This window comes from Amphibalanus amphitrite, unplaced genomic scaffold (genome assembly GCF_019059575.1).
Source record: "Amphibalanus amphitrite isolate SeventyFive unplaced genomic scaffold, NRLGWU_Aamphi_draft 000632F_arrow, whole genome shotgun sequence".
Classification (NCBI taxonomy): Eukaryota; Metazoa; Arthropoda; class Thecostraca; order Balanomorpha; family Balanidae; genus Amphibalanus; species Amphibalanus amphitrite.
The window spans coordinates 15200-303557 of NW_024882126.1; the positions used below are offsets into that span (position 1 = coordinate 15200).

The following is a 288358-nucleotide window of genomic DNA, read 5'->3' on the forward strand; positions in this document are numbered from 1 at the left end:
CATGCCAGCCAGTTCTGCAAACCGTTGAATCCATGTCGCATTTAGCCAAAAAGGGCTTGTGTCATCAGACCTCCCGAGTTGCGGCAGCGGACTTATACACAACCACAGTATTTCTGTAAACGGCGACTAACACAGGCCACGTCCGTCCGACTCGGTCCGTCTGAGGCACAGACTCGGTCCGTCTGAGGCACAGACTCGGTTCGTCTGAGCTACAGACTCGGTCCGTCTGGAGCCCGACTGATTACGGAGCGAGCGAAGCGAGCGTAGTCTTTCCTTAGATTAACGGAAATTTCTGAGTATGAGTGGCCGGCCGGCCGGCCGGCCGGCCGTGCGGACGCTTTTGCGAGGCTTATATCTCAGCAACCACTCGACCGATTTACACGCGGTAATTTTTGTAGGGTAGCTTCATTCCTTCTACCAAGTATTGCACTATTCCCGATGCATGTGGGTGACCCCTTATGCACGTGCCACGTGCAAAACGAAGAGGTGTCACTTTTGTAATTGTTGCAATATCTCGGTAACTACTTGGCCGATTGCGCTGAAAGTTGGCATGTAGGTAGGCACCCACTAGGCACTGCATATCCATGTGCCAGAGTTGGGGTGCTGCTGCACGTGCGCACGTGCAGGGGTCGTTTCCAGATCTTGGGAACGGCTGGACCGATGGCGGTCAAATTTGGTACACGGTTAGGGACCAGTTAGTAGGGTGCCGTGCACAAGTCAGTTGGGACCCATTTTGCACGTGCGCACGTGCAGGGTGCCGCTCCCAGATCTCGAGAACGGCTGGGCCGATTGTGCTCAAATTTGGCACATCGCTAGAAACCGGTCAGTAGGGTGCCGTGCACAAGTCGGTTGGAGGTACCCCCTCGAAATTTCGCACGTGCAAGACTCACCCCCTCGCTCGCTCCGTTAATCGCCCCAAAAGGCGTTATACTGGTTCGGTACGTTTGCCTCACAGACTCTGTACGCCTCAGTCACAGACTCGGTCCGACTCGATCCATCTGACTCGTTCCGTTCCACCCGGCGACTCTGGATGGTCTCACTCGGTCTGTCCGTGGGGTCCCACTCGGTCTATCCGTGGGGTCCCACTCGGTCTGTCCGTGGGGTCCCACTCGGCCCCGTGAGGCCGCTGCTCCGGTCCCGCCGCGCCGGACGGCCCGTCTCGGACCGGTACGACACCGTTCCCAGGCGGCCGGCGCGGGCCGATGTCGGATTTATAGCGCTGGGGAGCTGACCCGGCTGACCTGCGGCGCGGTTACGATCGGCTGCACTGCACCGTTCCGGGAACCGAGCGCCGCCGGCCGGCCGCCACGGCCGGCTCAGACCCGCACCGCTCGTTTCACGGCGGAAAATTGCAAATCTAGCATTCTTCTGAGATCCAGCGGTCAGCACGGACGGCCCGCGCAGTGCCCGGTCCCTCAGCGTTCAGCTGTGTCCGTGCCTAGTCCCTGGTCCCTCAGCGCTCAGCAGTGTCTGTGTCTGGTCCCGCAGCATTGTCTGTCGGTTTGGTCCCAGGTCCCTCAGCAGTGTCAGTACGGTCCTCGGTCCCTCAGCAGTGTCAGTACCCGGTCTCCGGTCCCTCAGCAGTGTTTGTCCCCGGTCCCTCAGCAGTGTCAGTACCCGGTCCCCGGTCCCTCAGCAGTGTTTGTCCCCGGTCCCTCAGCAGTGTCTGTGCCCGGTCCCTCGTCCCGCAGACCTCTCGCTGTCACGTGCCGCGGTGTCCGTCCGGTGCCGCGGTGTCCGTCCGCAGACCTCTCGCTGTCACGTGCCGCGGTGTCCGTCCGCCATCGGATCGGTGGTGGACATGAGTCGCATGTCGGCGCCGACACCTTCCGTGAAGAGGAAGGCAGCGCCGGACTGCGCCGGCACGGTGGCAACAGCCAAATACGGCCGGCCGTGAAAAATGCGCCGCCGGGAATGTGTGTCGCCCGTCCTTGCGGCCGTTCTTGTAAGCGGCTGCACGGAGGAATCGATCAGAATGTGGCGCCGCGACGTCATGCTCGCCTGACCAGCGGACATTTCGGCGCCATCCGACAGCGCAGCATGCTATTCCAAGCACATTCATTGCATACTTCAACATGAGAAAAGGATGTAACAGGCGGGACAGCACTAAATAAACATCAGACCACGCCGATTACCGCACGCTGCTGTCCTTCGACATTTTGGGCGCCTGGTGCTTCAGACTTCCGCAATGTGTGCGATAGGAGCATCAGATGGCGGCTGTATGGGTACCTCTGGGTATGAAGCTGTGAATTGCTTTCCTTTCAGCCTCCTCCCGCTGATGGATCTCCGCAGTTGAAGTGCACACTTGGCGCGCGCCCGGTGGGAGCTCATTACCGATGCAGCTGTGATCGACGGTCTTGCTGCGCTCGAAGATCGATACTGCCCTAAATACGTGACAATAATACTGGGCGGGCGCTAATGTCGACTGCAATAGTTGAGCGGTATCAGCGGAGCTGACGGGACTGCCAATGAGCCGCCGCCCGCGCCCCCATGAAGGCCGGCCCGCTCGTCAGTAGCTGGGCCGGTAACACAGACATCAGCGCCGCCGGTAACACGGTAACACAGACATCAGCGGCGGTAACTGAGAGATCGGCGCGGCCGGCCGCGGCGGCTGCAGCGTCCATCCATCTCGGACGGCCGCTGGGTGGTCGGCAGGCGCCGCGCAGAACGGAGCCGCTCCGACCGAGGTCACCGTGAAACCTCCGCGTGGATCACTGCCGGGTCCGGGGTCACACGGGGTCACACGGGTCACAGCCGACCGGCGGGGTCAAACGGCCGCCGCCGCAGCGCCAATGACAGGCGTGCAGCGTGCACGTGCGTTTCCTCACGCAATTTCGTCCAGCGTAACAAAGCATTTAGAATTGAAATATAATTTAATTGCAGCCTATCACAAAAAGTTGGCTCTGTGAAGTTCTCAGAAATGTGCGTCGGTTCCTTGACCCAAACTCGGTGATGTCCAGTCCAAGTGCTGCAAAATCTAATCTCAGTGAATTCTATGGGAACTATTGCCACTTGCGGCTCCCACCGGTTGGACACATGTTGTGCCTCCTGTGCTCATTAGCGTCCGCCCGCTCCTGTCCGTCTGTCCGTCTGTCTGTGTGTGCGCGGGCCGGCCGCGCGGCGCGGCCTTGACCTGGTCACGGGACCGGTTGGCGCGGCGGCCGCTCGGCAGCGCGGCGGCTGTCATTAGCGGGCCTTTTTCTGCAGCGGCTCCGGCGTAGTACGAGTCGGAGAGCGGCCGCCGGTGGCTGATTAATGGGCCGCCGCCGAGACGGGTGCCCGGCAGCGGATCGCCCCGGCCGCCGGCGCCGCACCCACCCAGTGACCGCGCGCAGCGCCGCGGACCGAGTGACCCGGCCGCGCCGCGCCGCACTGCCCGGCCCCGGGGACGGCTGAACCGACCTGTGCTCCCCGACCATCTCCTATGCCATATAACCAGCTCCACGGCGCCAATCTGAGCCCACCCTCCACTGTCCGGAGGGGTCTGCTCCCTGTCAGTGCAGTGTGCCGGTCAGTTTCGTCACGCAGGCGGTGTCGGGAGCGGCTGGGAGCCCTGCCGGGACCCGCTCCGGGAGCCCTAGCCCAGCACCATTTGGCTGCAGCTATGGCGCAAAACAGCGAGGCCGCTGGCCGTAGATCTGGCCGCGATTGGAGCACTCTTCAGGGAAGTTATGGGGCTTATAGTAATATTTGCCATCAGTACATCAGGCTTAGTCCCTCTTTTATCTGAGTGAAGGGATATCGCGATGTCAGTTGTTTAGCGACCTAGTGCCAGCCGGATCTGAGTCGCACAGATCGCAGCACAGCTGAAACACAACAATGACGGTGCACTTTGCTGTCGCGTCGTTTTCAAGACGTTAAATAACCAATTTGATTCTTAAGAAAAATGTTATTTGTAGACAAGCTGTTAACAACTATTGTGTGGAGGTATTTCAATCTGATTTGACTTGGACTAAGCCAGAAAGTTTTTTGAAGATATGCATCTGCTAGCACCTATGATTACCTGGATATTACATAGCCGAAAAGGGCTGTAAATGGTCAATCGTGACGGCCGTAGCACCGTATACATGTGTTTCACTGCGCCGCTACCGGGAACCATGAGGCCACTCAGCAGCGGCCGGATTATTAGCATCAGCTGTCAAATAAAGCGCCGTCTTTAGTAGGCCCCGATCCAAACGCTATCTGACAACAGGGACAGCAGCTCCCGAAGGCGGCGACAATGTTCCCACGTCAAATTCCCTCACGCATGCAAAATTCCCAGGCGAGGTGTGACAGCGCGGCTATTGCATGTCGGTAAAATACATTCCTTCGGATTCTTTTGGTCGTTTCAGTATTATCGAATTACCCCAAGGGTTACATAAAGAGATGTTGCCTTTATCTGTGCCTGGACATGGCCGACAAGCTGTCGATTTGCACGGTATGGTCATTTTTGCCATAGAGGGAGGATTAGCGACGCGATAAATGTCTTCCATCGACGGTCTTCCATCGACGGCCGCTGATACCGCTGATACCTGATACCGCTCGAGCGGAGACGGCCCTGTAAGTACCACCACCGACCCAGCGCAGTATGCCCTGTACCACTCCCCCCCTCCCCCAGCCGAGTCGGTCCTGTACTCGTACTCCTCCTCCCCAGCGGAGTCGTAACCGTACATACCAGCGGAGTCGGCGGCGGCGGCGCCACATGTCCTGCAAGGAGAATTAGCTCCAGGAAATACCCTAAGAAAGAGGAAAAGAGGGAGAGAGAGAAAGAAAGAGAAAGAGAGAGGGAGGGAGAGTCGGTCTGTTCGCTAGGAAGGAGTGATGGGCTGAGAAGAGGCAGAGAGGAGGTCTGATCGGCATGCCGGCAGGAGTGATGAGCTGGCGCCGCGCCGCGGTGGAGCGCCGATGAGTCCGCTGCGGAGCGAGCCGCCGTCCGCAGCGGGCCGGACCACCTGCTGCGCTCCGGACGGCTCGTTACCATCCCCCGCCCCCGCCCCCGCCCGGCCGCCCAGATGGAGACATCAGCCGGCCGGCCGGGGGCGGGCCGGGCGGGCCGGGCGGGCCCCATCAGACGGACCGCTCCCTCCGCGCGGCACACAGGTGCACGGAGCGGCGGAGCGGCCCACTGCGCCGCACCAGCCCCACCGCAGTTGGTATGCACACCGCGGCGCCGTCCACACGAATTATCGGCCCAGCCTCTTGATTCATGTATGTACAGTAGAACGTTTTCTCCCTGCAACTATCGATTGCATCTGTCTGACAGCGCCTGGCTGCCACTGTGTTTCATCGGGTCCGGTGAGGTCAGTTCAGGTCAGGTCACGCCAGCTCTGTGCCGGCTCGTCTGACCCTGGCCGGGTCCGGGACTGAGGCGGCCCACAGAGGTTCGGTCTGTGACGGTGCACCACTGTGAGCCGCAGGGCTCTGACCAGCGGGGTGCCGCGCGGTGGGGAAGGGAGGGTGCTCAGGGCGCTGATTGTTTTCACCGTGCGCTGATTGAGACTGCCGCCGACTGCCCTGTAATGACTGGCCGCCCCTCTGTGGATATGTCAGTCGGACCGTCACCAGCCTCTGCTCACCGGACGTGACCCATTCAGCCGCCACCCTCGACCAGCGGACCAGTCTCGGCGCGTATGCAACAGCGGAGACTGCAACTCCCCGACAGAACACCAGCACCAGCTGCGGCACGGTGGCTGTGCGCCGTGCCCCAATCAATTGACCCACGTAGCGCCCCAGTGAATGACCGGGGCGGCGTGCGGCGCCCGCCGCGCTGAGCGCCGCCGAGCGCGGGCAGTCGGACGCCTGAGCCATGGATCGCGTGTGGCCGCGCCTGCCGCGCCCCGGCCGCCGGAGACTGCGACTGGGAGCCGGGCGGGAACACCGGCAGCGGCGCCGCTGCGTGCGGCCGGCCGTTAGCCGGGCTGAAAAAGTCCGCCGCCACTGGCAGGTGTGAAATATCTCAGTGTCGTGTGGACGTGACCGGGGCCATAAGCCACAGCTCTTCAGTCATTTGTCATAGCGTCCCAAGCGCTTTGTAAAAGCGAACGGAGCCAATGTTTCTGACAGCGCCCAATTACTGTCGACAATAGCCGCGATTCTTCATAGCCGTGAAGGAAACGAGCGAGGGTCTGCGTGAGTACTGAGTATGAGCCCAGCCCAGGTGAAGGAAACCGAGCGAGGGCCTGCGTGAGTAGAGTCCAACCCAGGTCATTGATCGACGCGCGCAGAAAGTATTTTTACTTTGATAAAACCAAAACTAGCTCAACAGCTATGATATCAATCACTCGGAAATCCATAATACAAGGAGAACGATGCCGTAACCTACAGTTGAGTCTGTTATCAACCTGACTATCTCGCCAGTGCAGTGGGACAGAACTAAGCAGTGGGTATTTGACGAATATAGTACGAATTGACTTTGCGGAGTAGAGCGTGCACCTGGCGCACGTTAGGGTGAATCTATCGGCCACTATGCAGCGCACTGTTCGACTCTGTCTCCTGTGTCCAGAGGACGACCACTGCTCTGCACTGCGGCGCCGGTTGGTGGGCTCGTACGGCGCAGCTGGGACGAGCTGCACACTCCGGCTGTGTGCTCGAGTCCGATTGTGTGCGGGGGGGGGGGCAGTGGAGGGGGAGGGGAGTGGAGTGACACCGTGCCGGCCGGCTGCGCATGGGGCAGCGGCACCGGGCGCCTCGCTTCCTGAAACAACACGGCGCCGCCGCTCTAATGGCCGGCGTCCCGGCCGGTACTGATAGCCGGCGCGTGCGCACGGCGCGGCGCATTAGCGACGCTCGCGGCGCGCCGGTTATCGCCACAGTGCGGCTGTTGGCGCCGACACGGCTGTAACTCGGCGGCCCAGATCTAATGGCCGGGCCGGGCCGGGCCGGGCCGGGCCGGGCTGGGCGCTCCGGCCGGGCTGGGCGCTCCACCGTGCGCCCATCGGCGGCGCTGTGCGGCCACAGACTCAGCCGCCCAGCCGGCTCCCGTGACTGGACAGGACAGGACTCTGGTCAGAAACCGGTCAGAACCACCGGCCGCCCGCCGCAGGCACCTGTCCCACACACGTGCCTGGGATTCTTGTTTTCGGAACATGGGAGAGCGGTTATGATAATTGTGTCGATCGAAGACGTCAAATGTAGAGAAGTTAAATTGCCGAGCTTGAAACTATGAAACTATGAAACTATGATATTAAGGTCGCACTAAAACATCACAAAATGCATGATAAGTTCTTTCAACCCGATAACTGATGGGGATCATTACCTTCTCCAGTTAGGTTGCGTTTGTGGTCTTCAGAAAACGGATGACGTTAGCAGTTTAAAGTGTAACTTTGTATTGTAAAACATACGTACATGCATCACTGCGCACATTGGAATGGAAGTGAGGGCTGGCCGCGCGCACGCAGACTGCACTACACTGCTTCACGGGGCGGCGGCCTATGTCTGACCACATCAGTATCCATCTGCGTGTCTGTGTGTGTCTGTGTCTGCCCGTGTCTATGCCGTCAGTCGTCTCACTGCCGCCATGAGTACCGCTGCGTCTCTGTCTGTGTCTGACCGAGTCAGACTTTCCTCGGCCAGCCGGGCCCGTTCCGCCGGACGCCACCGTCTCACCATCTGACGGCAGGAAAACCACGCCGAAAACTTCCCGCACAGCCTCGGAAGGAAGCTGCCCAACTGTATTCCTGGTCGGCGAAAAACCCAGGTGTGCGCTCCGGAGTGACATCACTCCCCCACACGCGGTAAACGCCGGCCGGCCGGGAGAGTCCGGTGACTCGGTGCGCCGTCGTCTGCGGCTGGCCGGCGGCGGCCGTCTGCCCTGCACGATCCGCCGCGGCGACACTGGCCGCTGGGGGCGGCGGGGTGACGGGCTCAGGGCGCTGCTCCCCGCGGGGCTGCCGGCGCGGCGGCACTGGCTGCTGGGGGCGGCGGGGTGACGGGCTGAGGGCGCTGCCCGCCGCGGGGCTGCCGGCGCGGCGACACTGGCCGCTGGGGGCGGCGGGGTGACGGGCTCAGGGCGCTGCCCCCCGCGGGGCTGCCGGCGCGGCGGCGCTGCCGTCAGCGTCATCCGGCGCGGGCGGTACTAAGCGCGGCGCGGCGCAGCCCATCTGATGGCCCAGCCGCGGCCACAATGCCGCCCGCACAGATGTAAAAACGGCGCGCGGCCGATAGTGGTGGCCGCCGCCGCACCTCGGCGGCACCAAGAGCCCCGATAGCATCGCTGCCATTATATGTTTAACTGCCTGTCAATTATTTATGTGCACTTGAATTAGTGGTTTAGCTGTGCGGAGACTAATGGCGGGGGATTAGGGCACCGAGCTGCCGGCTGTCGGCCCACGGCCGGGATATACGGTCCGCCGGACAACGGAGCGCCGGGCACTGCCGATACCGCGGGGGGGGGGGGAGAGCGCGGGCAGAGTGGCGACACTGCGGTGACACAGGGGCGACACTGCACTGGGACGACATTGGGGCGGCACTGCAGGCCGACACTGCAGGGCGACATAGCGGAGACACTGGATAGTAGGCACGGCACTGCAGACCCGGCCGAGGGCTGACGCGCAGAGAGCGGGAGCGGCGGGTAAAAATATGCCAACTATGGGTAGGCACACGACACAGTGGACTACATTGACCAGCTCGTATCATAAAATAAGACGCAATACTGACTTTTAACTCTGCTAGCCTTGAAAATTGGATTCCTATAATTTCTTGAATCCACATAACACAGGAGCCACTGATTCTACTTAGGTATAGACTTTTTATATCCCATCAAGCCGTCTGCATTATGAGGTAATTTGCATAATTAGACCAAAATCACATTGCAATAAATCATTAATGGGCGTGAAGAAATACCAAGCAATGTTGTGGCTTTCAGTTATGTCGGGATGCTTTCAAATATGGTCCTGTTGCAACAGAAGGCGGATTTTCAGGTAAGCTTGGAACAAATTCTGGCAATTAAGTAATACCTATCAGTCGTGTGGCTAATGCATACGTGTGTTCGGTGAGCTGCCGATTGCTGCCTGATAAGAACACCAGCCCACCTTTTATGGCGTGCGGAATTCGAATTTTCCATAACTGCGCAACGCATTTCTATGTCTAGGAAAAGCGTTATTATTGAAGGAAGCCTCGCCGGGACAAGGTCGAACGCACCTTTCAGCCTTGAAGAGGCCGATACCATTTGATATATGACAGGTTTTGCAGGCTCCTAATCATCGCGTATTAGACACATTAGACGGTCTTGCAAGAAATGACCTACGAACAGGCTACGAGTGCATTCGCAAAACCATGGGAAATAGCATACGAGAACCATTTTTATATTGAATCCCATTCATGCAGAAGATTGGCGATGGGTGCGTCTACAGGAGTGGCTGCAATAATGTCATCCACTCAACGATGCGGTTCCGGATATCAAGCTATTTCAGAATTGCGGGAGAGCGGTGTGCTCGTTGCCAGCTGTTCTGACTAAAGCCGGCCTCTCGGCACCGCCCGACGGCCTACCGTGAAACGGGCAAATCGGAAACTCCAATGTGTTTATAAGAGTTTCGCAAGCCTGTGGATTCACCTGAGCGCGGCGCTCCGTAGAGAAGTCTGGGGGTCGGCGCCCGCTCCCCAGGTTTATTGTGCTTGGCTGGTCACGAGTGTCACTACCCTAGACGTATTCATCGGGTCTTGATGAGTCACTAAGAGGCTACTTCGCTGACCAATAATTGAATTATTGGGTATTTGCCAGTCCGCACTCAAACAACAGCAGCAACAAGCTGCTTACGCCAGAACTGAAGGTATAGCGGTCTTGTTTTTTGTTTTCAAGCTATGCTTCCTGTCTTGGTCTCGTCTTGTAATTTGCATGCATTTTTTAGTCTGTTGACTTCCCCCCGTGCCACTTCACTGCTGCAGTGGCTGCATGGGCCCAATATATTAATTCAGCCAGACATCTGCGGCAGGATCTGCGAGCGCGGCGCCGGGCGTCGCATGTGCCCGGTTTCCGGCGTCTTTCGAACCGCTAACGGCTCAATCGGCGGGCCGGCGGCACCGATCGGCCGCTCGGCGACACGGCCGCGCCGCTGAGGCCGGCCACTGGTCACGTCACGTCGCCACCCGGCGCCTTATGGAGCCCAGCGGGGCGACGGTTTACCGGCAGGGGGTGTCTGCGGCGCGGCGCTCAGCACCTCATGACTCGGAGGAACTCGACGTTCCTAACACCACAGAGAAGTGCTCTGTCTTCAGAAGCTCGCCGGCTCCGACTGGGATGTCAGCACAGACGCCCGCGTGCAGTGACACGCGGAGGAGCGTTGTGTCCTCAGGAGCGGAGGGATCCTCGGAGGACCCCACGGCCTCGCCGCGCCCCGCAGCTGGCGAGCCCACCTGCAGTGACATAGCTATAGTGGACTGATTCAGGGCGGATTTCTCGCTACCCAAACGAGTCGCCGGCCGTAGATAACAGAGAGAGGTGCGGTCGAGCAGAGGCGGACGGGGCCGCGGCGGGTCAGCCGGCGGAGCGCCGTTTGAGCCCGGCGCCGGCCTGAGACCGCCCCTCTGCCACCCCAGTGTGGCACCGCGCAGCGCGGACAGCAGGTGCTCCTGTCGCGTGACCAGCTCCCCGCCACGGCGGCGGGCCGCAGCTAGAGCAGCGCTGCGCACACATCTCACAGCGCTGACCCGAGTCTGCACACCACCGGAGTCTCGGGGCGGCGCCCTACCCGAGCTTCAGCGGCGTCTGACAACGCCAGACTTCCGGACACAGACCGACCCTTCAGGGGCTAGGTCTCTGCACCGCGGGCAGAGGCGGTGACACGGAGAGGGTCACGGGGTGCCGGTAGCCGCCCCGACCCCGGGCGGGGACACGCGGGGGAAGGTGGTGACCTGAACAGCCTCCGTTACCGGGCGTGCGCCCGAGTCGTGCCACCTCCCGACACTGCAGTTCTCTGCAGCCCTCACTTAGCTGCTGGGCTGGTATCGGTCTCAGTGCCATCGGCCGTATCGGTCTCAGTGCCATCGGCCGTATCGGTCTCAGTGCCATCGGCCGTATCGGTCTCAGTGCCATCGGCCGTATCGGTCTCAGTGCCATCGGCCGTATCGGTCTCAGTGCCATCGGCCGTATCGGTCTCAGAGCCATCGGCCGTATCGGTCTCAGAGCCATCGGCCGTATCGGTCTCAGAGCCATCGGTCCCACAGTCGGGTCCGCCCTTTACCAGGGTATTTAGCCAAATGGATCGGTAATTTCAACTGAGATCATCGCTGTCGAACCCTAAGAACGTTTTATTGGCACGGGGTGAAATATTGTCATTGTTCTGTAAGTGAGTGCAGTGCGGGGCGGGGCGGGGCGGGGCGGGGCGGGGCGGCTGTGTGTGGGTGTATCTGTGATCACTAAATCTGCAGCCGGTGCCGCGGCGGGATGTCCGCCCGCCTGATGTCACCGTCACCAGCCGAGCGGCACGTCGGCAGAGACATTCTGCCGCAGAGCCGACACTTTATAGACCAGCTCAGCAGTGTCAGATGCGTGGGTGACCGCGACAAGCATTTGCTATAGATCGGCTGTGACTTTGACCCAAAGGCAGCCATCAATGCAGCCTCCTGACAATTGCAGGCGGTATGATTGGATCTTAGCATCACCTTGCAAGATGTAAACATTTATAACTTCTAGCATTCATTCCTTTCCCGACTTGTATGGTACTTTCTTACCAAACAAACGGTGGTCGTCTGTCACGAATAACTACAGCTGGTAGGAACTCATGGTGGGCGGTCAGTGTTCATTGTCGCTGTGGCCGGCGACTGGTGCACACTGCACAGCCCGGCTGGGCCGGCCGCCAGCACCTCAATGGTGGTGTGATTAGGGGTCAGCGCGGCGGCGCGGCCCGGCCCATATTGGCGGGGTCGGCGCGGCGGCCCGGCCCATGTCCGGGTTCGGCCCCACACCGGACCGAGCCGCGACGGTCACCTCTGCAGTGTATGTACACCCGTCGGTGACACAGGCGGGCAGCGACGCCCCATTACGAGCAAAAGGGACACTCCGAGGACAGCGGAGGCTGCTGAAGAGTTTTCAGTCAGCAAAGTGTAGATGACGATCAAAGAAATGACACAACAGAAAACAGCTGCACATCATTAAACTTGATTTCAGGTTACGTAAGTGAGCAAACACAATAAGTGGTAGGACATCACTATCAGTTACCAATGTTACCGTCGAGTGCGAGTTATTCTCGTTCGAGCGGCCGGGTTCAAACGAGCTGCCTGGCACGTGTCCACGGAGGCCCGCGTGGCACGTGCACACGGCACGCGCCGCCGCCGCCGCCGCCGGTCGGCGTGTGTTTCCCAGCCCCGGCTCTGGCTGACGGCCGCCGGCGCCCCGGTGAGTGACGCCCCTCTGTTTGGATTGCCGTCACCCAGACCGTCGGCCGCGCCGGCTGCGTAACCCGTGACCCCGGGTATCGGTACGCGCCGGTCACCGGCACAGGGCTGGGCACCGACCGTCGGATCGGCTGGCCGGCGGAGTCGGCGCGGCGCCACTCCGCATCGGTCACTGGTCAGACGAGGGTATCGGCTGCTCCGCACCTGCCAACCAGGCCACGGCTGAGACGGCAGGGAAAACACTGCACGCCCAGCCGCCCCAGTCGCAGCTTTGTAATTAATGAACACTTAGGCAAACGTTTACTTATTTTGTAAGATTGATAAGCCACCATTGATAGTTGCATATTTCGTTGATGTTTGCAAGTCCTCTGGTCGTTGCCAACTAACACAGGCGGAGTGTTGTCGCGATCAAATCAGTGGCGGATCCAGGATTTTCACTGGGGAGGGGCTGCAGGTCATAATTGGGCGCCACGCCCCGGATGGGCGCCATAGTCGCATCGTATTGGCGCTGAAATATTGGCGCCCAGTGGCCCTGACAAGAGGCGCCCAGGATCAGTATGTACAGTGACACCACACGATTGGAAATATCGGTGCGGAGCGTACTGAAACGACGTTATTCGACTGATTTTTGCATCCTAGTCCTAGTATGCGGCACTCCGATGAGTTGCGAATTGAAAATTGGCGCCACTGCGCCTTCGGCGCAGTGGCGCCAGTTTTCCTTGGGTGGGGGCTGCCAGCCCCCGCAGCCCCCCCCCTGGATCCGCCACTGGATCAAATTACGCGTACATAAAGCGGATATCAAATTGAATTCATATTTCCGCGGAAAGGCAGCGTAAAAGATGGCCTGCCGTCCAATTTTGATTAGAGACGTCGTCGTGGTCATCTATTTGTTGTTCGAATCAGAATGCGTGTCTTCCTGCTTAGGCACGGAAGGAAGACAGAAAAGCCCGCAACATAAACAGGTGTCTGCGCCCATCTGTTGACAATTAAAGTCGTTTCGTGACGATAAAATTAGCCACTTTCGGGCTTGTTTGCGTGAGTACAGTTTCCGTCACAGGAATGGCGACATTTCAAACTGGAAGTGCAAATCAGCTAAGGTGGGGCAGGTAATCCTCGTATCGATACGACTGTACGACTGTAAGCCCAGCCCGGTTTCCTTGCAACTAGTAGTTGATGGATTTTTGTTGTATACTTATTGTGTGAACACTGAACTGATTGGACTGTCGGTAACACAGATAAAAAGTTACGGCCGCCGATGCGTCTAGCTGAGTACGCCATCTTTATTTCCTCATTCTTATCGACAACTAAGACAAGACAGACTATAACTAATGACGTGCAATATAAAAGAAGACAAGGAACTGAAAAATGCTCTCGAAGCGCTGTTCGCCGCGGATCCAATACTCGATACCGGCGGCGCCGTTTTTTAGTCTGTCTGCGGACTGAATCGCACGTGAGCTGTAGTCGGATCAAGGCAGTGCCACACGGGCACCGTGTTTACAGCATTATGTCGGCGATAAGCCGCATTTGTCGGCGCTCGGGGGTGGCGCGGCCGGCCCGCCGCCGCGCTGACACTGCTGACGGTCCCGGCTGAGGACCGCCCACGGACCATCGGAGACCACCCAGCGGCGTGACGCGGTCCGGCACAACGGCGCCGCCGCGCGCGTGTCGGAGCAGCAGTATCGGGAGCAGCAGCCGGGAGCAGCAGCCCGCGGCCGGGAGCATCAGTCCCGGGAGCAGCAGCCGGGAGCAGCAGCCGGGAGCATCAGTCCCGGGAGCAGCAGCCGGCGGACGGGAGCAGCAGCCGGGAACATCAGTCCCGGGAGCAGCAGCCGGGAGCAGCAGCCGGGAGCCGCGGACGGGAACATCAGTCCCGGGAGCAGCAGCCGGGAGCATCAGTCCCGGGAGCAGCAGCAGCCGGGAGCATCAGTCCCAGGAGCAGCAGCCGGGAGCAGCAGCCGGGAGCAGCAGCCCGCGGCCGGGAGCAGCAGCCGGGAGCATCAGTCCCGGGAGCATCAGTCCCGACTCCCGGGAGCAGCGGCCGGGAGCCGGTGATCGACAGGAGCCGAGGACGGTCCGGTTATCCACAGGAGCTGCGGACAGCGGCAGTCCGTTTACCGACAGGAGTTGCGGACAGTGGCAGTCCGGTTATCCACAGGAGCCGCGGACAGTGGCAGTCCGGTTATCCACAGGAGCCGCGGACAGTGGCAGTCCGTTTACCGACAGGAGTTGCGGACAGTGGCAGTTCGGTTACGACAGGAGCGGCTGACAGTGGCAGTCCGGTTATCGACAGGAGCTGCGGACAGTGGCAGTCCGGTTACCGACAGGAGTTGCGGACAGTGACAGTCCGGTTACCGACAGGAGTTGCGGACAGTGGCAGTCCGGTTACGACAGGAGCCGCTGACAGTGGCAGTCCGTTTACCGACAGGAGCCGCTGACAGTGGCAGTCCGTTTACCGACAGGAGTTGCGGACAGTGGCAGTCCGTTTACCGACAGGAGTTGCGGACAGTGGCAGTCCGTTTACCGACAGGAGTTGCGGACAGTGGCAGTCCGGTTACGTACGACAGGAGCCGTGGACAGTGGCAGTCCGTTTACCGACAGGAGCCGCTGACAGTGGCAGTCCGTTTACCGACAGGAGCCGCTGACAGTGGCAGTCCGGTTATCCACAGGAGCGGCTGACAGTGGCAGTCCGTTTACCGACAGGAGTTGCGGACAGTGGCAGTCCGTTTACCGACAGGAGTTGTGGACAGTGGCAGTCCGTTTACCGACAGGAGCCGCGGACAGTGGCAGTCCGTTTACCGACAGGAGTTGTGGACAGCGGCAGTCCGTTTACCGACAGGAGTTGCGGACAGTGACAGTCCGGTTCCCGACAGGAGCCGAGGACGGTCCGGTTCCCGACAAGAGCCGCTGACAGCGGCAGTCCGGTTATCCACAGGAACCGCGGACAGTGGCAGTCCGGTTACCGACAGGAGTTGCGGACGGTCCCGCACAGTACTGCAGACGTCACAGAATTGGACGTCACAAGCGTGCCACCCGCCTTATCAAGCTCAGTTGATCGAATTGTCGGGCGCGGTTAACAGACTCCCAAAGGGGCTTGGTGGAGTGAGGCAAGACATTGGCGTGTCACCACCGCTATTCAAAGGAGTTGGATAGAAATGGACTTTAATTGTGCAATGCATGCCGTGCATCGTCGGCTTTGAGTGGCTTCAAAGGCCATAAAATGCGCAAAATGCATAACATTATACATAAAGCTGAGTGAGATATATTCCGCTACGAAGGGTAAATAAAAACATGCACTTATTTTGTAAGGCTTATGATGTAAGGAAACCTGTTTTAATGCGTCGCATGAGCTGTTCACCACCTATGAAGCGGCACTCCCTCGAACTCGATCGCATGGACGGATTTGCTCGGCCGCGGGCTTTACAACAGCAATGTCAGTGTGGCCCGGGTATTTTTTGTCACTCTCCTCTTGATGAGCTGCATGTCCGATGTAAATAACCGGATATGAATGCCTGGCGCTCGATTGTTGGGTGCACTCGTTATCAGGATTTGCTCACCAGTCAGATCACGCTAGCTCATGTCGCCATTATCCCCGGCGGATCCCGGTGGCTGCATTGGAACTAATCAATAACAGAAACCGATCCCCGAGTGGTATTCATTCCCGGTGCAGAGAAACTATAGACTGGTGCCCTGAACAGCACCACTGACTGCACCGTGAGGCACCACTGACTGTATTTCAGTCCGTCCGTCACCACCCGTCCGTCCGGCCGGGGCTGGGCTCGGAGCAGACCAGGGGCGGCCGGACCGGAGGCTGCAGCGGCGACCTCGGCCGGCCTCCGAGCCCCGGCAGATGCGCCGATAGCTAATTGGTGTCGGCCGGTCGGAGAGCTCTCGGCGCCGGTCGGGGCCGGTCCAGCCGGTCCCCGGCCCGGACAGGCCGCCATACTGTCTGCCGCCGCCCGGCGCTCAGCAGACCGCCATGAAAGGAGCCGCCGCTCCATGGCGCACCGGGCCGCACCACCAGCTGGGCGCATTGTTCTCCGCCGACCGCAACAAAACTCCAGCGGGAACCTGTTACATGTGGCAGCCAGCCGTCAGCCCACTCAGCCATAGGTGTCACCTTGTGAACAATGACGATAGCAAGGCTGTGTATATTTATACACCTACCCGGTATGCCATTATCAAGATGTTCAAAGAGCATGAAACGTTGCGGCTGCGGTTCGCGTTTCGTGGTTTGACCGCGGAGTCGTCACCAGGATTCCAGTGCTGGTGACAACAGCGTCAAGCCGACACGGGACGGCCGCGGGCCGGGGGGCGGCCTGTTCACAGGTCTCCGGCAGCCCGGGGCGGTCCCGGGCGGTCTGGTCAGGTCTCCGGCAGCCCGGGGCGGCCCGGTAGGTCTCGGTCGGGGACCTGCCGGACCGGCAGTGGACTCGGTTAATGAGTCCCCGATGCGAGGTCGCGGCCTCCGGTGGCGCCCTGGTCCGGCTGATTAGACCTTTATAGATCGCGCCGGCGGCGGCCAAGTCAAAGAAAAACACCCGACTACGGCACAAAAACAAGCAATGCACCATTAATTATGTTGGGAAGTGTCCGATGGAGTTGGTAGCGGCGGTTGATTGACGGCGTGTGGCGAGCCGGGAGGTCTTTGGTGCCGACTGCCGACCGGCTGGCACCGGACGGGGACCGGCCGGGTGGCGGGGCGCCGGCCCAAGGCAGGGTTCGACGCGGCGCCGCCGTGACGGCGCACGGTCAAAAGGCGCCCACTCCTCCGAGGGCGGCGGTGAAAACAGCGGCGACATTGCGCCAGACGCACTTCAATAGCGCGGCCTCACGAGTGGATGTGCGCGCTCTACTTGATCTCTCGAATGATCACGAGCGACCAGAGTTTATCCATCCTGTGGATCCCTCAGAAGCACCCTAGTGAACATCTCCGCGAGCTGGCCGTTTTGGCGGCCGTGACGCGCCGTTTCCGCCGCGCGCGGTGGCGGCCGGCCGGCGCTGCACTTTGGCCCGGCTCGGAGGTGACCTCGGCCGCCGCCCGGGGCATGTTCAGCCGCCGGCGAACAGCTCCGATCAACGGGCGCCGACCGACGCTCCGCACTGGGAGCACTCTGTCGACACGGGCCCGGCGCGGGGAACACGGCGGCGGCGCCCGACCGTGACGTCACTGTGCCGTCGGTGACGACGACTCGGGTCGGACGGCGGCGGGAGCGACATCGGACGGAAGGCATCTCAGCGGGCGGCCAGGGGTTCGCTCTTACCAGCCACTCTCGCAGTGTCGAAACCATGACAGAGCCCGGGCTGTCCTATCTGTGTCAGCGGCGGAGACAAAACAAACCCACCGGCGCGGCGGCTGTTGCCGGCCGGCCGCCCGCCGCTGACCTGTCGACGGCCGTGTTTATCGGTCCGGCCGCGGCCGTCGAACGACGCCGCCGCCGCTGGCGATTAACGACGCGGCTCTGTTTGGCGGCCGCCATTGTGAGCCGCGGCCGACGGACGTCCCCGCTCGCTCGGAGGTCGGCGGCGGGCGAGCGGCGCTGGAACGGCCGGGTGTGCGGGGGTCCTGCAGTAGGTATATACTCCGCGGGCCTGCGGGAGTCCTCCTGGATTCCTCTGCGGGCCTGCGGGGAGTGGCCACAGTCCTTCGCAGGGTATCAAGAGACCCTACCTGAGGCATGTCTGAGGTCTTTCTGTCACGCTACAAATCGACATACCCCCTGTCACAGTTACCCATTCACGTCACCGTGTCACGCACCCAAAACACTTCCACATCCACTGATTGTCGGGCGGCATCCCCGCGCTACCGTCCCGCCCGCCTCTGCGCCATTGAAGTCCCGGCCCGAAGGACAATGAACAGTGGACGTCTGCCCGGACTGACTACCTGAGTTCCGAGGCAGGCTCTCCCTGCAGACGGGGGAAGGGGAAATGGAGACAGACAGCTCTGGAAGTCGAGAAACTGCGGGGCTGTCAGAATCCAGTGCCGGTCGGGGCGGGGCGGCGCCGTGTGCTGACTGGCGCAGTTGTCGCGTCTACGGCGCCGGTTTCGGGCTGTGCCGGCTGTCGACTCAGTTCCGTCCATAGGACCGCGCCGTGATGCTGACCGGCCTGCTGTGCGGGCCCACCCGGCAGCTCGCCGCTGACCCGTGGTTCGTGAGGCGGCCGGTGGTCGAGCCCAGCCGCGGCGGGGCGGCCAGCGGCAGGCCGCGCGCGGCCGCCGTCATCAGGCCGGGTTTATGGCCTCGATGGGCGGCCGGTGGGCGGCCACCCCGGACATCGGGCGGCCGCCCAGCCTGGCGTGCTCCGATACCCGATCGATTACATCGTAACGCCGCACGAAGCCCGGCGCCCGTCACCGTCCGCTCGTGGGAACCTTCTTGATAATGGCCACCAGAAACGGCCCGACTTTCACCCGATCCTTGACCGTTTAACGGCAGATCACTGCAGAGCAGTGCGCGCCGCCGCGGCCCTGCCAGCGTTCAGCAGCAATTACCTCACTTTTCTCAGTCGGTACTTCGTTTTGAATAGGCTTTAGCCCGCTCACGTGCAATAACTCTCGCGCTGGCGCTACATCTGGGCATGGTGTGACGTTTGCCGCGGCTAATTCCTCTATAAGCCTCCAATCCACTTACGAACAATTCTTCCGCGGCGGTGAACTTAAAACCGTAAGTCGCCGCCCGGCGCGGTGTCGTAACAGACGGACGCGCGGCGTGCACGAGACGGCTTAGCGCGGCGGCCACTTCCATACGGGGAGCGTAGTAAAAGGATGACCGCGGGCCGCCGGGGAGGGGGGCGGGCCGTAGCTGTCGATTTCACGGACTATTATTTCAGTGTCGGGTGGCTTTCTGCCGCGCTCTGTGCTCTGCGGCGTGGGGCTCGTGCAGACTACTATGCATTTCAGACCTCATGAGACCCCGTTTTTCGGCCATAATTTCTCCAATTTTTGTCCAATCTGCTTGAAATTTTGGCATACGGTATTTCAGCTCAAGCGCCAATTTTTGTCAATACGGTCTCTTAACAAAATATCAAAATTTAGAGCACTTGTCGTTGGCTCGTAATGTTAATCAGTTTTTGCACCCGGATAGAGGCTCGCTCGCTGCCGCACCGGATTGGATAAGAGCGCTGGCCAATCACGTTACGCCGGGCCCAACTTAACTCCGCCCACTGGCCGTGACCGCGATGGTCTATGCCGTTTCAGTCGGCGTCAGCACTGCGGAGAGGTCGCATCAGGACCGCATACTGGAGACAATGGAGCTGACAAAGTTGTTTCGGGACGAAAGCCAAAAAATTATCCGTTCGATGGTAGTGGTGTCCTCTTCTCCATATTTTGGTATTTTAACGTCGAACCAGAGCTGGTTCGAATATTATGAGCTCTCATAATATTCATAATGATCAGAGGCCAGTTTTACCAACAGAACAATAGCTGCCTGTCGATTTTTTTTTGCGGAGACTGCTTCAGATACGGAGCGTAAAAAGCAAAGCCCTATCTGATTACGTGCCCATCGCGTTTACGCTCCGTATGTGAAGCGGTCTTTAGGTGAAAATTTCCGGCAGGCGGCTATTTTTCTGTTGGTAAAACTGGCCTCAGAATCAGAGTAGGATCAATTATAGGACCGAACCGGTCGTAAGAGAAAAGATAGATGAACTCTTGGACTCTGGGCACTTATTTACGCCGGAGTTGCACCTATCTGATCGTCAGGTTGGGTCAGGTCACTATGCCCGATTACCTGTGAGATTATGCGTAAGCCTCCACATGACCCAAAAATATTGATATATTTGGCAGCTTCAATAAATGTTTCTGAGGAAGGCGCACAGAGCAACAAAGTAGAATGAAGACTAATGTCGCGGGCGCGGCCGATTGCCTGGGGCATTACTCCAGCGAGACGACCGTATTCGTGATTCGTAAAGCGGTGCGGGTCGCCGGGTGGAGCAGAAGCGTGATGTGTCGTGTGGTCGAATTGTCCTTTATCGCTGTATGTGTTATATACAGCGATACAAAAAGAAATAGGAATGTGACAGGCGGACGTTGAGCACTATACGGGAACGGTCAGCACTATACGGGAAAGGTTTCGCAGGAAGAGCTGTCAGGCCTACAGAGCTCTAGAAACTAAAAATGTTCCAGACATAAAAGGTGTAGAATTAAGAAACACATTCTTTTTTTTGTAATTTGTACGTAGTCTGACCTGATACATAATTTTACGAAACCACTTGAAATCAACAGCGTCTTTTATGTGCGTTTTTCACAAGCCCCGAATCTTGTGTGGAATTTATATTTTTGTGACTGAACAGGAAGTACGTGCATTTGTGATGAATAATAGTCAAGGGCCTCAGCTAGTGCGTTACTTATGCGCGCTTTTTTTTGCTCATTCGATGAAGTTACGGCTGCAACAACTGCACGGCAGCTATGCTCCATGCGAGCCGCCCCGGGCCGGCAGCCACCGCCGCCCGCTCCACAAAGCCGACTGACCGGCCAAGGTCACCGCCCCGTCCGCCGGGAGGGCGGAGCTAAATGGTCACGTGTTTGTGACGTCATGCGTACGCACGGATAGCCTCTACTCCACTGACGGATTTACGGAGCCGATTTTAACATTACGAGGCAACGACAAGTACCTTTAAATTTAATATTTTGTTAAGAGACCATATTGACGAAAATTGGCGCTTGAGCTGAAATGTCCATTGTGAAAATTTGAAGCAAATTGGACAAATATTAAATACATTATCGCCAAAAAACAGGGTCTCATGGGGTCTGAAATGCATAGTAGTCGGACGAACGCGCCGGTGGAACCTCGCGCTCCTATCACGCGGCAGCCGTCTTGTACGGTTTGCTTTCAGTACAACTGAGGCGTGAAGCTGGCGGTGGCGTCCCTTTTGGGGCGGGCGGGACGACCAGAGCGCTTATCTCGTGTCGGAGGGAGTGAGGTGTTGGCTGTCGAGGTGGGAACAACAGAGAGACATCCGTGGTGTCGGTGGGCCGCCGGACACGATAGACTCCATCAGTTAACAGGACACGGACCGGTCAGATCTCGGGAGCGGCAGCGGGACAGCGGACAGCGGACAGCGGGACAGCGGACAGCGGGACAGGTCAGATCGGGAGCGGCAGCGGGACCGGTGCCGAAGGAGAGAGAGAGAGAGAGAGAGAGAGAGAGAGAGAGAGAGAGAGAGAGAGAGAGAGAGAGAGAGAGAGAGAGAGAGAGAGAGTGAGAGAGAGAGAGAGAGAGAAAGAGAGAGAGAGAGAGAGAGAGAGAGAGAGAGAGAGAGAGAGAGAGAGAGAGAGAGAGAGAGAGAGAGAGAGAGAGAGAGAGAGAGAGAGAGAGAGAGAGAGAGAGAACTGTAGATAACACTGGGATGGCAGAGCGAGGGAGAGGCGGGCGCAATGGAGCGAGGACGGAAAGTGAAAGTCCGGACCAGAAAAATGCTCTAACATGTTTCGGTGCAGCACGGTGCCAATGTCGCCAGCCCAGCAGGACTATCTCGGAGGGAGGACATTTTGGGGTGACTGGCGGTCTCCAGCGCGGACTGGGGTGCTGGCCAGCTCACGGTGTCACGTTGGCCTAGTCCCTGACGCGGGCGGGTTCCGAGTCGTCGGGCAGCCAAGGATAAGGTGCTCCGGAGCAAGGTTAGGCAGCGGCCCGCCCACACTGCCCGGCTGGGGCCTGCAGCTGGAGCTAGGAGCCTGGCGCGGCCACAATACAATGGGGAAACGCTTCAGCCACCGACCGGCGGACCAAAGAAGTCCCACGGTCGCTGCAGGCTCAACTAGTAACAGCAGCTGCACGCTGAACACAGCAGCACAATCGGGGTCACCGTTTTCAGGAGCTCTCTTTCTTGGAGCGCCTCCGGTCCATTCCAAGAGGCTACAAGTGTCGACATTTTTACACGAGCTGCATAGATCTTTGAGACCAATTTCTATTAATTGGACACGGGGCGCCGGAGGAATCCGGGCCCACTTCCCGTCGTGAATGCCGACAGTCGAGGCGTCATTAGACACCGTTTTCCACGCGACAGGGTCTCGTCAGTGGCGGACAGTGGATTAGCTGGTCGGCAGTCAGCGGTCGGACAGTCGGCCGGTCTGCGGTCGGCCGGTCGGCCTCGGCGGTCGTTGGTCAGCGGTCGCACAGTCGGCCGGTCGGCGGTCGACCTGATGAGCCGGCCATGTTAATGAGCGGCGGTCGGCGGCGCGCCGAGAGTGGGTGCTCTCTCGGAGTCCGATGGTATCGGCCGCCGAGCCGCTCGGCCGCCGGCTCCATCGACACCGATGGCCGCCGATTGGCGGCGGGCGCGCTGCGCGCATTAGCGCGGCCCGCCCCAGACATAATAATGAGCGGCCGGCCGGCCGACCTGGGCCAGTCGGCGGGGGAGGCCGCAGGTGGGGCACGGGGCACACACTGAAAACAATTTAACCCAAGGCTGGCGAGTAAACCAGTGTTTTACGGGTACCCCTATCCGCAACCATTTTTAACCACCCTCCCAGGAGTAGTGCTAGGTCCCATTGCGGTGTAGTCGTACTTGCTCTGAGCGGATATAACCGCTGTCAGCGAACAAGTCCGCTGAGAGCAGGGACGACTGCACTGCAATGGGACCTTACTGTACTCCTGGGAGGGTGGTTAAAATGGTTGCGGATAGGGGTACCTGCAAAACACCGGTTTACTCGAGGGCCTTGGGTTAAATTGTTTTCAGTGCAGCGCCGCAGTCCAAAGGAGGGGTACGGGACACAGGGCCGCAGGTGGGGCACGGGGCACAGGGCCACAGGAGGGATACAGGTACCCCGTCATACGGCTATTATCGAACATCTATACTGGTCACTGTCCTCAGGTTACTAGTTATTGGCCAGTCGACCAGCCGGGGACCTGCCGCGCCCCCAGGCACAACTACAGCAGTGGCATTAGACTGTTTTGTGCTTTGGCCCGGCCGTCTGGAGTAGCCTGATTGACGTCTGCTCTGGACCACGTTATCTCACCTATTGCAACTGGCCGCTCAGCTGATGTGTCATCTATGCATCTGCAGCCACGGCGCTCACACCTAATTGAAAACCGATACGGCGCCGCGCGCCCGTCGTCTGGGCCAGATAATCTATGTTTATGCCAGAGGCGACACGTAATTGCATTGTATATGCTATCCGACCACCGTAAGGCTTTGCACCACACGGCCCCGTGCCGTGTGTACTCTGATTCTGAATACAGCGATTGCCCGATACAGCCAGCCCCGACTAATGACTTCACTCTGTATATGCGACTTCAGGGCCCGGTCAATGGTTCAGATGGCTTTGTTTAAGCGTCACTCTGGTGCCGGGCCGAGCTCCGTTGCTAGCAGAGGCTGTCCGACCTGCCGGGAGCGACCACTCCCGTCCCGTCCCGTCCCGTCTCGTCCTGCCTGCGGGGCGTCTCAGCCGTCACGTCCCAGTTAACCCCGGGGCGTCCCAGTCGTCCCAGTGGTCTCAAGCGTCACGTCTCAGTGGTCGCGTCCCAGTCGTCTCAGTCTCCGGGGCGTCTCCGGGGTGTCACCGGAACTGGCCGGCGATGACGTCCGACCAGTGACCACTGACCGGCGATGACGTCCGACCAGTGACCACTGACCGGCGATGACGTCCGACCAGTGACCACTTGCCGGCGCTGGCGTCCGACCAGTGACCACTGGCCGGCGCTGTCGTCCGACCAGTGCAGTGACCACTGGCCGGCAATGACGTTCGACCAGTGACCACTGACCGGCGCTGACGTCCGACTAGTGACCACTGACCGGCGCTGGCGTCCGACCAGTGACCACTGGCCGGCGATGACGTCCGACCAGTGACCACTGGCCTGGGCCCGTCGGCCGGCCAGCCGCGCCGTCTCGTCCTGTGTTTATGAGCGGCTGGCCGGTGCTGTGCAGTACGGCTGATGAGTCCGGAGGTGGCCGGCGGCCGGTGCTGTACAGTGCGGCTGATGGGTCCGGAGGTGGCCGGCGCTGTGCGGTGCGGCTGATGGGTCCGGAGGTGGCCGGCGCTGTGCAGTGCGGCTGATGGGTCCGGAGGACGGAGGTGGCCGGCGCCGTGCAGTGCGGCTGATGTCCGGAGGTGGCCCGCCCCGCTCAGTCGTCCAGGCACCACGCCGGCCGCTATCGCCTAACACTACTGCAGCTGCGCTGCACAGCGTCGAACCAGGGGCGGCAGTTTCTGTCGCCGAGCGCCACCAGCCGACAGCTGTATAGTATTCAGATCGAATTACCATTACCAAGTGATTGCCAAGTACCATTGCTTCCGCTAAAACAGTGGGTCCCTTTACACCAGACCCCTGGCTGTAATTGAAAGAACCCATTTATCGAACTAGGCATCACAAAGCTTTCAAAAAAGAACTAGCTTACACGGACTAGTTGTCTTTGGAAAGAATCCTAACCGTCTAACCACCATTGAACCGTTTTCCTGGGCATCAGGCCGATGTAATCCCCTCCAGTGCCGATTTGGGCCGCCAGCCTGTGTCGTCGCTGAGTGGCCCTCTCGAATCTCGCGGGCCCGGAGAGGCTTTGAGGCTGCTCGCGGACCCGGAGAGGCCGCTCTTGGGCCCATAGAGCAGCGATACTCGGCGAGTCGACCCTCAGCCGGTCCGGCTGGCACCAAAGGCGCCGCGCATTGGGCGGCGGCCGACCGACAACGCCGGCGCTGAACCGAGTGTGTTTCAGGCCGGTTTAGCTGTCACGCCTCAGTTAACACTACACACATAGTACACGGAGAGGAGACGACGTGCTGACACTACTGAGTGCAAGGGGGCGTGAAAATAGGCGCATTTTAGAGGACTAGGTCAACGTAAGCTGAAGGGATTGTGGGTAGTCCACGGATAAATGCGACACCTCGTGGAAATGTGCCGCTGCGGTGGCTGACAGATGCTAGTGTGTTCGATGGCGTCGTGTCACATTGTTCGGTAAAGCTGGCATATTGAACAATAATTCGTTAACTTTTGCTCATAATATTGCAGCAAAACCGCCTGCACGCTTACACGCGTTTCGTTGACAGCGCGATGATAAGACGTCGCGTGCAGTTTCTCAGTTTTGCCAAAGGAAAAGTAATCTGGGAACCTCGGCTTACAGAGGAAATCAGAGAACCGATCTGACTGCGCGTGTCATCCAGCTCCTGACACGGGTGTCATCCAGCCACTGACACGCGTGTCATCCAGCCACTGACACGGATGTCATCCAGCCCCTGACACGGGTGTCATCCAGCCACTGATATACGGCTGTCGCAGCTCTAGCCGCCGCCGCCGCCTGGATATTAGGCCATTTGGGATGTTTCGGATATTCGGACAGTTCGCTCTGTGTATTGGCCAGGCCAGGACCAATGCAGCTATGATTGAAAGTGGCCTTTTAGCCCCTCTTAGATTCTAAAATGGAGTCGTAAAATCGACTCGTCTTGACTTTCGTGGTAAATCTGGACAGTTAATGTATGAAAAACTTCTCATGAAAGCTTTGGGTATTTCCCTGGAGCTTTAGACATTGATCTGCCGCCTCTGGCAGCTGTGACGAGGCACCTCTGGTCAGAAATCGGGACGGACTGGACGGGTCGGACTCGTCGGCCGGCCGCTGCACGTGCAGCTAAGCCGCCGACTGCTGATGAGCCGGCTGGCACCCGGATATTGGTGGCGGCAGCCGGCAGCCGCGCCCGCCGCCCGCCAGTCCCGAATTCCTGCACGGGGAGCGCGCTGCCCTGACCAGGGGGCCGGGGTCTGAACCGCGGTACCAGGTCACCAGCCAGGTCTGACCTGACCTGATCTGGGCCGGGGGCCGGGGTCCTGGACCGCTGTACTGTACCAAACCTGACCTGAGGGCCGCCAGTCTGTATCACTCAGCTACCGGCCGCGGGACCGGGCCCGGCTCAGCTGCACCACACGGGACCGGGCCCGTCTCAGCTACGGGCGGGACCGGGCCCGGCTCAGCTGCACCAAACGGCCGGAGATGCGGAACCAGGCACCGCGTGCACCGCGTGCTCAGCTGCACCAAACGGCCGGAGATGCGGAACCAGGCACCACACGGGCCCGGGCCCGGCTCAGCTGCACCACACGGGACCGGGCCCGTCTCAGCTGCACCGAACGGCCGGAGATGCGGAACCAGGCACCGCGTGCACGCTTGTCGAACCACTCAGCGTGGCCTTCGAAAGATACAATCCCTTGTAAACGGCCGTTTTATAGCAGTTCTAAGCCGGCACTAATTAATAAAGTAAAACTGAGCGTTGCGAAATACGCTGGGACAAGTTTGACAGATGGTATTGGTCGCTCATGATGAGTGCGTTGCGTTTTGTAAAAGATAATCGTTGCAATCAAAAACGAGTAGCATCAGAATTGAAAACAGAGGAGCTGGGTAGAATCGACCGCAGCAGCTTATCGATAGATAGGTACCTACATCCAGCTGACTTCTGTTGTTAGCCCCAGGTCTATCATAATGCTGTTTTTTTTTTCAATAGCGACTGGACCATCCCCCAGGTAGGTTATTGTTAATCGGCGCTAATGTTACAATATTGCATGCACCGAATGTCGTGAATAAAGTTGCAGCAAAAAAAAACTGCCTGAAAGGTGATTCCTACAAAACTATTAACCACACCATTGATATGGATGACACTAGAGCAGCGAATTGGCATTTTTGAGGTAGCGCCAACTGTCCCCGTATTGTTTCAGATTGAATCATTTGTCAATTGTTTCGAAAGATCGGATCTTGCGTTGGAGCGTGTACCTATATATAATTTACAATTGGAAATGTACCCATTCCATCCCTTACTCGGGATTTGATGAAACGATCGTTACCGTATTGGCATTCCAACCATTATAATTGTTTGCAATTGTATGGCCTATTTGGAATCGACGCAGCCATCGTGTGCACATTGCCGTTTTCACAGATTATCTCGGTTATATGCGAGAAGTCCCTGGCCGCTGCTGCCGGGTGGTCACTGAGCTGCAAGGGCCCGAGGGCCAGCTCAGCCCGGCCCACAGCGGCAGCCCGGCCCACACCGGCAGCCCGGGCAGCCCGGCCCCGGCCCGCAGCGGCAGCCCGGCCCACAGCGGCAGCCCGGCCCACAGCGGCGGCCCGGCCCACAGCGGCAACTCGGCCCACAGCGGCAGCCCGGCCCCTGCGGCAGCCCGGCCCGCAGCGGGTCAGCGCTGCCTGCCCCTGCGGCCGACCCTGCACCCGGCACGTCGCGCCGCCGCCGGACGCGGCAAACAGATCCAATTCGGTGTCGCCTGTCGTCTCGGCTGATACGGGCTGAGCGAGCTGACACCTCCGGATGGCGCCGGCGACGGGCCACGACAGTGTCCCCTGTCCGCCTGAGACCGAGCCGGGCCAGCACCGCCCGCCCGGCCCGGCCCGCCGGCAGGCACGCGAGCCTCAAGCACACCTGGCATCTCGGCAGCCCCTTGTAGCAATAACACTAGCTGGTTAATTGCACAAAACCGGTTTCGTAAGTTTCCTTCAGTAAGCCAGTAGGTATACAAATAATAAATGAGAATGAAAAATACAAAAACGCTGCTCACAATTCTCGGCGACAAACCACTGCAGTCGCGGTCAGCCGAAGTCAGTGTCGGGGAGTCGAGCCCTCCTCGACAATCGATGTCGCAATATCAACTGACCGGCGGCACTGATACTGGGAGACGGGGTCAGTGGGACCAGGGACGGGCCTCTGCCGAGTTTTCTTGCCGCTGAATGGAGCAACTGATAAAAATGCACAGTTGTTCGTTGGAAAGGCAATGAATGTAGGCGACGGAAACTAAATGAGCGACTAAGCTGCTGTTTGTAAACCGGCTTAAGGTGGAGCTTTTCCAGTCCATTTGTTAGTTAGTATGCATAATTAAGAGATTAACTGCTTATGCTGACCAGTAAGATGGAACCCAACAGGTCAGATAGAGTCTGAGTGAGCTGTTGCATACTGTCCAGTTCGCCCAGCGGACGGGTCGGGTCAGCACGGTGGGACCCCCAGGGGGTCGGGTCGGGTCAGCACGGCGGGAACCCGCGGAACAGCCAGGAGCGGCCTCCCTGGTCAGACGCAGAGCAAGCGGCGGCACCTACCGTAGGGGCTGTTGCCCTCGTCGTTGGTGACGTTGATTTCTCCGTTCGGCAGGAGTTCCAGCACATATCCAGTGTCAGAACACAAGATGCGCATCTCCTCCGTGGTTCGAACGTTCCGCTTCACTTTGCCGCCCTGGTCCTCGGCGGGACGGGGGACGCCCTCGGCGGCCGAGGAGGCCGCCGGCGGGTCAGTGCTGAGGCCGGCGGCCGGCCGCGCCGCCAGCAGAGCACACATCAGCAGCAGAGCCGAGCCGATGGCCGGCCGCATGGCGCGGGCACGGGGGGCGCGGCCGCTCAGCCGGCGCCCATCGGTGCGCCCCGCGCGCGCCACTCTCAGTCGCTCACACGCACACACACGGCTGTGGCCGGGGCGCGCGTCACATGCCGTCACGGCGCCGCCGCTGCCGCCGCTCGCTGTCGCTCGCTGTCCGCAACTCTCACTGCTCGCTGGCTGCCCGGTGGCGGCCGGCGCGCACGGTCTACTGCGGCGCGAGGCGCGCGCCGTCGCGTCGGCGGCCGCCGTCGCCGCTCCACTCGGACGCTGATTGGTCGCAGCCCACCTCGGCGCACACGCCGGCGCTGATTAACGGCGATTTTCGGCTTACGCTTATCCGACTAATTGATTGTCTTCTGGCAGGGGTGCCGACGCGCGATGGGAACGGGTGCAGGGGAAGCGGGGGCGGCTGCGCTCTCCGACCAGTCGCACGGAGCCGACATCGGACAGGGGGCGACAGAGCCGACACGAGCTGACACCTTGTCGGACAGAGCGCAGCGCGCTGATGTGACGGACACGACAGCCGAGGCTAAACACGCCCTGATAAAGCCACAATGACATCCGTCACCGCACCCAACAACACAGACACTTGCGAATTGCTGAAACATTGGAGTCCGGACATGTAGTTTGGCTGTATTTGTTTTCAATAAGTATAATCTTAATTGTGTTTCTACCGGCGTTTTTCCTTTACATTCATCACTTACACGAGCTCCCGTAGAATCCGAAAAAGTTCAGAATTCTGAGCGGTTCTCATTCGTCGAATTCTGCCGGACATCGTTACATTGACGCCAGACCGGTAATGTAGCGCGCCTGCTGCATTCGTTACGAGAAGAGTTTTAGTACGCAAACCAAAATCCCGTAGAAACAAAGAAGACGCAGGAAACGACGGAATATTAGCCGTTTTCACGACGGGCTATCCGGCGAATGCACCTGATTTAACCAAATCTGCACCTAACTTCTTTTACAGCAAATATCTGTATTTTATGAATTTATTTCAGTGTTTTAAAGGGACTATCCCACCTTCTAAAATGTTGTTAAAACCAGTTAAATTGTGCCCGACTTTATAGATTGGATGACCAGGAACACGGTTCTGGCATTTATTTTTCATTAAACATCTTAGGCTTCCCATATTCCAAACACAAACTTTCAAATATGTGACGTCACAGCCCAAAATTACCTCCTTCCCCAGGCCACATTACTGTCATAAAGCTGATTCTTTTTACTCTGTAGGCACCACAACAAAGTTCAGACCAAGTTTTAAGCGATTTTTCAACGAACAAACCCATTTAAATCTGAATGACTAAACGAGGTGACGTCACACTAACGGTCACTCCATGTTGAAGATAGGGCCTTGTACAAGGCCCATTTTCAAATGAAGGGAACGAATTCAAATTAATGAATTTCAAATGAAAAAAAAAACGAAAAAAACACCAAGAGGCCGCGGGGGTTGCAACCTAGATAGATAGTGGTTTCTGAACCTCGCCGCAAACTTGGCTATCTCAACTCAAACCCCATGTTAAAGGTGGGATAGTCTCTTTAATCGACAATGCTCTCTGATAGTATGACAAAGCAGGCATATAAGCAATTAGTGCAGCCCTAGCTGATAGCTGCTAAGAGACACACTGAACCTGATTTGACCAAACCTGCACCTAATCTGTACCAGATGTGCACCAAATGTGTACCAGATGGCCGTCGTGAAAACGGCAAATATCGTTACGTGGCTTATGTAGACAACGGAAGGGGAGACGAATTTCGCCCACCTTTCCTGTTCTTCGCAAATATCTCACGCCGTAATCATTCTACTAACGTCAAATTTTCAGCACCGGCCTAAAATTGAATTGCGCATCTTGCCGTGAAAGAAGTAAGTAAACCGGTCCACAACTTTTTTAGTAACAGGGGTGTGAAGTAAAAAAAAAAAAAAAAACGCCACGGCGGTGCGGCGGGCCGATTCTCGCTGCCATGGCGCCGGACTTTCCGTCTAATTGCATTGCGCTGGCCGCTGCTTACCGGTTCTAATGATGGATTCGCGTCATGATCTCTGTGGAGACTTAACCCTATTCCTGGCGGGCTCCGCCGGGACAAGAAACTGGCGGGGGGGGGCCGATTCGGCCCCCCCCTGAGATCTCGAGAACGAAGCAAGATAGCGACAAGCGGTAAACGGCATCGGATACGCACGGCCAAGATCTACAATTTTTACTAAGGTCATTTTCAGGTCAGGTCAAAGATGACGTCACAGGGGTCGAAAAAGTCAAAATGGCGGCACTAGATATGGAGAGAGTTTTTCTCGAATAACTTTCGAATTAGTCAAGATAGGAACAAACTAAGGGCATCATCGTGATCCTCTCGTCAATCCGCATCGAATGATATATATATATATGTTGACCTCGAAAGGCCAAGGTCAAAGGTTGACCTCAGGTCACGTGACCTCGAGGTCATCATGTATATCATTCGATGCGTCTTGACGAGCTGAACACAATGAGACCATCCACGCGTCTGTATCTTGTTCCTGTACGGAGTTATTGGCCAAAAACCTTTGGTGACCTTTGATGACGTCACATGACCTCACAGCTGCCCAACAGCAAAACAGACCTCAAGGTAGTGAAGGTTGATCGTATATGAAGTCATGTATGGTATATGGGGCCATTCCGACCCGTTTTAGTGGTAAAAACAGGGAGTTGATTTTTCCCCCATTGACTTATAATGGGGAGGTCGCGAAATTGACCTGACCTTAGGTCACTGATATCAAAATTCCGAGATATACAAATTGCACATACTGGTACCCTAACTAAACCCTGAAGAGAAGAAATTGATCGGTCAAAAACTCTAGCTCTGGCGTGATTGCAAACTTTTCTGAGGTAGCGTCACCAAACTGCCTCTGGTGACCTGACCTGAGGTCAGATCAACTCAAAATTTTCAGACATGTTGCGTAGAAGCCTTTTAGGAAAAGTCAGAAAATTTGAGCTTCCTAGCTCAACGCGTTTGGGAGATATAACCAAAAAACCTCAGGGGGGCTCCTGAGGCCCCCCCCCCCGCCAGGAATAGGGTTAAAAGCTTAAAGCTTTTAGAGCTTAGGATCACATCATATTATGACGGCTTTAGCATAAAATAATGCAATTTTTAGCAGACCGAAATGCTATGTCCAGCAAAAAACGAAAAAATTGATTTTAAGGGTTATATAGCTGTAGTTAAAATATATTTTTTTTTTGCCAGAAGTATCAAAATTTAATTTCCAATCGCATGGCATTAAAAGAATTATCCCTAGTTTGACCAATTTTCTTAAATTTCCTTGCAATTAAAACTGTCTCAAATAGCCCCACACTATGGGGTTATTTGAAACAGGCCTCAATTAGAATTTTTTTAGGGCTACCTACTAGCTGAACCAAAATTGACCTATCTGCAAGCGGTTACAGAGAACTACGTTTTTGCAATTTACATGCAGGAAATATCAACCGTTTTGAAGGGAGAGGCCAAAAACAGTAAAATCCGTTTCAACTAGCCCCACTTTACGGTATATTTTTTTCAGAAAACATGCCGTTATCTCATGAACTATGATAGCTAGAAAAATGCATGGAAAAGCAGTCGATAGGTTTTGAGGTCTTCTTTTGGTAAGGTAATCATCAAAATTGACCTCAGGTCAACGGTTAAGCCTCCAAATGTTAAACATTATGAAAATAGCTGTTTTTGGATAACACTTTTTTCACGAATAACTTCTCAACCAGCAAAGATGGAGAATTGGCAATGGCACTATCGTGTTTCTCTCCTTCAGTCGTTTCGAAAAATGCATTTTTTTTACCTGGAAAGGTCAAGGTCAAAACTTTGACCTCAGGTCAAGGTCACCTGGTGAGCCAAATAGGTCATGTTGTATACCATTCGATGCATCTCGACAAGGTAAACACAATGAAGACATCCCCAGCGAAGACATCTCTTTCCAATCGAGAGTTATTGGCAAAAATCTGTTTGTAGCCTCAAATGACCTCGGATAACCTTTCTAAAGGCTATCAGCAAAAAAGACACCTTGATCGTCACGAGTGGTCAAAATCATTGTGATTCTGAAATATTTGGACTGTTCCTATGTGTACACAAGAATCTAGAGGCATTTTCATTTTTCTCTATTGACTTATAATGGAAAGGTCACGCCACTGGCCTGATCTTAGGTCACGGATATAAAAATCCAAGATAAACAAATTATAGGCGCCCATCACATCATGCAATCCACCAAGTTTAAAACCTCTCTGACAAACACTGCAGGCTGAACATGATTGCAAACTTTTTTATGCTTGGTCAGTTAGCTTGACCTGGTGACCTGGCCTGACATGACCTGGGATAAAAAATTTCACACATTGTCTAAAATCGATGTAGAGAAAGCTACTTCAAGCGGTGCGGCGCTACGCACCGTGATTTTTTGTTCATACGCAAAAAACGCGACAGGGTTTTTTGCCCTGTATCGCGACATATGCCCCCCCCCCCCCCACTGGAGTGAAGGTACTCAACTCAACATCCATAAATCCGTCTATACCGCATACACCTATAGGCATGGATGAGATAGCCCCGTCTGTCCGTCTACATAGTATTATTTCATCCATGCCAATACGAATGCTATTAGGTAGGGTGGGTGCCCAATCTGCGCCCGGTCTCCTAATTGCGCCCTCGTCATTTTCTGTGAACCCAATAGATCGATTGGTGTTTAGAAAACAATTTATTAATAACAGTCATCAAAACAATATTTTTCGACCTACCGCTACCAGCGTTAGGTTGTAAGCTGCGTACTTGGACTTTGGAGTGGTTTTGTAAAATGTAGTGTTTTCTTATCCTGAGCCTGCTTACTTATTGAACTGTTACTGCTATTCGTGAGGAAGGTGTTATGGTTTTACATTTAAGTCTACGTTAATAATGGTTCGATAGCAAATTAATTATCGTCGCGATTCCGCCGCCTCAGACGCACACGCGCACTCCCGATGTGAACTGTATTGAGTCCGGCTGACGACTGCACAACAATACTCATTACTCAAGGACGCCGGAAGCTGCCCGGCGGCACAGCCTATCATCAGGCGCCTGCCGGCGCCGCGGCGGCTGGCAACATCTATCAGCTGACTGCGCCGGCATAGTTCGTGCCGGCTCAGTAGCAGGCATCACAACACCTCCCCCCAGACGTGGGGGAGACAACACGTCTCAAGAACAAAAACGGTGCCTCCGACAAACACAAACGCACCAACGCATGTCAGCGCACGATGGCTACACGAACTCGTACACTGGGTCCGACCAAGTCACAGTCAGCCTCTTAGGCTGTCGACGAAGTCGTTTGCTGCGCCTCACAGAGGCGTCAGGCGCGGGGGTCGCTGCACCAAAGCGGCTGCGGGGGACTTTGTCAGCGGCCGGGGTCCCGCTGCCGGCGATCCTGGTTCGGGCGCTGTCGCCGTCTTCGGTGATGACGTCTCGGCTGCCATCGGGTGACGTGGTCACCATCGGCCGCAACGGGCGGAGGTATCGTCGATTCCGCCAGTAGGTGCGGCCGCTTGGCAGGCGAGCAAGGTAGTCTCGGCGGCTGCCGATGCCAACGACGACGCCTGTCCGGTCCCACAAACCAGTCTTCGGATCTTGCAGGAGAACCTGTTGACCGATTCGCAGAGGTTTCAGCGAGCGGGCGCTCGCGTCGTAGCGCTCCGCAGTCTGGGACTTCAGAGCGGCTGCTCTCTCATCACACTCCTCCGCCGCGCGCTGCCACACCTCGGCAAACGCTCGGTGGTGAGCTGGCACGGTAGAGCGCAGCGGGTGGCCGTACAGTATCTGGGCCGGAGAGCGGCCATCGGCCCGAGGCGCGTTCCGCAGCTCCAAGAGGCCGTGCGCGAACGCGTCGCTGTCCAGGTTACCTCGGTCGCTGGCCTTCTGCACGAGCCTCTTTACTGCCTTCACTGCAGACTCTGCATGTCCGTTCGACTGAGGAAAATGCGGAGTGGATATCTCGTGGGTCACTCCCCACCGTCGCAGGAAGTCGCGGGTGTGACGGGCTGCGAACTGCGGCCCTCCGTCCGTTCGCAGAGTCTGGGGTGCCCCAGTGGCCGCGAAGGCGACCCTCAGGCTGGACACCAGGTCCTTCGCCGACGTCTCTCCAGAGCAATGAAAGACGAACGGCCATCCAGAGAGGCGGTCTACGTATACAAGATACGTGCGACCAGCCCACGAAAAATAGTCCGCTGAGACGGCCTCAAAGACTCGAGTCAGTACCGCCTCGGAGACTAGCGGCTCCTTTTGCTGGCTCGGAAGATACATCTGGCAGGACTTGCACGCTGCGACGAGGTTAGCGATGTCCTGGTCAAGCCCGGGCCAGTAGACAACTTGTCTAGCCCGACGCTTGGTGCGCTCCACACCTTGATGGCTGGCGTGAAGCCGCTCGAGCGTCTCCCGACGCAGACTCTGGGGAATCAGGAGTCGCTGCCCGCATACCAACAGGCTGCCGTCCACGGTGAGACGGTCTCTCGCTGTCCAGTAGGGCCGCAGCGTCGGCTCCAGCTGCGACTTGTGGTCTGGAAAGCCAGTCAAGACCACGTCTCGGAGGGCACTGAGCTCTGCATCACGCTCAGACGCCGCCCGAACCCTCTGCAGGGTAGCGTCCGGGAACAGTGATTCCTCCTCGGTCGGATCAGCCGTGGCGATTCTGGCGATCAGGCTTGCGATCTGGTGGGCTTCCTCCTTCTCCGCCTCTTCGTCGTCTGGAGTCGGAGTATCCACCGGTGCCCGGGAGAGCGCATCCGGGATCGCGTGCAGTTTCCCTTGCCGCCAGACAGCGACGAAGTTGAACGGCGTGAGACGTTGCCGTAGCCGTTGCAGTCGCGGGTTGTCGATGTCGATGAGGCTCTTGGAGTTCAGCACTGGAACGAGCGGTCGGTGGTCTGTGACCACCTCGAACTGCTGCATGCCCGAGAGGTACATGCTGCACTTCCGACAAGCCCATGCAACTGCCAGCATCTCAATCTCGCAGACGGCGTAGCGGGACTCCACATCGGTCAGGAAACGAGACCCACACTGGATCAGTTTCCATCGTCCATCTGCATCCTGTTGCCGCAGACAGAAACCCAGCCCTCGCAGGCGTGCGGCGTCGGTCTCCAGGACTGTCCGGCGCCGCGGGTCAAAGAAGTCGAGGACTGGTGGCGAGACCAGCGCCTTCTTCACGTCACTGAAGGCTTTTGAGTGTAGCGGCGTCCACACCCACTCGTTCTTCGGTCGCAGGAGGTGTCTCAGAGGCTCGGCGGCGGCCGAGACGTCTGGTGAGAAGTCACCCAGCTGGTTCACGAGACCGAGAAACGATCTGAGGTCCGTGAGGCACGCCGGCTGCGGAAACTCCGCGATGGCTCGCACCTTCTTGTCGTCTGCGGTGTAGCCTGTCTGGTCGATCTTGAATCCGCAGAACTCCACCTCCTTCCCGGCGAAGGAGCACTTGTCTGGGTTCAGAGTTATCCCGTGGTCATCGCATCTCTGCAGGATGTTCCACACGTGCGCCAGGTGAGCTGAGTAGCTCGAGTCGTACGCCAGAATATCGTCTACGACTTTGCATGTCTGAGGGATGTCACCGAGAGCAGCGTCGCCTCTTCGGTTGTACTCGTCTCCTGACGAGATCAGACCCATGACGGCACGTTTGTAGCGGAAACGGCCCCATGGCGTGATGAAGCACGTTTTGTCCTGGTCCTCCTCGCGGATGGGGATCTGGTGGTAGCCAGACTTGCTATCCAGCTTCGTGTAGAAGTTTGCACCGCTGCCGATCGAGGCCACAGCGTCGTGCGGCGACCTGACTGGGTATGCTGGCCTCTTGACGAATCGGTTCAGCTTGGTGAGGTCGACCGTCAGACGGCAGCCAGAGACCGTGCCGTCCGGCGACCGCTTCGCCACCGGCACGATGGGGTGGCACCACTCGGTCGGATGCTCCACCGGCTCGATCACGTCACTCTCCAGCAGCTCATCCAGCTGGCGCCGAATGTCGTCACGCCAGCAGAACGGTACACTGCGAGCTGTGGAGACGGCAACTGGTGTGGCGTCTTCAGTCAACTCGATGGCCATTGAGCCTCCGGACATCTTGCGCAGCTTCGAGGTGACGTCAAACACTCGTGGGAAGGCTTCCTTCATCGCTGAGAAGTGCTTCCGTCGTTCTTCAGCCGATGGCACGCCTTTGCTTTCATCCCACGTCGGCTTTAGCGGGTGCACCTTCTGCGCCTTCCCGGCGTCTTCAAGTGCAGGAGCAGAGTCTCGTTTGACCACTCTGCGGGGTATCTTGCTCTTCCCTGGCATGGTCTTCAGGGAGCAGACTGCTGGAGCTGGTCTGGAGGTCTCCTCCTCGTCTGAGATGGCAGAACGGATCTGCTGTGGGAACTCCTTGTGCAGTATTCCCAGTCGAACAGCGTCGTGCCACGACAGCAGCGAGCTGTGCAGCTTCTTCACCACAGAGACGGCTATCGTCCTCTTGATGCTTCCCAGCTGCAGTGCGACTTGGCACGCTCCCAGGCAGGGCAGTTCTCGTCCGTCTGCTGCGAACAGGCTTCCAGAGGGCGGCGTCAGCTTCTTGACGTTGATGCCCATCTGCTTCGCTGCCTCCTGAGAGATAACAGACACCTCAGCGCCTGTATCTGGCGTCCATGTCGTTTGTTGCCTGCGACCGTCACTCCGATGCAGCAGAATCTGGATCTGCGGAGCACGCGTCGTGTGCAGGCCTTGGATCATGCAGTCTCGGTGCTGCTGGTCCACTGTCTGTCTGGCAGGTGCAGATGCCGCTCGCGTCTGCATCGTGATGAGCGACACACGTCTGCCTCCATCGGACCTCCGCTGGGTCCGGTCCGTGCTCGCCGCCGGAGCGCGCGAGCGACTGGCGCTGCGACCGCGGCAGACGGACGCGAAGTGGCCTACCTTGCCACAGGCTCGGCAGGTCCTCTTGACGGCCCTGCAGTCGCCGGCGCTACGGTGAGCTTCACCACCGCAGCGGGGGCACGTCATCTCAGCCAACCGGTCTCTCGGGCGACCGCGGCTGCGCTGGTACTGAGAGACCTTCGCCAAGGTCGAGCCAGCTGGTTCACGGATGGCTGAGCTGTTTGAGGCGGCATTCTCTGACGCTCGGGCGATATCCACTGCCTTCTGAAGCGTGAGATCCGGCTCTTCCAACATTCTGCGGCGTGCTTCCTCGTCTCGCGTGCCGACAACGACTCGATCTCTGAACCTGTTGTCCTGGCAGTGGTGACAGAAATCACAGAACGATGCAATCTCTTTCAATCCACAGAGAAAATCGTCCACGGTCTCACCGGGCTCCTGTACTCGCGTGTAAAAATCTCTCCGATCGATGATGACGTTACGCTGGCGGCGCAGATGCGTCTGCATCGCCGTGATGATGGTGTTCATATCAGCGTCTTCGGGGATCGGCAGGCCGTACCTGACCACCCTGGTCCAATCGTCATCAAGCAGAGCGAGTAGGGCTGCCTTCTGCTCGGGCTGGGCTAGCCTGTTGACGCCAGTCAGCAGACTATAGCCGTGAAATTTCTGTCGCCAGGATTCAAACTCCTTCAGTGACGCCGATGACGACAGCTGTGGAGCGGGAGTCGCTGATGCCGGCAGTCTGGGCGGTAGACTGACGGCTGCGTTCGTATCGGCTGGGGTGGCCGCTGCAGTAGCCGCCGCGGCTGCAGCGCCGGCCCCTGCCGCCGGCCCGGCCCATATCCGTTCCATTACGGCCACCATACGCTCCTCCCGCTGCTGGCCTTGCCGCTGAACTTCTTGAGCCAGCTCCAGTTGCTGGGCGAGGAGTTGGGTGAGGGCTCCCAGGTCTACCGGCTTGCCTTCCTCCGTCATTGCGAGAAACGCGCGCGAAAACCGACGAAAAAATGCTATATTTAATGATAAAAAGTAAATTATACCGATCGCGCCATGTTATGGTTTTACATTTAAGTCTACGTTAATAATGGTTCGATAGCAAATTAATTATCGTCGCGATTCCGCCGCCTCAGACGCACACGCGCACTCCCGATGTGAACTGTATTGAGTCCGGCTGACGACTGCACAACAATACTCATTACTCAAGGACGCCGGAAGCTGCCCGGCGGCACAGCCTATCATCAGGCGCCTGCCGGCGCCGCGGCGGCTGGCAACATCTATCAGCTGACTGCGCCGGCATAGTTCGTGCCGGCTCAGTAGCAGGCATCACAACAGAAGGGTGGTTAAAAAGTGATTTTAGTAGTATTATGGTATATGTGCCGGGTATGGAGAGACAAAAAAACAAGACGATACATGCCTATTGTGCAGCATTATCAATATTTTGCTGCCATACGACACATTCCGAATTGCGCCCACACAAAATGCGCCATGGCATGGGTGCATTTTGGGCTATGTCAGGACATCGAGGCTTTCAATGTTATCGTATAATGTTATAAAAAGTGGTCTTTCAATAATTGGTGTTAGAAGCCGGAGTTTGACCCCAGAAGGTCTGAAGGGCCCGTACTGACCAATAGGGACATTCAGGGGAACATTATCGCGCTTGCCAGTAAAAGGGCTAAATTTGCATGGTTCTTCAATGCATTATTTCACGTGGCGCAATATAGGGCATGCTGTGCCTAAATGGGCCTTTTGCAGGGTTAGGAAAACTATATTTTTTCCAATAAAATGTACTTTAATTATAAGAGTGGAGATTGATTTAACTAGAAAAATGTTCATCGATCGTTATTCAGCAGAGACCGCATTCACCAGACACATTGCTTGCACAGGCTGGGTATCTGCTGAAGCGGGCGCGTAATGGTAGCTCTCCCCTACATGTCGTCATCGGTCATCGGTATATTATGACGGGCAGGGCACGTGGTATTCCAAATCCAATGGTGACTCCGGCAAATAGCAACACTTCTTAGTTTCTTAGTTTGATCTGACCTGGAAGGTCTATGATTGACCTAAGGAGTTAAAATTGGGTACCGTTGAGTTTGTCTTTTTTCCAAAGATTCTGATGTTTCGTTGTAGCCCCTTTTCACCACGAGCAAAGAAATGGCGGCGCGTGACTCGGGAGTGGGCAAACCCCTCCCCATGTGCGTTCCAACGGATGGGAAAATCACATGTGCGGGCGAGGTTTAAGCAAACTGGATCATTTATGAAATCTACGTTTCATTCTGCTACCAATTAGATAAATTCCGTTGCTTTTTAGAAAGAGTAATACGTTCAAAAACGAGTTATTTGATGGGTCTTAAATCTTCATGCTATATTTGATGGGTCTTCATGCTCGATTTATCCGGTTGGCCGTTACCATGGTAACCTGAGTTTATTTTAGCCCAGATGAAGCATCGTTGTTGCCATCCATGCCGCCGGTGTTTGAACCGTCTTGTTTGAACCTAACGTTCTATCTGGTTTATACCCGGTTTATACAGCCTTTGTTCAGCCCGTGGTTCAGCCCCTTCAAACTCACGTGAGAGGTTCAATAATGAACCACCTTTGAGAAAAAAACGAACTTTAGCTATCAGCTACCCATGGCAAAAGTGACTATGTTCATAGCTAAGTACCTACTAGTTACCTGTAAAACGGGGAAGGCATGTGCTTTCCCACGGTGCACTGGAAAGTTACGGGGACCAGGGACTCAAAACCGTCATGTATTTGTGTGACAGGGAGTGCAAGCATTAAGAACAGAAAACTACAATATCATATTGCATACCGAGATAGCGTTTAAGCCAAACAATCCAGTTACTAAATTCGACGAAAATCGGCTGAACAACCAGAGAATGAAGCAGTCGGCACCTTTGTGAGAGTACTTATAAGAAATGTAAGAAATTCGGACATGACATGTCACAAACGGTTGATGCAGCCCATGTTTATATCAAATCTAGTTTCACAGTGACAGCCGCCGATAGCGGGACTCTAAGTAATTGCAACACACGCCACAAAAATAGTGCTACTTTTCGGTGCCGTTCTCTCGTACTTTCGTGTGACATTCGACCATACATTCTCTTTGTTCCCCGAATCTTATACCATATCAGCCGACAAACCTTTGTTTCTGAAAACGACGAGGACACTTTGTGAAGTGCGCTCTTCATTTCAAATGTTGACAGATTTTAACATAGCAGTGCAAATTATTCAGCCATTGCCATGGCCCGTACATCTAGAAGGCTTTCGTGTGCCCTCATCTATGTTACGCACCGTCACATAGTTGTTCTAAGAAACATAATGGCACTCTAAAAAAGGGAGATTTATTTTTAAAAGCGAGTAGCGACAGCTCCATGGGGTTCACTTTTTAGAGACTTTCCTCAGGATCTCTGCGAATATGCAAGTTGAGTGGCACTTGGTCAATTTCCTTCCATGTAGTCCATTCCTTCTTTCCATTCCTTCCATATCCCTCGCCCCGTTGGGGGGGGGGCCATTTTGGCCCCCCCTGTGGTTTTTCCTGAATAGCAAGAAAACGGCGGCGCGCAGCGCCGCCAAATTTTCAGTACCTTCCCGGGCATCAATTTGACACCTTCACACCAAATTTCAAGTCTTAGGTCACCTTAGGTCAGGAGTTATTGAGGTCAAACTAAGGTCATGTTCGAGCAAAAATGAGCAAAAAACATGCAATCTTGAAACGCTCACCAAATCTACAGTTATCAAGCAATTTAAAAGTTCTTTATATGGTCTAGTAGACAAAAGGCGGCGCTACAAAACTGCTATCTCGGATTTTCAAAATTTTTGGTTTTTGACCCAAAAAAAATCAAAAAATTGATTTTTTTTAGAAAAACTTTGAAAAAATCCAAAAATTTTCCGAATTTTGAAAAAACCGGAATATATGTGATAGTCCCAGCGCTCTTCTATATACATACCAAATTTCAGATCGATATCTCGTTTTTTGGCCAAGTTATAGCGAAAAAACTGTTCAAAAATGATGACGTCAAATTTTTGAACTCAATTTTTAGCAATTCTAGACCTCGTACGGCAAAAACAAAGACCACCATTGAACTCCCCGTGACGAGCTGCATCGATTCGATACCCATTTTATGCAAATATATTAACTTTGAAATTTGACCTAATTTGACCTGACCTTGACCTGACCTTGACCTGACCTTGACCAAAACGTGATCTAAGCTGGCCCCAAAGGCTGCCTGACCCATATAATCGCATTTGTCATGTAAAATGGACCATAAAACATGTATCACACGACACTTTCATATTGTGACCCCCCCGTGACCTGACCTCTGTGACCTGACCTGGTATCAGTGACCTCAAATAGCAAAATATGTGTTTGAAGAACATTTTCCCTTCGATGATTTTCAATGAAATGCATTTTACTCGATTTTACAACGCATTTCTTGAAGTGCCTGTAAACGGTGAAAATTGGACCTTTGACCTGACCTGTGACGTCATCGGTTTGACCTAGGTCAATAAAATTGGGTCACAAGGTAGTTCCCCGTTGGGGCTATCCGCTATAACGCCGTTTACCGCTTGTCGCTATGTTGCGTGGTTCTCGAGATCTTAGGGGGGGGGGGCCAAAATGGCCCCCCCCCCCAACCGGGCGCGTTGCTCGGCAGAGCCCAACGGGGCGCGGGATATTCTGGGGCTCCCAAATCTCAACAACGTAGTCTTGGGACCAGAGAATGTATATTGCAACCGCAGGTTGTTTGAAATAGACAAACACTATTCGTTAGAATTGTGTTTTTCTATTGATATACATACCCTGGAAAGCAAAACTAATGTTACATAGGCGATCTCAATTCTCAGGCATCTGAAATAGGAGGTTTGAACTAAGTTAACCCTCGCCCGCACATGCCATTTTCCCATCCTAGAACGCACATGGGGGGGGGGGGGTGCCAACCCCCCGCGCCATTTCGTTCCTGTTGGAGATAGAGCTTAGCGGTAAAGATCAAAAAGATTCTTTGGGAAGAAACAAATCCAATGATACCCAGTTTTACATTCTCAGGTCAGTCATTGACCTTCCAGGTCAGGTCAAACTAAAAATGTTGCTGTTTTGGGTCATCGTTGGATATCAAGTGCGCTGCTTATCATATACCGATGACGATGCCGTTTTCTGGTGCCAGGCCAGCTAGAACCTCTTTGTCACACTACCCGACCAGATTTTTGCTGCTGAGGTCATTTCAGGTCAAGTTAGGTCAAGGTCAATGATATGTGTTTGTATGTCTGTGTGTGTCCGTGTGTATACCTACTAGTGTGCACCCAGTGTTTGTGTGTCCATATTACATGAAATCATGATCTGAGAAGCTTTTACCAAAAATGCAGTCAAAAAGCTTCACAAAAAGTAAATTCAGTCTGCCTAAAACGCAATTATCTTAGATGACCTAGGTTGACCTTGACCCTGACCTTGACACCTGTACATCGTCGAACAACATGTTCCATGCTAGGTGGTAGGTATAAGACTGGCAAAAAAGGCCGAAATCAAGGTGTCAAAAGCTCACAAGGCCCATGGGAAACGCATGATGTTGAGAATTGGCCATTTGGGTCATGACATGACCTGGAAAACAAGGTCATATCTCCGAAACCAAAAATCACAGAAACTTGAAATTTTCAGTGGACATCAAGAAAGGATAGAGGAGCAGCTATACGAAAAATCAGCCTTCTAGCCCTAAAAATGTTGAGTGCAGAGTAGAAAGACTACCTGTGGGGGTGGCAACCACCCCCCCCCCCATGTGCGGGCGAGGGTTAAACGTTTATTTAGCGTGGTAATACGAAGCATTTGATGCACTTTAAACTATAGTCTGGCAAACCTAACCCGCGCACCGACGGGGGTCGGATATCCCCCCTGAGGTTTTTCGCGAATAGCGGGAAAATCGCGGCGCGTAGCGCCGCGAAATTTGGTACGACTATTTTCTCATCAATTTTACACATGGTGTGCAAGTTTGAACCTCCTAACTTTTAAGGTCAGGTCAACAGGTCACTTTGAATGACCCAGCCTCAAGTCACTTTTTGCAACTTTGTCACCGTGCCAGAGCTACAGTAGATGTCGGAGGCCTTTGAAAGTCGCAGGATGTTATAAGGTCATTAGTAGCTACAATTTTTTATCTCGGAATTTTGATATCGATGACCTAAGGTCAGGTCAATTTCTCGACCTCTTCATTATAAGTCAATGGGGGGGGGGGGGAAATCCACTCCCTGTTTTTACCACTAAAACTGGTCGGAATGGCCCCATAAACCATACATGACTTCATATACGATCAACCTTCACTACCTTGAAGTCTGTTTTGCTGTTGGGCAGCTGTAAGGTCATGTGACGTCATCAAAGGTCACCAAAGGGTTTTTTTGCCAATAACTCCGTACAGGAACAAGATACAGCCGCGCGGATGGTCTCATTGTGTTCATCTCGTCAAGGCGCATCGAATGATATGCATGATGACCTCGAGGTCACGTAACCTGAGGTCAACCTTTGACCTTGACCTTTCGAGGTCAACATACACATTCGATGCGGATTGACGAGAGGATCAAGATGATGCCCTTAGTTTGTTCCGATCTTGACTAGTTCGAAAGTTATTCGAGAACACTCTCTCCATATCTAGCTCGGCCATTATGTCTTTTTTTACCCCTGTGACGTCATCTTTGACCTGACCTGAAAATGACCTTTGTAACAGTGGCGGCGGATTCGATTTTGGCGTGGGGGGGGGGCAAGATCCCAGTCGAGATGATGTCATAGGTGGATCCAGAAAGGCGTTTTCGACGCTGTAAGGGACATACCCCCCCAAAAAAAAAAGTGTCCAAAATCCAAAAACTCCTCGGATTTCGATTCCTTATGGACTTACTGCTGAACAGCATAAAGCAAAAAAAAAATCCTGATAAAAGTGTTATTATTAGGAAACATAAGGTACGTTTTGTCTATTTCGGGCGATGCAGGGGCCAGGGGGAGGGGGAGTAAATATTTGCTTTAAATGCCCGCTCCCTGGATCCGCCAGTGGACGATGTAACGCTTTTCGTATTGCTGTATTAGAAAAAAGCTCCAATGGGAAAAATTGTGCCATAACCCGATCGCATATCAGATGTTGAAGAACGGTGCCAAACCTTTTGAAGTAGGCGCGCGCTATTCTTTGCAATGAGGTAACTCGTTACCATTTCCTCTGTTCATTTTACGTTCGATTTCCGTTTCACCTTCCTTTAAAAAGTATTTCTGAGACAGATATCAACTGAAACTAGCTCACAGCGGGAGGAGACCGCTCAAACATTCAAAGACAGTCGGTCGCATCTAAACATATTGGGACAGCAATCCGCCAGAAACCCTCCCCAAGGCAGTAGTTCGCCAAATAAGCTCACCGAGACGGGCTGTCTCGATGGGTTTATACAGTAAACCTACAGCAAGGCTTAATTAGCTAAGGCCCAAACGCTCGTCAAGCTGGGAACGGAGGGTGAGGGAGCGCGGCGGCGGGCTGAGGTGAAGGAACGGTGGACTGGAACGGGAATCCAGAAGCTCTGGGTGGGGCGTTTCTTTATTAGGGCTTTAGGTTGTGCTGACTGCGGTAAGGTCCAAATTATCATACCAAATTTTGCTACGACATCTACCGGTTCAGGCACTCGAGAATCAGTGGCCAGTGATATCTGCAAAGACGAAGCATTTCCAACCCAGCTTCAGCCTGGTGTCAGGGCGCCTCAGGTGGCTTTAATTACAGTTGCACATACCAAACGACCTCAGTGCAGCCAGTCTGTGGCCGAAACCATTCGGAACAGACTTCAACGAAAAGTGAGACAAGGTTAGTGCTATCGTTAAGTGCCATTATAGACTTGGGCCCCGTTGGCTTGACCCACTGGAAGGTGGTAGTTATCGGACGCTGCGGGGCATACTCATTTTTCCAAAATGCCTTAGATTTTGCTTTCGTGTTCATAGGCGGCGGAACGGGGAGGGCACCGGGGCACTGTGCCCCCCTTTGATTTTGGCATTTTAACGTTAGCCCTATGGGCGTTGCATGGAAAGAATGGGACCAAAAGTCGGCAGTGCCCCCCTCCCTAATTGAAGGTGTTCCGCCGCTACTGTTCGTGTTTGATGCTCTTTATTCTATAGCCAGCCTTTAGACAGGGGGGGGGGGGGAGGGGCACTAATGATCAATGCCCTAACCCTCAAAGGTTTTCATCATTAATTTTTACTTTTTTAATAGTGAAAACTGAAATAAAGCGGATACTGAACTGTGAACATCCAGTTTTAACACTGGCCCCACACAAGCCTCCGAATGCCCAAAACAGATCTATGATGACTGGCCTTTGGGTGCCATACCATACGGTGCATTGGTCAATGTGGTCAATGCGTACGACCGTGGCTTATTATGAGCGCTCATCAGTCCTAACTACCCGCAAGCGAATGGCTAGCCCTTCCGTCTCCGCTCGCTTGCGATTTGGCATTTATGTAGGTACAAAATAGCGGCAAACGACCACTGAGGCACTGATTGGTATGAGTTGCGTCTCTTACACACTTAAAATATCTCTAAATCGAATCTAAAAAGACAAAAAATGATATAAAGCGGAAATGGTTAGCATTTACGCATGCCTATTCAAAAGGCACCGTTGGACTAACTGTAGGAGCGCATAACTGCAATATCAGGTTATGGAAATTTTCCCCATGTTCAGGGCACAAATTATGGAGGGGTAAGAATATACGTTTGCCCCTCCTCTAAAAGTTTCTTAGGGGACGATGCCTCCTCTGCCACCCCGTATCTGTCGCCCCTGTAAGCGGTCACTGAAGGCCTGGGTTGCCGCTGGGTCACGTTGACGCTTATAATGCCTCCAAAACTAGGTTGAAGAGAGGAAAACTTCAATTGAACGCGAACGCTTGCCATTTAAGAAAGGCAACGTATGAAAGTATATGGGCATCTGGTTACATCTTCAGACGATCGAAAAGAATAATCAGGTATATGGTTTCTTGTCTAAGCTTTGTCACAAATTATGGGGGGGGCAAAAAGATACTTTTGCCCCCCCCCCACGATTTTGCCAGGGGGGGGGGCAGCTGCCCCCCCCTGCCCCCCGAATCCGCCGCCCCTGCTTTGTAAAAATTGTAGACCTTGTCCGTGCGTATCTCATGCCGTTTACCGCTTGTCGCTATCTTTCTTCGTTGTCGAGATCTCAGGGGGGGGGGGGGCGGTCATCCGCCCCCCCGTCGGTTCTAAGTTGGCGCAGTCGGTGCGCGGGCTAAGAAAGAACGAATCATAGACATCCGAATTTAAAGTGCACCGGCCATTGATGCATGTGCATTTATACCGTGAGAGCATATTTTCTCTCACAGCTTTTCACACGAATTTCTCCGAACCATACATTTCAAGCGATCAGGACGCTGGACGCGTGCTAGCTGCTAAGTGATTCAGGCGCTTTAACCCGCACATGGCTAGGGGGGGGCTCTACAGAGCCCCCTCCCGTTTTCCGGCAATATCTTCTAAACCGTTTGACGGAGCAACACGAAACTTGCGGCACCCTCAGCGGCATTAAGTTGACACCTTGTGTTAAAATTTTCAAATTTCTAGCTACCATAGTTTGGCCGAAAATGACGTCAGAGTGACGTCATGTCGGCCGATTTTGATGCAAAATATTGAATTACAGCAAACGCTCTCAAGATCTTAGTTTTAAAGCTAGATCCAATTTCTTTGCATCAGTGGGCTACAAATACACGTAGCTATCAAACTTTTGCCTCGAATTTTCAAAATTTGGAAAGTTTTCAAAAATATGTTTTAATTACAAAAAAAATTGATTTTTAAAAACAGTTTTTGATTTTTCGCAAAAACCGGAACATATGTGATAGAATACACACAGATGAACTACTCCAGCTAGTTGTAGTCCAATTTCTTCAAAGATAGTTATTAACATTATTGTTATACATGTACCTAAGTTGTATATTTATATATATATATATATATATATATATATATATATATATATATATATATATATATATATATATATATATATATATATATATATATATATATATATATATATATATATATATATATATATATATATATATATATATCTATATTATGATTTATAAGATGTCTGTGCGTGCGTAATCCGTCATGACTTATGTGTCTTATTGCGCCTGAAAGGCGCCGCGTATCGGCGTGAAATTTGGCATGCCAAATCTGTGGGCGTGGGCGGCCTTTGTATTAAAATTTGGGCGTGATCGCACCAGGGGTGCACCGTCGGCACGCGCTCGCGTGCGCCATAGGGTTAACACGGGAAACGGTCAAATCGAAGATCGGGCGAAAACCGGCCTGCGGCGCCCACTTCCCGGGCCCAAAACTCGGCGACAGATTGCCGTAGCGAGGTGGGGTTGCCACCACTGGATAGAGGAGAGATGGAACTAGCGTATCGATATGGTTTCATAGCATAGCACGCGCCACGTGCAAGACAGCACCCCCGGTTGTGAAAAAATGACCGATTTCGTGCATTGTGGGAAGAAAACCGATGCCGCTGGAAAACGGCTTGACGGAATGAAATCGTTTTTGTATCATTTTGCAGACAAATGTACGTGTAGTGATAGGAAAGCAAATAAAAACTGCTGATCCGTACCATTTCTTTAATATTGAAAAATTAATTTGAAAATTTGATTTGCACGGAGAGCGATGTCCTTTACAACACCAAAACGTATTGAAAACGATGATCAATCGTTATGAAACCTACATATTCGGAAAGAGCATTCTTTTCTGACCAATATCCACCCAAAATATTATCGAAAAGTCAAAAAACTTTTGTGAAAATGACTCAAACACCCGACCGTGTTTTGTTAACGTTACAGGTATTTTTCGACGAAATCGGATCGGTGGCTTCGGCAGGCAGGCCATTGAACCTTTGACAACAAACTGTACCGGAAGGCACCTCTCGCGAGGGGAATTCGCCAGTAAATAAAATAAATTTATTCTTGCAATAAAGCTCAGGCTACACTATCAGCGTTTTTTCGGTTTCTGCGTGATTTCGGTTTCCGCGTTTTTACGGTTTCTGCGTTTTTTCGTTCCGGGCGGCCGCCGCGTGGGCGGTGTTGTTTATAGCATAGTGATGTATAAGTGATCAAATTAATTAGTTTTTCATGTTAGATATTATCGCGTTTTAACAAAATTATGATTAAATAATTGTTTTAAAGATTTTACAATTAACATGAATATATTTTCGATCATAATCATTTGTCAGCTTAATTGCAATTATCATATTTGAAGAAGAATGATGAGTTTTGAAACACATGTTGTCTTCTTTAATCATGAATTACACCATTTTCATTATTTACATTTGAAACTGTTCCATCGTCACAATATTATTAGCAACAATCACTTCTAATCATTCATCACTAAAACGAAATCCCGCAGAAACCGAAAAAAGTTCACAGCTCTGAACTTTTTTTCGGTTCCGACTCGTCGGTTTTTGCGGGTTTTCGTTCCACGGGACGCCAGACTGGCAGTGTAGCTGGCGCAATGCATTCGCTATGAGGCGAACTTGACGACGCGAACCGAAATCCCGCAGAAACCGAAAAAACGTCGGAATTCATGCTAGTGTAGCTTAGGCTTAACTCAGCCGCTACCGGGCCGATTGTGCTGAATTTTGGGAATGTCAATGGGCACATATCGAACGACACATTACCATATGTAGGGTGCTAAATGCTAATGCACGTGCACACCTGGAAAGGAGCAGTTTCGTATCTCAAGAACGGCTGGGCCAATTTCTCTCAAACTTGGTACACACTACAGAACCCGTAAAATCAATTAAATACCATACAGTTATCGCGCAAACATGGCCATCTAGTCTATATTATGATTTATAAGTCGTCCGTCCAATCTCCATCCATCCATCCATCCATGTGTCATGACTTATGTGTCTTATTGCGCCTGAAAGGCGCCGCGTATCGGCGTGAAATTTGGCATGCTGAATCTCTGGGCGTGGGCGGCCTTTGTATTAAAATTTGGGCGTGATCGGACCAGGGGTGCGCCGTCGGCACGTGCAAAAGGGCGCTCTCATAGGGATAGCATGGTGTCGGCGAGAGCGGCGGTCGGCCGAAAATCGGGCCGACACGGCTCGCTTTCCGGCTTGATATCTCGGCAATGGGTGGACGCAGCGAAAAGCGGTTGCCACCAATGGATAGAGGAGAGATGGGCCTAGCGTATTGATATGGTTTCATAGTGTAGCACGCGCCACGTGCAAGACAGCATCCCCGGTTGTGAAAAAATGACCGATTTCGTGCATTGTGACGGGAAAATCGATGCCGCTGGAAAACGGCTTGACGGAATGAAATCGGTGTGGTGCCATTTTGCAGGCAAATGTACGTGTAATCAGAGGATAGCAGATAAAAAGCGATGATCCGTACCATTTCCTTAATAATGAAACATTAATTGGAAAATTTATTTCGCGCGGAGCGCGATGTCCTTTACAACATCGAAACGTATTGAAAACGTTGATCAATCGCTATGAAACCTACATATTCGGAAAGAGCATTCTTTTCTGACCAATATCCACCCAAAATATTATCGAAAAGTCAATAAACTTTGGTGAAAATGACTCAAACATACGACCATGTTTCGTTAACGTTACAGGTATTTTTCGACAAAATCCGATCGATGGCTTATGGCCGGCAGGCCATTCAAATTTTGTTAATAGCTTTCAAAGCATGGGCTGCAATGCACCGCCCGCAAAGGGGAATTCCAAACACTGAAAATAAGCGCCTACCAGTAAACAGCACATTATTGTACTAGGAATAACTCAGCTACTACTGGGCCGATTGCGCTGAAACTTGGACTGTGGGTGGAGGGGACAATAACCTGGCGATGCATCGCCATTTCTGACACGTAGGGTGGATCGATTGCACGTGCGCACGCGAGGGGTCCACTTCTACATCTCAAGAACGGCTGGGCCGATTTCGCTCAAATTTTGTTCACTGTTGGGGACAATTTAGAAAGGTGGCTGGCACAAGTCATCTGGAGTCTCAGCTAGCGCGTGCGCACGTGCAGTGGGCCAGTTTGATATCTCAAGAACGGCTGGGCCAATTGCGCTCAAACTTGGTACGTTACTTTAATCGAGTATGAGAAGGGTAACTATGTGTTATTAGTAAGGTAGGGTATGGTTAGGTTAGGGTAGGGTAGGGTGGGTTTGAGTTCGATAAAGGCAAACCATGAGAAAGGCACTAACAACCCGCAACCAGCACCAGCATACCATGCCGTTCAAACAAATATCCAACTCCGACAGAATAAGACAAATAAAAATCAAAAGTTCGGCCACACCCAAACTAATGCCCCCTCAAACGCATCTATCAAAAAGCACAGTTATAGCGCAAAACATGCCATCTAGTATATATATATATATATATATATATATATATATATATATATATATATATATATATATATATATATATATATATATATATATATATATATATATATATATATATATATATATATATATATATGTTAACTTCGGCAATAAATCTTCTTTTACACAAAGACCATGCTAACGTAATACCACTTTCACATTTCGAAAGCTTTGTTTGTGATCTTTGAGTATACTAAGTGTTATGAGGAAATTCATGACATACAGTTTCAGTACTTGATCTTATCCTCAAATTAAGTGTACAAAGTTTTATGAGAGGTTTTTTATATTTTTTAACTTTTAAAGGGACCCTCCCACCTTCAAAAAAGTTAATGAATTGGCATGAAAGTGATGTCGCTCGGTTCAGAACGAGCAAAAACGAATATCTACCAAATTTCATCGAAAAATATTCACCGGTTTTCAAGATATTAGACTTTTACTTTTGTTTACTTCTTTGGGATCTCCGCTGTTCCTAGCGACTTTATTTGAAAGTGCGGCATTTGTTGCGCGCAAAGCAGCATATACGGGTGAGACTAAATGCTTAGTTCGAAATCTAAGCTGCGTTGCGGCATTGGCGGTTATGCGCGGCGTGTATGCCGCATGATTAGTAAGCGGCGACCACTAAATTAAAAACTCAATAGCTTTGACTTGTTTTCAATGGATAACACTGCATACCAAAAATGTCCATCGCTCTCGTCATAGGATATTTAGATTTAAATAACTAACTTATCTACATCATTGTTTTGAACCAAATTAATACTTTCAACTTGACCCTCGCCCGTATTGGTGTTTTTCCAGCCGCGAACGTATAAGGTATAACCCCTTGCCGTTTCGCTCCTGATCAGGCTAGAGCTTCGCGGAAAAAACGAGCGTGTTGCCCGTGACGAGAGAAAGCCGATGATACCCAATGTCAAGGTCCTAGGTCATCGGTTGACCTTCCAGGTCAGGTCAATGACCCAAAAGGCGGGAAACTTGGGACCTGTTAGAACGTCGTAGTGTGGCTGCTATGGGGTTTTTCGGGGTGCTGATCACGAATATCATGCTAGTTTTGATCACAGATGATGTCTTCATTCATTTAGGCCAGGTCGGGTTAGGTCAGGTCAGGTCAACCAGTAGAGGTCCTGCCAGGTATTTGTAGTAGGTGTCAACCGCCTCTGACAGCCTCGTAACATGTTACGAAGGCACCAAAACTACTTTGTAAACGTTCATGTGGTTGCTTAATTCGAATTCAGTTCGAAAAAAAAACTGGCCAGAAACATGTCAAACTCGAAAAAGTGAACCGAGGTCACAAAAGGTGAATGATCTGACCTGGCCTTCAGGTGACCTTGACACCCACCCTAATGCATGGGGGCAACATCATATCACATGTTTGAACGCTTGAAACCACGAAAAGACTGCAAACGCGCTGCTAATGCGAGCCGACATACGCTGAATCGCGGTTCCGGCCAAACATGGTCTCGAAAAGTAGGTCACAGGTCAAAGGTTATTTGCGTCAGGGTCATGAAATTTTCAGGGTAGGTTTAAAATTGATCAACGCGAGGGTACTAAAAGTTACGTCGTGATCGGCCGCTTTTTACGCGAGTTATTTGCGAAAAACCGAGGGGAGTCCGTTCGACCCCCCCCCCCCCTAAAGGGCGAGGGTTAACTCACAGTCCGAACTCCGAACAAGTTCGGTCTTGTTTGTGAATTTGTCGGAGCATCATCTAAATCTAGTAGAGATGATGGAGGGAAACTAGGCTTTTAATGACGGTCAGGGGCACTACAAGCTGGTGAGAGGGCTGACATACCATGTTTTGATAGCATGACTGAAACAGACTTTTTGGGTAGCCAGGAAATCGCATGCGAGAGCCTATTGACATTCTTACATCGGCCTTTATATGCACCAGTCGTATACAGGTGCGGGATTTGGCATACGATTTCCAGACAATCCGAAGCTCCAACAGGTTGGAGCGTTTAAGTCTTTAATTTAGTGGTCGCCGCTTACTAATCATGCGGCATACACGCCGCACATAACCGCCAATGCCGCAACACAGCTTAGATTTCGAAGTAAGCATTTAGTCTCACCCGCATATACCACCGCGTGCTACAAAACGTTTTAGTCAAACATTTAAAAATCGTTAGATATCTGCGATGACGTCACACATTCAGAGGGGTATTCCTATGCATTAGCCCCTCTGAATCAAAATGCTGCAATTTTGAAATTCAATATTTCCGATTTAAGGCATTTCTCGATGTTGTGAGTGCCGAAACCGGTAATTGTGAGCCAGGGACCCCATTTTGGCTATCTCAACTCAAATCTAATGTTAAGGTGGGAGGGTCCCTTTAAAATTAACAAGAATAACACTGATATATTTCGAGCACTGCTCTTCGTCGGTCTTACAAGGTAAAAATGTAGTCATTTTTATGTATAAGCATAGACCTCTACATACATACATACATACAGGGGTGGACAAATGCACTGCCGAGTTGGGGTAGCACGAGTCTTCCCAATTCCACGCCGGCTGCGCCGGCTTGGCTTTGGAGCCGCACCAGACAGCGGAGGTCAGTGGCGCAGCCAGGGGGGGGGGGTCAGAGGGTCAGCTGACCCCCCCGAAATTTCTGTCGGGGGCCCGCTCGAGAGAGAGAGAGAGAGAGAGAGAGAGAGAGAGAGAGAGAGAGAGAGAGAGAGAGAGAGAGAGAGAGAGAGAGAGAGAGAGAGAGAGAGAGAGAGAAAGAAAGAGAGAGAGAGAGGAGAGAGGTCCTAATCTAATTGGACGAGCCCGCTTCGAGAAATGCCTACTGGGACACCACGGGTGAGGGGTCGGCCTGGGGCCCGGGCCCCCGGGAGAACGGGCCCGGGCCCCCTGGGTGGATGGGACCCGGGCCCCGTGGATGGGTCCGGGACCCCCGGTGGATAAGGCCCGGGCCCCCGATGGATGGGGTCCGGAGCCCCCGGTGGATGGGTCCGGGTCCCCGGGAGAACGGGCCCGGGCCTCCGGGAGAACGGGCCCGGGCCCCCAGAAAAACGGGCCCGGGCCCCGGGAGAACGGGCCCGGGCCCCCTGGGTGGATGGGGCCCGGGCCTCCGGGAGAACGGGTCCGGGCCCCCTGTTGGATGGGGCCCGGGACCCCCGGTGGATGGGCCCGGGCCCCCGGGAGAACGGGCCCGGGCCCCCAGGAGAACGAGCCCGGACCCCCTGTGTGGATGGGGCCCGCCCCGGGAGAACGGGCCCCGAGCCCTGGGTGGACGGGGCCCGGATCCCCGGGTGGATGGGGCCCGGGCCCTTGGGAGAACGGGCCCTGGCCCCCTGGGTGGATGGGGCCCGGGCCCCCGGGTGGACGGGACATGGACCCCCGGGTGGATGGGGCCCGGGCCCCCGGGTGGATGGGGCCCGGGCCCCCGGGTGGATGGGGCTCGGGCCCCCTGGTTGACGGGCCCCGGAGCCCCGGGTGGATGGGGGCCGGAGCCCAGGTGGACGTGGCCCGGGCCCCCATGTGGATAGGGCCCGGGACCTCGGGTGAATGGGGCCCCCTAGGGTGACCCGCTTGCTCCGCAACGCAAATAAGGGGTATTTTCGATCGGTGGGCGTTTGGTTGGTCTTGTGTCCGTGGGTTATGTATCCATTTCGGTCGATTGCCTTTTGACGGCTAAGTATTTTGGTTTTGGGAAAAAATATCCATCGCATCGAGGTGCTCGTGTCTGGTAACCATATGTTCTACTATAGAACATGTCAAGTATATTTTATAACATAGGTTGACGTAGGCTACCTATTGAAAAATGGAGGCCATCGATGAAATACTATGTAAAGGTTTGAAACGTTTATATTTTTAAGAATATTGTTGCTCTTCATGCAAAAGCGATGAATGGATCTTGGACAACATTGAATGCTCTTTTCAACTATGCCATTTTCAATTGTCAAACGTACCAGTTTATGCAGCAAAACCCGTGTAATTAAGTAGGTAAGTCATGAACAAATGCCATTTTCTTCAGCGATTTGTTCCACCTTGTTTTTGATCAATTAGCTTTTCGCAATTTTTCCATGAGAGGCGGTACGTTTTTCTTGACAACAGGCGTTGTTTGAACCCGCTCCGTCTGACAGTCACCCGAAAATAGCATTAAGTCCAAAATCAGTCCAAAAGTCAATTTTTCAAGCATAAGTGCCCTTACGGGTGCACGTGGCACGTGCCATCCCTGCACCGCACACAATTCGATAGCCCGTTCGATTATCATATACGATACTGTGCTCCCCGTGCCGATCGTACCCACGGTTACCGAGATACTGCACGGGGACCGGACCCGTGTCGGGCAAATTTAGCTATTTTCGCCCGATTTTGCGAGCCGATTTATACATGTAAAGTCTATGACGCAAACGTACACTTTTTGAGCACGCGCCATGTCCTCACCACCGGCCCGATTGAGCTGAGACCCCTCACAGGCACGTTGCCCATCCTTGTTCCATCGGTTGCGCAAAGTTCAGCGCACTGGGTGCAACGGTCCCTCTAGCCTATACCTACCCCGCGCTAAGTAACACCATGCCGGGACCACGGTAACATACAGAATCTACGTCACCACATCATCACGGCCACAACAAACCCGGCCCAAGGCAATACATGTCTCGTGAGCGCGTTAACCCTCGCCGGCACAGGCCATTTTGCGTCCTTCGACGGCACAATTACGACCCCCTCGCGTTTGGCCCATGATCGAGCTAGAACTTTGCGGAAAAAACGAGCGTGCTGCCCGTGACGAGAGGAAGCCGATGATTCCCAATTTAAAGGTCCTAGGTCATTGGTTGACCTTCCAGGTCAGGTCAATGACCCACAAAAGTCGGGAAAATCTTGACCTGTTAGAACGTCGTAAAATGTGGCTGCTATAGGGCTTTTCGGGGTGCTGATCGCGAACATTATGTAAGTTTTGATCACAGATGATGTCTTTATGCATTTAGGCCAGGTCGGGTCAGGTCAGGTCAGGTCAGGTCAACCAGTAGGGATCGTGACGGGTATTCGTAGTACATACGTGTCAACCGCCTCTGACAGTTTCGTAACATGCTACGAAGGCACCAAAACTACTTAACCCGGCACCGCCTGGGCTATTTCCGTACCCACGACAGCCTGGGGGGGTCGGATCCGACCCCCCCCCTGTTATCTCGAGAACCAATGGTCGTATCGAGCCCCGCGAGGCGGCGTTCGAAAGGTCTCTACGAGACCTTCCCAAAGCACTCTTAAGATTTTAAGATTGAGGTCAACTTTCGGGTCAAGGTCAGGTCAAAGGTCAAATTCAGGGGTTTTGCATGAATCGGCTTACGGACAGCGGAATCGATAGCTGCTGCTCGAAACTCACCAAAAATGACCTCAAAGGCCTAGTGAAGGTACCATGTGCGTATAGGGGTCATACTAGGTACAGGTCAAGGTCAAGTCAGGTCACGAAAGGTCACGGTTTTCACTTTCTGCTACATGGGCGTGCGACACATGTTTTATGGCTTATTTTTCACGCCGAATCCGATGGTAATGGTTATATGTGACCCCAAGTCACTGTGCTGGTGATAAGTGTGCATTGAAAGCATAAAAAATCGTTTATACTATACATAACTAAACGAGGGCTAAGAAAAAAGGTCAATTTTTCAACTTTTTATTTTTGACATAAAAATGCACTTTTCTAGACGAGCTTTGTCCCAGGAATCTAGTGGTGCCATTTGTTTTCACATGCGATGTTCAAAAGTGCCTCTAATTCACGAAAATGCTTATGACGTCACCATGCCCTATGCATGTTGGAGCTATTTTTTACAATTTGGGGGTCAAAAATCAAGATAGAAAGTTGAAATTTGGGGCATCTAATGTTCTAATAGAGCTCTACAACATATATTCCGGTTTTTTGGAAATTCCCAAAATTTTGGATTTTATTAGCTGTTTTCCAAAAAATATAGTTTTTTGAATTTTTAGGGGTGAAAAACGCATTTTATGGAAAATCCGAGATAGCCATTTTAAAGAACTCGTTGAGCTGCGTCTTTTGGTGTCCTTAATTTGCAATTTGCTTCAAACTGTGATTTTTGGCGATTTTTTAAACATTTACCACTTTTTGACTAAAAACGCCATGTAGTTACATCACTAAAATCGATATATCTCAAAATTTTTTGGAAATTTTTTCTTAAAAATTGCACAGGAGACGTCAAATTGATGGGGGAGAAGGTATGCCAAGTTTCAAGTAGATAGCGAAAGTGGTTCATGAGTTATTCAAGAAAAACGGAGGGGGGGGGGTCGGATCCGACCCCCCCCCCCCAGGCGGTCGCGGGTTAAATGTTCAAATGGTTGCTAAATTCGAATTCAGCTAAACAAAAACTAGCCTAGAAACATGCATAGCTTGAAAAAGTGTACTGAGGTCCTCATAGGTCAATGACCTGACCTGACCTTCAGGTGACATTGATATCCACCCTTATGCATGGGAGCAACATCAAATCACATGTTTGAACGCTTGAAACCACGAAAGAACTGCAAACGCGCCGCTAATGCGAGCCGGCATGCGCCGAACCGCGATTCTGGCCAAACATGGTCTCGGAAAGTAGGCCAACTTTGGCCTACTTTCCGACCTTTAGGTCGGAATTTGACCTTGAATTAACCTTTAGGTCATTTGGGTCAGGGTCATAAAATTTCTAGGGTAGGTGTAAAATTGATCAACGCGAGGGTACTGAAAGTTACGTCGCGATCAGCCGCTTTTTACGCAAGTTATTTGCGAAAAAAAAACTTTAGGAGGGTTAGGTACATCAGCCCCTTCCCCCCTGTGCCGCGAGAGTTAAAACTTCTTGTGAGCGAATTCACGCAATGAAGAAGAATAAAGGCACAATCTACTACAGCAGCCAAGGATGACTTAGAACAGGCACATGGGACCCGGACTAGTTAAATAGGTATTGCCCGACAGAAGCAGGCAACAGTTCCGATTCCAAGGGGCACATTTCGGCCTCGAAAGATACGAATTCTTACGTCATAGTAACATATTTCTGTCGTGGTCAATTTGCGCAAAAATTGAACACCGGGTGATTACCGAGCTATTGTTCTAGCCAAATGTTCTGATTCAAACTCGCTCAGGGTTATCGTTGCAGGTAAAGGGGGCCCGCTCAGCAGAATGTGCATGAAATATGGAGAGATTCTGAAAAATGGGTGGGGGGCCCGCACACTAGGGGGCCCGCTTTGGAGGCGATGACCCCCCCCCCCCCCCGAAATGAAATCCTGGCTGCGCCACTGGCGGAGGTCAAGGTCACCGCCAGGGCGGCGGCGGATTTGCTGCGCCCGTGCAACCCCAACTCGGCATATTTCTCCACCCCTGCATACATATACCTACATATGATATAAGGTATGTAGAGGTCTATGATATACCTAAGGTTTATATATATTCGACAACCAGCGCTCTATCGATGATTTTCGATATACTCGATGTTTTAACACATATCTTATGAGACCTGTAAACGGTCCAAAATGCGACCTTTGACCTGAACTGTGACGTCATCGGTTGCACCTGACCTAGAGGTCAATGAAATTGTGTGTTCCCGAAATTGTATTCCCGGGACGTGTTCCCGATAGGGCTATCTAACGCCGTTTGAAGTTAGAAAATCGGTTGGTAACTTTCCGAGACCGTGGCGGTGGCGGTAAAACGCACCATCTCCCCCCCCCCCCTAACGGTGGTAGGGGGTCCGGAATAGCCCAACAGGGCGCGAGCTAATCGAAAGGAAGGCCTGACTTTCGATTGCCTTTATTCACCCGAACATCCATCAATTTTTCAGGATTTGGTAGCACAGGGATACCAAATAATATTTGGGACAAGAAAATCAGCTGACTGTTGTAAACAGTGCAACGAATTGCGACTTGCGAGAGAGATGGCTACGTGGGGTGGAGTCAGATATATGAAATCATGGCTACATTTCTTTCGAAAGTGCGAAGGTTCGGCCTCAAGAACCTTCAAGATGGTCGGGGGTACTCCTTTGACGGGAAAACTCTTGCTTGTTCCTGCGATATTAACTTCTAGCGCTCTTTGCTACCTTGCGGCGAGGCGGCACAAATTTGGCGCAGTCTACGCCCTCAAAAGACAGGTAAGTTTAGGTTAATTAGTGCCTTTGATGACTCTTCATTCAACTAAAAGTAATGGTATTAGTAGAGCAGACGTCACACGAAGGTTTTCCAACCAAGGAAAGGCGCTATGCCTGGAGGTACCTCTTTCTAACAAGACTGAGACCTAAACAAACCTAACCTAACCTGACCTAACCTAACCTACAACCTGAACCTACAACCTACAAACCTACCCTACAACCTACAAACCTACAGCGCCTCTCCTTGGTTGGAAAACCTTCGTGTGACGCCTGCTCTACTAATGCCAAAGTAATAATACTTCAACCAGTAACTTTAAACAGTCGATCCAAATGTAGAGGGGCCACAGTCCACTGGACATGCTCCTCATTTGAAACACTAAAGGTTGAAGTGCCATGACCAGAGCTCTGTTCAGTCGCTGTTTTTTATCAGCATGCTGTCGGTTTTCCCATATAAGGAAGTTACTGCTGGCGCTTCTTGGCCTCTCATTGGTATAACTTAAATTTTACCATTGAGGAGTCAAGAAGTAGCAGCATGCTCGCAGCCTGGCCCTGCTGATAAAAAACTGATTGAACAGTGCCTAGGACGGCTGATCATGAGGTACTTATGGAAAGTGTTTTATGAAGGCAGTATGGGAGAATCGTGTTTAATGCCTGGGGTAGGTAAAATGCCCCATGCCATTATTTATGACACAGTTGTGCCCTTGCTTTTATAAACCTTACAGGTGAAACAGGTACCTACTGTGGAAGCAAAATGCTGATGAAGTTTGGTGGGCGTTATTATCACTGGGCTGATTTTATAGCCAAAAACATGATTTTATGAGATGAGGGGCGCTCAGCTGTACCGTGACTCTAAAATTTTGTGAGTGAAGTTATTGATTAATTTTGTTAATTTGGGTTGGGAGGCTGCGGATTCAAATTTTCGGAGGGCGTGCAAGATGTGGCGCTTGCTCCCCCCCCTACCACCCCCACCCACCCACGCTGGAGCACCTTCCCAAAAGGCCAGCGCCTCCAATAGTCCGGAATAACCTGATGTTTGTGTGGGGCCTTGGGGTATCAGCCTGGGCCTTCAGCCTCAAGACCCAGTAAAGTGCACCCAGCAGCTTACATGGACCCTCTGACATCAGAGGCCAGTGGGATGTCCTAAATAGGCCGGTGAGTGCATGTAGGTAGATACCTGCATAGGTATAGTCTCTCTTGAAAGTATCGCGACTCTGAGGGAAGGCGCTGCCTGTCCCAGCCGCGGTTGAGCAGAGAAGTTTGAGAGACGCTGGTAGCACTGCCCGAAGCCTGACACGAGGAGGCAGCCAGCGCGGCGGGGCGAGGGGAGTGGTTGCGGACTGCGGAGGGATAGGGGGAGGTGGCAGACGCAGTCGCCGTCCGGTAACTCGTGATGACAGTATAACCATGTGGTTAACGGAGGCCACCCTACTTGCATAGGATTTGTTGAGATCTGTTTCATTGCAAAGCTAACAGTTTCACCAGTCATCAGAGCAAAATACCTCGAATTACTTTAATTTTTCCCATTAAACAATTAAGGGTGGTTGCCCTTCCCCATACAATGGAACGGAAATGCTTGAAAAATATTTGTTAGCGTTAAAAAACATTATTTGGCATAGTGGCAAAGTCACCCGTATTTCAGTTTAACTTTACTACGACTCATTTTCTTTAAAAAATTATATTTTTAGGCAAGATATAAATAAGACGATACCTAACAGCAAAATCCAAAGAGCTCATCTTCATCCGTGTTTTGAATTTGAACATAGAGTCATCCCAATAAGTTAACAAGTTTAAAGAATACAAGCGTCAAAAGTTGAAAACATGGCAAAGTCACCCCCGTTTACGGTACCTGTTTAGGACTTCATGTAGGTACCAGTGCAGGCCAGGGCCATCAGGCTCGGGCTGGGGCCCTCGAACATCGGGCTGAGACACGCAAGCACCGCACCGGCGCGGTGAGAGCCCTCAGCAGCCTCGCAGCGAAATGTGGGTGTGCATAAATAAGCGTTTGCACACCCTCAGTATTTTCAGGGTGTGTAATTGCACACCATGACCCCTCCCCCCGAAATCCGCAGTCCCTGAATCTAAGGGCGGAGACTTCCACTGGCGTCTAACTGAGCAGACGTCCAAGCTGGCGTCCAACTTGGCGTCTAACTGTTGGACGGAGACTTCCAAGCTAGACGCGGCTAAAGTTAACTGTTGCCAGATAGACGCAGCCGCCGTCCAGCTAGACGCGTCTAGCGAGACGCGAAATGGAAGTCTCCACCCTAAGTGTTTTAAAAATGTTATTCTCATTGATCACCTGAACTTGAACAAGAAGAAAGAAAGAAAAAACGCAAAAGCTCTGGAAGCTGTCTAGAATTATACATACAAGTTAAACAATATAGAATGATATAATGTAAGCCTCCTCGGGAGGCACATAGTTACAGACGAGTACGAAGCGAGTCTTTACGAGCGAGCGAGCGAAGCGAAGCTTTTTCAGGAAAATATCATTTTGAGCGGCCGGGCCCGGCCCCGCATACCACGCTTTTGAGAGGATTATATCTCAACAGACACTGGGCCGATTGACCTGTGATTTCTTTTGTTGGGTAGCCCCATCCATTCTACCCCGTAATTGACTACTCTTGGGTCATCTAGGTAATCGTTGATGGCAGTGCCACATGAAAAATCAAAGGTGATGAAGTTGTTCTGCTGAAGTAACGTTTTTAAGAGGCTCAGGAACCTACCTCAGGATACCTCAGGAACCGCTGGGTGATTTACGTGCAATATGAAGGGTGGTTACATCTTTTCTAAAATCATCGGACTATAGGTACTGAAAACAATTTCGCCCAAAACCGGCGAGATAACTGGTGCCTCGCCGGTACCCCTATACACAACCATTTTTAACCACCCTCCCAGGAGTCAGGTTAGGGCATTACACTTCGCCATTCACTCTAGAAAGTAGTAACCCTCCACGGCTACTCGCGCACCAGGCTCGCGACCCCTCCATTGAAAGGTAGGTATTCATTGACGCCTACCTGGCAGCAGCGCCACACAAACCCCTAGGAGAGGGGTCACCCTCCACGCTTCCCTTCGCCGACCAAGTCACGAGGACCCAAAAAACTCCCACGCTTGTCCATTTTTGAGAGAAGATATCTATAAGATACCAATCTCACACCCAGAAAACATCGGTGAGAAAGTTTCACATCGGTGGGGAAGGTCAAATCGAACTCCCATAGAAGATTCGACATGACCCCATCACCAGCAGTCATGCAGACCGCCCGAAAGCATGAAGATGTGTCGCCATTTGTTGGTTTGTTTGTTTGTTTGTTTGTTTGTTTGTTTGTTTGTTTGTTTGTTTGTTTGTTTGATTGCTTGCTTGCTTGCTTGTTTATTTATTTGTTTTGTTGGGTTAGGCCCTTTCGGTCCAATTAGACCATTTCAGAGCCGGAAGGATGATAGGAATTAATGGGAGACATTGGTCTGGGCAGACACTTTAGTGAGTCTCCGGGGCTTAGCCCGTCCAGAGGACGGGCCGACCAGCCCCCCAAGCACTCCCTGCACCCGGCTACAGGGTGCGCTCCCTCGGGAGCAGCGGTGCCGCTCCAAGGGAGCAGCCCGCATGAGATGTAGTTGCCTGTTCAGCCCGGAGGGGGTTGCGGCATGGAGGAGAAATATTTCAGGATTCCTGAGGATGGAAACACGGAACGGTGATTTTGAGCTGTATAAGAATCAAAGTGGTTTCGCTTGTTAGTTTCGGAAGAAAAAGCGTTGCCAATCGTCCCGTGATGAATATTGCAGAGGTTTTAAAGATGCACCCTAACAATATTACTTTCGCCCCACTTGAAAACCGCCAAACAATGTGCCAATATAGGTATCATTGGTGCAAAACAAGTTAAAAATTGCTGTAATTCAAAACTGTATGACAGTGCCATCTAGGCGTGGTGGTTGAGCCTTCACAACATACCAGTAGATCTAACTCCTGGATGGCGAACCTTTATAAAGGTTCGCCATCCACGGATACGCGTATACGATATCTCTAGTAGTTCCAACTCTTTCAGTGAGGGCTATGCCAATGACTCGACACCCGCGGGGACAATGTCCGGTGCTGGGTAGCTACCTTATCAGTTATCTTCGGAATGCACGTACGGTGCATATTTTTGAGTAATAACGCGGGGTAGTCTGCTTAGTGCTTACCATCTATGCTAGAATCTGGACATGGCGAGTTAATACGCATATACCACCTGCAGTGCAAGGCTGAATTCGCCAACTCCGGGTAAAGTTGTTTTCAGTGCACCAAGCAGCATAACTGACCAAGAATTGTCACTCTGACAGCGTGCTGTTCATGCCTTAAAATAATATGCTATCTGACTCCCGTGGGGGCTAAACTTATGTCATTCTTTACCGATCACCAAGTATTTGACCAATTTTGTTTCGCCGCACCGCATTGGCATTTGGCGCCCATTATAGGCTGTGGGTCCTCAAACTTTTTAATGACCCGGGCTCTGGAACACACCAAAATACACCGAAACAATACAAAATTATATGTGATGAGCTGCATATAGGAATGACAGGATCATAAAGTTTTTTTTTTTTAGAGGCATGGTTGTTTAACTTGGTCTGGTGGCCTGGGGTCAAATGACTCGAACTCGATGCCTGATAAGCTACACCAAGTTTTAAGTCGCTGCGCGCTTTGGCTTGCTCTACCTACGCACGCAAATGACTGGCGAGTGTGGCCAACCACCTCACCCCCTCCCTCCCCCACCAGATTGAGAGTACCTTTAAAAGCATCTCTCAATTTTAAGGCCACCACTTTAAATTTGTATGCAAAAGAAAAAGAAAATACCAACAGACAAAATGTTTGAAAACTTAACCAAGCCTAATGAAAATCCTGAGCAGGATGACTGAAGTTGCACGTGACTCAGGTCCCAACCTTATCTACAAGAAGAGTATTGGACTCGGCCCCAGGTCGGGCTCTGACTGGTCGCGTTGCGTGTCGATCCTCACGTGATGTTCGGTGAGTCACTTCCGTGAGTGAGGCTCCTCTCCTATCCGTCGGCGGGGGTCTGGTGCAGAGGTGCTGATCCGATTCCCGACGGGTGCCGCGGCGCGCCTTTGAAGCCGAGCTCAGACCGGAGCCACGCCGGACAGGAGCGCGCCGCGCTTCCGGAGCGACACCGGGGTCACAGCAGGTCACGGAGACACCGGGCGCCCGGTCACAGGTCACAGGCACCGCCGGAGCTGTCTGACCCCGCGGCCGGTCGGAGGGGGTCGCTGTCTGACCCCGCGGCCGGTCGGAGGGGGTCGCTGTCTGACCCCGCGGCCGGTCGGAGCGGGCCGCTGTCTGACCCCGCGGCCGGTCGGAGGGGGCCGGTGTCTGACCCCGCGGCCGGTCGGAGCGGGCCGGTGTCTGACCCAGCGGCCGGTCGGAGGGGGCCGGTGTCTGACCCCGCGGCCGGTCGGAGCGGGCCGGTGTCTGACCCAGCGGCCGGTCGGAGCGGGCCGCTGTCTGACCCCGCGGCCGGTCGGGGCGGGCCGGTGTCTGACCCTGCCGAGGTTAGGGCGGGCCGCTGTCTGACCCCGCCGAGGTTAGGGCGGCTCGCCGCGCCGGTATTCCGTCTTACGCCGAAACGCTAGGCATGCTGGTGGGCGATTCTGCCTGGCAATTTTACCGCCATGCAGTTAGAAGTCCGCTTGCTAGCGCCGCTTGTGAAGCTGCGATGGGGTTAAGAGTTCCATCGATTTTGTGACGTGATTTTGTGATTTTGTGATTTTGTGGGGACACCGTGGGCATTGGGCAGTGCTGTTGGACTCGGTGGCGACGTGGAACCGGTCGTGGTGTTGACGAATGTTGGTCGGCCGAGAGCGGGCGCCCGGTCACGGCTGCGCGCGCTCCGTCGCGCACGGCGTGGCCGCGCTCCGAGCATTGTCTGCAATGTGCCGCGTCACGGGCGGCCGGCGGGCGGCACGTGCCGCGCGCGCCGTGCACGGGCGCCGCGGCGCCACGAGTGCGGTCCGCCGGCGCCGGTGCGCCGTGTTGTCGCGCTGTCGCCGCTCCGGTGACCGCCTGCCGCTCCGGTGGCGACAGCTCGGGTGGCCGGCGATGATGGCCGGTGTCGCGGTCGACTGTCGGCCGGTCGGTCGGGTCAGGGTCCGGCGGGCCGCGCGCCGCTCCCACGCCCTGACACGGCAGCTCCAGTGCGCCGCCGTGTGACGCAGCCGATCAGCCAGGGGAGCTGTGCCGTGTCGCGTGCACGAGCGCAGTGCACGACGCCACGTGGGTGGCAGTGGGTCAGTGAGCTGTCGATGCGGCGGGGCTCGCTAATGGCCGGGACACGGCCGGCCGACCGGCGGGTGGTCCCTCTCCGTTCAGTTTTATTCCGAACGCTCCCCGAGTTGACGTCAGGTTTACTGCGCCGGACTGCCTTGCACGGAGCCGTAGCCGATCGGGGGCCCCGCCGGCCGGCGGACAAGTCGCCTGATTAAAGGTCGGACTGGGCCATTATCGGTATTGATGGCCTGCACTGTCGGCAATGGGCCATGAATTAGTGTCGGCCGGCCGGCAGCACCTTATGCGGACGGCGGCAGAGTGAGCCGTCTCCTCTGGGCGGCCAGCGGGCGGCAGAGTGAGCCGTCTGCTGGCTGCCAGCGGCGGACAGCGGAGTGAGCCGTCTCCTCTGGGCGGCCAGCGGACGGCGGGCGGCAGAGTGAGCCGTCTGCTGGCTGCCAGCGGGCGGCAGAGTGAGCTGTCTCCTTGGTGCGGCCAGCGGACGGCGGGCGGCAGAGTGAGCTGTCTCCTCTGGGCGGCCAGCGGACGGCAGAGTGAGCCGTCTCCTCTGGGCGGCCAGCGGACGGCAGAGTGAGCCGTCTCCTCTGGGCGGCCAGCGGACGGCAGAGTGAGCCGTCTCCTCTGGGCGGCCAGCGGACGGCGGGCGGCAGAGTGAGCTGTCTCCTCTGGGCGGCCAGCGGACGGCAGAGTGAGCCGTCTCCTTGGTGCGGTCAGCGGCGGACAGCGGAGTGAGCCGTCTCCTCTGGGCGGCCAGCGGACGGCAGAGTGAGCCGTCTCCTCTGGGCGGCCAGCTGGTGGCAGAGTGAGCCGTCTCCTCTGGGCGGCCAGCGGACGGCAGAGTGAGCCGTCTCCTTGGTGCGGTCAGCGGCGGACAGCGGAGTGAGCCGTCTCCTCTGGGCGGCCAGCGGACGGCAGAGTGAGCCGTCTCCTCTGGGCGGCCAGCTGGTGGCAGAGTGAGCCGTCTCCTCTGGGCGGCCAGCGGACGGCAGAGTGAGCCGTCTCCTCTGGGCGGCCAGCGGACGGCAGAGTGAGCCGTCTCCTCTGGGCGGCCAGCGGACGGCAGAGTGAGCCGTCTCCTCTGGGCGGCCAGCGGACGGCAGAGTGAGCCGTCTCCTCTGGGCGGCCAGCGGACGGCAGAGTGAGCCGTCTGCTGGCTGCCAGCGGCGGACAGCGGAGTGAGCCGTCTCCTCTGGGCGGCCAGCGGACGGCGGGCGGCAGAGTGAGCCGTCTGCTGGCTGCCAGCGGGCGGCAGAGTGAGCTGTCTCCTTGGTGCGGCCAGCGGACGGCGGGCGGCAGAGTGAGCTGTCTCCTCTGGGCGGCCAGCGGACGGCAGAGTGAGCCGTCTCCTCTGGGCGGCCAGCGGACGGCAGAGTGAGCCGTCTCCTCTGGGCGGCCAGCGGACGGCAGAGTGAGCCGTCTCCTCTGGGCGGCCAGCGGACGGCGGGCGGCAGAGTGAGCTGTCTCCTCTGGGCGGCCAGCGGACGGCAGAGTGAGCCGTCTCCTTGGTGCGGTCAGCGGCGGACAGCGGAGTGAGCCGTCTCCTCTGGGCGGCCAGCGGACAGCGGGCGGCAGAGTGAGCTGTCTCCTCTGGGCGGCCAGCGGACGGCAGAGTGAGCCGTCTCCTCTGGGCGGCCAGCGGACAGCGGAGTGAGCCGTCTCCTCTGGGCGGCCAGCGGACGGCGGGCGGCAGAGTGAGCCGTCTGCTGGCTGCCAGCGGCGGGCGGCAGAGTGAGCCGTCTCCTTGGTGCGGCCAGCGGACGGCGGGCGGCAGAGTGAGCCGTCTCCTCCTAGCGCTCTGCCAGCGGACGGCGGGCGGCAGAGTGAGCCGTCTGCTGGCTGCCAGCGGCGGGCGGCAGCGGAGTAAGCTGTCTCAGTGAGACGTCTCCTCTGGGCGGCCGGCCGAGTGAGCCGCCTCCTTCGAGCTGCCGGTGGCGGTAGAGTAAGCTGTCTCCTTCGAGCGGCCGGCCGAGTGAGCCGCCTCAGTGAGCCGTCTCCTCCTGCCGGCCAGTGGCGCTCGGCGTTTCTGCCTTACTCGCCGCGCCGGCCGCCAGGTAGTCCGGCCCGTCGGCCCGTCTTGCACCGTCCGCCAGGCGTCACAGCGCTCCTGGACGGCCTGGGTCGCGAGCAAGAAGGGTGCGTCTAGCCGCGGCGGTCGGCCGGCCGGCCGGGTGTAATTGTTTTTCTCTTGTCGCAGGTGATAGATAGCGCTCCGGGTCGGTCTGTTTTGCCCGTGTAATGCATGCTAAACGGCGGCGGCCCGCCGGCGTGGAATGGCGTATTAGCGGTCATTTGTTGGCCAGGTGGGCGGCCGCTCCAAAACACGCCGGCATCCGGCGAATGGCAGCCAGTTACTGGCCGGGTCGGAATGTGTCCCTGCCGACTGGTGTCGGCCGAGGGCCGGCCGGCGCCCGCTCTCAGCCGCTCACCCTGGTGTCGGTCTGCGCCGTCCATCGCACTCCCGCTCCGTCGGTCCGCGGCGCTCACCATGGCCCCGGCTCGGGGCCGCCCCGCGCCGATCCGCTCATCGCGCGTGTCAACCGGCTGATCGGTCAGTCGTTCAGTGGGCCACACAGCGTGTCGGCTGGCGGCGCTGGCAGCCGCCCGCGCCGCGGCTATGTTTAGCCTCCAATGTAATCAGCCGGCCGGGGCTGATTGCAGAGGTAAACGTCGGTCTCGATGAAGTGCAGACGGCGGCGCAGACGGATCGGGCCGCGCCGACCGTCCGGGTCACGGCCGGCGAGATTGGCAGCGCTGGCGGCCGGCGCCGCCGCCGCCGCCCGGCGACCTGTGACCCGCCGCCACCCGGTGACCTGCCGCCGCCGCCCGGCGACCGGTGACCTGCCGCCACCCGGGTCATGACCTGCCGCCGCCACCCGGTGACCTGTCGCCACCCGATGACCTGCCGCCGCCCCGGTCCACCACAGCTCTGCTAACTCCGGTGGGGGCTATATAGCGTCAGCTGTCCCCATTCGAGGCTCACCGGCACGACGGATGCGTCGTGTGGCCTCTGGGCGGCTGGTTTTGCTGCCGATTCTCGCGGAGTGGATCTGGGCTGGCCGTTTCGGCAGTGACCGGGCCGCGGGCCGCGCCTCCGCGCGGTCCGGCTGGCGGGTCCGCCGGGTGGCTGCCGACGGAGGAGCCGGTGCCTTCCACGGGCGCCGGCCGCTCCGTCCGGCCGGTCGGCGCTGCCCCTCGCGCCGGGTCCCACCCAGGTGACGCGGCTGGTATGTGTGTGAGTGTATGTGGGATGGGTCCCCGGCGGGCCGGGCGGTATGCTGATCTCCGTGTTGTGGCCATACGCGCCCCTTCCTGCGGAAGCTGGTGGCTCGGCCGGGCCGCGCCGCGCCCGCCGCCCTGTCCGCGGAGGGAGGGGTCGGGCGTTGTCAGGTGCGATGCAGACCGGCTGAGCCAGCGCGCCCAGCTCGGTCGGGGCGCCGCCGAAGGCTGGACGGCTGATGTGTGGGGGTCACACCTCGCCGAGGTCTCGATCGGCAGATGGCTGGCCTCGGCTCAGTCCACGGCTGGCAGTGGGCCACCGGTGCCGACCAGGGCCCGCCGGCGCGGCGCGGCGATCAGACGGCTCGCAGCGACCGCACCCCGCCGACTGCGCCGGACAGCGTCCGTGCGCGCCGCTCATGTCCAACTGCCGATCTGCCCGTCAATAATTACACCGTTCAGACGGACCGTAAAATCACGCAGCCGGCACGCGAGCGGAGCCCGGAGTCGGCCGGGACGCCGCGCGGAGACGGCCGCTCTCCCGGCTGCGACCAGCACACAGCCGCTCGCTTGTGAAGGGGTGAATATGAATGCCTACCTTCAACGAGGCTTTCTTATTCACTCAGATCATAACAGTACCGATTAATGTGCAGCGTATCGCAAATGATCGGCGCCGCTTACAGTTTTGACTCAATATCATTTTTAGGCGTCTGTTTGCGCAATTGAGCTGTTGCTGATGTGACACTTGCTCAGGCTCGATGCTTTGCTGTCCTATGACAATCATATGGAAGAAGCCTATCATATGGCCATGGCTGGCCGGCCGGCCGGTCTCGACCGCGGCCCACCAAATGCCCCGCCGGCACGCGTGACCAATGTGTCTGGAGTGCCCGGGCCGGCACTGCGTGCAGTATCGGCCCCTGGATCTCGGCAGACGCCGAAACACGGAGGAGACGCGTGGATCGGTACGGGCCGCCGGCCGCCGTGGTAAAATTGCACACCTCGCCTATCAGATATGCGTAATGCCGACCGGCCGGCCGAATGTAACATCGATCAGATACGGCCGGCGCCAGCAGCGGGCCGATCGCAACTGCGGGATGGTCGACATTGCTTAATTGGAACGGAGTCGTCCCTCACGCTGTCTCCTAATTAGAATAGCGCTCCGGGCCTCATTAAGGGCACTCACAAGACAGTGAAATTTTCCCTTTTCTCTTTGTCGCGACTCGTGACTTGTCCTCACCTCCCGCATTCATTTTCCTGTGCCCACCACTGCCTACTATATACTCGTATTGTTATGCATTATGAGCGAGATGACGCTCTCGGGTAGTGGTCCCACCGCGCGGTGTCGGTGAGTGTCGTTGATGTCGAGATGGGCCGGTCGCGGGCGGGGTGCTTGGATGATGCCCCTGGTCTCGGTGTGAACCCGCTGTTAGCGGCTGTGCGGCGGGTGGGCCGGTCGGCCGTCCGGTCCTGCCGTCGGTGACCGGTGACCCGGCGGTCCCGGTAACCAGTGACCCGGCGGCCCCGGTGACCGGTGACCCGGCGGTCCCGGTGACCGGTGACCGGTGACCCGGCGGTCCCGGTGACCGCGCCTTCACCAGACGGACCGCTCCGGTGACACGGCCTGCCTGCACTCAGCACGGGCGCCGCGTGCTGGCGCAGCATTTTTGGTCCGTCTGTGAAAACATGGCGGCGTCAGCACGCGATGGGGCGATTTTTGCGCGCGCCGCCATCGCCGCAATGCGGAACAGGCCGTGTGGCCGCCGATATGGTGGTGTCCGCGCGGCGGCCGGTGGGCGGGTCCGCCGGGGGGCTGCAGTCACCGCACTGACCAAACGGCGCAGTGCAGTGTGACCTCAGCGCCGGCCGCCGCACACTGGTCGGAAACGCCCTCACGAGAGGCCACGGGCGATTCCGGAGTTTCGGATTATTTTTTATATAGATCGATTTGAAATTGATCAAATTATTATACTTAGGCCAAAAAAACTAATCCGGGTGACCAAAAATAACTGTAATCAGCCCCCGAAGATGGGGTATCCCAGAACTCGGAAACTGACGCGGAGCAAGAGGTTTCTTGAGCCGGATATTCAGAGTCTTATTGCTGATAGACACCAAATTGAAATCCCACATATTATGCCTCAAAATGTTCGTTATGAAGTTGCCGACTGGTCAGTGCAAAATTTTTGGTATACTTTTCCCTAACTAAGATGTACTATAGCTTTTTTATGAAGGCTCTCCTACAGTGATTCTGGAATATAACTGCAAAGTTTAGGTAAAGAAACAACAGGTAGTCCCATCTAGTTCCACTCTGATTTTTTGTGAGATGAAGTAGGATTTAAATTTACACCAGGGCAACATAAAAGCTAACTGCGCATATTTGCGCAAAAATTGCAGGAGCCGCTCTTCCTACCCAACTACCGCCCGCCTCGCCCCAGTTTCGGCTCGGCCGCCGCGCCGGGCTTACGCTGACCTGTGTGGCCTGCACGCATCCATGCGTAGTTGACTGGTCATTAAAAACAGATGCGCTTGAGTTTATGAACTTTGTGAACAGCGCGTTTTATGTATGCATTTACGGCTTGCATTTAGAGAGCCTTGCTATTGACAACCATCACTCGGCTGAAGAAAGTGGAAATTGAAACCTTCCGTGCAGCGGCGTATTTAGAAAATCGCGAAGGGGGGGGCCAAGGGTTTGGAGGGCGCCACCTCACCCAAGGAGGGCGCCATACGGTCGCGAGATAAAAAATCGCTCAGCGGGGTGGGGGTTGGGGGGGTTGGGAGGCGTTTTTTACCATGCCACCAGTTTTTTTTTTTGCGTAACCTCGTATAGGTCGTGCTGCATTGATTTTGCATCGTGTGTATTCTTTATACTCCAGGTCACAAAAGGTCAAGTGTTCTTGAAATGCTGCGCCGAAGGCGCGCGAAATTTTTGAAAACAACCTTTTCCTCCGCTTTTTAGGCACGCCTTTTATACGATCACCGTTCAAAGCTCCTCTCGCTCTTTTACCAAATTTGAAGGTGTAAAAAATACCTAAGGTTTGGTCGGGCCGCTGCCACACAAACTGTATAGAAAGCTTGGCTCATGGGTGTCGATGTATAAAAGTTTATTGGCGGTGGCATATCTACGCACCAGATCACCGTATCGGATTGATACCGGAGCGCGAGATGCGTAAACATCATCCAAATTACCTCAGACCAGCCTTCATAGCCTTCTCACAGATGCATACAGTGTACCCACATAACCAGTTTCAATCACCGAAACTTCAGATGCCTGCTGTTGCGGCCGAACCTGTTGACAATACTTAATCGTAATCCATATAGATGCCATGATGCACGTAAAGTAGGATCAATCCGTTAAGACCAAAGACGTGTTTTATGCATCGTAGAGCGTAGATAGTTTTGGTAGGTATAGGTACTTCATTCATTGTGCTGAATGCACGTTCATTTGTGGCAGTTTTCACAGGCAAGACATCAACTATGTGCAATAGAACGACTAAGTTGAAAAACATGCCAAAGGAGTAAATAAATGATAAGAGGGCAGCGATCAACGGATGTTGCCAATAGGTAGAAGGGCTGCGATCCACAGGAGGGCGCTAATAGGTAGGAGAGCCCCGATCAACATCCCGAGTTTCGATAGTAGGGCACCGATAGGTAGGAAGTTGGCGAGCAGCAGGAGGGCGCCAATGGATAGAAGGGCAGCGATCAACAGGAGGGCACCAATAGGTAGGAGGGCCCCGATCAACAATCAACAGGAGGGCGCCACCAGGTAAGAGGATGGCGAGGAACAGGAGAGCACCAATAGGAGGGTGGCGATCAACAAGAGGTCGCCAATAGGTGGAAGGGCGGTCATCAACTGGAAGTCGTTAATGAGCGGAAGGGTGACGATTAAAATGGGGGTGGCAATGGTGAGGAGGGCGCCTTTGCTCAAGAGGATGACACGAACAGGAGGGCGTCTGTGCGGAGGGCGCTGGTCAACAGGCAGGTACCAGTGGATAGGAGGGCGGTGATCAACAGGAGGGTGCCAGTGGTTAGGAGGGCGGCGATCAACACGAGGGCGCCAATAAGAGAAGGGCCCCGATTAACATTCAACAGGAAGGACTAGGGAACCAATAGGTAGGAGGGCGGCACTGAACAATAGGGTGCCAAAAAGGAGAAAGGCGGCCTTGAAAATTTCACATGAGGGGGCAATAGGTAGGAGAGCGCCAATAATTATGAGGACGCCGATCAGCAGAAGGGCGGCAATATGTAGCAGGGTGGCGACCTACAGGAGGGCGCCTTCGGGTGAGAGGGCGCTTATTTACGGGACAGCGGCTTACATAGGCGACCACCGTTACGCTTAGAGAGCTACAGCCTACAAATGTGGTTGGAGGGCGCCCGAGGGAGCCCTCCAACCGTATTTGGAGGGCGTATTTGGAATGGGCGTCCTCCGAGGGCGCCCTCCATCCGTATTTTCCCTGTAAACACATTCGCGATTGGAGGGCGCCCTCCAGTCGCGATTGTTTTTCGATTCGATTATATCACAATTGCATTTGCGATTGGAGGGCGCCTTCGGCGCCCTCCAATCGCAAAGGGCGCCTTCGGCGCCCAAGGGGGGGGGGGCCATGGCCCAGTGGCCCCCCCCCTGCCTACGCCCCTGCTTCCGTGAATATAAGACGCTGCAAATATAGGACACCTGTCACTGACGTCGGGTTACCTTGGGCCGTCTTTTTACATTAGATCACAATTCCGGTATTTAACCCTGGCCGGACCGATTGGTTTTCTATATTGACCGGGGAGGGTTGGTACAACTCCCTCGCCGTTTCGCCTCTAATTGAGCTAGAGCCTCGCGGAAAAAAAACAAGCTTGTGTGCCGTTATAAGACGCAAAAATTAGGTACTACCCGATTTTAAGATCTTAGGTCAGCCAGTGACCTCTTAGGTCAGGTAAGTGCCACAAGGCACGGGCTCGGTTTTAGGTTAATTACTTTGCCAAAAATGGTCGCACTGCCGCGATTTTGGCATCATCGTGTTTGTCTAGCTCAGGCGCGTTGAATGCTATACTTGGTGTTCGGGTGAAGTCAACTTAACCCTCGCCGGCCGAGGGGGGGCGGGTGCCGCCCCCCCCATAGGGTTTTTTCGCGATAGCTCCAAACACGCTGGCGATAGAGAGCTGAAACTTGGCATACCTGACCTTTGATCCAAGCCGCATCTTTTGACACCAACCGCATTTTTGGGTCAGGTCAGGTCACTGACCTATGACGTCATAAGTGAACCTCTGCACGGTCTTCAGATGTCGCAACTTCGCAACGCCCTCGCTGCCAGAGGAGATGTCACAGGAAAATGAAACTTGCAGGATCTAGTATCCATTATGAGTCCCACAACTTGTATATCTCGGATTTTTCCTAAAGGTCATATGAGGTCAGGTCATTTTCGTGACCTCACCATTATAAGTCAATGGGGAAAAATTCAAACTGCTATTCTGGCGCCGGGAACGATCTCCAACTATCTCAAGCACACAGAATCGTGATTTGATGCACTCCTTGCAAGGTTAGATGCGTCACTTTTGCAATGTTGACCTTGCGTGACGTCATTTATGACGTCATCAAGGTCATATTAGTTTTTCGTCAATAACTCTTGATCTAATTGAGCTAGCGAGTCGGGAAAGCCACCAATGGACTCAGGAAGACCTGCCGAATCGAATGATATGCGACATGACCCCTTTCGACCAACTTCGTGACCTGGGGGTGCTGACCTGACCTTGACCTGAGGTCAACACCCCAAATTGACCTGACCCGGACAAAAAGTATATCATTCGACGCGCCTGAGCGAGACGAACACGATGCTGCCAAAATCGGCGCTCTGCGGCCGTTTTTTGCGAAGTTATTCACCAAAAACTGAACCGTACCTTGGGGCACTTGACCTGACCTCAGAGGTCACCGGTTGACCTAGGACCTTAAAATTGGGTACCAATCTCTGCGTCTCGTAACGGCGCACACGCTCGTTTTTTCCGCGACGCGCTAGCTCCACCAGGGGCGAAACGGCGAGGGGGGGGGGGGTCGTACCCGCCCCCCCCTCGGCCGGCGCGTATGTAGAAAACCAATAGGTCCGGCGAGGGTTAAGGTGTTAACCTCGGGTCAAGGTCAGGTCGGAGCCCCTCAGGTCACGAAAATGGTTGAAGGCGGTGATATTGCATATCATTCGATTCGGCAGGTCTTCCTGAGTCCAATGGTGGCTTTCCCGACTCTCTAGCTCCATCTGATCAGGAGTTATTGACGAAAAACTTATATGGCCTTAGTGACGTCATAAATGACGTCACGCAAAGTCAACAATGCTAAAGTCAAGCACTGGACCTTGCAAGGAGTGCATGAAACCATTCCCGGTGCCCGAATAGCAGCTCCCAATTTCCCTTGTTGACTTAAAGTGGTGCTAGATCCTGTATTATATTCAATTATGACGTCATAACTTAACAGATTCACGTCATATATTTAGTGCTTGACATCCAAATGATAGCTTACATATGACAGAGAAGGTATGTAAAGTTTTATGAAGTTTGCTTCACTAGTTGTGGAATAACAAGCAAAAAACTTTTGCGGAAAGGCCGCTGGCCTCTCGCTGGAGCGTTTCCGACCAGTGTGCGCCGGCTCCTTTATAGGGCACCGGCTCCGGCGCTGTGGGATGTCCACTCCATCGCGGTGACCGGGCACGGACGGTCGGTGCACGACTTTTCTGATTGCTTTTCCAATGGCGTATGTACACGCTGAGGAATTTGACGTTTGATCGCTAAGTGATCGAATGCGGTAAGAGAGGACACGAGCCATCACAATTTTTAAACACTTATTTGTAGCGGACGCCAAGTTATTATTTTTGTCCATCTCCATTAGGAACGTGCATGTATATTTTTCTGTATCTCAATTACGTAAAGGCACGTAAGGCACGGAATATGCTTATAATGGCATGCATCATTGGGACACATGTGACAAACACCTCGGTGGCACTTCCTATAGCGCTATCCCGGGAGTCATCTGACGCCGAACAGCGTCGCCGTGGAGCCCTCGGATCGGACGGCGCCACAGTTCCGCGGGTCGCGCTCAGTTTGGGATGCTATTGATGCTATTGGTGCTAGCGTGCTTCCCGGCCGGTCAGAGCAGGCCTCTGCTGAGGGTCAGTTTTTCAGAATAGCTGCTCCATTCTCCATCTCATATTTCTGTTGAGCTGATCGTTATGACGTCACCCGGTCACATCACGAAGGCGGCCGGTCGCCGAGCTCAGCGCCCATTACGGGTCGAGTTTGGCCAGCGGAGGTGCTGGGGTCGCCCGTGGCGTCGGGTCAGCGGCGCCCAAACAGGAAGGCTGGCCGCCGGCGCCGGTCGGAGACAGCCGACTGACACGGCGGGTCAGACGGCGTGCTGAGTGGACGCTGCGGACACCTCACCGCCGACCCGGACCGGGGGACCGCCACGGGAACGGCGCCCCGGCCGGACGGTCCCAGCGACAGCTCCGAGACACCCGTTATGTAACCAGCGGCGGTGGGCACAGTTTGGTGGGCTGCCGTGCGCCCCTGCATTGTATCTCCAAATCGGGGAGCAGCTATGTCTGGGGTGGTTCATCAGCGGCCGTCCATCAATCACCGTGGGCGGCCGGACCGGGACGGCTGTCCGCGGCCGGTCGCCGGCTGCGTGCGCTCCGCGGACTGCGTGACCGCCGCTATTTCCTGTGCTGCCCCTGTCGGTACGCCGCTCCAACAGTGTACCGAGTCACGGGTGAGCTGACCCCCGTCCTGGGCCACCGGACAGTGAGCTGGTCCGGCCCTGCCCGCTGGGCCTGACCCCATCCTGCGCCACCGGACAGTGACCTGGCCCGGCCCTGCCTACCCGCGGACAGTGGCCTGGCCCCGTCCTGCCTGCTGGACAGTGGCCTGACCCCGTCCTGCGCCACCGGACGGTGATCTGACCCCTGTCCTGCCTGCTTGCAGACAGTGACCTGATCCCGGTCCTACAGTGACCTGACACGATCCTACCCGCAGACAGTGACCTGACCCCGGTCCTGCGCCACCGGACAGTGATCTGACCCCTGTCCTGCCTGCCTGCAGACAGTGACCTGACCCCGGTCCTACAGTGACCTGACACGGTCCTACCCGCAGAAGGACGTGCTGGAGTCGTCGGCTCTGAAGCTGACGTCCCGCGAGCGGCGCTTCATCAAGTTCGCCTCCGTGGAGCACCAGGGTCAGCTGTACATGACCACGCAGGACTTTATCGAGAGCATCACCGAGGCTGAGCCCAGGCGTGAGTGGGGATTGGCGAAGGAGTGTTACAGGGACCGGTGGAGGGAGTGTCACTGGGGACCGGTGGAGGGAGTGTTACAGGGACCGGTGGAGGGAGTGTCAGTGGGGATCGGTGGAGGGAGTGGGACAGGCGGCGGACGGCGGGGAACTAGTGGGAGTGGGACAGGCGGCGGACGGCGGGGAACTAGTGGGAGTGGGACAGGCGGCGGACGGCGGGAACTAGTGGGAGTGGGACAGGCGGCGGACGGCGGGGAACTAGTGGGAGTGGGACAGGCGGCGGACGGCGGGGAACTAGTGGGAGTGGGACGGACGGCGGACGGCGGGGAACTAGTGGGAGTGGGACAGGCGGCGGACGGCGGCAACTAGTGGGAGTGGGACAGGCGGCGGACGGCGGGGAACTAGTGGGAGTGGGACAGGCGGCGGACGGCGGCAACTAGTGGGAGTGGGACAGGCGGCGGACGGCGGGGAACTAGTGGGAGTGGGACGGACGGCGGACGGCGGGGAACTAGTGGGAGTGGGACAGGCGGTGGGAACTAGTGGGAGTGGGACAGGCGGCGGACGGCGGGAACTAGTGGGAGTGGGACAGGCGGCGGACGGCGGGAACTAGTGGGAGTGGGACAGGCGGCGGACGGCGGGAACTAGTGGGAGTGGGACAGGCGGCGGACGGCGGGGAACTAGTGGGAGTGGGACAGGCGGCGGACGGCGGCAACTAGTGGGAGTGGGACAGGCGGCGGACGGCGGGGAACTAGTGGGAGTGGGACGGACGGCGGACGGCGGGGAACTAGTGGGAGTGGGACAGGCGGTGGGAACTAGTGGGAGTGGGACAGGCGGCGGACGGCGGGAACTAGTGGGAGTGGGACAGGCGGCGGACGGCGGGAACTAGTGGGAGTGGGACAGGCGGCGGACGGCGGGGAACTAGTGGGAGTGGGACAGGCGGCGGACGGCGGCAACTAGTGGGAGTGGGACAGGCGGCGGACGGCGGGGAACTAGTGGGAGTGGGACGGACGGCGGACGGCGGGGAACTAGTGGGAGTGGGACAGGCGGTGGGAACTAGTGGGAGTGGGACAGGCGGCGGACGGCGGGAACTAGTGGGAGTGGGACAGGCGGCGGACGGCGGGAACTAGTGGGAGTGGGACAGGCGGCGGACGGCGGGAACTAGTGGGAGTGGGACAGGCGGTGGACGGCGGGAACTAGTGGGAGTGGGACGGACGGCGGGAGGAATATGGGAGGAGAGGAGGGGGCGGACGGTGGAGAGGATCTGGTAAGCAGTGAAACGTAGAAGGAGGTGGCGGCAATGGAATTTGCAGGAGAAAGGGACAGTCGTACGGGAGATTCCAGCGCCGCTGGGGCCATGTGCCCGTTGGAATTGTTACGTGGAAGTGCCGTTTTCCTGGCTGGCTTCGGCCTACGCCCCTGTCGCGTGCTATTAGTGGCATGTTGATCTGTCACTGTTTGTGGGGCTGGCTCTGGCATGTCTATGGGAGCGATGTGTGCGGTGATAGGTGCCGTTTTGTCACATTCCGCGGGTGGTGCGGCGCTGCCGCCGTGTGGTGCCGTGACGCCAGGCCTGGTCGGAGCGGCCGACTTCCACGACCACCGGCCCGGGACCAACCGCCGTGTAGCCGGGCCGGTGGTGGTGTCACACAACCCCGCGCCAGGTGGCCCCTCTGTCACTGTCACTGTGTGCCCTCTGACTGTGTGCCCTGTGACTGTAACTGTGACTGTGTTTCTTGTGAATGTGACTGACTGCGTGTACCCGTCGCCGCCGTTGCAGCTCGCCTGAAGCGGCGCATCCTGCTCCCCCGGGACCTGGACCACTTCTACGCCGTGACGCCGCGGGCCAGCAAGAGCACCACGCACATGTTCCGAGACCTGCACGACACGGGTAACTGCTCCGAGCCAGCTGGGTCACAGGGCGCCCTCCTCAGTTGGGTCACAGGGCACCCCCCTCAGCTGGGTCACAGGGCGCCCCCCCCCCAGCTGGGTCACAGGGCACCCCCCCCTCCACTGGGTCACAGGGCACCCTCAGCTGTGTCACAGGGCGCCCCCAGCTGGGATACGCAGGGCGCCCCCAGCTGGGTCACAGGGCGCCCCCCTCAGCTGGGTCACAGGGCACCCCCTCAGCTGGGTCACGGGGTGCCCCCAGCTGGGTCACAGGGCGCCCCCCCCCCCCTCAGCTGGGTCACAGGGCACCCCCCCCCCCCCCCTCAGCTGGGTCACAGGGCGCCCCCCTCAGCTGGGTCACAGGGCACCCCCTCAGCTGGGTCACGGGGTGCCCCCAGCCGGGTCACAGGGCGCCCCTAGCTGGGTCACAGGGCGCCCCCCTCCACTGGGTCACAGGGCACCCACCGGCCGCGGGCCCGTCCTCCGGTCGCCGGGAGACGGCGGCCCGCGCTGGGCTTTCCGTTCCCGCGCCCCGTGTGAACCGCTCAGTTTGGTATGCCCTATGTGTCAGGGAGGAGCGGGCGCCGCCGGCCTTTCCACCCTTATCGCACTCGGCCTGAATGTGTGGTAGGCGGGCGGGCTTGAACTGCTTGGTGAATGGTAGGTATGCTGCATTTTTGTGCGAGCGTCGTTGTAGATTCAGAAAAGTTCGGCGGTTCTCTGTGAGTCACGGCGGTGGCTTGCAGGGCGGCGCAGGAGCCGCCGCGGCCCGCGCGCCCTCCCTGTGATCTACCGACGGCAGGCATCTCGGGATGAGTGGCCGCCGCCTGCCAGCAGTCGATTTCTGGTCAGCGGGTTTTATCATCCATTGCCACGTCGCGGCCTCTGGTGCGGCCGTTGATTTACAAAGATACCCGCCAGTGGCCAGGACCTGTTTCGGCATGTCCGTGACAATTGTGCATACTAATGAATCAGCGACCGGCCGGCCGGCCGCCCCTCCCTATAGTGTTTCCGAACAATACGGCCGTATCTGAGGATCGCGCGCCGCCCCGCGGTCGGCTCATGTCGCAACTGGAGCGGGCCGCTCGTCAGGCGGCGACGGCCTTCCGGGACGGAGCGACGGGCACGGGCCTGCCGCCGGCTCCGGCCGAGGGTCCCTCCACCTGCACACAGCGGTCGAGAAGCCCCGGTACCCGTTGGTCGCCGGTTTTCTACTGTAATATTGGCCTCTCTGCTGCGCACGGTGTCCTGAGACGATGACGGGCCCCTGCGCCAGCCAGCGGCGTATTTAGAAAATCGCGAAGGGGGGGGGGGGCCAAGGGTTTGGAGGGCGCCACCTCACCCAAGGAGGGCGCCATACGGTCGCGAGATAAAAAATCGCTCAGTGGGGGGTTGGGGGGTTGGGAGGCGTTTTTTACCATGCCACCAGTTTTTTTTGCGTAACCTCGTATAGGTCGTGCTGCATTGATTTTGCATCGTGTGTATTCATTATACTCCAGGTCACAAAAGGTCAAGTGTTCTTGAAATGCTGCGCCGAAGGCGCGCGAAATTTTTGAAAACAACCTTTTCCTCCGCTTTTTAGGCACGCCTTTTATACGATCACTGTTCAAAGCTCCTCTCGCTCTTTTACCAAATTTGAAGGTGTAAAAAATACCTAAGGTTTGGTCGGGCCGCTGCCACACAAACTGCACAGAAAGCTTGGCTCATGGGTGTCGATGTATAAAAGTTTATTGGCGGTGGCATATCTACGCACCAGATCACCGTATCGGATTGATACCGGAGCGCGAGATGCGTAAACATCATCCAAATTACCTCAGACCAGCCTTCATAGCCTTCTCACAGATGCATACAGTGTACCCACATAACCAGTTTCAATCACCGAAACTTCAGATGCCTGCTGTTGCGCCCGAACCTGTTGACAATACTTTATCGTAATCCATATAGATGCCATGATGCACGTAAAGTAGGATCAATCCGTTAAGACCAAAGACGTGTTTTATGCATCGTAGAGCGTAGATAGTTTTGGTAGGTATAGATACTTCATTCATTGTGCTGAATGCACGTTCATTTGTGGCAGTTTTCACAGGCAAAACATCAACTGTGTAGATTCGTGTGTTGACACTCGAGCTGAGAGGACGTGCGCCACGATTGCCGCTTAACTGATTCAAGGGAGTTTAGACCGTGGATAGTTTGTTAATTTATTAGTCAAGTAGCGATTTATTTTTGACCCATTTTGCTTACTTCATTTTTGTCTCTTGTTTTTGTTTTTCATTACAAGTTGTTAGACTGGTCAACGTAACAAGGTATTTTGCACCTATTTTTTCTTTGCGTAGCTTGCTTAGATTTAAAGTAACGTAAGACAGTATAGAGGTGCCATGGAGGAGGAGGGTGTTAAAAAACTTATTCAGGAAGCTCTGAAGGAGGTGACTAGTGAGATGAAGGGAGAGATGCAAAAAATATGGGAGGAAAACAAAAAAGCCAAGGAGGAGATACAAAAGCTTAAAGATGAAAACCAGGCACTGAAAAAGACCCTAGCAGAAATTGACCAGACTCTAGATGACGTTGAACAGTACAGCCGCAAGGATTCCTTGATCCTGGGAGGGGGAGGGTTCCCGCAGCCCAAACCTGACCAGTATGAAACACCTGCTGAAACCCGTGAACTGACAAAGGCCGTGATTGAGGAGAAGCTGGGTGTGAAACTGAAAGGACAGATCTCAGCCTGCCACCGTCTGAAAAACAACAAGCGTGTAATTATCAAGTTCCAGGATCTGGATGACCGCAGTGCAGTCTATGATTCAAAATTTCAACAAAATCAAACTGGACAATCAAAGATCACTATTCACGAAAACCTCACAGCAAAGAGGTCGAAGCAGATCCAGGTACTGGGTGACATGTGGGAGAAGGGACAGATCTGTAACTACCACACAAAAAATGGAGTCATCATGGCACGTAAAACCAGAGAACAGAGGTACGCTCCCATCCGGGCCAACATGACAAGAGATGAGATCATCCAGGCAACTGAACAGGCTCCCCTGAGAAACAATTTTTCACAGGCATCCAACCAAAACTTCCTCCGCTCCCGGACCCTGACAAACATTCCAGCAGGCCGTGTGGCCGAGCAGAGGGCAGACCTGGAGGAGTTTGTTGTGACCCGCAGCAAGGGTTCTGGTAAGGGTGGGCGTGGTGGCAGCAGGGGCTCCTCCAGCCATTAATGATCTGTGAAGGCTATTCTGATTATCCACATTAAGCATTCTCTACCAAGCCTACTGCAGACTAGCTTTCAATTTGTCACTCACATCATGAAAGTCTATCACTTCAAAAGGAGATATTGAGTTATGTATGGTGAGTTTATTCTGTTGCTGTAGTCGAGCATCTTTGTAGGAAGAATTTTGGCTTGTCAAATAAAATACCAATTGGTATTATGCAAAATGTCCCTGGACATGCTCCTGCTCACACTGCCAGTGTGCTATTGGTGTGACGTGGGAGTATGTGAGTGAGTGTGCGTTTGACTGAGAGAGTGAGGCTGCATATATGCTTGTGCTTGGCACAGACCAATGCAATAATGCCCAACTCCGCAAGGGGTGTTTTACTCAGAGCACCAGGGACATTTAAATTTAAACTTGTGTGCAACTACTCCTGAGCACTTGCTAAATTATGGAGCAACCTACAGATGAAACTCTGTGGCAAATAATGAACAGCCCGTACAAAACCAGAAATGGTTCAGACTGAACATTGTACAATCAGTCAAATACCCTCCAAAGTTGGCTTGACACAGTAGCAATGAGACACTCACTAAAACATAGACCATGAAGCAGAGCTGCAGCCAGCATTTCTGGAGGCATAAGATCTGCCCTAAGTGAAGTGAATCAGACTGGAAATGGATGATGTGTGACTGAATGATGCTGGTCATTCACTCAGAGGCATGCATGGCATCTGGCTGCCACACAAGATGAATAAGTTAACTAAATAGTAACACAATGCCAGAATACAAATTATGCCATTTACTTATCATGTGGAATGGTGGTGCCTCTAGTCAGTGACCACTCCCACCTGTAGATTAACAAAAAGTAAACCAGTCAACATAAAATGCAAGATTACTAGAACATAAGGTTGGACAAATTGTGACGTCACTGGTGCTTGGAATATTTTTCCTAGTATCCCACTAGACAGTCCTAGTTGAAACTAAATTTGAAGGGAGGGCAATCCATTGCCAAGTATCTGATTTTAAGAAAATAATTGTTGGAAATTTAAAGTAAGGCACCATGGACTTGTTTTCAATTGGGAACAGGTAATATAAAAAGAAAAATAAATGTTTTACGATACTACTAAATCAGATTATTTGGTACAAATTCATAGACGTATAAATAAACTGGACTGGCAATTCGAAGGGACCTCCCATGGAAGATAGTGGCGCCGACAAAGCGGCGCCAAAAATCTGTGCTGTGAAACGTTGTAAAGCAAGTAAATTTGTAATTATTTTTTAATGGATAATCGGATCGAGGTGATGGTGGTGCCGTTTGACGTGCCATTTCTAGAGGCAGGTGATGGTATAGGTCCCGGGTTAATCTCTGTCACGTGGCGCGTGTGACTTGCCGACAAACACATTGAGAACAAAAACCTATTATCGAAGCTTTAAGTCCAATCCAATCCTACTCCAAGGGAGGTCCAGGTGCCAAATTTGTAGGTCACATGTCCCGGTACCAAACCACTGACATATGGAATAATCGGCACCGAGAGATACATATTGCACATGCTCGGAGCGAAAAACATGTTTTGATGAGGCATTGGCCACTGATTGAGATAGAGCCTCGCATAAAAAAGAACGTGTTGCCCGTGACGAGAGCAAGCCGGTGATACCCAATTTTAAGGTCCTAGCTCATCGGTTGACCTGCCAGATCAGGTCAATGACCCAAAAGTCGGGAAAATCGGGACCTGTTAGAACGTCGTAAAGTGTAGCTGCTGTGAGGTTTTTCGCGGTGCTGATCACGAATATCATGTTAGTTCTGATCACAAATGATGTCTTCATGCATTTAGGCCAGGTCAGGTCAGGTCAGGTGAAGGTCACCCAGCAGGGGTCCAGCCGGGTATTCATTGTAGGTGTCAACCGCCACTGACAGCTTCGTAACATGTTACGAAGGCACCAAAACTACTTCGAAGTTGTCGAAAGAACTGCTAAATTCGAAATCAACTCCAAAAACTAGCCTAGAAACATGTAAAACTCGAAAAAGTGAACCGAGGTCATCAAAGGTCAATAACCTGACCTGACCTTCAGGCGACCTTGACACCCACAATAATGCATGGGCCCAATATCATTTCACATGTTTAAATGTTTGAAACCACAAAAAAAAAACACTGCAATCGTGCGGTTAATGTGAGCTGACATACGCAGAATCGCGATTCCGGCCAAGCATGGTCTCGAGGAATAGGTTACAGGTCAAAGGTCAATTTGGTCAGCGTCAGATTTTTAGGGTATATTTAGAATTAATTACCTCGAGGGTACTGAAAGTTTTGTCGCGATCGGCGACCTTTTACGCGAGTGAGGTATTCGCCAAAAACGGAGGAGAGGGAGGGTCCGGTCGACCACCCCCCCCCCCCCTCTCCCTATAAATGCGTGGGTTAAGAATTTGACCTCGGGTCAAGGTCACAGAAAAGGTTATGTTGGATGCCATTCGATTTGTATTGCTGAGCTGAACACATTATTGGTCGTTTCAGCTCTCTAGCATATTTCTATCTAAAGTAATGTACCTATTGTCAAAAAATGTTGGAGACGTTTCATGACCTAAAATGACCTCAGGGGCATACATGGGTCATAGAAGAATTTTTTTTCGATCTAGTATGTCATGTTTACCTGTGTTTCTTGATGTTTGAGGCTGTTTTAAGCCAAAAGAAAAGCATTTCAATATGTGTTCCCTTTGATTTACGTATAATGGAGGTCACAAAATTGACTTGACCTTAGGTCACACATATCCAAATTCTGAGAGAAACAAATTGTTGGTACTGATTCCCCCATGCAATAGGTACATACCCTGACTTTCAAGCTACTGGAATGTATAATGTAGGAATGACTGAATCACGAAGTCCTTAGATACATGGTCACTTTACTTTGCCTGGTGACCTGACCATAAGTGACCTGGGGTCAGACATTTTTGCACACGTTACGAATTTGATGTATCGTAAGCTTTACTAAGTATGGATTTTATCATTAACGATCATGATATAATTATTATCATAAGTTATTTTCACAACATAACATTCATAAATTTTATTTCTTTGTTGCTGACGAAATTAGCTGACGATCGTTTGTTGGAGGTGCAACGTCTTCACTTTCGGTTGCTAGGGACGCTCGGTTGCTAGGAATGGCGTCATCAGTAGCAAAATGCCGATGCCAGATGAAGATTTGGTGGGGGCTGATAAAATGTTACCTATATCTGCTCGCCTGCACATGCCTAAGAAACCAGCTTACCTCTTGCTCTGAGGTCTCCACTACAACCCACTCCTTGCTCTGTGCCTGCTTTCTCTTGCCTGGGTATAATTGCCATACTGCTATGAACAAATATGAATACCTATTTGGCCTATTTGAACACATGTCACCAAGTACCATCTGCTGACAACAATGATTGCAGTAATTTGACTTACCCTCATGGTTATCAAATGGAATAGTGCTTAGTACAAACACAATGCATATAGTACGCACGAACCAAGTGTCTTAATTTGCATATTTCTGAATGAAACAGCTTGCTTCAAGTACCTAAATGAAACAAAGCATTCAGAATTGTCTATTGATGAATGTCATCTGTCCTTTCACTATAAATTGAAATAACAAAATAAATATAAATGATACATACGTTCATCATCTGTTGATGACAAATAAAAACATTTTATGATTTTTTTTTCTACAAGCAAAAAAAAAATCATAAAATCATTTGTAGTACAAGAAACATGAAAGAATAGCACAATAATTGAATACCTCACTATTCTCACTGTACACTTAAATTCCTCTTCCTTAGTGGCACCTCAAAATCCTAGTGACAGCGCTAGTCACTTGTGTTGAGGGTCCGACGGTGGGTAAATCGGGGAAGGTATCCAGAAGTCATACATACTGGCCCGTCCGGCAAGTCCTTTCAAAACAATCTCGAAAACATTTGATCCATTCATAAATGACATTAGTAATATATCAACAACGCATTCCAAATTTGACACGATCAGACTCAATTGTGATTTTCACGAACCACTCAAAATCAGAAAACTTTCCTGCTTTGAAGGTAATATATCGATTGTTCACTTGAATGCACGCTCAATGGTAAATAAGGTAGATGAAATAACTACATTTTTGGCTCAACTTCACCATAGGATATCATTTGTTTGTATATCAGAAACTTGGCTTTGTCCAGAGACCGAAAGTAGGTATTGCTTAGGTAAAGAGTATCAACCTTTTTATACAAGTAGAAAGTCAAAAACTGGTGGAGGATCAGCAGTTTTTGCATATCAGAATAACCTAACAACAGTTAAGGAAGTACACCTCTTTCAATTTACTACAGCTGAAGTAGTCACTTTACAAATAAGTAATCAGAAGCAGCCCTCATTCCTGATTTGCCAAATGTATAGAGCCCCTGAAAATGATGTACAATTTCTCAATGAACTTGAGCAATTTCTATCTATTGTAAGCTCTCTAAACCTGCTCACCTACATCACAGGTGACTTCAATGTAGATCTTTTCTCAATTCATAGTAATTCTGCCCATGAATCTTTTTTCACCTTGATGTGTAGCTATGGTTTCCTTCCAACCATCTCCAAAGCTACTCGTATCACATCAACTTCAAATACACTTATTGACAATATTTTCACAAATGATCTCTCAAAAATTGTCTCATCTGGTATTGTCCTATCTGACCTTTCAGATCACTTCCCAATATTTGTCACCACAAACATTGCTCATGAATTCCAAAAAGTGAAAAATGAAACGAAGACAATATTTGACTACAGGAAATTAGACACACTCAAATCACATTTGATATCCAAACTTGAAAATCTAAATTATCAAACTGATCCTAACCTTGCATGTCAACAAATAATAGAATCCTATAAGGAAGGAGTGGCATTATGTTCAAAAACAATCACATGCTCAAGGAAAAACAGTTTTGTTAAACCATGGATGACCCCAGCACTCCTCTGCTCCATCAACCACAAAAACCAACTATTTGCAAGCAAACTTAAGAATCCAAACAATACAAATACAACAGCATACAATGCATATAGAAATTGCATAAACAAGGCAATTTTAAATGCTAAGAAAGCATACTATAAATCAGAGTTCTCTAAGAATGAAAGTAATCCAAAAAGAACATGGGAAATGCTCAATGACCTCTTAAAACAAAAGAAAAAAGGCAATGTTTTGCCAAGTGAGTTGCAAAATGAATCTAGTGGTCAACAAGAGAGTAAAAAGAAATTAGCTGAAAAATTTAACAGATTTTTTACTGAAATAGGGGAAACACTGAAGCAAAATATTCCTGAAAACAACACTGATCCCCTACAAAATGTGGAACATTCAGATGAGGAAATTGTTAATTTCTCTGAGATCAGTGATACATATATAGAACAACTGATATTGCAGCTTAAAGACGTAGGGGCAGGGATTGATGGAATTAACTCAAAATTATTCAAATTAACGTACAAATCAATTCTATCCAAGCTCACATACTTTTTCAACCTATGCCTTTCAACAGGTATCTTTCCAAATAGTTTGAAAATTGCGTCAGTAAAACCGATCTACAAAAGTGGAGATTGTGACAGTCTATCTAATTACAGACCAATAAGTATTTTACCAATCATGTCAAAAATTCTGGAAAAAATTATATATAACCAAATGTCAGACTTCATAGCAAATGAAGATCTCCTCTCACAATATCAATTTGGTTTCAGGAAAAAACATTCAACATACATGCCGATAATGCTCATCCAAGAATATATAACAAAAGCTTTTGAGGAGAATGAATTGGTAGCAGGAATTTACCTGGACCTATCCAAAGCATTTGACACAGTTGATCATACTATACTTATACAAAAACTAAATAGGATGGGCTTTCGAGGAAACAGCCTCAAAATTATAAAGTCATATCTAAAAGATCGCATGCAAATAGTACAAATTGAAGAGACTCAATCAAATGTCAGAGAAATTAATATTGGTGTTCCACAAGGATCAATCTTAGGGCCACTTTTGTTTATTTTGTATGTTAACGACATAGTTGATCTGAAAGTAGGAGGGCAATTTATGTTATATGCTGATGATACAGCAATATTTTTCAGACATAAAGACATTAAAGCACTAGAAAACAAGGTAAATATAGCGCTGTCAAACATATCAAACTGGTTAGAAGCCAACTATCTCACAATAAATACATCAAAAACCTTCCTACAGGTGTATACTAAACGCAAAACAAGTGAAAATATCAATACATTCATAAATGGTGTTAAAATAAAGGAAATGACAACAATTAAGTACCTGGGAATACTCATTGACTCTGATTTAAAGTTTGCATCTCACATTAGCAGCGTCTGTAACACAATCAGCAGAAATATAGGAATGATTGCTAGAGTGAAAAGATTCCTTCCTAAACAGCAAATTCTTCAACTATATAATTCTCTTATCTTCCCCTACATAAACTACTGTTGTTTCATATGGGGTTCAAATTATGACAGTCAGATTAGAAATTTAGTTATCTTACAAAAGAGATCAATGAGGCTCATTGAAGGTGTCTTTCCTCCAGAAAGTGCTACCCCCATATTTAAAAAATACAAGATACTTAAAGTAAAAGAAATAGCACATCTACAAATCATGCTCATCATGCACAAATTCATTATACAGGACTTGCCTGTCTCCATCGGAGGATTGCTTAATATTTCTCCTGAACCCATTCGCCAAACAAGAACAAGATGTCATTTTGAACGTATACACTCTAACAGGAATTATAGGCTTTTTACATTCACGTGCCTTGGACCGAAACTGTGGAATGACTTGATTGGGAGGGATTTCTTGCTACAAGAAGTACCTCAGTCAAGGCAAATATTTAAAAGACATCTAAAAAATATCCTTTTGAACCGATACTGAGAACAGAGAACATATACAGTCTCATCATTAACCAAATAGGTAATTACTGCTCTGAGCCTTTATATTAAAAATAATTTATAAATATGAAATTGTTTAATTTATAAATGCTGTAAAACCAGAAACATACCTTGTTTTTGTTTCAAGCTAAACGCCATAACGTCCACTGGGGCTTCATCCAACAACAAGCCTCGCTTAGTTGGATGAGACCCGGAGGACGGCATATATTGACCTTGCATGAATTTTGACCAGCACTTGCCTCTACCCTTGTATATATATATATCTAGTATGCATGTGTTGGGCGTGCATGTGAGTGAGTGTTACCTGTTTTGGCATTGCTTTGTGCATGCGAATCTACTCACTTGCTTATCACTTTTCTAAATTGCATGCTTGCTTTCTGATATGTATGTGGTCCTATGGGGTAGCATCGGTATAGCGGTCAGTCATTGCTGGATTTGGCGTGACTACTTATCTGTTTGCATGGTATCATGATATCATTCTGTTTTTTTTTGTGTTTATTTCACTTTCTTAGCAGGGAGTGCCGCGACTAGTTCTTTTTATGTTCTCTGGGTTAACGTAAGGTTCTGTGCGTCGCTGGGACTGCGGTGGGGGCACTCCTGGCCATCTGTTAATGGATGGCGGACTATTTAGAAATTTAAAAAAAAAAACTATGTGCAATAGAACGACTAAGTTGAAAAACATGCCAAAGGAGTAAATAAATGATAGGAGGGCAGCGATCAACGGATGTTGCCAATAGGTAGAAGGGCTGCGATCCACAGGAGGGCACTAATAGGTAGAAGAGCCCCGATCAACATCCCGAGTTTCGACAGTAGGGCACCGATAGGTAGGAAGTTGGCGAGCAGCAGGAGGGCGCCAATGGATAGAAGGGCAGCGATCAACAGGAGGGCACCAATAGGTAGGAGGGCGCCGATCAACAATCAACAGGAGGGCGCCACCAGGTAAGAGGGTGGCGAGGAACAGGAGAGCACCAATAGGAGGGTGGCGATCAACAAGAGGTCGCCAATAGGTGGGAGGGCGGTCATCAACTGGAAGTCGCCAATGAGCGGAAGGGTGACGATTAAAATGGGGTGGCAATGGTGAGGAGGGCGCCTTTGCTCAAGAGGATGACACGAACAGGAGGGCGTCTGTGCGGAGGGCGCTGGTCAACAGGAAGGTACCAGTGGATAGGAGGGCGGTGATCAACAGGAGGGTGCCAGTGGTTAGGAGGGTGGCGATCTACACGAGGGCGCCAATAGGAGAAGGGCCCCGATTAACATTCAACAGGAAGGACTAGGGAACCAATAGGTAGGAGGGCGGCACTGAACAAGAGGGTGCCAAAAGGGAGAAAGGCGGCCTTCAAAATTTCACATGAGGGCTCAATAGGTAGGAGAGCGCCAATAATTATGAGGACGCCGATCAGCAGAAGGGCGGCAATGTGTAGCAGGGTGGCGACCTACAGGAGGGCGCCTTCGGGTGAGAGGGCGCTTATTTACAGGACAGCGGCTTACATAGGCGACCACCGTTACGCTTAGAGAGCTACAGCCTACAAATGTGGTTGGAGGGCGCCCGAGGGAGCCCTCCAACCGTATTTGGAGGGCGTATTTGGAATGGGCGTCCTCCGAGGGCGCCCTCCATCCGTATTTTCCCTGTAAACACATTCGCGATTGGAGGGCGCCCTCCAGTCGCGATTGTTTTTCGATTCGATTATATCACAATTGCATTTGCGATTGGAGGGCGCCTTCGGCGCCCTCCAATCGCAAAGGGCGCCTTCGGCGCCCAAGGGGGGGGGGCCATGGCCCAGTGGCCCCCCCCCCCTGCCTACGCCCCTGGCGCCAGCTGTCCGCGGACCCCTGCGCCCGGTGGCGACCCCCTGTGCCCGGTGTCAGCGGGCCCCGCGCCCGGTGTCCGCGGGCCCCTGCTCCCGGTGGTCGGCCCACTGCGCCCGGTCGTGGGCCCCTGCGCCCGGTGGTCGGTCCCCGATGGTCGTGGAGCGCAGTGCCGCTGCCCGCAGCGGTCGGCGGCAGAGCGCAGGTCGGTGGCGGAGCGCTGGTCGGCGGCAGAGCGCAGGTCGGTGGCGGAGCGCTGGTCGGCGGCAGAGCGCGGGTCGGTGCCGGCCGGTGGAACTGGTGGGGCCGGGCCGCCGGAGGTCGGCCGGCCGGCCTTGGTGCGCGCGCCGTCACCGGCCAGTTGCGTGTCCCCGGGACCGCCGGTGCCGCCGCTACTGGCGCCGCTCCTGCTGTCACTGCTACTGCCGGCCGCTACCGGCGCTGTCACCGGCTGTCACCGGCTACCGGGCGCTACCGGCGCTGTCACCGGCTGTCACCGGCTACCAGCCGCCGCTCCTGCTGTCACTGCTACTGCCGGCCGCTACCGGCGCTGTCACCGGCTACCGGCCGCCGCCGCTGCCGTTGCCGCCGCTGCCGCCGTTGCTGCTGCTGCTGCTGCTGCTGCTGCTGCTGGTGACACTGCCGTCAATCAGGCCGGCGTCACGGACACAGACAGAGACCCCCCAGCGGCACTGTCTGTGACACAGTCTGTCTGACACTGTCTGCCAGCCGCCCGGGGCGGTACGGACGGTACAGACGGTCTGACATTCTGTGCACTCAGCCTGCTGACCTGCCGGCTGCACAGCGTTTACCATTGGCGGCTAGTCGTCTCCGGTTGGCTAGGCCCTGCTCTGCGCGCCTGGTTTGGATAGTGACAGTAACGGGCCAGAGTGCTGCGGCCCCCGGCTGCACTCGTTGGCGTACACGGCCCTGCGGATGTGATTGAGTCATAGGGGGTATTAATGTTAGGTACTTTTAATTGGCATTAGGTCACCGTAATTGACTGACGGCAATAAGTGACTCTCAGCTTCCGTTGCCGGCAGCGCATTGTTGCTAATTTCCTGTCGCGCTTTGCCGCACATGTCTGTTTTTACTGAATGTGTCTGTGCCAGCTGACCCGATGTTGCGATAAGTGTCGCTGACGGTAATCGATTCGGCGACTAGCGCGGCGGACTGGGTGTGTGTCTGACGCCGCGCGCCGCGCTGTTCCAGGCATCATATCGTACACCGAGTACCTGTTTCTGCTCTCCGTTCTCACGAGTAAGTTGACCTCCGGCCCGCTGCCGGCCGTGGCCGTGACTCACTGCTGCCGCTCATTATTGTATAACCGCTGTTTTCCTGAAAAGTGGTACTGATGTGTTTCCCTTCCCTGCGCTTCGCCTAGTCTAGGGTTTCCCCTACCGTTGAACGGTCGCTAAAAGTGTGAAGCCTCTTTCCGTCATTGAAACCACAGACAGCACTGGCGCACGAACCAAACCGCTTCTCTCCAAAAATTCCGGCCCTGTTTTCGACTCCAACTGTGACTTCTGGTGTCCAGTTATCGCTAAAAGGGGATTTTCGGATTCGTTGAAGTTGAATGCAAATGCCTGAAAAAAAAATCACTGTAAATTTTGATTCGACTTGTCGTTTGTTGTCTTCCAAAGTGTACAGTGGTCTGTCGTCACTGTGCCGGTCGTCTGTTTGGGCGGCGTGCCCGCGCGCCCCGCGCCACCGTCTCACCCCCGTCTCACCCCCGTCCCGCCCCGTCTCACCGCCACCGTCTCACCCCGTCCCACCCCATCTCACCGCCACATCACCCTGTCCCACCCCGTCTCACCGCCACCTCACCCCCGTGTCACCGCCACCTCACCGCCACAGTCCCACCGCCACCTCACCCCCGTCTCACCCCCGTCCCGCCCCGTCTCACCGTCTCTCGCCGTCTCCCCAGAGCCGGCCACGGGGTTCCGGATCGCCTTCAACATGTTCGATACGGACGGCAACGAGCGTGTTAGCCGAACAGAGTTCCTCGTGGTACGTACCGCTGGGGACGGAGAGAGCTGTTCGGGACGGGGGAGGGGCGATGGGCGGCTGCTCGGTCGGACCCTGTGCAGTATGATGAGCAGTGTGGGACCCTGTGCAGTCTGATGGGCAGTGTGGGACCCTGTGCAGTCTGATGGGCAGTGTGGGACCCTGTGCAGTCTGATGGGCAGGGTGGGACCCTGTGCAGTCTAATGGGCATGGGACTCTGTGCAGTCTGATGGGCAGTGTGGAACCCTGTGCAGTCTGATGGGCAGGGTGGGACCCTGTGCAGTCTGATGGGCAGTGTGGGACCCTGTGCAGTCTGATGGGCAGTGTGGGACCCTGTTCAGACTGATGGGCAGTGTGGGACCATGTGCAGTCTGATAGGCAGTGTGGGACCCTGTGCAGTCTGATGGGCAGTGTGGGACCCTGTGCAGTCTGATGGGCAGTGTGGGACCCTGTACAGTCTGATAGGGCAGTGTGGGACCCTGTGCAGTCTGATGGGCAGTGTGGGACCCTGTGCAGTCTGATGGGCAGTGTGGGACCCTGTGCAGTCTGATGGGCAGTGTGGAACCCTGTGCAGTCTGATGGGCAGTGTGGAACCCTGTGCAGTCTGATGGGCAGTGTGGGACCATGTGCAGTCTGATGGGCAGTGTGGGCTCTCTATTGACTCACCGAAGGGGGTAGTGGGTGGGTAGAGTAGACAACGAGACTAAATGCTGGGAGGCTTCATTGAATTTTGACGGAACAATTGAAAGATCACACCTTGGTGATATGATAACATATATGTTAAGTTGTTATCAGACAGCACATTCATATTTATTTATCCGTATAAAGTTGTTGTGTTCGTCTGGCTTTTTGCTTTGAGTTGCTATTAAATATCGAAAAGTACATATATGTAGAAAATTCTCTCCACCCTTCAGAATCGCCCTCGCAGCAGTGAAGAAATGAACACTTCGTCATCTTCTTCCAGCCACCATTGTTAAGGTTCATGCAGAGAGGGTGTTTTGGCTGTGTGGGGATCTTGCTCCCTGATCGTCCCCCTTTTTACTGCCGCTGTTGATATAGTCTGCCGCGTGTGTGACCTGTGTGCTGTATTGATGCGCTCGTATGTGGATGTGCGTCTGTGACTGGTTAACCAGAGGACTCCCGTTCGGGCGGTAACTGAGGACTGGAGAGGCGCCGGCGCTGCACATACCCCGCTGTCGGCCCCCTCTGTTTGTCCCCACGGCTGATCGGGCCTCTGTTTTTCCGCTTCTTCTTCTCTCCTTGCGCTCTTCTCTGCACTGTGTATACGTCGTTTTGCCTTTCTTCTCTTCTCTGCTGCGTCTGCGCTGCCCTCTAAGTGGTCCCTCTGTGTCGGGAGTGCACCATACTACGGACTCGGGCGAGCACGGACGTGGCCGCGCCGCTTCTGCTCCCAGTGGGACGGCCCGGCGACCCGCAGTGACCTGCAGTGACCGGCAGTGACCGGCAGTGGCCGGCAGTGACCCGCAGTGACTGGCCGTGAGGGGGCGCCACGGGCCGGCTGCGGCGGGGACGGGCGGCGCGCCGGCCGGCCGGCCGCGCAGGGGGCGCCGCCGGCCGCGCTGCGGTGGCGCTCCTCCAGTAGAGACGGGCCGCCGTGCCGAGCGCCGGTCCGTCGTCTGTCGCCCAGTCGCCCCTGCACCCGCCTCTGTGTGTCCACATCCTATAACGTTCGACATCGAGACAAAGCCTATTAATTGGGACAAACTGCCTGTAGGCGGCCCCGCAGAGTGCACGAAATCGCCCAAGGACCGGCGACATACTATTTGGACACGGCGAGAGCCTGCCACAGCGTCCCTGCCCCCGCCACCGCCCCCGCCGCCGCCCCGCCTCTGCCCTGCCGCTGCCTCGGTGACCGTAGCTCTGTAACTGCAGATATTGCGTCTGATGGCACTAAACATGCTCGAGGAGCTGCGCGTAACGTTATCAGACGAGGAGGACTACCAGCGCACGCGCGCCGCCGTGAGTTGCCCCGCCCGGACCGAACCCGCCGCCAGCGGCCGCTCTGTCTCTGTCTCTCGCTGCTCTGGCTCTCACTCACCCTCTCTGCCTGCCTGTGGTCTCTGCGGCGGACCGGCTTTCGGGCTCAGTTTGGCCGTCTGCGCTCGGTCTGCCGTGCTGTCGCCTGCCGGGCCGCGCCCCGTCCAAACACCGACCTGTCAACTAAAGCCTCGGCGGGCACGCTGCCTCAAACTGCCTGCAGATCCTCGCGCCTGTGTCACTGCTTCGGGCTGTAATTTGGCCCTCGCCTGCACCGGCTTGGCTAAGGGCTTGCCGAAATCCGCAGCGTCAAACACTTGCGCGGCGTCAGTCACTGGAGTGACGTGGCGTCAGACACTAGTGGCGCGGCGTCAAACACTGGCACGGCATCAAACACTGGCGCGGTGGGGCTCACCCGACCACAGAGTAGCCGTATCTTGGGCTGTTTCATGCCCGCCTAGTCTTCACTGCAGTGGTGCCTGAGCTCGAGCAGTTGACACTAACTTCTTTCTGATCTGAATAGTGCTTAGAGCCTCTAAACAGGACGCGAGGTGCAGCGTTTTAAAATCCGATTGCTGGGCGTCAATTGACAATGAACGGGCTCAGTGTCCGTCAGTGGCTAATGGCCCTGTGGAGTGTCGTCTCTGGAAGACCATGGATATTTTATCGAACTCCGGCGGACCTGATAGGGCTGCCGCATTATATCCGGCAAACTTGTAAAAGTCAAGGTTGAAGGCACAGACCCACTCAGAGGCTGCGAAATTCGGCCGCCAAGTTACCATTAAACACGGAGTGACTTTACGGGCTATGCGGGCGAATGTAAGGCCAGACATGTTGATTGTCAGGGAGAGGGATGGGAGTAGACGAACTCGGCTCAGTCCATCCTAAATCAACCCCTGTCTCCCGGGGGCTAACTGTCGCCTCCACCAGGGGCGCACATTGGACCACAGTCATAAGTATCGCACGAGCACCCATTGGACCCCGGTGATGAGGCCATAGAACGTCCACTAGGCCCCGACCAGGGTTACACTGTAATACCGCTGGTGATGAGTACTCTGAAGAGGTATGTCCCTAGGCCTTGGCCTCGGCCCAATGGACGCCGGCGGCCGTGCCTGGGGCTACCTCGGCGATAGTTCCGTTTTGCCGGGCCAGCCAGCTGCATTCTATGGCCGGGAGCGGCGGGATCAGCCGCCCAGATATCAGATACCGTCCACCCGTGGACGGCGCTCTCCGTAATACAATTTCATCGGAACTCTTTATGGGAACGAGTTCGAAGAGTCGCGCTCGGCCCAGTTAACACTGCCATTTTCACAAGACGTTGCCTCTTTATTTGGTGACAAATACAAATTTCCGTCGGCTTTTCCGTGGCTAAGGAAAGTTCTCAGAAAAGTATGCCTAGTTTAAGAAGCCTGCGCCATTTGGAAGGCATAAACAACCGTAACCTCCATTACCGATCTCCCATGGGGCACTTACCGTAAAATGCAACCGAGACGCCGACGGCCGGGGCCGCTACGGTCCAGTGTGCCGGGGATGGCCGGCCGCCCCGCCCGGCCGCTCTCTGCCGCTCGCAGCCCGCCCGTCCTGCCGCAGCTGCCTGGCCCGGCTCTGTGCCGGCCGCAGCCCGCCCCTCTGTCCGTGTGCCCGCGGCCCCCTCTGCCCGTGTGTGCGAGTGTGTGTGCGTGTTTGTGTGTATGTGTTTAGTGGCCGCGGCCGCCGACTCCGATGGCAGCGTTTTCCGTGGTGCCGCAGTTAGCGGGCTGTGTGTCATTGACGGCCGTGTGCGTAGTCGATGCTGATCTGTAGTCGACTCGTGGTCTGTAGCCGAGGCTGGTCCGTCCGCCGCCGCCCGCCGCCTGGTGCCAGTACCGTCCCTGGTCCGTCGTGGTGTCAGGATGTCATCCAGCAGCACTAACGTGGAATGTCTTGCGGTTTCTTGCCACTAACATCTTTGTAGATTGTGTTGGATTTCTACATAGTCGCGGCAGTCTGCTTTCTTCAGCTTCACTGTCTGAAGCGCCAAGCTTTTGACGCTGACGTCTGTGCCCGCTCCCGTTCTTTACTCTTTGTTCTGTATCACTTTTCGTGCACTTTTGTACGTATTTTTCGTGTATATTGATTACAGTTGGTTATTATCTATCATACATATTCAATATTGTGTTCCGAGTTTAGAGATCAGTTTGTGTTTCATGAGTTACTTGGTTTGCTCATTCTAAGTTAATCTGGGTCACAATACGGCGCCGTTTCGTTGCCGGAGAAGTACTGGTCCGGCTGCCAGTCCCTGCCTCTGACCGCTGACCGCTGACCGCTGATCGCTGACCGCCGCTGACCGCTGACCGCTGACCGGCCGCCGTGTGTCTGTCTGTCTGTGCCGCAGCTGGAGAAGATATTCAGCCACGCTCGGCGGGAGCGTCGCGGCTCCGGCGGCGCCACCGACGCTGAAGGTAGGCGGCCGAGCCCCGCGCCGGCCCGTCTGACCCGCGCGGGGTGGGGACGGGTGGGACGGGGCACCGCGGCGGCACCTGTGGGCTGGACCGTCACTGAGAGACCCCGCGCGCTCCCCCGGCCGCCGGTGCACCGAACGGCCGCCGAACCATGTGTCCCAGCCGGCCGCGTGTTTGGTGTTGTGACGGCCTCCCCGTTTCAGTGATTTATCCGCGGCGGGCTGACATATGAATGAACTGGCCTCAGCTGCTAATGGCCTGACGTCCGAGCGACGAGAACTGAGTGCCTTTTTGATTAAACGCCTGCCGAGTGTGCATCGTTAATCGCTGCAATCCATTTCGCTCTCGGATGGATTTGAGAAAATGTGTCACTGGCTGCGTCCGTTTGTGGCGATATTGGCTCCGAGTTCGGAGTGGTTTCTAATGCTCCCTGTTCGGCTGCTGGCTGAGTTCAGTGACTGCCTGTGACTGTGGTGTGTGTCGGTGTGGAGCGGTGTCTGAGCCAGCCGCTCCGCGGTGCGCCGCTCCGCCCACAGACGTACACCTGGTGAGGAGGGCGCTGACCAAGGAGGACGCCCTGTTCGCGCCATGTACGTCTCCCTGTCCGTGTCTGTCTGTCTGTCTGTGTGTCTGTCTGTGTGTCCGCGGCTGATCTGTCCCGGCTCCGGGGCCGCGCTGCGCCGCAGTCTGTCCGTCCGCAGTCTGTCCGTCCGTCGTCCGTCCGTCGTCCGTCCGTCGTCCGTCCGTCCTCCGCCGTCCGCAGTCTGTCCGTCCGCAGTCTGTCCGTCCTCCGCCGTCCGCCCGCAGTCTGTCCGTCCTCCGCCGTCCGCAGTCTGTCCGTTCTCCGCCGTCCGCAGTCTGTCCGTCCTCCGCCGTCCGCAGTCTGTCCGTTCTCCGCCGTCCGCAGTCTGTCCGCCCTCCGCCGTCCGCAGTCTGTATGTCCTCGGCCGTCCGCAGTCTGTCCGTCCAGACGGAGATGTGCCCCGCAGTCTGTCCGTCCTCCGCCGTCCGCAGTCTGTCCGTCCTCCGCCGTCCGCAGTCTGTCCGTCCTCCGCCGTCCTCAGTCTGTCCGTCCTCCGCCGTCCGCCGTCCGCAGTCTGTCCTTCCAGACGGAGATGCCCTGTGTAGAGCTTGACACGCGAGTGCAATTGGTCTATTCATGCCGTTGTTAGACCTACTTAAATGTTTTGTGGGCGACTGGTCCCCAGAAGCGCCTAAATTAGACTAAATCATCAGCACCACCAGTAGCACTCGCGTGTCGCCGTCTCGTAGCAGGCTTCGGTAGGAAGTTTTGGCGTAGTTGGTCGGTAATGTGTGCGTAGTTGTCCGTGTATTCGCACTGTTCCTGTGTGGCAGTGTGTGCCGGCTAGGCCCGGCGTGGTCTGTACCTTACAGGTGGGTCTGCTGTCGAGGGCCGCGGGCGTGTCTCTGTCTCCCCGACTGATGGGATGGCGCGGGCTGGTGCTTAGTGTGCTGTGCCTCTGGGGCGGCCTGTGCTTTCCGCGCCTCTGGGACCGCCGGCGCCGCTTCTGGTGCCGGCTCTGTACGTGTGTCTCTGTGCGGGGTGTGTCGGGCCGCCGTGTGCCGCGGTATCTCAGCTGCCCCCCCCCCCCTCCCCCGGCTCCGGCCGCCCCAGGTCTGTATGATCTGGACAGGGACCCGCAGGAGCGAGTCTCCATTCTGCGCGGCGTTCGTAAGTGGCAGTGTATCCGGCTGAGGGCGCGGCCGGCGCCGAGCCCGCCGCACCACCCCGCTCCGGCCGGCCGGCCAGCCGCGGCACCGCACCGCCGCGCCGGCTCACCCGCCACCCTAGCTCAGCCCAGCTCAGCTCAGCTCACATTAGCTCAGTTCGGCTGCTCTTTTTGTCCTGGTCCAGCTGTGGTGTTTAGCCATTGGTTTATTTTCCCTCGGTTTACATTTTGATGGAGCATGTGTGATGAGCAATACCACCAACCGGCGCTTTGAACGTGGCAGCCGCACTGTAACATATGCCGTTCATTTATTTTTCACGAGCCCTTCACCCTCGATATTGACTATTAATATGGCATCTATAAAACGAAAGCCGCGCTACTTGTCTGACATTTTATTTCCCTCGAATTAATACCTGCTTTATGTTCCTTTAATTGCTTGGGATATATTTAACCGGATGCCATGGCGTTTCGCTGGCCGCTCGTGCACAGGGGGCATCGCGTAATCCACGCTGGTCAATACTGACAGGGCTGCGCCGCTCTTGAGCCGACGGCGCTGTCTCTGCATGCCGGTGCGAAATGACCGATCTTCTTCGAAATCTTCCTTTCTGAAATGCAGCTCACACACCGCGGAATAGCCCTGATCCCACTCAGCCCGGTCACGGTGACCCATGGCGCCAACCCACTGAGCCCGTAGAGATGTTTCGGTGAGAAAAGCGAATAGGTGGCATGTGAGACATCTCCTGTTCTAATCTTTTGTTCCTCTTGGTTCGTTGGGTTGTAGCCAGAACGGCAGGTTTTTACCGCTCATTCCCCTCCTCCATTGTTGATGTACCTTTACGTATGTAAGGCTTTGCACCACAATTTTTTTTAATGAAAACACCACGCATTGTGCCCTCTAAATGATCAAATTAAAAGTGAAATACTTTAATTTTTAAGCAAATGAAAGTAACTTTGGTAGCTTCGATTTTAAACGTAAGCGACAAAACGCAAAAAAGACGATTTCTTGCAATACACAACACACAAATTATCCACCCAGCAGCACGCGAGAATCTCATTTTGGCGCCGTCGCATAAAAACATTCGGCCTCTTACTGCAACTGCCAACATTCTGTTTCCAATCCAGTACTACTGTTATCTGTGATTTAACATATCAAAAATTTGGTATGCAACATAACAAATGCATCTTACGATGAACATTGCATCGATTTGCGTCAATGAACTAGAGCTGGGATCAGTTGCCAGTTCGTGGCCCCAATATCACCAGTTCGATCGCCGCGTTACCACCCAAAGTGCTGTTTACGACTCTCGGCACGGCTCTGGGGCGACCATACCGGACCGCCCGTCCCCGGACCGTCCGGGGCGGCCGGACCGTCCGGTGGTGGCCATCCGGACCGTCCGGTGCCGTGACGGCTGACCGGTCGGGGGAGGTCAGCAGCTGACCGTCCGAAGGATGTGTCCCCTCGACGGCTGACCGTCGTTCGGGAGGTCGTTCACGGGACGGACGGTGGCCGGTCTCGGGTGACACCTTATCGGCGTCCGGCTGTGATTGGATGGACTGTCGGGCTGTCCCCGCCGGGCGGTTAGCATACTGAGGGTGGCCGCTGCCCGCGGGTCCCGCTGAACCGTGCCCATCCGTCTTCGTCGCCGGCGCGCTATCGGACAGCGGTCAAAGTTGCATCAAAGTTGTGTCGGCCACCTGGCAGGCTGCTGGAACACCGCCACTTAATAATGTAAATCAGTCAGGTCAGCTGCGGTGGCGTTTATCAGCGACCCTGTCAATGACGTGTGAAGTCGTTTTAAAGTGACCATCCCACCTTAACATTAGTTTTGAGTTGAGATAGCCAAATTGGTGGCCACTAGCCATGGCCTGCAAATACCGGTTTGGGCACTCACAACATCGAAACATGCTTTAATTCGGAGATATGGAATTTCAAACTTGCAGTTTTCGGATTCTAAGGGGCTAATGCATTGGAATGCCTCCTTAAAATTTGTGACGTCAGCGGAGATCTAACGATTTTTAAATCTTAGACTAAATTCATCGTTAACACGTGGTGGTATACAGTATGCACTGCTTTGCGCGCAACGTCTGCCGCACTTCGAGACGTCCAAATTATTGCTTCCAAATAAGTCGCTAGAAACAGCGGAGATCCCAAAAAGTAAACAAAAGTAAAAGCCTAATATCTTGAAAACCAGTGAATATTTTTCAGTGAAATTTGGTCGATATTCATTTTGATCTTTCCCAACCAAGGGACATCACTTTTATGCTAGTTCATTAACTTTTTTGAAGGTGCGAGGGTCTCTTTAAGAGAAATTCCGGTCCTGTGTAGTGGAGCTAACCGGCTGTGACTCGGCTAACCCGTGACGTGCTGAATCGGCTGACCACGGACCGCGGACCGCTGACTGTGTGTGACTGCTGACCGCTGACTGTGACTCGGCTAACCACGGACCGCTGATTGTGACTCTGCTGACCGCTGACTGTGTGTGACTCGGCTGACAGCGAACCGCTGTCTGGAGACTGCTGACCGCTGACTGTGTGTGACTGCTGACCACGAACCGCTGATTGTGTGTGACTCGGCTGACCGCTGACTGTGTGCTGACCGCTGACTGTATGACTCACTGACCGTGTGTGACTTGACTGACCGCTGTGTTGCTTATGCTCTCTGACTCGACCGCCGCTGACTGCTGCTGCTGCTGCTGCTGCTGCGCTCTGACTCTGCTGACTCGGCTGACGGACGGCGCTGACTCTGCTTGCTGTGGCGGCTCTGGACGCGGGCTCGTTGTCGATCAGGCTCGCCGCCGCCAGCGCCGGGTGCCAGCTCCGCCGAGCTCCGTCTGTACGGTACGGCCCGGCCACCGCGCCGTCCTAACTGGCCACCATCGGCCACTGCGCCAGCCCTCTGAACTGACCCTGCGCGGCGGTCGTGAACGGTGGCGGCACTCTCGACACGGCGGCTGTGGCGCGACTCGGGCTACTAACCGGTGAACTGAAGGACCGACTAACACTGGAACGACTCGGGGAGTGGCACTACGCTCAGTGGGAAGGAGCTGTTATTCTGCACGCAGAATGTGTGGACCTGGGTCCGGAGGCTCTTTGAATGCTGTCAGTCCGGTGGTCTAGTGGCCATATTTCGGTCCACAGGTGGGTGCAGGGGCGGTGAGCAAAAGTGATTTAGCGTAGTTAACCATTTGCCGGTATGTGTATTACATTTAACATTCCGCTATATATGTATATTACCTTTAATGTTCCCTTCTTATCAGCGCACCGTCACGCGCCCAATGTCTCACACAGTAGGTGCTGGGCGGTCCTATGTTGGATCAAAGTTTTGCGAGCATCTGTGGCTCATTCCCCGTCGCTCAGTGTCGAGAGACCCGAGACTGGCGCATGGCATTGCACGTATCCACAGCCAGGTGGTGGTGAACGCCGTGGGCCATACTGTGCCGCAACACGCGTCTTTAGTACACCAGTCTGCCGCTAGATGGCTCTGACAGTGAACGCCGTGAGCCATGCTGTGCCGCAACACGCGTCTTTAGTACACCAGTCTGCCGCTAGATGGCTCTGGTGACGAACGCCGTGAGCCATGCTGTGCCGCAACACGCGTCTTTAGTACACCAGTCTGTCGCTAGATGGCTCTGACGACGAACGCTGTGAGCTATGCTGTGCCGCAAAACACGTCTTTAGTACACTAGTCTGCCGCTAGATGGCCCTGGCGCCGAACGCCGTGAGTCATGCTGTGCCGCAACACGCGTCTTTAGTACACCAGTCTGCCGCTAGTACACCAGTCTCTGGCGACGAACGCCGTGAGCCATGCTGTGCCGCAACACGTCTGTAGTACGTCAGTCTGCCGCCAGATGGCTGATGGCTCTTGGTGTGAGCGCCGTGAGCAATGCTGTGCCGCAACACACCTGAGGCTCCGTGCCAGGCGGGCACTTTTGCACACTGCATTCCGGAGCCCGTTAATCGGGCGGCTGGGATTCGTTAGCGGCCGTGTTAGCCAATATAACATAGCTAATGCCGTCCCGTATGATAAGTCGAGGAGGCTCAGCCGTCGGGTCGCAGAGCCGAGATGGCGCGGAAGCCTGCCCTATGCACTGTGGGTCAACGCGGCACGCGACCTCTCGTGCAGCCTGGGCCAGCCGGCCGGGCCGAGTATGGCGCTCCACGCACCGGTGCTATTAGCGGCCGCCGGCCGGCGCGCCTATTTCCGCGGCGGGTCCCGGTGCACGGGTCTCGTGTCCTGGCCGGCGTGCTGCCCCGTCCGGGTGCCTCTGCAGTTTCTCCGCCCGCGCCGTGCCACCAGGGTTGGGTGGATCTGACTGTGCGTGCCCTGGTGAGCTGCTGCTAAACCCTGGGCGTCATCTGGCATTGTTCCTCGGAGTGGCAACGGCCGGCGGCCCTCTGTTGTATTCGGCCAAGTGGATTGTCGAATCAATGGTGACGCGTGCCTGGACTTCTGCTGAGGGCTGATCCCCCTCCGAAGATGGACTACGGTCGGTGTCGGCCAAATGGCTCCGGCTGGAGATCTATGGAGAGTCTTCAAAACATACCGCGCTCGCCCAACTTCTCTCTGGACGTGGGCTGAAAAACATTTCATCATTTGATGAAAGGCGATATTTCGGTAGTTGCGCATCAATGCACACTTGTTGGAATAATTTATTTCATTCGCAAGTTGCGACAATGGTCACATTCATCAGCAAGGTCAGAGTTGTACGTTTCTCTGATAGGTCATGCATTTTCCCTGGGACCAATCAGGCTCTCTGCTGGCATGAAAGATGACCGGTGTCCCGGGGACGGCCTTCTCTCTGATAACTGGGCTGCACCACTCCAGCTCCGACCCCCCCCCCCCCCCCTCCCCTACCGCACGGCGTACCGACCAGGGCGGCCCGAGTGGGGAACTGGACCGGGATACGTACGGTACTAAACTAACTCGGCCCGGGACCGAGATGGGACGGCCAACCCGGGGTGGGGGACTGGAACAGGGTACTTAACTAACCTAACTCGGCCCGGGACCGAGATGGGACGATCAGCCCGGGGTAGGGGACCGGGGTACTCAACTAAACTAACTCGGCCCGGGACCGAGATGGGACGGTCAGCCCGGCCGCCTCCGACCGCTGCATGTCTCCGTTCGTTCGATGGCCGCTCGTCTGGGCTTCTTGCGCGGCTGCGATGTTGGCTGGTCGTTATCTCAATGTTACCCGCCCACCTGTCTGGTGTTGCTTCGTTCGGTGTCATTTTAACGGCGGCGCCGGCTTTCGAGTGGCGAGCACAATGGGTGTTGTCTTGCTTGGCAGCAGCCAGCATTGCTGCGTTGTTTTTATCGTCGTATCCTTTTGGATTCTTCCACTTATTTTTATATCTTTTTTGTGTTTTGTATTTCACGCCTGCGTGATCACCTGTGCGTCGCCGTTTGTCCGACAAATACGGATCACACACGCACTAAATTCGCCCTTCATGATGTCCAGCTCCTGTAAAACTGGAGTTTCAAACGTTCAGTTATTTTCTCTGCTGGGTCCAGTCCAGCCGGCCTCTGATGGCCGGTCCCCGGGCAGGTTAATATCACGGTCCGTCCACACGCCTCCCCCAGCGGTCGGTGTGCTGTGTGACCCGGTGACGGCGGGCCGCCGCTGACCGCAGCTCAGCTCCGTGTCAGCCACTGACCGGAGCCCCATGTCAGCCGCTGACCGGGGCTCTGTGTCAGCCGCTGACCGCAGCTCAGCTCCGTGTCAGCCGCTGACCGCTGCCCGGGGCTCCGTGTCGGCCACTGACCGGGGCTCCGTGTCAGCCGCTGACCGGGGGCTCCGTGTCGCGGTGTCAGCCGCTGCACGGTCTTGCCGAATACCAGATTAGCGCGAATTTAATCAAAAACCCGACTTTCGATAAACTGTTATTTATACATATCAGTGGGTAGGAAATTGCCCAAAGTTATCGGATAGAGCCTTATTTTTAAGCCACTTTATCATTTGAGGACTTATATCCCTGCCGAAAGTAGACCCACGCTCCGGTTCCTGAAATCGGGCTATGGTACTGAGAAATATGTCCAGTTTTCAATAAAAATTTTACGGAAGCTTCGAGAAGATATATGAGAAAATAGCATATCACCGGATAGCACAATTCATGATGAAGCTGTTTCTGCTATCATGGTAGCTTTCCAATGAATGGTTTATGAGTTTAATGAGTTAGAACAGGAGCCTTGCATGTGTATCGTTCTCACGATAGTATTTCATAAAGAAGTTGGAAAATGTCAAAATGGATAAAAATGGATATGACGAATAGGGCATGGCTGAACTCTCCGCACATTTCTGAACATAAGCGAGCAAGTTTCAGCTGCCACTTTTTGCCTATTTGCCGTCAATTCAGCTTTGAACATGTCTAGTCGGCCGCCCGGCGTGACCTGACCAAGGTCGGGGGCGGCGCGGCCGAACAGGCTCCAGCCTAATTAACTATCTCAAGCACACGGAATCGTGATTTCATGCACTCCTTGCAAGGTCCGATGCTTCACTTTTGCATTATTGGCCTTACGTGACGTCATTTATGACGTCACTAGGGTAATAAGAGTTTTTCGTCAATAATTCCCGATCAAATTGAGCTAGCGAGTCGGAAAAGCCACCAATGGACTCAGGAAGACCTGCCAAATCGAATGATATGCAACATGACATCCTTCGACCAACTTCGTGATCTGGGGGGGGGGGGGCTCTAACTTGACCTTGACCCGAGGTCAACACCTTAAGTTGACTTAAGCCGAACAAAAAGTATACCATTCGACGCACCTGAGCGAGGCGAACACGATGATGCCAAAATTGCGGCTCTGCGGCTTTTTTCGCGAAGTTATTAATAAAAAACGAATCCGTGCCTTGGGCCACTCTACCTGACCTCAGAGGTCACAGGTTAACCAGAGACCTTAAAATCGGATACCAGTTGCTGCGTCTCGTAACGGCACACACGCTCGTTTTTTCCGCGAGGCTCTAGTTTCATCAGGGGCGAAACAGTGACGGGGGTCGTACCCCGCCCCCCCCCCCTTCGGCCGACGCGTATTTTGAAAACCAATAGGTCCGGCGAGGGGTGAATGTCAGTTTTGGAACCAGAGAACCATTTTCAGTGGATCCGAGCGGCGCTGGGATTAAATTCGCGCTAAACTGGTCTTCGGCCACACTGTGCGCTGACCGGAGCTCCGTGCCAGCCGCTGACCGCTGATCGCAGCTCCGTGTCAGCCGCTGACCGCAGCTCAGCTCCGTGTCAGCCGCTGACCGGGGCTCTGTGTCAGCCGCTGACCGGGGCTCCGTGTCGCGGTGTCAGCCGCTGACCGCTGACCGAGCTCGGTGTACAGGCTCTGACGAGGACGTGGAGGATGACATTCTGCAGCACAAGAAAAAGGTCAACACCACTCTGCTGGTGCACTTCTTTGGCCCCAAGGGCGACCACGAGCTCTCCTACGACGAGTTCAAACAGTGAGTCCGAGGGCGATCACGGGCTCAAACAGTGAGTCCAGTCGAGCGAGTTACGGGACGCTTATATTTGACCTGCTTTCATTGCATTAAGGTATTAATTTGGTATTCATGGTGCATTTGCATTCATTGCCTCACAATGATTGAGTGCACCGTTCGAACGTTTGATGATGTTTCAATACATTTTCCCGTCGCTTAAAGGATATATTTCACATTTAGGACTGTTTAAAGTGATAACCCTTCTACCAATAAGTAGTAACAGAATGGGCAAATAGTGTCCTCGGCTGGATACAATAATCAGGGGCGTGTTGGCTGATTGAGTTCAGCCCTCCCTCCCCTCGCTCTCCGGCCCCGTCCCCCGCCCGCGGGCGGACCGTGCGCGGGTCTCCACTGCCCGGCGGGAGGGGGCGGCTCCGGTGGGTTAGCGCCGTGGCCGCTGTTGCGCCACACCGCTGTTGTCGCGGGGTCGATGGGCTGCGGTGCAGAGTCGCGGCAATTACAGCGTGTCTGCCGGCCGCCGACGGGCCCCATCGGAACCGGCGGGGCGCCCGGTCACCGGCCGGCGCCCCGCAGTCGCCGGTCGCCGGCCGGCCGACTGAAGCCGGCGGTAGTTAGTCGTCGTCGGCACCGGGCCGACAGCTGCCGACGGACGGCGGATTTGTGACCACTGACGGCCACTTGTCAGGCGGCCGGTGCGCTGTCGGGCGCGATCCTCGCCGGCAGTTTGTCCGTCCAGTCTGACGCGCTGTCTGCCCGTCTGCCGCAGGTTCATGGAGAACCTCCAGGAGGAGGTGCTGGAGATCGAGTTTCAGGAGTTCGCCAAGGGCTACCACAAGATCAGCGAGGTCGAGTTCGCCAAGATCCTGCTGCGCTACACCTACCTGCGGCCAGACCAGTACGTATTCTACCGGGACCAGTATGTACCCTACCCACCAGGACCTGTGCGTACCCCGCCTACCCGAACCAATAGTAACCCGCCCGCCGCTCTCGGGAGCGGCTGCTGTTAGCGGGCCGCCGGCCGACCTCTCTGGCCTTACAGCCGGTCGGAGAGCGAGCTGACCGCAATGAGCGGCTCCATTGCGCCTCCTGAATGCCGCCGCCGACGGTGTGAATAGCGTCCGCCCAATATCGGCGCCGGCCGGGCCGCCGGGGGTCTGTACACGGGCCGGGTCGGGGGACGGTCACAGAGCGGGTGGTGGCGCGCCCCGGTCTGATGAGCGCCGCCGGGACGTGCGGCGACTGGGGAGGGAGCGCCGCGCATTCAGACGGAGACGAGAGGGAGGGACGGCATTCATCCGGCGGCCGTCCGTATTCGTCGGTAGTGGGTGGGAGGAATACGGCTCGGACCGGCAGCATCAGGTGGCCGCCGCCGTGGGGGGTGCTGTCAGCGCCGAGTTGGGCTCGTTAGTCGGCAGAGAGCGGATTATTGGGCTGGGCCGCGCGGCCACCTGCACGTGTGGGACGGAGGAGCAGCTGCGGCGGCGGCCCGACCACTCAGCGCCCCACTTATGGCGCTGGTGCCGCGACCTGTCTGAAGTTGGCATTAGTTGACTGGGCGGCCATGTGGGACCCGGCCCGATGGAGCTGCCGGGAGCTGCTCTCGGGGGGGGGGGGGGGGGTCGGGCCCTGCCCTGACCTCTGGCGCCGCCAGGTGCGACCTGTACATCAACCACCCTGACCTGACCGTGACCCCTGGCGCCGCCAGGTACGACCTCTACATTGACCGGCTGGTGGAGCGGATGGAGGAGACGTCGTTGCGGGGCGTCACGTTCGAGGAGTTCAGGGACTTCTGCAGCTTCCTCAACCAGCTGGAGGACTTTGCCATCGCCATGCGCATGTACACGATGGCCGACCAGCCCATCTCACAAGGTGGGTCCGCCGGCCGGGCGGCGCCCCGCGCGGCTGCTGGGACAGGGCCGCTGTGAACCGTCAGGTGTGAGGCCGCGCGATCAGCAGACCGTCCCGGCGGCCTTATCGTGACGGGACGCGGATGCAGGGATTGAGCGCTGTCACGGCAGCCTGATTGACAGAGTACATGACGTCTGACGTGGCCACTCGACTGACGGAACACTCGTCTGACGGGGCCGCGCGACTGACGGAACACATGGCGTCTGACGTGGCCACTCGACTGAACGGGGTCATGCCGTGGGGACGGGTCGCGGCGCCGGCATATGTGACTACGGGGAGGGAGGTGAGTTGCTCATTACAATGGAACATGTGTCTCTGATCGTGGTGACGCACATTACCAACACTACCTTGATTCGCAGCAATCGACAAAACATGACAACATATTATTGTGGAAACACCAGCAAGCGAGGACTCCTCCGTTTTTTCAATAAAAAATACAATTTTAACGAAAATTGTTCGTCTAATTTGCAAACAACCTGCGGTTATGTTTAGCTCTTAAAGCATTTATTAAAAAAAAAACAATGCAAAGTAAATCTGAATTTTACACCTCCCGAAACCATCAGTAGCCTCTCAAACTTGGCATCATGGAAGGTAACATTTACCCAGATAGCTGCTTGATGGACTGTTGAATGGAAAAAATCATCCAGGAAACTATATCAAGTGAATAATAACTGAATGTATTTATCAAATCCAGACGCTAGTGGCTCTGCTTGACAAAATAGTTATTTTTATATGGACATTATGAAACCTTAAATATCAAAATATCTTAATATTCGTTTGCTTAGATCTCACATCATTACTTACGGTAATGTCAGAAGAGGCCGAATCCCTGACGTCCGCAACTTCGCCGTATGAGTGGCTATACAGGAAGAACCGTGTCGAACAAATTGAATTCTGTCTCTTGAACAGACACGTTGCGTATATAAGATATCAAATTTAATAGAGCTCCGACGGTGTCTGTTTAGCGGCGCGTCATCATTTGCCGGGCAGCTGGCCGGTGGTCTATGACATCGATTGTCGCTCTGTGTCGGGATCAATGGCGGCCATCAGTTGTGAGCCGATATTGGAGCCGATATTGGCGGGCGGACGGACGGTGTGCGGCTGGACACTGACTGACGGATACTGACGAACACTGACGGATACTGCCGGTTGCGCGGCCCGGATACTGACGGGTGTGCGACCGGACAAATGGCACCGAAGTTCCGTCGGCCGCGATCTTGTAGGCCCCAGACTTGGGTCTGGTCGCTGACTTGGGTCTGGTCAGTGGTCAGGCCCTGGTCCAGTCACAGACTCGGGTCTCGTCTCAGACTCGGGTCTGACCAGACCCGAGTCTGATCACGGACTCGGGTCTGGTCACTGACTTGGGTCTGGTCCCATACTCGGGTCTGGTCCCATACTTGGGTCTGCCCCATGCTCGGGTCTGGTCGCCGCTGCGGGGACTGTCTGAGTGTGCTGGCCGCAGTGTGTTGGGCCGCTGCAGTGAGGACTGCCACCCTCACACGCTGACGGCTACCCCCCAGTGTTCCATTTTTAGGAATTTTGGGTGGAAAATCACACCTAATGGATAAAATATTTTCATCCCCAAAACCAGGTAAATTGGAATTCTTTCATCTTTGAAAAATGCTCAACTCATGCTCAACAATTAACAGCCAGATTACCAGATATACCTAGCAGCGCCATATAGACAGTTAGAATAGAACTTATAGGTTTGCTACATAATACATAATTTCCATGAAAAAAATCGAAATCAAGGCACAAACCCAACAACTCACCCTGACTGACAACGAAAGAAAATAACCTTGCACACTTCCAGCTGTTGATAACAAATATGCGTTGAATGACCTTGATCACCTCAACTGTTTGTAAAAACCAGGCTTGTGTTCTGAATAAATGCTTTTGGATATTCATAACAACTATGATTAGTGGTTTGCTGCCAACGCAAAACGGATGAGCCGCTGCTTGCGCAAATTAAACACTACCTCTGCATTTCGCTTTTGACTAAGTTGCGCAGGATACGCCTACAAAATTTTCATCTTTGGACCCGCAGTCAGCTGGGCACACCCTGGCACACCCCAGGGATGAATTTAAAACTTGATTTGCTCTAACTTCTTTCATATACAAAATAGGGGTATGTGACAGGTACCAACTTATTCTACATTCATTTCTGATCCTATTGTATCAATTTCACCACAAATTATGTCCGTCAATGGCTTCTAGAGGACTTTAAAGCTCGATGCGTCGGGCCTGGCAGAGGTCCAAGATGAGAAAAGCCACCCTGCGCACACCCTAGGGATGAATTTAAAACTCCGCGGTCTCTGGCTGGTTTCATAGGTAAAATAATGTTTTGAGACCGATGCCAATATATTATGCGTTTATTTCTGATCCTATCGCATTAATTTCGCCACAAATTATGTCCGTCAATGGCTTCTAGAGGACTTTAAAGCTCGAGGCGTCGCGCCTGGTAGAGGTCCAAGATGAGAAAAGCCACCCTGGGCACACCCTAGGGATGAATTTAAAACTCCGCGGGCTCTGGCTGGTTTCATAGGCAAAATAATGTTTTGAGACCGATACTAATTTCTTCTGCGTTCTTTTCTGATCATATTATATCAATTTCACCACAAATTATTTACGTTATTAGTTTTTAGATGTCTTTAAAACTCGAGGCGTCGGGTCGGGCAGGGGTTCAAGATGACTGACACGCCACCCTGGCACACCCTAGGGATGAATATGAAACTTTGTGGACTCTGGCAGGTTTCATACGCGAAATGAGGTTATAAGACCGGTAATGATGTATTTTACGTTAATTTCTCATGCCTTTGCAATAATCTTACCGCCAATTATTCATTTCAATTAGTTTCTAAAGGTTTTTAAACACGAAGCGTTCGGCCGAGGGAAAGCCAAGATGAATGAAAGGATACCTTGGCACACCTCTAGGGATAAATTTAAGATACGGTATTCCCAGATCTGCCCAATACATGTTCTGAAGCTGGTAGATGGGATTAAGAAGGCCCTAGCTTTTTAATAAATTATCCCTCGCCCGTATAGGGGGGGGGGTCGAACGAACCACCCCCTCGTTTTTTTTCGAGAATAACTCGCGTAAAAAGCGGCCGATCGCGACGAAACTTTCAGGACCCTCGAGTCAATTAATTTGACACCTACTCTGAAAATCTCATATTCCTGACCCAAATGACCTTTGACCTGTGACCTATTTCTTGAGGCCATGTTTGGCCGGAATCGCGATTCGGCGAGCCGCTAATGCGTTCCGTTCACTCCCGTTCCGTTTCGGGTGTTCTGGTCAGTTGTGCTCTCGCTTTCCCTTCTGCTTGGGGTGTCCTGATCAGCGATCCTCCGTTCCGTTGCAGTTGCTCTGATCAGTGATCACTGATGCCCTCCGTTCTGTTGCGGGTGCTCTGATCACTGATCACTGATCATTGACGCTCTCACTCAGCACTTATCACGTGACATGATACGAAGCTACCGCTCCGTTTCGGTGGCCGGCCATGAGGTCGGTGGCATCCTTTTATCATTTTTTTTTTTTTGCATCCCGTTCCGTTCCGATATGGATGCCCTGGTTACTGGTTAGTTGCACGCTTTTTATTGCGATATTGCGTATTATGCTGCGCAGTGCACATCGTTCCGTTTGGGGTGCCCTAATCAGTGACCCTTTGTCTAGTCTCATGTAGTGCACCGTTCCTTTCGAAGAGTTGCGCTGACACCGTTTCCATTTTCACTATGCGTAATGAGTACCGACTATCGCTGGCCGTTCCGGCGTTCGGGCCGGGAGATTTCCGGCGTATGTCATGCTGCATAGTGCGACTGCAATTGCATACTCAATACTGCGTCCCGTTCCGTGTGCCCAGAGCAAAGGCACCATTTCCAGTATCATCCGGCCATTGTCATATCTGTTGAAAATGGAAAGCTCAAAGCTATACTGCGTACACTGTACGAATATTACCAGATCAGATGCGAACGAAAACTACATACTTATATTGCCGCATATTATCTCAAATATACAGTAATCTTGGAAGCGGTGCTGCCATATTGTAGGCGCAAAACGTCCCAGAGGCCAGAACACATGAGTTATACGGTTTCCGGTTTCATAGCGATCAGTTAAGTCAACAAACTGCCCATCAGGGTATCATGATCGCCTAAAATTTTATGTCTGACAGTGTCACAGTGATGACCACGCCTCACGCATTACACGGTCTGAGTCAACTGCACTAAATCAGGAACTTAGCAGATGCTGACGGTAATATCTGCTGTCTGCATCTGAAACGGAAAGGAAGGCATTGATTTAAGGCTAGGAGAAGGATGGCCACTGGACAGTCATTCAATTGTGACAATGCATTTTGACTTGTGAGGAAAATGAAATCTCACTGGTTGAAGTAGGTAGCTGTATAAGAGACAAGGGTGATTCTTAACTTCATTAGTCTCAATCAAACACAAAGGTTGGGATAAAATGGGACGGATTTCGAAACACTTGGCGATCAGATGCTAAAGTTATAATTCTGCCGTATATCACCCTTACCTATTTGCATCGTCTTTTTCGGTTAGTTTTGGTGGTCAGGAATGGTATGTTCTTTTATTATCAGCCAGCGTAGCGTTACGCCTTTATTGCGAAAGTGATATACATGTAGGTTAGTGATATGTAGGTTTTCACTTGTTTTTTTTTTCATCCTATATTTTTTGGCCATCATCGTCACACCCAACCAAAATCCAATTTTAGAACACTGCTACCCCCTCACCCGCCACCCACAGAGGAGTTCCACCGCGCCGTGCGGATCTTTACCGGCAAGGCGCCCTGACCGAGTGACCCGCCACCCACAGAGGAGTTCCACCGCGCCGTGCGGATCTGCACCGGCAAGGCGCTCTCGGACCACGTGGTAGACACCGTGTTCTGCATCTTCGACGAGGACGGCGACGGACAGCTGAGCTACAAGGAGTTCATCGGCTTCATGAAGGAGCGCCGCCAGCGCGGCTTCAAGGTGGGTTCCGCCGCGGCAGGGAGGCGGGCGGGCTGGCAGGGGAAGTGGTGTACCAGGGTCCGGGAGTTGGGGTCCTGCCGAGTGTCCCGGGCCGATCGGCAGGGGCCGGCGGAGGTGAGTTGGTTGACGGAACACCTGTCGGGTGAGAAATATCACACAGGTGGGGCGGCTGAGACCGCTGCTCTCCGGCGCCGTCGGCCGGGCTGGTAGCGGCTCGCTGGCGCCCAGTCGCCGCAGTGGCCCCCCTGTCAGTCATCTCTGTCCGCGTATTGACGGCCTGTTTTGCCTCGTGGGCGGCCGACCGTCGCGGCTCGCTGCATCCGGCCGCTAACAAACGGCCGTCGGACGTACAAATAAGCACCGGCGCCGGCGCGGCGAGCTAGGCCGGCCGCCGGCGGGAGCCCCGGGGCGGCCCGCGGCCCGCCGGGCGGATACAACGGCGGCGAAACAGCAGCCGGCAACAGACCCCGGCAGACGGCCCGGTATGGCGGCACCTGGGAGATGGAGCCCGCGCACACAAACCCCATGGATGCTGGCTGGCCGTGGACAGTGGACACGGTTGTTCGGTGGATAACTGGACGCGGCTGCCCGCCGCCGGTGGTCGGACTGTCACTCCTCTGATAGTTCTGTGAGCTGGTTAATCCCCCCCCCCCCCAGCCGTATCGGCGGTGTTCGGCCGTCCCTGTAAAACACAACTCCAGTGTCGTCTCTCGAACCCGGCCTATGACCACCGACAGCCGGACGCCATCAACTGAGCTGACCGACGAACTTTTCTGATTTATTTTTTATCGGAGCCTTTATACGTCCGGGACGGCCGACAGTTGCTGTTCGGCGGCGGCGGCTGAGTCCGTCCTGAGGGACGGGCAGGCTGCCGAGCCCCGCCACCGGCCACCACTCGGGCAGTCTGCTCCTGTGGACTCACTCGCCCCACCTCAATCTGCAGTTAACGCAGGTCCTTTTTACCGGTAAATTGGGCCCCCGGTCGCGGCGTGGCCCGCCGTCCGGCCGATCAGGTCACGTGTTCGCCTCTGATGGCGCAATCTGCTGCGGCGAGCCCAGGGACTGGGTCTGGGACAGCGTCAGCTGACGTGGCCCGCATCGACCCGCAAAATGAGGTGATTTTTCAGCCGGTATGGAGGGCATTACCTGGCCGCCTACAATCGCACGGTCTGGTGCAACTTGTTTGGCCAAAACAGAGCTGTTTTGTTGCAAGTTGCGTCATCTCAAATCGGTCGGTTCTTCCCATCAGCACTGAGTGATGGCGACTGTCTGAGCTCGGTCCCCCCGTCTGCGCTGCTTCAGTGACCGGACAGACGTCAGCTGACCTGAGCCGGTCCCGTTTCAGACAACACCACGCACCACCGGCTGGCAGGCGTTCAAGTACTGCGTCAAACAGGAGATGCGCACCTCGACCTAGGTGGACCGGACTACCTGTGCTCGACCTGGGTCACTGCGGCTGCTGACCTGTGCTCGACCTAGGTCAGCCGCCGCGACTGCCGACCTCTGCTGGACTCGGGTTGACCGCTGACCTGTGCTCGACTCGGGTCGGCCGCTGACCTGTGCTCGACTCGGGTCGGCCGCTGACCTCTGCCCAGTGCCCGGCGGGTCGGCGCCCGGCCAGTCGGGTCGCTTCCCGTTCCGGCTCCGGCTCCGGTCACGCTCCCTGTGTCTCCCTGAGCTGTTCTGGTCAGTGTGAGTACTGTGTGGGCGGCCGCTCTCTGTGTCTCCCCTGAGCTGTTCTGGTCAGTGACAGTGATGTGTGTGGGACGGTCGACCGCTCCCTGTGTCTCCCTGAGCTGTTCTGGTCAGTGACAGTGATGTGTGCGGGACGGTTGACCGCTCTGTGTCTCCCTGAGCTGTTCTGGTCAGTGACAGTGATGTGTGTGGCTGCGGACTGGACCCCATGGCCCCGTACCGCCGGTCCGGCCGTCTCAGTCAGTCAGTCAGTCAGTCTGTCCGTCTCGGGGCCGCGTGTGGTGTGCTGATTAACCCGAGTGGGATCGACTCCGCGGCGCGGCAATCTGTGTTATCCTGTCCCGCCGCCGGCGGTCTGTGTCGCGGTAGTTACACCTCAGCTATATAGAGCGGCCCGCTACAGGGTCGCGGAGTATCGCCGGCCGTCAGACTAGCTGCTGGCACACAGTCCTCAATGTGCTCTGGTTGTGTTCAAACTCAGTGGTGCTCTAGGGATTCTGTTTGCTGGGAGGGGCGGATCAGTGTACCTGGTAGGGCCCCCACACCCGTGTGATCCTTGTGTTAGGAGCGTGTGTGCTTGTGGCGGGTTGGGGTTCCAGTTGAGAATGGCGACCTGAGGATGGTAGGGCCCCTTCGAGTGACGGCCCTCAGTTGGGCTACGAGGTGGAGTGGCTGTTCCACATCGGATGGCCGCCCGACCCGATGTGGAATTTAGTGCGTTGAAGCGTCCCCCGCTGGTTGAGTCAGTGTGTTTGAGGATTGTCACTCGCTGTTGGAGTCAGTGTGTTAAAGGAGCGTCCCCCGCTATTGGAGTCAATGTACATGGAGTGGAGGATTGTCACCCGGCGCTGGAGTCGCTTTGTTGGCTCGCCATTTGAGTCGTTGTGTGTGTGTGTGTGAGTCGCGGGTGCTTCTCTCGGAGACCGGCCGCTGTGTTTGTTGTTTGCCGGCGGGCGGTGACCGCTCGTTGGCGTGTGTTTGAAGAGCGCCGCTGTTGGAGCCGCGCGGTGCCGACTCGTCTGTGTGAGGTGCCGAGCCGTGGACTCGGCGGGCGGGCACACGCCCCCGGTCAGTCAGTGCAGACCGCCGCGCCCGGCCGCGCCAATGGCCATATTGTTACATTGTTCCCAGAGCGCGGTATTGGATCGTTGTTAGCACTAACCCACTGTCGTAAGATCAAGTGAAGCCAGTCTGCGCGCCGCGCTTGCCTCATCCATCTTATGAATCGCCGCCGAGATGTACCTTTTCTTGAGATGTTGCATGGTTTGTGATCGCAAAGCGGATGGTAAATACACACGGGAAATGTTTATTTTGTACTCTGTGGCCCGGGACGGCGTGTTCCGGCCAGACGCGACTCGGGGCCGGGCAGCGGTGCCGAGCCGCCGGACATTGCACGGACACGCCGGGCCAGCCGCGGGCCGGAGCGGGCAGCGGTACCGACCAGCGCGGGCCGGGCCGGGCGCCGCACCCAGCACTCACACACATCGACATCGCTGACAACACCGTATGAAACGCGCGCACGAAGCTCGCTTTATGGCACGACAGCCGCGCTACCCGCTCAGTGACTGGCCGATATGGGAGAGGACGGCCGACCTGGGAGTGACCGGGCACTCACTGACCGACCTGGGAGTGACCGGGCACTCACTGACCGACCTCGGAGTGACAGGGCCCTCACTGGCCGACCTGGGAGTGACCGGGCACTCACTGACCGACCTCGGAGTGACCGGGCACTCACTGACCGACCTCGGAGTGCCTGGACACTCGCTGGACAGTGGACACTGGCCTATCCGGGAGTGACCGGGCAGGCGGGCACTCATTCTTTGACATGAGGGCGACTGAACGCTGGACACGGGAGTTACTGGCCGTTCTGAACGAAACTGGCCATCTTGGGAGTGATTCACTGGCCATTCGTTGCACACTTCTGTACACATTTGGACACTCATTGGACATTCTTGGACACTCATTGGACACTCACTGGACGAGACTGGCTCTGCGCGGCTGACCGGCGAATGTCTGTCCAGTTTCAGTGGCGGTCACCGCGCAGAGCTGTCAGGTGACGCCGCAGTGTCACACTGAAATCACACACTCACGCTGCCTCTGTTCGCGCTACCCTAACACTCGCACGCGTTCTCCGTCCCACGGGGTGGGCATCGCGTCTCAATTCACCCACAAATATCCTGAGGAGATCACCTCTCCTTTATGGCCGAGTGAATGCCCCTTCGGACGTGCCGGCTGCCAGATCCAGCCCCCGGGCGCCGCTACCGTCCGCTGACCAGCCCGTGTGCCTGGCGCGCTATCACGGCGCCCATGTTGCGGAGTGTCCGTCCGACGGACCGGCGCCGGCGGCTGTGTGCCCTCCGGCAGATCGGGCCGCCGATGACGTGTCTCGACAGGCCAATTGGCCGCCGGGCCGCTGTAATGGTCACACGACCCCGGACGGCGCGGGCCGCACGCATCGGACCGACGGACCCACGGACTGACGGACCGACGGCCGGGCTTCAGACGCCCGTGTCCTGTCTGTGCAACGCGGGGCTCGGGGCGACCGTTTGCTGCACTTTGCTGCGCTCTGGGTAGCCGTGGTCTCACGAGGTCGACTGAGCTCTCAGGTAGCCGCGTCCTGTAGAGGTCCTGCGCTCTAGGTAGCTGTGTCCTGCACGAGATCGGGCTGGTCGTCGCCGCCGCCGGCTCGCCCGTCGGCTCCCAGCAGCGACGTGACGGTCATCTGCTGCGGGTCGGCGGCGGCGGCGGCGGCGCGCTCGGCGTCCGAGGCCAATTGGCGGCGCTGCACGGGTCCGCTGGCCGGCACCTCTGTGCTGAGGGTGCGCCGGCGCGGCGGCGCCCGGCTGCCGCTGCCGCGCCGCGCCTGGAACCGCCGCCATTGCAGCACCAGCTGCGAGCGCACCTGAAACCGACGGGGACGGTCACTGGCTGGAACAGCAGGATCACCAACTAAACCCAGGATCATTGATTCAGAAGCCGGGCGCGGGGTTGAAGTTAATCTGAACTGAGCAATGCATTTTTAATGCGCTGCCATTCAGTTTTCAGTCGCTACATTATTCTCTCTTGCATTGAATTTTTGCTCAGCGTATTTCAGCGCTTTTCATGCTGCATTACTTCATTCAACTTTTGTGCGGCCTTTTGAAAGAAAAATAAAAGAAGTAGCAGCTCGCGCATGTAAAAGGCAGCGGCAGTTTATTTCTCGAACGTGGAGGCACTAAATGGACGGCCGGCCGAGCACGCACGGTCGCGCAGTGGCCCGTGGCGGCTCGGAGTCGCGCCGGCCCACTCACCTCGGCGTTGGTGTAGAAGTAGATGCAGGCGACGACGGCTCCCTGCAGGCCGCTGATGAGGTAGCTGACCACGTAGTAGGCCTGCTCGGCGTCGCAGTCGACGTCGTCGGGAGGCGGCAGCGCCGTCACCAGGAACTGGAGGCCGAACAGCGGCACCAGCATGGCCGCCGCACGGAACGACCGCCTGACGGACCGACGGACGGGGACGGTCACTGGACAGTCACTATAGACGCGGAACGACCTCCTGCCGGACCGACGGACGGGGACGGTCACTGGACAGTCACCGGACGGGGACGGTCACTGGACAGTCACCGGACGGGGGACGGTCACTGGACAGTCACCGGACGGGGGACGGTCACTGGACGGGGGACGGTCACCGGACGAGGGACGGGGACGGTCACCGGACGGGGGACGGGGACGGTCATCGGACGGGGGACGGTCACCGGAAGGGGAGGGTCACCGGACAGGGGACGGTCACTGGACGGGGGACGGTCACTGGACGGGAGACGGTCACTGGACGGGGGGACGGTCACCGGATAGTCTCCGGACGGGGGACGGTCACTGGACGGGGGACGGGGTACGGTCACTGGACGGGGGACGGTCACCGGACGGGGGACGGTCACCGGAGTCACCGGACGGGGGACGGTCACTGGACGGGGGACGGGGTACGGTCACTGGACGGGGTACGGTCACCGGGCGGGGACGGTCACTGGGCAGTCACCAGACGGGGACGGTCACTGGACAGTCACCGGACGGGGGACGGGGGCGGTCACCGGACGGGGGGACGGGGACGGTCACCGGATAGTCACCGGACGGGGGACGGGGACGGTCAATGGACGGGGGACGGTTTCCGGGCGGGGACGGTCACCGGATAGTCACCGGACGGGGGACGGGGGCGGTCACTGTACGGGGTACGGTCACTGGACGGGGGGACGGTCACTGGACGAGGGACGGTCACTGGACGGGTGACGATCACCGGACGGGGGACGGGGACGGTCACTGGACGGGGGACGGTTTCCGGGCGGGGACGGTCACCGGATAGTCACCGGACGGGGGACGGGGACGGTCACCGAACGGGGCGCGATCGGGACGCGCGGTCAGGTGCAATGGAGCGGACACGGCCTCCGGGGGTGACTCGCGTCGGAGGGGGCGACCGGCCGACCTGACGGCGGCATCACCACGGGGGCCGCCGGCGCCGACACGATGGCCGCGCGAGACGCTCATAGCGGCACCAGCAGCGCGCCGCGGCGTGATTTGATGGCGATTGGTCGGCGTCGGCTCAAAATGGGATACACTCGATGGCATGATCAATATCCGATTTTTGAATATTGCAGGATTTGAGGAACCATCTGTTCATCGCGGTATTGGCGTTTTGCAGCATGTGATGGTGATGATATTGGGTGATTCAGCGCACTTCATTCAACGCCCACGATATCGCACAGACAAAGGATGTCAACGAGGAGTTACAATGGGGTGGAATCAAATTGTGCTGCACGAGTCCGGACTTTTATGCGTTTTGATAAAGCCAGAAATAACCGTTGGCAGTTCTGAAGCCGTGCGGGATGAGCAGAGCCGACTGGCGCCTCATCCATCCTTCAGCGCGGCTCGCACGGACGTCACAATCAAGGCACGCAATACAAATGAGCCCCGTCCGGGGCAGTTCATCAGGCGCCGTTAGCCGGGTCTGTCGGCAGCCGGCTGAGGCGGCGCCCGGTCCGCTGCCCGATCTGGTACGACTGAGGCCGGCTGAAGCGGCCCTCTTCCCGCTCTGGTCCGGGGGTAGGGGTAGCCGTCGGCGCCCAGCCCGCCCCGGTGTGCCGCCGTCCGTCCCCGCCTGACCCCGCGTGCACAACACGGCACCGCCGCCCCGGGGCAGCCCGTGTGATGCTCAGCGATGTAGGCCCCAGAATACGCTGTCATTCAGCCAGTAATCAGACACTGAGTGTAAATCACTCGCTCACGGGCGCTCGGCGCTCGGTGAGCTGTCAGCATAATCGATGGATCGCTATTCGTTTTCGAGTCCCTGGATTGAAACCAAATTGTTTGCGCCCAGCTCTAGTTTATGGCGTGATGCTCATAGGGTTGATGCATTCATTTATTGGACATATATTTTCTTCAGGCTCTTAGGCTTGCTTCTTGTCAAGTTAATAGATAACCATGTCAATTTAATGCTAACACATAGATGCTTTTCCGCGTCGGAATGCTGTTTTCGATTAGTGAACACAATGTGTTTGCTTAGACAAGTGAAAAATTGCATAGCAGGTGCTAGCAGAATGAAAACACATGCCAAACGGAACGGGTAACAACACAATGAACCACTATCAGTTAATAACGCGCGATCCTGTTCATTACACTATTCATACCCTGCAATAGAAATGAAATATCCTCGGTACGCCCTGACGAAATAAAGCAGTCGTTTTGCGTAAGTTACATTTGCTGACAGTTCCAAGGCGCTCTTCCTCTGATGGCTGTCGCCGGTCGGTCTGTCTGTCTGTCTGTCTGTCTGTCTGTCTGTCTGTCTGACTGTCTGCCTGCCGGGGACGGCTCACGCTGACCCCATGACGGAGGGTCGGCGGACGACTCTGGCTAAAGTTCCGGCGCCGGGTCTGCTCGGTGAGTCGCCCGCCCCAACTCCGAGTTCCCCCCCCCCCCCCCCCTACTAAAGTAGTCCTCCGTTCGGCCGGCCACTGTCGCGGGGACAAACACCGTAACCGGGTGGGCTCGGCAACCGGCGGCCGGCCGGTCGGGGGGAGCGCTGTGGGGATGGCGCGGCGGACGGCCGCGGCGGGTCGCTGCTCTCGTAAAGCCGGCCGCGTCTGTACCGCGGCCCGAGCTGCGTTTGACGGCCGCCGCCGCAGCTCAGACGTCAGATCGGACGGAAGGTCCGACTGTATAGCGCTGACGCCGCGATCCGGTATCGGCGGCCTCCATGGCAGCGCTGTGGTGGGCTCAGTGGCCGTAAATATCTGCGGCCATGACGTCCGGGAAAATAGAGCACAACATCCGGACAGCTAACACAGTCGTGGAACGAGGCACTGAGATGCGCGCCCAGCATTGGCTTTATGATATTAAATTACTCGGTTACAGCCTATGGAGCTATGGTATTTATTTGCTGTCATACGCAGACATACGTTTGCTCCGTTTCCTACTACATTTCTGTAGTAGGTATGCGGTGTGGTTGCCACGGTGTGTATTTTTGCGGTGTGGTTGCCACACATTGATGGAACAATATGGCGTTGAGTAACGTCCTTACATATGATATAAAATAGTAAAAATAGTAAAATAGTAAAATTTAGTTTTTTAAAGGTACTTTTATAAAAGCTAACCTTATTTTACAGTCGGCTGAGTCGACCGATTGAGGAAGGCGCCGAGGGACCACGTCAGGCTTGAGGCCGCTGCGCTATTCCCGCTATTGTCGGAGCGGGAACAGAGAACCTATTACGACACAGGCCTGGTAAAGCGTAGTATCCATTTGATGTAGGGTGTCCCAAGAGTAACGTAATCATTTGTTTTAGCCACATCTCCGAAAATATGTGATGGATGGAAATAAAAAAGATATATGTAAGGACATTCTATAAAATTGTGTTGTGTTAGAAATATGAGTCAATATATTGGTTCGTAGCCCCATATTTACTGCTTTCTGCATGGCTACAATTTCGGGTCGCGTGCATGAATATGCGGTTGACTTCCTCCGCCATTCTGGAGCCATTCTCTGGTGAGATGCCGCTTATGTTTGCTCGAACGGCTCATCCATTAGCTCTTCTTGGCTCTCTGGGTTATCCTCAAAGACAACCCCTCCGATGTGTACCCGGAGGACAAAATATGGAGGCGTTTAGTCAGGTGACCGCGGAGGCCGTACAATGGCGGTGCCCTCTGAAAATAACCGATCTCACATCCACTCTCGGAGACAATACACGGTCTTGGTGTCGGCACAGCTGTGCTGTGGCGAGCGGAAGAACCACTATGGAGGACCCTTTACCACCTCCCTTGGTTTATCGTCATCGAATTCCCGCTGTCGTCAGGACATCGAAGGACAGGTGACCAAGTATACATGCCCTGTGCGCACATTACACTTTTTCTGGCGTTTTGCCGGCTGCGACGAAACTATGAATGACTTCAGAGATAGGGCGGGCTGGCCGAAAACTGAGCGGTATTTACGTTTTTTCGAACGACAGACCCTCTCATAAATTTGAAATTCGACCTGTTCAGTTTTCTGCCTACTGCTTGGTGCAGTCATCATCAAAATGTTTCAAGTTTGCAAGAAAACAATTTTATGAATGTACCCTGCACGTGCTCAAATTTGTAGTCATTCGGATTCCTACTTATCAAGATATTTGAATTATAAATCATAACCTTACTTTTTGGTCTTTCTACACGTCAGCGTACCTTCTTCTAGGGCTGATGAATGGTTGACGACTGATGTAGATGGAATGCATTTAGGGTCGCATTTTTGCAGGGGCGCGGGAACTACTTTTGGACTGGGGGGGCACCATAATAGAGATCAGCATAGGGTACCCCAAATCTAGTTGTCTCACCGGTTTTAGGTCACTTACCTATTTTTCATCCCTCTTCTCTTGGCTTTTTCAACAAAAAAGAAAACATTTGCAAAAAGTGCAGTATTCCGTCTCAAAGTTGTGGGGCACTGCCCCCACGGCCCCAGAGTTGGGGGGCAGACTGCCCCCATTGCCCCCTCCCCCGGATTCCCGCGCCTATGCATTTCGTCTTACTACCATATATTATTTGCTACTGCCTATAGGCAATAAAAATACCGCCTTTCGGAAGGACTTCAGTTGTGTGACCAGGGCCTCAGTTATCGACAAAAATGATTTCGGTTGTTATATTAGAAATAACATTTTGTGTTGCGAGGTAAGGGAAGAGCTATTCGATGTGCAGCACGCAGACGGGTGTGGCGGGCGCGGCGGTTCCTGCTGTCTGAGCCGTGCGGCGCAGTCTGCCGTCAGGCGCCCGGCGCGACAGCCATCTAGCGGCGATAATGCAAAGCTCGGTGCCCGTGCCCGCCCGAAGGCCCACTCCCGGCACTCACCTTCTGGCCTCGGAAGATTCCAGCTTGGTGTTGAGTATGCGTAAAACGTTTATCATAAATCCTAGGTTTATCTGTGGAAGAAGACAGAGTTTCTTAAACGACCGTCTTTCTGCGTAACTAATGGACTGGAGTTAAACATTACAAAGACGGCTTGAGATCTGTGTTATAACAATAAATAGGCCAACGAAAATACTCAGCTTGGTATGCGATACTTATATCGTAAAACCTAAATTTACAGGTGCATTAATGCTGCACTGTGAACGTTCTGAGGGAGATCAGGTTAGGGTACCTACCTGGTAACATAATGGTATCAATATGTATTTAGTTATTTATACGTAGTTGCAGTACACAGTCGCCGAACTCAACGGTTTGATTTTTCTATTACTTCGTAATAATACCGGCACATTTTTACAACTCAGCTTGTTTTCAGCAAGTTTCATTCAAGATGTTTTCCAGAACTCAACACTGACCCGGCGCGCACGCACTAGCGAGCCACGCTACAGCGATCCCGGTGACTCACGAAGAAGCAGGCGAGTTTGGGCGCGTCCAGGATCCAGACCAGGTTGTGAACGTTGAGCATCCAGCAGAGTTCGTTCTCGAGCACGACTTTGGCCGCGGCCCAGCCGGCGACAAACAGCACTGGCACGCCTGCGGCGGAGAGTAGCCGGCCGAGTCAGACAGCGGACCGGTATGACACCGGTAGGACAGCGGACACAGCGGACCGGTACATCACTCCGGGGTCAGAGCACAGCGGACCGGTACATCACTCCGGGGTCAGAGCACAGCGGACCGGTACATCACTCCGGGGTCAGAGCACAGCGGACCGGTACATCACTCCGGGGTCAGGGCACAGCGGACCGGTACATCACTCCGGGGTCAGGGCACAGCTGACCGGCGTCCGGCACATCACTCCGGGGTCAGAACACAGCGGACCGGTACATCACTCCGGGGTCAGAGCACAGCGGACCGGTACATCACTCAGAGCACAGCGGACCGGTACAGCACTCCGGGGTCAGGGCACAGCGGACCGGTACATCACTCCGGGGTCAGGGGTCAGGGCACAGCGGACCGGTACAGCACTCCGTGGTCAGGGCACAGCGGACCGGTACATCACTCCGGTCAGAACACAGGGCCGACCGGTACAGCACTCCGGGGTCAGAGCACAGCGGACCGATACATCACTCCGGGGTCAGAACACAGGGTCGACCGGTGCATCATTCCGGGTCAGAACACAATGGCCCACTTGATCCGGGGGCAGAACACCGCGACAGACGGGTCTCATAGTTCTGTGGTCCTTAAGATCACAACGGCAGACAGGTCTAAATGGTCCGAGACCCGAACATGCGGCAGCCCCGAGTCTGTTTGGTCCGGAACCTAGGGTCACTCACAGCACAGCAGCAGATCCTGCGTCTGCGACTATAATGGACCAGAGCAAATCAAATCTAGCCCGCCTTAGGTTCCATTTGCAGTTTTTCTTTCCGTGCTAACGCGCAGCAGAGCATTATTGATCAAACGAGGGACAAAGACCCGATTTCGGCTCAGCTTTTTGGAGGGAAATCTGTCTGTGAGGGAAGACAAAACACATCGTGACTGACCACACATATCGCCTGTTTACGATGGGAATGGAGCCACCATGATTAGCTGCAGCAACAATATTGTCAGGTGTAGCAGTTCTCTGGCCCATTCAACAGACGCGTCGGCAGCGAAAACATTCTCTCGAAGGGCACGATAGCTGGTGGGAGACGTTGGGCCTTGCCCGCCCTTCGGAGCGCCTTCTTTACCGCTGCATAATAATGGGGGAGTCATTAGCGGTCGCCGGGTCGGCTGGGGGTGTGAGCGGCGAGCGCGGCCGGCGCGGCGGCGGGAGGCTGCCCATCTGCATACGGTGTTCCGGCGGTATCGGATGGGCACCTCTCCAGCCGTGTATTTACCGGCGACTCTGCCACAGCGGACCAGTCGGCGGCCCGCCGTCGGTCCCCAGATCGACTGAGCTCGCAATCTGGGGTACTAGGCACGCCCGCCAGTGTTCACAGCGCTACGGGTCTGTGAACTGGATAATGGGTTTGGATGGAGCACTGCTTTGAAGCTGCCTAGACCTCTGATAAGTTCGGAGTTTGGACCATGCTGCACCTCGCTATAAATGCCATAGCTTTATACAGTGAAACGCAGCGGAGGAGCGGACATTGACGCTGTATTCATCTAATTGATCAACCAATTTAGATGAGATTTAGTCCTGATGATCTGACATTGCTAAAATTGAAAGGTCTTTTACAATTTCATGCTTGGGCGAGCCATTCAAGAGCATTATTCCTCGATCTGATGTCTAGCGTTCGTATCAACGAAAGTACACAGACGTGAATCCAGTGAAACCACCAAACATTAAAGGGAGTTTGGATTGGCTTGACAGCTGTTTTTTTCCTCTTAATGTAGATGGCATAAAAATGTCCCATTGGGACGAACATGTCAGCATCTTCGTTGCCATTAGCATTTCACCGATCCTGAAAGTTATGCTATCCTGACCTAAGTTATCCATGGACCCTTCATCTTTTTATATACAGATTTAGCTCACGAATTCGATTGTATAGGTTGACAGACCTGGAACCCACGCTAAGCTGAGTGTATTGCGCAGGCTCCGACCCCTACCGTCTGGTCGGAAAATTCCAGGTATCGGGAGGATTAGGATGCCGAAGCTTAAAGGGACCCTCCCACCTTAAAAAAAAGTCAATGAATTGGCATACTCGTAAAAGTGATGTCCCATGGTTCAGAAAGATAAAAAATGAATGTCTACCAAATTTCACCAGAAAATATTCACTGGTTTTCAAAATATATTATACAGGATATATTTTCAAATTTCTTAGACTTTTACTTTTGTTTACTTTTTGGGACCTCTGCTGTCCCTACGATGTCGTTTGGAAGCAATAATTTGAGTTTTGACATCCTAAAAGTGCGGAACATGTTGTGCGCAAAGCACTATATACCACCACGTTTTACCTATGGTTTTAGTATAAGATTCAAAAATTGTTAGGTCTCCGGCCTCCGCTGACGCCACAAATGCTAAGGGGGCATTCAAATGCATTAGTCCCTTAGAATCTGAAAACTGCAAGTTAGAAATTAAATATCTCCGAATTAAAGCAGTTCTCGATGTTGTGAGTGCCTAAACCGGTAACTGCAAGCCAGGGACCCCAATTTGGCTATATCAACTCGAAACTAATTTTAACCCTCGCCGGCACAGGCCATTTTGCGTCCTTTGACGGCACAAGGGGGGGGGGGGGGGTACGACTCCCCCGCGTTTAGCCCCTGATCTAGTTAGAGCTTCGCGGAAAAAAACGAGCGTGTTGCCCGTCACGAGAAGAAGCCGATGATATCCAATTGTAAGGTCCTAGGTCATTAGTTGACCTTCCAGGTCAGGTCAATGACCCTAAAGTCGGAAAAATCGTGACCTGTTAGAAAGTCGTAAATTGTGACTGCTGTGGGGTTTTCGGGGTGCTGCTCACGAATGTCGTGCTAGTTTTGATCACAGAGGATGTCTTTAAGCAGTTAAACCAGGTCGGGTCAGGTCAGGTCAGGTCAACCAGTAGGGGTCGTGACGGGTATTCGTAGTACGTGTCAACTGCCTCCGACAACTTCGTAACATGCGAAGACACCAAAACTTGTACTTCTTAAATGTTCAAATGGTTGCTAAATTCGAATTCAGCTAAAAAAAAAAAAAACTAGCCTAGAAACATGTAAAACTCGAAAAAGTGAACCGAGGTCACCAAAGGTCAGTGACCTGACCTGACCTTCAGGTGACCTTGACCTCCACCCTTATGCATGGGAGCAACATCAAATCACATTTTTTAACGTTTGAAACCATGATAAGCTTGCCAACGCGCGGCTAATGCGAGCCGACATCCGCCGAATCGCAGTCCGGCCAAACATGGTCTCGGAAACAAGATCACAGACAAAGGTCATTTGGGTCAGTGTCATGAAATTTTCAGGGTAGGTGTAAAATTGATCAATGCGAATTGATAAAATTGATAAAATTGATCACTGAACGTTTCGTCGCGATCAGCCGCCTTTTACGCGAGTTATTTTTTTACGCGAGTTATTTGCGAAAACCTTACGGGGGGTTCCATCACCCCCCCCCCCCCCTGTGCCGGCGAGGGTTAACCCGCGCCCCGTTGGGCTCTGCCGAGCAACGCGCCCCCTTGGGGGGCATTTTGGCCTCCACCAAGATCTCGAGAACCACGCAACCTAGCGACAAGCGGCAAACGGTGTTGGATAGCCCTATCAGGGAACTACCTTTTAACCCAATTTTATTGACCTAGGTCAAACCGATGACGTCACAGGTCAGGTCAAAGGTCGAATTTTCACCGTTTACAGGCATTTCAAGAAATGCGTTGTAAAATCGAGTAAAATGCATTTCATTGAAAATCATCGATGGGGAAATGTTCTTCAAACACATATTTTGCTATTTGAGGTCACTGATACCAGGTCAGGTCACAGGGGTCAGGTCACTAGGGGGGGTCACAATATGAAAGTGTCGTGTGATACATGTTTTATAGTCCATTTTACATGACAAATGCGATTATATGGGTCAGGCAGACTTTTGGGCCAGCTTAGGCCACGTTTTGGTCAAGGTCAGGTCAAGGTCAGGTCAAGGTCAGGTCAAGGTCAGGTCAAGGTTCAGGTCAAGGTCAGGTCAAATTAGGCCAAATTTCAAAGTTGATATTTTTGCATAAAATGGGTATCGATTCGATGCAGCTCGTCACGGGGAGTTTAATGGTGGTCTTTGTTTTGCCCTACGTGGTCTAGAATCGCTAAAAATTGAGCTCAAAAATTTGACGTCATCATTTTTGAACAGTTTTTTCGCTATAACTTGGCCAAAAAACGAGATATCGATATGAAATTTGGTATGTATATAGAAGAGCACAGGGTCTATCATACATATTCCGTTTTTTTCGAAATTCGGAAATTTTTTTGGATTTTTTTTTCTAAAAAAAATCAATTTTTTAAATTTTTGGGGGTCAAAAACCCAACATTTTGAAAATCCGAGATAGCAGTTTTGTAGCGCCGCTTTTTGTCTACTAGACCATATAAAGAACTTTGAAATTGCTTGGTAACTGTAAATTTAGTGAGCGTTTCAAGATTGCATGTTTTTTGCTCATTTTTGCTCGAACATGACCTCAGTTTGACCTCAATAACTCCTGACCTAAGATGACCTAAGACTTGAAATTTGGTGTGAAGGTGTCAAATTGATGCCCGGGAGGGTACTGAAAATTTGGCGGCGCGCAGCGCCGCCGTTTTCTTGCTATTCAGGAAAAACCACAGGGGGGGGGCAAAATGCCCCCCCCCCCAACGGGGCGAGGGTTAAGGTGGGATAGTCATTTTAACGTCCCCATCAAAGCCGGTCGCGGTCCGTCTCAGTCAGCCGACTCCAGTCCTGCTCCTACCAACGGCAGGTCATCCCCGTCGGGAGGTTCATTACCACCACTGCAACCTCCACCACCTAAACAATACCGGTCCTGAGCCTGAGGCTAAAGGAACCTGAGCTGAACCGGCCTACCGCACATGCACAAATACATCATTTTCGAATGAGACAATTACTTTAAAAAAGCCTCCTTTCCAGAGCGTTAGACTCATCTGTTTTTTTTTTTTTGTACACTTCGGTCATTAAAGGGACTATCCCACCTTTAACATGGGGTTTGAGTTGAGATAGCCAAGTTTGCGGCGAGGTTCAGAAACCACTATCTATCTAGGTTGCAACCCCCGCGGCCTCTTGGTGTTGAAGAAATTCGTTCCCTTCATTTGAAAATGGGCCTTGTACAAGGCCCTATCTTCAACATGGAGCGACCGTTAGTGTGACGTCACCTCGTTTAGTCATTCTGATTTAAATGGGTTTGTTCGTTGAAAAATCGCTTAAAACTTGGTCTGAACTTTGTTGTGGTGCCTACAGAGTAAAAACAATCAGCTTTATGACAGTAATGTGGCCTGGGGAAGGAGGTAATTTTGGGCTGTGACGTCACATATTTGAAAGTTTGTGTTTGGAATATGGGAAGCCTAAGATGTTTAATGAAAAATAAATGCCAGAACCGTGTTCCTGGTCATCCAATCTATAAAGTCGGGCACAATTTAACTGGTTTTAACAACATTTTAGAAGGTGGGATATAGTCCCTTTCCCCTACCAGAAAGGTCAATGTATAAAGTTGAAACCTTCTAAAGGGGGATACCATCGGCTTTATCTAAGTAAACCTGTTTACGACCAAATATAGGCATAGCGCACACAGCTCAGTAATAGTGCAACCGATTTTCACAGTTCGCCATAGACTACGCCGTAACTACTGTTGAAATCATCTGCACTATTACTGAAATGTGTGCACTGCCGCCTAATTGGGCGTAAAAAGGTTAGGTTACGACCAGCCAGTTCTTCCTCCACGAACTCCTAGCTCAATCAGGGACCGAACAGCTGGAGTCCGACATAACCTCCTACGTTTGCCGATTTAATATGAATTCTATAGGTACGACCAAAGGCTAACGCATCGCTCTCGTTGATGATCTGTCAAATAAGCTGGTTAAGACTTTATTTATTAATTAGTGCATTATCGAAAACTAACAGCGTTTGAATTAAATATATCTAAAATGCTTATTGCTCGCTCTCTGTAAATGAAACTTGTTAATTACTATATCAAGATATGATGAAACGATTATTAAATGCAAGAGAGATAAACTCCGCAATTAGCATAGCTTTTATTGGGTCTTTATAAAATCCGTGAAAGAATTATATATAAAAAAAATCCGAGTATGAACAAAATCGTTTATAGCGCTTCATGTACTGCGCAGTAAAGCCCACACGTTAATTATGCGAATCGAGTTTGTTTAAGGCTTCCGTAAGTGCCTGCTTAATAAGACAGTCACGTCGTGACTTTCCGGCCAGCCGTGCTCGCGGCGCGGCGGTCTGATGCCTGGACCGTCTCGCGGCCGGGCTGCCGTCCCTGCCGCGATTCACGCTGATCATGGTGACGCAGTGACGTGATGACGTCGGCTCCGGGCCGCCGCCGCGCCGTGGTGGGCGGACCGAGGGTGCTCGGCGACCAGCTGGGTTTGAACAGGAGGCCGGCGTCCGCTTGGGAGTATGTAAGTACCGCCCAGACTGTTTGTGGGGAATGGTCGGTCCGTTTGAGAGGCCAGGGGTCTCTGTTCAGGAGACCAGACTCTGCTGGTTCGTTTGGGGGCCCGGTCCGACTGGGTTTTATCGAGCGGCCCGGGGTCTGTTGAGGAGTTGCGTCCGGGCTGTTTGGAAGACCTGGCCGGTCCGTTCAGAAGGACCGACAGGGCTGTTTGGGAGACCCGGCCGGTCCGTTCAGAAGGACCGGCAGGGCTGTTGGACGTCTCTGCAGGCCGCGGGGAGACTGGAGCGACCCCGGTCAGTTCCCCGGGAACGCCGATGGAGACGGACCTCGATACCTCTCCTGCCAGCCCGGCTCCCCCTCTGCCGCCGTCCCGGCTCCCTGCCACCCCTTCCCCACCAACCCCGCCCCGCGGTAATCCACGGCGCTACACGGGGACGGCCAAACAGACTCGGTGACTGGCCGTGTGAACATATCTGACGCGTGACGCTATCCAAGATCATAATAAATAAATTACTTCATTACAAATAAGCGATTGAGTAAAACACGGTGACCTCATTTGAACAACGGGTAGAAAATACCAATGCTCATAATTGATTTGTGTCAGCATGTCGCTTTGGCAGCATTGTGGGATAAGTACACGAGTATGTACACGGGACGTGGAGCACCTGGCGGGTCTGAGCTCGCGATCAACAGCACCTGGGCAGAGTGTGAGGGGGACCGACCCCACCTGGGGCTGGCCGGTGGGGGGGGGGGGCGGACCGACCTCACCTGGGGCTGTCCGGTCACCGGTGGACAGTGTTCGCCATGGGTCGCGCCAGCCTAACAGGCCAAGGGCTGAGCTGGACTGCGGGCTGGGCTTTTCCCTCACATATGAGGAATCAACGGGCTATGAACGGGCCTGGTCAGAACTTTAAAATGGACTCAAAGGGTCGCAGCTAGGACAAAAAAGGAACATAACTATTCTAGATCATGGATTTTTTTTTTTTTTTGACGGGCTGGGCCGGGCTGGGCCGTGGCATTCTTACCATGAACGGTTACGGGCTGCACCGGTCGGTTACCCCCTGGGTCTAAGCCGGACTGGGCTGGGGTGTAGGGACTGGGCGAACACTGCTGAGTGCTGGTGTAGGGACTGGGCCGGGGTGTTGTGGTTCGTGGCCAACACTGCTGGTGTAGGGACTGGGCGGACACTGCTGGTGTATGGACTGGGCTGGGGTGTAGGGACTGGGCGAACACTGCTGGTAGGGACTGGGAGAACACTGCTGGGCCGGACTGGGCTGGGGTGTTGTGGCTCGTGGCGAACACTGCTGGTGGAGGGACTGGGCTGGGGTGTTGTGGTTCGTGGCCAACACTGCTGGTGTAGGGACTGGGCGAACACTGCTGAGCCGGACTGGGCTGGGGTGTTGTGGCTCGTGGCGAGCACTGCTGGTGTAGGGACTGGGCTGGGCTGTTGTGGCTCGTGGCGAGCACTGCTGGTGTAGGGACTGGGCTGGGCTGTTGTGGCTCGTGGCGAGCACTGCTGGTGTAGGGACTGGGCGAACACTGCCGGTGTATGGACTGGGCTGGGCTGTTGTGGCTCGTGGCGAGCACTGCTGGTGGGGAGTGCCAGCCCCAGCGGGGACCGCCGGGCAGGCCGACACCGGCGCTCCGGCCGGAGCAGAACAGCTCGTTTGTGTACCACCACGTCAGCCCCTAACAAACACAAACCGCTGCGTCAGCCACAATTTTTCTCATTTTTCTGACTCTTCCAGACTCAGTTTTCCGATACCTCGCCTATACAAGCGCCTATGTATAGCTGTGCTGAGATCAGTTGTTGATAGCCTGTTCCCGCTCATTCCCATTGACCCTTCTGAGCGGAGCGTCATACACAGGGCGGCCTTTCATTTACGTCACTGCTGTGGCTATTCATGCACAAAGTGCGCATAATGTGAGGCTTATGTAGGTATCAGAGCCGGGTCATTTGCAAGCGATCACAGGCTAGCCGACTGTTGTTAGTTGTCCTTGTCACGCTATGTCGGCAACACGGTAATCGGTAATCGTGTATCGTTCGAGTGACGAGATACCTCTCGTCACGTACCAGAGGCCAGTACCAGAGGTCAGGCACTGGCGCATATCTACTAAAAACCTTCCCAAAAAGCATGGATATTAATCTTACATGCTAAACAATGGCATACAGATTACGTAATTTTCTTGCGCCATTGAAAAACGAAAATATTTATCGTAGGTGTAAGTACTTGCAAGTTGCATATTAGCCAGCGATTTGCAGGGGGGGGGGGGGCAAGAACGTTCCCAAATTTTCACTACGCTATAGCTAAAAACGGCGAGCCGTAGGTACGCCAAATTCTGAATACTTGTTTCGAACTGATGGAAGTATATTGACTATTGAGACAAAATTCCTCAAAATCAGTCAAGCAATTTTTAGATATCGAGGTTCTATAGAACCTACACTATAGTGTAGCATGATTTTAAAGTTTTGGCAAGAATGGCATATGATTGAAGTATTAGATAGATAATAGCATAAAGACTAACAGAACAGATATAAACACATGCCGTAAATGTTTTAAGGCTGCTGGTAGTCTGTAAAATCAGCTGGGTAATCTCGATTTAAAAAAAAAATATTATATATTTTTCAAAATTTAGAACTGAATCTTGGTGATTTATCGCCATAACTTTTCGTTTGCTACCTTTTTTCAACGCAACGCAGAAGGTGCATTTGGCCTGCCAGCGACTGTTGTCATAGATATCAAGCGAGATCTATTGAATGGCAAAGTTCGTCCTACACGTATTTGGACAAAGTAATATAACGGGTTAAAAAGTGATACGAAATGACAGAACCAATAAAAACTATGACATCAGCCGAACAAACTAAAATAACAACCTGCAACCGATAAAGTTCTAAGACAGACTGACGGAATAGATAATATAACTGACCGGATCACCGTCTGGAGAGTCCTGTCGCCACCCGCCTCCCAGCTACCGCCCCTCCTGCCGCCACCTCCTACCGCCTCCCGCCTACTGCGACCTCTCATCTCCTCCCACTACCCGCCTCCCACCTCCCGCCTCCCACCACCCGCCACCTCCCGCCTCCCACCTCCCGCCTCCCGGCCCCGGCCGCCTCCCGCCACCCACCTCCCGGCCCCGGCCGCCTCCCGCCACCCACCTTCCGGGCCGGCCCGGCCGCCTCCCACCACCTCCCGGCACCTGCACCTCCCGGTTCCGGCCGCCTCCGGCCGCCTCCCGCCGACACCTCCGAACTGTGCAGGTGGCTGAGAGGCGACTCCATTAGGAGCGCGCCGTAACTCCCAATGGCCGTCCCGGCCAGTTCCCGTCGCCGCAATGTCTGTCTCACCGCCCTCCCCCACTGAACGGGTCTGAACGGCTGTCAGCTGGAATCAGCGCCCTTTGACCGACAAACGAGCCCGCTCCCTGGCACCACTTCATGCGTCTCCGGAGGTTAATTATTTCCCGGGGTCGTACTTCTTCCGCTAGAGATAGCGAAATTGAAACTGTCACCGAGTTAATCAGGAGCCAGCCAGCCACCCGAGCAGCGATATATCGGTATACTCCGGCGCCCGTCCTTTGCATAGTGCACACTGCCAGAGGGGCTCGGCTGCCCCCGTGGTGTGATGACTGGCCCACTGTGCGAGCTGAGCGCACAGTGGCGCGGTCGATCAGCTTACCCCAGCCGAGCGTGCAGAACACCCAGGCGCTGAACTGCTTGGCGAACGGGCGGGCGATCGAGTTGTGCAGTCCCAGTCCGACGGCCAGCATCCAGGTCCACGAGCTGAGCACGGCGTACTTGTAGAAGGCCTGCAGCAGCCGGCAGCCCAGGCCGCCGTCTGCGTCTGAGGCCGCCTGTCGGTCAGCCGGGGGCGCCAACAGGTCAGAGCGGGCCGCGCCCCGGTCAGAACAGGTCAGAGTGGGCCGCGCCCCGGTCAGTCGGGTGCGCCAACAGGTCAGATCGGGCCGCGCCCCAGTCAGAACAGGTCAGATCAGGTCGAGTAATGACTTCAGACAGGTAAGGTCACCGGCAGGGCAGTGCCCGACTGTCTGACATGGTCTCCGGAGAGGACCGTGGCACTGAGAACCCACCTCTGGGTAGCGAGACATGCTCTCTGTCCAGTGTTCCGATATTAGCGTAGCGAGTTAGCCCGCGCCGGCTGAGAGAGTTCCCCCTCCCCATATAGTTTTTTTGCGATAGCTCAGAATACGCCAGCGAAAGGGAGCTGAAACTTAGCATGCACAGCTTCTAATTCCAGCCAGATCTCGTACATAAACCACATTTTCAAGTCAGATCAGGTCACTGACCAATGACGTCATAGGTGAACCTCTGCACGGTCTTAAAATGTCGCAACTTTTGCAACGCCCTCAGTGCCAGATGAGCTTGCGCAGGGAGATGAAACTTGCAGGACCTAGTATCCTCCAGAGGTCACATCTTGTGCATGTCGTAAGCATCGGCTGAAATCCGGTATTTCATGAAATGTCTAGTACATGATGTCTCAGATTTTTGCTGAGGCTCACCTGAGGTCAGGTCGATCACGTGACCTCACCATTATAAGTCCATGGGGAAAGTATGAGAACTGTTATATTGGTGCTCGCCGCTCGGAATGATCTAAAACTATGTCATGCACATAAATTTGTGATTTCAGTGACGTCATTTGCGACGTCACTAAGGTCATATAAGAGTTTTTCGTCAATAACTCCCGATACGATCAAACTGAGCTAGCCAATCGGGAGGGTCATCAATGGATTCGGGAAGACGTGCCAAATCAAATGATGTGCAATATGACCTCATTCGACCAACTACGTGACCTGAGGAGATCTGACCTGACCTTGATCTGATCCGAGGTCAACACCTCACGTTGATTCCATCCAAACTACACCCAAAACTAGGTGCACATAGACCATATCTCTGACACATGTTCCGGTTTTTTCGATACACTCAAATTTTTGGATTTTATAATTATTTTCCCAAAAAAAGTCAGTTTTTTTTTTAAACTTTTGGCCAAAATCCAAGATTTTCAAAAAACCGAGATAGCCATTTGATAGACAAAGTAGAATTACGTATAACCTTTTTTGTTACGTCTTGATTCCTTTAAAAATGAAGATGTTAGCAGCGTTTGAAATTTTGCCGTTTTTGAGGCGAAAATGGCGAACATGACGTCACTAAAACGTCAATTTCTCAACAATTTCCCGACGGATTTCGCTCAAATTTTCAGGGAACGTGTCAAATTGATGTAAGAAAAGGTGATGAAAGTTTGGCGGCGCTGCGCGCCGCCGTTTTTGAGTTATTGCAAAAATGCACAAAGCTTCCGACAAATGTTCAGACGTCTCTAACATCCATCTCCATTCCGAAGCTGCAGATCACTGAGCAGTCAGTAAGGAGCGCTGCTCGGCCGCGTCAATGCACGGTGCGCAATCTCAGTTCAGCCTATAACTCTGTCTTCCAGGCGGTAGTGCTGAGCGCTCCCGACCTTCCCCAGTCTGGAAGTGGACACTCGACAGTAGCCCCTCCCTCCCCTCAGCGGCCTTCCCCATCTGGACACTCGGCAGCCCCCCCACCCCCCACCCCGCGGCCCTCCCCAGCCTGGACACTCGGTGGGAGCCCCTCCCCTCAGCGGCCTTCCCCATCCGGACACTCGACAGCCACGACCGCACTCTCACGGCCGCCTTGACGAGCTATCGGAGCCGATTGCACCGGCCGGGACACTTCTCCATCGCCGCAAACGGACCGCCACTACAGCTCAACAGCCCCCCGGAGGTCAATATTGACTGACCCGGGGACGGGGAGACGGGGGGGCAGAACTGGGCGAGATTACCCCGCCACTCAATGAGCACAAGCAGGCCCAGACACTTTCCGCCAGCTCGGTGGCCGCCTGTTTACACACGGGTAAGATGTTGCGTGATTAGATTTGTGTTCTCGATGACAGGGGCTTAGAGGGAGACAGGTCTGACGTGTGGCACGGACACACGCACCACACACACTGATCAGCAATGGGCCGTAGTGGCGCTGGAGGTAGTGGTTACCCCTCCTCAAAGTGCGGGCGAGCACGCGACATCGACTGTGCAGTGCATGCCCCGCGCGGCGGCGGTCCGGTAAATAGGCCTCCTCGTGATTCTGGAGGTCACGTAGGGCTCAGCTGCAGCCGCTGAATGAATCGGGGAGCACGAGGAGGAGGAAGTGGCGGCCCCGGGAGTTACTTGATATTCTCGGCGGTCGAGCGTTGATGTTGCACCTCAAAGGAACAATGCAGATACCTTGTAAACACCTTGTCGAAGCTTGGCAGCCGCATGTGCGCAACTTACCAAACAGATGGTGAAGAGATAGCAGTTTGTTTCTCTCCGAGCAGACTTATCGCATTGCACTTACATGAATTATGCAATTATGCGTCCTGGATATTGAGACCACACCAATCAAAGATAGTAGTTGTTAGGCAGTTTCTGCACTATATTTGATTGTCCTGCAGTCCCCGGCAATAAAACAATTACATCGGGAAGGTCAGCTCCTTTCTTACATGCTATAGCGATCTACGTCGTTGCCTTAGCACTGCTTGACTTTTTCAAAAGCCATCAATTTCTTTCCATGACTGCTTCTGCAAAGATCCTATATGGAACTTACAGAAATCAGCTGTAGAAAGTTGATGCTCGACTGAACAATGTTGAGCCCCACCTACCCCGGTGACCGGTGAGATGTTGAGCCCCCAGCCCAACCTTCCCCGGTGAAGTGGCGAGCCCCACCTACCCCGGTGAGCTGGGCGATGTTGAGCACCACTGATGTGGCGATGACCATGATACATCGGATGAGTAGGGCGGCCATCAGGGATCCGTGCAGCAGCAGGGGGCCCTGGTGGAGGCTGCGGATGGCGACCGACAGCAGTACGGCCGGCAGCAGGACCAGCACCGACACCTGCCGACACCGAGACACTGGTCAGAGACAGAGAGAGAGAGAGAGACACCGACACCTGCCGACACCGAGACACCAGTCAGAGACAGAGACACCGATACCTGCCGACACCGAGACACTGGTCAGAGACAGACAGGCAGATAGACAGACAGACAGACACCGACACCTGCCGACACCGAGACACTGGTCAGAGACAGGCAGACAGACAGACAGACAGACAGACAGACAGACAGACAGACAGACACACCGACACCTGCCGACAGACAGACAGACAGATACGGACACGGACAATGACACGGGTCAGGCATTGGCCTGTTGGTAAGGATTTGTGGTTATTTGGAGGTCGGCATTAGCACAGATGTTCGTTAACATTTCACAAAGGAGCGGGGCGCTAATTCCGTTGCACGTTTGCTCATTGCTGATCCCATGCCATTTCCTTTGCCCATGCCATTCACGCCCTGAGTCTGTTTCTGTGAGTGTATGTACTGGTGGCGCCGGGTGAGCCGCTGCCCGGCGGCGGGCGCGGGCTGCCGTCACTGACCCCGTTGCAGCCGATGTTGACGTACTGGCGCACCAGGCCGCGCCACATGTTGCTGCACTCGCCGTAGTCAGTGAACTCGCCGTGCTGCGCCGACGGCGCCCACCACGTGCCGTTCGACGTGCACTGCTTCTTGGCAAACACCCGACACGACGGCCTCTGTGGGGAACGGTCAGACAGTCAGACGCGGATACACCCGGCAAGAGGGTCCCTGTGAGGAACGGTCAGACGGTCAGACGGATACACCAAACACGAGGGTTCCTTTGGGAACGGTCAGACGGTCAGACGGATACACCAAACACGAGGGTCCCTGTGGGGAGCGGTCAGACGGTTAGACGAATACACACGACAGGAGGGTCCCTAGAAAGTTGAGGGTCCCTGTGGGGAACGGTCAGACGGTCAGACGCGGATACACCCGGCAAGAGGATCTCTGTGAGGAACGTTCAGACGGTCAGACGGATACACCAAACACGAGGGTCCCTATGTGGAACGGTCAGACGGTCAGTCAGTTAACTCCTTCACGAGAGTCTCTGTAAAACGATTAGCTGGTCAGTTAGGTACACCAAACACAATACAAACACACTAAACTCGGAAGACAACACAATAAACTCGTCTGCGGGCCGGTCAGCCGGGTACCCCTGACAGGTGGGTGTTTGGGTCAGTCAGCCGGGTACCCCTGACAGGTGGGTGTTTGGGCCGGTCAGCCGGGTGCCCCTGACAGGTGGGTGTTTGGGCCAGTCAACCGGGTGCCCCTGACAGGAGAGTCTCGGAACGGTCAGTCCGTCAGCCAGTCAGCCGGTTACACCCGTGCCGGCACTGGCGCAGTGCTCGCATGCTCTGAAAACAATTTAAACCGAGGCACCGGTTTACTCGCCGGCCTCATAAGGGTTAAATTCGGTTCAGTGTGGGCAATGGGCAATGGGCAATGGGCATGTCACGATCACTGAGCCTCTGCCCTCTGCTGACTATACCTAAGCGTGTTGGTTATAGCCGCTTAGAATATCGATAGGTGGCTCTTTGTTTAGGTAGCTACTATAGGTATGTATGTAAAAGAAGCCATACATAATAACGGAACTAAAGTAACTTGTAATGAGCAGCACATTAATAGCTCGTGGCAGGGCGGAAATTAATCTATTCCCCGCATGATTAGCCTGTTCGTGAGCCGCTGGCGCTGCCGTATTTTTCGGCTGTCCCTGCCGCCGACCGGTGATGGGTGCGGACGGACGCATTGGGCCGTCCGATACCGACCCCTGCCCCTCCCTGCTCCCAGGGGGGGGGGATGACCGTGGCCAGTCGGCCGATCCGCCGGAACGCCCAGACCTGAGCGCTCGGCATGCGAATATTCCGCCATTGTCGGCTGTTCAGTCCATCCAAAGACTGGGTGGGGTGGGGCTTTGAACATGGAGCTAGTATAGATGCATATGTTTATTTAAAAAAAAAAAAAACAGCCTTCTGTACAAACGCGTAAGCAAATACATACTATACGCAGATGGAGACCTGGAGTCAGAAGTGATTTGTTCTCCAGAGAAGTTAATCTATTGAAGATATGCAAGAACACACCGTAAAAGTGAAAATATCAGCAGAGATGGACTAAAAAGAAGTCGATTAAAAAATCACTGCTGCATAGTGCATATGCCTAGTCGTTAGGAGGAAGGCAACACAATAAACTCGGCTACATTTATACATTAAGGCATCCTTAGTTTTTTTTCCCCGGCCATAACACATGTCGCATCGACAAGAGATCAGTCGGATATACGCATTAGGTACACTGGAGTGGAGCCAAAAAAAAAAAAAAACGATTCAAAACTATTGGAAAAGGTCTACTCTTGCCGTGCTGATAGTCCCAAATTTGTCGCTGTTTGTAATACAAAGGTCACGAGTGCATACCACAGTGGTGGCAGCGCATACTACCACACTGACACACCAGACACACACACTCATTTCAAACGTACGAGCACCAACACCGGCATACTGCACATCACGCGCACACTTGCAGGTGATTTAAAAACATAACCCAGAGCTTTGCTGACCGTTTACAGACCGGTAACCCCGCGCTGGGCGGCACTTCGCGGAAAGCTGCGCAGGCTCGCCCGAACAGGCCGCTCTCGAGTGTGTCTAACAGTGGCGCGTTCACCGGTGGCGCGATTGGCGCCGGGGCGGCGATAGCGGCGCGCCGCTTTGAATGCGGCCAATTGTCTGCGCCGTCTGCGCCACGGACGCTCCGCTGGCGGAGGCGCCTCTGCCGCGGCGGCCCGTCCCGCGAGGCGCCTCCGCTGAAATAACGCACCGTCTTATCGGCCGTGTCCACTGATCCTGTGCAAACTATCTCGGCCAGATAATGATTTCCGGAATACCTTCATAATGTTGCGCAAACAACAAGAGTCAATACCATTTGGAGGCTGGGTTCGGCGTGAGTCCAAACAGTGCGAGTCACGGCCGAACGACCTGAAACGAAGGCTGGCAAACATTGCGGCCTCAGTCCGGAGTCGGCCAGCGAAACGGACGACCTATAACAGTGGGATGACCACACCGCTCGGTCCAGGAAGTAGGCTGCACAAGCGTCCATGCTGATGGCAGGCACACACTTAGCACAGGTTCATGTCGCTAAAACATAACGATAATGCGCAGCGTGACACTGAGTGAAATATGATCCCCTTTGGCCATTCAAAATACTCTCATCATAGGTTAATACCACGTAGAGATGTTATTTCTGAGCAGTTCTAAAGTGACTAGCCACTCAGCGTGTATCTGAGTCGATAACCCTTGAGAGCTAACATGGTCGACCGTCGATGACCGCGGTGGATTATCTTCTTGAGCTGAATGGCCCTGTCTCGTCCAATCTTATTTCGCGGTATTGATCTGAATGTTCAAACTACATACATTGCATCTTAACGAAAGTAGTTGTCAAATATTGTCATTGGTAGACGGGAGACACTGCTAGAGTTCGGGAAGGGAGGGACACTGCAGGTAGGTGGGGGAGGGGACACTGCTGGTAGTGAGGGAAGGAGGGACACTGCTGATTAGCGGGGCACATTGCTGGTAGTCGGGTGCTGCTCCCGCCAATGACCTGGTGCGAGTAGATGTAGTCGGGACACTGATGGTAGTTGGGGAGGGGACACTGCTGGTAGTGAGGGATGGGACACTGCTGGTGGTCGGGGAGGCCAAGGGACACTACTGGTAGTGAGGAATGGGACACTGCTGGTAGTTGGGGAGGTAGTTAAGGGACACTGCTGGTAGTGAGGGAGGGACACTGCTGGTAGTGAGGGATGGGACACTACTGGTAGTGGGGAGGTAGTTGGGGAGGGACTGAGGGAGGGACACTGCTGGTGGTCGGGGAGGGATGGGACACTGCTGGGTGCTGCTCCCTCCCGCCACTGACCTGGTGCGAGTAGATGTAGTCGGGACACTGCTGGTAGACAGTCTGACCGGCCCGCGTGGTGTTCCAGCACAGCCAGCCGTCCTCGGTAGCTGGGCAGTACTCGCCCGACCGGCGGATCTCACTCTCTGGAACCAAACTGCAGCGTCAAACGACCGGCGGATCTCACTCTCTGGAACCAAACCAGCGTCAAACGACCGGCGGATCTCACTCTCTGGAACCAAAACAGCGTCAAACGACCGGCGGATCTCACTCTCTGGAGCCAAACCAAACCAGCGTCAAACGACCGGTGGGGGAAGTCAATCGGACACTCCTCTGAAGAGGCGGTCCACACTGCACGTCACTATCAAATATAGTCGGTCAACTCACTCATAAAACAGCAAAATGAATCCCTAAATCCCTGGCCACTGTCCCATGTTAGCCGCCCGCTACTGAGGAGGCTGTGCACTGCTGTTGTACGGGGCTGCTGTTGTACACTGCTGTTGTACCGGGCTGTTGCTGTGCACTGTTGTTGTACCGGCCTGCTGTTGTGCACTGCTGTCGTACCGGGCTGCTGTTGTGCACTGCTGTCGTACCGGGCTCGCCGCACGTTACCGTACAGCTGCGCAGCTGGTAATGGTCCATGACGCCTCATCGCGCGCCGACCCTCTCAGATTGGTCGCTGACCTTTGTGGCAGGCGCAGATGGCACCGGCCTAATCACCTGGTAACGCCATATTTGTTTGCCAGCCACTCACGGAGTAACCGGTTGTAAATACCGCCTCCATTTCGGCGCCCAGGACCTCTGCCGGCGCTTTTCATCGAGATAATCAGCTGGCCAAACAGAATACATCGAGACCTAGTTGCAATGGGGTAGAAATTTTCAATTACCGATAAAATGCAATTGAATTCTAAAGCGGTTGGTAGATAAATGAGACGCAGTTCATAAAACTAACCAGCGCCAATGCTGCGGATTGTTGTTACGAAATGCAGTAATGTTGACTAAACATGCAGTGTTCTTGCCACACCACTCAGAATCAGACCTACATTGGACAATAACTTGTTATTGAATGAGTAAAACAGACAATAATGAAGCTGTCAACATTGAAAACCATTCCTTTGTGGATCCAAAAGGGTGATCGGCGCTACATAGGGAGCAAACTCGCCAAAAAGTTGTACAATTTCTATGAGCCCCTCGGATTTTGCTTACTAATGCCCTACTGTATGTACAGTTTAAATCAAACTTTATCGCATTACATTTTCAAAAACTTATTTCATTCGAGGAACAGACAGAATTTGATCGCTTCCGTTGAGGCAAATGCCCGAAATGGATTCATTTTATCAGCCAGTGAGTCCACTGGAAGTTGGGTGAAATACATAACTTCCCTATGATGTTTTCATACTGGTATCTTATATATGTCATGCTATTTTCCAGTTTTCTTCTTGTACCTAAAGCATGAGGATATCTTCTATAGGTACTTCAGTTGCGTTCGTATAGCTGTTGGTGCCAAAATTCGCATTAGATACGAGCAGTCGCCAGTTCCACTGGCTGTCGCCGGTCGGTGTATTGGACGGCACCTGATATCGTGACCCCACTGACCCGCGCCCCGGGCTATCGGGACGCAGCTGGAAACACGACAGCGGCTGCGCGAGGGGGACGGGCCGAGCAGAAATAATTCAGAGACGGAGAACCGGCCTGCTATGAAAGTGACAGACCCGAAAAAAGAACATTGCTGATTAACCCTCGCCGGGCCAGGGAGTTGATGCAACCCTCCTAAGGTTTTTTTGCCAATAACGTAAAATCGGCCGCGCGTAGCGCCACCAAACCAAATTTACCATACCCTCTGGGGCAGCTTTTTGACATCAGCCCTGAAAATTTCAGGTCTCTGCCCTTTCAGGTCAGGTCACCAGGTCACCGAAACCGGTACAATGTCAGGGTAGAATTGGACTATATAAGCGGCAAAGGAATCGCTAAGTTTATCGTTAACCCTCGCCCCGTTGGGGGGGGGCATTTTGGCCCCCCCCTGTGGTTTTTCCTGAATAGCAAGAAAACGGCGGCGCGCAGCGCCGCCAAATTTTCAGTACCTTTCCGGGCATCAATTTGACACCTTCACACCAAATTTCAAGTCTTAGGTCACCTTAGGTCAGGAGTTATTGAGGTCAAACTGAGGTCATGTTCGAGCAAAAATGAGCAAAAAACATGCAATCTTGAAACGCTCACCAAATCTACAGTTATCAAGCAATTTCAAAGTTCTTTATATGGTCTAATAGACAAAAAGCGGCGCTACAAAACTGCTATCTCGGATTTTCAAAATTTTGGGTTTTTGCCCAAAAAAAAATAAAAAATTGATTTTTTTAGAAAAACTAAAAAAAATCCAAAATTTTTCCGAATTTCGAAAAAACGGAATATATGTGATAGTCCCTGCGCTCTTCTATATACATACCAAATTTCAGATCGATATCTCGTTTTTTGGCCAAGTTATAGCGAAAAAACTGTTCAAAAATGATGACGTCAAATTTTTGAACTCAATTTTTAGCGATTCTAGACCTTGTACGGCAAAACAAAGACCACCGTTGAACTCCCCGTGACGAGCTGCATCGATTCGATACCCATTTTATGCAAAAATATCAACTTTGAAATTTGACCTTATTTGACCTGACCTTGACCTGACCTTGACCTGACCTTGACCAAAACGTGACCTAAGCTGGCCCCAAAGGCTGCCTGACCCACATAATCGCATTTGTCATGTAAAATGGACCATAAAACATGTATCACACGACACTTTCATATTGTGACCCCCCAGTGACCTGACCTCAGTGACCTGACCTGGTATCAGTGACCTCGACTAGCAAAACATGTGTTTGAAGAACATTTCCCCATCGGTGATTTTCAATGAAATGCATTTTACTCGATTTTACAACGCATTTCTTGAAATGCCTGTAAACGGTGAAAATTGGACCTTTGACCTGACCTGTGACGTCATCGGTTTGACCTAGGTCAATAAAATTGGGTCACAAGGTAGTTCCCTGATAGGGCTATCCAACACCGTTTGCCGCTTGTCGCTACGTTGCGTGGTTCTCGAGATCTTAGGGGGGGGGGGCCAAAATGGCCCCCCCCCCCCCCAACGGGGCGCGTTGCTCGGCAGAGCCCAACGGGGCGCGGGTTAATAGCGAAAGAACCGAGAGACTTAGGGTCACCAAATTTCAGACATAACTTGGGGCAGCCATTCGACACGTGTCCTGGGAGTTTTGTGTTCCAGTGACATCAGGTCAGGTCACAAGGTCACAAAAACCGGTACATGGTCAAAATGGCATTGAAAATGCACTATTTTTCATTGAAATCTAGAGTTAACCATCGATTTGATTCAAACTGGAAGGATATGGGGCATTCCACGTCAAATCAAACACCGAAATCCGTCATCCCCTTCGATTTTTTTGAAAATTTGTAGGCAGACTGGGCATGGTTCAAGACTGAGTTACGTATAATATTTTCGAAATTTGATAACGTATTGCTGAGATATAGGTCATCGAATATAGCCAAAAATGCCACACATCAATTTTTTAAATGTCTATAACTCTGGATCCATTTCTGGTATCAAAAAGATATTAACAGGGTCTTGTAGGCACTTGATAATGCTTTGATTTTTAATTATAAAGTTAAATTGAAGTGACCTTGAAATGCATTTGACCTTGAATTAAAACAGAAAAATTTGAATAGCAAAAAACACTCCACTTTCGATTTGGGTAATTTTTACATATTATGTCCGTCATAATGTTCCTAACCATCTGTGAAAAAAATTGGAGTGGGCCATTCATAACTTTCGCGGCAAACACCGTTTTCATGCATCAACATCACGCAATCGCGCGTGACCTTGAAAGACAGAGTCAAGACATGGTTGCTTGTGTACACTTTCTGAAAAGAATGATTGCTGATTAGTGATATTCCAAACTCTGTGAGAATGGAAATGCATAGTCATCGTAGTCAAGCATTTAAGTTCCATAGTAAAAGTGTCTCAGGCAAACGGTATTTTGCGGTGAATTTTGAGCCGTGTGGAAATGCATCATGAAGTAAATTCAACGAAAACATTATCACGCAACGATATCTTCACGTCTTTTTATCTTCACTATACGAAAGAACATACATTTTTAGTATGTATGGGGAATTTCTATTTAATTCAATAATAAATATGGCAGTTAGAGCCTAAAGGCCTCCTAACCCGCGCCCTGGTGGGGGGGGGCTATTTTTTGCCCCCCTCCAGACTTTTCGATATATCTCCAGAACCGCTGCGCCGATCGTCACCAAACTTTCAGTACCCTCCCGGACATCAATTTTACACATTGTGACCAAAATTTTTTCCAAAAGCTATGATAGGTTGGCCGGAAATGACGTCAGAGTGACGTCATGTTCTGCCGTTTTCGACCCAAAAAAGGGTTTCGCGGGAAGAGCTGTCAGGCCTATAGCTTTGCAAATACAGAAAAATGTTTAGGACATAAAAGCTGTAGAATTGACAGGGCTACAAAACTGCTATCTCGGATTTTTGATTTTTTTTTATTTTGACCCCCAAAAATCAAAAAATAGATTTTTGGGATATAATAGTCAAAAAATCCAAAAAGTTTTTTGAATTTCGCAAAAACCGGAATATATGTGATAGTCCTTACCGCCTTCCATCCACATACCAAATTTTAGATTGATACCTCTTTTTTTGGCGAAGTTATAGCGAAAAAACTTCAAAATTGATGACGTCAAATTTTCAAACTCAATTTTTAGCAATTCTAGACCTCGTAGTGCAAAACAAAGACCACCATTAGACTCCCCGTGATGAGCTGCATCGAATTGATACCCATTTTATGCAAAAATATCAACTTTGAAATTTGACCTTTTTTGACCTGACCTTGACCTGACCTCCACCAGAAAGTGACCTAAACCGTACCTGATGGTCTTATAACCAACACCATTGGGTTGGAAATGAAAAACTGCCCATAAAACATGCATCGCACAACCTTAGTAAAGTTGGGTTCATGTGGTGACCCTTGGTGACCTTTGGTGACCTGACCTGTGACCTGACCTGGTATGACCAGTGACCTCTAATAGCAACATATGTACTAGACAACTGACGTCTTATCGCTGATTTTCGACAAAATGCGTTTTACTCGGTGTTATAGCGCTTTCCCTAGAAGCCCCGTGAACGGTGAAACATTTTATCTTTGACCTGACCTGTGACGTCATCGGTGACCCCGAGGTCAATAAAATTTGGTTTCCCTCGACAAATTTGACAGGGCTATCGAACGCCGTTTGAATTTTGCGGATCCGTCCAGTAGTTTCGGAGATACGAGGGGGGGGGGCAAAAAATAGCTCCCCCCCACCAGGTCGCGTTATAAACAGACCCCACCAGGGCGCGGGCTAAGAGTAACATGTCGCCGGCTGAGGCGGGATCGGCCGACGCGGGAAACGCAGCAATCACAATTTTGTGTTTACACGTTCATATTTCAATTGTTTACCAACATATTTTCAAAATTCCTTCACCATAAGATTGCCTGTACATTTCTTAGTCTTCTCACAAAATTTGACGCGAATCGAACGTAATCAGCGGTAAGGAGCGCGATGTAAAGACGGAACCGTTCCGTTCCATCCCGGCACAGTCTACAATTCAGGCGGCGTGTAGCGGTCGGCGCCGGCTGCCGAGTCGCCGCGTCGCCGCGGCGACAGGATGTTCACTTTACACCGCTATTACTAGAACAGTTGCGAACCGATTTTCTTTTTGCTTGCACAATGATATGTGCAATTCAATTCTGGACAGGTAGCCATAATTAATTTTGCATTAATTTTATGAGATATTGGCGAAAAACAGGAGGGGTGTGGCGAAATTCGCTCTTCCCCCTCCACTGCGCGTGCTAACATACGTTTGCATATGTGCCATTTTCTTCAAAACTTATGAATGGCCCACTCTAATTTTTTCACAGGTTGTTAAGAATATGGTAGGCAATAAAATATATGAAAATGAGCCAAATCGAAGGTGGCGTGTTTTTTGCTATTTCAATTTTTGTGCTTAAGAACAGAGTTAAGCAAATTTCAAGGTCATATATTTAAGTAGGTGCAATTCTAAGCAAATGCTTAAGAAATTACCTAAACAGTAAGGTTTAGGTATTTCATTCAAATCAAACAAGTACAACCGAAGTTATGGTCGTTCAAAAATATAAAGATGCAACATTTTGTAAAAATTTGATGCCCTATATTTAGAAGACCTGTGGTCAGAATGTGCAAAAAAACATCAATGTAATGTCCGGGGCGACACAGGAACTCGATCACAAATTTATAATGAAATCGCTGATGGTAAGGTGCAAAACAGCCGATTTTTGTTCGATTTGACGTGGAATGCCCCATATGCTAAGTTCACCGAGTTGTATAGCCTACATCCATGTTTTTTTTCAAATTCGTGTGACCTGAGGTCATCTAGAGGCCACGACAAATTTTAAGAAAATGTGTCTATCTAGCTCCAATGGCAAAAATATGCTCCATTTCAACGTGTTGTGTTTGTTTTAGCTCTATTAAAATTTTTGAAAACGGAGCGTCGTAGAGCTTAGCGGAAAAGACCAACGGATTGCTCTTGCCGAGATCTCGCGATTGGTGGTATATTTTTTGGTCCTAGGTCAACATTTGACCTACTTTTGACCGGTCAAAGGTCAAATTTTCGGAAAAATAGATTTTTCAATTTTCCGCGGCGATTGCGGCAAAACGGTGGGAGATATCGACTTGAAACCTTCACTATCGTGTTCCTTGATCAATTCTCTATCGTTTGGTATGTATTTCGTTTCCCTAGCTCTAAAAATGGCGCGTTGGGAGCGCCGGAAGTCGGCAAGGTCACAGTCGGCGGCAGAAATTCGAAAAATCAAAATTTAAAATTTTTGAAATCTGATTGTATTTTTGGATTTGGGAGGTCCATTTGCTCCCTATAGAAGCTAATATTGCTGCATATTCCCATTGAGGTGACAAGAATTAGCAAAATAGTGGTTCGGGCGCTTTTCAAAAATAGTACTGGACGCTGTTCCTCTTGTGACGTCATAGCTCCGTGACCTGATCTGACCCGGTCAAGTTTCTTATACCATATGATAGCCAATACTTGCCCCAACATGCATGGGAAGTTTCATCACGATCCATCAACCGATGTCCGTACCACCGGCAGGAAACCTCGGGCGTTGGCACTCAGTTTGTGAAAATCCGGCCGGAGGCTGTTCCCTTTGTGACGTCATAACTCCGTGACCTGACATGACCCGGTTAAATTTTTTTATCAAAAGATGCGCAAGGTTTGCCCCATAAGGTACCCAAAAGCGCCGCCGTTTTTGCACTATTTCCGAAAAGCCTCAGGGGGGGTTGCACCAACCCCCCCCCCCCTACATGGGCGAGGGTTAACCCTCGCCGGCCGAGGGGAGGGGCGGGTGCCGCCCCCCCATAGGGTTTTTTCGCGATAGCTCCGAACACAATGGCGATAGCGAGCTGAAACTTGGCATACCTGACCTTTGATCCAAGCCGGATCTTTTGACACCAACCGCATTTTTGGGTCAGGTCAGGTCACTGACCTATGACGTCATAAGTGAACCTCTGCACGGTCTTCAGATGTCGCAACTTCGCAACGCCCTCACTGCCAGAGGAGATGTCACAGGGAAATGAAACTTGCAGGATCTAGTATCCATTATGAGTCCCACAACTTGTATATCTCGGATTTTTCCTAAAGGTCATATGAGGTCAGGTCATTTTCGTGACCTCACCATTATAAGTCAATGGGGAAAAATGAAAACTGCTATTCTGGCGCCGGGAACGATCTCCAACTATCTCAAGCACACAGAATCGTGATTTGATGCACTCCTTGCAAGGTTAGATGCGTCACTTTTGCAATGTTGACCTTGCGTGACGTCATTTGTGACGTCATCAAGGTCATATTAGTTTTTCGTCAATAACTCTTGATCAAATTGAGCTAGCGAGTCGCGAAAGCCACCAATGGACTCAGGAAGACCTGCCGAATCGAATGATATGCGACATGACCTCTTTCGACCAACTTCGTGACCTGGGGGTGCTGACCTGACCTTGACCTGAGGTCAACACCCCAAGTTGACCTGACCCGGACAAAAAGTATATCATTCGACGCGCCTGAGCGAGACGAACACGATGCTGCCAAAATCGGCGCTCTGCGGCCGTTTTTTGCGAAGTTATTCACCAAAAACTGAACCGTACCTTGGGGCACTTGACCTGACCTCAGAGGTCACCGGTTGACCTAGGACCTTAAAATCAGGTACCAATCTCTGCGTCTCGTAACGGCGCACACGCTCGTTTTTTCCGCGACGCGCTAGCTCCACCAGGGGCGAAACGGCGAGGGGGGGTCGTACCCGCCCCCCCCCCCCCTCGGCCGGCGCGTATGTAGAAAACCAATAGGTCCGGCGAGGGTTAAAGGTAGTGTGCCACCTTTGAAAGATTTCCCATTTTATTTTTCCTAGGATAAGAAGCTTCTGTTTTTACCTAATATCGCAAAAAAAAATCAAAAATGGGCCTGGAATAGTGCCTTTTTCGCCTAAAAGTTTATCGGTTTTTCGATATGTATAACAATTGTAGTGGGCTGACCTGTAAACAGGCGTCGGCAAGTGACGGCAACAATTCGAATGCGGCGCACATGTGACAATAAGCAAAGGTCATTATAGAGTTACGACGTACGGGAATGAGTTATCAGCTGTCTAATCGTAGACAACACAATGTCGAGCCGTAAACTGTAAGCCTGTATTGGTATTGTTTCTTTTATTTGGCTGTCGAACATTATTTATGGTTTGAAATATGATTTTATGTAAAATAATTGATATGAAAAAGCCGTCTCTTAAGTTATGACCCTATTTCACCACACGCAAGTGGCAGAAATGACAATGATCAGCTGACGCATTTTTCTTGGCCGAAGTCAGAGCGCGCGGCCCGACGCACCACCACCGCACCACAAAGTATGAGCAGAAGCCGCGCCCAAAGCCAGGGCCCCGGTAACGTGAGGTAGCCGAGTCGGGGCAGCGTGCACTGACCCAAGCCGGGGCCGCAGCTTTGGGCGCGGTCTACCGCATCCCCGCGGGCAGCCCCGGGCCATCACATGACACCGGGAGGACGCGCGGCCCCGGCTTGGGTCAGCGCACGCTGCCCCGACTCGGCTACCTCACGTTACCGGGGCCCTGGCTTTGGGCGCGGTCTACCGCACCACCTAACAGGCGTGTTCGAAACCGCAGGAGATGATGATGAACGGGTTTATCGAAACTTGATTGGATGAACATATCGGTAATAGCGATTTCAGTGTGTGCATTTATTGTTCATAGTGGTGTGAAATGTGGTTGGGGTACGACCGACAACCCGTCGGGGCGAATTTCGCACTGGGGTACTCAAAATTTGAAGAATTTAAGACGTTTCCATGAATTTTGAAGGTATGGATAAGTTCTAAAAATCCGGTTCTCCTTATCTGGGCCATTAACTCCATACGGTCCAGGAAAGCTGGCACACTACCTTTAAACTAATAAAAAGTATACCATGCAATGCGCAGAGACGTGCTGAGTTCACTTTACTCTATCTTGATTAGATCAAAAGTTAGAAGCAAAAAACTTTTGACCTGCTTCATCGCAATTTTTACATTTATACCCCCTATCTATTGGCCTAGAGTAACAAAATTTGCACAGGGGCGAGATCTCCTATGGGCCCACATACCCTCTAAATTTGGCGTTTCTCAGTGCCATAGGAGGCAATCGCCAGGGGGCCAACGCCCCCCCCCCCTGGCCGTCCACGTTATGAAAAAGGCTGGGGAGGGTTAAAGTAAACCAAGGCCAAAACGTATGCATATCATTAAAAGTCAAGGCCCCTTCCAAGACATTTGCGAGGGAAAAGCGAAATTGAAATAAACAGAATGTGTTTCCAAATGATCTGCTCCAACTATACGTAGGTCAGAAAAATCAAATCCGTGTTTAGAACAGGGAAAGGGACCTGTTCCGAGTAAGTTTCCGAGTAAGTTTCTGCAACATAAATATTATCCCGCCGGAAAGACTAGCCATAGATTTTATGTAATCCTCAATGCCGTTCTCTAGGGGATTTACAGATTTAGATTACGGTATGCCAGTGTGAATGCTGAAAACGGTCCCAGAACATTATTGTCTGGCATTGCTGAAAGTAAGTTAACGCTTAAACATTAACCCTCGCCCTGGCAGGGGGGGGGGGTCGATGCGACCCCCCCCCCTAAGGTTTTTCGAAGCTAGCGTAAAAACGGCGGCGCGCAGCGCCGCCAAATTTGGCACAGCCTATGGGGCAACCTTTTTACATATGACCTGAAAATTTCAGGTCCGGGTGACCTTGGGTCAGGTCACCAGGTCAGAAAAACCGGTACAAGGTCATGGTCAAATTTCAATTTTCTTTTTGCACCTGTCCAACTCACAGTTTTGGACTGATTTCCTTCAAACTTTCAGGATGTGCTAAGTTCACCGAGTTGTATAACATATAGTTCGGGTTTTTTGAGGTCACTGACCTGAGGTCAGTTAGAGGTCATTACGTCGTAATGTTAAGCCTATGGGAAAATACTAAATTCGGAAAATACTGGAGATATCCGCTTCGTTCTATCACTTTTGTGCTTTGAAACCACAGTACTTAACAGCAGGTCACTTGGTGCTTCTTTGTTTGGTGTACTTATCCATGGGTCAGGTCAAATGAGGTCAACTGAGGACAAATGACGTTTTTGCCAATAACTTGGCACATAATGAGATTAGAGCTTAAAAAATGGTATCATTGTGTTCCTGGTGATCAGCCGAATCGAATGATATGCGATATGATGCAATTTAGTTAACTTGAACTTAATATATTAATTTAAGTTTACTTAAAAGTTAAGAAAAACTTTAAGTACACTTAAGCAAGCTAAAAAGTATATCATTCGACGTGCCTTGACGTGCTGAGTTCACTGGTGCTTTTCTTTTTGCTCTATCTTAATTAGATCAAAAGTTATAAGCGAAAAAACTTTTGACCCGTTTTTAGCGAAATTTTTACATTTATACCCCCCCCAAAACCCCCCTAAATATTGACCTAGAGCAACCAAATTTGCACAGGGGCGAGAACTCCAGGGGCCCCACCAACCTACCAAATTTGGTGTTTCTAGGTGCCATAGGAGCCAGTCGCGAGGGGGGGTCGCATCGACCCCCCCCCCCTGCCAGGCCGTGTTATGAAAAATGCCCTGCCAGGGCGAGGGAATCCGCGCCCCGTTGGGCTCTGCCGAGCAACGCGCCCCGTTGGGGGGGCCATTTTGGCCCCCCCTAAGATCTCGAGAACCACGCAACGTAGCGACAAGCGGCAAACGGTGCTGGATAGCCCTATCAGGGAACTACCTTGTGACCCAATTTTATTGACCTAGGTCAAACCGATGACGTCACAGGTCAGGTCAAAGGTCCAATTTTCACCGTTTACAGGCATTTCAAGAAATGCGTTGTAAAATCGAGTAAAATGCATTTCATTGAAAATCATCGATGGGGAAATGTTCTTCAAACACATATTTTGCTAGTTGAGGTCACTGATACCAGGTCAGGTCACTGAGGTCAGGTCACTGGGGGGTCACAATATGAAAGTGTCGTGTGATACATGTTTTATGGTCCATTTTACATGTCAAATGCGATTATGTGGGTCAGGGAGCCTTTGGGGCCAGCTTAGGTCACGTTTTGGTCAAAGTCAGGTCAAGGTCAGGTCAAGGTCAGGTCAAATAAGGTCAAATTTCAAAGCTGATATTTTTGAATAAAATGGGTATCGAATCGATGCAGCTCGTCACGGGGAGTTCAATGGTGGTCTTTGTTTTGCCGTGCGAGGTCTAGAATCGCTAAAAATTGAGTTCAAAAATTTGACGTCATCATTTTTGAACAGTTTTTTCGCTATAACTTGGCCAAAAAACGAGATATCGATCTGAAATTTGGTATGTATATAGAAGAGCGCAGGGACTATCACATATATTCCGGTTTTTTCGAAATTCGGAAAAAATTTTGGATTTGTTTTTAGTTTTTCTAAAAAAATCAATTTTTTGAATTTTTTGGGTCAAAAACCCAAAATTTTGAAAATCCGAGATAGCAGTTTTGTAGCGCCGCTTTTTGTCTATTAGACCATATAAAGAACTTTGAAATTGCTTGATAACTGTAGATTTGGTGAGCGTTTCAAGATTGCATGTTTTTTGCTCATTTTTGCTCGAACATGACCTCAGTTTGACCTCAATAACTCCTGACCTAAGGTGACCTAAGACTTGAAATTTGGTGTGAAGGTGTCAAATTGATGCTCGGAAAGGTACTGAAAATTTGGCGGCGCTGCGCGCCGCCGTTTTCTTGCTATTCAGGAAAAACCACAGGGGGGGGGGGCCAAAATGGCCCCCCCAACGGGGCGAGGGTTAACCCTCGCCGGACCTATTGGTTTTCTACATACGCGCCGGCCGAGGGGGGGGGGCGGGTACGACCCCCCCCTCGCCGTTTCGCCCCTGGTGGAGCTAGCGCGTCGCGGAAAAAACGAGCGTGTGCGCCGTTACGAGACGCAGAGATTGGTACCCGATTTTAAGGTCCTAGGTCAACCGGTGACCTCTGAGGTCAGGTCAAGTGCCCCAGGGTACGGTTCAGTTTTTGGTGAATAGCTTCGCAACAAACGGCCGCAGAGCCGCGATTTTGGCAGCATCGTGTTCGCCTCGCTCAGGCGCGTCGAATGATATACTTTTTGTTCGGGTCAGGTCAACTTAGGGTGTTGACCTCAGGTCAAGGTCAGGTCAGCACCCCCAGGTCACGAAGTTGGTCGAAAGAGGTCATGTAGCATATCATTCGATTCGGCAGGTCTTCCTGAGTCCATTGGTGGCTTTCTCGACACGCTAGCTCAATTTGATCGGGAGTTATTGACGAAAAAACTAATATGACCTTGATGACGTCATAAATGACGTCACGGAAGGTCAACATTGTAAAAGTGACGCATCTAACCTTGCAAGGAGTGCATCAAATCACGATTCTGTGTGCTTGAGATAGTTGAAGATCGTTCCCGGCACCAGAATAGCAGTTTTCATTTTTTCCCCATTGACTTATAATGGTGAGGTCACGAAAATGACCTGACCTCATATGACCTTTAGGAAAAATCCGAGATATGCAAGTTGTGAGACTCATAATGGATACTAGATCCTGCAAGTTTCATTTCCCTGTGACATCTCCTCTAGCAGTGAGGGCGTTGCGAAGTTGCGACATCTGAAGACCGTGCAGAGGTTCACTTATGACGTCATAGGTCAGTGACCTGACCTGACCCAAAAGTGCGGTTGGTGTCAAAAGATGCGGCTTAGATCAAAGGTCAGGTATGCCAAGTTTCAGCTCTCTATGGCCAGCGTGTTCGGAGCTATCGCGAAAAACCCCTATGGGGGGGGGGCGGCACCCGCCCCCCCCCCTCGGCCGGCGAGGGTTAAATAACCTGCTGAATAATGATATTTAAGGATAACGATGCAGTAGGTATTGCTGAGCGCTGCATGTATGATATATTACATGTTCATAGACTACCGTTGTAAAGACACCGTAGAACATAGACCTCTTAAGTAGAGTGGTGTATGATATGATGTTCAGTGTTCACTGTACGCTGTTGTATACTTGCACAGGGCTGCATCCGCCATTGTGACCGTGTCAATAATTGAACCGATGGAGACAAACATTAAAGGCGAAGTCTTGCATGGTTAAGAATAAGGTTTCCATAATTTAGTATATCGTGCCATTTTAAACTTTCATCGGCACAAACCACTCCTTCCTCCCATTCTGCGCTCTTCGATGGCAGCCCTGGGCACAGCGGGAGATAGCACATCCTCACACATAGCGGGCCAAAACCTTCTCGGAAATTCAGCACAGGGTGTGAAGGTGCGGGACTAGCCTGAGACTAGACAGGCCTGCCGTCCGATTCAATTAGGGAGAACGTGGCATCAGAACGTCCTGGCACGGCGCTGCAACTACAGGCCACTAAAGAAAACACGCGCCGTTAATTCATTGTGATCTGCAGCTCAGAATATAACAGAATATCAAACGAATCACAGAATCAGAATCACAAACGAAGCTCTTAAATTACACATTGTGCGGTAACCTGACAAAAAGTCAAATGACAAAAAGTCAAAAGACAAAAAGTAAAAACACAAAAAGTCAAATGAAAAAGTCAAAAGGGATAAAAGTCAAATGGAAGAAAGTCAAAATGTATAAAAGTCAAAACGTCAAAAATTTAAAAGTAAAAAGTAAAAAAAAACGAAAAGTCAAAACAGCAAAAAGTCAAAAAGGAGAAAAGTCAAACGTGAAGAGTCAAAACGGATAAAAGTCAAAAGCAAAAAATCAAATGCGGGAGGTCAAAACAGATAAAAGTCAAAATGTAAAAATCAAAATGGATAAAAGTCAAAATGTCGAAAGTTAAAAATAAAAAGTCAAACAGACAATACCTAAGTCAAAGAGATAAAAGTCAAATGACAAAAAAGTCAAAGAGACGAAAGTCAAATGGTAAAAAAATCGTCAAAAGTCCCCTGTTATTACGTGTTTTTCAGATGAATATTATTGAAAACACATTAATATGAAGTCCTCTTATTATCTTATTATGAAGTCAGACCATTCAACGACTTGAGCGAAAACAAGCTGCCCTTATCGATGTGGATTGTGCAATGTGCAACCATATCAAAAATGAAGCCACGCCAAGCCCTTTGAGCCCCAACTTCACTAAGTTGATAAATTTATGACTCGATCAACAAACACTTTACGGATTAATTACGATGCCCTTATCACTAGCATCGCTACTTGAAAGCCCTCAGCGAGGAAGGAGTGGATAAAGCCTGTGGTGTGTCCAATAAGAAGACTGCTGCCCAGATCAAGGCAGGCCAATGCATTATGGGCACTCATATTATTTGGATGGTCAGTGTTCCAAACTATAGGGGAAAGGTAACGGCCATTGAACTATATAAGTAGCTATGTAGTAGCACGTATCATAGGTCAACGGCGGTATCATCATAGGTCATAGGTATCATAAGTCAATAACATAGGTCATAGGTCACTCTCCACTTCCCGGTCCTCTTCCCGATATCTCTCCCCCCCCCCCCCATTCATTCTTCCGACTTCCGCAGTCCTCCCCGGTCCTCCCCCGCTCCCCCGGTCCTCCCCCGGTCCTCCCCCGGTCCCCCGGTCTCCCCCGGTCCTCTTCCAGTCCCCATCCGGTCCTCCCCCGGTCCTCTCTCACCTGGCCGGCGCAGCACGCTCCTGCAGCAGGCGTGCGAGCTCTGGCAGCAGCCCAGCCACTTGGCGGCGTACTGGGGCTCGGCGAACGTGGCGGAGATGGTGGCCGTGGCCGCCGCGTCCGACGCGTTGGCCAGCACCGTGACATTGCCGTCCAGCGAGTACAGGTACTGGGGGAGCGGCCCGGGGACGGTCAGCGGTCAGCGCTCAGCGGTCAGAGGTCAGCAGTCACAGGAGTCAGTTCAGTGGTCAGCGGTCACAGTGCAGTGGTCAGGTCATTGGTCATTGGTCAGCGGTCAGCGGTCAGCGGTCAGCGGTCACAGAGGCTAGCGGTCACAGTGGCCACAGCGTCGTGTTGCGCCGAACTCTGATATGCATCGCTTATAACGAGTGATCTTGGCAGATATTCGAATGCTGACAAAGATCGCTGAAAGCTGACAGCACGTCAAACATAATACGTGAATTGAGACATTACTCATAGCTTCCTGCGCTTGAAATGTGAGACATACTACCTATTCCATATGGAGGAGTAGGTCATGGGTGGTTGTCTTGAGCGCCCGGGCGCCAAATAAAACAACGCCTAATGCGAATGACACAACGGATCACCCCGATTCGCCCATGTCCGGCTTAGCGATATAATTTTATTGGAAACTCTAACGCACCGCATGTCACTGGTGGAGCGTGTTTCCCGCAGTAGCACGGTTCTTTCGCCACAATGGCTTAATATTGTAGGGACATAGTTACATATGTGCCCAGAGACGTGCTGCTCTGAAGCATTAAGCCATCAACCGCCGAGTTGGGAGAGTGTGCCTCTTTGGATAGGTCGCGTGGAGGATGTGTTGTGCACGTAATTGCAACTAAGTGAAATATGTGTGAAGCAGAGCAAACAGTGAGCCTCGTAAACAAAGACTATGTAGGTACGGGAAATGATCGCTGCAGCCACCAGTCCCCTCTGCAGCCACCGCTGCAGCCACCAGTGAGTGACACCCACCAGCCAGCTATGGCCAGGGTCCTCTGAATTTGCTCTAGGTTTGGGACGCGCGCTGGGGGCTCGGTCAGCCACTCACGTAGGTGACGGCGTCGCTGCCGTCGTGCCTCCGGAAGCGGTGCTGTCCGATCTGCAGCCGGCCGTCGGGCGGGAACCACTGCGGCCCGGCGTACGCGTAACACCAGGCGCACGTGACCAGGTCAAACTCGTCGGCCGGGTAGCCGAAGCCGTCCCGGAACCGACACACATCCGGCGTGGGCGGCTCCTCGGCGCCGGCCGTCTGCGGGGTACACGGAGCGCGGCGTCAGCGGCGCCCGCACTGACGGCACTCCAACTCAGACAGCCACACTAGAGGGAACTGATCAGGAACTTGGGCGCTCAAGAAGCTGATCTATAACGTCAGAGGCGACCAAGAAACTTATTATGTGGCGGCCGAGCTCCCCATTGGCTTTCATGTTGGGGATTACGATCAAAGAATAATGTTGTCACACTGTAGAGATTCTAATTTTTACAGATGCTGCTCATTAAAATGGACTCACGGTGGAAGCAACCAGGTGGGTGACGGCACGTGATCGCCTGAGGCGGTGGGGGGGGGGGGGGGTAAAATATTTTCGTCATTTAATGCTAAATGCAATCGCTGCGACTTTTTACAAGACCTTCTCCTCGTCGCTGTTTCTAGCTTTCAACGACTTGTCCCCGAGTGATGACTATCCTCACGCAAGATAGGATGAATGGAGCCAGCAAGTAAGCCCAAAAAACAGCAAAAATGTTACAAAACACTTCTTTTGATGGAGATGAATTGAATGGTTTTGGAGCCTCACGAAACATGTTTCAGATATGACTCGTCACACAAACTGACGCTGTAACTTGTAAGACTGTGTTCAAAAGTGTGAGCGGCAGCTCCGCAAGCACTTGTTGACGAATGGAAAGCGTAGGTACTGCCCGGTCGCCATAGCAACAAGTAAGCGTCACAAATTTCGAACACTATCCGAGTGCGCCAAGTTCGACTACATCGAGGACGATGGGTGATGGTTGCCAGCTGATTAAATTAATGAAACGCGAATAAATTCAACTTTTGTTTGAGATTGCGAGTAAAAATGGGTTTGTTAATTTCAAACATCATTGAATTAGTTTATGTAGATAAATTAACTACAAACGCCTCTGTGCAAAGTGTCTCAAAAATTATTTAAAGCTTATGAAAATCGTGAGTAGGGTTGGGAAAAGCAGGGAAAAGGATCACGTGACTAGCGTCCCAACCCAACCTTACCTGTAAGAATCTTGGGAGCAACCGTGCCATGCCTGAAATCAGGAACATGAATACTTGCAAAAATTGACTTTCGAATAGCAAATTGTTATCATATTTCATTTTATGCTAGCTAACTCGCGTCAAATGAAGTTTGTTACCGTCCTGTCTCAAAATGTCGTTCGTAGGTATTTATTATGCTTCAAAAGGACTTTGAGGCCGGATCATTCGCTGTACGGGTATCGGTTGACATGAAAACGAAAGAATAAGGATTCACCGTGAAAATGTTGTACTTTTGCCACTATTTATGTTCCTGATTTCATTCATATAACTGCACTGCCAGCCGCTTTATTGAGCATCCGCAATTCTTCGGTGCTCTTCAGTTAACAGTAGCCGTTTTCGTGACGGCCATCTGATGCCGATTTGGTGCAGATTGGGTCAAATGACGTTCAGTGTGTTCTTAACCCTCGCCCGTAAACGGTGTTTTGCCACCTTCGCCCATATTGGTGCGACACCCCCCCCCCCCCCCCACCCCCTGGCGTTTGAAAACGGAGCGTCGTAGAGCTTAGCGGAAAAGACCACCAACGGATTGCTCTCAACGAGATCTCGCGATTGGTGGTATATTTTTTGGTCCTAAGTCAACATTTGACCTACTTATGACCGGTCAAAGGTCAAATTTTCTAAAAAATCTAACTTTTTCAGATTTCCGCGCCGATTGCGGCAAAACGGTAAGAGATATCGACTTGAAACCTTTACTATCGTGATCCTTGATCAATTCTCTATCGTTTGGTCTGTGTTTTGTTTCGATGTCATAACTCTAAAAATGATGCGTTGGGAGCATCGGAAGTCTGCAAGGTCATTTGTGCATTGGGTCACGTCAGGCGTGTGACGTCACTGACCTGACCCTGACCCAAAATGAGCCACAAGAAACAACCGAAGATGCCTGAAATGGATAGCAAATTCGAATTCAGGGCATCAAAATGCCCCGAAAAGGCATACAAGTGCAAGAAGTCATTACAGGTCAACCGAGGTCACTGACCTTACCTTGACCTTTAGTAACCTTCAAAAGGTCAACGGACATTGTGCCAATGTCAAATCAGCCAGTTGTGATTCTAAAACAATCCATCAGTGTGTCAGGTCAGTCGGCATTTATACCAATGTGAAGCAATCTCCAATTTAGCGTAAATCTGGCCGGAGGTTGTTCCCTTTATGACGTCATAACTCCGTGACCTGACATGACCTTGACAAAACAAAAATACCAAAAGTTGCGCAAAGGATGCCCCAAAAGGTACTGAAAATTTGAGCAGGCTATCTGAAATTGTTCGGCGTGTAGCTAAGAAAAACCTCAGGGGGGGTTGCACCAACCCCCCCCCCCTACATGAGCGAGGGTTAAAAGTTATCAGTTTGGGCTCCACAGATGCTTAGACTCGTTTACATCATTTTTCTTAAAACTATTAGACGTTGTTTTCGATTAATACACTGAAAAAAAATCATGATACGAAGATATTTATCGTAAAAGAGATTTGGTGCAGATTTGGTCAAATTAGGTGCATTCGCCAGATAGCCTGTCTTGAAAACGGCTAATATTATCATTTGCTCACACGTTGTGTGCTCACGTTTTATGCTCTTCCTCTGGCATACAGTTCTGTCTAAGGCGTTCAGATTTTTTTTTTTTTGTAAAATATATGCCTCAAAATGGAAGTCAATGGGACGCATTGATGTCAGAAAATTAGTTTCTTAATCACTTCTGACGTCACGAATCAGCTTTTGAGCGGAACAGGATGTTGATTATTTCCCTGTAGTGTCCACGATGAACTGTGATGTGGTTATTTCCCTGTGGTGTTCACGACTGAACTGATACACACTGTGACTGATCCATACTATCACACACCGATGATCCACAATGATCCACACTGTCATACACTGGCACACACTGATCCACACTGATCCACACTGATCCACAGTATTCCTCAGGGTGACGACCAAACGCGGCACGGATGCATGCCTGCCGCTAAGACTGGCTCGTGATTATGTGACGAAAGATTAAACTTGCATTAAATGTATGCACTATGCACTCTCTGAAATCACGACTGAGCGCCTGATGGGAGCGATCGAGTACTCAGTGCCGGATGAAAAGGCTGAATGCGGGAGTACAGGGGCAGCTTCGTGGGTACTGCGTGTCTTCCTTCCTGGTGTGTGGATACCTGTCGGGAGCTGACGACCGTGGTCGAGCCGCGGCCTAATGGCTATTGACAACCACTCCAAGTAGCGCGGACCTAAACAAGGCCGTCCTCCGAGTTCAAAGATGTCGCCCAGCGTGTCCTCTTATCGTCCGATAACAATGAGTTTACCTAATGGAGGTCACACGAGTGACCAGCCAGGCGGTTGGATTCAGCTGGTCAGCTGCTCGGCTTGTTTTCTTCCGTCACTTCGATAACAATGACAGTGATTTATACCTGCATTGTAAATGCACTTGAATTACATTTGAGAGCTAACAGCTGCTGTTTGTGAAGTTGAATGTTATTTCAACAATTGTACAGTGTTTATTGCTATTATGCCCCTATGAACTGACGGCAAGTTCTCTATGCGCTGCAGGAAGCAGTAAATGTGATGGATCTGTCACTCCCACCATCAGTCGGTTTAGGCGCGGCCCTGTCGGCGGCGCGGGCGGCGCTCACCTGTTGGGGCAGCAGGTGGGTCAGCAGCGGCAGCAGCAGCCCGGCCGGCAGCCTCATGTCGGCTCGGACCCGCCTCCCTCCCGCACCCCTGGCACGACCGGACGGCGCGGAGCGCGGCGGACGACTGAGGACGGCCGCGGACCGCCCGGCGGCGGCCGGCGGCGCTGACCGGCGCGCGCCGACAGATAACGACGACACGCCGCTGACCGGCGGCGATAAACGCACGGACATTGTCCCACTGTCCGTCCCACTGTCTGTCCCACTGTCCGTCCGACTGTCCGTCCGACTGTCTGTCCCACTGGTCCGTCTGGCCGTCTGTCCGTCCCTCCGACTCTCCCACTGGTCCGTCCGTATGTGTCCGTCCGTCCGTCCGACTGTCCGTCCGACTGTCCGTCCGTCTGTATGTGTCCGTCCGTCCGACTGTCCGTCCGACTGTCCGTCCGTCCGACTGTCCGTCCGACTGTCCGTCCGACTGTCCGTCCGACTGTCCGTCCGACTGTCCGTCCGACTGTCCGTCCGACTGTCCGTCCGTCCGACTGTCCGTCCGACTGTCCGTCCGACTGTCCGTCCGAGTGTCCGTCCGAGTGTCTGTCTGTTCCTCTGTCCGTCCGACTGTCCCACTGGTCCGTTTGGCCGTCCGTCCGACTGTCCGTCCATCCGTCTGTTCTTCCGTCCGAGTGCCCGTCCGTAGGTCTCACTGGTCCGTCCGTCCGACTGTCTGTCCGTCCGACTGTCTGTCCGTCCGACTGTCTGTCCGTAGGTCTCACTGGTCCGTCTGTCCGTTCCTCTGTCCGTCCCACTCTCCGTCCGATCCGACTGTCTGTCCCACTGGTCCGTCCGTCCGTCTGGCCGTCTGTCCCACTGGTCCGTCTGGCCGTCTGTCCGTCTGTCCGTCTGTCCCACTGGTCCGTCTGGCCGTCTGTCCCTCTGTCCCTCTGTCCGTCCGACTGTCCCTCCGACTGTTCCCACGGTCCGTCTGTCCGTCTGTTCGTCCGTGCCCGCGGCTGTGTAGGTATCGACCCCCATCAGTTTTACTGCCGCTTGTTCATCGACCATTTTTTTTTTCAGCGAGCATTTTTACATTGACGAAAAGCTGTTTCATAACAGGTATACCGACTTAGGTATATGTTGTAATAGTTGTGGTCTTAAATTAACGGACACTGCTGGTTACCTGCCCCATGCGGCTGAAGCGATAGCCGTGGCAAGCTCTCGCCGGACAATCCTGGACGAACTCTAGTCGGAAAGCTTCCGACCTCTGCTCCGATCTCCGGCACGTCGATCACGTCCCGTCCTAACAAAGGCATGGCGCCGTTCCGGTGGCAGTGTGTGAAACTGCTTCAGTCTGCTCTGGAGAGCCACGATCCACCGACTACTCAGCACCACCGAATGTTGGCGCACCGCCGGCTTCCACACCACCGGCCTCCGAGGGACGCCGTCCGCCTGCCGGCGGCAGCTCATACCACACGACGGTAGGGGAATGGTGGTTTGAGCATTTGACAGAAATCCACATTTTTCTAACACAAAAACACCTTGGCACACCTGTATCATTGGGTTCAATTCATGTGCCTTAGTGACCTGACCTGGTATTATCAGTGACCTCTAATAGCAACATATGCACTAGGCAACTGACGCCCTATCGCTGATTTTCGATAAAATGCGTTTTACTCGATGATATAGCGCATTTTCTAGAAGACCCGTGAACGGCAAAACATTTTATCTTTGACCTGACTTGTGACGCCATCGGTGACCCTGAGGCCAATGAAATTGGAGTTCCATCAACAAATTTGACAGGGCTTTCGAGCGCCGTTTGAATTTTGCGGATCCGTCCGGTAGTTTCGGAGATACGAGGGGGCAAGGAATAGGGGGGGGGGGCCTATTCCTTATAGGGGCCCTATTGAGGGGGCCCCCTCCCCCCCCCCCACCACCACCAGGGCACGGGTTAAGGTGGGATGGTCACTTTAAGTGCTTCTGGAAAGGGCCCCGAGTGTTTCACCAGGTCTGACGGCGCGGCGGCGTGCCGTACATACGGTATACAAATGCGGGCACACGGGCCATCCCGCCTGCATTGAGGAGAGCTGTGCGGGGGCACGTCGGGCAGTTCAGGACGGCCGTCAGGGCCGTCAGCCAGCTGTCAGTAGATATGTCATTTACAAGGCAGACCAGTCGCAGAGGAGCGCTCTTCCAGGGCATGCCACGCTCACAGCTCATTGTTTTGTAGTCGGCCCCCACATTGATCGACCTGCCGTCAGCCGGCTGCTCTCAGACGGCACATCTGTGATGCATATGTAAGCACGCGCAGGACTCAGAAGGCACCGACAAATGCATGTTTATAGGACGGGACTGACATCAGTTTCGAATTCGACTTAACCTTCGCCCCAGTGGGGGGGGGGGGGGGCATATGTTACCACCCTGTCGCGTTTTTTTTTTTCGTGTGAATAAAAAACCGCGCCGCGCCGCTTGGAGTAGCTTTTTGAACATCAATTTTGGACAATGTGTGAAATTTTTGACCCCAGGTCATGTCAGGTCAGGTCACCAGGTCAAGTTAACTGACCAAGCCTAAAAAAGTTTGCAATCACGCCCAGCCTGCGATGTTTGCCAGAGAGGTTTTAAACTTGGTGGATTGCATGATGTTATGGGCGCCTACAATTTTTATATCTCGGATTTTTTATATCGGTGACCTAAGGTCAGGTCAGTGGCGTGACCTTTCCATTATAAGTCGATGGAGAAAAACGAAAATGCCTCTAGATCCTTGTGTACGCATAGGAACAGTCCAAATATTTCAGAATCACAATAATTTGGACCACCCGTGACGACCAGGGTGTCTTTTTTGCTGATAGCCTCTAGAAAGGTCATCCGAGGTCATTTGAGGCTACAAACAGATTTTTGCCAATAACTCTCGATTGGAAAGAGATAGAACACTGGGGATGGTCTCATTGTGTTTGTTATGCCGAGACGCATCGACTGATATGCAACATGACCTTTTCCGGTCAGGTCATGACCTTATTGAGTTCGATCCCTGCCTGCATATTACTTTTTAACCCGCGCCGGGCCGGTGCTCCGCGACTTCCGCGCCGGGCCGGGGAGGTGTCTGAACATCCCCCCTCGTCTAACTCGGCTCCTGGGCCACGTAGCAGCACGCGGTAAGCGGCATTCGAAAGAGCGTCAAAAATAATGACGGAATAGCTTCAGTCATTTTTTGGGTCAGATCAAAGGCCAGCAGGTCGCCAGAGGTCATCAAAGGTCAAATGTAGGCCATTTCAACAATTTTGGAAACTGCCAATGGCTAACTCGGGAACCAATAGAGCTACAGCGCCGCGGAAAGCGCATTCGATTGCTCTTTCATAGACTTTTCTGAATAATGTACTAAGATTTGACCTCAGTTCAACGGTTTAGCCTCCAGAGAGCAAAAACTGTAAAAATAGCCGTTTTCATCAAAAACAGTTTTTCGGTAATAACTTTTAATTCAAGCAAGCTCCACGAAATTACTTTTGCCAGCATCGTGTTCCTCTCGTCGAGACGTGTCGAATGAACTTTTCGCTGACCTTGAAAGGTCATTTTGAAAATTTGACCTCAGGTCAAGGTCATCACCTGGCCGGAAAGGGTCATGCTGCATATCGGTCGATCCGTATCGCCGAACTGAATACAGCTGACGTGTTTTCATCGCTCTAGCACGTCTCTATCAAAAGTTATAGCCAAAAAACTGCTGGTGACCGTTCATGACCTAAGATGACCTCAGGGGCACACAGAGGTGTCACCGATGCATTTTTCCGATTCAGTGTGTCATGTTTACCCATGAACCGATGTTTGAGAGGGTTTTGAACATCATTCGTCCACAAGAGGCGCATTTCAATTTTCTCCCATTGACTTATAATGGAGAGATCGTAAAATTGACCTGGCCTTAGGTCACCGATATCAAAATTCCGAGATACGAATTTTGTACATCCTGTTACTCTTATAAATCGCTGAAAGTTTCAAGGCGATCGTTCAGCCAGCCGCTGTAGCTCTGACGAGGATTGGAACTTTTTCTGAGGTGAGGTCACTTGACGTGACCTAGTGACCTGACCTTGAAAGCCCTGGGTCTGAAATTTTCATAACATATGTGGAAAAGACGCATTAAGAGGTGTGCTAAAAACGGCGGCGCTTCGGGCCGCCGTTTTTGAGATATCTGCGAAAAACCGCATGAGGGATGTTCAAACACTCCCCCCCCCCCCGGCCCGGCGCAGGTTAAGAATTTTAATTTGTAGATGCACTGCCGGGAGAGTCTCTGGTCGACACGATCTCACAGGTCCCCATTTCCATTGTAAGTAGCTGGTGGTTCATTGGTGAGCGTCCGACAGAGCTCTGCTAGTCTGACCTGACCCGAATGTACCCTGGGTCTGACCGTGGTGTCGCCTCCGCCCTGCAGCGACACCTATACCTCACCAGCTGGCGCCGACAGCGGCACCTGTTAGCCACGAGCGTTGATTGATTACGTGACAAAAGATCGTAAGACAAAAGATCGTAACGTTACGTTCGTAAAGTAGATAATCGTATAGAATAGTGTTGTTACGAGCGAGCGAGCGCAGCGAGCGAAGCGATGTCTTTTGAATATAACGGGAAAATCTCAGTATGAGATATGCCCGGCCCGGCCCGGCCTGTAAAGGCCTGGCTACACTATGCGTTTTCTGCGTGCGTTTTTTGCGTGTTTGCGTGATTTGCGTAATATCGTTCTAGAAGAAAGCTATATTTAATAAAACTTTTACATAAGTTATGTATAAAAGGTAATGCAATTCTTATATTAGCTAAAATTGAGTATGAAAAAAGCAGTACAAAAACGTAATATCGTTTTTTACTAGCACAATATCACGCAAAAGACGCAAACACGCAAAAAACGCACGCAGAAAACGCATAGTGTAGCCAGGCCTTAACGCTTTTGAGAGGCTTATATCTCAGCAACCTCTGAACCGACTAGCCTGCGGTCTTTTTTGCTGGGTAGCCCCAACCCTTCTTCCCCGTAATTGACTACTTTTGATACATCTCAGTGGCCGTCGTGGCACGTGCCACGTGAGAAGTCAAGGGTGTTCAAGCAGTTTTGCAAAAGTAATGATTTTGAGAGGCCCATATCTCAGCAGCGGCTTGAGCGATTGTCTTGCGGTAATTTTTATAGGGTAGCTCACTGAACTCTATAATGTGGAAGGCGCATCGGCCGCCAGATGGTGTCCAACGGTGCCGCCATGTTGCGCAGACCAGGAAGCGGCCGCCGCCTGTGTTGGGGAATAGGGAATTCGGGACCTCGATTTACGTTTGCGGTCGCTGCATCCGTTACGTTCAAGCTATGTGGACACGGAACCCGGCATCTTACGCAGAATTGAGCGGAAAATAAGGTGAAATCCTAAAAAAAAATTACCAGATACAAGGAACTAATACGTTAAACCCCTATAAGTCAATGGGGAAATATGAAAATTGCTATTTTGGCGCCGAGAATGATCTGAAACTATCTCAAGCATATAGAATCATGATTTTATGCACTCCTTGCAAGGTTCTATGCTTCATATTTGCATTGTTGCCCTTGCGTGACGTCATTTGTGACGTCACAAGGGTCGCAGTTTTTCCTCAATAACTCCCGATCAAATTGAGCTAGCGAGTCGGGAAAGCCACCAATGGACTCAGGAAGACCTGCCGAATCGAATGATATGCAACATGACCTCTTTCGACCAACTTCGTGACCTGGGGGTGCTGACCTGACCTTGACCTGAGATCAACACCCTAAGTTGACCTGACCCGAACAAAAAGTATATCACTCGATGCGCCTGAGCTAGCTGAACACGATAATGCCAAAATCGCGGCTCTACGGCCATTTTTGGCGAAGTTATTTACCAAAAACCAAACCCGTGCCTTAGATCACTTGACCTGACCTCAGTGGTCACCGGTTGACCCGGGACCTTTACAGTGGGTTCCTACCAGTCGCTCTGCATTATGCTTTGTCGCAAACGACCACTTAACCGCTTAATTCTAGTTTAATTAGCGGCGCATTAGCGAGGTGGGTTCAATCAACCCCCTCGGCCGGGGCAAATATAGGTCCGGAGAGTGAATTTGAGGAATTCTGAAGATACGATCGTGTTCCCCACTCAGTTCTGCGTAAGATGCCGGGTTCCGTATCTACGTAACTTGAACGTAACGGATGCGGCGGCCGCAAACGTAAATCGAGGTCCCGAATTCCCTATTCCTCAACACAGGCGGCAGCCGGTTCCTGGTCTGCGCAATATGGCCGCCACCGTTAGACACTACGGCCAATAGGGTTGAAGCGGCAGTGCTCCCCTGTGGGGTAGCTGCATCCCTTCTACCAAAGGTCGGATACCCTTGATCTATGTGAGTGACCCCCAATGCACGTGCAAAATACAAAAAGAAGAGGTGCCAAATTTGTTCCCATTTCAGTAACTCGGTAATTACTGGGGCGATTTCGAACCAATGATGGACAACAGACATCTTTAACCGGCCTTCGATAACAGTTACCGGGTTTACATGAGCGATCCGTTCCAAATACGCACTACGCTAATGCGCATCAGCTCCCTGCAAACGTATCTACGGCACCGGTTACATGAGACTAATTCGTTTTATCTACGTCAAACGGATCTTGTTTGGCTCACCCGGGCTGACTCCTCGAAAGCCGGTAATTCGCATCACAAACGGAATAGGATTAGCGTACAGTCATGGCGCAGTTGCGGCATTTACCGGGACGACTGAACTAATTTTAAATACTTATATCATTTGATAGGCTCAAAAACATTAAATATTAACATGAAATCAAAAAATGAAAACAAAGTTTTCTTGTTTTAAGTCACTGAGCACTGATTCGCCATGCAGCGACAGCAGGTTGGTCAGAAAAAAAATTATCTATAAAAATATTTTATTCCTTTTTTTTATCTTTATCATTCACCTTCAAAGACTAAACCGAAATACCAACATTTCTTTTTGCTATTTTTTACGAGGCAACCAATAAAAAAACGCTTAGTATTTTGCATTTTGACGCTTCCATTCAGCAAAGAATAGTTCTTGTGAAATACGGCCCGAACCGAATTCACTATATTTATTTTTGAAAACTTGACAAAATACCGACATATTTTTTTAATTATTATTTCAAAGAAGCAAATGAAAAATACCTATTATTTTGCATTTTAATGTTTCTTTTTGGAAAGAAATAGTTCCTGTAATACGTATCTTGGTCCTATTCGCTTCTAAGCCTCTTTCCCAGCGGATTTTGTTCGGACCGCCGATTCGTATTAGCAGGTGGATACATGAGTCGGTAGTACGCTCCTGATTCGCATTAGCGGTGAATCCGATCGTGATACGTATTTGCTTTGCTCATGTTACCGCGGATCGGATCGCCGATTCGTACTAGCAGGTGGCTACATGAGTCGGTAATGCGTTCCTAATTCGAATTAGCGGCTAAATACGTATTTACTGTGCCCATGTAACCCCGATAATTGACTCCTATAACTAGGATTGGATTGAAACTAGGATCCTATAACTAGGAGAATTGCGACTTCGATAGTGATAACGCGATAAACATCTGTTGATGACTCGTAAAGCGATGACGATTCAATATGAAAATGTAACAGTGCGAAGGAAAAACTATTTTTTAACGCCGTTTACTTGAGCCGCTTAAAGGGACACTCCCACCTTAACATTAGTTTTGAGTTGAGATAGCCAAATTGGTGGCCATGATACCGGTTTGGGCACTCACAACATCGAAAAATGCTTTAATTCGAAGATATGGAATATCAAACTTGCAGTTTTCGGATTCTAAGGGGCTAATGCATTGGAATGCCCCCTTAGAATTTGTGACGTCAGCGGGGATCTAACGATTTTTAAATCTTAGACTAAAACCATCGTTAACACGTGGTGGTATACGCTGCTTTGCGCGCAACGTCTGCCACACTTTAAGGCTGCCAAATTATTGCTTCCAAATAAAGTCGCTAGTAACAGGGGAGATCCCAAAAAGTAAACAAAAGTAAAAGCCTAATATCTTGAAAACCAGTGAATATTTTTCGGTGAAATTTGGTAAATATTCGTTTTTGCTCTTTCTGAACCAAGGGACATAACTTTCATGCCAATTCATTAACTTTTTTGAAGGTGGGAGGGTCCCTTTAACCCTATTCCTGGCGGGGGGGGGGCCTCAGGAGCCCCCCCTGAGGTTTTTTGGTTATTTCTCCCAAACGCTTTGAGCTAGGAAGCTCAAATTTTCTGACTTTTACTAAAAGGCTTTTACGCAACATTTCTGAAAATTTTGAGTTGATCTGACCTCAGGTCAGGTCACCAGAGGCGGTTTGGTGACCCTACCTCAGAAAAGTTTGCAATCACGCCAGAGCTAGAGTTTTTGACCGATCAATTTCTTCTCTTCAGGCTTTAGTTAGGGTACCAGTATGTGCAATTTGTATATCTCAGAATTTTCATATCTGTGACCTGAGGTCAGGCCAGACTCGTGACCTTTACATTGCAAGCCTATGGGAAAATATTGAAACGCCTCCTGCTTCGTGTAAACGAGTCAAAACCACCCAATTCTTTCAGTATTATGGAAGATTATCTCATCGGTGATGATCCTGGTGCCGCTAATTGACAGGGGCACCGGCAAAGGTCATCTGAGGTCATGTGACGTCATAAATCGTTTTTCTGTAAATAAATCACGACATGATGGTGCTAAAGACTTGTAAGTGGTACCAAACTGCTCGCCTGGTCAAGGCGCGTCGTTTGGTATGCAGCATGACCATACCCCACAACCTCATTGATGAATGACCTGACCTTGACCTCAGGTCAAATTTCAAATTGACCTGTGAAGGTCATCACATACTTATTTCGCATCGCCTCGGCGAGAGCAACAAAAAATGTATTGGTGTTATGTCTCTATGTTTCTTAGTTTAAAAGTTATATACATAGGTACCTAATTCCAAAACATTTTATCGTTGATGACCTCTGGTGACCTTAATATTGACCTGACCTGAAAATGTTTTGTGTAAAAGTTGTAGATCTTTAATCGACCTATCAATTGCCGTTCGCCGTTTGTCGCTGCGATGTGTAGTTTTTGAGATCTGAAGGGGGGGCCGAATCGGCCCCCCCCCGCCAGTTTCTTGTCCCGGCGGAGCCCGCCAGGAATAGGGTTAAGCAACATTTTAACCTTCCAGGCGGTGGGGGGTGGGGGGGGGGAACATGGGTTTAGTTGTATTCACTTCAAAAAGGTACATGAAAACGGCAGCACATACACTCATTTATTCGGCACATATACAACGCGTTGCTTTTAGGTGTCATTGAGCCATCTAAGCTCTGAAATAACATCAATGTATGGTCGAGCTTACGACGGTCACTTACCACGCGAACACAGAAATTGATAAGCTTTGTATGCGCTGGAGTTGGGCTGCACCATGTGAATACCATATTTTGACTGTACGATCTTTATCTCATACGATCATTTGGCGTGCGATCATTTTCCTTGACGATCTTTAGCGAATACGATCTTTTGTCCATACGAGCATTATGTCGTACGATCTTTATCCATTACGACTTTTTGGCATACGATCATTTTCCTTGACGATCTTTAGCGAATACGATCTTTAGCGAATACGATCTTTTGTCCATACGAGCATTATGTTGTACGATCTTTATCCATTACGATATTTTGCATACGATCAACTGCCTACGATCTTCTGCCATACGATCTTCTGCTTTACGATCTTTTGTCCGGTTACTCTAACAGAGACCTTTCGACAACGGATATAACCTCGACAACAGACATAACCTGGGGGGATTCGCGGGGTAAAAATAGGTGTCGCAAAAGTACATAAGGACACCATTACACATAGCAAAAAAAAAAACACAACCTAACCTGACCTCACCTATGTAGCCTAACCCAGTCTAACTTTACCTAGCCTAGCCCCACCTAACCAAGGCTAATCTAATCCAACGCACACTTTTTGTTCATACGTAATTTATATGTAGGGTAAGGAGAGGTAGCTTCGTGAAATCCTCAACTTCGTGATTCGCAATTGCTCAGAAATATAAAGACTTACAGCGCTATCAACCATCTCATCCTGTGAGGCTCGGGAAGTAGGGGGAGTGACTTTTTGGTTAGCAGTTGTCCCTTCTTCGGTTTATTTGGGTAGGGGAAAATGGGGGAACACCGCCCTAGTGGTGAACACCGCCCACCCCCATATCAGAAATATGAAAAGGTCTAGGGGCGACAGCTGACTGTCTTTTGGCAGCGTGACGTCAACAGAAGTGCAGGTATGAGCAGTGCACCGCATTAGTTTAGGTGATTTGCGAGAAGTTCCAAATTTTACGTTTCGTGAATACGTTTTATACTTTTTCTAGCATAATTAGCAGAAGAAAACGTATCTTATTTGACAGGGAATAGTCCTAAAGTGGTATTTTTTGCCATAATTAGGACTTATCAAAACGTTTCGTGCTTCTGCTCGAGCGCCATTTTTGTCGTGCTGGCATATTGAAGGATGTTGTCGAAAAATACAGACCCTTGGGTAGCACCACCCACTTGAACAATTTGGTATTTAATAGCACATTGTGATACCTGACCCAGGAGTGATGCATTTCATATAAAGAAAAAACGTTGTTGTTATGCTTTCTTTTTACAGGATAATGATAAAATTCGAGAAAATGAAATTTCGGGGCTTAAGATCGTCTAGTTTTATAAATGAGTAGGTATTACATTGTACCAGGGATATAATAAAATTGTTCCCACTGCATTTGATGATTATACTGAAACGCCTCGAAATTTACGATAAGAAACACAACTTAATAGTTCAGCAATCTGCAAAGTTCGTTGCCTGCTGAGCTCGGACGTTGTTACCCAATGGGCGGTACGTTACCCCGAAAAAGTAGACTTTTACTAAATGTGGAATTATGCAATTATGAACGAAATTACAAAAAAAAACAATTGCGTGATATTCATGTAAAATTAATACGACAATCATATGAAACTGAGAGATTGACCATGTAGCCAAAATTACGTGACTAGACCCTAAAAGGTTAAGGGGGTCGGTGTTTCCCCGTCTTCTCCTACCTATATGGTATAACCTAAAACATATTTTTCGATGGCGATTCTTCTTTTTCTGGGTTTATTTGAATTAGTGTACCTTTCTCAACTTGCCGAATAGAGGATAACCAAGCGGTGTTTGGTTTGCTAGGTCCATGTCATGTATGTCAGTGGGCGACATTTTTGTCCCGCTTTCCCTAAACCTTTGTAATGCTGCCAAATGAAAAAATATTGTACAGGTTCTCAACTTCGTGAACCCTAACTTCGTGATGAAAAAGTAAAGTAATACATAATTCCCTGAAAAGCCACCCAGGTTCTTATTATACTCTTTCCTAAAAGATATATACTAATATTTTCCATTGCCAAAATTTACCTGTACGCTGCCCGCTGCGATTTTATGCTTAGCCACAGGCAAGGAGGGAAAGCACCAGTTATGGTCTGAAGGCAACATGCAAGATACGCTGACGGGTTTTGAAAGACACCAAATTCAGCAAAGCTTCTCACTTCTGCGGCATCCCAAAACAAAAGCTTGTTTATTATCATTGAAAGATAATTCACGAAGTTATGACCCTACAGGGGTCGGCGGTCGCTTCCAGATCTTGAAATTGACTGGGCCGATTGAGTTCAAATTTGGTACACCGCTAGAGACCGGCGAATAGGGTCTCATGCACAAGTCAATTGGACAAAGCTTGCACGTGCGCACGTGCAGGGTGACGCTTTCAGATCTCGAAAATGGCCGGGCCGATTGCACTCAAATTTGGCACACCGCTATAGAACAGCGAATACGATACCGTGCACGTCAGTTTGTAGCACACCCACTCCGGGCTGCACGTGCAATGCTCGTTCTCTCGTTTGGCGGCGGGCGTTTTTGCTGCATTTACAGAGGTGCTTGCTCAAACAACCTGCGGTCCCGCGATGCGGAGCCCAGCATCGCAGATGCTGGTAATTCACGAAGTTATGACCCTACGTACGAAGTTAGGAGCAAAAACGTCTTTTTTAAAATGCAATTTGCGAATATGCCAACTAAGAGGGACCATAGCGTGTGCAATGAAATGGTCGTGCTAAGCATGCCTCAGCCTTTGCATACCAACGTAAAACGTTGGCTGTGGAGGAAGATTTGTATTTTTTCACGAAGCTACCTCACCTTACGTACGAACATTTGCGATGTGTACCTACTTTTGTCCTTCGTATCTGCATTTACTGACGTACACTTAGCACACGTACTTTTGCGATGCGTACTTTTTTCTCAGCCCCCTGGGGATCCGACGACCCCCCTTGTCTTATGTATGTACGGTAGCAGAGCTGGTAAAACACCAATACTGGTGACGTTTAAAGGGACCCTCCCGGCTCCCACCTTCAAAAAAGTTAATGAATTGGCAGGAAAGTGATGTCGCTCGGTTCAGAAAGAGCAAAAACCAATATTTACCAAACTTCACTGAAAAATATTCACCGGTTTTCAAGATATTACCTAGGCTTTTAATTATGTTTACTTTTTGGGATCTCCGCTGTTCCTTGCGACTTATTTTGAAGCAATAATTTGGCAGCTGAAAGTGCGGCACTTGTTGCGCGCAAAGCAGTATATATAGCACTGAACTCATATATAGTATATACTACCGCATGCTACCAAACGTTTAAGTAAAAGATTTAAAATCGTTAAATCTGCGCTGACGTCACACATTCAGAGGGCATTCTAATGCATTAGCCCCTCTGAATCCAAGTGCTGCATCTTTGAAATTAGATATTTTCGATTTGAGCCATTTCTTGATGTTGTGAGTACCCAAACCGGTAAGTGCAAGCCAGGGAACTAATTCTGGCTATCTCAGCTCAAAGCTAATGTTAAGGTGGGATGGGCACTTTAAAGTGATAATGCCGCCCTTCGAAGCTTGGAGAGAGGCAGGTGGCCGGTTATCAGCCAACAGGCGGTGATTTAAGCCGACGATACCCAAACCGTTACGGCCCGGGAACTGGCTAAAGATGACGTACGTGATGAATGGTTCGGCTGTCGACTTTTTTAAACTCGTGGTTATTAAAGATTAGGATGCCGCCCCTGTCGAGTGCCAAGTGCCGCCCTTATCAGGTGTGTAGTGGTCGTCATTACCGGCCCAGCGAAGATCCCTAATATTCCTCCATAATACTACAATACTATAATACTATATCATACATAATGTAATAATCTCTTAGGTATAATAATCTGTCCTCGGCCACTGGCGCGCTCTAGGCTCCTGGCGAGCCTCCGGCCATCAGCATCCCTACAGGCTGCAGCCACTAGCGCCCTCCAGACTTCAGTCGAGGCTGCTGGCACCCCTGGGTTCGTCATGTCATCTTCTCACTTCTCAGGCTCAGAGTGTCTGAGGGCCGACAGAACTTCTCCCTATTAATCAGCGGCCGTCAGTAGCCGCAGGGGCGTTAAGTGATCCCCCCCCCCTCCCCCCCCCCACACACACACACCTCTCATTGAGCTCCTCGTTGATGTGCCTGGGGCAGCCGGTCGCCTTAATCATCCATCGCCAGGTTCTTCATGATCATGCCTGGGCTTCTCGGACAGATATAGGGAATCCTTCATTTTATGTGGGCAGGCTGTCCCGCTGTGCGCCGGCTGTCCCGCCAGCTGTGTTCTGCGGCACAGCATGCCCGCGCTGCATTCCGTCGTTCACTGAGTCGGAAAGATTACAGAAGACAAAATTAAAAAACAGACGCTTCATGATAGCTGATCAGTCAAGATTCTCAGAGGCTTGACAGGTGGTGGCCGCAGTCACGTGATCCTCTTCCCGACCCTGTTCACCATATTCAGTAGCCTTAAAGGTAGTGTGCCAGCTTTCCTGGACCGTATGGAGTTAATGGCCCAGATAAGGAGAACCGGATTTTTAGAACTTATCCATACCTTCAAAACTCATGGAAAGGCCTTAAATTCTTCAAATTTTGAGTACCCCAGTGCGAAATTCGCCCCGATGGGTTGTCGGTCGTACCCCAACCACATTTCACACCACTATGAACAATAAATGCACACACTGAAATCGCTATTACCGATATGCTCATCCAATCAAGTTTCGATAAACCCGTTCATCATCATCTCCTGCGGTTTTGAACACGCCTGTTAGGTGGTGCGGTAGACCGCGCCCAAAGCCAGGGCCCCGGTAACGTGAGTTAGCCGAGTCGGGGCAGCGTGCGCTGACCCAAGCCGGGGCCGCGCACCCTCCCGGTGTCATGTGATAGCCCGGGGCTGCCCGCGGGGATGCGGTAGACCGCGCCCAAAGCTGCGGCCCCGGCTTGGGTCAGCGCACGCTGCCCCGACTCGGCTACCTCACGTTACCGGGGCCCTGGCTTTGGGCGCGGCTTCTGCTCATACTTTGTGGTGCGGTGGTGGTGCGTCGGGCCGCGCGCTCTGACTTCGGCCAAGATAAATGCGTCAGCTGATCATTGTCATTTCTGCCACTTGCGTGTGGTGAAATGGGGTCATAACTTAAGAGACGGCTTTTTCATATCAATTATTTTACATAAAATCATATTTTAAACCATAAATAATGTTTGACAGCCAAATAAAAGAAACAATACCAATACAGGCTTACAGTTTAAGGCTGTTGTCTACGATTAGACAGCTGATAACTCATTCCCGTACGTCGTAACATGGTCGTAACTCTAAAATGACCTTTGCTGTGCGCCCCATTCGCGATTGTTGCCGACGCCTGTTTGCAGGTCAGCCCACTACAGTTGTTATACATATCGAAAAACCGATAAACTTTTAGGCGAAAAAGGCACTATTCCAGGCCCATTTTTGATTTTTTTTGCGATATTAGGTAAAAACAGAAGCTTCTTATCCTAGGAAAAATAAAATGGGAAATCTTTCAAAGGTGGCACACTACATTTAATTAATTTTTCAAACATTTGGTAGAAGGATGGTTTAACCCTCGCCCGTATTGGTGTTTTTCCAGCCGCGAGCGTATAAGGGGGGGGGGGGGGTCCGTTGGACCCCCCCCCCCCTTGCCGTTTCGCCCCTGATCGAGCTAGAGCTTCGCGGAAAAAAACGAGCGTGTTGCCCGTGACGAGAGGAAGCCGATGATACCCAATTTTAAGGTCCTAGGTCATTGGTTGACCTTGCAGGTCAGGTCAATGACCCCCAAAGGCGGGAAAATCGGGACCTGTTAGAACGTCGTAAAGTGTGGCTGCTATGGGGTTTTTCGGGGTGCTGATCACGAATATCATGTTAGTTTTGATCACAGATGATGTCTTCATGTATTTAGGCCAGGTCGGGTCATGTCAGGTCAGGTCAACCAGTAAGGGTATTCGTAGTAGGTGGCAACCGCCTCTGACAGCTTCGTAACATGTTACGAAGGCACCAAAACCACTTCGTAAATGTTCATATGGTTGCTAAATTGGAATTCAGCTCAAAAAATTGGCCTAGAAACATGTAAAACTCGAAAAAGTGAACCGAGGTCATCAAAGGTCAATGACCTGACCTGACCTTCAGGTGACCTTGACACCCACCCTAATGCATGGGGGCAACATCATATCATATGTTTCAACGCTTGAAACCACGAAAAGACTGCAAACACGCGGCTAATGCGAGCCGACATACGCCGAATCGCGATTCCAGCCAAACATGGTCTCGAAAAGTAGGTCACAGGTCAAAGGTCATTTGGGTCAGGGTCATGAAATTTTCAGGGTAGGTGTGAAATTGATGAACGCGAAGGTACTGAAAGTTTCGTCGCGATCGGCCGCTTTTTACGCGAGTTATTCGCGAAAAACCATGGGGGGGGGTCCGTTCGACCCCCCCTATACGGGCGAGGGTTAAATTGATCCCTACAAAGCTTTATTTACTACCATCAGCTAAGACCGTAAGCTATATCGTAAGCAAAGCTTACCGTATAGCTAAGAAACAAGTTTCTGCTTGCAATATCAAACATAAGCTAAATTTAATCGTTTTTCATCATTACTATATCAGCTGACAACATTCACCTGACCTCGTCAATGTCGGCAATCTTGGCGCACTCAATAGTGTTCGAAATTTCGCAACGCTTACTTGTTGCTACGAGACTAAATACTACACACGTTATTCAACAAGTGCTTGCGAGGTTCCTGCCCAAACTTTTGAGCACAATATTTGTGTGCTAGTTAATGCAACGCGTCATAGCTGCAACATATTTCGTGAGGCTCCCAACCGCTCAACTCATCGCCTTCAAAAGAAGTGTTCTGTGTCATAATATTCATTTTTTAACCTAATGTTGGCTTAATTCATCTTATTTCGCGTGGGGATAGTCAAAATAGCGAGATCAGCAGCTGAAAGGAAGGAATAATGATCACGAGAGGGTCTTGTAAAAAGTCGCAGCGATTGCATTGAGCATTAAGTGAAGAAACAATTCGACATCCAACCACCTCAGGCGATATACACGTACGTCCCGTCCCCCACCTGGATCAACCAAGATTCTTATTTCTTACAGATACTGATCAATAAGGTCCAAGGAAATTGACAGTGTTCAAATCATGCTTTTTTACTATTACTTCACACTCCGGGAGAAACAGAAACACGCATCACATCTGCATTTCATCATTGCTCAGTTGGTGGAGCCTTTTCTTGGTTGCGGGGCAAAATGTCGTCAAACCTACATGGAGATAATCTTTTCCATTACGCAAACATTTCAAAGCTACTCAATGCGAAAAATGATTTGCTGGGGCAGCTGCCCCACCCCTCGGTAGGAAGCTCCGACCCTGGTATTCACTCTTCAAATTGCATTGAAAAGGCAACATTTTCGTTTTGTCTTTCTCCTGTCGAACATGTCACCCATCACCGGCAGTCCGCTCTACTTCTGCACGTGGTCCATGAACCAGGCGACACTGTCCGGGCTCTTCAGGCGATACTGTCCGCTCTACTTCTGCACGTGGTCCATGAACCAGGCGACACTGTCCGGGCTCTTCAGCACGCGCGGCATCTTGAACTGGTTGGCGGCCACGGCCGTGGTCTCAATGAGGTGCGAGCGGAACCGGGCAAAGGTGCCCGGCGCCACCTGGTGCACGGTCATCTTGGAGAGCTTCCTCAGCGTCCGGTAGCTGGCGTACTCCTCCGACTGCTCGCGCAGTGTCTCGTCCACCTGCCGACGGACACGCAGTCACAAACTCGGTGCAAACCAAATCAGGGGGGTGACTAATCGGTACATAAAGTAGGCCAAATAGAGACTTGAATAAATAGCGACAGGCATTTCACGACCTTCATGATAATCTTGTCATCGCACATGCTCTGGCCAGGCAGTCATTATTGGACAATAGCTGTCCCTTTTCCCAATATCCTGGGAGTTATCAAGTACCTCCACTGTGCCTCTGCAGCCTGATCTGGTGAGGCACAGACCGGCCTCTGCCTCACCGGATCGGTCTTTGTCTCAGCTGGTGTGGGAACACAGTCACTGCGTCTCAGTCGGCCTGTGTCTCAGTCTATGTCTCAGCCTGTGTCACACGCAATCAGTGTCTCACTCAGTCCGTGTCTCAGTCAGTCTGTGTCTCATTCACCGGCATGCACCTCAGTCAGCCTGTGTCTCAGTCGGTCCTTGCCTCACTCTGTGTCTCAATTTGTGTGTCAGTTTGTGTGTCGGTCCGTGTCTTAGTTGATCTGTGTCCCCGGTCTGTATCTCAGTTGGCATGTGTCTCAGTCGTCTGTATTTCAGTTGATGTGTCTTTAGGTTGGTCCGTGTCTCGCTCAGTCTGTGTCTCAGTCTGTCTGTGTCTCAGTCGGTCTGTGTCTCAGTCGCTCTGTGTATCAGTCGGTCTGTGTATCAGTCGGCCTGTGTCCCAGTCCCGACTCACCAGGTCGGTCTGTGTCTCAGTCTGTCTCAGTCTGTCCGTGTCTCAGTCGGACTGTGTCCCAGTCCCGACTCACCAGGTCGGTCTGTGTCTCAGTCTGTCTCAGTCTGTCCGTGTCTCAGTCGGCCTGTGTCCCAGTCCCGACTCACCAGAAGCCTCTTGCACCAAAATCCTCTTGCACCAATGCTTGGGTTATTTTGCATCGTATACCCAGTCTAAGTCTCAAATGTAACAATTTGCGTGCAAAATGTAGCAAGCACATGTAGGATTATGTATTGGGCTATTGCAAACAAATTTACCACCGTTAGATTAGCTTATTCTGAAACCGGTTTTTGATTTTACCTAGCTAGGTAGTTTGGTGCAAGACGCCTCTGGTCGGTCTGTGTCTCAGTCTGTGTCTCCAGTCGGTCTGTGTATCAGTCGCTCTGTGTATTAGTCGGTCTGTGTCTCAGTCGGACTGTGTCCCATTTCCAACTCACCAGGTCGGTCTGTGTCTCAGTCTGTCTCAGTCTGTCCGTGTCTCAGTCGGACTGTGTCCCATTTCCAACTCACCAGGTCGGTCTGTGTCTCAGTCTGTCTCAGTCTGTACGTGTCTCAGTCGGACTGTGTCCCAGTCCCGACTCACCAGGTCGGTCTGTGTCTCAGTCTGTCTCAGTCTGTCCGTGTCTCAGTCGGCCTGTGTCCCAGTCCCAACTCACCAGGTCGGTCTGTGTCTCTCAGTCTGTCTCAGTCTGTATGTGTCTCAGTCGGACTGTGTCCCATTTCCAACTCACCAGGTCGGTCTGTGTCTCAGCCTGTCTCAGTCTCTCCGTGTCTCAGTCGGTCTGTGTCCCATTTCCAACTCACCAGGTCGGTCTGTGTCTCAGTCTGCCTCAGTCTGTCCGTGTCTCAGTCGGACTGTGTCCCATTCCCGACACACCAGGTCGGTCTGTGTCTCAGTCTGTCTCAGTCTGTCTGTGTCTCAGTCGGACTGTGTCCCATTTCCAACTCACCAGGTCGGTCTGTGTCTCGGTCTGTCTCAGTCTGTCCGTGTCTCAGTCGGACTGTGTCCCAGTCCCGACTCACCAGGTCGGTCTGAGTCTCGGTCAGCGGCTCGCCCTCCAGCTCGATGAAGAGGATATAGCAGAGGCTGAGGTCGCCCTGGCGGCGCAGTGCGAACTGGCTGACGGCCGCCGTGTAGTCCTTCAGCTGGGAGGGCCACTGCCGGGCGGCGTCGCGCAGCGCGCGGAACAACACCTCCTCAGAGGTCTTCTCGCCGCAGACGTTCAGCGACTGGCCCGACCTGGGGAACCCGAGGACAGGTCACGAGCCGCAGACGTTCAGCGACTGGCCCGACCTGGGGAACCCGAGGACAGGTCACGAGCCGCAGACGTTCGGCGATTGGCCCGACCTGAGGAACCCGAGGACAGTTCAGGGGCCGCAGACGTTCAGAGACTGGCCCGACCTGGGGAACCCGACGACAGGTCATGTGCAGCTGCGTGTAAATTGGTGAATCGGCGACAGGCAAAGTAAAGGACATTAAGCATAGTCTGTTGCTACAGGAGATCAATTGATAGAGCGGTATAAAATGGTAGAATGATACCAAAAACCCGGGGTGCGCCAGGAACGATCTACGAGCAATCAAGCGATGTGTGGCTACTGGCTGCAAATACAAAGACCTGAATAAACTGCATCCACATTTTATACAAAACAATCCAAAATATGCTTTATCCTATTAAAAATGTTTCGACACATTAGCTCACGTGTTGTGCTAAAGATATTTGCATCCGGTCAGCATCCGGTGAAAAAAAAAACATTCTATAAAAGCATATCACGCAAGGGTGGCCCGTCTATAGCAGAGCTCGGCTTACGCCTGAATCTTTGTATCACGAAGGAGTGACCCATATGCAGAGGAGCGCAGACTGCGCCTGTATCTACATATGTATTGCGGCAGCAGTGACGCACTTATAGAGGAGCTCGGCCTGCGCCTATATGTCTGTACTACGGCGGAAGTAACCCACCTGTAGAGGAACTCGATCTGCGGCGCCTGCTGGTAGAAGCCCACCACCTTGATGACGTCTCCGACGCGGTACCGGTAGAAGCCCGACGAGTTGGTGATGATGATCTCGTACTCTTTGCCGACCTCCAGCTCGTGGCCGAGCAGCAGGTCCCGGCGGTCGATTTCGCCGAGCTCCGGGATCCGGTCGTGGACGATGGGCAGGAACTCGTAGAACATGATGTCGGGAATGAGCGTGTAGCGCGGCGGCCCGGTCCAGCTGTCGATGTTGGAGCCCATGTAGCCCTCCGAGGCGCTGTACGTGAAGCTGAGCATGGGGATGTCGGGTCCAAGCAGGTAGCGCGCCTCGCGGTAGTACGTCTCGTTGGTGCTGCCCGACCAGATGCCGCTGGTGCGATCCATCTGCGGCCAGAGGCGCGGCACGATACCGGCCATGCCCTTGGCGAACTCACGCTCGACCTCGTCGGCCCGCTGCGGCGTCGGCCTCAGGTGGCGGTTCAGCTCCTCCCTCACGTCGGGCGGTATGTTCAGGTCCTCCTTGATGCGGCCGCGGCGCATGTCGCGCAGTAGGTCCGGCAGGTTCTGCTGGATGCGGCGCATCAACGTCAGGAAGTTGAACACGAACACTGTGCGCAGCACGCTGATGTGCTTGTCGCAGAGGCCGAAAAGTGCGTGGATGTAGTGAGATTCGAACTCGCTCTTCACCTGCTGGCCGACGAGTGGCGTGGTGAACAGCTCCGCCGTCAGCGTGTTCATGCGCGCGTAGACGACGTGCGCGGCGGCGCTGACGGTGTAGCCGCCCTTGGTCTTCTCCAGCACACGGCCGTTGTTCACGTTGAGAATGCGCCTCAGATTCCAGGGGAAATGGCGGCGAACGACCCACTGCAGCGGGCCAAACAGCACCTGGTTCTGCATGTCCCTAGCGGCCTGCTGAGACATCGGGATCCGCTTGTTTCTGCCGGTAGTTCCTGAGGATGTGATGAAAATGAAGACGTCATCCGTGTCGCCAAGGAGGGCTGATTTCTCCCCGTCGGCCAGACGGTTGACGTAGTCCTCCATTTGCGGGAAGTCAAACAACGGCATACTCCGTCGGAAGTCTGACACGCTGCGGATGGAGGAAAAATCGTTGTCTCTTCCGAAGCCTGTATTTTCTGAGCGGCGGATCCGGTCCATCAGGAAAATTGATTGCGCCTGAAAATAGGCCCATAATGTTATACTCTTAGCTTGCGAAATAAACCCCAGAATGTCTTATTGATCCTTTTTCTTTTGCATAAATTTAGTCCGAACCTTTTGATTGGAGGGATTCACAAGGACAGAGCCGCCGCTAAGCGAAGCTTGTTGCGTTGACCCTGCCCTCTACCCTCCGATCGCGCAATTCCGGTTCTATGGCAGAATTTAGAGTCCAAAGTTCAACGTGCGCACATAGCCGCGCACGGCCGGTCCCCTCACTAACTTCGCCTGGCTACGCATGCCAATAACCGCAACCATACCTGTCAGGAGGCCCATACCTAAATGTCAAGCACCCGTCGCGCTTCGAACCCGCACTGTTGTAACCGGGAACGCGTGCTCTCACCACGCGGAGACCGCTCTACCGACTGAGCTACAGGACCGGCTATTGTGTAACGCTCTACCGACTATTGTGTAACATCAAATCACGAGAGCCGCTGGGTAACTTCAATTAAAATGCCCCAAAGACAATTGTCACGTTAAAGTCACAGTTTTCATGTCACTAGCAAAACCCTTGACAAAAACGTCCGAGATGTGGTTTAACCCTCGCCCGTATTGGTGTTTTTCCATCCGTGAACGTATGGGGGGGGGGCGTCCGTTGCCCCTTTGCCGTTTCGCCCCTGATCGACCTAGAGCTTCGCCGTTCGCGGAAAAAAACGAGCGTGTTGCCCGTGACGAGAGGAAGCCGATGATACCCAATTTTAAGGTCCTACGTCATCGGTTGACATTCTAGGTCAGGTCAATGACCCAAAAGTTGGTAAAATCGGGACCTATTAGAACGTTGTTAAGTGTGGCTGCTATGAGAGTTTTCAGGGTGCTGATCACGAATATCATGTTAGCTTTGATTACAGCTGATATCTTGATGCATTTACGCCAGGTCGGGTCAGGTAAGGTCAGGTCAGGTCAGGTCAGGTCAGGTCAGGTCAACCAGTAGGGGTCCTGCCGAGTATTCGTAATAGGTGTCAACTAGTGATGTCAATTACGGAAAATCGGAATACCGATACCAAACCAATTATCAACCAAAACTGTGGAGAAATACCGAAACCAAACCAACTTGGGAACATGAGGAAAATACCAACTTTTTACCGATCTCTTAGCCTCTTAAACATTAGCGAGGGTTCATGATACCAACAAAATACCAAACACATTAGGATTGAAATACCAAATACCGAGTTGATATCGGTTTGGTATCGGTATACCAAAAAGTCGATATCCGATTGACATATCTAGTGTCAACCGCCTCTGAGAGCTTCGTTATATGTTACGAAGGTACCAAAACTGCCTCGTAAATGTTCATATGGTTGCTAAATTCGAATTCAGCTCCAAAAACTAGACTAGAAACATGTAAAACTGGAAAAAGTGAACCGAGGTCATCAAAGGTCAATGACCTGACCTGAACTTCAAGTGATCTTGACACCCACCCTGATGCATGGGAACAACATCATATCACCTGTTTGAACGTTTGAAACCACGAAAAGACTGCAAACGCGCGGCTAATCCGAGCCGACAAACATGGCCTTTAACCCGCGCGGGGCTGGGGGGTAAATTTTACCCCCCCCCCCTCGCGAATTTTTGCAATATCTCAAAAACGGCGGCGCGCAGCGCCGCCAAACTTTCAGTACCTTTTCTTACATCAATTTGACACGTTCCCTGAAAATTTGAGCGAAATCCGTCGGAAAATGTTTGAGAAATTGACGTTTTACAGACGTCATGTTCGCCATTTTCGCCTCAAAAACGGCAAAAGTTCAAACGCCGCTAACATCTTCATTTTTAAAGGAATCAAGACGTAACAAAAAAAGATATACGTAATTCTACTTTGTCTATCAAATGGCTATCTCGGATTTTTGAAAATTTTGGATTTTGGCCTAAATTTTTTTTAAAAAAAACTGACTTTTTTGGGAAAATAGCTATAAAATCCAAAATTTTGAGTGTATCGAAAAAAACGGAATATATGTCAGAGAAGTGGTCTATGTGCACCTACATACCAAGTTTTAGAAGAATCGGTTCAAAAACGTGGGAGTTATTCAAAATTGTATGACGTCACGACACACAAAAATTTTGAAAAATGACTTTTTTTGGAAGTTCTAGACCTCGTACGGAAACAAAAATAGCACCATTCGATTCGCCGTGAAAAACTGCATCAGATAGACACCTTTTTAGGCCTTAACCCGCGCGGGGCTGGGGTCTCCAGCCGAACGCGCGGGGCTGGGGGGGGGGTAAATTTTACCCCCCCTGTTATCTCCCGAACTAATGGTCCGATTTGGAAAATTCAAACGCCAATGGAAAGCTCTCATCACGAACTACTAAAAACATGTACTTAATTTAAATTTTGAGGTCAAGGTCAAGGTCAGGTCAAGGGTACAAATTGCAAGTTTTTACAGTATCGGCCTTGCACCGTAGTTGCCGAAGAATGGAGTCATGGACTGAGACTGATCGCCCAAAACGTGTTCTTAGGCTACCAAGACAATATTAGTTGCATACAATATCATTCAGAGGTCAAGGTCAAGGTCAGGTCAGGTCAGGTCAGGTCACCAAAAAACAAAATATAGAAAAGGGCATGTGCGACACATGTTTTATGGGTCATTTTACTCATAGAATTCAATAGGCACACTCAATAAGTGATATGGACCACCTCTGGATGAATTTCAGGTCGAGGTCAGGTCAAGGTCAGGTCAAGTGAGGTCAAATTTTGAAGTTGGTTGTTAAGGCCTAAAAAGGTGTCTATCTGATGCAGTTTTTCACGGCGAATCGAATGGTGCTATTTTTGTTTCCGTACGAGGTCTAGAATTTCCAAAAAAGTCATTTTTCAAAAAATTTGTGTGTCGTGACGTCATAAAATTTTGAATAACTCCCACATTTTTGAACCGATTCTTCTAAAATTTGGTATGTAGGTGCACATAGACCACTTCTCTGACATATATTCCGGTTTTTTCGATAGACTCAAAATTTTGGATTTTATAATGATTTTCCCAAAAAAATCAGTTTTTTGAAAAAATTTAGGCCAAAATCCAAAATTTTCAAAAAACCGAGATAGCCATTTGATAGACAAAGTAAAATTACGTATAACCTTTTTTGTTACGTCTTGATTCCTTTAAAAATGAAGATGTTAGCGGCGTTTGAACTTTTGCCGTTTTTGAGGCGAAAATGGCGAACATGACGTCACTAAAACGTCAATTTCTCAAAAATTTTCCGACGGATTTCGCTCAAATTTTCAGGGAAGGTGTCAAATTGATGTAAGAAAAGGTACTGAAAGTTTGGCGGCGCTGCGCGCCGCCGTTTTTGAGATATCGCAAAAATTCGCGAGGGGGGGTAAAATTTACCCCCCCCCCCAGCCCCGCGCGGGTTAACAACCAACTTCAAAATTTGACCTCACTTGACCTGACCTTGACCTGACCTCGACCTGAAATTCATCCAGAGGTGGTCCATACCACTTATTGAGTGTGCCTATAGAATTCTATGAGTAAAATGACCCATAAAACATGTGTCGCACATGCCCTTTTCTATATTTTGTTTTTGGTGACCTGACCTGACCTGACCTGACCTTGACCTTGACCTCTGAATGATATTGTATGCAACGAATATTGTCTTGGTAGCCTAAGAACACGTTTTGGGCGATCAGTCTCAGTCCATGACTCCATTCTTCGGCAACTACGGTGCAAGGCCGATACTGTAGGAACTTGCAATTTGTACCCTTGACCTGACCTTGACCTTGACCTCAAACTTAAAATTAAGTACATGTTTTTAGTTGTTCGTGATGAGATCTTTCGATTGGCGTTTGAAGTTTCCAAATCGGACCATTAGTTCGGGAGATAACAGGGGGGTAAAATTTACCCCCCCCCCAGCCCCGCGCGTTCGGCTGGAGACCCCAGCCCCGCGCGGGTTAAAAGTAGGTCACAGGTCAGAGGTCATTTGCGTCAGGGTCATGAAATTTTAAGGATATGTGTAAAATTAATTAACGCGAGGGTACTGAAAGCTTCGTCGCGATCAGCCGCTTTTTACGCGAGTTATTCGCGAAAAACCGAGGGATGGTTCCGTTCGACCTCCTCCTCCCCTATTCGGGCGAGGGTTGAGAGCTCAGTCATGGCTCAGTTGTGACATAAGCCGAAAAGTTATTCCACGCTTTACAGACATGCAATAAGATTCATAAATATGCTACGGTTAGGCAAAAGCAATACTTTCTTACCTGCTCAAAGCTTCGGACATCCCTTTCGAACTTCTTGTGCATGCGGTACATTTTGATGCTGCTCAGCTGGGTGAGAACATAGAGTTTCAGGAGGTCCGGCCAGCTGATCTCTCTGGAGTAGCCGCGTCGCTTCAGGTCCACGAAGGCCAGCAGGAGTATCACGGCTACTCCTGGAAATAGAACGGGCCAACCTTGTCACCAAATTCAACTGCTTTCTACGTTTTCTACGACTTTTTGAAGTCCACTTGCCAGGTTCGAACCATGCCGTAGACTACTGTATCACTGTACTACATGAAAAAGCCTGTCTTGCATAACGGCCCGAAAACTGTCATTTGCATCAAACCGCATCCGCTTCTAAACATCGCACCCCTCGAAACTCTACCGTCTGCTAGTCATTGTGGAATAACTTCCGCTATTTGACGAAATTCTAGACCTCTACAATAGGTACAATAGGTAAACTGTGTACATTATGCACACAACGAGGACTTTAGCCATGGCCCACGGGAGCGCTTACGCACCTTACAGCGGGAACGTTCGAGAACGGCTCGAGGGTGGCAGACTGTGATTATGGGCCTTGATTTGTCAAACAATTCCAGTCATGGAGTGCTTTTTTAATTTATTGTCACGTAAATTCAAGGCCCTAAAGCTATACCTTAACCCGCGCCGGGCCGGTGCTCTGAGATTCCGCGCCGGGCCGCGGGGGGTGTTTGAACACCCCCCCCCCCTTCTAACTCGGCTCCTCGGCCACGTAGCGACTTGCGATAAGCGGCAATCGAAAGAACGTCAAAAATAAGGACGAAAACACTTCGGTCATTTTTTGGGTCAGGTCAAAGGTCAGGTCACCAGAGGTCACCAAAGGTAAAATGTTGACTATTTCAACATTTTGGAAACTGCCAACGGCTATCTCGGGAACCGATAGAGCTACAGCGCCGCAAAAAAGCGCATTCGATAGCCCTTTTACAGACCTTTCTAAGTAATGTTCTCAGATTTGACCTCAGGTCAACGGTTTAGCCTCCAGAGGGCAAAAACTCCAAAAATAGCCGTTTTTACGAAAAACGTTTTTTCGGCAATAACTTTTGACTCAAAAGAGCTATGACATTACTTTTGCCAGCATCGTGTTCCTCTCGTCGAGACGCGTCGAATGAACTATAATTTGACCTTGAAAGGTCAACTTGAAAATTTGACCTCAGGTCAAGGTCATGACCTGACCGGAAAAGGTCATGTTGCATATCAGTCGAACCGCAACGTCGAGCCGAACACATCTAAGGCGTTTTCAGCGCTCTAGCACGCCTCTATCAGAAGTTATCATCGAAAAACTGTTAGATTCTGTTCGTGACCTGAGATGACCTCGGGGACATAACGAGGGGTCACAGTTGCCATTTTCTGGTTCAGTGTGTCTATTTTACCTACATCTCGATGTTTGAGAGTGTCTAGAATAGCGTTCGTGCAAAACAGACGCTTTTCAATTTTCTCCCATTGACTTATAACGGAGAGGCTGCAAAATTGACCTGACCTTAGGTCACCGATATCAAAATTCCGAGATATACATTTTATAGATAGTGTTGCTCTTATCAATCGCTGAAAGTTTCAAGGCAATCGTTCAGTCGGTGTAGCTATGACGAGCATTCTTATTTTTTTATGAGGTGAGGTCACTTGGCGTGACCTGGTGACCTGACCTAAGGTGACCTGGGTCTGAAATTTTCACAACATGTGCGGAAAAGATGCACGAACAGGTGTGCCAAAAACGGCGGCGCGGAGCGCCGCCGTTTTTGAGATATCTGCGAAAAACCGCAAGGGGGGTGTTCAAACACACACACCCCCCCGCCCGGCGCGGGTTAAATTAGGTGCCAACAAGGGATTTTGCAAAAGCCAGTCAGCATGATGACCGGTGTCTTCGTACATTTTCTATCAATGTCGCCACTGCGACTGTCGCGTACAGTAGGTCCACAAGATAAGTCCTCTCCGTATGCGGGCAGGTGAGGCCTGAGTAGCGTTCAGGCGCTAACTGCCCACTGCTGACCCGCATACGGCGGGGACTTATTTTGTAGACCTACTGTACCTACGCATACGGCGGGGACTACAAAATAAATCCCCGCCGTATGCGGGTCATCAGTGGGCAGTTAGCTCCTGAACGCTACTCAGGCCTCACCTGCCCGCATACGGAGAGGACTTATCTTGTGGACCTACTGTACGACACGGTCGCTGCCAGGGCACCATCAGCCACCGGTATCGGTATCGGCTTAGGGGCGCTGGTGTTCCTTAGGTGTGGTACTGTTTGTCTGTCTGAGGAGGCTGTACCGCAACACAAAAGCGTCGCATTCAGAGCGTGACTTTGTCGCATGTATTGTCACTAATGCAGGGCACTACGATCGACTGACACCCCTGCCAAGTGAGCTGCGATGGCTGTGAGTGGACGACATGATCTGCGAGCCCGATGCCATGGTGATCAGAAGTATCCTGTGAACAGGTGGAGCTTTAAGTAAACTGTCCAAAGAACGCACCTCGCGTCTTGTCCAGGCTACTCATTCATCTATGTATTTATTCATTGCCTGATGATGTCCAATGCTGGATGAAGACTCAGCATTCAACCGAAGTTCATCAACAACCAGTAGTAGGCTGCGACATTTAAAGGGACCCTCCCACCTTAACATTAGATTTGAGTTGAGATAGCCAAAATGGGGTCCCTGGCTCACAATTACCGGTTTCGGCACTCACAACATCGAGAAATGCCTTAAATCGGAAATATTGAATTTCAAAATTGCAGCATTTTGATTCAGAGGGGCTAATGCATAGGAATACCCCTCTGAATGTGTGACGTCAGCGCAGATATCTAGCGATTTTTAAATGTTTGACTAAAACGTTTTGTAGCACGCGGTGGTATATGCTGCTTTGCGCGCAACAAATGCCGCACTTTCAAATAAAGTCGCAGGAACAGTGGAGATTCCAAAAGTAAACAAAAGCAAAAGTCTAATATCTTGAGAACCGGTGAATATTTTTCGATGAAATTTGGTAGATATTCGTTTTTGCTCTTTCTGAACCGAGCGACATCACTTTCATGCCAATTCATTAACTTTTTTGAAGGTGGGAGGGTCCCTTTAACAAGTTTTGCGTTCCCTCGCTACCCGTATTTGTTAATTAGAACCTTTTTTTACAACCTTTTTACACTCGTATGATAAAATAGATGTCATCGAGTTCACCGTCTAAAATTGCCCAAAACATATGTCTTGATAATAGTTGACAATTGACATATATTTCACAATAGCGTATATCCTATTCAAACATGTGAAAAAACATACCTATGTCATATGCCAAGTGCCGCAAATGCCAACTTCGATTTTCGGGGTCTTCTTACCTGATTGACCTGGCCTTGACCCGAACCTATGCTAAACTGACCCCTGCGAGAAACTGATACCTACCTGTGTAGTGTAGCACTTAGAATGAAAGATTTTGCACATTCCTGACAAAGTGTGTGACGACAGACGCCCATTACGCGGTCCTTTAGTCCATGCTACTGAACGCCCAATTTCAGGTGTTTGACCTGACCTTGACCCGACCCGTCTGCCGTGCAAAGGCAAAAACGATTACGTCAGGTCAGGTTCAATTACATCAGGCTATAGGCTAGCCTAAAGTAATCGTTTTTGCTTTTGCACGACAGCCTTGACCTCGAAATTCAACTTAAAAGTAATTATCAGAAGCGCCTTGTGGCGTCCATTCGTTTCCCGCCTCGCAAGATTCGCTGGCTTATTGGTTCTCGTGTTATCGACTGGGGGCGTCTAACGCCCCCCCCCCCCCAACAAATGGTGAGGGACAAAATACTCCAGCAATTGCCAGGTTAAAGAGCTATCGAATGCGCTTTTCTGCGGAGCTCTAGCTGTATTCGTTCCTGAGTTATGCGCCGATTTGCCAAAAAGTATTGAGATAGGCATAATTTCACATTTGTGACCTTATCATCAGTCATCATCATGTACCTATCGTGAAATAAGGAGTCATGAGCAGGATATGCAACGCGGTGCAAAAGCACTACGTGCTTATATCGAGGCACCGCCCCCATCACCCACACATACATACTTCAGATATCACATCCCCCAAACATCCGTCTCACACACGACTGGCGGCCACTCCCCCGTGCCCGCCGGCCCAACGTATTTACATCGCGGCAGCGTTTTCTCAAACCCGCAGTGGGTGTGTTCTGCTCAATCAGCGTTTTTTTTTCCGCTCACATCAGCTCACGACGACCTCTGGTGGGCTGACCTTTGACTGGACCTAAAAATCGACCGAAATGTCTCCTTCATTATTTTTGACACCCTGCGAACGCCGCTCGTCGGGTGTCGTTACGTGGCCCAGGAGCCGAGTCGGACAGGGGATCTGCGCTACCCAGCGCGGCATAGGGTTCTCAAAGTTTGATGTAGCTGGCATAAAGCGTTTAGGAGATATTGTACAAACACGGGAGCAGAGTGCAGATTCTGCCAATCATAGTGACCGATTGTCTGTGGCGTTCCGTTATCTAATCTACCGTTGGCCGGCCGCGTCCCATTGACACCCAGAGCCATACAGAGTGCAGATACCGGTCCTGAGTGGCGCGTTATCGTTATCTGCTTCTACCGGGCTTTCCGCTGCAAGGCACTGGGACAGGCTGCGGTAACACGACTGTAGCCGCCCGTCTGAGCTCCAGATGGACAGGCTGCGGTAACACGACTGTAGCCGCCCGTCTGAGCTCCAGATGGACAGGCTGGGCTAACGCGACTGTAGCCGCCCGTCTGAGCTCCAGATGGACAGGCTGGGCTAACGCGACTGTAGCCGCCCGTCTGAGCTCCAGATGGACAGGCTGCGGTAACACGACTGTAGCCGCCCGTCTGAGCTCCAGATGGACAGGCTGCGGTAACACGACTGTAGCCGCCCGTCTGTGCTTCAGATGGACAGTAGGGTGCATCAAATTATAATGTTATTTTTCAAAATTGATAATTTGATCTGTCTGGGTCAAATTTTTGTTCGAATGTGAGTAAAGACAAGATATGTTCAGTTTTGTAAAAATTCATTGATGTTTACAGGTCCCACAGAGACGATCAATCATTGGGTAACTGTATATTGTGGCTTTACGAGTAATCACACACTCATCACTACCAGTAAAACGCCTTTTGGGCGAAGAACGAGCGAGCGAGATAGTGAGCCCTGCACGTGCGGAAGGGCGAGAGGGTACTTCCAACAGGCTTGCGCATAGCACCCTTCTAACCGGTCGCTAGCGGTGTGCCAAATTTGAATGCAATCGGCCCAGCCGTTCCTGAGATCTGGAAGCGGCATTCTGCACGTGCGCACGTGCAAACGGGGTCCAAACTGACTTTTGCACGGCACCCTACTAGGTCCCCAACCGTGTACCAAATTTGAGCGCAATCGGCCCAGCCGTTCTCGAGATCTGGAAGCGCCCCCTGCACGTGCGCACGTGCAGTAGCACCTTAACCGCAACACATGGGAATGCATTGCCTGGTGGGTGCCTACCTGTATGCCAAGTTTCAGCGAAATCGCCCCAGTAATTACCGTGTTATTAAAATGGGAACAAATTTGACACCTCTTATTGTTGTATTTTGCACGTGCACTGGGGGTGACCCACATGCATCGAGAGTATCCTATTTTTGGTAGAAGAGATGCTGCTACCCTACAAAAATTACCGCAAGCCAATCGCCCAAGCGGCTGCTGAGATATGAGCCTCTCAAAATCACTAGGTACTTTTGCAAAACAGCTTGAACACCCTTGACTTTTCACGTGGCACGTGCCACGACGGTCAATGAAATGTATCAAAAGTAGTCAATTACGGGGTAGAAGGGATGGGGCTACCCAACAAAGAAGACCGCAGGCCAATCGGTCCAGCGGTTGCTGAGATATAAGCCTCTCAAAAGCGTTACAGGCCGGGCCGGGCCGCTCATACTGAGATTTTTCCGTTATATTGAAAAGACTCACTTCGCTCGCTGCGCTCGCTCGCTCGTAATAACCAGGTGCGTAGAAGTTTGCCACTCGCTGAGACACGTTGCCTGCGTCCCTTCGCTGCTCTACTCTGTAGTGCTCAGCTTACGCTTGCTGTTCCTCTGATCAGGCTGCTTCAACCGGTCCTCCTCCACCGTCTGCAGCACGTTTTGAAGATGCCGCTCGCTTCCGGCTGCGGTCACAAAGTCTGACGTGAGTTTCACGCCCCGCTCAGCGCAGTCGTTCACTACGTTGACCGCACTCACGTTCACCAGACTCTCCTGATATGCTGCGCAGGACTCCCAGTCCTCCACGGCAAGAGAGAGGAAGGCTGGGTTGATGTGCAGCTGGTGCATGCCAAACCAGCAGTCCCGGTTGGCGAGATCCGCCAGGCTGGTGGTCGGCGCGAGCGCCATGAAACTAGGCTTGCCGAAGCCGGTTCCGAAGCGCTGCTGTTGAGCACTTGCTGGCACATCGTCCGGCTTACAGTTCAAAATGGCATCCGCCAGGGAGCGCCGCTCTTCTTCTGGCACCTTTGTGCTGAAGAGTGCCAGCGGGAGCAGCCCTCCAGTCAGGTACCAGAGGAGTGTCCCGATGGCTGCCGCGGTGATCACCTCGTCGACTTCTCTGTACATGATAAAAAAGATTACTTATCAATAAAAATGTTACAATTGACCGTAGGCTCAATTATTGCATAAATTAATCGAAAAAAGTGCAATTAAGTCCAACCTACAGTTAATCGAAAATGATGGGCAGGTCCAATATGAGTCGAAACTACAATTAATCGAAAACGATGGATTTGTTTTCGATTAATCCATCTAATATTATGAGCATGCAGTCAATGTTAACCCTTGTAGAAATCTGTTAGCCCAAACATTACCTCCTTTATCGTCGGCCCCTGGACGCCAAATGCCGGCCAAAACTCGAGCTGGTCCAAGGCCAATACGGGTCACGTGACCGCGACCCGGCCGGAGCGCCGCCTCCGGCCACACAAGGTCGACCAATGACCATGCGGCCAACCGGCCCCGCAACGCTCAGCGCCGCGTCGCAGCGAATGCACACATACACACACACAACACAAGCCATGTCCCGGATTTGAGGGCACGACGAACTGTAGCTGTAAGTCTTACACAGAATACCTTTCTTGCTTTCAATAAGTTTAAATATCTAGGGTATTATTGACTTTAACCTCAAATAGCATTGCGATCGAGTCGGGCCGGGCCGCTGAAATAAAGGAGCCTGACGAAGTCTCTTTCAGAGCTGTTGTGGGACCTGTAAATGATCAATGATCGCGAAAATATTTTACATACGTTGTGACAGCATGCAATCGAACACTTTTTTCACCCAGACAGATCAATGTCATGAGAAAATGTATTTTGATGCACCCTAATGGACAGGCTGCGGTAACACGACTGTAGCCGCCCGTCTGAGCTTCAGATGGACAGGCTGCGGTAACACGACTGTACCCGCCCGTCTGAGCTTCAGATGGACAGGCTGCGGTAACACGACTGTACCCGCCCGTCTGAGCTCCAGATGGACAGGCTGCGGTAACACGACTGTAGCCGCCCGTCTGAGCTTCAGATGGACAGGCTGCGGTAACACGACTGTAGCCGCCCGTCTGAGCTTCAGATGGACAGGCTGCGGTAACACGACTGTAGCCGCCCGTCTGAGCTCCAGATGGACAGGCTGGGCTAACACGACTGTAGCCGCCCGTCTGAGCTTCAGAGGGACAGGCTGTGGTAACACGACTGTAGCCGCCCGTCTGAGCTTCAGATGGACAGGCTGCGGTAACACGACTGTAGCCGCCCGTCTGAGCTTCAGATGGACAGGCTGCGGTAACACGACTGTAGCCGCCCGTCGAAACTGCCGTCCTGTGGTGCCCATTGACAGGGATCGCCTCCATGGGTGCCTAGCAATTGTCGAGCACGACGCCAGCACTGATGGCATTCTTTCTTCCTTCCTACAAAAGACTGTCATGGGAGTTGGCGCATGGCGCATGGAAGTTGTTTTTGTGTGTTGTGTTTGTGTTTTGTGAAACCTCCGGTGCCCTCAACATGGCAAGATGTCACGGAAAATATATATCAGTGGATATTTTTATCCGTAATAGCAAAGGAATATTGTGAGGTACAAAATATGGCCATGACATGATAACGGTAAAATAACGGCGATGACACCGGGATGTGTGCTGTGTTAGACGTTCAGATCAGAACCAACTATCTGTTTCACATACACTATCATGAATATTTCTGAGCTATTATGCGCTATTAGACCCAGACCAGGATATGCATGCTATAGCATGCACATTCTGGCCTGTGTCTGTTCGTATTGATAACAGGAACTGACCAAATGTTTCTTGCATTGGTAATAGGCGACCTATTTACCCAAAAAATAAAAATAAAATAAAATAAAAGGTCAACATCCCAAAAACAGGTGAATATTTTTCGGTGAAATCTAATAAATATTCATTTTTACTCTTTCCGAACCACGGCACTTCACTTTTACGCCACTATTCATTATTCTTTTTGAAGGTGGGAGGGTCCCTTTGAGCGTTCAGCGCGGCGGCCGAGGTGCCTGCGCCCGCCGGATCACGTCTCTCCGACTGCCGGCGGTGCACACTGCACAGTGGCCGGCCCGGGTGGGTTTTTGTCAGACCTGTGCCCGCCGGAGCACGGCTCTCCGACTGCCGGCGGTGCACAGTGGCCGGCCCGGGTGGGTTTTTGTCAGACCTGTGCCCGCCGGAGCACGGCTCTCCGACTGCCGGCGGTGCACAGTGGCCGGCCCGGGTGGGTTTTTGTCAGACCTGTGCCCGCCGGAGCACGGCTCTCCGACTGCCGGCGGTGCACAGTGGCCGGCCCGGGTGGGTTTTTGTCAGACCTGTGCCCGCCGGAGCACGGCTCTCCGACTGCCGGCGGTGCACAGTGGCCGGCCCGGGTGGGTTTTTGTCAGACCTGTGCCCGCCGGAGCACGGCTCTCCGACTGCCGGCGGTGCGCAGTGGCCGGCCCGGGTGGGTTTTTGTCAGACCTGTGCCCGCCGGAGCACGGCTCTCCGACTGCCGGCGGTGCGCAGTGGCCGGCCCGGGTGGGTTTTTGTCAGACCTGTGCCCGCCGGAGCACGGCTCTGCGACTGCCGGCGGTGCACAGTGGCCGGCCCGGGTGGGTTTTTGTCAGACCTGCGCCCTCCGGAGCACGGCTCTCCGACTGCCGGCGGTGCACACTGCACAGTGGCCGGCCCGGGTGGGTTTTTGTCAGACCTGCGCCCTCCGGAGCACGGCTCTCCGACTGCCGGCGGTGCACACTGCACAGTGGCCGGCCCGGGTGGGTTTTTGTCAGACCTGTGCCCGCCGGAGCACGGCTCTCCGACTGCCGGCGGTGCACAGTGGCCGGCCCGGGTGGGTTTTTGTCAGACCTGTGCCCGCCGGAGCACGGCTCTCCGACTGCCGGCGGTGCGCAGTGGCCGGCCCGGGTGGGTTTTTGTCAGACCTGTGCCCGCCGGAGCACGGCTCTCCGACTGCCGGCGGTGCGCAGTGGCCGGCCCGGGTGGGTTTTTGTCAGACCTGTGCCCGCCGGAGCACGGCTCTCCGACTGCCGGCGGTGCGCAGTGGCCGGCCCGGGTGGGTTTTTGTCAGACCTGTGCCCGCCGGAGCACGGCTCTCCGACTGCCGGCGGTGCACACTGCGCAGTGGCCGGCCCGGGTGGGTTTTTGTCAGACCTGCGCCCTCCGGAGCACGGCTCTCCGACTGCCGGCGGTGCACAGTGCACAGTGGCCGGCCCGGGTGGGTTTTTTGTCAGACCTGCGCCCTCCGGAGCACGGCTCTCCGACTGCCGGCGGTGCACAGTGGCCGGCCCGGGTGGGTTTTTGTCAGACCTGTGCCCGCCGGAGCACGGCTCTCCGACTGCCGGCGGTGCACAGTGGCCGGCCCGGGTGGGTTTTTGTCAGACCTGTGCCCGCCGGAGCACGGCTCTCCGACTGCCGGCGGTGCACAGTGGCACAGTGGCCGGCCCGGGTGGGTTTTTGTCAGACCCGCTCTCTGACCGCCCGAAACGAGCTGCCGTGTTAGGTGTCTGCGCGGCCGGAGACACAGCGACGGTCAGCGACAGACCCTGACCGACGGTCAGCGACAGACCCTGACCGACGGTCAGAGACAGACCCTGACCGACGGTCAGCGACAGACCCTGACCGACGGTCAGTGACAGACCCTGACCCACCGGCCGGGCCGGGGGAGTAATTCCAAGTTCCAACCATCGTAATTCGTTCCCGTGTCTGTATTTATAACTATGATAATTAAAGAAGAGCTTCTTTAATTAACCGGGTCTATGGAAACAATAGCTCTATGGAAACAAAAGCTGAACCAAGCGTATAGGTCTCAACAAGATGATTCTAAAGAAGCCAACATTTTTTTACCTTAGGTCCATTTTCAATGTCAGAGGTCAAGGTCAAAGGCAATAACCACTAACCAGCACATATGTAGTGATCTCAAGCTATGTGTTTCGGAGGATGGCAAGCAAATTGGGCAAAACTGGGTTGGAAAGAAAGGGAGACATTCTAAGAAATCCGGTGTGCTCGAAGTTCAAGGTCAAGATCAACGTCATGTTCAAAATATACCTCAAAATTCACATTTATTTAAATGTCTTAGGTAAGAATTCCAAACTGTTTTGAAACATTTTCAATCTTATCAGCCTCCTACATGTGGGTCATGTAACGATGCAGCACTGCTGCAAGGCCAAGGTCAGCATCAGTTTTGTCTCATATGCTGCTGTTAAATAGAACAATCAACGCACATAATAATTTAAGAAACGTCAAATTTTGCATGTTGCAAGACTCCGTGCGTTTCGAATATAAAAGATGGTCTTGTTTCGATGGTGAAGAATGATAATGTATGTACTAGCATGTTGCACATACGGTCGTTTTTTCTCACTCATGTTGTAAAAAATTCATGATGGGGTATTGTTGCACAACATGAGCAACGCTTGCCTATATCTCTTCCCCACACTATCAATTCTGAATGTCTTATGCACGCTGACGACGTAAAAATTGTCCGGAAGATCGTATGCACATCTGACAGTCAGGAGCTGCAGCGTGACCTCGACCGGCTCACGGCCTGGTCTCGCTGCTGGGGCTTATCGCTAAACCCGCCAAAATGCAAGTCGTTCACTGTAACCCTGCAAGTCGTGCTCCAATCAGGATCGCATACAATATAGGAAGGTTTGTTTTGGAGCGCGTTGACCAGATCCGTGAATACAACTTGGGGCAGCCACTTGACATGTGTCCTAGACGCTTTGTGTTCCAGCGACCTCAGGTCAGGTCACAAGGTCATAAAAACTGGTACATGGTCAAGATGGCACTGAAAATACGCTATTTTGTCAATGAAATCTAGAGTTGTTTATCGATTTGATTAAACCTTGCAGGATATGCTAGGCTTGTGGCGAAGCGAAGCTTTTTATATAATGGTGCTCTTACAAATGTATATTGATAGAGACAAGTAGAAAAACACGGAACAAATAGTGCATGGACGCGTTTCGATTATTAAATCTTCATCAGTATGACATAATCACAGAGAAAACAAGATATATCTTGTTATATCTTATCATATCTTGTTTTCTCTGTGATTATGTCATGCTGATGAAGATTTAATAATCGAAACGCGTCCATGCACTATTTGTTCCGTGTTTTTCTAATGGTGCTCTTTTATCTTACAATGCAGTAATATGTGATTGCATTGTAAGATAAAAGAGCACCATTATATGAAAAGCTTCGCTTCGCCACAAATACTTCCCCGTCTCAGAGCGGAGCTAGGTTAAATCGCAAGTAGTATAGATCCCTGCACCCATTCTTGGGACTTGGCGATGACACAGTGCTTGTCGGAACAGAGGGCAGAGGCGGCATGTCGGCGCGGTCCGGAACCTCCGGCGGCGGCGACCGCGGTACGGTCTGCGGCTGGAGGCTGCGCTGACTCGTACTGCGCTGACGGCGACGACGTCTTTAGCCAACGCTTGAGAGGAGCTGAGTGAGGACGGGCGGCGGCCCACAAGGCGGCCCATGTCCATCGGAGTTAGCTTGAAGTCTACCCTGGCAGGTAGTAAGAATAAGGCCACAAGTCAGGCAGCCGTTGATGCGCAGCAGACCGGTGTGGCGATGCAGAAGTCGGTGTACCAAGGTGTACTAGGAAGTCGCCAACACGGGGGTAGGGGCGGCGAGGTATCTGCGCGGCTCGTGCTCATGTCGTGTCGTTCGATTTCATGACAGTTTTATTTTTCTTCGTAACAATATATCTTCGGATCAGGGCACTAAAGGCTTCGGATCTTTCTTCAGTGTTGATAAGATAAGCGATGAAAATAAAATTACGCATACAAGCTTAGTGTTCAGATTGCGTCGGGGTCACCAATGTGGCAGCCGAAACAAATAGATAAAAAATGATAAAATTATATTGAGAGACGAAATAAAAGGACATGGCAATTGGCAATTGGCAATGGCAACGCCGGGGCGAGTGCTCCAGTCACTGAGCGCTGGTCACTGTATTGCACGACCACGCTAGTTTTTGCCGGCCACGCCTGACGACTCTTTGCGCTCCGCTCGCGCAGGGGCGCCGTCGCATGGAGGAGGGTCGCGTCACGGCCTGACCACATCACAGTTCATCTCGGCCGGCTGTATCTGTATCTGTGTAAGTCGCGCAGTTTCGATGTGTGGGAAGTGGCGTCATGTATCGTCTGTCGGCTGTTGACGGGGGTGTACCCGCCGTGAGACGTTGGCCTGTCAGTGACGGGGGCCGGTCGCCTGACGCCGCCTCTGTCCCGGTCAAGCAGAGGTGATATAAGGCCGCCGGTCGGCGGTGGTGGACCCAGCCAGGTGAACGGGCCCGCGGGCCAGCGCCAACCGTCCGACACACATGGAGCCACTCACGGTAAGTCGCGGTAAGGGCGCAGCGCCGAGAACACCTCGACAGGCAGCGGGAAACGTAACCCAACAACTGCAAAACATCAGTTGTGAACTACAGAGTAAACTGTGATCTGCTTTTGGAGAATATCAAGAGCTCGCCAGGTCCTTGCTTAACCCTAAAGTGGCTGGCTCTTGGCCCTTAACCTTCGCCCCAGTGGGGGGGGGGGGGCATATGTTACCACCCTGTCGCGTTTTTTGCGTGTATATAAAAAACCGCGGCGCGTAGCGCCGTGCCGCTTGGGGTAGCTTTTGGTACATCAATTTCGGACAATGTGTGAAATTTTTGACCCCAGGTCATGTCAAGTCAGGTCACCAGGTCAAGTTAACTGACCAAGCCTAAAAAAGATTGCAATCATGTCCAGCCTGCAGTGTTTGTCAGAAAGGTTTTAAACTTGGTGGATTGCATGATGTTATGGGCGCCTACAATTTGTATATCTCGGATTTTTTATATCTGTGACCTAAGGTCAGGTCAGTGGCGTGACCTTTCCATTGCAAGTCAATGGAGAAAAATGAAAATGCCTCTAGATCCGTGTGTACGCATAGGAACAGTCCAAATATTTCAGAATCACAATGATTTGGACCACCCGTGATGACCAGGGTGTCATTTTTGCTCTAGAAAGGTCATCTAGAAAGGTCATCTAGAAAGGCCTCTAGAAAGGTCATCCGAGGTCATTTGAGGCTACAAACAGATGTTTGCCAATAACTCGCGATTGGAAAGAGATAGAACGCTGGGGATGGTCTCATTGTGTTTGTCTTGCCGAGACGCATCGATTGATATGCAACATGACCTTTTTCGGTCAGGTCATGACCTTGACCTGAGGTCAAATTTTCAAGTTGACCTTTCAAGGTCAAATTATAGTTCATTCGACGCGTCTCGGCGAGAGGAACACGATTCTGGCAATAGAAATGTCGTGGCTTTTTGTTGTCGAAAGTTATTGTCGAAAAACACTTTTCGTAAAAACAGCTATTTTTGGAGTTTTTGCCCTCTGGAGGCTAAACCCGTGACCTGAGGTCAATTTTTATCTGACATTTTTAAAAGAAGAGTTCAAGAGCTATCGATTGCTTTCTCATGCGTTTTTCTAGCTGCTATAGTTCCTGAGATAACGGCATGTTTTCTGACAAATATAATGGCCATTGGCAAATTTTGACCTTTGATGACCTCTGGTAACCCCAATATTGCTCTAAGATGAAAAATGACTGGAATACTTTCAAATGTACGCATTGAGAGCTATCGACTGCTTTTTACCGCGTCTTTCTAGCCCTCTTAGTTTTTGAGTTAGAGGTGGGTGGTAACATATGCCCCCCCCCCCCCCCACTAGGGCGAAGTTGGCTGAGACCGCCACTGGGGCGTGGGTTAAGTGGCAGGGGCTGTTTACGACCTCCTTCCCATCATCTAACTAACGGGATCTAACGGGCTGATTTTCAAGGCATTCGATTCCACTCAACGTGGTCTGCACCTCTAAAAAATAAAAATAACTGTTAATACGAGGGTGGGGTGGAAGGGAGCAAACACCTAAAATAGCACCTACATTGCAAACACTTTTTTGACTGCCTAAGTGCTTAGTGCTTACAACGGCCAAGTTTTTGAACAAATTTTGACGCACCAATTGCCGATCTATGCAGAATGAATCAGAAAGTAACATGCATCATAAAAATGAGCATTATAAACCAAATCATTGGCGAATACAGGTAATTAAATTTGGGGGCACACAAAATACGCAATAAATCGTTGTTCTTGGTTCTGTTAAAAATGCGGGTTGGCAATGGTACCCACGCTCTGATGTTTTTTTTTTTTGCCCCTTCTAGTCTTTTCGCATTATCTCTTAACCCGCGCCCCGCTGGGGGTTCTGGATTTCCACGCCCTGCTGTGGGGAGGGTGTTTAACTCGGCTCCTGGGCCACGTAGCGATACGGGAAAGCGGCGTTCGAAAGAGCGCCGAAAATAAGGAAGAAATAATATCGGTCAATGTTTTGGTCAGGTCAAAGGTAAGGTCACCAGAGGTCATTGAAGGCCAAAATTCGCCGATGTGTAGGTCAGATGTCGACAACTTTCAACAAATCGACGCACAGCTCGGAAACTAACAAGGCTACAGCGCCGCGGAAAAGGGCATTTGATAGCCCAATTAACGTTCTTTATGAGTAATGCTCTCAGATTTGACCCCGTCAACGGTTTTGCCTGCAGGGGGAAAAACTGCAAAAAAAAAAACATTTTTTTCGGAAAGTTTTCTGCAATAACTTTTGACTCAAACATTGCACGAACTAGCTTTTACCGGCATCGTGTTCCTCTCGTCCAGACGCGGCGAATGAACTATCATTTGACCCTAGAAGGTCAACTTGAAAATTTGACCTCAGGTCAAGGTCACGACCTGACCGGTAAGGGTGAAGTTGCATATCTGTCGATCCGTATCGTCGGGCCAAACACAACTATGGTGTTTTCATCGCTGTATAGCATGCCTCTGTCAAAAGTTATTCGCGAAAAACTGTCAGATACCATTGGTGACCTGAGATGACCTCAGGGGCACAAATTGGGGCCACGGGTGCCATTTACATGTTCAGTGTGTCAAATATAAAAGTAATTCAGTGTTTTAGAGTGTTTAAAATGACTTCCGTCTAAAAGAGGCGACTTTCAATTTTCTCCCGTTGACTATAATGGAGAGGTCGCAGCATTGACCTGACTTTAGGTCACTGATATAGAAATTTCAAGAAATACATTTTGTACAAACTGCTGCTCTTCTCAATCGCTGAAAGTTTCAAAGCGATCGGTCCGGTCACTCGGTTTAGCTATGGCAGACATTGAAGCTTTTTATGTAGGTAGTGAGGTCACTTGACCTGACCTGGTGACCTGACCTTAAGTGACCTGGATCTGAAATTTTCACAACATATGTAGAAAAGATTATAATAAGGTGTACCAAAAAATTCGCGAAAAACCGCAGGGGAGGGGGTGTTCAACCCCCTCCCCCCCCCCCAGCAGGGCGCGGGTTAAACTACCGCACCGATCGTCGCGAAACTTTCAGTACCCTCTCGTACATCAATTTTATACCTTATGTCCAAAAATTTGCATGCGCCTATGGTAGGATGGTAACAAATGACGTCAGAATGACGTCATGTTCAGCCTTTTTCAACCAAAAAATGTTTTGCGGGAAAAGCTATCATACCTACCGTTTTGAAGAAAGAGAAAAACGTTCAAATCAAGAAGATGTAACATGAACAGGGCTACAAAACTGCAATCTTGTTTTTTTTTTGTAGTTTGACCCACAAAATTAATAGTGATTTCGTTAACTAATGCCCTAAAATACCAAAAAATGTCAGCAATTAAAAAGCGGAATATATGTTATAACTTATAAACCTATTAGTCTGCTATCGACATGCCAAATTTCAGCTCGATAACTTTATTTTTGGCAAAGTTATGGCGAAAAAATGCTCAAAAATGATAACGTCACATGTTCAAACTTAATTTTTAACCGGTTTAGACCATGTATATTGTACGCCATGTACTGATCTGGTTCTGGCAGAACTAGAAATGTCCAGAGACCAGATACCACCGCTATTGTTAAGGAATCCCAAAGGAAACTCATCGATAAGTTGACCTCCCATGAAAAGTTTAATGCCAGCTCAGCGTTCTTTGCATTAGATTTGATGAGACAAGCAGGCGCAGGGGCCGGAAAATATATTGATGCTGTAATGCAATATGAATCTGGGTCTTTTCGAGCCGCCAGTCTAGCGAGTTTTCAGACCAGAATTTCTAGATCGGCATCTTCGGGGAGAGCCACATACTGCCAATTTAATCCCCACCTCAAGCGACACCCTATGTATGATAAAAACGCTCTCGACGATGTGCGTACCGCATTTACTAGAATTCGTTTAGGCAGTTGGCTTAAAATTGAATAGGCTTAAAATTGAAACCGGAAGGTGGGCACGCTTGCCCGCGGCGGAGAGGCTTTGTAATTATGTGTGGCGCGATCTGGACAGAGCAGCATGTGTTATTGTTTTGTCCAGTAACAGAGCCTTTTAGAAAGTCTGATGGCCAAGAGTTGCGAACGAAAATTATAAGTAAAATCTAAATCTTTTTGTATTTCAGACGTTTCGACAACACTGTGCCATCGTCAGTAATTGATATAAAATATTTCCTAAAGTCACAAATCACATTTTAAAAATAACATCAGCATTAAAGGAAATAGTTCACTTTTTAACATGGGTTTTGAACTGGAATAGCAGTTCCGTAGCTTGGGCTGAGACGAGCATAAATCAGGAGCTTTTACAGCCCAACGATCACCCTAGGCAAAGATATTCTATTTCTCGTCCCGATTGCGTTGAGGATGTGTGCCTTGCATAAATTTCCATCCAGTATGAAAAGAGCATGGGTCCCGAAAATTCTTCAGAAACTAAAGAAATTATCTACGAGAACTGGGTGCAGTTATTTTTTTACATCTTAGTTTTTGTTTACGCGTTTTTAGACGTTTCTCGGCGCACTGTTGTTGAAGTTATACAGGCCTATTTTACAGCTATGTTTGATTCACAAAACTGCTGCAACTTTTAGAACTTTTTTTTTTGCATATTGACATTTTGATGGAATTGGAATGCATTAAAAGATTTTTATTCTTAAATCTTGAATGCCAATATAATAACAATGTGAATCGAGCCACGCTCGTAGCGAAATATTACGAATCAATGATAACAGTAACCGGCAGAAAATATGCAATTACCGCGATTGTATAAGATAATACTATATGTTCCGCGTGAAATTGACAGGAGATACCACAAGAATAATAGCCTACACAGATATTGAAATAACTGAAAGCTCATAATACCCGCTTAGCACTGCTAACGCTGACCATTTTCTTCGAACATTAAATGCTACCATACCATAACATCTGAAGATAATGAACTTGAACCTCGAAAAGCGAGTTGTCCAGTTTCAGTCTCAGTTTGTGCGGTACTGGGATGCATTCATTATCAGTGAATCAAATAAAAATTGTCCGGGGCATCATGCTGAGATTATATGAACCAGTTAATATGCATAAATCTAGTTATTGGCCAAACGTAACGGCCACGGACCATAGGTTGACGACCCCGAAATTTAGCGAAATGAAGAAGAGGTTCAAGCAGTTTAAATAATGCTGGTGCGTGGAGTTGAATAGTGATGTAAATATGGCCACAGTCTACAAACACGATAACAAACATCGATTGCGCTTCGCTCAACCAGAGCCATGCTCGTTCTTGCTCATGAAACAGTGCATCCCCATAAAATGAAAAGTCTGAACGAATGCATTCAGGTTCCTACCTCTGAATCACTTTATATTGAGATCCGTTTCTTAACAGGAACACAAACGCGGCCCATCAATTTGTCAGTTTTAAGGCAACAGCGTCTGACAAGTGACAACGTATCAAATGGCCAACTTCTGACACTATCTACCAATACGGTAACGGCAATAAAATTGCATTGCAAAATGCAAATAGAATTGCACGATTTCCAAGCGCAGCTTGAAACCAAGTGCGACCAGCTAGTGTCATTTTCACAACCAAGTGCGACCAGTTAGTGTCTCGAGACACATTCCAACTGCATAGGTAGGTACCGCAGTAACCCATTAGGGGTGAAAGGAAACACATGATTTGTGTACGACCAGCGTTCTGTCAGCGTACGACGCATAAAGCAAACTGCTCAAACAACTGCGGTCCCGAACAACACAACACAGAGCTCCGAAACGAATGGTTTACAAAAGTCTACGACTGACGACATCGAAACAGTACGTTCATCGGGACTAGTCACATGACTCGCTCAACCCAGCTGGGTTATGGGTACTAATTGCGCTTCAAAGTGACCTCTGACAGCCGTTTACTTACGCTAGTTTGATGCATAAAACTGTACATTGAAACTCAAGCGGCAGCACATAGGTCTCCATCAAGGTGGTTATATACAACAGAGCACCTCGCTAAAACGAGCGCGAGCGCACGTTTAAAAAAAAAACGCACTGTCACACTAAACCGCACTGTCACACTAAACCGCACTGTCACACTGACAGAACACTGAGCCGCGAGTCGTGACAGTCGCACTGCGTCATATGCACGCAGATGTCGCACTCACGGCATTGTCGCTGGCATTGCGCTGCGGGTGGACACGCGCGGTGCAGTAGCTCCACGGTGTGCGGCTCACCGGAGGGATTACCAGTCTCCGACCGGACAGTCCAGGCGGGAAATGCGGTGTCTTCAATCATGACCGCCGTCCCCGTCTCCGCGGAGGGCCGCACGGCGGCGACGCGGGGGCGTCGGATCTTGAGCTGGTGGACACTGGACTCCTGCCAGAGCTACCAGCTTCAGCCCTTCAGCATCCTGTCATCAGCAAACTCCAGCAGAGCTCCAATGCAACTGGGAAAATAAAATTTATGCTGTTAAGCTAAATCATGCAAAACATTTCCTTGCACAGGATTCTCTTGCGCAGTTCAGTAAAATCTTCTGTGATATCCATGGCCGTGACAAGAGGACTTGATGCCATTGTAAAAAAAAATATAGGTGCATTGGTTCTCATTTACCCACATCAAGCCTCTATAGGTACCATTCACTTGTATATCATGAAGTATGTTAACTACACAATATTTATGCAATAGACTGACATGAAATATGTAGGAATGGCAAGAGAGATGGGTAAATAAGCCAAATAGGTTGCAGGATTTATTGGCACCAAACAGGTCAGAAAGTAGAAGTTCAAACAATCTTACAAAGTACAAACTACACCAGAGAAAGTCTTTGAATTAGGTACAAAATCATGCCACAGAAATAAAAACAATGCAGTTTTGTAGAGCATTTCCCAAAAGATAATTGTGATTCAGCCTTGCTCCCATTCTGAGATTGAATAAATACAAATTATGAGGTGAAAGTTACTCAAAAGCAGTTTTTTTTTTTTTAGAAAACAGCTTCAATCCATGTTTGCCTGAGTTCAAACTCAAGGCAACATCTCATAGCTTTGACAGCATGAAATTTCATTATTGAGGTTACAATTTCCATAATCTTGTCACAAACAGTGCACTTTAATATGAATAACTAACACCAAATCAGCCAGCCTTGTATCTTTATCTGGTGAAACTCATGAAACCAATAAAGCAAACAATTTCTGAGTAAAACATTTAGGTATTTGACAAGTTCAAGCACTAGCCACTGGAGCGGTATGATGTGGTCTCGTAACTTGAACGTTCAGTCTGTAAGAGCATGCCTGACTTGACTTAACGGCTTTGAGGCATCACAAAGACTTTTGCAGCAGCTCCTATTCTTTTTTAACATAAACTTAAACTATCATTACCATGCTATGATGATGAGGTGGCTGGTTTCGGGCGCATGAAAAGTAGCAGCCCTTCTTCCATTTTATTTCCTTGATTTCACATGCTGCACAAAATGTTTTTTCTTCCACGTTCCTTCTGTCTTTATAAAAAATAATAGGTAACATAATTGCTTCACTTCTTCTTTATATTCCAAGCATTGCTGCTGCAATCCATCACATTTCCCGTTAGTAAACCATTGCTCTATGGCCGCTAAAGTAAATAAGTGGAATGCGCCAGAAATTGTCAAAATCGCGCCAAAATAGTAAACTAAGATGAGAAAAAATAACCGCACCCCGAGAACTCTAGAGAAATTCTCGTACTGATCAATTAGGACATACGCAACCGAAGTGTGACGTCATGACTAGTGGCTGGGGCATAATCAGCTGACGGCCCTGTGTTAAAGCAATGGGACGAAATTTTATCAGCATTTTTAGAACAAACTGAACCTAGTTAGATAGTTTGGGGGCCAGTTTCTAGGTAAACTGAGTATATTCTATTTTTCTACGCCCAAAAAATGCTATGTTTCAAAGCGGAAAGGACCGAATTTCGCGAAATTGTTACGGGCGGCGAACTTGACGCACCAAATACATGACCTTGAGATGCGAACTGTGACCGCGTCGGGAGGATTTTGATGCGTAAGGTTTGACATATTTGAGTTTGAGCTGGATAAATATTTTTTATTTGTAAAAAGCAAAGGAGAAAATTCACCATATAAGTTATTTTGAAAATCTTTTTTATTTTAAATCCATTATTTTAAACCTCTTGATCCAAAATGTTTTGTATTTCTGCGTCAACTTCGCCGCCAATTAGGTTTTCACGAAATTTTGTGCTTTGCGTTGTTAGATTTTGCAATATTTTTTTCATAGAAAAATAGATCATACATCGTTGTCATTCATTCAGCTACTAAAACTATCTAACTAGGTCCAGTTTTCTTGGGAAAGATCGGCAAAATATTGCCCCATTGCTTTAGCACGGGGCCGTCAGCTGATTATGCCACAGCCACTTATCGTGACGTCACGACTTCGGTTGCGTATTCAGGGGAACCAAGGCCCTATATACCAGGTAGGGTCGTCCGGTGATTCTACCTGATCGTGACGTCAGCTCATGACGTCATCTGGGGGCAAGTCTTGAAGTCCCGTTTAAGTCCTATGCAAATGGGCGATTTTTGAAGCGCTGTGGAACAAACTCTCCTAAAGCTAGCACAAAACTAAGTGCATCATCGGAAAGCCGAGACATTTTTCTTCGAATTATCTAAGAAGCGTTTTTCCCTAAACCCATTAGTTTTTCCAAAAATGCGTAAAAAAGCCCCCATGCCTCCGCAGCCTCCATTCCGCCGGCCGCCACGCCGCCGCGGTAGTGTAGTGGTTAGGATGCTTGCGCCGTAATCCAAAGATCGTGCGTTCGAATCTAGGCGCGGTTCGTACTAAAATTGAAATTTCAAGCAGATTATGTGTTTTTTCTTGATAAATCACTTATATTACAGCTAACCGTTCATAAAACTATCGATAACAATTGACTGAAACCCAAAATATAGAGTATATTCTAATAAAACAAATTCCAATATGGCGGCCGTTGCGCCAGGCTCCGCCCCCGACTCCGCCCCTTCGTGTGACGTCATCTGTGCACTTGGACACACAGGGAGATAGGGGACGACATGGGCCTGAGGGGAACATTATCAGATCGAGCAGATCGCCCAAATGCCGGTGGCTGCGATAATTTCTCTGTTTCTGAAGAATTTTCGGGACCCATGCTCTTTTCATACTGGATCGCGTGTGCCTTACAGAAACTGAAAAGTTCTTCCTATATCAAAATATAGAAAAAAAATATTTTGTTATGAAAAGGTTTTATTTTCTTTGCTGATTATTTTGAACATAAAAAATAATAAATCGTTGCAAAAAAAAATAATTTCGTGAAAGTGAACTATTTCCTTTAAGAAATTACACATGGTAATGACATTTCGGTAATTTTACATTCGATCACGGTCGTTCCTCACAAGCGTGCTCCGTTTCAGCAAGGATAATCTGGCTGTCGCTACTGCCATCGAATAAAATCCCCCTCTTGTGTTAAGTGTGTTCTTGGTCTTGATGTGTGCAGCCTCTAGTGCCCTCCTGATATTTTTGTTCATACCTTTCTCTAAAATTTCAGCCCCTTCCCACCTTGGTAAGTGCCCGGCCTCATCCACATGAACCACTATCGCATTACTTAACACGTGCCCCCTCACGTCTCTTCTGTGTTCCCCGACACGGGTACCTAGGTCCCTACCTGTCTCGCCTACATATTGTTTTTCGCAAACAGCGCACGGTATCTGATAGACTATGCTACTTTCGTGATCCTTATCTTCGTCGCGTGCACCTTTTAAAAATATCGCCACTTTTGTGTCCCGCACTTATCACCGTCTTCAATCCGGCCTGTTCAAGCTGTCGTGCTACCGTATCCACCTTTTCAAAATTGGGAATGCAGAGCAATCTACTCGATTTTTCTATTCTTGCGTTTTCTCTTTCATTAGTGTTTCGTTCACGAATCTTCTGGCCTCTGGGCCTTTTTCTTCTGAGAAATGAGAAACCCTCTTGGATATTTGAGTTGCTGAAATCTTTCAAAAATGTGCTCCAGCTCGTCCTCGAGATATTCCGGGCTGCACACTCGGTAAGCGCGCAGGAAAAATCCTATTACAATGCCCCTCTTGTACCTCTCGTTGTGTCCAGAAAAATAGTGTATGTAGTCCTCTTTGCACGATGGCTTCCGGTATACCTTGTATTTCAAAGTTCGACCCTCTCTGATTATGAATGTGTCCAGAAAAGGAAGTTCACCGTTCATTTCATTTTCCACCGTAAATTGAATTTGAGCGTCTACCTGGTTAAGACTTTGCACTTTTTCTTCAAGTTTCATCTCTTCTGGGTACACTATGATCACGTCATCGACATAACGTAACCATACGGTCAGATTATCCTTTGATTATCCAGATTATCCTTGATTAGCCAGATTATCCTTGCTGAAACGGAGCACGCTTGTGAGGAACGACCGTGATCGAATGTAAAATTACCGAAATGTCATTACCATGTGTAATTTCTTAATGCTGATGTTATTTTTAAAATGTGATTTGTGACTTTAGGAAATATTTTATATCAATTACTGACGATGGCACAGTGTTGTCGAAACGTCTGAAATACAAAAAGATTTAGATTTTAATTATAATTTTCGTTCGCAACTCTTGGCCATCAGACTTTATAAACATGTCTTACAATATTGAACAAGAGCCTTTTAGGGACAGTTTCCCCAACCTGAATTTTAGGGATTTAGGAGCGCTAATGAAGGGAAACGGTTTAGATTTAGCAAGGTTTTGTCACATGGTTTTATATCGGTTCAAGTGTGTTGATCGCTAACGTTTTGTTTTAAGTGTTATATTTTAAGTGAGTTTTATCCATATTCGTTTTGTGTATAATGTTTTTATCAAGTGCCAATATGCTAACTAACGAACTAGACGCTATAACTATAATCCATGTCATGGAGGGTCTAAGTACATTGCCTATTTATATATCTATCTATCTATCTATTCATCTATCTACATATTGGCCGGCTGATGCTGCGGTCCGTTTCAGACGCTGCTGCTGGTCGCCGCCGCGGCGTCGGCGCCGACCCCGAGTCCGTACAGCCCGCGCCAGGTGTGGCTGGTATCGTCCAACCTGCTGACCGGCGCCAGCTCCGACCTCTCGAACACGCCGCACGGGCGAGAGGCGGAGGCCGCGGCCGACCTGCAGCGACTGGCCGTCAGCGGCCAGAACATCTCCTGGTGGCTGCCGTCCGCCGAGCCACAGGGCGGGCCCGACCGAGACTCGGCCGAGGACGGCGACTCGGCCGAGGACCTGAGCACCAGCGACTCGCTGACGGGCCGGCTGCTGTTCTGGGAGCCGCGACGGGGCCGGCCGACCGCGGCCTACCACGGCCACGGCGCGGAGAGCGCCGGCACCTGGCAGAGCGGCCGCTTCGGGAAGAAGCTGGCCGGACGGCCCGGGGGCGGGCTGCGGACGTCCCTCAGCGGACTGGACGGGACGCTCGTCGGCCCGTCCGCTCCAGCTGGGAAACTAGCCGGTGCAGCTGAGAAGCTCGGCGCCCCTGCTAACAGGTGGGACGGCGCGACAGGGAGAGTGGACGGATCGGCGGAGAAGCTGTTTGGACCGACTGAGACGTCTGTGGACACGCTCGATGGTTCGTTTGCTACCTTTGACAGCCCGGCGGAGGAGCTGGCTGGTGTGGCGAGGGAACTCGGTGTAGCGGGACAGCCGGGTGGCGCCGCCGGGCAGTTGGGCGGGCCGGATAGGCAGCTCGGCCACTTCTCAGCCACGGTGACGTCTGGCATCACCTTTGAGCAGCTGGGGGGCGTGGCCGGGAAGCTGCGCGGACTGGGTACAGCCGGAGAGTCAAACGGACAAATCGGTACGATAGGTGGCACGGGGGAACAGATAGGCGGATCACCTGGAGCTTTCAGTGGGATAGGGGAACAGCTAGGTGGACCAGCGGACCACTCGGGCGGACCGGCAGCGCAATTCGGTGGCCCAGCAGATCAGTTCGGCGGCCCACCAGGCCAGCTGGGCAGGCTGACAGAGCAGGAGGGTGACCCACCGGGTCAGTTGGATGGCCCAGCAGATCAGTCGGATGGCCCATGCTGTTTGTTGCAGTTTGAAGAGTTGACGGAGCAGCTGGGTGGCCCATCGGAGCAGTTTGAGATTGCGGACGGGCAGTTCGCGCTAGATCCAGCTGGGAAGTCCAGCGATTTAGCCGGATTGATTGATGTTCAGGCAGGAAATTCGGAGAGCGGAACGGGACAGCTTGGAGGACTGCCCGTGGGACCCGCTGTGCAGCTCGAGGGGCTAACCGGTCGCCCTGGAGGACCGGGTAACCAGATTGTCCCCACTGGGCTGACGCTGGAGGGAGGCTTCGGAGGAGAGACGGATCTGGGTGGGTTTGATGAGCTGAATGGGTTGGGTGACGTAGGTGCCATTGTTGATGTCGAACTCAGCACCACTAAAGAGCTGGGCAAGCCGCTGACGAAGCAGGAACACATCACAACAAGCAAACCCCTCTTTGTGGACAGCCTGTCCAAGGAAGAAAAGTCAGTGAAACTGGATGAACCGATAGCAGTAGATCAATCACTTAAAATTGGTTTGACTACTGACTTCGATGGTATTGTTGATGGTATTGAAGCAACCGGTCCCACGGGGCTAGTTGAACGCTTAGCTCAGGGCGAAATCGGTGTTTCAGATGGTGAATACTTGCTGAATAAGGCATCTACAGAAACGCCAGCGCTGTCGTATGGACCCACAAGGGAGGAAGAAACAGTGGAAGTTATTCAGCTGCCTCTCGAAGTGGACGAATCTCTTGCCTTTGCCGAGCCTGGTGAGATAGTTGACATAGACTCACCCGTTGAAATCGCCAATTGGGGTGTCGACGAATCGGCCGAAGGCGCCAAGCTAAAAGCCACCGAAGTCCAGCTTGCAGTCCCGGTCAAAAAGCCGGCTAAAGTCGAGAAGGTGCCGCCGAGTGCCGGGCCGGCGGCGGCCCCGCCCGCGGCGCGGCCGGCCGCGCTGAGCCCCGTCTCGCCGGCCGTGCAGGTCGCCTTCCTGCCCCGGGCCGCGCTGAGACACCTGCTGCCGTACGGCGTCGTAGGGCGTCTGCTGAGGGTGATCTATGTGCCGGGACTGGCGGGCCTGACGGGCGGCCACAGCGTCCAGCTCGGCTACCTGGTGCACGGCGCGCGCCGCCAGCCGGTGCCACTGGTTCCCCTGCAGCTCCCAGAGCGCCGCTGGTGACGTCACCACCGCCCGGTGGTGTCACAGCATCCTGGTGATGTCGCGAGAAGCACTCCACCCCGCGCTTACGGTCATGACATCGAGGTCGTGATGAATATTAGATGCGAGATGAATGTTGACGAGGATAGATGGACAATGTAATACGGTCGTGGGTAAGCCGTGAACAGTCCTGTATTGCGTAGTGTGTGGAGTTAGTTTTCATAGTGTAACGCTAGAGCGTTTTACTATGCAGCCACCCCAATGCAATAAGAGTCCAACGCTTTGCGACGCTTGCGATCTTTCTTGTAACGTATTAATAGGACATTCGAGAGCTGCTGGAAATATTACGCTCAATGCATTTTTTTGCCTGTCTCGAGGCTGTCCTGTCGCGGCGGACGATCACCATTGGCGGCGCTAAGAGGCGATACTGAAAGAAGCTCACAGCACTCTGCCCTCAGAGTGCATTACAGTGTGATTTGAAATGCATGAGCCTATCGCGTCGACTGAGGTGGTCGACATGACTGGGTTCACATAGCGCCGGCGTAGTTTGTAGTTGAATATAATGTAAATCCCGCAACAAGTGGTGTTATAATATTAGAGATATCCTACCCATTTCAATGTTTTTGTGTTGTGCTTCCTCAGTTTATATCAGTAAGTGACTACGTTTGTGTATATTTGCTGGAAAAACAGTCAGGTCGCGTCAACTCAGGTCAGCTGAGGTCAAATTCATGGTTTGCTCAAGATTACTTTACTACCTACTCGTTTTGCTAGCATCTTGGCACAAGGTAAAGGTAAACCTTGAAAAATGGTTTATCATTGTTATTTTCGATCAGCCGAATCGAATGATACGTGATAGAAAGCATGTATGTGAACTTATGAACTTAACTACTTAAAGTTCGCTCAATTTTAAGTGAACTTTTACTTCACTTAAAATGGTAAAGAAGCATAAATGCTATTCGACGGGCATCAGGGTGCTGATTTCACTGATGTTGGTATATCAAATACATCTAGGAAAATTTGTTCAACATGATCCTATTGGATGATGTAAACTAGCATCACCTCGCACTTTGTTTCTATTACGATAACGGATCCCACTGGGCCCCGTGCCCGCCCGCCCTCAGGCTGGGAGGACGCAGCGCTGGGGGGTGAGTGAGGCGGCCTACCTGTGAGCAGGTACCCCAGCAGGCAGCACAGGTCCATGGCGGGGCGCTGACCGGCTGCCCTCCCGGAGACGGACAGCGCGGCGCCGCTACTGGCCTTTCTCGGCGCGGTGGCGGCCCGGCAGGCGCGGCGGACCGGCCCCTATCGCTCCGACACACGTGACGTCAGCCGCTCGCCGGGCGCAGGCCTGGGCCAGGGGACGCCGAGGACGTAGACAAAGCATGGACCGACCAGTTTTGAGGCCTATGCAGTTCGCATACTAGTGTAAATAAGTTACAATTTTTTATTTGCGTTACCACCCTCATCAGCCAAAGCTAGAGGTGAAACGTCACTGAAAAAACGGGGCGCGGAAACCCAGGAACGGTGTCAGGACTCAGGTTGACTGGGTGACTGGGCTTCCGGCGGAGTTGGAGTCGTACTCCTAGCGTGGCTCCGACCCCGACAGGCGGCTCCTGGCCGGCTCCCGGCTGCGAGTTCCTGGCCGGCTACCGAATCCAGGGGCCCAATCTCAAAGGTATTCTCAGTTTTTCTTTAAAAATTTCGGAGTTGTTCCGTGAATCGTGTAGAAAATGGCTCAGGCCCCAATCCGAAGTCATTCGCCTCAAAATTGCCTTGTTTTCAAATGATGGCTCTCCAAGGCCTCTGACTACACAATACCTGAAAGTGCATAGGCAATCACTTTTCATGACTTTTATTATATTTTCAATGGCTCATTTGATTTCCGCCCCCATTCTGGTCCTTAAAGGCAGGTACTGGAGCTCATGTCGACGCCTCCACTGTTCCTGTTCCTCTTATCGACTCCTGCCGTCCGGACGCAGTCGCCTCCAGTCCGGTGGCGGCTGACGACTCCTGCCGTCCGGACGCAGTCGCCTCCAGTCCGGTGGCGGCTGACGACTCCCTGTCTACCGACTCCTGCGACCTGCAATCGCCTCCAGTCCGGTGGCGGCTGACGACTCCTGCCGTCTACAGACTCCTGCAGTCGCTCCAGTCCGGTGTTGGCTGACGACTCCTGCCGTCTACCGACTCCGGCAGTCGCCTCCAGTCCGGTGGTGGCTGACAACTCCTGCTGTCTACCCATAGGCGTAGGAACGTTTTCAAAAGTGGGGGAAGGGGGCAGGCTCCCAGAGACCTGAAACCTGACCTACCACCCCCAAAATCCAATTTCTCCTCGGATTTCGGCCACTTTGTTTTCGCAAACATGCTCAGAGGTAAAAAAAAATCGAGACAAAAAAATGTTTAAAATTTCAGGGAGACTGCCGTCAAGAAACTATGAATATGTCAGACATCAGAGCATTGATTGACAAGGCAGTTAAAGATCGCGTATCCGAAGAAGTGCAGAAAATAGGCAACTCGCTGGCAACTGATTTGCAGAACATAATCCGAAATGTCACTGATGAAATCGAGCGGCTTGGCCTGGATGCCGTGTGAAGAATATAGAAGAACGGATCAACGAATGGAATCCGACGACAACAAGCGAGAAGGCAACACGACCAAAAGGGCTAAGGGTAGAAGACGTGAACATCGACAACAACGTACAACATTCAGAAGATGGGATTAAAAAGAAAGGCGAACCAAGGATTATGAAAAAGACGAACCGCAGGACAATCAAGAGGAAGAAAAAATAATCATAGGCGTAGGAACAGGGGGGGCCGGGGGGGCCATGGCCCCCCCACTTTCGGAGGTGGGGGGGCCAGCAATGTTAACTGGCCCCCCCCCCCCCACTTTTTGCTGACTTAAGTGTCTGTCTGTACCTAGGTACCAGTGCTACCACCCGGTAACTTGACAACAATTCAGCTTGCCCTTTAATGAAGATTCCCTTTTGTTTCTACAGCGTTATTGACCGCAATTTCCTTCACTCAATGAAGGAAACCATATCAGAGACAAGACTGTGGGTCCTGGTGACAGCATTTTGTTGAATACGAGGCACGGGACAGCGAGCACTGAAAAGGTATAAGACAATACTAGCACGGTGCAGGAGAATGCGTATACAAACGACCAACGCTTGACTGGATCTGCTTGGGGTCGGCATAGTTCGTCAAAGGCGTACTAGCTGGGGGCCAGGGTGACCATGCCCCCGCCTCGGCTCAAACAGGCTGGGGGCCAGCAATGTCTGTATCTGCCCCTTCCCTTCCACTTTCAGTGCAGTGGCGGTCGCAGAGAGGGGGTCAGGGCCATGCCCTTCCCCCCTCCAAAGGCTAATCAGGGGGCCATCATATCATTTGCCCCCCCCAAAACAACCAATGGGCCCCCATGGGCGTATGGGGCTCTGGCCCTTATTCGATTGTCACGAGGCTGAAGAATCCCACGCTAGCTATTAACAGCTCCCAAGCCAGTCTTTGAGGGTCCTACACCTGATCTTGGAGGGCACTTCAGTGGCGGTCAAGCGCCGACATTGACCGCTGAGAACCCACATTGACCTCATTTGAGGGCCCCTAAACCGGCCTCAAGGGCCCAGTCGGCGTCTGAGGGCCTCACACCGGCCTCTGGTGGCCTCATTTCTGTCTCTGGGGTCCCAAGACTAACCTTTAGGTGCCTCTGAGGGTCCTGCACTGAATTCTGATTTCTGAAGACCCGATGCCGTCCTCTAAGGTCTGCATCGGCCTCTGAGGGTCCATCTTGGCCTTAGAGGTCCAACGCCGGCCCATGCCGGTCTTTTAGGGCCCCACACTGACCTCTAAGGGCCCATGCTGGCCTGTACGGACCCGTCATTAGCCTATGAGGGCATTGTACGGGATTCTGAAGACCTGATGCCGGCCTCTGAGGCCCATCTTTGTTTTTGAGGGTCTTCTGCTGGTCTCTGGGGTCCAAAACCGGCCCATGCTGGTATTTTAGGGTCCCTCATTGACCTCTAAGGGCCCCGCACTGGATTCTGAAGATCCTATGCCGGTCTCTAAGGGTCCGCATCGGCCTCTGAGGGCCCACCTTGGCCTATGAGGGCCTTCCGCTGGTCTCTAGGTTCCAGGTCCCGCCCATGCCGGTCTGTTACGGCCCCACACTGACCTCTAAGGGCCCATGCTGGCCTGTAAGGACCCGCATTAGCCTCTGAGGGCCTTGCACTGGATTCTGAAGACCCGATGCTGGCCTCTGAGGCCCATCTTGGTTTTTGAGGGCCTTCTACTGGCCTCTGGGGTCCAACAACGGCCCATGCCGGCATTTTAGGGTCCCACACTGACCTCTGAGGGCCCATGCTGGCCTGTAAGGGCCCACATTAGCCTCTGATGGCCCAAGTCGGCATCTAAATGTCTCATCCTGCCCTTTGCAGGCCCTGTACTGGTCTCTGAGGGCCTCAACCCTCGCCGGCCGATGGGGGGGGGGGCGGGTGCCGCCCCCCCCCCATAGGTTTTTTTTTGCGATAGCTCCGAACACGCTAGCGATAGAGAGCTGAAACTTGGCATACCTGACCTTTGATCCAAGCCGGATCTTTTGACACCAATCACATTTTTGGGTCAGGTCAGGTCACTGACCTATGACGTCATAAGTGAACCTCTGCACGGTCTTCAGATGTCGCAACTTCGCAACACTGCCAGAAGAGATTTCACAGGGAAATGAACCTTGGAGGACCTAGTATCCATTAGGAGTCTCACAACTTGTACATCTCGAATTTTTCCTAAGGTCATTTTCGTGACCTCACCATTAGGTATAAGTCAATGGGGATAAACTGAAAACTTTTTTTCTGGCGCTGTAAACGATCTTCAACTATCTCAAGCACACTGAATCTTTCATGCACTCCTTGCAAGGTTCGATGCGTCACTTTTGCAATGTTGACCTTGCGCGACGTCATTTATAAAGTTATAAGGGTCATATAAGTTTGTCGTCAATAACTACCGATCAAATTGAGCTAGCGAGTCGCGGAAGCCACCAATGGACTCAGGAAGACCTGCCGAATCGAATGATATGCGACATGACCTCCTTCGACCAATTTCGTGACCTGGGGGCGCTGACCTGACCGTCACCCGTGGTCAACACCCTCAGTTTACCTCACCCAAACAAAAAGTACATCATTCGACGCGCCTGAGAGAGGCGAACACGATGCTGGCAAAATCGCGGCTCTGCGGCCGTTTTTTTTGCGAAGTTATTCACCAAAAACGGAACCGTGCCTTGAGGCACTTGACCTGACCTCAGAGGTCACCGGTTGACCTAGAACCTTAAAATCGGGTATCGATCTCTGCGTCTTGTAACAGCGCACACGCTCGTTTTTCCGCGACGCGCTAGCTCAACCTGGGGCGCAACGGCGAGGAAGGTCGTACCCGCCCCCCGCCCCAGAAAACCTATAGGTCCGGTCCGACGAGGGTTAAACTGGCCTCTGATGGCCCAGACCGACCTCTAAAAGTCCCACACCGGCCTCTGATAGTCAATCAGCCCAGTTGCAGTGGTCGCTGATATAATACCTCTTAAAAACGTTATAGGTCTGGCTGAGCCTAGCTGGGCCGTTCATGCTGATTTTTATAGGGCATATTGAAAAGACTCGCTTTGCACGTTTCACGCTTGCTCGTAATGAAAAAGTTGCTGGATGCCTCTGGAATTTGCATGGGTGCCAACGGCTGCGGAGGACAGGGGAACGCGTCCATCAGTTTGAGTTTATGGACGTTGATGGACGTCCCTGAAATTTTAACCAATTTTGTTTTTGTTTTTGTCTCGATTTTTTTTTATCTCTGATCAGGTTTGCGAAAACGAAGTGGCCGAAATCCGAGGAGAAATCGGATTTTGGGGGTAGGGTTAGGTTTTGGACCTCTGGGACCTTGGCCCCCCCACTTTCGAAAACGTTCCTACGCCTATGAGAAAAATGTAAAGGAAACGATCTTAACGATAATGATGGCTGGACGCTTGTCAAAAAGAAGAAAGCTAACAAACGGAAAAGTCGTTTTGCAACCGGAGCTGTGATGATTGGCGGAGAAAATGTAAGACGAGTCAGCATGGCAGCAAATGAAGAGTTCATATTTGAAAAGAATGTCATATTCGCTTCAGCCAAGGAAGTTGACAGCGCTGATGTCAGGAACCATCTTCCTGCTGCCATCAACAAAACGAGCGCCGAACAAGTAGACGTTGTAATCCACTATGGCGAAGAGGCGGTTACTCGATCCACTGTCGATGGCGTGCTGAGGGCTTCGCACATGTGATCAGCACTGCTAAGAAACAAGGTGCCACACGAGATGCATTTGTGTGTTCCGTCCTGGAGAGACGTGATGTGGAACATGAAGTAGCCGATGCAGCGCGGCTTGTAAATGAACAGCTAGGAGAGCTGTGCGCGGCGTACGGGGCAAGATACCTGGATCTGCGCGACCGTCTAAATGAATGTGCGCATGGTGGAATTAACCGTACAGGCTACCTGTATACCAGAGATGGAGCCAGAAATGTATCTCAGCTCATCATGAGTGAGGTCGCAGGTTTTTTAGACTAGTCACCTCTGAAAACTGGGCCGGCCGAGAAGACCACCAGTACGCCTGTTGAACCAAACAGTCACGGCTTATGCCCTCGCTCCCTTGGAGGACGCAATGGATCGTTAGAACATCGATCGCTTCAATCCAATCCGAAAGAGGCCCAATTTTCTCACTGCTAATGTAAATGGCATATGTGCAAACACAAAGCAGACTGAGCTTGCATTACTGTTGCACCGATATAACATAGATGTAGCCGTGATCACAGAGACGCACCTGGATCACAACATACCTGACGCACAAATAGAACAAACTGGATACAAGACCATCCGCCGGGACCGAAACTTCACCGCCACAAGAGTAAGGGAGGTGGTTTGATCCTATACATGAAGAACGCCATGCAGTACGTGGAGCATGGAGTTCGTGTTCCTGATGACGTTGAAGTCTGCTGGTGTGTCCTGAAGCCATCGCGTCCAAACAGCATAATTGTGGCAGGCGTTTACCTCCCGCCAAACGCCCATGCAATGCACCAGCGGATGTTAGCTGACCATCTGATAGGAACAGTCGCACTGAAAACAAATTGATCCGGCGACAGCGGGTAAAACCTGCATTTGAAGGATACCCCTATCCACCACCATTTTTGACCACTCTGGAGCGGATACGAAATATACGTGCCTCGCGGATACTGTTTATCTGTTGACAGCGGGTTAATCCGTATAGATTACCCGATCAAGGAGGGTTACTCGAATCTAAATATCCGCTACTGCCGGGTACCTCGATCCGTTGACGCGGAGTAAAATCCGCATCTGAAGGGTACCCCTATCCACCACCATTTTTGACCACCCTACACCGGGTATCAAATATACGCCACTGACTGATACTTATTACCCGTTTACTGCAGGTTAATTGGTGCAATCTATAATTTTCGTTAACTTTGAGCATCCAATTCCCCCTTCCCATGCATTCGGTTGCTGTCACATTCGTAAGCACTTAAATATGGTCTTATTTATTTATTTAGTTAGACGTACAACAATATCCACACACATGAATTATACGAGCTAAATATGAGTTAAGGTCATAAGGCCCCGGTGCCTTGCGCCATGCACCACTCCTCCACCGGTCGTTTTGTGTCTGTCAACGTCTCTCCACTTGGCTTTCAGTGGTCGAAACCTCCCATTTCGATTCGTACGCCTGAAAAAATAGCCCGTATCATAAACCATTCCCACATACATGCAAAACCGAATTGTGCATTGTCATCTGAGCTTTCGCCTTACTGGATTCGCCGCACGATATGACCTGTGGCCACAGAGAAAAACGATTACGAGTCCACGTGGTCACCCAATAGGTAGGTACCTATATCTACACGAGATGCATTGCAATAATCATTTGGCCCTAAGTGAAAGGGTACACTCACTCTGTATATCGCTCCGGGTTAAAAAGTTAGTTTTGGAGAGCGTCCTTACCTCTATCCGCGAAATTCAGCAGCCAGAAGTCCACAGCAGACGCAGTACCACAGCCAAACCACAGCGCCGTCAACACAGTCAGGAAGATGGCGTCGCACGAGATTCGTTGCCGGAGGTGCACCGCCGGCAACGCGCATGCGCGGGAAGTGTATCCGCAGTTGGCGGGTGAATGAATCCACCAGGCAAACTTGACAACCCGGTGTGAGGGAGTACGTGACACTTATCCGCGCTATACATATATAATGAATCCGCCTGGCGAGAGTAACCGATACCTATCAGTCCCGGATTTTCCCCGCTATCCGCCACCGTCGGCTAGCAACTACACGTAAAAAGTGTATCAAGCCCCTGTCAGCGCGGATTTATCTGTTCTTTCCAGATATCGCAAGCAGGTACCCTATCTACTCGCATGGTTCTACCCGCACTTGAGTGATTAACCCGGACGTATCTTACACTTAATTAAAGGATAACCCGCCACAGCCCGGCCAATTTGTTTTCAGTGCGACCAAGGCCCTAAATACAAGGTTGCACGGACTTTTTCTACTAAACCTGCCAGAATATAGTTTCACGGTTGATTATTTAAGCAATTATTCAATCAAAATTTCTTTATTATTATCTCGTAATCATTTATAAGCAATTTTATAAATCAACTTTCAATTTGCTCGCCTTTTACTAGCAAAATAACTTTTCTAGTATTGGGTCAACATAGTGGTGTAGCAGTAGGAACCACATCTGGCAAAACCCCAATATCTACATACAGCAGAAAAGCAGCCACCAGGTGTCGCTACAGTCGCAGCACAGATGTTGCGCGCGTCGCCAATCGCCTAACTACCGATTTCCATAAGGATGCATATGTACAGATATGTAACGGAAAGTCGCCCTTAAGGATTACGCTTGCACCCTTTGCTTATCAGGTCGATGGTTGGAAACTGGGAGGGTCTCGGCTATTTTCGACCACGGATATACCTTTATCACATGATGAGGAACATGCTGATAAGCATTTTATGTGTCATAACAGCACAGAAGTATTTTTAATCATTTTTCAAAAATAGCCGTTCTGCCGTATCTTTCAGTGCAAGGTGTCGTCAGTCATCCCCGACGTGACGTCACGCCGGGGATTTCCAGATTTTCCTACTAGACTTCGACGCCCCCTCAGTCGACTATCTTCGCTCACTGAGACCAAAGGCATACACGGTTTTATTAGGAGATTTTAATACTGTTTTCGATGTCGGCTCACTAACCAAACAGCTCTCTTTACATCAGATTGTAACAGAGCCGACAAGGGGCACGTCTATCCTAGATATGATAGTAACAGATATCAATTCACAAAATATGCCGATTAAAGCAGCAGCGGTTGGAACATTGGACCCCAAGACGGTGCTCTGGATTAATTCTGATGCAAAACATAAAACATATGAATGTCGGACGGGTTAGGCCTATTAAGGAATCTTGTATCAGACGATTCGGACAGTGGATCTGTGAACAAGATTGGCAAGATATAGGTACAAAAGACATAGGCAAAGCCGCGGAACTGTCGGAAGAGAGGTTGTTGACAGCATACGAACACTTCTTCCCACTTATAAGCTATAAATGCAAAAGTGATGAACCACCATGGATTACAAAGCGCCTAAGGGAGCTCATTAACCGCCGAAATAGAGCACAAAGTCGCCACCAGTATGACAAGCTAAAAAGACTTGAGTCTGTCAGGAATGAGATCGTCTGCAAAAGAGCGATGGTACAAACGGCAGATGAACAAAATTGCATCCGATAGAAACGCAAACTGGTATAAGCAAGTTGCAAAACTCACTAACCGCATGCCAAAACCTTTGAACCTAGATTTTTCTTCTGAAAACAATTGTGAGGTCGATTTGGCGAACCTCGTAACAATCATTTCGCACAAGTATGTACGACGTACGGGCCCATGCAGACTGATGAACTCCCCTGCTACCTGCCCGCAAATGATATCCCATTTGAAATTCAGCCATGGCAAGTTGCACGCATCTTATCTCGTCTCAGGGAGAATATGGCAGTGCCTGCTGGACATCTTCCGATACGGCTCCTTAAAGGGACCCTCCCACCTTAACATTAGTTTTGAGTTGAGATAGCCAAATTGGTGGCCATGACCTGCAAATACCGGTTTGGACACTCACAACATCGAAAAATGCTTTAATTCGAAGATATGGAATTTCAAACTTGCAGTTTTCGGATTCTAAGGGGCTAATGCATTGGAATGCCCCCTTAGAATTTGTGACGTCAGCGGAGATCTAACGGTTTTTAACCCTCGCCCGTATTGGTGTTTTTCCAGCCGCGAACGTATAAGGGAGGGGGGTCCGTTGGACCCCCCCCCCTTGCCGTTTCGCCCCTGATCGAGCTAGAGCTTCGCGGAAAAAACGAGCGTGTTGCCCGTGACGAGAGGAAGCCGATGATACCCAATTTTAAGGTCCTAGGTCATTGGTTGACCTTGCAGGTCAGGTCAATGACCCCAAAGGCGGGAAAATCGGACCCTGTTAGAACGTCGTAAAGTGTGGCTGCTATGGGGTTTTTCGGGGTGCTGATCACGAATATCATGTTAGTTTTGATCACAGATGATGTCTTCATGTATTTAGGCCAGGTCGGGTCAGGTCAGGTCAGGTCAACCAGTAAGGGTATTCGTAGTAGGTGGCAACCGCCTCTGACAGCTTCGTAACATGTTACGAAGGCACCAAAACTAGTTCGTAAATGTTAATATGGTTGCTAAATTCGAATTCAGCTCCAAAAACTGGCCTAGAAACATGAAAAACTCGAAAAAGTGAACCGAGGTCATCAAAGGTCAATGACCTGACCTGACCTTCAGGTGACCTTGACACCCACCCTAATGCATGGGAGCAACATCATATCACATGTTTGAACGCTTGAAACCACGAAAAGACTGCAAACGCGCGGCTAATGCGAGCCGACATACGCCGAATCGCGATTCCAGCCAAACATGGTCTCGAAAAGTAGGTCACAGGTCAAAGGTCATTTGGGTCAGGGTCATGAAATTTTCAGGGTAGGTGTGAAATTGATGGACGCGAGGGTACTGAAAGTTTCGTCGCGATCGGCCGCTTTTTACGCGAGTTATTCGCGAAAAACCAACGTGCATAAAGTTGCATTATATTCACATTCAGATTCGCGTGCACATTCGCGGACCCCTCAGATTTGGCTCAAAATCGCACAGCTTATAGATTTTGAGCTCCTGATTGCGAAAATCATGTTTTTATTTCACGCCGTCAAGTGGTTCTCAAAATATTCACATTTGTATTACTGCTAACATATTCTGGACCGTAACTCTTATTGGAAAAATCGGACCCCTCCAAATTTTTCAAAAACTCCTGAATTGATGTAAACATAAGCGCTGATCCCAAAAAACTAATTTGTACTTAACGCCGTCCCATAGTTTTCTCAGGATGAGCATCTAAAGTTCAAGGTCGTTCAAGGTCATGTACCTTGTCTCACCTTTTGGCGCTATTTGACACGTGACAGCTTTATATTTATGATGGACATTCGCACTTCCTCCTACAAAGACAATATACTGAAATCCAAGGGGCGTTCCTGTACCAAAATGTAAAAAAAGCGTCAAAACCTCTTTCATACAGCTAACAGTTAAATACAGGGGATATTCGAATTTGCCACACATAAAGCAAATTTGTCGGACATGGTCGGACCCCTCCGATATCGTTCAAAATCTCAGGAATGATGCTCCTTGATCTCCTGAACATGAAAATGGTACTCCCTTTGAACGCCGTCAAGAACTTTTCCAGATATACGCATCCATGCACATTCAAATTACATAGGTGTTGCAAATGGACGTTCGGCGGACCCCTCCGATTTCGTTCAAAATCTCAGGAATGATGCTCCTTGACCTTCTGAACATGAAAATGGCACTCCCTTTGAACGCCGTCAAGAACTTTTCCAGATATAAGCATCCATGCACATTCAAATTGCATAGGTGTTGCATATGCACGTTCGGCGGACCCCTCCGATTCCGTTCAAAATCTCAAGAATGATGCTCCTTGACCTCCTGAACATGAAAATGGCACTCCCTTTGAACGCCGTCAAGAACTTTTCCACATATACGCATCCATGCACATTCAAATTGCATAGGTGTTGCATATGCAGTATGCACGTTCGGCGGACCCCTCCGATTTCGTTCAAAATCTCAGGAATGATGCTCCTTGACCTCCTGAGCATGAAAATAGTACTCCCTTTGAACGCCGTCAAGAACTTTTCCAGATATACGCATCCATGCACATTCAAATTGCATAGGTGATGCATATGCACGTTCGGCGGACCCCTCCGATTTCGTTCAAAATCTCAGGAATGATGCTCCTTGACCTCCTGAACATGAAAATGGTACTCCCTTTGAACGCCGTCAAGAACTTTTCCAGATATACGCATCCATGCACATTCAAATTGCATAGGTGTTGCATATGCACGTTCGGCGGACCCCTCCGATTTCGTTCAAAATCTCAGGAATGATGCTCCTTGATCTCCTGAACATGAAAATGGTACTCCCTTTGAACGCCGTCAAGAACTTTTCCAGATATGCGCATCAATGCACATTCAAATTGCATAGGTGTTGCATATGCACGTTCGGCGGACCCCTCCGATTTCGTTCAAAATTTCAGGAATGATGCTCCTTGACCTTCTGAACATGAAAGTGGTACTCCCTTTGAACGCCGTCAATAACTTTTCCAGATATACGCATCCATGCACATTCAAATTGCATAGGTGTTGCATATGCACGTTCGGCGGACCCCTCCGATTTCGTTCAAAATCTCAGGAATGATGCTCCTTGACCTCCTGAGCATGAAAATAGTACTCCCTTCGAACGCCGTCAAGAACTTTTCCAGATATACGCATACATGCACATTCAAATTGCATAGGTGATGCATATGCACGTTCGGCGGACCCCTCCGATTTCGTTCAAAATCTCAGGAATGATGCTCCGTGATCTCCTGAACATGAAAATGGTACTCCCTTTGAACGCCGTCAAGAACTTTTCCAGATATGCGCATCAATGCACATTCAAATTGCATAGGTGTTGCATATGCACGTTCGGCGGACCCCTCCGATTTCGTTCAAAATGTCAGGAATGATGCTCCTTGACCTCCTGAACATGAAAATGGTACTCCCTTTGAACGCCGTCTAGAACTTTTACAGATATACGCATCCATGCACATTCAAATTGCATAGGTGTTGCATATGCACGTTCGGCGGACCCCTCCGATTTCGTTCAAAATCTCAGGAATGATGCTCCTTGACCTCCTGAACATGAAAATGGCACTCCCTTTGAACGCCGTCAAGAACTTTTCCAGATATACGCATCCATGGACATTCAAATTGCATAGGTGTTGCATATGCACGTTCGGCGGACCCCTCCGATTCCGTTCAAAATCTCAGGAATGATGCTCCTTGACCTCCTGAACATGAAAATGGCACTCCCTTTGAACGCCGTCAAGAACTTTTCCAGATATATGCATCCAAGCACATTCAAAATGCATAGGTGTTGCATATGCACGTTCGGCGGACCCCTCCGATTTCGTTCAAAATCTCAGGAATGATGCTCCTTGACCTCCTGAACATGAAAATAGTACTCCCTTTGAACGCCGTCAAGAACTTTTCGTGATATACGCATCCATGCACATTCAAATTGCATAAGTGATGCATATGCACGTTCGGCGGACCCCTCCGATTTCGTTCAAAATCTCAGGAATGATGCTCCTTGATCTCCTGAACATGAAAATGGTACTCCCTTTGAACGCCGTCAAGAACTTTTCCAGATATGCGCATCCATGCACATTCAAATTGCATAGGTGATGCATATGCACGTTCGGCAGACCCCTCCGATTTCGTTCAAAAACTCAGGAATGATGCTCCTTGATCTCCTGAACATGAAAATGGTACTCCCTTTGAACGCCGTCAAGAACTTTTCCAGATATGCGCATCAATGCACATTCAAATTGCATAGGTGTTGCATATGCAGTATGCACGTTCGGCGGACCCCTCCGATTTCGTTCAAAATCTCAGGAATGATGCTCCTTGACCTCCTGAACATGAAAATGGTACTCCCTTTGAACGCCGTCAAGAACTTTTCCAGATATACGCATCCATGCACATTCAAATTGCACAGGTGTTGCATATGCACGTTCGGCGGACCCCTCCGATTTCGTTCAAAATCTCAGGAATGATGCTCCTTGACCTCCTGAACATGAAAATGGCACTCCCTTTGAACGCCGTCAAGAACTTTTCCAGATATACGCATCCATGGACATTCAAATTGCATAGGTGTTGCATATGCACGTTCGGTGGACCCCTCCGATTCCGTTCAAAATCTCAGGAATGATGCTCCTTGACCTCCTGAACATGAAAATGGCACTCCCTTTGAACGCCGTCAAGAACTTTTCCAGATATACGCATCCATGCACATTCAAATTGCATAGGTGTTGCATATGCACGTTCGGCGGACCCCTCCGATTTCGTTCAAAATCTCAGGAATGATGCTCCTTGACCTCCTGAACATGAAAATAGTACTCCCTTTGAACGCCGTCAAGAACTTTTCGTGATATACGCATCCATGCACATTCAAATTGCATAAGTGATGCATATGATTATGCACGTTCGTCGGACCCCTCCGATTTCGTTCAAAATCTCAGGAATGATGCTCCTTGATCTCCTGAACATGAAAATGGTACTCCCTTTGAACGCCGTCAAGAACTTTTCCAGATATGCGCATCCATGCACATTCAAATTGCATAGGTGTTGCATATGCACGTTCGGCGGACCCCTCCGATTTCGTTCAAAATTTCAGGAATGATGCTCCTTGACCTCCTGAACATGAAAATAGTACTCCCTTAGAACGCCGTCAAGAACTTTTCGTGATATACGCATCCATGCACATTCAAATTGCATAAGTTATGCATATGCATTATGCACGTTCGGCGGACCCCTCCGATTTTGTTCAAAATCTCAGGAATGATGCTCCTTGATCTCCTGAACATGAAAATGGTACTCCCTTTGAACGCCGTCAAGAACTTTTCCAGATATGCGCATCAATGCACATTCAAATTGCATAGGTGTTGCATATGCACGTTCGGCGGACCCCTCCGATTTCGTTCAAAATTTCAGAAATGATGCTCCTTGACCTCCTGAACATGAAAATGGTACTCCCTTTGAATGCCGTCAATAACTTTTCCAGATATACGCATCCATGCACATTCAAATTGCATAGGTGTTGCATATGGACGTTCGGCGGACCCCTCCGATTTCGTTCAAAATTTCAGGAATGATGCTCCTTGACCTCCTGAACATAAAAATGGCACTCCCTTTGAACGCCGTCAAGAACTTTTCCAGATAAACGCATCCATGCACATTCAAATTGCACAGGTGATGCATATGCACGTTCGGCGGACCCCTCCGCTTTCGTTCAAAATCTCAGGAATGATGCTCCTTGACTTCCTGAACATGAAAATGGCACTCCCTTTGAACGCCGTCAAGAACTTTTCCAGATATACGCATCCATGCACATTCAAATTGCATAGGTGTTGCATATGGACGTTCGGCGGACCCCTCCGATTTCGTTCAAAATTTCAGGAATGATGCTCCTTGACCTCCTGAACATAAAAATGGCACTCCCTTTGAACGCCGTCAAGAACTTTTCCAGATAAACGCATCCATGCACATTCAAATTGCACAGGTGTTGCATATGCACGTTCGGCGGACCCCTCCAATTTCGTTCAAAATCTCAGGAATGATGCTCCTTGACTTCCTGAACATGAAAATAGTACTCCCTTTGAACGCCGTCAACAACTTTTCTAGGTATACGCATCCAAGCACATTCAAATTGCAATTTGAATGTGCATGAATGCGTATATCTGGAAAAGTTCTTGACGGCGTTCAAAGGGAGTACCATTTTCATGTTCAGGAGGTCAAGGAGCATATTTCCTGAGATTTTGAACGAAATTGGAGGGGTCCGCCGAACGTGCATATGCAACACCTGTGCAATTTGAATGTGCATGGATGCGTATATCTGGAAAAGTTCTTGACGGCGTTCAAAGGGAGTACCATTTTCATGTTCAGGAGGTCAAGGAGCATCATTCCTGAGATTTTGAACGAAATCGGAGGGGTCCGCCGAACGTGCATATGCAACACCTATGCAATTTGAATGTGCATTGATGCGCATATCTGTAAAAGTTCTTGACGGCGTTCAAAGGGAGTACCATTTTCATGTTCAGGAGATCAAGGAGCATCATTCCTGAGATTTTGAACGAAATCGGAGGGGTCCGCCGAACGTGCATATGCAACACCTATGCAATTTGAATGTGCATGGATGCGTATATCTGGAAACGTTCTTGACGGCGTTCAAAGGGAGTACCATTTTCATGTTCAGGAGGTCAAGGAGCATCATTCCTGACATTTTGAACGAAATCGGAGGGGTCCGCCGAACGTGCATATGCAACACCTATGCAATTTGAATGTGCATTGATGCGCATATCTGGAAAAGTTATTGACGGCGTTCAAAGGGAGTACCATTTTCATGTTCAGGAGATCAAGGAGCATCATTCCTGAGATTTTGAACGAAATCGGAGGGGTCCGCCGAACGTGCATAGGCAACACCTATGCAATTTGAATGTGCATGGATGCGTATATCTGGAAAAGTTCTTGACGGCGTTCAAAGGGAGTGCCATTTTCATGTTCAGGAGGTCAAGGAGCATCATTCCTGAGATTTTGAACGAAATCGGAGGGGTCCGCCGAACGTGCATATGCAACACCTATGCAATTTGAATGTGCATGGATGCGTATATCTGGAAAAGTTCTTGACGGCGTTCAAAGGGAGTACTATTTTCATGTTCAGGAGGTCAAGGAGCATCATTCCTGAGATTTTGAACGAAATCGGAGGGGTCCGCCGAACGTGCATATGCAACACCTATGCAATTTGAATGTGCATGGATGCGTATATCTGGAAAAGTTCTTGACGGCGTTGAAAGGGAGAGTGCCATTTTCATGTTCAGGAGGTCAAGGAGCATCATTCCTGAGATTTTGAACGGAATCGGAGGGGTCCGCCGAACGTGCATAGGCAACACCTATGCAATTGGAATGTGCATGGATGCGTATATCTGGAAAAGTTCTTGACGGCGTTCAAAGGGAGTGCCATTTTCATGTTCAGGAGGTCAAGGAGCATCATTCCTGAGATTTTGAACGAATTCGGAGGGGTCCGCCGAACGTCCATATGCAACACCTATGTAATTTGAATGTGCATGGATGCGTATATCTGGAAAAGTTCTTGACGGCGTTCAAAGGGAGTGCCATTTTCATGTTCAGGAGGTCAAGGAGCATCATTCCTGAGATTTTGAACGAAATCGGAGGGGTCCGCCGAACGTGCATATGCAACACCTATGCAATTTGAATGTGCATGGATGCGTATATCTGGATAAGTTCTTGACGGCGTTCAAAGGGAGTACCATTTTCATGTTCAGGAGGTCAAGGAGCATCATTCCTGAGATTTTGAACGAAATCGAAGGGGTCCGACCATGTCCGAGAAATTTGCTTTATGTGTGGCAAATTCGAATATCCCTTGTATTTAACTGTTAGCTGTATGAAAGAGGTTTTGACGCTTTTTTTACATTTTGGTACAGCAACGCCCCTTTGATTTCAGTATATTGTTTTTGTAGGAGGTAGTGCGAATATCCATCATAAATATAAAGCTGTCACGTCTCAAATAGCGATAAAAGGTGAGAAAAGGTACATGACCTTGAACGACCTTGAACTTTAGATGCTTATCCTGAGAAAACTATTGGACGGCGTTAAGTACAAATTAGTTTTTTGGGATCAGCGCTTATGTTTACATCAACTCAGGAGTTTTTGAAAAATTTGGAGGGGTCCGATTTTTCCAATAAGGGTTACGGTCCAGAATATGTTAGCAGTAATACAAATGTGAATATTTTGAGAACCACTTGACGGCGTGAAATAAAAACATGATTTTCGCAATCAGGAGCTCAAAATCTATAAGCTGTGCAATTTTGAGCCAAATCTGAGGGGTCCGCGAATGTGCACGCGAATCTGAATGTGAATATAATGCAACTTTATGCACGTGAAAAACCATGGGGGGGGTCCGTTCGACCCCCCCCCCTATACGGGCGAGGGTTAAATCTTAGACTAAAACCATCGTTAACACGTGGTGGTATACGCTGCTTTGCGCGCAACGTCTGCCGCACTTTAGGGTTGCCAAATTATTGCTTCCAAATAAAGTCGCTAGTAACAGGGGAGATCCCAAAAAGTAAACAAAAGTAAAAGCCTAATATCTTGAAAACCAGTGAATATTTTTTCGGCGAAACTTGGTAGATATTCGTTTTCGCTCTTTCTGAACCAAGGGACATCACTTTCATGCCAATTCATTAACTTTTTTAAAGGTGGGAGGGTCCCTTTAAGCAATTTTCTGTTGAGCTCGCCACTCCCTTCGCCTACATATTCAATGGCTCCTTGAAGCAGGGCATAGTGCCCATGATATGGAAGAGAGCCACTATCACACCGATTGCCAAAAATGCAGGCCCATGTCACCAGGGCCTATTTTAAGACAATTGGACTGGGGTGGACAGGCAGTGGTGGCGCCCCTGTCTCTTGTGTCGGCGCCCCCCCCCCCCCCGAAATGCTGCTGTGCGCAGCATTTCGACCGTACTTTTATACCGTACTGTGACGTTTTATCGATTTGACTCATTCACCCGTGTGCGTGTATGTTCCACCCCGAACTTTTTATAACTTTGTATCTTTGACGAGAGGTGATAATAGCCACAAGCACTGTGGATCGCCTTAATAAATATCTATGTCTATTTCTATGTATGTCTATATTTCGCCTGTGAATGACAAATGATAAGGACATCTTGTTCCGCTCGTTTTCAATCGAATGACTGAATCCTGTCTTATAACCAAACGGAATCGGCACACACAACCGGTACCAAGACATATGCACCCACAGTTCAGACAGCGCCAGAACGGAAGAAGCCCTGGGCGAACTCCTGGTTGGCGTATATCTTAGGATTTGGGCTGCCCCAGCGCCGATCCTTCTTCTGGAGGAAGTGGGCGACAGCTGGCCTCGGATCGTAATGCCCGACGCCCACCCCGTTCATGGACACCAGCATGCGGCTGAGAACCGTGTCCATGTTGGTGTTCAGACGGTGTGGAGACTTGATCTGGTTGTAGTGAGACACGGCTCTCTCCGTTCCCATACTGTGCGGGGTGAGACTCATGAAGGCGGCCAGCAGCTTCTGACAGGTTCCTGAGCTGTTTTTAACCAAGGCTCGCAGTTTAGCACCGTTGGTGACACACCCATTCCTGGCCTCACACATGCGACGCCAGTCGTCAGCCACAGCGACTGCAAATGTCGATACAGCCTCATCTCCGAACAGTGTGGATACCAGTTCGCGGCCCTCCCGCACAAACTCGCCCACAGACTCCGCTGTCAGTAGCGCCACTAGCACCTGTACCTGTGCTTCCTGTTCGATGTTAAGTCGTTCGTCAAGGAAGTTTTTGGTCGCTGCCACGATCTCGGTTCGGATGGCGTCCATAGAACGGCACGAGTTTGTCACGTATTTGTTCTTCATGCTCCGATGGCCTCTGCCTTCTCCAGTTCCGGTCATCACTTCGCCTGTGCTGCTTGACACTACAGTCTCTTTTTTGCCGCCTGGGACTGGGGCGTTCTCCATCAGTGTCAGGTAGTTTGTTGTCCCATCCCGTGCCTCCATGACATCAGGGATGGTCAGTTCGTTCTCCTGGAGTCGCTTCTGAAGGTGTGAAACTGAGAACATCACGTCCGCCATGATCGCCGTCAAGTGGTGGGCCCTTCCTCCTTCCTCCCACTTTGCCAGGTACCCTTCAGCTTCTGCCTTGGCCCTTCTATCATTCGACAACGCGGCGCTTCTCCACACCTGCCGACATGCAGGTAGGTTTGCCATGACGGCATTGATGAGGCCGAGCAAGTGCTCGGCGAAGCGCACCTCAAAGTACGCCGGAAATGCGTACTTCGCTCCCGCCTTTTTTAACATCTTGGTCCTCGATTTGGAGGAGCGGAAGTACGACGCAACACTCAGCACATCAGCCTTCCAATGCCGAATTTCTGGGACGGTGTTCTCTGCATTCTCGACTGCCAGATCCGAGCGGTGACAGACACACCACATTACCAGTAGCTTACGCTTTACGTGGTCTTCCAGACGTTTCCACAGACCGCTGGATCGGCCAGTGTTGGCGGCTTCCCCATCCGTGGTTATGCCCACCAGCTTCGTAACGTCAACCTTGACACGCTCCAGGGTAACGGTTGTAGCCTCCAGCAGACCCTCTGCTCCGCCGTTCTCAGATTCTACAACACCTAGGAAGACGTTGCTGAGGCTGCCGCTCTCCGCGACAGTACGAGCTGTCACAAACTTTGTATCCAGCTGCATCCGATCAATGCTTCCATCCACTTGGATGCTGAAGCAGATGGCTTTGTCTAAGGTGGTCGCCAGCTTTTCTGCCTCCACCGCCGCAACCGACTGCAACATGTCACGGTATACGGCCGGGTAGCGGTAGTGCAATTCTGCTGCAGAGGGGCTTGTCGGTGTGAACGTACATCCCCAGCCGTTGTCTGCCATTGCAGCCAGCAGCCTGTCGCTGTGCACGGCAGCCAGTGAACGACAAAGCCAAGACCATGCCGACGGCGTTTCTATCATAGAGTCACTGTATACATCTACAGCCAATTTGATAAGCGTTTGAACCGTGGCTGCTTCGTGGCGCTTGAGGGTTTTGAGCCACGGGTGCTTGTCACTCTGGCACTTCCACATCTCCTCCAACTTCTGTGCTTCAATTGCAGCCTGGTGCGGACGACCGAGGAGGTGGTCCACAACTCGGCGAAGCTTTTCTGCGCCTTCTGCAAGCATCCCAGATGCCGCATACACGACGCCGTTTACAGACGCTTTGGTCGCCGCTTCCTCTTGGCTCCGGCATACCTCGCAGCTGACGTAAGTCCTGCTTTTGCCGCCTTTATGCCTTCGGCTCTCTTTTCGCAGTACACTGCAGTTAGATGTCAGCCAACCCAGGTCTAGCTTGTGCCCCTTGTACCATTTCGACCCCGAGGTCGACGGCTGCTCAGCCATAGCGGCAGGAGAGGTCGACGGCTGCTCGGGCACAGCGGCAGGGTAGGTCGACGGCCGCTCGGACACAGCGACAGAAGAGTTCGACGGCCGCTCGGCCACAGCGGTAGGAGAGGTCGACGGCTGCTCGGCCAAAGTGGCAGAAGAATTCGACGGCCGCTCAGTCCCAGCGGTAGGAGAGGTCGACGGGCGTTCGGCAACAGCGGTACGTGAGGTCGACGATCGTTCGGCCACAGTGGCAGGAGAGGTCGACGGCTGCTCGGCCAAAGCGGCAGAAGAGTTCGACGGCTGCTCGGACACAGCGGCAGGGTAGGTCGACGGCTGCTCGGACACAGCGGCAGGAGAGGTCGACAGCCGCTCGGCCGCAGCGGTAGGAGAGGTTGACGGCTGCTCGGCCGCAGGATCATCAGGCTCACTGGTGATCGGTTCCTCTTGGTGCATTACAGCACACGGGGTGGGGACGCTGGAAATGCAAATCAATGGTCATGCTCAGCCTCTCCGCAAATTCGCATCTAGAGGAAGAGATACAGGGATGACGTGCTTAAATACAGTCCTGACTCAATTTTTGGCAATTCTAGACCACGTAGCGCAAAACAAAGACCATCATTAGACTTGCCGTGACAAGCTACATCGAATCAATACCCATTTTATGCAAAATATCAATTTTGAAATTTGACCTTTCTTGACCTGACATTGACCTGACCTCCACCAGGAAGTGACCTAAACCGTTACTGATGGTCTTATAACCAACACCATTGAGTTGGAAATGAAAAATTGGCCATAAAACATGCATCGCACAGCCCTAGTAAAATTGGGTTCATGTGCTGACCCTTGGTGACCTGACCTTTGACCTGACCTGGTATTATCGGTGACCTCTAATAGCAACATATGTACTAGGCAACTGACGCCCTATCGCTGATTTTCGATAAAATGCGTTTTACTCGATGCTATAGCGCATTCCTTAGAACAGTGGTCGGCAGGTCATTCGGGGTCGTGCCCCCTTTTTAGGCGCCAGGCAGGGCCATTACCCCCACCTACCAGACCCCATTGCTGACACAACCAAGTTTAGGTACTGAAATTCCATGCATCTGGAACTCTTTGGGTATTTCTGCATTTCCGATGCATCAAATTTAAAACATGACACTTCCTCCACAAAACATTTAATATATCCCATTTAACCCTCGTACATAAAGGGGCGGCCGGTGGTTTTTCGTAAAAGCTCACGTAAAAGCCGTTGGATCACGACCAAATTGTACCCTCGAGCCAATCATTTTGTTTTCTTTACCTGCCCGGGAAAACCTGAGGCCAGTTTTACCAACAGAAAAATAACCGCCAGCCGGAGTTTTTGCCTAAAAACCGCTTCACATACCGTAAGCGCGATGAGCATGTAAGTGGATAGGGTTTTACCGTTTACGCTCCGTATGTGAAGCGGTCTTTAGGCGCAAAACTCCGGCAGGCAGCTATTTTTCTGTCGGCAAAACTGGCCTCTGGACCCATAATGATCATTGGCTGATGAGCTTTTTCTGTAGATCATCTTGAGCCATAAAATCTCACTTCAAGAAGTTATAGCGGGTCCCGATTTTCTCGACACTTGTCTTTGACCTCCTGAATGAGACGAAATGACAAAGGACTTTAAAAATGGGCAGCAGCGGCTTCCTATAGTCACGGGTAATACGCTCGTTTTTTATGCACAGCTCCATCTCAGAGTCCGAGAGGCCGCGGGGGTCCGATCGACTCCTCCCCCTTACGTTAGCGGCTGTGGAAACGCCAACAGACGGGCGACGGTTAAAAATTGCAGCTGCTTTTGTACGACTGTACGGAGCCGCAGTGAGATGGTGGGGCTAGCAGCTACGTGAAAATTGGTATCTAATCAATGTGTGCTATGCCTTTGACCTAGGCTAATCTTTGAACCCTGGGATGCAACGATGGTTCCATCAATGAGCCACTAACTCTAAAAAGCTAGGTTTTCTCAGAATCCCTCATTACCCCCACCGAAAGGGCTCCATTACCCCCAAAGGGGGCATACCCCACCATTTGCCGACCCCTGCCTTAGAAGATCCGTAAACGGCAAAACATTTTATCTTTGACCTGACCTGTGACGACATCAGTGACTCTGAGGTCAATGAAATTGGATTTCCCACGACAAATTTGATAGGGCTTTCGAACGCCGTTTGAAATTTGCGGATCCGTCCAGTAGTTTCGGAGATACGAGAGGGGGGGGGGGGGCTAAAAATAGCACCCCCCCCCCCAACAGGTCGCGTTATAAACAGTCCCCACCAGGGCGCGGGTTAACGACGTTAATCATCTTTGTTTCAACGCCGCCTTTTTCATTTCCGTGCCGACAAGGCAAAAACATCGTAAATTGCAGCCGGGGCCCCAACATGCATTTCAGAACGACGTATTGACATTATTCAGTGACCCGACCTGACCTAAAATTTCGCCGGGTCTCAAGAGGTGCAATATTGAGAAAAAGTTCACTAATAGCAACTTACCAAGTGGCCAGGTCACTGCGCCAGCGGTTTTCCAGCTACATATAAAAACGAGGAGTGAGTCGACTCCACCCCCCGAACTGGAAGAGTTAGCCAGCTCCGTGCCAGGGGGGAGGGGACATTGACTTAGGTTAGATAGGTACGTACATGCCTACTCGTATATTATTCACAAGGACAATTATCGGTTCACAAAATGACCCCTGTACCGTGTACCATGGCGTGGTTATTGTCTGAGTCTGATTAACAGCACCTGGCTATTGACTTACCCAAAATAGTCGGTGATCGATTTTGAGGATCGAGCAGCGAGGTCTCGCCTTTTTCTTTGGGCCCGGGATTGGGCCCCAGACCTTTTTCTTTTGTTGTCTCCCGCTCCTTCCATAGTTCACACTCTAATATCAATTGCTGTGTAGCGAGTATTGCAGAGTAGGACTTCAATAACCGCCGGACTGACCATAGATTATAGAACCAAGGCAATCCCGCTCCGCCAGGCGCCACCAACCACCCAACCACAACGGAAAAGTACCTAAACATTCAGCTGATTCCTTGAGTGCAGCTGATTGATGGGTTGCCATGACAACCTAGCTGCCAAATCAATTGGAAGCACACAGGAAAAAAGTTCTTTCAGAGCGCGCAAATCTTCATCATAATATTTTCTCACCGTGAATTCGCATTTCAAATCAATTTAAAGTTTGCGTTAAACACTCAGATCGCCACGGCTAAGGATGCAAGAAACGAGGAAGCAGGGAAAGAGACACCCTAGCTTGAGCTCATTCTCCCAAGCGCCTAACCGCCGCTGGGCTGGGCTGGGGCCCCTAGCAGAGGTGAAGCGTCCCAGGAGAGATTGTGGTTCTAATCTTGACCCACCAACTTCACCCCATTGTTGATTGTAGATGTAGATAATTGATAAATCTAAATATCTCGCCATGCCACTGCCTCGAGACGCTCTCCAGATTTTGAAGCGCTTATGGCTCTGCATGGGCGTAGGAACCTCAGGAAAAGTGGGGGGGGGGGGGGGCCAGCGAAACTTCAATGTCACTTTGTGGGAGCCCTAATACCCCAATGAAGAAAATCTTTGCAGTTTTGTGCTCATCTCACCTTGCTAAACCTTTTCCTGCTCTTCGTTTTGTATTTAAATCAAAAATAAAGATTTTACATTAAAAAATGGCTGAAAAGTGGGGGGGCCATGGCCCCCCGGCCCCCCCTGTTCCTACGCCTATGTGGCTCTGTAATGCCCAGAAAGATGCATTGGTGACCAGGGTTGTAAAGTGTATATTGCTTTTTGTCATTGATGCGCGTGCACCCGTTTTGATAGGGTGCCCCATTTGTGACAAGGCGCCCTGATAGTGGGAAGCGCTCCAATAGTGGTGGGCGCCCCAGTAAAGGTAGAGCGCCGCAGTGATAGTAGGGTGTCCTAGTAGTTAAGTGCGCTCCACTATCGGCAGGGCGCCCCAGGAGTGACACGGAACTAAATTGTGAAAGGGCGCCCAAGGAGTGGGATGTTGTCCTAGGAGTAGTTGGGCGCCCCACATGGTGATGGGCGCCCCAGCCGTGTCAGGGCGCCCAGTGATGGTAGGGCGCCTCGTGGCGGTAGGGTGCACCAGAAACTTAGGGCGCCACAGCACCAGCGGAACGTCACAGTAGTGTTACGACGCTCCAGTAGTGGTACGGCGTCCCATTTCTGATAGGGTGCCCAAAGGTGGTTGGCGCCCCAGTAGTGGTGTGGCGCCCCAATCGTGTCTGGGCGCCCCAATGTTGATACGGCTCTTCAGTCGTGGTAGGCGCCCAAGTGCTGTTAGGGCGCCCCATCGCCGGTAGTGTGTCCCAATCGAAGTAGGGCGCCACAGTTGCGGCAGGGCGCCCCCAGTAGTGAGAGCGCACCACATTGGTGGTGGTGGCGCATCAGTGAGCCATTTTCCCCCTGTCAAGCTGAGTTGCGCCCCAAGAATGTGTCGCCTCCGTGATTGTCGGCAGCCAATATCTGTAGGCGAACTTTTGGGCTGTTTTTCACTGGGGTGGCAAAGTAAGAGGACTGGGGTGGAAAACCGCACCACTGGGGTGGGTTTTGCCACCCCAGTTAACATGTTAAAATAGGCCCTGCATGTCACTCCACTTTTGATGACATCCACAGGGGAGCACTGCCGCTTCAACCCTATGGGCCGTAGTGTCTAACGGTGGCGGCCATATTGCGCAGACCAGGAACCGGCTGCAGCCTGTGTTGAGGAATAGGGAATTCGGGACCTCGATTTACGTTTGCGGCCGCTGTATCCGTTACGATCAAGTTACGTAGATACGGAGCCCGGCATCTTACGCAGAATTGAGTGGGGAACACGATCGTATCTTCAGAATTCCTCAAATTCACTCGCCAGACCTACATTTGCCCCGGCAAAGGGGGTTGATTGAACCCACCTCGCTAATGCGCCGCTAATTAAACTAGAATTAAGCGGTAAAGTGGTCGTATGTGGCAAAATATAATGCAGAGTGACTTGTAGGAACCCGCTTTAAAGGTCTCAGGTCAACCGGTGACCTCTGAGGTCAGGTCAAGTGATCTAAGACACGGGTTCGGTTTTTGGTAAATAACTTCGCCAAAAATGGCCGTAGAGCCGCGATTTTGGCATCATCGTGTTCAGCTAGCTCAGGCGCATTGAGTGATATACATTTTGTTCGGGTCAGGTTAACTTAGGGTGTTGACCTCAGGTCAAGGTCAGGTCGGCACCCCCAGGTCACGAAGCTGGTCGAAAGAGGTCATGTCGCATATCATTCGATTCGGCAGGTCTTTCTGAGTGCATTGGTGGCATTCCCGACTCGCTACCTCAATTTGATCGGGAGTTATTGAAGAAAAAATGTGACTCTTCTGACGTCACAAATGACGTGACGCAAGGGCAACAATGCAAATATGAAGCATAGAACCTTGCAAGGAGTGCATGAAATAATCATGCTTCTATATGCTTGAGATAGTTTCAGATCATTCTCGGCGCCAAAATAGCAATTTTCATATTTCCCCATTGACTTATAAGGGTTTAAACTTTAACGTATTAGTTCCTTGTATCCGAGGATTTTTTTTTAGGATTTCATCTTGTTCTCCACTCAATTCTGCGTAAGATGCCGGGTTCCGTGTCCACATAGCTTGAACGTAACGGATGCAGCGACCGCAAACGTAAATCGAGGTCCCGAATTCCCTATTCTCCAACACAGGCGGCGGCCGCTTTCTGGTCTGCGCAACATGGCGGCACCGTTGGACACCATCTGGTGGCCGATGCGCCTTCCACATTACAGAGTTCAGTGATGACATCATAAGGGGGCCTCAGGACAATAATGGCGTGGTGCGCCACAATCGCTTCAAAGCTACTTGCCAGCAGTTGCCATTTTTGAAAATATTATTTGAAGTAAAGTTACAAGTAATAAAAATATTTTATTAAAGTTGTTCATTAAATCGATACCATATCTAAAAACTTACTGAAAAATGATTTATTCATAGTAAAAATATAAGCTCTATGCGTTTTTACGTTGCTTTTCTGCAACTGTAGAGGATTTTTAAATCGTCTATATCTTCAAAACCGGCCATTTCTTAGCATATTGCTGCTCTTTTTTATCGCTAGAAAATTAGTTGGAATTTCCAATGACATCAACGGTTGAGCGATATGCGTAGAGTGTCACCAACGATCTTCAAATGAAGTAAGTCATTTTTACGTTGTAAAGGAATGGAGTACCCCTTGCGAGCATCAGGGGTGACGTCACTCAGGATCTGTCTCTGATTGGTCGGCGGGGAAGTGACTGTACCTTCTATAGATGGCCTTGCAAAAATGCTTGTTTGAAAATTGGACAAGCACTGAGCGCTACTCGCGAGAGTGCACTCCTGTTTTGCTACGTGTTCATGATCACAGTATACCTCTCATTGACGTGCGCCGAAAAGGCCCGCTCAAAATCTTTGATGCGTTGTCTCCTGGGGCCTACAAAATCCACAGTAAAGGCTCCCTGGCGGCTGGGGCGTCAGCTCAGCGTTGTCCCCTCCAGGGCATGGTGTGTCAAAAGTGGAAATAGCCGGTGCGCCGTCTGGCAACCCGGCAGCCCGCCGCCATAGGGAAATTCATGCTTTTTGTCGTCTTTTTGCTCCTTATGAGTCACTTGATCTAATTAGAGCTTAACTAGGAACGAGGCGGGTCACTTGGACGTATTCGGGAGCCGAATACGGTGTTTTGGAGCCAATACCTGGGAAACCCTACCCGCCCAATGCGAGTTTTTAACCCTATTCCTGGCGGGGGGGGGGCCTCAGGAGCCCCCCCCCCCTGAGGTTTTTTGGTTATATCTCCCAAACACGTTGAGCTAGGAAGCTCAAATTTTCTGACTTTTCTTAAAAGGCTTCTACGCAACATGTCTGAAAATTTTGAGTTGATCTGACCTCAGGTCAGGTCACCAGAGGCGGTTTGGTGACGCTACCTCAGAAAAGTTTGCAATCACGCCAGAGCTAGAGTTTTTGACCGATCAATTTCTTCTCTTCAGGGTTTAGTTAGGGTACCAGTATGTGTAATTTGTATATCTCGGAATTTTGATATCGGTGACCTAAGGTCAGGTCAATTTCGCGACCTCCCCATTATAAGTCAATGGGGGAAAAATCAACTCCCTGTTTTTACCACTAAAACGGGTCGGAATGGCCCCATATACGATACATGACTTCATATACGATCAACCTTCACTACCTTGAGGTCTGTTTTGCTGTTGGGCAGCTGTGAGGTCATGTGACGTCATCAAAGGTCACCAAAGGTTTTTGGCCAATAACTCCGTACAGGAACAAGATACAGACGCGTGGATGGTCTCATTGTGTTCAGCTCGTCAAGACGCATCGAATGATATACATGATGACCTCGAGGTCACGTGACCTGAGGTCAACCTTTGACCTTGACCTTTCGAGGTCAACATATATATCATTCGATGCGGATTGACGAGAGGATCACGATGATGCCCTTAGTTTGTTCCTATCTTGACTAATTCGAAAGTTATTCGAGAAAAACTCTCTCCATATCTAGTGCCGCCATTTTGACTTTTTCGACCCCTGTGACGTCATCTTTGACCTGACCTGAAAATGACCTTAGTAAAAATTGTAGATCTTGGCCGTGCGTATCCGATGCCGTTTACCGCTTGTCGCTATCTTGCTTCGTTCTCGAGATCTCAGGGGGGGGGCCGAATCGGCCCCCCCCCCGCCAGTTTCTTGTCCCGGCGGAGCCCGCCAGGAATAGGGTTAAGAGTCTGCATGCCCAAATTAACGTTGAGCGCGGCCGTTTTCGGTCGGTTTTCCCCGACCTTGTGGCGAAATCGCCTTATTTATTCAACCAGGGTGGGCTAATTCGCTTAACTAGGAATGAGGCGTTGAAGAGAATTATTCAAGGAATAGAGCTGTGCAAAAATATTTTTTGTATTGTTTAAACTGTATCCGCCCTCGAACGATAAACATTGTTGAACCATCAGAAACACAGCCCTTGGAATGCGTTTGGACTTGGCTGGATCTAATATTAGCGAGTATCTGCTAATGCAGTTTCGTGGCTTACACAGTACGCACACAAGCATACATACTTCCTGCCCTTGGTTATTCCTCACTTGAATGAAAATTTTGCTATAATAACTATTCCAAGCAGTTAACAGGTTTTAGTGCAGTGCCAAGTCGGAACCGTTCAGCGCCGCGCCAGTCTCCCAGGCGGTGCGTACTACGGCCGCCGCCGGCCGCGCGCCGCCGCTCTGGCAGGGTGTTTGACTTCATATCTGTGTTGCTAGAAAAGTTGTGGACCGATTTACTTGATTCTTGCATGAAAAGATCTGCCATTCAATTCTTAGCAGATAACGAAAATTTGACGTCAATTGCACGATCCGCTGCCTATATTGTGGTACTGCCATCTATTGACAAGGCTGGCGAACTAAAGCCGGGCGGCTATTTCCACTTTTGACACACCATGGGTAGCCAGTAACAGTTGGTAGCATTACGCCAAATGGGCGCTCAAAAACTACTACCACATAGGGTTTCCATGTTTAATCGACCTTTTTCAAGCGAGCCTCACACGTAAGCTAAAAGATAAAGTGCCAATATTATTGTGGGGAAAGTTAGCCTCAAGCTTCCTCTACAACCTTTTTGTCTCGGAGCTGAACGTGACCCAGCTGATCGACCGGCCGACCCATCTGCGGCCAAACCCATCGGCCCTGGATCACATCATCACTAACATCTCATCATCTCGCGCTGACGTCCTCACCACACCTATCAGTGACCACCAGCCGATAGCAGTCAGCGCACCTATCGGCCGACTCCGGAAGCAGCCGACGGAGCGCACCACTCGGAACTGGGGCCGAACAGACTGGGACGCTGTCTGCTTAGACCTGCTGCTGGCTGACTGGTCGAACTTCGACAGCAACGAGGACGTCAACAGCATGGTCGACATCTTCATGCAGATATGGTGGACAGTCATTGACCGTCACTGTCCGGCGCGCACCCGACGCGGCCGACGCAGAGGCTGTCCGTGGATAACCGACAACCACGAGCTGCGACAGGCCATGCTGGAGCGTGACGAGGCGTACCAGGCGTGGCTGGACCTACACACTCCCGAGTCCCGCGAGGACTACTGCCGCCTGCGGAACTCCGTCAAGGCTCAGCTGGCTCAGGCGCGCAGGGAGTTCCTGGGGCGCCAGCTGCTCGCCTCTGACCGCAAGGAGTTCTGGTCCAGCCTCAGGAGGTTCTACCTGGCGCCCTCCGCTTCAGCACACTCGACTTCAGACAAGAGTGCAGCCGAGCAGCGGGCCCGCGCTGACCGATTCAACGAGTTCTTCGCGTCGGTGGGCTCTCGCATCGCGGCCGGCTTGAATGATGACGTCACTGCGGGCCTAGCCCCGCGGCCGCCTATAGTAGTCTCAGCGGCGTTCCGGCTCCAGCCTGCGACCCTACCGGAGCTGGCGCGAGCTGTGAGGCGGATGAACTCGTCTGGGGCGGTGGGGCTGGACGGGGTGCCACTCGGTGCGGTGAAGCGCTGTTTTGATGTGATTGGCCCCCACCTGCTGCGACTTGCGAATGTGTCCCTAACCAAAGGTGTTTTCCCTGAGGCGTGGAAAACTGCCGAGGTGGTGCCGATCCTTAAGCCACGCGGTGATGTACACGAACCATCTAGCCACAGACCGATCTCACTTTTATCTCACTTGTCAAAAGTTGTTGAAAAGGTTGTGTGTGACCAACTGTCGCGGTACCTATCGGACAACATTTTATTTTACAACCAGTACGCCTACCGATCATGTCACAGCACGGAGGACGCCGTGCTCGACGCTGTCGAATGGATCAGCCAGAACTCAGAGCGGGGAGAGGTCTCCTCAGTCACGGCAGCTGACCTCAGCAAGGCCTTCGACAGCGTCGACCACGGCGTCCTCCTGCGCAAGCTGGAGTGGTACGGGATCGACCCGACCTGGTTTGGTAGTTATCTTGGCGGCCGCGGGCAGCTGGTCAGGGGCGGCAGAACAGTCCTGCCGGTCCCCTGCGGGGTTCCGCAGGGATCCATAGCCGGGCCGATCCTCTTCAGCCTGCTAACGAACGACCTGCACTGCCATCTACCGGACTGTCGGATGATCGCATATGCTGACGATGCCCAGCTGCTCGATCACTCGCGTCCTGACCCTCAAAATTTAGCATCACTAAAACAACGTGTCGAAAACTCCTTGGATGTCATGAAACACTGGTTTAGCTCAAATTCTCTTAAAATGAACCCTCAAAAGACCGACTTCATTCTCATCGGAACCCGCCAGACTCTCAGCAAGGTCGAAAACTTCCATATCTGCATAGCTGAGTCAGTCTTAAAACCGTCACCAACCATCAAATTGTTGGGGGTGACTGTCGACTCGTGTTTGGCCTGGGACGCCAACATCAGTCACATCGTCAGGAGGTGCAATGCCCTCCTCATATCCCTCTCCAAGTTCCGCCACCATTTTGACCAGGAAACGCTAAAGTTACTCATTGAGACCCACGTGTTCCCTCACATTCTGTACTGCATTTCGGTGTGGGGCGGAACCACAAAAAATCAACTCACTCGGATCCAAAAACTCATCAACTTCAGTGCTCGGATCGTGACAGGCGTGCGGCGTCGGGAGAGGATCGGGCCGGCTCTGGCATCCCTGGGCTGGCCCAGAGTGGAGCGGCTGGTGTGGGAGAGGGACCTACTGAAGGTGTGGAAGGCGCTCCACATACCAGCTTACCCTCTCTCCATCCGCCGCATGTTTGTGTCCCGCTCTGAGGTGTCTGGCCGGGTCACACGCTCTGTAGAAGCTGGCGCCCTGGAGCTGCAGAAGTGTAGGCTCTCTTCCACACAGAGAACGTTTAGTTACCGCGCTGCTGCCGCGTGGAACCGGCTGCCGCCGGCCGTCAGGGAGCAGCCCACGCTGACCGCGTTTCGCCGCGCAGTGGCGGCCAGCGAAGCCTGAGATCTTGGGGTGCTGTGTTTTATTCCGGTTTTAGTGCAGTTAGTTGTCTTATTTTATCTGCCAGTGCCTATTGCCTTCTTGCATTTTACTGTATTGTGCATGACGCTGAATCCTGAAAAACCATGTTATGTGGATGGATTTTAGATCAATACATACATACATACATACATTGTCTAGCGTTTTTCGATGCGGAGGCCATAACAGGTCCAAAAAGCATTGGGCGTTGCCCGAGGTACCAAAAGCCCCTCCATGAGAGCACAAGTTCCTGCGCATGCGCAAATTGCCTCAACCCTGTACTGGCGTACATAAGTGATACTGCTAACGGACTTGGTCAGCCAATCGGCGTCCCCGATTACATTAATAGATGTCGCTATCATCACGTAAATCCTGCTTGCGAACACAATTTAAGAATGAAACAGCTGCGCCATTTCCGCCTTCCATTGATTCCTTCCATCTTAGTATCAACTATACGCTTTTCAACTAACTTTAGACTAAGTTTTAAACTATGGTCAGTAGGTATGTTATTTCTGGTACATATAATTTAAAAATAACTGCTTTATGAATTTGGCTTTACTCGTCAGAATAGAATACTCTATTTTTTCATATTCAAAAAATATATCACCTACCATATAACTCATCCAGTTAAAATGGGCGCTATCCGCGTCGTTGGTGTACCCGTTGTTCTATATACCCTGGTCCCCTCGTGTCACCAGCATCCGATTGGTTCGCTCAGGGTTATTCTCGCCGCGGATTGGCTGGTTAGTCTGTTCGCTAGCAGTGTGCGAAAACGCCGTCAACAAATCCGATGCAGTGTGTTCACCATTTTCGTGACTTTGTCACCAAATGTATCTGGTGCCTGTCAGCTTCTGTCGCCTACAATGTAAGCAAATAGGAAGTTTTTTACCTCTGTATTTGCTATAATAACTATTCCAAGCAGTTGACAGGTTTCAGTGCAATGTAAAGTCGGAACCGTTCCGCACCGGCAGTCTCCCAGGCGGCGCGGAACGGCCACCGCCGGCCAGGGTATATTAAGTGAAGGGAGTGACGAACTTTGGTAGGAATTTCTAGGATAACTACTAGAGAACCTACTTTATTTGGTCGGGACTAGCAAAAGCTCAGTTCAAACTAGAATATAGTAGCGGTTATGGTAGGCAGTCGTGACGCGCACGTGACATTCATTTCCTAAATTTCTTTAATAACAAGTTCTAGGAGGCTGATTAGTGGGCAGATACATTAGATTAGCTATTATTTATCGATTGTATAATCATTCAAGAATCTACATCATCAAAGGGACTATCCCACCTTCAAAAAAGTACCGTTTAGGATTCGGAAATGTTACTCATTATATTTTGACGAATTCTGCAAGTTTTACGCGTTTTCATTGTATACTTTTTGAGATATTGCGACTTTAATATTTCATCGTGACGTCATTTATATCGAATCTGTGACGTAATGAAGGATTTACTTCATGTCAATGTGAGGGGAAATTTAGCAGCAAATATATTTGCTCTCAAATATGACGCGGCTCATACAATAACAAGAGTGTCTCTGATTGGCTTCTTCGTAAATCAAGTGATGCTTCACTTGAATGTGTGACAGGCGTTCAAAAGGCAAATGAGTAATGACGTCATCAAATGGCCGTTAATAGTTAAGAGATATGGCCTTAGCTAAGGCCCACTTTTCAAATGAAGGGAACGAATTTCTTTAACACCACGAAACTGAGGATATTGCGACCAGGATATATAGTGGTTTCTGAACCTGGCCGCTAACTTGGCTATCTCAACTCAGAACTAATGCAAAGGTGGGACAGTCCCTTTAAAGGTAGTGTGCCAGCTTTCCTGGACCGTATGGAGTTAATTAGAGTTGCAAAATTTTCCCCAAAGGCTGCTACCGGCACCGCCCCGCCCCACAAAAATTTTCTGGGATACCGGCATGCTACCACGACCCAAGCAAAAACACCACCAAATTACCGGCATACTAAAAAACCTGCAATGTTGATTCTAGCTTACCCCTACAAGAGATGCCACACTTTGGCAATTTCAGTACCCATCCCAGTTCCCACCCAGCAGCCACCCAATGTCCAACCTAACTACGAACAGGATGATTTTGGCTCAGTTGGCCCCACAAATACCCACAATTTTGAAACTCAGTTCTAGTCTATAACTATTAAAATATCACGTGTAATCAAAGAGGTATTGCCTACAAAAAACAGTAAGAAAAAAGCATCAAAAAAGCAATGACAAAAAGAACTTAAATTACTGAATTGTTTCTGAAGACTGGACAGTTCAAGTAAGCAGTAATCACATTAACATTTCAGAGGTGTTCTACTATTCCACATTCTCCTAAAATGTTGCAGGAACCTACCAACCAAAATCAAATTTGGAAATCTAGATGGCCACAACATAAAAAGTATCTAGAGATTCGGCCATGTGCCTGAGGAAGCGAGATCAACACATTTTTTCCTTTTCGCCATGGCTTGCTGGCTCATGAATAAGATACGAATCATTTGAAAAATGTGAAAAAATAACTTGTCCTGAGAACAGTCACCAAATAATATGCATAAAAACGATATAATACCCGCTTTCTCGAAGAATCTTCCTCTCCAAACACAAGGTTATCAACTATCAAAGATTTCGAAACAGATGCGCCATAATAACAGAGACTTTTAACCAGCTGATTAAATTGCTGCAAAAAAAGTTGCTGAACTGTAGCAAACTGCCTCATAAATGATTTGTTGATGTAAATGATCCAAAAGGATATTGAATTCTGATGTAATCAACATTGTGAGTTTAGTTCACTACAAAAAAAATGCATTCCCTTTCAGGAATTGAACCAAAAAGGCATACGAAAAAATATTACGTCATCATCTTACATCCTTCCATCAGGGGAGAGAAGATCTAAAAAGTCAATCCTTGGTTCCCCTGTTATTCTGCGCCACTTTGTTTATTTTGTATGCATATTGTGTTTTCTTGTAAAGATGAGACAAAATGCCAGTGTATTTGATTTTCATTTCATTTTTGGGACCAAAGTCAGGCTCAGGGCCACCTAATATCTGCCTTTTCAGCTGGATTTTCAGTGTCAAATACTTTGTAGAGTATCTCAGACCACATCTCAGGACTCAAGGCCAGTTTCCAAACAATGTGTTTTGTGGTGTTTTAATTCTGTCTTTTCCTCTAGGGAACGTTGTCATCAACATTTCTTTATTTTGTTGTATTTTACCTATTACATACCATTAGACTTACTGATTGATCGAGCTTTTGCAGCATGAATAAGTATCAGTATTATTCCATTTATTGACCACAGTAGATTCTTGACAATCCTAATTATAACGAAACCTGTGAATCGCCGAGGTCCATGTGTTATCCCTACCCTTAGCAATGTAACTTCTACCACAAAATGTATTTTGCAGTGGCTAATATTGCTGTTATTATAATTTGATAGCCTCTTAGTGACCAAAGTTTAAACCATATGCTGATATTTTCTATTTTTGTGCAAAATCAAAAATACCGGCATGCTACCGGCAAGACATGTCAGATACCACGAAAAAACCTGCGGTAGTGAAAATTTACCGGCATGCCGGTAGTGCGGTAGGGAAACTTTGCAACTCTAGAGTTAATGGCCCAGATAAGGAGAACCGGATTTTTAGAACTTATCCATACACTGAAAAAAATAATGACACCTAAAAGGGGTGTTTTTTGAAGCGTACCAAAAACGCGCAGTTTTCTGGAGTCCGATTACACCCGGAATCAGACACTTTCTAGGGTATTATGACACTGGTTGAGGGTGTATTTTTATACCGTACGGCGTCAAATGATTCCCGGAATCATACGCCTTATGGAATAAAAATACACCCCAAATTAGAGTCATAATACTCTAGGAAGTGTCTGATTCTGCACTGAAAGAAAAGTACACCTTGGTAATTTGAATTTGATTATTATACACCGCCATTACACCGAAATCAAGAATATTTATACCCTTGTTCGACGTATATGGAGAATAAAATAATGCTCCGGTGCGAATGTACTCTATCACGAGCGTATTCTTGGGGGTTAATTCAATCCAGTTTAACACTCATGGTACAATTCTAACTTTTGAGATATTTACCCCTCTAATTGATGGATGGTAAAATTACTACTATAGTGTACTTTCTTCAAGTGGGATAAGAATACCCACCTGATAGCATAAATTTGCACTCTGATTTGTCAGCTGATAATTCAACCCTCATCATGGTGTAAATATGCATCCTTGGTAAAGTGTGTTTCGATGAGGATGGTGTTATTTTATGACAAGGATTTAAAATACCCTAAACATGATAGTTCTGCACCCATATGCTCATTATTTTACGATAGCGTCCACGTGCGGCTCGCGAGCCTTCCGTTTCCGCCATTTTCATTTTTGTGTCTGCTCCGGACCGGAGCCACGGAGACTTCTGGCGCTTGCAAGTGATCTTCTGGCGGTTGAAACAGTGAGATAGGTGCGAGTGTGCAGGTGCGTTCGGTGTGGTGATGACTGACTAGTGCTGGACCCATTTCCGAATAACTTTGAGGGTAAGTTGACTTGATAATGTTTCGATGTAGCAGTTGATGAAATTGATTTGCTGCTGTCTGTATGCACGTCACTCACTTAGCTGTTTGTGTCAATACGTGGCATTCTGATTAGTGATTCCAGAAGCTCAAATTGACCCTCTCAGTTTGTTCTCAAGGGCAAATTGAGAAATCAGTTAAGTACCTACTGAGGTTGTTAACTGTAACTTTATCAAATGTTCAATGTGTCGATTGATCAATATATGTTTAGGTATGTTTAGTAATTTTATTTCTCTACGTTTTACAAAAGTACTAGAATCTTGGCCTGAAAAAGTTGCTAATTTATTTTGTGTATTACTTTCAGGTTTGGGGTGACCTGGCTCTCGTCGTGGGTCACGCCGGCGAGAATGGCATTAGGACAAAGTCACCTCAATGACGCGACAGGCGTGCTACACCGCACAACTCCTGCCTCCGGAGGGCGCCACACCCGTTGAAGGTGAGTTTTAAACTACCATTAATGATGACTGACGACAATTGTCCGTCTGTCCGTCTGTCCGTCTGTCCGTTTGTCCGTTTGTCCGTCTGTCCGTATGTCCGTCCGTCCGTCCGTCCGTCCGTCCGTCCGTCTCGCCTGTCTCATCCATGGGCTCCGCCACCGGAGGGAGGGGGGAGGGACGGGGGACGTGTCCCCCCAATATTTTACATTTGTCTGTTTCGTCTGTCTCGTCTGTCGGTCCGTCCGTCCGTGACATACAATATCGTTCTGTACTTAAATGTTACAGTGCTTACTAGTTATATCTTTCAGTTTTCACGGACAGACATACAATATCGTTTTTTGCCTTATGATTACAGTGCTTAACCCGCGCACCGACGGGGGAGCCCCCCTCAGGTTTTGTCAGATAGCATAAAAAAGGCGGCGCATAGCGCCGCCAGATTTGGCACGACTGTTGATACATCCATTTCGCACACCCTCTGGAAATTTTTAGCTCATATCTTTAAAAAGTCAGGCCACCAGGCCACGTTAAGTGACCTCACCTCGAAACACAATCTTCGAAGTTTGCTATCTCGTTGTTGAAAGCAGATCTTGAAACTCACAGAAATAATTTTGGTGATGAGCACCTACAACTCGTATATCTCAGAATTGCATATCGATGACCTACGAATAGGTCATTTTTTACCTGCCCATCATAAGTCAATGGAATAAATTTCAAGTCATTCTTATTTCCATCAGATTCCTTTTATACGACTTTTTATCTCTTCTGTTCATGAGCTACGGAGTCGTTTGTTGAATGTTGTCGGTCTTTTTACGGTTACTCGCATAATTTGACCTTCGATGACCTCTGATGACGTCATTTTGAACCCTAGCGAAAAATGACCGAAGTACTTTTTCATAGACCTTCTTACGAGCTTTCGAATGTCGTTCGCCACTTCTCGCGAAGTTACTTAGTTCTTGAGATCTTTGGGGGGGCGGTCATCCACCCTCTCATCGCTTCTAAGTTGGCTTAGAACCCCTTCGGTGCGCGGGTTAATAGATTCATCTGTCAATTTTTAAGGATCGACATTCAAAATTGCTATTTTCTTAAAGATTACAGTGCTTAATATTTCTTTACATCCTTCAATTTACATGGATGGGCGGATGGACGGACGGATGGACGGCCTGACATACAAAGTCGTTCTTAACTTAAAGATTAAGTTAAGAATAGTTCTTTTGCAGTGGTTAATAGTTCTTTTTATCTTTCAATCTTGGTAGATGACGACCTGGCGGCCACCTTGGTGATCGGTGGCGGCACGACGATTTCGGAGCTGCAGGATGGGCGCAACTCTGTGTCCGTTCACCCAGAAACCCAGTGCCTGGTCAGCGATGTGAAATATCGTCTCCCAAACAGTGAGATGAAGATGCTGGCTGCCTTCGCTGCGGCGCACGCTGTGCTATATTTGCCTTTTAGAGGGCCCAGCATGATCCTTTTTGAGGTCATATATGCACGGGTTATGAAGTTCGCGATTCCTCTCAGTGCGGCCGAGAATGCCATCCTTCGTATAATCCACTGTTGCCGATTCAGAGGCACCAGTGCAGTGGTCGGGTGACCGAGCAGGGCCCTGTTTCACGGCACGGCACTACTGTGCGCTACTAGTATCGCGGTATTGAGTTTCCATAGAAACATCTACAAACTTGGACGCTCCAACATTGAGAGCGTTCGAGTATGTGGATGTTTCCAATAGGAACTCAGCACCGCGATACACGTAACGCACTGTAGTGTCGTGCCGTGAAACATCTTCAGTACCTATAGGCACTGAAGATGATGTGAGTTGAGAAGGCCTCAGTCAGTTTTTTTTTACGGAGTTTTTGTTGTCAGTGCTTTCCTAGTTCGTACACCTGTGCTTTGATTTCAGAGACCGTACGTTTGGTGTCGATACTCGTTACACGAAGAAATGCTCAGCTGTTTTTAAAGTACATGATGAAACGTGACTTAGTGACCTGATGACCTGTGCTGTGAATTAAAATGTGATTTGTGCAGCTTGTGATATCCTCAGGGAAGTCAGTGTTGGGAGGAACCAATCTGTAGCAACCTGTGATCTGTCGTTTCAAGTTATTTTAAATAAACAACACGTTGGAGAGATGCACCATAGTTGACTTTATCGAAAGTGCTCAGAAGACGACAGTAGATACAATCACGCTGGGGGATAGTTATGGCTGGCGATGTATATTTACCCAGTCGTATTTTTACTCCCTCTGGAAAAGAACATACAATTATTATCGTTTACTTTTGTTTTGTATGCAGATTATAACGTGAGCTATTTTTACATCTTGACTTAAATTGTACACATTCAGCTTCGCAGCCCGCTGGTATTTCTACACCATGCCGCAAGGCGTAGAAATTGTTTTGGCTTAAATTGCACTGTGGCGTAAAATTATTATCGTAAATTACATGCTTAATTCTTCCTAACGCCCCCTTACACCCTTTACCTAGGGGTGTAAAATGAATTGATTTGGGGTGGAGATTTGTGTACCGTACTTTTATTCCGCAACGGGTGTAGTTCTAAGCTTACGAGGATATATTACTTACTACCGGGTGGCAGAATTAATCTCCAATTGTCCATGCAAACATCTTTTACTCTGGCATAAAATGAAGTTAAAAGGGGTGGAGATTTGTGTACCGTAATAATATTCCAATTTCAGGTGTAGTTTTTCTTTCAGTGTGGGTGTAATCTGACTCCTGGAAACTGCGCGTTTTTGGTACGCTTCAAAAAACACCCCTTTTAGGTGTCACTTCAGGGAGTAATCGGATTTTGAGGGTGTATTTTGATCCCACACGGTGTATGATTCCGGGAATCATTTGACGACATGTGGTATAAAATACACTCCCAACCAGAGTCAGATTACCTCGGGGGGTGTCTGATTCCGGGTGTAATCGGACTCCTGGAAACTGCGCGTGTTTGGTACGCTTCAAAAAACCAGGGCTGGTAAAAAGCGCCGATTCGCTGATAATATCGGAGCCAGAACAATAGCTGTACAAGCTATTTAGGGAGCCAGAAATAAGCGTTTAAACGCAAGTATGCATGTGCACGATAACTGTAAAGTTTTGTTTCCTATTTTCATTTTATTTCTACGACAAACCTTTAAATACAAGATGCCTGAGCACAAATATTAAATTAGTAACAGCATTCAATTTCCCAATGAGGTCTTATGCGCAATGTTTGTCTACAAAGTACAAAGCTGGTAGCCTATTCAGAATAGCTGTAAATGCTTACCGCGAACAGCGTCAGCATTCATCAGTCGAAGAGCCATCAGTCGATTTCCAGCTTTAAAACTACTACGGAGAATAGGGCTCCGTAACTTTTATCAGTTGATGAGGACCTAGTGTTGAGGGAACGGGGAGCCACAGAGCCTTCTACCATTGGCGGTTCACTGTATTACCGACTAGTTTAGAACACAAATAATGATATTCAAGTGGCCTTTCATTTTTATCAATGCAGGGTTGTGGCCTTGGTTGCGGCTGGTTGCGGCACGGGCAAACTGTACATTTCATGGTATGTTGGTTGTTGTTCGTTTGGATTTGAAGTTGCTCCTTTTCTGTATAGTACATCTCATAGCAATATCATAGACCACCTACCTCAATATTTTAAGCTGGTCAAGCTGTGGAGCTAGACATAAATATGGCGCTTGTTCTTATTTTGAAGATGCATACGGATACCTAACTCAAGTGGCTTAAGATACTCATTTATTTGCGAACCAACCCAGTATGGTAAGCATATTTGTTACAAAATTAAATTAAATTTTGAAGATAAAGATATGTTCCTCATCTGCATGTTTTTCTTTTTGGTAGGTACGTCATACTCAAAATATGCTTATATAAGCAATCTTGATTTATATTTCAGGCATTTTGTAACTAAAATTAATATTAGACTTTCACTTATAGTGCCTTTGTGTTTCAGTTCTCAGCTTAGGACATCATCAATCATGTGTATCTCAGATGATGCAGACAATGACCAGCCTGCGGAAGATCTATGCTAGTGGGCGAGATGATGAAATTTCCTCTGTTGGTGAGTCAGTATTATATTTTTTGTCAACAACATTCATTGCCTTACATGCATTTGTGCCTTACATTTCTGTCACCAACCAGCTTAAACAAAAGTAGAAGAAATTATATACCTACATTCTTTTGCTGTGTTTGACACCAGGCGATGTCCTAAAATCAGGATACATCAGTGAGCTATAAGTAAAACTAAAATAGTTACTGATGATGTTTAAGGTGCTCCTGAAAAAGGACGTTGTTCACCGCACTTTCAAGCCTCTTCTGTTACGCGTGTTAGGAGCCACTTTTCATGGCCGAAAATTTGGTCAGAGCCACCAACACCATTTCTACCAGCCCTGCAAAAAACACCCCTCGTAGGTGTCACTTCAACGGTGTCAAATGACTCTTGGGATGGTTTTTCTATACCGGCTCAGAGCCTGTTCCTGTTAGCGTCATACATCAGCTAATATCAATATTACCGGCAGGCCCATGTCGTCCCCTATCTCTCTGCGTGTCCACTAACACGAATGACGTCACGCATGTGGGCGGAGCTATGGGCGGAGCCTAACGCACGCGGCAGTCCAAGCCGCCATATTTGAATTTATATTTTAATAGAATCTTGCCGATATTTTGGGTGAAGTCAATTTATATGGATAGCTTGGTGACAGTTAAGCTATACGAATAATAATTTATTATGGATGTGCGTATATTCAGCTTGGAATTGCAATTAGTTCCGCACCGCATAGATTCGAACTCGGGACCTTTGGAATACTGCGCGGGCACGCTAACCACTACACTACCGCGACCGCGCGGCGGCCGGCGGCAGGGAGGCTGCGGAGACATGGGGGGACATTTTACGCTTTTGTGAAAAAAGCAAAAGATTTAGCGAAAAACACGTAATAGATAACTTGCAGAAAATTGTCTGCTCTTTCAGATAAGATACTTAGGTTTGATATATCTTGTGCAGACTTCATTCTACAGTGCTTCAAAAATCGCTCATTTACATGGGGATTGAACGGGGCTTCGAGACTTGACTCCAAATGACGTCACGAGCTGACGTCACGAAAAGGTAGAATCGCCGGACGACCCTACCTGGTATATCCCTCGCCGGCCGAGGGGGGGGGCGGGTGCCGCCCCCCCCATAGGGTTTTTTCGCGATAGCTCCGAACACGCTGGCGATAGAGAGCTGAAACTTGGCATACCTGACCTTTGATCCAAGCCGCATCTTTTGACACCAACCGCATTTTTGGGTCAGGTCAGGTCACTGACCTATGACGTCATAAGTGAACCTCTGCACGGTCTTCAGATGTCGCAACTTCGCAACGCCCTCACTGCCAGAGGAGATGTCACAGGGAAATGAAACTTGCAGGATCTAGTATCCATTATGAGTCCCACAACTTGTATATCTCGGATTTTTCCTAAAGGTCATATGAGGTCAGGTCATTTTCGTGACCTCACCATTATAAGTCAATGGGGAAAAATTCAAACTGCTATTCTGGCGCCGGGAACGATCTCCAACTATCTCAAGCACACAGAATCGTGATTTGATGCACTCCTTGCAAGGTAAGATGCGTCACTTTTGCAATGTTGACCTTGCGTGACGTCATTTATGACGTCATCAAGGTCATATTAGTTTTTCGTCAATAACTCTTGATCAAATTGAGCTAGCGAGTCGGGAAAGCCACCAATGGACTCAGGAAGACCTGCCGAATCGAATGATATGCGACATGACCCCTTTCGACCAACTTCGTGACCTGGGGGTGCTGACCTGACCTTGACCTGAGGTCAACACCCCAAATTGACCTGACCCGGACAAAAAGTATATCATTCGACGCGCCTGAGCGAGACGAACACGATGCTGCCAAAATCGGCGCTCTGCGGCCGTTTTTTGCGAAGTTATTCACCAAAAACTGAACCGTACCTTGGGGCACTTGACCTGACCTCAGAGGTCACCGGTTGACCTAGGACCTTAAAATCGGGTACCAATCTCTGCGTCTCGTAACGGCGCACACGCTCGTTTTTTTCCGCGACGCGCTAGCTCCACCAGGGGCGAAACGGCGAGGGGGGGGTCGTACCCGCCCCCCCCCCCCTCGGCCGGCGCGTATGTAGAAAACCAATAGGTCCGGCGAGGGTTAAAGGGCCTTGATTACCGGTACTATTGGTCTCCTATATAAGAAATGCCGGTAATATTCGAGAGCGGGGATTGGGTTGTGTGCAGGGGTGAGGGATGCACTCGATACGAGCTGCGGCGAGGGTATTAAGGGTATATTCATCGCATCAGAAAAACATGTCGCCTGGGCCCTTATCTTGAGACCAATAGTATGGTACAACTAACCAACATACCCATGGGTAGTTCTGCTTCTGAAGCTTATATCCTTCAAAACTCATGGAAACGTCTTAAATTCTTCAAATTTTGAGTACCCCAGTGCGAAATTCGCCCTGACGGGTTGTCGGTCGTACCCCAACCACATTTCACACCACTATGAACAATAAATGCACACACTGAAATCGCTATTACCGATAGGCTCATCCAATCAAGTTTAGATAAACCCGTTCATCATCATCTCCTGCGGTTTCGAACACGCCTGTTAGGTGGTGCGGTAGACCGCGCCCAAAGCCAGGGCCCCGGTAACGTGAGGTAGCCGAGTCGGGGCAGCGTGCGCTGACCCAAGGCCATATGTACAGGGTGGGATGGACAAATCGAGACAAGTTTCTACGCGGTTGTACGCCTCGGCTATAACCGCAATCTGATTCAGGGTATATAGAACAACGGGTACACCAACGACGCGGAAAGCGCCCATTTTACCTGGATGAGTTACATGGTAGGTGATATATTTTTTGAATATGGAAAAAATAGAGTATTCCATTCTCAAGAGAAAAGCCAAATTCATAAAGCAGTTATTTTTAAATTATATGTACCAGAAACAACATACTAACCATAGTTTAAAACTTAGTCTAAAGTTAGTTGAAAAGCGTATAGTTGATACTAAGATGGAAGGAATCAATGGAAGGCAGAAATGGCGCAGCTGTTTCATTCTTAAAATGTGTTCGCAAGCAGGATTTACGTGATGCTAGCGACATCAATGAATATAATCAGGGATACTGATTGGCTGATCGAGTCCGCGAGCAGTATCATAAAGTGACGCTAGTACAGGGTCGAGGCAATGTGCGCATGCGCAGGAACTTGTGCTCTCATGGAGGGGCTTTTGGTACCTTGGGCAGCGCCCAATGCTTTTTGGACCTGTTATGGCCTCCGCATCGAAAAACGCTAGATAGAAAGGTTGTAGAGGAAGCTGGAGGCTACCTTTCCCCACAATAATATAGGCACTTTATCTTTTAGCTTACGTATGGGGCTCGCTTGAAAAAGGTCGATTTAACATGGAAACCCTATGGGGTAGTAGTTTTTGAGCGCCCATATGGCCTAATGCTACCAACTGTTACTGGCTACCCCTGATCTGATTGGTCGCATCGCTGGCACGGCCCTCAGATGCTATAAAAGCGAGGGTGACCCAAGGTCAGGTCAAATCATGTCTGGTCGCGGAGCCGAGTACGATCGCCGAGCCGCCGTGCTCCAGGCGCTGCGCGTAGGGAGGAGCCCGGCGGAGATCAGCGAGTTCCTGCGTGTCCCACGGAGCACGGTGTACCGCATTGCCAAGCGTGTGCGGGCACAGGAGGGCGGTGGAGATGGCGAGGATGAAGGAGAGGTGACTCCCGAGCGTAAAAAGCGTAAATCAGGGCCTGGGAAGAAGAGAACGCCGGCGTTTCTGCAGCAACTCCAGGCTCTGATCGAGGAGGAAGTCACGAAAGGAAGTCTCTCAGGATCAAGGAAGTCTCGTGACTTCCTTGATCCTGCCCTGGATCAAGGAAGTCACGAGAGGAGCTGGATATGTCTTCCAGCAAGACTCAGCACCCGCACACGCAGCAAAGAAGACGCAGGAGTGGTGCCGGCAGAACATGCACCTGACGTGGACCAAGGAGTTCTGGCCCCCAACTCTCCGGACCTCAACCCCCTGGACTACTTTGTCTGGGGCGAAGTTGAGAGGGTCTCCAACAAGAACCCCCACCCCTCCGGAGGCTCTGAAGCGGACCATCGAGGAGACGATGGCGGCCATGGACCGAGCTGTCGTGAAGCGCGCGTGCGGCAGGTTCAGGAGCCGGCTGGAGAGGATGGTGGCGGCAGAGGGAGGGTTTATCGAGTGAGAATGCTCTACAACGATGCCAGTGTCACGAAATAACTATATTTCTGACTGCTTGTTTTTTGGTTAACCGGCAAACTGCATTTGAATTGATAAACACAATGTGTCTCAATTTGTCCATCCCACCCTGTAGAAGGTACAGTCACTCCCCGCCGACCAATCAGAGACAGATCCTGAGTGACGTCATCCCTGATGCTCGCAAGGGGTGCTCCATTCCTTAACAACGTAAAAATGACAAACTTCATTTGAAGATAATTGATGGTACTTTTCACATATTGCTCAACCGTTGATGTCACTCGAAATCCCAAATAATTTTCTAGCGACAAAAAAGAGCAGCAATATGCTAAGAAATGTCCGGTTTTGAAGATATAGGCGATTTCAAAACCCTCTGCAGTAGCAGAAAAGCAACGTAAAAACGCATCGAGCTTATATTTTTACTACAAATAAATCATTTTTAAGTATGTTTTTAGATAACGTATTGATATGATTAACAAGTTTATTACAATATTTTTATTATTATTTGTAACTTTACTTCAAAATAATATTTTCAAAAATGGCAGAGCTGTCGGCAGGAAGCTTGGAAGCGATTGTGGCGCACCACGCCATTATTGTCTTGAGGCCCCCTTATGATGTCATCAAAAGTGGAGTGACATGGGCCTGCGCTGACCCAAGCCGGTGCCGCGCGTCCTCCCGGTGTCATGTGATAGCCCGGGGCTGCCCGGGGATTAGGTAGCCCGCGCCCAAAGCCGCGGCCCCGGCTTGGGTCAGCGCACGCTGCCCCGACTCGGCTACCTCACGTTACCGGGGCCCTGGTTTGGGCGCGGTCTACCGCAGGTGGCTTCTGCTCATACTTTGTAGTGCGGTGGTGGTGCGTCGGGCCGCGCGCTCTGACTTCGGCCAAGTAAAATGCGTCAGCTGATCATTGTCATTTCTGCCACTTTCATGTGGTGAGATGGGGTCATAACTTTAGAGACTGCTATTTCATATCAATTATTTTACATAAAATAATATTTCAAACCATAAATTAATGTTCGACAGCTAAATTAACCCGCGCCCCGCTGGGGGGGGGCAGAATCTGCCCCCCTCCCGTTTTTCGCCAATAACTTCTAAACGCGTTACGCCAGCGACGTCAAACTTTCAGTACCTTATCATACATCAATTTGACACATTCCCTGAAAATTTGAGCGAAATCCGTCGGAAATATTTTGAGAAATTGACGTTTTAGTGACGTCATGTTCGCCATTTTCGCCTCAAAAACGGCAAAATTTCAAACGCCGCTAACATCTTCAGTTTTAAAGGAATCAAGACGTAACAAAAAAGGTTATACGTGATTCTACTTTGTCTATCAAATGGCTATCTCGGTTTTTTGAAAATTTTGGATTTTGGCCAAAATTTTTCCAAAAAACTGACTTTTTTGGGAAAATATTTATAAAATCCAAAATTTTGAGTTTATCGAAAAAACCGGAATATATGTCAAAGAAGTGGTCTATGTGCACCTACATACCAATTTTTAGAAGAATCGGTTCAAAAATGTGGAAGTTATTCAAAATTTTATGACGTCATGACACACAAAAAAATTGAAAAATGATTTTTTTGGAAGTTCTAGACCTCGTACAGAAACAAAAATAGCACCATTCGATTCGTCGTGAAAAACTGCATCGGATAGACACCTTTTTAGGCCTTAACAACCAACTTCAAAATTTGACCTCACTTGACCTGACCTTGACCTGACCTCGACCTGAAATTCATCCAGAGGTGGTCCATATCACTTATTGAGTGTGCCTATTGAATTCCATGAGTAAAATGACCCATAAAACATGTGTCGCACATGCCCTTTTCTATATTTTGTTTTTGGTGACCTGACCTGACCTGACCTGACCTTGACCTTGACCTTTGAATGACATTGTGTGCAACGAATATTGTCTTGGTAGTCTAAGAACACGTTTTGGGCAATCAGTCTCAGCCCATTCTTCGGCAACTACGGTGCAAGGCCGATACTGTAGAAACTTGCATTTTGTACCCTTGACCTGACCTTGACCTGACCTCTGACCTACTTAAGCAAAAACAAATTGGGCTCTTAAGATCCGCCTTGTTGAGAGCTTTCGATTGCCGTTTTCCCCGTCTTTCTACGACCATCGGTTCGGAAGTTAGACAGGGGGGGCAGAATCTGCCCCCCCCCCCCCAGCAGGGCGCGTATGGCTGAATAGCCCAGCGGGGCGCGGGTTAAAGAAACAATACCAATACAGGCTTACAGTTTAAATTCGACATTTGTGTTGTCTACGATTAGACAGCTGATAACTCATTCCCGTACGTTGTAAATCTATAATGACCTTTGCTTATTGTCACATGTGCGCCGCATTCGCGATTGTTGACGACGCCTGTTTGCAGGTCAGCCCACTACAGTTGTTATACATATCGAAAAACCGATAAACTTTTAGGCGAAAAAAAGCACTATTTGAGGCCCATTTTTGATTTTTTTGCGATATTAGGTAAAAACAGAAGCTTCTTATCCTAGGAAAAATAAAATAGGAAATCATTGGAAGGTGGCACACTACCTTTAAACTCAAGTCGAAATCGCGCGGCGCTTCCATGATTCGAACTCAGGGCCCTCGGATCTGTGGTTCGATACGCTACCGACTGCGCTACCGAGGACCGCGCATCGCTGAACGGGGAGCCGCGTCGGGGGTGCTGGCGTGCAGAGAAATCTTTACCCTGTACGCCGTAGAAGATCGGCTGGGTTTCGTGAAAAATGGTAGAGGAATTGTCGGAAAGAAAATTCGTCGATCTATCATCTGAGACTAAGAGCCATTAAGAAGTATTGGCCGAGATATCGCTCGCCGAAAAGAGGCCATTTAAAGGGACCCTCCCACCTTAACATTAGATTTGAGTTGAGATAGCCAAATTGGTGGCCATGGCCTGAAAATACCGGTTTGGGCACTCACAACATCGAAAAATGCTTTAATTCGGAGATATCGAATTTCAAACTTGCAGTTTTCGGATTCTAAGGGGCTAATGCATTGGTATGCCCCCTTAGAATTTGTGACGTCAGCGGAGATCTAACGATTTTAAATCTTTTACTAAAACGTTTGGTAGCACGCGGTGGTATATGCTGCTTTGCGCGCAACAAATGCCGCACTTTCAAATAAAGTCGCTAGGAACAGCGGAGATCCCGAAAAGTAAACAAAAGTAAAAGTCTAATATCTTGAAAACCGGTGAATATTTTTCGATGAAATTTGGTAGATATTCGTTTTTGCTCTTTCTGAACCGAGCGACATCACTTTCATGCCAATTCATTAACTTTTTTGAAGGTGGGAGGGTCCCTTTAACATGTAAATTGTAAACTCTATGGGTTGGTAGGAAATGTACGCCGTGGAGCAGCAGTGCTACCAACTAACTTCGGCGGGGGTCGACCGCCGGCCGCCGCTCTGGCAGGGTGTTTTACTTCATACCGCTGTTGTTAGAAAAGTTGTGGACCAATTTACTTCATTCTTGCATGACAAGATCCGTCATTCAATTCTTAGCAGGTACCGAAAATTTGACGTCAATTGCACGATCCGCCGCCCATATTGCGGTACTGCAGAGGCCCCCTGATCCGATGGGGGCACGTGTCCCGTGCCCCCCCCCCCCGGTGCAGATAGAGAATGCAATCGGCGGTGCGGGACACAACAATTGCAATCGTTCCTTCTTCCGTCGCGAGTCGTTCCTCCTTCCGTCGCGAGGTCGCCCATCCGACCCATATCCCAAGATTGTCAACCCTGGGGCTCGGGTCGGCAATGCATCGGCAAGGAAATCAGCTTTAGGTGGGTAAAAAAGTTATTAAGGGTCATTAGTTGTCGTTACGTTCAGTAATAACAACAATAAAGTGCCAAATGTACCAGAGTACGGCTTGGAGCCAGGCGCCGCGCGGTTTCCACCAGTGACGTCACGCTAATGCTTAGCGACCGGTCCATTGGAAATCGCGGGATGATTCTACCTCTCTTATACGGCCTAGGGGGATGTCGTCCCGGTTCTTCCCATGTATTATTCGCCAATCAGCTTAACACTACCGGTGACGTCACTGGTGGACCGCCAATCGGGGCTGGCCGGCCGGCCGGCCGGGCCTGTAGAAGGCCAAACGCAGACGTTTTCAGAAAAGCGTTAGCCGTATAGATACAGTCGTGGATGGAGTTTTGCTGTGATTCGGCTCTCCAAGAGTGCGTCAGGGTACCAGGACCCGGACAAAGGTCATAGTGAACCGGCATCTGATAAAATCCGCTCACCACTTAGCAGCCGACTTCGACCCTTCACCCTCGTAAAACACAAAACCTTGCTGGTCATCAATCCACCTGCATCTCTGAATCTGCTTACTTCCCATATCGACCAGTTACTGCAGCCGTATTGGAGCGGCTCACGGCCGATAACACACCGGGCGTGCGCTAGCCGCCGATGCTAAGCGCTAACCACTGAGTGCGCGTGGCCGACTGCCGCCCCGATGGCGCTGGCCCCCGGCACCGGCGTGGCGCTGCTGACCCATGGAGGGGGGAGGCTGATAATTAGTTGAGCCGGAATTGGGATAGAAGCCGGTATGGGATTGGGATTGAAGCTCAGCGAGACTAAGGGATTGTGTGGTGCCTTCGGTACGCCGCCTCAAAATCACCCCTGTAGGGCCCTCAGGGCCGCCGATTATGAAGCCTTTGGAGGTACTGGTGTGGGCCCTCACAGGTAGCGGTGTGATGCTCTCAGAGGCATTGGTGCGGGGCCCCAGAGGTGCTGCTGTGGGCCCTTAGAGGCGCCGGTGAGGGTCCTCACAGTTGCCGTTGTGGGCCCTCAGAGACACTGCAGTGTGGGGTTGTCACAGTCGGGTGTGGGACCCTTAGAGCTGCTGGCTCGAACCCTTTTCAGGCCGACAGGGGCTCTCAGAGACAGACAAGGGGCTCTCAAGAGGTCTGCGGTGCCTTCGGGAGCCCTGCGGAGTCCTTAGAGACCAGCAAGGTACACTCAGACGCCAGTGGGGCCCTCAGAGTCGTCGGTGTGGGGCCCTCAAAAGTCACCGGTGAGTGGCCGTCCGATGCGGCTCCGGCGTTGAGCCCACAGAGCCGGCGATATATGGCCTTAAGAAGCACTGGTTTCGGGACCTCATTCAGGGGTGCCGGTTGCACTCAAGGTGGCAGTGTTGGGCCCTCAGCTAGGCACCGGTGTGGGGCGTTCACAGCCGCCGGTGAGAGCCCTCGCAGGCGCCGTTGTGGGGACCTTCAACCATTGGTTTAGGGAGTCATCGCAGGCGTGTGTGGAACCCTTAGAGCTGCTGGTCCCTGATAGGCCGGTAAGGGCCCTCAGAGGCCGGCAAGTAGCCCTCAGAGGTCGCCAATAGGCCCTGAGAAGCCGGCAAGGGGCGCTCAAAGGCCGACAAGGGACACTTAAAAGCCGGTGTCGGGCTCTTATGGAGAGAAGTGTGGCTCTTCGGAGCACATAAGGTGTTCTTTCGAGCCCTGTGGGGCCCTTCTGAGTCGAAAGGTGCCAGCGTGGACCCTCAGCCGCCAATTAGCGTCGCAAGGCCCCTCTGGCCCGAGAGGCCCCCTGATCCAATGGAGGCACGTGCCCCCTGCTTCCCCTCCCCCCGGGTGCAGATAGAGAATGCAATCGGTGGTGCGGAACACAACAATTGCAATCGTTCCTCCTCCCGTCGCGAGGTCGCCCATCCGACCCATATCCCATGATTGTCAGCCCTTGGGCTCGGGCCGGCAATGTTCCGGCAAGGAAATCAGCTTTAGGTGAGTAAAAAAGTTATTAAGAGTCATGAGTTGTCGTTACGTTCGTCGTTCAGTAATAACAACTACACGGTGCCACATGTACCCGACGTACAGCTTGGAGCCGGGCGCCACCCGGTCTTCACCAGTGACTTCACGCTAATGCTTAGCGACCGGTCCATTGGAAATTGCGGGATGATTCTACCTCTCTTATACGGCCTTAAGAGAGAGAGCAAGAGATAACCTGATCGATAAGCCTGGGCGCGACCAAAAAGGAGCAAGGAGCACCAGCCAGGGTATATTGGCACCAGCCGTCAAGCGGGTGGTTGCCATGTCATGGACAACAAACGCCACCCATCTACCCAAAAATAAGCTAAACGACAGATCAGGGTTAGCTTCGAAACATCAGTCTATTTTTTACCACTGTCTTCGACAAAATTTTGGAATTTGGGGCCCCTCATCTGAAAAAATATGCCAAAACTAACGGTAAGACAGCGCAAATCGCTACAAAGCAGCCATAAATCATAACATATGCGACAAAAAAATGAATGGAAACACACTTTGTGGTCTTACGAAGGTATTCTGCCCTTTGAAGCGCCACAAAAAGTCGTGTGTGTATGTATATACGTCAGATGGTGACAACGCCCCAACAGCCGAGACGGCCAGGCACTCGTCGAAAATCAAGTATGAGACATTTTGAGCCACGGTGCTTTCCTTCAGCTTCACGTGATGCCCCAAAGACGACCTTTAACACAGATTGCTACTGCGGTAATATTCAAGCATTACAAAAACTGGTTGTGAACTGAATGGCCATAAACGGATTTGTTCTGGAAAATATTCAGGGCATATTTTAAGGCACTTACTGCGTCCTATTTTGAGACGCAGCCCCCTCGCCTTGGGACGTAGCCCCTGCTGATTTGACCCACTGCGTCCCTGCCCTGTCCGGTTCCCTGACCTGTGCCCTGCTGTCTGCCCTGACCTGTACCCGGCCTTCCCTCTAAAATGTCCTGTGCCATGCCCTGCAACCTGCCGTGCCGTACTTTCTGCCCTCGTCAGTGCCCTCAGGCCCATGTCACTCCACTTTTGATGACATCATAAGGGGGCCTCAGGACAATTAATGGTGCGGTGCGCCACAATCGCTCCCAAGCTACTTGCCAACGGCTGCCATTTTTTAAAATATTTTTTTTTTGAAATAAAGTTTCAAGTAATGAAAATATTGTAATAAAGTTTTAACTTAAATCTATACCATATCTAAAAACTTACTGAAAAATGATTTATCCATAGTAAAAATATGAGCTCGATGCGTTTTTACGTTGCTTTCCTGCTGCTGCCGAGGGTTTTTAAATCGTCTATATCTTCAAAACCGGCCATTTCTTAGCATATTGCTGCTTTTTTTGTCGCTGGAGAATTAGTTGGGATTTTCATTGACATCAACGGCTGAGCGGTATGTGTAGAGTGCCATCAATAATCTTCAAATTAAGTTCGTCATTTTTACGTTGCAAAGGAATGGAGTACCTCTTGCGAGCATCAGGGGTGACGTCACTCAGGATCTGTCTCTGATTGGTCAGTCAGCGTTCCACCAAGGGGCAGCTTTGTTTTCACGTGGGGGGTGGGTATGGGGAATATTTTGGTGAGCAGCAGCGAGAATCACGTTTAAAAAGGTGTTGATGTCAGGGGGAGGGGTGGGAGTGTGTTCATCTATATGTTTTTGAAAGGAGGCCCAATCAGCTTTCTTAAAGTTCCAACGAGGAAGAAATGTAAAATTGGCTTGTCCTGAAGGGACATTAAGTTGATAGTGAATGGGATAATGGTCGCTAAACAATGTATCATCTCCGACGTGTTGAGTGAAAAGTGTCGCGGTGTTAGTGTCTGTGAAGGCCAAGTCGATGACGGAGTGTATGACTTGACCTTGGTTGCGTCTGGTGAAAGTGGGTGTGCGGTTGTTAATGCAAATGAGATCAAGTGAATCCATTATCTTATCAATTAGTGTTCCGCGCGCGTTGTTCGTTGTTGAGCCCCAGGATCTGTGGTGGGCATTAAAATCTCCTAGTATTAGGCAGGGGTGGGGAAGCTGGACAAACAATTGGCGGAGTTCAGAGGAGGGAAAGCGGTGGCTTGGGGAAAGGTACAGGGAAAGGATGGCAAGGTCATGTTGCGCTATTTTGACTTGAGCTGCGACCGCGTTAAAGGGACACTCCCACCTTAACATTAGTTTTGAGTTGAGATAGCCAAATTGGTGGCCATAGCCTGCAAATACCGGTTTGGGCACTCACAACATCGACAAATGCTTTAATTCGGAGATATGGAATTTCAAACTTGCAGTTTTCGGATTCTAAGGGGCTAGTGCATTGGTATGCCCCCTTAGAATTTGTGACGTCAGCGGAGATCTAACGATTTTTAAATCTTTTACTAAAACGTTTGGTAGCACGTGGTGGTATATGCTGCTTTGCGCGCAACAAATGCCGCACTTTCAAATAAAGTCGCTAGGAACAGCGGAGATCCCAAAAAGTAAACAAAAGTAAAAGTCTAATATCTTGAAAACCGGTGAATATTTTTCGATGAAATTTGGTAGATATTCGTTTTCGCTCTTTCTGAACCGAGCGACATCACTTTCGTGCCAATTCATTAACTTTTTTGAAGGTGGGAGGGTCCCTTTAAGCGTGGTGCGGAGCTGAATTTCGTGGTGCAAGAGGTTATTAGCAATATAAAGGGCCGAGCCGCCTCGGCGGGGTTTTTTCATTTACGTTATTTGTATATAAAGTATATCCACGTATGTTAAAGTTGTAATTAGAGGAATCTGAGTCCAGAAAATGGGTCTCCTGAATGGCGGCTATCAACGGTTTTTTATTTAATATATAGTTCTTGAATTCGCCCCAGTGGCTCACTAGAGAGGAAGTGTTCCACTGGAGGACGAATTCATCAGATCGATGCATGTTTTATGTGTGTTGAGTGTTAAACAGATTTTTCACGAGCAGCCGCCGCTGCGGCTCTGGTCTTCATCCCCTCTGACGGGGTTGGGGACGGGGCGCGTGTCGTGGCTCGCGGATGCTGAGTGTCTGCGTTTACATGCTGGCTCGCCGCTGGGGCGGCCTCATCCGTCTCTAAGTCGGCGGGCGGAGAGGCCACCGGACCCACGATTGTAGAGACGGTCTCTGTGTCAGAAACGTCTGAGTCCGCCCCTGTGTCCACGATACTGTCGACCCATGACTCCATCACCATGTTGCCGGTGCTGTTTGGAACCGATTCGTCGTCGCCGCGGTCGCACTGCGCCTGTCCCGGGGTGACAGCCGGAGGACCGGCCGACGTCTCCGTCTGCTTTCCGTCCGGGCTGAGGGGCGATTCAGTCACCCGCTCCGGCTCAGACGCGGGGGTCTCCACAGCCTCGGGCGCGCTCAGCTGTCGACGGACAGGGGCTTTCGGGGTGCGACTCTGGACCGGCGGGTTTTCGCGACTCGGTACGGTGTCCGTGAGTGAGGCCCTGCGTGGAGAGGACGAGAGCGCCGGATATTCAGAGGCACCTGACCTGACTCCGAGTAGGAACTCGGCGGGAACGGTGGGGGCGGGGGTGGTGGCGCCAGCTTGGCTTTGAGCTTATTTTTTTGGTACTCCCATGCGGGGCACATCCGATCCCAGGCTGGGTGCGGGCCACCACAGTGGCCGCACCTGTAGAGATCCCGGTCGCACTCATCGACCTTGTGGCCGGAAGTGCCACACTTCAGGCAGTTCAGTCGCTTTGACCTGCAGGTCGTCTGGTTGTGGCCGAAGCTGCCGCACTGTCGGCAGAGGCGGGGGCTGGGCTCCCATTCCCTGACCTCCAAGATTTCATATCCCGCGTATATAGCCGGTGGGCAGGTAAGGCCCAGAAAGTGGATTTTGATCCTCGGGTTTGGGGTGGGGCCACGCGAGCGGAGTCGAGTGACGAGGGTGACCCCCTGCGGCCGCAGTTCGTGTAGGAGCTCCGTCTCGTCCATGTTTTTCAGTGATGGGGCAAATACAGTGCCGGCCACCGAGTTCAGTTTGGTGGCAGGGCTGGCGGCGACTTCGTTGCCGAGGAAAGTCTGGATCGAAAGGGCCAGCGAGGCCTGAGCCTTGTTTTTAACCCGGATTAGAAGAGATCCCGATCGGACTACCTTTGCGGTGACAACCGGGCCGATTAGATTAAGGTGTCGAGTTCTCGTTTGATTCGAAACGGTGACAGACCCTGGAGGGACCGATCAGGACTAGTCAGGATGATAAACGACTGCCCGTCAGGCACGTCATCTAGCGGCTCCCAGCCTCGACCAGGCGAGCCCGGAGAGGAATCTTCGAGGAGGGGGCGGGTCAGGGGAGGGCGGTGGTGGGACAGGGGAGGGGCCATGTTTAGAGAATGTAGATGGTTGGAAATGCGCCGAAAAAAGCGTGCCAAACGCACGAAGAGGGTTGAAAAAACGAGATCTCACAGGAGGCACACCCAAGAAACGAGTATGAAGGAAACTTTTGATGGAGAAAGAGCAAATTAACAAAACAGAGACGTAACAGTAAGGAGAGAACAGAGAACCTTACCGGTTTGTTCAAATCACGATTTTCCAGGTGGGAAAATGGCCGACACTAAACCGACGCGGACCGAGCGCGGCGCAGCACCGCCGCCGCCAGAATTCAGCAGAAATTCACAACGATGAGCGCCAAAAAGAGAATACCGAGAATGATAATTTCGAGAAAGTACTGGGAAAGCTAGCCAGTAGCCACGCAACAACAATCGCTTAAGATCTAATATCTAATAAGCCTAAGAGCAAAATCGCAAACGGATCTGACTTTTATAGTGGGAAGCCGCTCGGGCAGTGAGACGAATGCGACGAAAAGCTGTTGAGACTAAATTCCACCAGAATCCAAATTTACGAGAAGATAAAGCTATTTTAGATAAAGAAAGAAATGCTGAACAGGTCGGGAACAGAATATCCCGTAAAAAACACCCTAGCACTCAAGGGAAACTGCAAAAAACTCTACAATCTCTAAATCCACGCGAACCACGCCGTTCACCACGTGGCGACTGGGACTCTTATTCGCACTGAACTATAATGCTTATTCGCTTCATATTTTGTAACAAACGCGCTAAAACTGCAATATAACAGCACTATATGCTTCTTGACAAAATGCAATACAAGTAAAAATTTAGCCCTGATGGCATTCATTCTTGGTGGAAACGTAATTACAAAATATTTTGTAGTAACTATTAAATTCCGGCTGAAAACAGTCCACGGTTTAAAAAAGAATCATTCCAATGACGGTCCATTCTTGCGGTCCTGAAATCGCCACTATTTCCGGCCTCTCCAACGCAACTCGTTGTCCAGACGTAAATATGCGATCTGAAGCTGTTGCAACAAATCAAAATTTCTTTGATGTTCCATAGTACCTTGTTGGAAAGACTGGAGCATGGTTCAAGATGATGTGTAAAAATTCAAGATTTGTGCAAAAGCTTATGACTGAAGAGCGAAAACAGTTCTATATGATTGCTCAATGAAACGTGGAAATGGACGACAAAAGTAGAGTTTCAACATTCCAGCATGTGAGAATAACTTCAGAACTTCATAGTTCTTGTAGAATTGCATTCTCCTTTTGTACAGTTCTAGGTTTTGTTAGGGTATTTCAATTTCAATGCGTCAGTTGAGATATAGGTACATTGCGGAAAAAATTTAGAATCATTGCATGGTAGATAGGTACTTGTTCGGTAAAAAGGTATGTGATTAATGCCACGAGAAAGTTTTTTATGATTACATATATGTTCATTGTTGTACCTACAAAAATGTAAGCTTACTAGCACCTAGTTATTGAATCAAATCGAAAGTATTTGCTATGAATGTAAATATGTACCTGCAAAGTATGTCAATAAATTTGTGTGATGTTGACCAGAGAGCTGTTGCCGTATCATCTGGGCATTTATGTTGCTTCTTACATTAGGTGTTAAGCATAGTAATTACCTATGGGTGAACTTTGTGCCAATATCTTCAATTCACAGTGTATGTAGCATGTCTACAACCCTTACTGATCCTGCTATAGCTATAGGCATTTGGCTCCAGCAAGACCAAGGGCATGAACTTCACAATAGGGTTGGGACCTATCTGCATGCTCTGTATGTTTTGGTAAAATAAAAAAGCTCAGAATTTTTAATGATTTAATTTAAAATCACTTTGTTAAAAAAATGCCTAGTTAGTTCAGAAATTAATTATTTGTGGCTGAAAACAACTTGCTTCTGATTGGTCGGGCTAATCATGACGTCACATGTAGGTATATAACTGTCTGTATATTTGGCGCAGTTGAGACATACATTTTCTATGTATTTTCCTATGGTAAATCGGAGTGATTGGTCGTGTTTTCAGTGTCTCTTTATTTTGCGCTGGTATTGCGTGGCTAAGAAGTTTTATCAAGAATGGCATATACTAAAATGTTCCTTTAATAATGGAGCTTCAATATCTGTGAGTTTTATTGGCAAGCGAAAACTGATTTCGCTGTTATTTTATCTGGAAATTACTCATTTTTTTAGGTCAATATTCAAAATATTTTACGGGAACAAGTTGGCACTTTTCTTGATTTTTGCACTCAAATCGCGTGCGATTCAACTGTATTGGAACTTGCAAAGAAGCTTGGTGATTAATTAACTGTGTTGTTCTGGCACTGTTTGCAAAGCATGGATAATGAAACTCTGCCAAAGACTTAGCTACATAGCAATGCCTCAAGTAATACGCAGGAGGGACAGAATTCAGAGTCCGATCGAGAAGAATCGGTGCAAATGCTACGAAGACCAGGCAGGTCTGATACAATAGCTAGTCGTCTCACTACTCTCACTCCATTAGACCAGCTGATTCCTGACAGCACCGACTCGGATGCAAAGATGGAGCTCATCTTCCAAGCCAGAAACCAGTTCTTTGATGGAAGATGTGATGCTGCCTCTGTCTCTGCTTTGTTGGCCACTTTGGACGGGGCGGAGCTCCGCTCCTTGCGTGAGCGGTTATTCGCCTGTCATCCAGAAATAGTTCCTTCGTTTGTTGGCCGTTCCCTGATTAGGTGCAATACGGGGAGCTATAATCAGGGAAGTAACTTTCCATATGAAAGGGGTGCAGGTGCACCCCCGTCCCCCATCCACTAGAAGTGCACCCCCATAGGCTAAGCGGCGCCCCACACGCCGCCCCACACGATTAGCTCTAGAGCAGATGGCGAGGGTGATTTCTCGGCTACATTCCATCTCGGCGTCGTGATGCTTGTGGGCTTGGAAAGCGTCCAGTCGTATGTAGGGTAGTGTAGGGGTAGGGTTGAGTTCAATAAGGTCCTTACATTTGAAAGGTTTGAACAACCCGCAATCAGCACAACATACCACAAGTTAAATAAAAAACTACCAAACTCCGCCCAACTAATATTAATAAACATTACAGCCAAACTAATGGCCTAAATAAAAATATATCTCAAATCCTAACAGTTATCGCGGGTGATGGCGCCATGAGTTGCTATTATCCAAAACAGATGCAAATAAACATGTTTGTATGTCCTATGTATGTTTGTTTTAAAAACGTTGCAGCGGCGCTGGGAACTGCAGTCTTAGATCTGGGTATGTTTGGCATCTGCAACTCTTCATATACCTACACATTAACCCTATTTCGGACGGGGAGACCTTTCAGGATTTTCTTGTACAATTGCCAAACGCCGCGAGACATTCAGCTCATATTTGGTGACTTTTCCTAAATGCTCATTGCGCACATCTCAGCAAAAAAAAAAAATGCCGGGTCAGGTCAGGTCAGGTAACCAGAGCGGGTTTGTTGACCCCACCTCAGAAAAGTTTGCAAACACGTCAGAGCTTTGAGTTTTTCACGAAGTTATTTCCTTTCATCAAGTCTTCAAAACAGTACCTGCAGTATGTGTCGTTTGTATATCTCAGAATTTTTGATCTGTGACCTGAGGTTAGGTCAGAGTCGTGACCTTTACATTGCAAGCCTATGGAAAAGTATTGAAATGCGACCTGCACCTCGAGTAAACGAGTCAAAACCACCCAATTCTTTAAGAATTATGACAAATTATCTTATCTGTAATGATCCAGGTGCCATTTACTGACAGGGACACCGGAGAGGGTTATCTGAGCCGAGATCATGTGAGGTGATATCTACCATACATCAATGCTCACAATGCTTACAATATTGACAATGCTTTTGCTTACAACACTTACAATACTTACGATGAGACCAGCAAGCACTCTGCCGTTACAGTTCTAACTTCTGTTTCGAAAAACGACGTTACACACATTCGCTGCCAGCATAACATGTATTGTTTGACAGTAACAAAATACAATTGACATCTGAACCCCAAACGGACCGCCATCCACTCAAATTTTATAACCCTGACCGGTCAGGGGGCGAATGGAGGTCATTTCCTGGGCATTACACTCAGCCCTTGCACAAAATATCTCACCTCACAGTGATCATTACAACAATAGCACCGACTTGATAGTGGATTTCAAAGTACTTGCATCAGCTCTTCCTGCTATTGCAGACGATCATCTCCTCGGGGTAATGTTGTTCGGGACATGAACGAAGATCGTTTTCGGAGTTTCATAAGTGCTACTGCAACAGCCTGGCACAAAACAGGACTTGTACGCTCTTCTCTGCACTTTGCCCTTCAGTATATCACAAAAGAATTGTTTAGAATCCATCTTACGCTTCTTTCACAGTCTCCCTTGCCACCGTAGGGCGTAGATAGATTGCTGTTGCTGGTAAGTTAAGGCACGGTAGATAGAAATTACCTCGGTTCTCAACGCCTTAAGTTATTTTCATAAAAAGAACAAATAATATATATTTAATCGGACCGCGTCCTCGGTATACCAGGTATTATTCGGTGTGCCTAGCCAAGGGTGTTTTAAATAATGCCCGAACGGAGTGAGGGCATTATTTTTCCTAAAATATTAACCGAACGAAGTGAGGTTAATATTTTCAAAAATAACACGAATGAAATGAGTGTTATTTTTGTATTTAATGCACGAGCCTGCGAGTGCATTAAATATAAACACCCTTGGCAAGGCACACCGAATAATGCCTGGTGTACCGAGGAGGCGGTCCGATTACATTTATTATAACGATTTTGCGCCGTTCGTCGCTCAGCCCGTCTGTTTAAAAGGGCTACATTGAGGGATTGGGAAAAGAAACGGGGCTTTTTTCTTTTCGGGGAAACACTTGTTAATAACGAAGTGTGTACTGTTTAATCAAATTAATAGCGCCAATTAGGAAATGCAATAGTGGTATAAGTGGATTGTACAATGTCTCGCTCAGTCTCTTATATTCATATGCAGGCCCTCTTGCAGTACTTGTAAAGAACTTATGCAGCCAGGGCCGCCTTCTGTGAGAACCGTATACTGAAAACGCGTATTTACAAGCTCTGGTCTATTCCATCATCTCTGTATCATGTTTGCCTGGGTATACCTACCAGACACTTGGCCTGCGCTGCGCCTATCTCAAGTGGCTACAGCCCATTCTGGGTCTTCCTTGTGTTGGTTGGAACACCTTCTGCTTCTCTATTCGCCAGTTCTTGGGAGAGCAAACTGCAGTTTTTTCTCGCTGTCTGTATGTACCATTCGTAACCATTTTCTGCATTAATGAGCATCACCTTTGAGTGATCGGACAAAGCAGTGGGCCTATGAGATTAAAAAAAAAAAATAAGAAGGCGTCTCAAAGCTCTCTCTGAATTTGGTTTAGCTCTGTGTTGCCTTCGGTGCCTGTGTTGCCTTCAATCTCAATGCAGGCCAATATTTATTTTTTTCAGCGAGCAGCTTCTTGTGAAACCATTCGGGCTCCACCACGGAAAGAAAAAGTCTGATTAACAATATTATTCCCGGGATTAATTTCTGTTATACCGACGTTTTACTTAAAAAACTAAAATCACGCGCGCGTTTAGAGACAGTCCTCCGATGCTGCCAAAATTACTCGTGCTATCAAGATTTAACCATACTTTTTTAACATGCGTGAACGGCGCAAAGTCGTTATAATATATAATATATATAATAATAATAATATAATAATAATAATATAATAATAATAATAATATAATAATAATAATATAATAATAATAATAATAATAATAATAATATATTTAATCGGACCGCGTCCTCGGTAAACCAGGTATTATTCGGTGTGCCTAGCCAAGGGTGTTTTAAATAATGCCCGAACGGAGTGAGGGCATTATTTTTCCTAAAATATTAACCGAACGAAGTGAGGTTAATATTTTCAAAAATAACACGAATGAAATGAGTGTTATTTTTGTATTTAATGCACGAGCCTGCGAGTGCATTAAATATAAACACCCTTGGCAAGGCACACCGAATAATGTCTGGTGTACCGAGGAGGCGGTCCGATTACATTTATTATAACGATTTTGCGCCGTTCGTCGCTCAGCCCGTCTGTTTAAAAGGGCTACATTGAGGGATTGGGAAAAGAAACGGGGCTTTTTTCTTTTCGGGGAAACACTTGTTAATAACGAAGTGTGTACTGTTTAATCAAATTAATAGCGCCAATTAGGAAATGCAATAGTGGTATAAGTGGATTGTACAATGTCTCGCTCAGTCTCTTATATTCATATGCAGGCCCTCTTGCAGTACTTGTAAAGAACTTATGCAGCCAGGGCCGCCTTCTGTGAGAACCGTATACTGAAAACGCGTATTTACAAGCTCTGGTCTATTCCATCATCTCTGTATCATGTTTGCCTGGGTATACCTACCAGACACTTGGCCTGCGCTGCGCCTATCTCAAGTGGCTACAGCCCATTCTGGGTCTTCCTTGTGTTGGTTGGAACACCTTCTGCTTCTCTATTCGCCAGTTCTTGGGAGAGCAAACTGCAGTTTTTTCTCGCTGTCTGTATGTACCATTCGTAACCATTTTCTGCATTAATGAGCATCACCTTTGAGTGATCGGACAAAGCAGTGGGCCTATGAGATTAAAAAAAAAAATAAGAAGGCGTCTCAAAGCTCTCTCTGAATTTGGTTTAGCTCTGTGTTGCCTTCGGTGCCTGTGTTGCCTTCAATCTCAATGCAGGCCAATATTTATTTTTTTCAGCGAGCAGCTTCTTGTGAAACCATTCGGGCTCCACCACGGAAAGAAAAAGTCTGATTAACAATATTATTCCCGGGATTAATTTCTGTTATACCGACGTTTTACTTAAAAAACTAAAATCACGCGCGCGTTTAGAGACAGTCCTCCGATGCTGCCAAAATTACTCGTGCTATCAAGATTTAACCATACTTTTTTAACATGCGTGAACGGCGCAAAGTCGTTATAATGATCAATAAGATGACAGGAATGTAAACATTTTAATCGTAAAGTAGTCCAAATATTGGAATGAGCTTTTGCTTTTCAGCATCCTCCGATTCATCATCTTTATCATTTGAAAATTCGAGGTACATAAAATGTTTATCACGCGCTCATGTTAAGTGGGAATATAGTACACGGCAGACACATCAATTTTTGACACTGAACATTTCATCCGTAAATGTTTTAGCATAATTTAAAGTTAAAAACAGCGCGAATGGCAGAGTGAAGCAAACAACATCTTTCACCCATTGATATAACATGTAATCTGTGGTGCGCCAGATGCGCCATTATTTGTCAACCGCAGAAGGTGACATGTGACGTAACAGCATCAAGAGCATCTTTTTTCAAGAACTTTTCAAAACAAGTTTCCTATCTTTCTTCCCCCATTTCTCTCAGCTTATTGATTTTATGAGGCAATGGTATGCACCATAAATTCTGTGAAAATAGTTTGATCATTTTCATGCATTCTTAAAAAATCGAGTTCCCAACCCCATTGCACAACCTTTTTTATGCACCACTAGTCACTTTTTTCCTTAACCCTATTAGTGGCAGGCTCCTGGCTACCCCATATTAGTGGCAGGGGGGGGTCTGTTTACGACCCCCCCTTGATATCTCGAGATCTAGCCGGCAGATTTTCAAAATTCAAACGGCATTCGATTTGGCTCAACGAGATCTACATTTCTAAAAAAATAAAATTAAAAAATGTCAATAGGGGGGTAGAGGGGGTAAAAACGGGCCAATTGCAGATACATTTTAGACTGTTTATCACGGCCAGGTTTCTGAACCAATCTTAACGCAACTTTTGCCGATCGATAGAGAATGAACCAAGAATTCACATGGATCCTAAAAATATGCATTTTCAAAAATCATAGGCGGATACAGATCATTGAGATTGGGGGTACACAAAAAGTATAGTAAATAAGGTTTTTGTCGGTACTGTTTCTAAAAAGGGTGGCAATGGTCTTGTTATGTTACAATTTTCTTATGAGAGAACGACTAAAATTGTATTGGTCATGCATAGGCGGTGTCAGGGCACCTATGTTGGGAGGTAAAAAATAACCCCCCTTTTTGGACGCCTGGATCCGCCTATTATAGCAAAAACGTGTCAAAAGAGGATGCACAATAACTTTGTATATGTTATCACATGATACCTTTCATTCACTGTTCGTAAAACTGGTGCAGCATCGTGATCTTCGCCCAAATGACTCGCTTCACGAATAGGACCCCCCAATTCCCAGTGCTCTGGAGCCGCCCCTGGTAAAGTTATGAACTTGAAATTTTCAGGGAATGTGCCCAATTTAGTTTCAGGAAAAGTCAGAAAAGTTCAGCATCGTAGCTTCAGCGGTTTCGGAGATATTCCCGAAAAACCTGAGGGGTGGATAAAAACAACCCCCCCTGCCACTAATAGGGTTAAGGTGCACATGGCAGTGTACACAATAATGCGCAGAGGGCCTACACAAAAACAACAGTGACTAGTGTGCACTATGATGCACAGCATTGTACCCTGATTATTTGAAGATTCTAATCACTCAACAGTCAGGAGGTCATTTTTGAATGTCACATTTATTATACATCACTTGTCAAACAAGAGCATGATGACACACATTTTGACAAGCAATCATGGTAATATTCCAATAAGTTGGACACCTCCCTGGGCGTGATTTTCCAGGAAGGTACCTCTGCAGGTGTTGTGGTAGGTTAGGTTGAATTGGGGTTAGGTGAAGTAAGGCAGTCAGGATCAGGTCAGACCGTAAGACCTGGTCAAGTTGATTTTAATCTTTCATTCTAATTTGACATAGATGCCTACTACCTATGTTTTTGCTCCAGACTGAACTTCATTAGGCAATGAGTTCATTTTGTGTTGTTTTTATCTGTCTTGTTTTGTGTTTTTGTCCCTTATGTTTTGCCCCATAGCCCGGCAGTTGCTGGGGTATTTCGCCACCCACCGTTTGCTGGGGGGGGGGGGGGCGTTAAACGCCCCCAGCCGCACTCAAAACTTTTTTACTACCTCCTGGAGAGTTCATTTTCATCAAACCCGCAAGATAATAGTATATTGAAAGGGTAACTCGCTGCTACCATTATGTGCATAGTAACGGTACGTGGTTAATATGAACTTATTCGCTAGCGAAGAGTATTATTACCATGTAAATATCAATATTACTCTCGCGATCCAGAACATCACGAAAACTCTTTCCTCCTGGGTATCGTGACTCGGGTACAGATAGTCGTTTCATGCGTGGATATTGTTTACCCTCGTGAAGATGATATTTGAAATGGAAACAATCAGCCAATCAGAAACGAGATCGGCCGTTTGCGGTTTGAAGGCCGCGCGCATCTGTCAGTTTTCGGCCGTTGGTCTCCGAGAGCGGATGTGAGCAGTGTCGGTGCCGCGCGGCGTGGCCTTTGGTGATTGTGCTTGTGTGTTGTTCATCGCCTATAGAGCCTCTGTGGACATTTTATTGTAAGTACCGATGTGCTAGAGCATTGCGTGCCGTTGAGTGGTGCTAATTTGACCTGGTTAACAGGACCCCGTGCACGGCCACGTGGCCTAGTGTTGTGAGTACGTACATTAATTTTGTTGTGATGCTACAAGTTTATGCATTTTGTTGGTGACTTTGAAAAAGCCTTGCACTGTAGTGATCCAGTCTCATTATCTCACGCAGACGGGCGACCACCCAGGAACGGCGTCGCTCACTTCAAATATTGTGCGCTCTGCCTAATCCAATATGATGGCGCTGAATGTCTTGTATTCATATTCAAATTGCATTCAAGTTGTATCGTGGTGTTTATTTACCGCTTGTGCATTGCTGAGCGCTTTGTATAAATTTGTATGAATAAGTGAAGAGTCTCACAATGTTCATGGTTGGTGTGCCCCTCGTATTGTTTGTACGGAAGCCAAATATACCTACATTGTTGCTCTTGAAACATTTTTTTTTTAGTTGGTGAGCTCCGGTTAACAGAAGCTTCGTGAAGCTTCTGAAGGAAGCGTCTGTGGGTCTGTTACCATCCTCTGGGGGGTTTACACTAAAGGAAAGAGTAAACATTACCATGTGACAAAGGGTAGGCCATAAGAATATACTCTCTGTAGGAGGGTAAAGCACAGAGTAGATGATGCGTTACTCCCTAAAAAAGGGTTCCGTTAAAGATTTACCCTTTCAAAGAGTGTAACCCAAAAAATGTTACACTCTAGACAAGAGTAAATCAAAAGAGTTTACCATTCAGAAGATGGTAAAAAACGTCTGTGTGCATCATGTTACCCCTCCCTGGCGAGTTTACTCTTCATGAAAGAGTAAAATTTACCATCTGGAAGGTGGTAAAAAACGTCTGTGTGTCAAGCTACCATGCTATGGCGGGTTTACCCTTCAGGAAATGGTAAAAAAGTTTTCAGTGCGATAACTCGAGAACCAATAGGCGCAGCGAAACGCACGAGGCGGCAAACGAAAGAGCGCGACGAGACGCTTCAGATGAGTACTTTAAAGTTGAATTTTGAGGTTACAGGTCGGGTCAAGGTCAGGTCAAACACCTGAAATCGGGCTTTCAGTAGCATGGACTTCAGGACTTCGCAATGGGCGCCTCTCGTCATAAACTCTGTCCAAACGGTGCAACTGCACAATCCATCATATAAGGCCTACAAGAGTGTCAGCTCCATGTAGGGGTCAGTCAAGCATAGGCCAGGGTCAAGGTCAGGTCAACCGGGTAGGCACATGCCACATATCCCCGAAAATCAAAACTGATATTCGCAGCCTGTGACACATGTTTTATAGGTAATTTGGGGCGTAGAACACGATGGTGACATTCATTTTACCATATGTGTACGTGTTTGGCTCAAAAAGTTCAATTTAAGAAATGCATGTATCATGGTCGTGAAGTAGTCACGAAAAATTGCCAAGATTCAGTTCAAGATTATGGAAAATGCGGAACGATAATCAATAATCGAAGATAGCCATTTGATTGATCATGGTATTGGCAGTCTAATGGCGTTTACGGCATGTCTGTATGTCTGTTCTGTGATTTAATATGATTTTTTGAACATATTCCGTTTTTGGTCGAAAACTCAGAAATCATGACGTTACTAAAACCTCGATATCTCAAAAATTTTCCGACTGATTTTTTTTTTAAACTTTGTCACAATAAACTTCAATCAATTCCCTACAGGTACCCAAAATTTGGCGCGCCTGCGGCCCGCCGTTTTTATGCTATGGCCCGGCGAAAAAAGTGGGGGCGTTTAACGCCCCCCCCCCCCCCCCAGCAACTCGCGGGATAGGCCAAGGCTATAGAACTCCAGGTAAGGACACCAGCCGTTTGACCTTGAACGCCGCCGGCCGGCCGATGACGTCATTGGAGGCAAGCCGGCTCGGCGGACACACAAGGCGAATGCATAACGGAGGGGCGTTGGAACGTTGCGGGAGCCGGGGAGATATTTTAATGTGGTTGTATAATGTATACCACCATTGTTATGTTTATTGATCTACAGACTGCATTCTTTTAAACCTCGATGCACTCTAGGCCTGGATGGTTCGTACATTCGTGGAACGATCACCTTGTCCGAAGTCCGTGGTCGAAGCTGTCATAGTATTAAAGACACTAAGACGGGTGCAATAACGGCGATCCGATCCCGTCTCTGGCGAATCTAGAGGGGTCGTAAGGACCCAGGCCGAATCTGACCGTCTATTTTTAGGGAAACGGGGTGGGTGAATTGACAACCGATGGCTTAAGAGATAATGAGAAGAGATCCCGTCGTCGATTGTTGTTTGACAGACAACACATGTTGTACTGGACGTATGACCATCAGAGGTAATGCCTGAACGTAGGCAAGCATAATTGTTCTGTCATACTGTTTAGGAATATAAAATGGTAATGGAGATTATTGAGGATATGATCTCTACATTACAGGAATTCGCTAATTACTACGGCCCATAGGGGCACCGCCGGAGCTGTTGTTTTGCCATCGGTCCCAGGCAACTCCAGGGAGCTGCAGTACCCGGCGGCCAAAGCGGCCCACCTCGTCGACTCGCAGGTCCTGTGGGATTCCGTGATGCTTTAGTGCTTCACCCACAGAAGCACGGGCATAGCAGTAGGATGTGGGGCTAGGTGTCTGTTCTGTCCACCTCTTCATTGAAAGAACAACGTATACAGCGCCTGGTCCCGCCGAAGCTCGGTATCGACCGTGACTTATTCACAACTGGCGGATCCAGGAAGCGGTCTTGGACACTGCTGGGGCTTACCCCAAAAAGGTTTCTCGGAATTAATTTAAAAAAAAACTCTGATTTCGATTCCTTGCGCACTGCTGTGCAGTGTGATTAACCAACATTTCCTCAGAAAAGTTGTGTTTTCTTTGATTCTCGAAAAGCGATTTCGGGCGCTGCCAATGTGGGGGAAGACATTTGCCCCAAATGCCTTCCCCTGGATCCGCCAGTGGGTTGCCCCACTCCGAGCTTGACTAAAACCATTTTCAAACCCCACCAGAAACCGATGGTAAGGTGAATTTAAATCCAATAACTCATCTCTGTCTGCCCGCCTAAATAAATGCCCGCCCTTTATGTATACAACACATGGTACGGCACCCGGCCCTGTCTGAGCTATGAGCCGATCGCGATATTTTCGGCTTTCCCCAACCCAAGCTCGATTAGGAACGTTCTCCTTCCCCACCCGATTGCTGATGTCAATTCAAATTCAATACCTCATCTCTGTCGGCCCGACCATAACCCATTCATTGCACACCGTTCAGCGCCCCGCCCCGCCAGAAGTATCCTAGCGCGCTGAGCAGTTGCCTCCAGCCGCGTCATCGCGAGGCCCCGCGCGGCCCATAAATTAATACATTGCGCGAATAGCCGTGTCGCCCCCCTGGGATAGGCAAGGGTGGAGCTTTTCCAGCGAAGGTGGTGCTGGTGGGGCAAAAAGCTGTCAAACCTGCAATGCTCGGTTGTTAAGTTAGATTATGTGCAACACTGAATCAATTCTTTTAATTACAGAACTAACATTTTGAATTACACAGACATTTCAAAGCTCCTCAATGCGAACAACATAGTGGTTTGCTAAGCAACGAAGTTCTACAAATAAGCAAAAGTTGGAGGGGCAGAACGTTTTTTTCTGACAGCTTCGTAACATGTTACGAAGGCACTAAAACTACTTCAGTACAGGGTGTAACGAAATTATCCGGACATCTATTTTTTCGCCATATCTGTTTGCACAATTTCCTAATCCTTTCTGATGTTAGAAGTGGGAATATTGGATGAATACGTGCCTCTGCTATCGGTTTTCAACTCAGCAGTGACCTGACCTTGTCATGTGACTGTTGCTCTGAGTAGGAGTCAATTCACAGACGGGTTCACATGGTAGTTTTCGTCCAAGGCAGTTGCGAGAAAGGGATACAATCTCTCCTTTCGTGGTAAAATCGCATGGCGGCATCCACGGTGTCATGAGCCAGAAGCTGGTCTGCCAGCAGCTGGACATCAGCAGCAGCCAATTGCACATCTGCCTGAGGTGTAATAATCTGGGACTTCGGTGGCAGACTCAGCCCAGTCGCGACCACAAAAGCCGCCCTTTGTCAAGTGGTGAGGAGAGTCATCAAGATAGCGGCAAGGAAACGGCACCAATCAATCCGCAAATTGACTCGAATTCCTATACCAAGTCAGATAATAAGAGATCCCATATCATGGTTTACCGCTACCCGCCCCTTGGTTCTAGTGCCCTTCAAACTGAAAAAGACAACAAAACTGACGGGAAAGCAACCAGTTCGCCACCTTTCGCCTCACGCCAGATCGCGTCCACTGGTTGAAGAATGATAAGGGTGAGGTGGTCTGGTTGGATGGGTAGCCGTTCGAGCTGTATTAGGGGAGAGTGGGGTAAGATGCCCAGGGTGGGAAAGACGCCCCACCCCCTCTAGCGGGGAAACAAAGAATCGAACCTAGAAATTAATGTTCTTAGCGTAAAGCGGAAGCCTGCCTGGTTAACTGCACAAAAATTTGCGAAGCTCAGTTGGGCAACGGCTGGTTGGTGATTGCATGTTTTTTATCTGCTGCTTTCAAAAAATATTTTGGTGTCAAAACATTGTAAATATCAAAGAAGGTAGATATTTTTGCGTCCCTTGCTATAGTCGTGATACATTAACATGCGTGTACTGTGTCCCAAACAGTTTGTTTCAGGGTGTAGTTTTATGGCTAACAAATTGTGCTGATTTTATGTTACTTCGGTACCTTGGGGTAAGATGCCCCCTGTCCTGATGGGGAAAGACGCCCCCCTAAATCCGTAGGCTGTCCTTCAAGCAGCCCGTCAAATAATTTATTACATACTTGTGATGAGAGACAAAAGCCGATCTGGGACTATTGAGAGTCCGGTACGGTCCGGTGCTCCCCATGCCGGTCTCTCGGCCCACTTGGCGACTTTTTGGGCGGCATCTGACTCTGAGAGCCCTCACGACGGCCTCTGTAGGCCCCATTATTGCCTCCAGGGCCCCTCACGACATCCTTTGAGGGCTCCCACGTTGCCTCCACGGGCCGCGCTGGCATCTGAGGTCCCCACGATGGGCTCGAGGGCCCTCAAGCATCATGAAGACCTATAAGGGCCCCACCGTGGTCTTCGAACGCCACCACGGAGGCTTGTTTGGCCACGCTGGACTATGATGGCCCTAACGATGACCTCTGAAGCCCCTTACGACTACTTTTGAGGGCCCTTACGATGACGTTTGGTGTCTACTGCAGGCTCGAAGGGACTACTGATTCGTTCAGGCGATTCACGTGCCTATTTATGTCACTTATAGTGCAGGGGGGCATCTTACCCAACGCCAGGGGGCGTCTTTCCCACCCTGTGGGGTAAGATGCCCCCTTTCACTTCTTCAGGAAAATGCTTAATAGCAAAAAAAGTTATCATATTTCAGGCACAAAAGTGTGATATTTTTGGAGAAAAATGATGTCGGCTTCCGTTGAAACTCCAAGTTTTGGCTTTCCGATCGTCATTTTCGAATAATATCCCTGGGCATCTTTCCCCACTCTCCCCTATCCTTTGAACCGTCAAATCGGCCATGTATGGGCGGCCAGCCGCTCGAACTTGCTGGCCTTCGCCGCCGTCAAACATCCGGACAACATCCAGAACTGGAGCATGTTCAGCTGCCTAGCGATCCTCCAATAGAACATAGTGTCACAAAATACCGCCATCAACGTCAAGTATTACCGGAGAAACATACTGGCCAATGAATAGTCGGAGGCGCTCAACCAGACGGTATAGGAGGCCCTCCTATACCGTCTGGTTGAGCGCCTGAGGGCTCGGTTTCTGAACGCGCACTGATGCCTGATTCAAGCCACGCTGTCTTCATGCGGGACGGCGCGCTACTTAAAGGTATTATCAGGGTTTTTTCCGAAATTTCGGAGTTACTCAGTGAAACGTGTAGAAGAAGGTGGCTGAGGCCCCAATCCGAAGTCATTCGTCTCAAAATTGCCTAATTTCCAAATGGTGGGCCTCCAAAGTTGATCCGTCTGCCAGCCAGTACCTGGAGGAGGCAGTACCAAGTACTCGGATACATTTCCCTATAAGTCCATAGGCTTAACACTAGCTAGAGACTTCTAGAGATATTTTTTATGCCAGATAAGGCCGTCGCATACCAGATAAGGCCGCAACGGCCGTTCAACGTTACGTGGGGAAATGGGAGAAATCTAAAGACTTTTTTTCTCTGACGTCTCCACTCCAATATCTCTAGCGCAACTGGCAAGCGTTGTTAGCATTGGCTCGTGTCGTCGTAAATAAGATTTGTTTGACGGATATTCCGCAAGTTGAGTGTGTTGTTGTAATTTCTGAGGCTGTATGAGTTGGACGGAATGGCGCCATCCCGCCATGTGCGAAATCTGTGCGAAACAAAGCTGTTCCTATTCATATTTGAATGTTCAAGACTTGTGGGCTTTGTAGCCAGTGCGTGTAGCTTCTCATTCTAGATATCCTGTGGGTTATCAAAAATCAAAATAATTAAAAAATTATGTTGTGTGCTTTCAAACTAAGCTCATCCCGAGTGTAATTCAAGAATGTCTTAGTTCAAGCAATTCAACTTGAAAGTGATATAGCTCCAGCAATGAAGAAGCTTGGATGGAACGTTGAACCAAAGTTACCTATCATTTGTAATGTTAATGCTAAGTGCTGAACGTTACCAATAATTCGAGATATCCGTTGTAAAATGTATGACGCAGATCAACTTTGATCAAGTGAAGAAAATAGTGTGGTGAACTGTTCCGTTTTGCATGATGCATGTTGCGCATGTTGTGAGTGATTGCTGCATGGTGTGGCTACTGTCCCGTTTCCGGCGCATGCTTACTGGCTTTTCTTTTGTCAGGTGCCATGCCTCGTTGTTTGTTGAATAAAGCCTTCGCAAGTTAAAGTGGCTTTCAGTTCAATTTATTCAACAAACAACACAAGAAGCCACAAGAAGAAAGAGGTCTGTTATACACTGCCTACTATGGAACGGATTCTCAGACCAGATCGTTTTGATACAGACCCCAATAGCAGTGAAGCTCAAAAGGAGTGGAAGCACTGGCACAAGACGTTCTCAAACTTTCTCACGTCTATAGCTGACCATAATCCAAACAAACTTGACGTTCTGGTGAACTATCTGAGTCCTCGGGTCTATGACTATGTATCAGAGTGCAGCACATACGAAGAAGCTGTGGAAATTTTGTCTGCTCTGTATATCAAGCCCAAGAATGAGGTTTTTGCTCGTCACTTGCTTGCCAGTAGACGGCAGGGGTCTGGAGAGACGCTTGATCAGTTTCTTCAAGCACTGAAGAGCTTAAGTGTCGACTGCAACTTCAAAGCTGTCAGTGCTGAGCAGCACAAAGAGGAATTCATCAGAGACGCTTTCATCAACGGGCTGCGCTCACAGCAAATCAGACAGCGTCTTCTTGAAAACAAGACCCTGGAGCTGTCAGCGGCTTTTGACCAGGCTCGAGCCCTAGAGTCTGCTCAGCAGAGTTTGGAATCATACTCAGTTCCAAATCCAGTCACAGCGGCTGCGGCCCAGTCGGATGTAGAGCCGGAACCAGTTGCCTCTGCTTCTGATGATGTGAGAGTTACTGCAGCAGGGGTTGTGGAAAAGTGCTTCTTCTGTGGTAGAAAGCGCCACCCTCGCAGTGCATGCCCTGCTCGTAATGTGACCTGCTTGAACTGTGGAAAGAAAGGGCATTATCAATCAGTGTGTAGGTCGCCAGCTGCACCATTGTCTCGTACTTCTGTCTCGCATGCCATGCTGTCTGCTGCCACGCCTGGCAATCTGTCTAAAGCTACTGTGAGTGTGACACTTGGTGATCATGAGCTCAGGGCTCTGGTGGACACTGGTAGCACCGAGAGTTTCATCTCTGAAAGCTGTGTCAGGGACCTTGGCCTCTCTGTGCTGCCAGCCTCTGGGAAGGTTTCTATGGCTGCTACAACCCTTTCCTCTAACATTCGTGGCTGTTGTGTGGAGAAGCTGGAGGTGCAGGACTGTGCGTTAGGCGGCACGGGCGGACATCGATAGCAGCGCCTCTATCGGTCACTAGGGAAAGCTGGGCTGTAGGCGACGAAATACCGGCTGACTTGTCACAAGTTAAATAGGTTTATAGACATCCGTCTTGTGAAAATGTTGAACTTTTGCCTTCAATATTTCTACAGGCAATTTTAGAAGTGCTCTCACATAGATTACAAAACCGTTTAAATTATTTTATTCGCTTCAAGCCTTCCCTATTGTTCTCGATGATGCGGGAACTATTTCTAATTAGTGTTTCTAGCTTAGTAAAAGAACATATTGTGCAAACGATGAAAAAAGCATAAATGGAAGATTTTAAATGCAATTTTCTGTAACAAATAATGGTAAATTCTCTACACATCAAGGAAAAGGTGCATGCTAACTGATAATTTAAAGTTCTTGGGGCCAGTTGGTTTCTTCTTTTCTTACGTCGCCCCAATGGCCGCGAATACACTTGTGATAACGCCTATCGGTGTACCATGATGTGCGGTTGTCTGTGCTGCCTTACCTGTGCTCTGACATCATCCTGGGCCACGACTTTCTCAAGCAGCATGAAAATGTCACTGTGAGCTTCGGAGGTAACAAACCTCCTCTGAACGTGTGTGGGCTAGCAACGTTCTCTGTTTCTCCACCTTCCCTCTTTGAAAACCTGAGCCCAAACTGCACGCCAGTGGCCACCAAATCAAGAAGGTTCAGTGAGGAGGACCGGGCCTTCATCGAGTCTGAGACTCAGAAACTTCTCACCGAGGGTATCATCGAGCCGAGCACTTCTCCCTGGCGTGCGCAGGTAGTTGTGACGGTGAACGAAAGGCACAAAAAGAGAATGGTGATTGATTATTCTCAAACAATCAACAAATTTACTCTGCTGGACGCATACCCTCTCCCTCGCATCGATGATGTCGTCAACAGCGTTGCGAAGTACAGACACTTTAGCACCATTGATCTGAAAAGTGCGTATCACCAGATACCCATCCGTGAGGCTGACAAGAAGTTCACTGCCTTCCAGTCCGGACAGAACCTGTATCAGTTTCGTCGTCTGCCGTTCGGGGTGACCAATGGTGTGGCCTGTTTCCAGCGTACCATGGACGACTTCATTCGAGACAACTGTCTCAAGGACACGTTCGTGTACTTGGATGACGTCACTGTCTGCGGGAGGACAAAGGAGGAGCATGATGTCAACCTTCAGAGGTTTCTGGATGCTGCAAAACGCTACAATCTGACGCTGAACGAGAACAAATGTGTGTACTCTGTCTCAACCATCAGGCTCCTGGGGTACTGCATCTCTGACGGAGAGATAAAGCCCGATCCTGAGAGGCTGGAGCCACTCCGAAACCTCCCCCTTCCTCAGGACACAATGGCACTTCGACGAGCTGTTGGTATGTTTTCATACTACTCTCAGTGGATTCCCAGATTTTCTGAGAAGATTCGCCCATTGACTGGAGCGACATCTTTCCCCCTTGGAAAAGAAGCTCGTGAAGCGTTTGTGAAAATGAAGGAAGAGATAGAAAAGTCTGTAGTCCAGTCGATAGACGAGGCGATTCCATTTGTGGTGGAAACTGACGCATCAGACGTCGCTCTCGCGGCCACTCTGACTCAAGCGGGAAGACCTGTGGCTTTCTTCTCCAGGGTGCTCAATGCCAGTGAGCAGAAGTACGCTGCCGTTGAGAAGGAGGCCCATGCCATCGTGGATGCTCTTCGGAAGTGGAGGCACTACCTTGCTGGAAAGCACTTCACCCTCATCACTGACCAACAGTCTGTGGCTTTCATGTTCAGCCAAGCGCACGCGGGGAAGATAAAGAACGACAAGATCCAACGGTGGAGGCTGGAACTGTCCTGCTTTGACTTCGATGTCGTGTATCGGCCTGGCAAGGACAATATTCCCGCTGACACACTGTCTCGTATGTCCCTCTGCTCGGCAGTCGATTCGAACAAACTGATCGAGCTACATAACGCCTTGTGTCATCCCGGTGTGACGAGAATGGCTCACTTTGTGCGCTGTAGGAACCTCCCATTTTCCATTGATGACGTGAAGAGAGTTACGTCCTCTTGTCCTGTGTGTGCTGAATGTAAACCCAGGTTCTACAAGCCGCCTGCCTCGCACCTGATCAAAGCCACCCGTCCATTCGAACGGCTGAGTATTGATTTTAAGGGACCGCTGCCTACCTCATCTCGCAACCGATATCTTCTGACAGTCATAGATGAGTACTCACGATTTCCTTTTGCCTTCCCCTGTGCAGATATGTCGACCGAGACTGTGATCGCGCGTCTTTGTGAGTTGTTTTCGGTGTTCGGGATGCCAGCTTTTGTTCATTCCGATCGCGGCGCGTCATTCATGTCCTCCGAACTCAGAGACTTTCTCACAAGTCGGGGAGTAGCGGTCAGCAGGACCACCCCGTACAATCCCCAGGGAAACGGCCAATGCGAGCGATACAATGGAGTGATCTGGCAGTCCATTACACTCGCTCTGAAAACTCGAAAACTGTCGATTACTCACTGGGAGAGTGTACTTACCGATGTGCTTCATTCCATCCGAACGCTGCTTTGTACTGCCACCAACTCTACTCCGCACGAGCGTATGTTCGCCTTCCAGAGGCGTTCAGCGAGTGGCCACTCTGTTCCCTCTTGGCTAGCTGCGCCGGGGAAAGTGCTGCTAAAACGACATGTCCGCCGTTCAAAGTACGAGCCGTTGGTCGATGAAGTCGATGTTCTCGATGTCAACCCACGGTATGCACATGTGAGGCTACCTAGCGGTCAGGAAACAACCGTGTCTGTTCGTGATCTTGCTCCGCCGGGTGATATTCCTGTTCGCGGTCGTGATGAGGATGCCGTACTCCAGCCGGGTATCGCATGTGAACCGTCGCAGGACCCCGAGTTGATCCCAGCTGATTGTGACGACCAGTCTCAGCCCCGTGAGCTTATCGTGGACCCACCTGACGCTTCCCTCGGAACTAACGAGGCCGGCGACACGTCGGCTCTTCGTCCGAATGTTGATGTGGAGTCTCGCGTTCGTCCGAATGTTGATGTGGAGACTCGCGTACCGCCGCGGCGCTCGATGCGTGAAAGACGAGCCCCAAAGCGACTAGATCTGTGACATGTTGCGCATTTTGTTGGCGGGGGAGAATGTGGTGAACTGTTCCGTTTTGCATGATGCATGTTGCGCATGTTGTGAGTGATTGCTGCATGGTGTGGCTACTGTCCCGTTTCCGGCGCATGCTTACTGGCTTTTCTTTTGTCAGGTGCCATGCCTCGTTGTTTGTTGAATAAAGCCTTCGCAAGTTAAAGTGGCTTTCAGTTCAAATAGATTTCAGATGAAATAATGTCAATGTTCAAGGCTGAGCGACTGGCACTTGGCAGATTTCGGAGTGAGCACGAGTGGCCTTGAGACATT

General features: G+C 50.9%; 3 protein-coding genes and 2 long non-coding RNA genes across 15 annotated transcripts; 1 reads left to right on the plus strand and 4 right to left on the minus strand.

The window, feature by feature from the left end:
• Positions 1–58654: 58654 nt before the first annotated feature.
• On the plus strand, positions 58655–115894 carry LOC122363642 (calcium uptake protein 3, mitochondrial-like). 10 transcript variants are annotated; one of them, XM_043333149.1, is made up of 13 exons: positions 58655–58883; positions 76471–76612; positions 78386–78496; positions 91636–91683; positions 92351–92433; positions 94324–94410; positions 96803–96869; positions 97406–97459; positions 105882–106002; positions 106766–106894; positions 107705–107868; positions 112735–112892; positions 114238–115894. In XM_043333149.1, the coding sequence occupies exons 1-13, from the start codon at positions 58671–58673 to the stop codon at positions 114307–114309; spliced, it is 1449 nt and encodes a 482-aa protein (XP_043189084.1). In that variant the 5' UTR covers positions 58655–58670; the 3' UTR covers positions 114310–115894. The 10 variants fall into 10 exon arrangements, 9 of the variants coding, with proteins under 9 accessions (XP_043189084.1, XP_043189083.1, XP_043189085.1 ...); XM_043333148.1 differs by lacking the exon at positions 97406–97459 and adding an exon at positions 98506–98562; XM_043333150.1 differs by lacking the exon at positions 97406–97459 and adding an exon at positions 101348–101398.
• LOC122363641 (calcitonin gene-related peptide type 1 receptor-like) lies at positions 115892–161077 on the minus strand. Its single transcript, XM_043333147.1, has 11 exons — positions 160967–161077; positions 157125–157325; positions 156062–156227; positions 140849–140973; positions 137473–137628; positions 136770–136934; positions 133708–133882; positions 123442–123569; positions 122922–122992; positions 117878–118061; positions 115892–117489 (listed from the first exon to the last, which is right to left on the minus strand). The coding sequence occupies exons 1-11, from the start codon at positions 161021–161023 to the stop codon at positions 117223–117225; spliced, it is 1695 nt and encodes a 564-aa protein (XP_043189082.1). The 5' UTR covers positions 161024–161077; the 3' UTR covers positions 115892–117222.
• Positions 161078–177176: 16099 nt separating this feature from the next.
• Positions 177177–213423, minus strand: LOC122363644 (probable indole-3-acetic acid-amido synthetase GH3.9). Of its 2 annotated transcripts, XM_043333159.1 has the most exons (6): positions 213323–213423; positions 186179–186348; positions 180773–181959; positions 179838–180054; positions 177873–178069; positions 177177–177806 (listed from the first exon to the last, which is right to left on the minus strand). In XM_043333159.1, exons 1-6 carry the CDS (start codon positions 213357–213359, stop codon positions 177782–177784), a joined length of 1833 nt encoding a protein of 610 aa, XP_043189094.1. In that variant the 5' UTR covers positions 213360–213423; the 3' UTR covers positions 177177–177781. The 2 variants fall into 2 exon arrangements, with proteins under 2 accessions (XP_043189094.1, XP_043189093.1); XM_043333158.1 differs by having other exon boundaries at positions 177177–178069; positions 213323–213402.
• Positions 204321–206569, minus strand: LOC122363645. The gene is made up of 2 exons (XR_006253399.1): positions 206358–206569; positions 204321–205429 (listed from the first exon to the last, which is right to left on the minus strand). It is a non-coding gene; the product is annotated as an uncharacterized LOC122363645 (long non-coding RNA).
• A 6267-nt stretch (positions 213424–219690) lies between the features above and the next one.
• LOC122363646 lies at positions 219691–220633 on the minus strand. Its single transcript, XR_006253400.1, has 2 exons — positions 220159–220633; positions 219691–219886 (listed from the first exon to the last, which is right to left on the minus strand). It is a non-coding gene; the product is annotated as an uncharacterized LOC122363646 (long non-coding RNA).
• Between the last annotated feature and the right edge of the window lie 67725 nt (positions 220634–288358).

What these genes read in the sequence shown, in the direction of transcription:
- LOC122363642 (XM_043333148.1), top strand. Translation starts at nt 58,671, where the DNA reads ATGGCTACGTGGGGTGGAGTCAGATATATGAAATCATGGCTACATTTC. An exon ending in TCTGCTCTCCGTTCTCACGA is followed by an intron (nt 91,684 to 92,350) that starts GTAAGTTGACCT and finishes CCGTCTCCCCAG; the next exon opens with AGCCGGCCACGGGGTTCCGG. An exon ending in CGGCGCCACCGACGCTGAAG is followed by an intron (nt 96,870 to 98,505) that starts GTAGGCGGCCGA and finishes CGGCCGCCCCAG; the next exon opens with GTCTGTATGATCTGGACAGG.
- LOC122363641 (XM_043333147.1), bottom strand. Translation starts at nt 161,023, where the DNA reads ATGAGGCTGCCGGCCGGGCTGCTGCTGCCGCTGCTGACCCACCTGCTG. An exon ending in CCAAACTCGCCTGCTTCTTC is followed by an intron (nt 122,993 to 123,441) that starts GTGAGTCACCGG and finishes CTTCTTCCACAG; the next exon opens with ATAAACCTAGGATTTATGAT. An exon ending in ACTTCTACACCAACGCCGAG is followed by an intron (nt 117,490 to 117,877) that starts GTGAGTGGGCCG and finishes CGTCGGTTTCAG; the next exon opens with GTGCGCTCGCAGCTGGTGCT.
- LOC122363644 (XM_043333159.1), bottom strand. Translation starts at nt 213,359, where the DNA reads ATGGACCTGTGCTGCCTGCTGGGGTACCTGCTCACAG. An exon ending in CCGAGACTCAGACCGACCTG is followed by an intron (nt 178,070 to 179,837) that starts GTGAGTCGGGAC and finishes GTCCGTCGGCAG; the next exon opens with GTGGACGAGACACTGCGCGA. An exon ending in AGCCCGGACAGTGTCGCCTG is followed by an intron (nt 177,807 to 177,872) that starts GTTCATGGACCA and finishes CAGTGTCGCCTG; the next exon opens with GTTCATGGACCACGTGCAGA.